The following is a 240,697-nucleotide window of genomic DNA, read 5'->3' as shown; positions in this document are numbered from 1 at the left end:
TGGTAAACTGCCACTCATGATCTGCGAGAATTTGCCATATGTGTTCCACCCCATTCTTATCCTTCTAGTTATCTCCCTCTCATGATCCGGATCAGCTGTCACTACCTGCCCTAAGTAGACGTATTCCGTCTCAACCTCTAGGCTCTCGCTGCCAATTGTGAACTGTTGTTCCCTTGCTAGGCTGTTGAACATTACCTTGGTTTTCTGCATGTTAATTTTTAGACCCATCGATCTGCTCTGCCTGTCTAACTCATTGATGATGATTTGCAGTTCACCTCCTGAGTGACTCAGCAAGGCAACGTCATCAGCAAATCGCAGATTATTTAGGTATTCTCCATTTATTCTTATTCCCAACTGTTCCCAATTCAGGCCTCGAAATACCTCCTGTAAACATGCGGTGAACAGCATTGGCGAGATCGTGTCTCCTTTCCTGACGCCCTTCCTTATTGGAATTTTATTGCTGACTTTATGCAGGACTATAGTAGCTGTGCAGTTGCTATATATATCTTCCAGTATTTTGACATAAGGCTCTTCTACCCCCTGATTATGCAATGCCTGTATAACTGCTGAGGTTTCCACTGAGTCGAATGCTTTCTCGTAATCAATGAAAGCAATATATAGAGGTTGGTTACATTCTGCGCATTTCTCTATCGCCTGATTGATAGTGTGAATATGATCTATTGTGGAATATCCTTTATGAAAGCCTGCCTGATCATTTGGTTGTTAAAGTCTAACGTTGCCCTGACTCTATTAGCGATTACCTTAGTAAATACTTTGTAGGCAACGGATAGTTAGCTGATCGGCCTGTAATTTTTCAAGTCCTTGGCGTCTCCCTTCTTATGAATTAAGATAATGTTTGCATTCTTCCAAGCTTCTGGTACAGTCGAGGTCAGAAGGCATTGCGTATACAGGGTGGCTAGTTTTTCTAGCACGATGCCCCCTCCATCCTTCACAGCAGCAGCCTTCACAGCGCTGCAGACGACTTGTGAGATGGCAACTGCTTAATCAGACCCTGTGTCACGCGATTTTACAATGTCTTCGTGTACTTCACACTGCCAGCAGATGCACAGAGCCGCGCAAAGGACTGCATCATTAGTCCCACTTCCGGCCCGTCTTGATGAACGCAGCATGGCGAAAAACTGCGCACATGCCTAATCCACTTATCGCCACCTGCAATTCCAGCAAGTGGCAATAAGTGGATGATACTTAGTGTTACCGGCTAAAACCCGATTTTACCCCATTCTGGCACCCTGAACACACTTCTTCAGAATCGGATGAAACCCATTTCTCCCTGAAAATGAGGACAAGGAAATGAGGGGCTTGTTAAGATATGTATAAATATGAAGTGCCATAGAGAACGTATGTTATCCAGAACTAATCTGGAGACATTACGCGATGTAAACTTGACCAAAATCAAGTTACTGAGGGTGTAATGTGGCGGAACTGCCCATATTCATTAATTTCTGTCCACTACTGCTGGAAGTATGGAGCAAATGAGCACTTTCAAGCATTTTTACAACTGCACTCTAATTTGGCACCAGTCAGAGTGTTCACACTTGGCACAGTATCAGGGATGGGCCTGGTGGCCAAACATTACAATGGGAGCAACAGCTGCTTTTTGGAGGTGTACTACTCCCACAGATGCCTATTCACTCAAAATTGTGCTTTAAAGCAGTAATGACTAACTACCGCATTTAATAAAACACCACATGCCACAGTACAGAGTTGTCTTGATGGCCGAAGTGATGTTAGTCTCTTTAAAAGATATCTGCATTAAGATGGCAGCTACTGCTATCCATAAGCATATTTTTGCCATGTCCCCTCACCTCTTTCATTTTATTTCTCCATTCTGCCTGCTATCCTTTATTTCCACTGCCCCAGCTCAGGTGCTTCAGTATCGATGGCAAATGCTGGGGCTAGCACAAATCTTTTCCTTCCTTTTTATTATTTCAATAAAAACCACTTACTGCCATAGGAGCCCATATGATCTATCAAGGCACTGACAAACACTTCTAATGAGAGTGGTAACAGTTGACCCTTGAATATTCAGAATTTGAAAGTACACAGGGTGCGCTGTAATCAGGTTCAGAAATCTTTATGCAAAACTGATGGCTAGGCTGAGCATCTGCAGCCTGTGCACAAACTAGTAGTAAGACAAACAGGGCAGAGTGACCACAATTCATTTATTGGGGCTGACTTAAACTAGATCGTTTGATGTATGTACAAATGAAACACAGTAATGCAGTGCGGGAACCTGTTCTCACCAGGTGACCTCCCTCAAGGACACTTCCTCTCCACTTGGGACTTGCCGCCTTCATCATACTCCTGCTTCGAAATCCACATCTGCTGGAACGTACCCTGAAATCAAGCAGGTGAGAGTAGGTTGCCTGCATTGGGCCGGCATTTCAAAGGTCTCTCTGAATCAGCACTTCTGGATTACTACAAGTGTCCAGTGGCAGTTGTCAGTAGCGTTCCACAGGAACACTCCCAGAAATCTTTGCAAATTGCTTGCCATGAGGTACTGCCGCTATGCGATGTAATCAAACTTTGTTACTCGAATGTGTCCCTATTAGAAATCTGGACGCATTTCACAGCTCACCAGATATCTTTAAGGTGTGCAGCTCATCTTGATGCACATTACAACTGTAGTGTCAGGACAGCACACACCGCCACTGGTTAACTGTACTAGCAGGCTCCAAATTAGAGCTGTTCAACCACTGGGTACCAACCAAGCACCACTGCCATTCATGCATATGGCTGGCTTGAAGCCCTCCAGCCATCCAGAATAGCTGCAGTCTGCTTTAGAACAGCAAATGAGAAGCAACTCCAGGAAATTTATTGGTTTACGAAGCTCATTAAAGGCTAGTGACATGTAATTTAGCCATGCTCCTCGAATTCTCACAACTTGGGAAAAAGATTTTAATTTAAAGCTTGGACTACAACAAGTTGAAGTGTAATGCTGAGTCAGGCTCTAGCTGTGGCCTACTCTGCCCACAACACTGCTCAGCCATAACATGACGAGGGCTCACCAGAGATGCAAGGATGGATCCGCCGATCCAGGCTCCAAACCTCCGCTCTGCTGTTCCGTTGGTGCTGATGATCTTCAACCTCATGCTCTGAAAGGAGTCGCATGAGAACAGCTTTGCGTGAGCTCACGAGATGAAAAACTGCATATTTTCATTGTCACAATATGCAGACAACTTCAAGGGACCGGAAAAAATGTTCCGAGTTATTGAATGACCTCGAAAGAAATGACAAGGACCACTTGTATCATGGTAAATTCATTTGATGATCACCTGATTTTGGAATGAAAACAGCGTAACAATGACAATTTTTAACATTTACATCAATGCTTTATTGCATGCACACAGTTGGAAGCGTCAAAGCAGAGTTGCCCCAAAACGATAAGGGCCTCTCTGGCGCCCACCACGGTGTGACGTGGTAGCGGCAGTGCACCCTCACAAGCGGCTGCATCGTGTTTGAGGAGGCTTTGTTGCACAATGTGCGAACAGCAATTGACGAGTGCACATTTTCGCACGATGGAAGAACCATGCAGGTGGAAGCGAGGGAAACGTGCAGCTGCGCTCGGTTCAATGGCTGATGTGCAGTGAATAGCCGCTGTTGCCGTGGGGCTAAAAAAATCAAAACTAAGTGGTTGTTTTGTTTTCGGAGATTGTCCGTTTTTCGCAAAGCCTTGCCATTGCATGCATTAAGAGGTGCATGGGCGATGCTGCAGCATGTAGTTCAGGTTTGAATAGGGCTATTTTCACAATCACTAGCCATGCTGGTCATACCTGGACGCTGCCTCCCTTCGGAAGCCGTTCAAATTAACCGGTGCAAGACCCGCAACATCCGATGCCATAGCCTTGCATGGCTGTTGGTGGGTACCGCATCGGCGTTTCGAATTGCCCCGATTTCCGAATTATCGAGCTTTTACTACGTAGCGTTAGGCGGTAATATTTTCCATGATATGATTTTTATGATAGCAATGTATGGTTTGCACTTACCGGTGGCGTTTTCGCAGACAGATCACGGTTCAGCCGTTCAGTAAAGCCTTGGAGGAGAGTGTTGCCTCCCGTGATTGTGACACTTCCATACAAGCTCTGATCAAGGGTAATGAAAAAAACACAGGTTAAGGCTTCGCCACTGACTTAGAACTGTATCCTGTCACCAGTGAGAATTCCTCACATGGCCAAGCGTCCAAAAGGAGGATCAAAGTCACAGCGAGAACACTCACAGGTCGTATGTCAATGTCACACATGCCTACGCTTGTGGTGACCACTTGAGCAACACCCATCATGGTCTGGCCAGGTGCACTCTGTAGATGTAGAAGAAAAATCAGAAAGTAAAGAGGATATTAACCAGTACTTTATTACTTGAGATTGCTATCACGCACGCTACTCAACCAGAGCAGAACTCCAGCAGATCTGACAGCAATTATTAGAGTAACATCAGCAACAAGACAAGAATGACTACAAAAAATACTCAGCGAGAACCTCGAAAACGCTATTATTTACACAGACTCTTTAAGTATACTTACAGCCCTCCACTCAAGAAACGCAATCACTCCTATACTTGGTGACATTATACACAACATAGTAACAGCCACAGCTAGAAGACAAAACATTAAACTCTGCTGGGTCCCGAGTCATGTCGGCATAAAAGGCAATGAGCGAGCAGATTTCTGTGCTGCTCAAGCTCGTGGCAAGGAAATAAAAAAAGTAAATATACCCTTGAATGACTGCATGAAATTAGCACAAAGGAAGTTAAGGAAAAAATGGCAATCGGCTTGGAACAGCGAATTGAATAATAAACTACACTTAATAAAGCCGATTTTAGGTGAATTTAAGTCATGTGTGCACCAAGAACGTTTTAAAGAAGTGATTTTATGCCGTCTCAGAATAGGCCACACGCACCTTACGCACAACTTCCTGCTAACAAAACAAGATAAACCTGTTTGCGAAGAATGCGGAGATGATCTTACGGTTAATCACATTTTATTCTCATGTATAAAACTAGAAAAACTAAGAAAAAAGTACTTCACTCAATTTTATCATGAATGCATTCCTTTCCACCCTACATTGCTTTTAGCTGATAATGCCATTGTTAACATACCTTCCATTTTTAGCTTTTTAAAAGCAGCAGGCGTACTTGAAAAGCTGTAATTTTTTTTTAACCACTGGATCGCCTTTATACATGATACACCTCAGCCACTTTCTCATTCTTGAGAAGTAGGCTGAGGCTGTTTATTTGATTGGTTGGGAGCCTCAGGATCCTTGCTAGCCAAGGAAAGTCGCTTAGGCTGCCTGACCATCTTTAAGGCTTTTACCATTAGCCATTTACAAATTTCTTCCCTTTTATTACTAGGCAGTACAATCTTTTTAAGTCATCTGCACCATCGCCTCTTTTTTATACTCCAAAACATTCTGTAGAAAAGCAATTCTATACCTTGTGCTTGGCGCATGATGGCCTTAGCTGCCTATGTGCCATAAAACCCAACACAACACAACACAACAAGAATGACTACGTATATTAAAAAGGGTACAAAGCTTATAGTGAGCTGAGCTGAATGACAACACTTAACGCAACACAGAAAGTGGCATATCTTCAATGACACCGCCATCGACTGTCTATCAAAAAACTTTAGACACCCCATTACGGAAGTAAGGTTCCCGTTCAGTAGTTTCATCGCATCAACCAAATGATCTACTCGGATCTGCCACACTACTAGTGAAAGAGTATAAGAGCAGTCTGCACAGAGTGGTAAATGCCTGCTCCATGCTTGTTTGATAAGGCTGCATTTTTTCCCAAGAAATTGCCAACCAGCCTAAGAATTGAGACAAACCACTCAAGATCATAATATATTAACAAACCAACTTTATAAGAAAACAACATCAGACTCCTACCTGAGCTGTGAGATAGTGACAGGGGTGCATGTAATAAGGAAAATAAAACTTAAGGGAGATTATGTGAAATACATGATGCAGGCAACTTGGGACAGGACAAGTTGATGCAATGGGTCGGCCTGGCCTGTGACGTGTACAGAGCTCAGCTTCATACAAGGATAAGGGTGCACTAATGCATGTCATTTGCTGAGATGGCCAAGCCAGCAACAGAAGAGAATGAGATTTAAAAAGCGCAGTGCACAAAAATTGCTTGATCACGTTTCCCCTGTGGAACAAAACAGGTGCTGTCTCCGCTAACTAAGCTTTCCCACACTTGAGCAAAAACCAGCAGTGAACTTGCCTTGATGGTTGACGGATCAAAGAGTGATTCAGGGATGAGGAAACGTTCTGAGCCAAAATCTTGGTTGTAGCCATTGGGGAACTCGTAATGCACCGTGGGCATGTTTTCTACTGTCCTAGTGAACAGTAAACAAACAACAAACAAAGTAAGTATTCTAGGCCAAGTCAGGTCAATATTACAAGTGCAGCAAAACAACCAGGATAGCGATTAGCAAAGAGCAACACGGACCGGACTACATACTTTGCTCCCTAAATCACAGCTCAAGCTTTCCACAAGATCATTTGAGTTGTTAAGCTCTCACCGTGAATGTGAAAAATTATCGCTTTATTTGTAAAGCAGCCATACCAAAACTGATATTTATTAATGCGATTCAGTGCTCCTTTGAGCAAGAAAATATACCTGAATGCCTAATTTTGTGTGACGCCTTTTGTCAAAATAATAAAAGCAACATACTCTTTGTCATATGGCGAGTCCAGCACTTGCAGCACGGAACTTTGGAAATCTTGGATGACCTCCTAAAGACAAGAAGCTCTATCAGTGGAAGTTAGGAACAGTGCTTGCTTCATAATGTAGGCACTAGAGATGAAATATGAACAAGGTAGCAGACAAGGAAACGCCTATCACACAAAATAAAATAAGTTGTACTTTTCTTCCCCTTGTGTACATCTTTGATTAAATAGTAATGCGATTTCTTTCGCCTATAATCGTTAGTACCCTGCTGTCTTGAATGGTGCAGTCAGTTTTAGCACTACACTATGATGCAGTTTATGCTACCGAAAAATTCCAAATTAAGTTGCTCTCTATTCTCTTAGTGCTCACATAATGCACCACTTACTACTACTGCCCAGCACAAGCTGCCTGAAAATTTAATTCACAAACAGCAATATTTTAGGATCATGAAATATCTTGCAGTGCACTGCTCCAAATGATATTTTATTTAGCACTCAAGTGCTTCTCCTAACTGGTCAATCCATGCCAAAAATGGTGCAATGTGAATGATGCACAGTGCAGTGATGCAAAGAAGCTGCCATGATCATGAGGCGCCCAGCCCCACCTTGGCCATGTAGTTGTGCCATGACTTGGTCACTTCGGGCAGGCTGTTCTTTTTCGTCCACTTTGCTGGCTCCCCTTCTTTGACGGCCTCCTGCAAGTGGTCGCACACTGCTCAATCCACCCTGGAAATGATATCTCCCATTTGCACAGAGATTGTTCACAGCCACACACTGAGGTTGGTCTGTCTCACTGGTCGACAACAATAACTGTTGATTTCGGTTCATGCAACACAAATACCAGGGACACAGGCTAAAGAGCCTGTCGTCCTGGACAAAGGCAGTCAACAGCAAGCAGCAACATTTCTGTAATTCTGTACAGAAGCCTGCTGCAGTCAATAATAAAAAAAAAACATAACACAGAAGCCAAAATAAGAACTGACAACCATATATGAAACAAGGCAAGTAACAGAGCTAGAGAGAAGACAATGAATGCAAGAAAGCGTGGAGGTGGGCTCAGTTCAGTTCAACTGAAAAGCCAGCATAGCGTGAACTTCATTTTTAAATTTATTTTGAGTGTTATTTCCAAGCATTAAATCTGGAACTGTGCGGTAAGTGTTTAATAAATTTGGTATCTAGTAGGTGCGTTTTGAAAACCGTAATTTGCACTGGGCTAATGAACTGCACAATTGTGATGCCGGAAATTAAAAGGTGAGCACGAAACGAGGTACTGTTCCTCAAAAACATGTTTATTTAGTGTAACTAGATTTTTAATATACATGGATAGTTTCCTTCTGTAACTTTTCTCAATTGTCAACAAGTTTTATCTGGAAAAAAGGTCAAACGTGCACTTTACTGAAAAGAAGGTTTGCTACAGCATGAATGGCTCTCCTCTGCAAAGTGCAAATTTTTTTTTTTACTTGTCATGGTCATTTTACCCCATACAAATAAGCCATATTACATGCAGGAATGAAAAGTGAGTGATAAATTTGAAATTTTTCCTTTTATGGTAACAGGGTTCTAAATTTGTTTAGTAAGCCTACAGATCGAGCAATCTTTGGGTGAATGTTTTCCGTGTGAGTTGTCCAAAGAGGATGTTCTTCAAACATCACGCCTAGGAATTTTATCGAATTTTCCTGAGTGCGGTAGTAATCTCCTAATGCGATAGGGAACTTGCTATCTACTTTCATGTTCTTTGCTCTCAAAAGAATGCACTTAGTTTTAGCCACGTTTAATGACATTGCAGCCCAGTTATAATGTCAAAGAGACCACTCTCACTAAATACTGAGCCTTTAAAAGCTAGAAAAGGCGGAATACCAAAATACAACCACTACCAGTTGCCATTTCACAAGCAAAAGAGGCGAAATTTATTACTTTTTTCTACACAACCTCTGAGCCTGGGCGCCACCATTCACTTTGACGATGATTTTTTGTGGCGTAAGGGCATCTGTGGCCAAAGAGCGCCATGGCACAAGGTTTTTTTCTTATATACTCAAAGTGGGGTCAAAGGCCCATTTCCCAAGCATTTCACCCTAAAGAAGCCGAGCACCAGGAATACGAAAGCTTGTACCCATTGTATCACCGGTGGGCGGGTGGCACTGGGGTTCGAACCCCGTGCCGCCCACATGCGAAGTGGATGCTCAGACCACTAGGCTACCGCTGCGTTACCATTCACTTTGAAACTGTGATTGTCCTTTCTGGTAATGATGTCACAAGTTCAAATCGAGTCGCAGGGAATAAAATGTTCCAATTTTAAATCCAATTATCTTGCCAATAAACATACTATTTTCTGCTCACTTGTGAAAAAAACATGTATACATGACGACACAAACACAAAGTGCCAATTAATCGACTTTTACCAAGAGTAAAAATAAGGTAATGTTGTCTTAATGTGCCGGAAGTGGTGACCACAGTATTGTTCATCAGTTCTGCTAATATAATCAATCAAGAACTCCATCACTTATTACAGATGAGTGCATATCCATGCAAAAATCCGTGTAAGTTCTACATGCAAAAATGTACAAGAATATCTAGTACACAGTGATTTATAGTGGATACCAACATGCAAATCGTGCCTACTGTTCTCAGTACTAATACGGTGACTGCACAGTGCCCACTAAAGACAACATGGCCCAAGCTGTATACACATTACTCACCGCTGCTGGTCAAGTTGAACATGCTCAGGAAAAAACATATGATGTGAAAGGTCTCTTTCCTCACCATTCACACGTAAACCATCTTACATGATACTGAATCATTAATGCTGGCCAAATCATTCTAGGAAACAAGAGTCCACTCTGAATAAATTCAAACATGAGGGATACTGACGGAGAGTAAGTTTGAATTATAGGGGGCCTTTTTAATGCGAAAGCATTATATGGCTCATCAGTCAGAAAATCCAGCGCTGACCGACCGACCGTCCACGAGAAACGGATTGAAACCCCCAAATGACCTCATGACGTCATCGGGAGTACCAATATGAAATAAAAGATAAAATACAATGAAATAAAAGTAAAACAATATCAAGAATATAACACTTCTTCCAAAGTGGGTTTTGAAAACAGGCTAGTGTGAACAGATCAGCTTCGCTGGCCGCTTCATTAGAGCACTACGCCATCACCGCAGCACAAAACCTCGCATGATGTACTGCCAGTCTCGTGCTGGGTTTGGGTATCGTCATTTTCACTTCCAGTCAGGCGGCGCGAATAGACCAGCTTTGCTGGCCACTGCACGAGAGTGGTATGCCACTGCCGCACCCGAACAACCCGCATGCATGCTTTCACATTCACAGCACGTCAGTAGTCTTAAGTGCCCTCTGTAATTGTAACACACTTTGATGCTGACGGAAGGAACAAATGAAGTGTGAAAAAATTATCCTATATTAACAAGAGTAAACAGTAGGACTTATAGAGATTCCTCTGGACCTGTGCACATTGTGTTTGGCTAACATAAGGCAAGTACTCCAACCCTACTGTCCTGTCCCAACTAAATTACAAGTAGGTGGAACTAAGTGATTCGTAATTTTTGCACATCAGTGATGTGGGCTCGTTCCATTGCAAGCAAGGTTTATGCAACAACATCCAAGTTCTGAAGGCCACGCCAAAAGGGCACATTACCCATTTGCTCATGATGAAAACACCACACAGAAAACACGGGGCAACAAGGCAAGGGAGACATGACATGGCAGGTCGCCTTTGTTGTGTCATTAAAAAATTATTTTCATGTTTGAGGAAAAACAGGAGAAACTTCACAGCATAATCAACAAGGGCCAGGTGAAGACAAGGCCTCTTTTCGAAATGTTGGCAAGCACCCTGAGGTTTTTCCCTCCCTTATTTGATTATCAAGAACCATCTGACCAACCACGAACAAACACAAGAGAAAGAAATGACGCTGCTCTTTCCTCGTCTTGTGCACATCTGTTGCTTGCACCCTAAATCAAATTAAATTGCAGTACTACTAAAGACAGAATAAATTTTAGTGCAGGATAAAAACAATTACCTTGCCTGCCAGCATGTATGTAGGGATGATGTCAATGCCTTGTTCTTCGAGGAACTGCTTGCACTGCATGGTCACAAAGTCACCTGCCAACGGGGACTTGACAACAGCTGTAACAATAAGCGAAACCAGTTATATAGAGGGTGGAATTGTTTACGGAGCAGGACCTGACACACTTCCACAGTGGCATTTGTTGAGGGTCATGGCCCTATTCTTTTTCCATATGCCAGTACACACCCACTGAAAGGATGCAGCATCCCCAGGTCTACATACGGATCCTTTACCAGTAAGAGACAATTACTGTTAGGCTTCTTTGTGCATGCAATTTGAGTCACAAGTTGACCAAGAAAATGGCTTATAGCCCGAGGAAACTGCAATGACTTACAAAAGCTATTGAGGAACACCACGTCTTGGCTTCTGCCTCGTCCTGTTTAACATGTATGCAAAAAAACATGCAGATGCACAGCACCTCCCCGCCCACCCCTCTCTGAAAATACCCAAATCCAATGCATAATAGCTGGCTGCATAGTGAAACAGTCTGCTATGAACAATTATAGTATTACAGTAAAACCTTGTTAATTCAAACTTCAAGGGACTGGAAAAAATGTTTGAATAACTGAACGACCCTGAACTGTTTGCGCCACGGTAAATTTAATTGGCGAAAGAGTAGGCAATGATTGCATGATTTTGAGATGAAAACCAAGCAGTAATGACAGCAATGTGCATCGTAGCAGAAAAAGTGAAGCCGAAACTGTGCGGTGTGACTGTTCTCAGAGACAAGGCTGTCCGTTCATTTTCAGATCTGCCATAGCTCATGCACGTCAAAGGTGCACGAGCAAATATGCAGCATGGAACGCACGTTTCTCTTGCTACAACGGTCATACCTGGATGTGGCCTCCCTCCGTTAACCAGTGTGAGACCGGTAACGTCCGAATCAGCGAGCGTCCGACGCCATAGACTTACATGGGCGTTGGCCTGGACATATCTGGCAGTTCAAATTATCTGGATTTCTGAATTAACAAAGGTCAAATTAACGAGCCTTTATTGTAGTCACAAACTAAAGTGGTAGAAGAAAGCGAGGGGGGGGGGGGGGGGGGCATTCAACTATTTCATGGCTCGGTGAAATGTTCAGCAAGCAGCATCACAGCACACCCAGGCCAACTATCCGTAATGTTTGAAAGTGATCGGTAGTACGTAGTGACATTCCCATACACGTTTTTTCCTAGGAAATGTTTTGCTTATTTCTGAAGTGAAGTGAACAGCACAGTAGACAAAGGACAAGACAAGCATTGTTCTGCACTGCGCACTTCAAGAATGAATTACCTGCCAGCTCAACTTCACGCTTCTCAGCATAGCTGACAGAGTGACTGAGAAGAGGGAGCTACAAATCATTAACACTGTGGTCTCTCTTTCACAGCCATTTTCCTGGCTGTGCCTGCAATATAAGACTGTTGATATCTCAAACTTGTGCACAGCTCTACCCTTCAATGATGTTACTCAATAAAATATGCATTCCCCAGTAAATGAAAGGAACAGAAGAGGGAAGATATTTTTTCACAAGTGCTCACTTCAGCCCAAATGCAAAACGTATCCAGAACACTGGGCCACTACATCTATTCGATGTTGTGTCTACACAGGACAGCTTCATCAAGAGTGTGCTGCAATTATCACAAATGAATGAAACATTCTTTGAATCAATTGGCATTTGCAGCAGTCTAAAACCTAAGAAATCAGCACTTGGTAACAATGGGCCAAGGCCTACAGGGGGGGGGGGGGGAGTCCTGTATTGCTCTTCTAGCCAAGAGCAGCAGTAAATGAAATCACCTTTCCAATATTTGATTATGTCAAACAAGCCAGAGGCATCAAAATCTTGTATTTATAATTTTTTCTTTCGTGATTAGCATCTTGCTTAGGTACCAAACGTGCTTTAGCAGACTATTTTCTTGTCACGGAGGGATTTCTGTGTGGCGGTCATGAATGTGGGTGGAGCTTCACTACAGACTTGACTTATATCCAACCATAGTAATCTTGACAGACAGCAACTAAGGAAGAGACAGACAGTAAATACAGGCACCTTGTGTGAGAACATAGCCGTCGTGCACGGGGACAGCTGAAGTCTGGCTGGCTCCACTGTCGACAACAATGCCGGTCGAGCGACCATTGGCAAAGGCTGCCAGCACGGCGTTTTTTACCAGAAAGAACGCTGGCACACCGTATTTCTCAAACATGATTTCTGTCAACTTTTCCCTCTTTGTCCGGGCATTCCACTGCGAAAAGAAAAAAACAATGTCGGAAACTCTTCCTGACCACTGGGTCATTCCATGCCAACACAACAATGTTTGCGCTCGACCCTCTTCCATTTCATTCCAAAAATTTGTGGCTTTGAACTGTCAACAGCAATTTCCCTTAATATCTAGCGGGCAAAAAATTCTCCCATCATGTGACACCCCTTTGAATTTTCCAGCCTAGTGCAAAACTGTCTCCTTAAAAATTTCATAATAAAAGGTGTATTACCTTTTTACCGTCCATATTTTTTGTAGAAGTGTTCAGACTGCGTGCTTTCCACAACTCACGAGCTCAGGCGTTGCACATCTGCATTGCACATCACGCTTCTCACGCCGAGGTTGTGTTCTGCAGTGAGGTGACAGTACTGGGAAACCATGACTGGCACTGCAGTGCTCAACTTAAAAATTTTTTCTCGACTAAAACAAAAAGACCTACATAAAAGTTGCTGAGCAAAGTCACTCTAAAATCAGCTCTTAGAGGAACTTTAGTTTGCATTCTTGCAGTGAGCACCTCAGTATAATATTTTCGTCTGAATACGCAGCACAGTGCACTCTTTTGCAACTTTGGCCTCTTTTTCCGAGTTATTCAGTTCAGTTTTACCGTAAACATTTTTCCATGTACTACATGTTACGGCGAGCCAGTGAAAAGTTTTATACTGCTCACGAATGTCGCGTGGACTTTTAAAAAAGTTCAAAAATAGAGTGTTTTGAGCTAAAAAATAAGAACTACAAAAAACATGATACCCTTGTGCAGGTAACCGCTTGACACATAATAAAAAAGAACACAACTCATGCATATTGTCCACAAAAAATTTGAAGCGTAAAAAAGTAATAAACAATTTATTATGAATTTTTTATAGAGACCTTTTTTGCACTAGTCTGGAAAATTCAAAGGGCTGTCACATCATGAGGAATTTTTTCCCCGCCAGATATTAAAAGACTACGCAATAAATTAATTGAGGTTACGTAAAGCAGACAAGAGATAGGCATTCCATGACTCGTCACCCCAGTGCAAGAATTTTTGAGCTACTAGCATCAATAATAACGAAGATATAGAGGATTAAAAAATTACACTGCTCCTCTCCCCCCTCAACTCGTACACGTCGGGCACCAGAAAAAGAAAATAAAGAAAACAGGCCTGGGACTGGGCCCCACCCTTGAATATGTCATCAGATGACGTTCGGTTTGAGACTTCCGGCTGTCGTACCCCAGCAGCAGCGTCAGTCAGGTCTCTCTCGCCCACGACCGGTCCCAAGGGGGGCGTGCGCTCTCCCCTCGAGACCTGCCGTGCTCTCGTCATCCTGGATTGCGGTGTGCGTTGGATTCCTTTGCTTGCCGTCTGTTGTAGTTTTAAGGGCCTGTCATACTAGGCCAACAGTCGGCCGATTCGGTCTGCCAAAACTGTATCGTTGTGATGTCTAGCTCTATGTCACACTGCGCCGGCGAAAACTGTCGGCCGAGTGTGCGCGTCGGCGCCAGGTCTCCCACAAGATGGCAGTTGGCCAATGGCCCGCCAACTCCCATGTCGTACTAGCGAGATGACGTGCGAGACCTCCCGCCCCATATAGTAAAGCAAGCTCCTTAACAATTGTGACTATGAACCTAGAATGAGTGCCGCCCAATACTGAGTTGAGTCACTGATTGTTGAGTCAAAAGCATGGCACGAAAAATAAATCCAGTCGGTCGCAGGTAAGCAAGGGAGAGTTTCTTTAAGGCTAAAAAATTTAAAACACGCGGACTCGAACTTTGCACCTCCAGATTGAGAACCTACGACTACACCCACGACGACACAGAGGGCTAATATATTTGCTTCCTGCAGAAGTGCATATCTGAAGTGTGACACTCGCGACGGGAGTAAAGCAGGCAACATATGTGCGAAAACTTGGCCGGCGCGCTGCATCGGTCGCCGCTTGCGAACTGCAGCCCCACTGCAGGCAGGGACACTCGGAGTAGCAAGCATCGATGCGCCGCTTGGCCCAAGCTCAAAGCGTATGGTTTGCTGCCGTGCAGCAGTGACCGACCGCTTCTTGGCTTGGTGTTGAAGTTCAGACCAGAAAAGACATAATAGCCACATTGTCAGAAAGACCGCCTGATATATACTCGAGCAGCGACAAAGCATGCCTGCCCAAAAAGCGAGCTTTCAGCAATGCCGCCGCCCGTGGTCGCACCGGCCGACGAATTGCGCTGCTGCCTGGCTGCCCTGGTCGTCGCTAGGCCTATAGCTGTTTTTCGTATCGAAGGCGCAGCTGACGCTGCTTTGGAAGAGTCGCCTGCGCTATATTAAAAGGTATACTCTTAATATCGCTTTGCTATCAACAGCATAATCTCGCAATAAACTATGGTCAATTTCCGCGACGCCTTCGGCAGCGGAGCTAGCGGACAGCTGCGGGGATCAGGCGAGCCGGACAGCAACGGCGGGCCAGCGGGAGCTGCGAGGCGATTATGGCAAGAAATTTGCTCGTATCACAGTTGTTACTTGTATCATCAGCAACTCGGTATTGATCAACGATCCTCAAAAATGATATATTTTTCACATTTCTCGATACCAACGTTTAAGATTTATGCCAGAAACCATCTTAAGCTCATTTTTATCACCGCGGCCGACGGGATCTAGACTAGTTGGCCCGCCAGCTGGCTCGCTAATCACAATCGCACCAGAAAAGACAGAAGAGCCATGCTATATTGGAGCAACGATAGCATGCCTGCGCAAGAGCCGAGCTTTCGGCAACGACGCCGCCTGCGGGAGCGCCAAGTGACGAACTGCGCTGCTTCCCAGCTGCCCTGGTCATCGCTAAGCCTAGCTGGTTTCGCATCGATGCCGTAGATGAGGGCACTTCGGAACTAGTTAGAGCCGTAATAAAGGAACTACTCTAGCCACTTTGCCTTTACTGCGAGCCCCCGTCCCATAGTAAAGTTGTGCTCGATTTCCGTGACGCCTTCAGCAGCGGATCTAGCAGACGCCAGGAGAGCCGCACGAAGCAGCAGCAGCAGCAAGCGGCTGTTGGATGAAATTTAAGAAATGATACATTTTTCACATTCAACTATCCCAGAGCTTCTTATGAACGTAAATCGAGTTCGTGTTTGGTGAATGTTTTTGCTAGGCGGCCGATCTCGCAAAGAGCTGGTTGGCAGACTGGTTTTTGTCTCCGTCGCCGGCCTCCAATCACGCCGCACTGCGAAGACTGCCCAAGGGGCTCGTGCGGCGGCACGAGCAGACGACTTTCACGGCTACCGGAAGTGTACCTATGACGTCGTGGCTGCCGCGGCTCCAGCGAATGACAGCGTGTGGTGGCCTGCAGACGTCGTGGAACTAGTGACGTTTAGTTTCACGATTTTACTTTCAAATACCGGTCACTACGAAAACATCAATCGGCACACGAATTTTAACAAACAGGGTTTTTAAAAATTCATAATAAATTGCCGGCTCACTTCCGAACACTCATACTTAGTGTGGATGCTTCTTAGCATCATTTCTAAGCATTGAAAACAATTGCAAGCGACTTTTAATTCATTGCATAGTCCCTATAAGGGAAATTGTTTTTGACAGTTCAATAACAGGCCACAAATTTTTCGAACGAAATAGGGTCAAGCGGCGTCAACATTGGTGCGTCTGACATGGAATGACCATACTGTCTTGTATATGCAGTATTAACTGCAAAATATTAGGAACTGCAAAGCAGACCCATTGAACATCTTTCATTTCATAAATGAGGCAATGAAATCCAGGGTTTGACAGAAAGCCGTCTGGTTGGGTATGTTCATGGCGGAAATTCGTCAAGTGCCGACCAATCGTTTAAAAAATGACTTCGGCCCTGGCTTATGGGGAAGGCCTTGTTCACACAAGATCCTCGTAAGCCAGGGCCAAAACGTCGTTTTTTAAACAATTGGTCGGCGCTTGAAGAATTCCTACCACTGAACAAGGCCGCCGTAAGCCAGGGCCGAAACGTCATTTTTTAAACGATTGGTCGGCGCTTGAAGAATTTCCGCCATAAACGAGGCAAACATGACGTACGAAACCTCACAGCCTGTGAGGCTTATGACAGAGCTGATATATTGAATACACTCCTTCAACAAAAATTGTCCAACACACAACCTGCCGTTTCAAAATGAATGGCGCGACTTTTGACAGGGACGAAAGGAAAGACACACGATGACAGGCGTTGACAAACAAGGGCAGCACCTGTCCTCGTGTGTCTTTCCTTTCGTCCTTGTCAAAAGCTGCGCCGTTCAATTTTGATATGGCATACCAACTCGCCCAAGCATCAGTACCAACCTGCCCTATGGGTGTTTATCTCTGACGGAAAAGAACAAAACAGCCCCCCACCACGACATCCTCTTCAGTGTGTAACATTCACACACGGTTACCGCCCTCTCTGGCTGCTGCTCCTCTGCACATTGACAACAGTACGAGCAATTATCGCTGCTGCTCCTCTGCACATTGACAACAGTAGGAGCAATTATCAAACTTCCATCATACCGATGCTTCCGACATCAGCACAGGGTGTAACTGCGGCTCAGACTTGACGTGGCGGCTATAGGCGTAGTCCAGCACTTTCTCGAACAGGTCCCAGTCCTCCACTGCAGCAACAAAACAAAAATTCCGAGGGAACTTAAGTCTACTTACATGGAGGAATGTGAAAGCATGCGTTTTGAGGAAAGGAAAGGACGAAGTAGAGCTCAGATCTCCACATGCAACTGAAGGTGCATGTGTCATCATGACGTATAGTAGAGTGGGCCATAAAAAGAATTAAAAAATAATATTGCCCAGTCATCATGACACAGTCGGAACCCCTGTCACAAGTCTCAGAAAGTATGCAATTGAAGGTGCATATGTCATTGGTCCAAACCACTGTCGCAAGGTAGCCTCCAACATGACTAAAACATGCAAGTTATATGCAAAGAGAAATGCTATGACACCACCCAGAATGCCATACAACAAACGGCTGCTCAAAATTGAGGTCAATCAGTGACAACATAGCTGGGATTTCATCTGCACTTGTGATATCTGTTGCTCAAACCAGCGCGGTGTTGTGTCATTCAGCGTCCTGCGGTTCAGTGGACACGGTTTTGCACCCAGTCTCTCTTTCCATCATTCTTCTTAACTTTGCTAATCAACTCATTTTTTTTTTTTAGGAAATGAAGCGTTTTTTTGATGAAAGGAAAAAGGAGGCAGATCTCGGTGGACACCTCAACCCCATGTCCAACCCCGCGCAAAGCCAGAGATCTCGACATCCATCATATTTTGCTTCCACATTTTGCCGACACCTCTTGCAAACACCGCCCACATAGCCTAGTAATGCTTTCACATTAAAATATGAGCAAACAAAAACATGGCCACAGTTCCAAAATGCACAGCTGTTTGGGGCGGTCAAAAAAACCGCACCTAGAAGGGAGAAGATGGTTTGATGGCTTCTGGAGGTCGCATTCAGTATGTGCGAGCTCCCTTTACCTGCTCAGCTTGTCGTTGCTGCTGCTAGCTGGTCACGCTAAAGGTGAACAGTATTTATTTAGCGCTGCGCTAAGAAATTGCATAAAGATATAGTAGTTCAAATGCTTTTTATTAGAACCTTGGAACCTCCCTCAACCGCCTGTTAACACGACGGGCTTACTGACCTGCAAAACACTGCATCAAGCTGGCGTTAAAAAACTAGACAGAAATGTCCAAGGGAAAACAAAGCATAAAAAGTTGAAGAGCCCGCTGTACTCGGTGAACTGTGTTTGTTCTGCGTTTAAGAATGTACAGTCAGGTGTGATTCGAAGGTGCTAACATTTGTTCCGGTCAAAATGAACTAATATATTTTTTGTCTGGCGTAACGGTTGCTTAATCTGGAATAAAAACTGACGGTGCAGAATACATGAAGCCTTTGGCTGCAGCTAAGTTTGTGTATTTCTTTCAGCCCTTAGGCTTAAATAAATTGTGCAACAACTCTTATCTGAGTAGGTTCATCATCATCATCATCATCAGCCTGACTACGCCCACTGCAGGGCAAAGGCCTCTCCCATGCCTCTCCAATTAACCATGTCCTTTGCCAGCTGCGCCCACCCTATGCCTGCAACCTTCCTAGTCTCATCCGCCCACCTAACCTTCTGCCGCCCCCTGCTACGTTTTGCCTTCCCTTGGAATCCACTCCGTTACCCTTAAGGACCAGCGGTTGTCTTGCCTTCGCATCACATGCCCTGCCCAAGCCCATTTCTTCCTCTTGATTCCGACTAGGACGTCATACATGTTAAAAAATTTGCAGCAGCTTTCCTTGACGACACCGAGATGTTCTATGCAACTATGTTTTATGCATATGCAACTATGTTCTATGCACAAGCACAAGTTGCTTGCAAATAATGCTGCACTGGCTGGGACAGGACTTTTAGGTTACTCCTGTTGGCATGAGATTAAATAGCATTGACACACATTCTATGACAGCAAAACATTTCAGTAAAATAAAGTAAAATGTATGCGTTTTTGTTCACTTGCAGTTGGGTGCTTTACACAAGCGGAAGGCCGTTGAATACACTTGCATCACTGCACTCGGTCCACAGCCTCCAAAGACACATCGGCTCTTCAGCATGTCAAATTTGATTAGTGTGTCTCCGAATCCACACAATAGTTCCCAGAGAGATGAAGCGGCGGTGGCACTGCCCGGAGCAAAACACTGCACTTCCCTCACCACTGAAGGCGGCGTACACTTTCATCGTCTCACACAGGAGAGGTGAGCGAGCGCACGAAGGTCACAAGCACAAAGGTAAGCACCACAGCCACTGTCGTCAACTGCAACAAGCTGACACACAAAAGGATTCATGGTGGAATCAGAGGTAGGGGGTCACGAGCACAAAACCAAACACTGTTGAAGCTTTTGCTGCACTGAAATTACTGACGCATGAAGGGACACAATGCCACAGTGACCGACGCCCCAGAGCCAGCAATAGTGACCGAGAGGCAACGCCGGAACACGGCGTGAAGGGCTCGCAAAACACACCACAGACGTGTGCCGCAGCAAGCAACGGTCATGGGGTCTGAAAATTTAAAATGGACAGAGAGAGAGAGAGAGAGATAAGAGCGAGTTTTTCTTCTTTCAGAATCTTCTCTTTCTCTCTCCATACACCAAATGTGGGGGCGGTCGTCGAATTTTCTGGGGTGGAAGTGGCTGGTGCTTTCCTTGCCCTGCTATACCTTTCTAGGTTTCTTAGAAGAAATAGGGACGTCAAATTTCTAGGTTCTACTTTTGGCTGGTAACAACACACAAGACACTGTGAATAACGGATCTAGAGAAGGTATTCACCAGTGCGCTATAAATAATTTATTACACCGTTCTTTTCTTTCCCTGTAGTTTCAGTCTTGGTTTCTGTGGACAGTGATGCAGGAAGACGGCACACACAGTTGTCACAAACTGCTTTTGGGAATGCATGTAGCACGACAGAAAAGACGAGGGAAGTGCTTGTTCCATTCATCTGCTGTCCCTTGTCGTTTCTGTCACGCTACATGCATTCCCAATAGCAAAATGAAGCAACACAACCAGCAGAAAGTGCTTGTGTCACAGCTCACGTGTGCTCAACGAATAGTGCTGCATTTGCTGCTCCATCATTTCTGCCAATCACAGAGCACCCAGTAAGTGGCGTGTGCTACTGGCACATGAGGCAGGAGTGATTGCACCACATTTCTGTGACTGCTTGAGAGTTCTGTAAGTTGTGCGTGCAAGCTTTCTATGTCCCAGCCTTAAGGAAATGAAAATTGTGGGTGAGAAACAGTGCTTTTAAAAATGACTAAAATTACATACGGGGCATATCTCCTTGAACTGTATTCTTCCTAATGCCCTGTGCAATCTTACCAGGAAAAAACAGAACTTAAAGATTTGGCATCCGTACTCCATTACTACGCAGTGAAACAATGATGTATGGCCTCCACTCATACGTCAATCACAACTGAAAGTTTTGAAGCTTAAAGCCATAGTGTGATATTTACAGGACAAGATGTGCCCAATGCAAGAAAATTTATTGAAAGTTCTCCTCTTCAACCACAATCCATCCCCCTGGGCCAAATGTTATGTCCTTGAGGAAACAATGCATGAAGTGTGCCCGAGCTGAGCTGTTATATCGCTCCAGCTTTGCTGCCAAATCTGAGCCAGAAAGAAAACGCACCCATGCCATCCTTGAGGAACGTGGTCATATCCATGTTGGCTCTTGCCACGTGAATGCTTGTCGTGTCGATGAAGTACTTCTTCTGGGGGGCTGATGCGCCCAGATCCTTTGTCTCTGTGTCAGGTCCATCGGCCAGGAGTTCCTCGATGACTCCAACAGAACTGGGGATCTCCGCCTAAGAGAAGAGGCTCTGATGTCACACCCCACATGAGGTTGGGTGAACTTCCCTGCTGCCCTTCAGTGGTCTGTCCATGAGCTGGTACAACAACACAGGAACTCTCCAGTGAGCACAGGAAATCATAAAAGAAAAGGGCAGTGGTGGATGCTGTACCCAAGTTGAGGAAAACAAGCTTCCTTCTGGTGCACCGTAAGCTATTTCTGAAAGCGGTGAAAGAAGCAACAGGTGCATGGGGTGGTTGAGAGTGTTAGTTTCCGGCTTACGGTACTTGACCGGCCCTACCAATCTGTGATGCCAGTGCAATACCTGTCCACACAGTTTCCACAAATGTATGCTCACTGCATTTTTAGCTAAGGGTTGGCCAAAACAATCTTGGTGCCTAGACACAAGGCTCATTGCTACTTTCACTGTTTTATGGTCATGCTGCAATAAGGATAATAACCTAAGCACTAGTAGCATTAAAAAATTTTCTGGCGGTTTAGCATTGCTAAGTACGAAATATTGTGCGAAAGCAGTTTTTTGCAGGTAGACATCACCACCACCACCACCACCACTTAACCGAAAGTGCGACTGGGGTTTCCACTGACCCAGGGAGCCAGTTATGCACGTCTTCAACTTTCTCAGTGCCAATTTACCTAATGCAACCTGGTGGCCTATGCTCCAGTGCCGCATTTCTGCAGCAATGTTGCCAATGCATACTGCTCTAGTGCTGTGTTTCTGCCACAACGTTGTCCATGCCAATGCATGCAGTGCCACATAGCTCAGAGTGCGAATGTTAGTTCGATAGTAGCATTAGTGGATGAAGACGACGACGTGCAATGCACAGCGCGGAGTGCGTTTCAGTTTAACACGAGGCGTTTTCGGCTGCGGCAACAGCCTAGTGCTCTCGCACAGCAGCCTGTGAAGCTGATCTGTTCACACTGCCGTCAGTTCGAATCACATTCGTGGATATTTATTTGATTTGATTTATCAATTTCACTTGGCGCAAACCCACAAACATCACAAGACCTTGCTCGGGGCTAACCCGTTGGAGTAGTGCTTTCGTGCCAATAATGACTGCAGCCCAGAAGCGCAGCTCAGAAAAGAGCCCTGTATGCACCACACACACATGCAAAAAAAGGCTGGAATGCTTGGCCATACCAGTGGTCTGGGGGCACCAGTAAGAAACATTTAAAACAGAGGACACCACAAGCTGGCCTGGATAATATGCACGTGTCTGCTTACGTTGTCTTATGCATGGAAAAGCTCACTTGCTAGGTGCATACAGATACCAGCTCACATGCTAGGTGCATACAGATACAGATACTAGCTCAGATGTCAATTCTGCTTCAGCATATGTGTGTTGGGTAGTAGGGTTTCACAGAAAGTGCAAAGGTGTCTGCAATGACTTTCAAACACAGTCGAAGAGCTTTTTTTTTTCTGCCTCATCTCTGACCTCTAGTAAGTATTAAGCAGCACATAAGCATACCTGGAACAAAGTTTCGTGACATTAATTATGCTATGGTCACAGCTGTCATATTCCTGTACCATAAATGTGTAAACTTTATAATGAGGTTTTATACTTTCGAAGACGTGCACCATTAAGCAGCTTACCCAGCTGAAGAGCGGTCAACACCAGAAACTGCCAGCTAAATTTCTCGAGACACTGTTTGTGGTAAGGACACTGTTTGTTCAAAAACAATTTTAATGTGTAAACCCAAAGTTGTACTGGCGCTTCTTTTACACAAAGGATTAGGATAGAGCAACCCCATATCACACACACGTTACTGCACACATCATTAACATTTGTAGGCTCTGCTTGACATTGCAATGTGCACAGTTTATGCTGTAGGTCTCTATTCCTGCTAAAGTTGGGTCTCCCCTGTGCCAGTTTCAGGCAGGTATGCAGCAATACAGGTGGTGCTCAAAATTAGGCTTTACAAAATTAGGTTTTAAATATGAATAGCAGTACACACACAAATAGATTTTGTAAATGGGCTATGCAGCCAGGCAGACACGAAGCGTGAGAAAAATTATCATAAACTCAGTAATTTACGATTTTTATTAAGTAACTTTTTATACACTGTAGTTAGCATGCATGTTTATACTGAAAACTAAGAGGCAGTGGCATCCAAAAACTGTATTATTTTGTACAATTTTGGTAATGCGCCTGTGTCCCGAGATATGAACGTCTAAATTTTCAGCCCTATCCAAATAATTACGCATGGAAGATCGCGGTGCTTGGCATGAAGCTTCTCCCTGATGTGACGCAGCTGTTGCATATGGCACTTCGCATGATAAGAATGTGGTTGTAGGCGACGGTTATAAATTTTCTCTTTTGGCCAGCAGTGTGGTATCACTGCGCTTTACCACGTGAGAAGTCTAAAGCATCGCCATGTCTTATTGCCAACTCTAGAAGCATTCGCTTAATAGACTCGACTCGAAGCACCTAATTTTGGCAGCATGTTTACTTCTGTACAGTGATGCATAAGACACCAACTACTATGCACGAATAACCATGTGGTATTTGCTTATGACCGGTAAATAATTTATAATCAAATTTTTCTATCATGATGTTTCGGTTTGAACAGCTGGCAAAAACTGACGTAAAAATGTGCCTATAGGCCACGTGAGGCATGAAAAACTGCAATACAATCACTCCTACTACATTCGTTGTCATTCTGGTTCTTGAGGCCAGCTAGCTTTAGCATTAGAATGAAAGTGAATTAAAACAGTGAGGCAGCAATTATATACTGAAGAAGGATGTTCTGGTGGGCTAGTTGGTTCATTATGAAGCGAATGAGTACAAACTGTGCTTTACGTCCCGTCTTGTTCGCGCAGTTTGTACTCATTAGCAATTATATCACAGTTTTTTCATGTCTCGTGTGACCTATCAGCACACCTTCGACGTCACATTCATCGTGAAGTTATTGAAAGTGAAACAGCATAAGAAATTATTTAGCAGTTGTAGGAGGATACCAGATAGTAATCCATGTATAATAATGCCTAACACTTAAAAGGAAACACGCACCCAAAAGTAAGGAGTCTATGCTCCTTTGAAGAAACGGTGCACCCCAGGCTGCCGGCACAATGTTCCTTTGGTTTTGCTAGCCAAGAACAAAAAGTTACAGCTTGCAGCTACATATCCTTGTCAGGTGGAGCGCGATACTCGCGATACACCAGAGTGGAGCTTCATGCTGGGTGCTGCGGCCTCGCATGTGTATAGATACACAGTTTGGGTGGAAATTTTGGACATGCATACCTCAGGACACAGGAGCGTTACTAAATCTGTAAAAAATGAAATTATCTCGAATGCCACTGCCTATAAGTTTTCAATATAAACACGCATGCTAACTGCACTGAATAAAAAGTTAACTCCTGAATTTTAATTACTCAGGCTATGATGACAACTGTTCGCACTGCTTGTGTCCGCCTGGTCGCATAAGCAATTTACAATAATGACTTTTGTGTACTGCTCTTGGCATTTTTTCTTAACCCGTAAAATCCAATTTTGGACAGTCTGTAGATATACACCACATGAAGTATCTTGAATGTCTTGCGGCGATCAAGTTTAATTAAATGCAGATATCGGCACGGCGCTTTGAAGACATCGTAGTAACCGATATTGATGAAGTCGTTGCCTACCTTCGGAGAATCTTCACCCGCGTAACCTGCTCGGACGGAATAGTGTCCGAAATCAAAGACCAGGGCTCCGACTTCGTCTGAAAAAATAAAATGATGCACTGTTGCAAGCAGACCATTCCCCAAACACCATCTCGACACCCATCCTTTCTTTCTCTCTTCCTGTCTTTTCATTCGCGCTAGTCGCAGTGAGCTCAGGCTTCGATGGCAGATGCCAGCCACACATTGTTATTTTATTAACAAAGAGCCACTAATAACAAGCACATCTTCCTTCTCTCAAACACTGAAGCATGAAGCAGTGTTAACGAAGGCTTTCGAATAGAGCGCGGTGCTATCGACGGGAGGCACGTTGTAGGACTCCGTAGCAGTGACAACCGATTGAAGCCACGGTTCCTCGCGCGGATGAAAACGTCACGCGATGTGAAGCTTGCTAAAGCACCACTGCTGCAACGAATACAGCGTGAAAGACATGGTGATCGCACAACCGTCCCGTCTACACAGGATCGCCAAACACGACACGGCGCCGAGGCATGCCGGCAGGGCGCGTTTAGACGACCAAGTCGCGTAATAAGAACTCAACGACGTGACTTGACGACTGCGAAGACTTACCTCCGCCGTAGACACCTCCGCTCATGGTGCTGCTCCACGCGTTCGTTATTGTATAAATATCGGACAAAGCAAAGGGGCGAAAGTTTGTTGTCACTGTTGCAGTGCAACAGAACCGCGGAAGATTCAACCGCGTCACGGGAGATGGCGCAACCAGCACTTTAGCCAGTTTAATACAAACCAATCCAGCGCAAGCCGACAGTGCTTAAACGTGTCAAATTTATAAACCTTGTTTCTCATTAGAGCTTTACAATTCATTTATAAGTTAGTTACGTAGTTTATATTGTTGCTGATTATCATTTTTTTAAGTGGAAAGAAATGGTCACATGATACAAGTGAACGCAGTAAACAAATATGGCGATTCTCAACTGGCGGTGCGCAGCGAGGAATGTATAACGTGTGAACTTTGTTTTCATCGTTACCGAAGCGCAGCCTTTGCTCAGCGCGACATGAGCAGCAGCCTAAACCGAAGCGACTCGGCCGCTACGAAGCGTTTCCAGCTTCAGACGGGCGGCGCGGGCGACGTGTCGAGTCGGATAAGCTCGGTGTTCGACTCGCTCAACGGACTCGAGGCCAAACACCAGGCATGGGAACGCAGAGAGGAGGCATCCAGAGCGGGGGAGTCGTTGTTCAAGGAGGATCCAGATATATCGAACGACTTTGGCAGTGCCAGGACGGCATCGGACGGCGTCTTCAAGAGACCGTGGGCCGCGCCGACGGGGCCCTGCAAGCGGCCGAGACCCGTGGGTGCCACGCCTGACTACAAGGTCCACCCTGAACGATGGACGCGCTACAGTTTGGACAGCGTCCCGGAAGACGACATGTCTGAAGCGAGCAATAAGGCAGCAGCGTTGGATTACCTCCGCGAGAGGCGGCTGTCTCTCAGAGAGCAGGATCGTGGCGACCCCGGCGGACCGGGATTGAGGCACGTCTTCCAGAAGCGCCTCTCGGAAGGCGACTCTGAGATGGAAGATGTCTCGTCGGAGTTGTCGTCACATCGAGCCGGTCCTGGAAAGCTGATCATGCCGGAATGCGTGGTCGGCGTGAAGCCCGCTGGCGCGAAAAAGGCCCGCGAAGGCGTTCGGCAGAGGAGCACGTCTTTGCCGGCGGGCCAGTCCAGCTCTCTGATCAGTTTTGACTGCGCGGACAATGACGACCGGGACGAAGCGGAGGCAGACGACCAAGGCGCCGAACGTGGTGCTTTTGTGAGGAAGCCAAAGGCTCGCACATTGCGCTCAAGGGCTCCAGATGATGACTGAAGTCCGCCGCCAAAGGCCTCCTTGTCTGACAAGGGTTTGACGAAACGAAAACAAACAACAGGAGTGCTTTGCAAATCATGTAACCTTCCGCGGTAGGGCACAAGGAAAAACAAATTATTTGCCTCTTGTGGATATCATTACTTGATCTGACAGGTTCGATCTTGAGTGCACATGCTTGTAGAACACATTTCCACGCTTGCCATTATACTTTGTGAAAAGGCTGCCCAGCTGAAATGTTGCCCCAGTGGAAAGAAGTGGTGCCATCGTTTCTTTTCAAGTGGTGCACTATCCAGGACAAATTGTCTACAGTGTTCTGTAATTTGTGTGAGGTCTACGTGCAGAGCAGACCAGAGAGACATAACTGGAAGCTAACGAATTAAGGCGGTAGTTGTGGAACCCGAGTACGTGGCAGCATCTTGATGAGAAAGGACTCATTATTGTTGGGGCTGAGCTGAAGGAAGGGTTCAAGACCTGCCTGCCTGTCAAAAGACCACTGTTGAAGCAGCAAAAAGCAATTTCAAATTGTTTACTCGACCTGCTTCCTATTTGTTATCTCTTTTTGTGACGCCCCAGTTTCAATGTCAACAATGTTTCCTCATTATTACTCCCCTTCATTTTCCTCCCTGTTTATTCTCTCTGTGTTGGCACTAATTTTTTCTAACTTTTCAGGTAAATAGCAAACTCAGGACTGCTAAACCGTTACACATCAATATCATGATATGCAAGTAATTACTAATTAGCATCCACCCAAGCGCAGCCATACGGCTACAAAGGAAAGCTGTCAGCTTCCACGGAAACTGCACCAATGAAGAATTGGTCCTCATTCGGGGAGGGGGGGGGAGTTTTCTGCAACTGTATAGTCTCTGAGGTAGCTGTATGATAATTACTCCCCTATTACAAATCTACTTCAGCCTGGGAGAGTCCCCTGAGCATTGAACCAGCATAATTGTGGTGTCGCATTTTATTCAATACACATTGCTTATCAGATTGCTGTTATAGCTGCATAGCACAACATTTAAAGTTGTGTTGTCTGGCTTGGAAAATGTCTTGCACATTTGTACATACTGCTAATTATTTACCTGACACATTCAAGCCTAACCACTGTGTTAAAATCACTATAGACCCCTTACAATGAAGCCAGTACTGGCCATGATGGAACCAACCATTGGCCTCAACACTCCAAATGCAAAATGGTGGAGGTAGGAAGGCTTCGCATCCAAGAGCTGCGTTCGGCGCTGGAAATGCAGAAATGCCTGTCCTCGCACAACGACCGTTTCTGTTTCATGAGTCATTAACTAAAGAGTAATTCTCGTAGCTGAACATTTATTCATGTCTAATGATCAGTTCGAAAAGGCAAGGAAATTGCGCAGCGTTTATGTTCATGCAGCAGCTGTGACCACACACTGCACGCTGTGGCTCGCAAGTGGCGCTTCTGCTTGGCGGCCTTTTGCACCTGCTAGCTGGCAGCGCTAGTGAAGGGTGGCCTTCAGTCATCACTGTCGTACAGTGAAGCCAACCTGACTACTCGCTGCCGAAGGCGTCGTGGAAACCAACTGTACCTTAATTTTAGTGGCCGATTATTGTATTCATAGCGCGGTAGCTAGAGATACACACTGGCCATTTCCAAATCACCGTCCGCATCTGTGTGAAGAGCCGGGCAATGCCTATAGAGCTCCCAACACGCCGGCAGATGGCATGTCGCTGCGAGCAGAGCGTCGTAGTAGTATTCTAGCTTGCTTCTACGCAATGTTTCTTCTACGGAAGCCTTTCTTGGCTCATGAGTGTGCGCAAGACCTGTTGGCAGGAAACGTGTACAAGTGTCCGCTTCCACATGTCGATCAAACGGAATGAAAAAATTAATATAAAAATGAAACAAAAAGAATACATATAGAAAAATATCAATACAAAGAGAATTAAAAATGGGGGGAGGAAAAGAAGACAGGGAAAGGCTTTCACATTTCCTCTCGTAAGCAGACAAGTGCAAATGAATTTTTTATATATATATATAACGAGCTGTGGATATATATAACTATTTCGTGATTGCCTTCGAGCTGGTAAATATCAGATCTATCAGTGCTGTTGTTTCACCACTTGCACAAATAACCGACTTGCAAGAGCCTGCCATGCGTAATCTTTGTGCTGTGTTTCAACCGTAGGGGCCTGAGTTGGAGGGGAATGGGAGAAGCTTAGGTGGGGGGGAGTGCTGCGGTGATACTTGTTACCCGTGTTTTCGAAAATAGCAGAGCAAGTAATAAACTCTAAGCTTATTTGTTTTTTGGTTAATAAAAGAATCATAACCAAGCATCAATATGCGTTTCAGAAATGCAAGTCAGTTGAGTCTGCCTTGCTCAGCATTAAGGAAAAAATAATTGCAAACATAGAAAACAGACTTTACGCACTTGGAATATTCTTAGATTTCAAGAAGGCTTTTGATTCTATAAGGCATAATATTCTTTTCTCAAAGCTAGATCGATATGGTATTCGGGTATTGCACTGGACTTGATGAAAAGTTATCTGCAGAATCGCTTTCAATTTGTAGGCCTCGAAAGCAATAAATCGAGTCTGGAAATCATCAAATGTGGTGTCCCATAAGGTTCGATCCTAGGGCCAATCCTATTCTTAGTCTATATAAACGATATTGTAAATATACCTGGAACATTGGACATTATCTTATACGCAGATGATATCAATGTCTTCTTTAAAGGAAGTAGCATAACCAGCCTAATAACTCAAGCAAATACATGGCTGCAAGGACTGTCATCCTGGCTCTGTTGCAATCAGCTGAACTTGAACACTGAAAAAACAAACTGCATTCTTTTTCGTGCAAAAAACAAAATTGCTGATGCCTCGATTCATCCTGTTTTCCAAGGGAAACCGCTGAAACGCGTGAGCGTGCACAAGTTTCTGGGAGCATATTTTGATGAATACTTGATTGAGCTGGACTCGACACGTAACGCAGTTAAGTATAGAGATTTCTAAAATCACTGGCATGTTGAATCAACTGAAGTTTATGATACCTACCTGGTTTAAACGCCAATTGTACTACGTGTTGATTTACTCTCGTTTATACTATTGCATATTAGTATGGGGAACTACAACGAGAACCAATCTTGAAAGACTATGGTGTAGGAACAGCGCTAAGAACAGGACAGAAGTCAAACATGGAAGCACAGGGACAGCGCCCGTCCCTGTGCTTCCATGTTTGACTTCTGTCCTGTTCTTAGCGCTGTTCCTACACCATGCAACACCAACTAGCCCGTCAACTCGCTCTCGTAATTGAAAGACTGCACGTGGTACAAAATAAGGCTATAAGAATAATCGCAAATAGACCACGATATGAACACACTGCACCTATTTTTCAGAAATATGATATATTGTCAGTTTTCAACATGTTTCGGTCCAGCCTCGCTATGCAGGTGTATCACTGAGTCAAATCTGTTGGTTTAACATTTCTTGAATCCTATAGACGCCAGAAATTTGCTTATAATTTACTTGAAGGAAAATATGTCAAAAACAGAGCTCGAACATCGTACGCAAATTTCCGAACTGCTTAATACTTACCCTCAGCTAGTAGACACCCTATCCGAGTCAAATTCACCATCTGGGTTTAAGAAACGGGTGAAACATCTTCTCAGTGTATAGTATGTATAGGAAATGAACCTGTCTCGCTGTGTGTAGTGCATACGTACATTGTGCATTCATGTTTTGTTACCCATAGTTCGCGCCAAAATTATAATCGCCATAGTGTTATTGGATTATTGTGATTCTTCATGGTGTTATTTTAAGGTCATTGCATGCATTCCTTGTGCAGATGAGTTGTGTGTAACCTTATGTTTTGGTCGTTTTGCTTTCGTCAGTGTGTGTACGTCATTTAATATTGTACTTAGTGCAACACAACCTTTTTGCTTTTGTTTCTTGTTATGCTTTCTTGCTTTTTCTCATCGTTGCAGTGTTACTTTTGATCGTTGTGCCGTTTTGTGAGGCATTTTGTGCAAATAACGGTTCCGAGGCCTTGTCAGGCGTTTGAATATGCCTTTTGCCTCGGCTATCCTGACAGAAAAAATTAAATTTGTATATGCGTATACACTGTAACAGTTTCTGTCAAAAATAAATGAAATGAAATGAATGAACCCCTGATGGAGAATCCAGTACTCTCGCTAGCAGGTGTTCATGGAGTTCTCGCCTAAAGGCAATAGCTGCGCTACGACGCAATCGCAATCCAGACCAGCACTCAGGGGTCTCGTAACAGGTCACTCCCCCCCCTCCCCCTCTCCCAAAATGTGCCGGCTCCGCATGTAAGCCAACGACCCAATTTTTGATGGCCCCTTTTGCAGGACGTCTACACGCTTCATTGCGTGCAATGAAGTTCAATATGCATACTCTTTTTTTTTTTTCCCCTGGTAATGGCCTTGTGTGTTCGAATAATACATGATTTTTAAAATGCCTTTCGTACCAATCAACTTATCTTGTGTGCTAGAAATATTCGAAACATTTGCTTTGAAATTATTCGAAGAAAATTATTATTCGATTCGAATTCACTCCGAACCAAAAAGCCACTATTCACACGTGCCTGATAATTTACACCTTGGATGTCAGTGTATTATACCAGGTGTTTCAGGGAAGCCTTTAAAAAATTCCCAAGAGCAGAGAGTTCGAAATAGAAAGGAAACCCTTTCAGGAACCACTTGTCAGTAACGGCGGACATGATCCTAATTATATCACGTGTTACCTTTGTAGTTAGTGCAGTCTGGTGTTCAGTTATTAAAGGAGTTCAAAGCGATGGGAAAGGTGATGCCATCAGTGTTTGAAACGAGGAAAAAGACCTTCTCCGAAGTTCTGCAGTGCGAGGAAATCCGGGGCATTTAATCCGAAACTAGCGAACCAGGAGAGCTCGGTGCGAACGCAACGTCCGCTGCAGATAACACTCATGTGCAAGTTCTTTTGCTGCGTCGCTTGGCGCTAGGAAAAACATTGTCACTGGCTACTACTGCGTAGTCTTTATCTCTCAGAAATATGGAGCAACAAAGAAATTGCTGTCGGTTTAGCGTTGCTAAGCATGAAATATCGTGCGTGAACACCAACGTTGCGTATACCTGAAAGCGTGTTTCCTTTCGTGACAGAAGTTGATGACGTGCAATGCACAACCCGAGTGTGTTGGCGTTTGGACACGAGGCGCGATCGGCTGTGCCGATAACATATAGTGCTGCCCAGTAAACATCCATCCGACGTACCAGATTGATCCAAACCTTTATGTGTCCAGTATGTCCCACTTCCCGACAGACCTCTGTAGTACGTCGCCATGATGTTGTGTACGTTTTCTGCACACCCGAGAACCATACGCATGGGACGTGCAATTTGCGTGGCCGGCACAATTCGCCACACAACGCACCATATGCATATATGATAGCAAGGCACATCTTTAAATCCTGCCACTTCCATTCACCCAGATTTGTAATTTTTTTTCTGGTTCCTAGATAGACCTTGAGGCTAAGCTGCGGCCATATATGGGAACTTAATCAACGAAATGAATCAACCTGGAACAAAAAAAAAATCCGGATGGAAAAATCCGGGTCTTTGCGTTCCATGTGTTCTTGCTTCAGATAATCTTATCTACTTCCATTTTTTTTTTGTAATATTGCATTATCGATGCACCGAACTGTCCCCTTCGAGTCTGATATTTCCGAATTCGGCGTGCTGGGAGCGCACGGCTCGCTAGGCTGAACCCTTTTCGCATCGAAGCCGCAGCGGGCAGTGCTTCAGGTCTGCTAGCCACTGCCTTTCATAGCCATGTTACCACCACACTATGGGGAACCTGCGCTGCCAAGGTGGCACTGCAATTGTTCCATTCGGTGACTCAAAACTGCTTTTGTCACATTCTGCGCGATTAGATACCCGCGTTTGGGTGACAGCATTCATTGCCTAGCTTCTCTCGGCGTAGCCCAGATAGCTGACGCACGACACGTGCGCCTTCGACAGAGCGCGGAGGCCAACGCCAATAAGCGCCTGAAGGTGGCGCGGAAATGTACTAACAGTACTACCCAGAACTGTTTGCTCTTCTCGCTAGGCAGTGTGTTATGGCGCTGCAAACTTCAGCGCAAGTTCCCCTATAGAATAATCAAATTAAAATTAGGGCATAGCCAGCAGCTATGCCTTGAGCAGTGAAGCGAGCGGAGCACACCAGGCCAGGGCCGCCGCAGGCTTTAGTTATGAGGTTGTCTTCTCCGCATGGCAGAGATGTGGCGTGCAAATGCATTGAGTATACATTGAGAGAGTGGCCGTGCACCCAGGCAGCTGCTCACAACGCTGCCGACAGGTGCCCAAAGCCGCCCATTTGGCTCCTGTCAGCGCGCGAGAATTTATCGAAAACACCTGCGAGGACGCGGCCGGCCCTTCGGTGTATACGCAGATGTCACAGTGGAGTAAATGCGAACAATAGCGCTTTCGCATGGGATTTTCACGTTGATGCCCCACTCTGCACACTGATATTTACTTTATATATGTGATATATTCGATACTGCCGGCCGCCTTAATTGGCGGCCAAGGCAGGGGTGGACCCGAGACGTGTGCAGTACTTGGTCCACAGCAGCAACAACAAAAAACGAAGCATATACGCACACAGTAAAGTTTCTGCCGAACGAATCAGCTTCCGTGTAAGATGTAACACGCGTTACATTTGCGTCCAAGTACAGAATGCAATACAAGCAGACACTTGAAGAATCAGGTGGAACTGATTGCGGATAAAAATGTTTCTGGTGATGATGAGGTTAGCACATCGTCGGGTAACTTGTTCCTATCGTTCTTTGAAAGAACGACAGCTTGCGTGCATTGGTTCTGCACTAAGGTAATGCTTGCTTTATCACGCTTGTGCCGAGTTTTGCGTCTCCCGTTGTACTGCATGCAAGAAGGAAAGCACGATTACTGACGATGGTGCATTTTTCGACGAGGTTCCAAGGTGGGCAAATCGGAGCGGCTGAGAAGGTCACATATCGATACCTGTCTGCTATAGGCGCTGTGTGTATGAATCGCAGTCCTTTCCTTTGAACCCCCCACTGCTTCTAATATCCGTTTTCGTACGCGGGTCCTCGTCGGCGTATGGGATCGACGCACGAGTGAGGTATACGCTCCAAGCTCTGTTCTAGTGCACCTCTCATGCACTTGCCCTATAGTCCTGTGGGGGCCACTGAGACTGTGTTTGTAACGTGAGGGTTCCAACTGAGGTTCGAGTTTATCGTTGCGCCAAGGCATTTAGCTTGTTCCACTTGTTCGATAGGAACACTATTAATTGTGTAAGAGTACTTCAATGAAGCTTTTTTGTGTGTGTGTGTGTGGGGGGGGAGGCTATGGTCATTTGTTTACACTTCTTGACATTTAGTGTCATCCTCTAGTTATGGCACCAATCACTAACAGCACATAAATAGTTATTTAGAATGAGGTGGTCACCTTCCAGTAGTATCGTATGTTAAACTGCACAATCGTCTGCAAAAAAAAAAAAAAAACGGGCTTGCACAGGAGAGTCAAACTTTAGATATTTAAGAAAAAGAAGCGGCCCAAGGACTGAGCCCTGTGGCACTACTGAAAATACTGGAGCGATCGGAGAACTTGATCTGTACGCACTGCTGCCGGTGCGATGAGTCAAACCACTGCAAAATGTTTTTTCTGTTAGATATCGTTGAGCTTTATTCAATGTTTACAATGTAGTACTCGCCCTAAACAAGAATTCGCTATATACCCTGGCTCGGCTGTACTACTACTCTTCAATTGGGTGTCTTTATAGTATATGTAGTACATTAGGTTTCAGTTGCGAACGCATTTCATTCCGGCGGCACCCGTGCCCGACGCAGCGAACGCCATTCGCTGCCTTCGCAAGCATTTTTCCGAGCATCCTGCAGCCTGCTGTCGCCCCACCCGGTAGCGATACAATATGTCCATTTGAACGTGGTTTTAGCCGTTTCAAGATGCAGGTGCCCAGTTTAACATAAAAACGTGAGAGGTTATTCACTGCTTTTATGCAGTTTTTGTTCATTTCTAGCTGCAGGAACTTAGTGCCTCGCCGTTTAGCACTGCAGTTGCTTGCTACCGAAGCTTTTTGATAATTTGAAATTTCCGCCAACTCCTAGAACATTCAATCAAAATTGCCGTTTGGGCGAGGTGGTGGGACATTGCGCGCTGGTCATTTCGAATCCTAGAACATGCCGCCACCGCCGCGCAACCTCCTCGCCACCCTTGCGCGTCCTTTGGTGAACCGGTTTTGTGCTGGTCGACGATTGGTCTCCCTCCCGTTTCCCTTAGCAACGACGGCGTTTTGCTTGTTGTGTTTTCCTCCTTGTTTGGCGCCATTTTTCGCGCAGAAGCGACCAAATTGCGCGGCGTTTTCTGTGCAGTAAGCGGCGCCCGAAGATGGCTATGCAGTTTCCGACGCCGCGAGGAAAGCGGGGCGGCTTGTTCAAGAAGCGTCGCGAAAAGAACATCGTTGTCTGCGAGGTAAGCCGCCTTTACTACGAAGCGTTGCTTTTCCTGCGTGTTTGTACTACGTCGCACGCGAAATAGGCTTCGCCTCAGCACACTGAATCTTCTGCTTTTACCCGGACATTCTGCTTTCTGTTTTAACACGCACTATCACAGTGGAAAGAAAGGCGGCGCCAACACTCCACTGTTCGAATATCCGTTCATCGCGCTGTTACCTGGGTGGCACGAAAATGACGTTAGAATCGTCCTGGATTGTACCATGGTTTGGTTTGGTTTAGGGGGGGTTTAACGTCCCAAAGCGACTCAGGCTATGAGGGACGCCGTATAATGAAGGTCTCCTCCGGGAAATTTCGACTACCTGGGGTTCTTGCGCTGGCCTTGCACAGTAGACGGGCCTCCAGAATTTCGCCTCCATGGACGACTTTAGCGTCTTTTGGCTATCGGCGAAGTAAAAGCGCGATGAAGAGAAATTCCGACAGCGGAAGCTAGGCGACGCGTTTATTTCGATCGTGATAGTACGTAGGCATACGTACACCCTCTCAATAGCACCTTTCAGAATTATGTTAGGATGCGTATTTTACTGAAAGTCGAAATATTGGCTCGTAGAGGGTCTATTTTTTCCAGCTTGTACTTGGATGTATGCGCCGCGGTCACTGAGATACTGCGGAGACACTGGAAAAACGAATGGCGCTTAGATCGGTGGTAATTAACGCGGGTGATGGGCGCTAGCGTTGCGCTTGGCCAACGCTTGGGTACTCTCTGAATTGCACGCTTGAGCGGGTGGCGACACTGCACCGCTGACAGTGCTACGCGGAAAAAGCTAGCGCCCTCCTAACTCAGAAGGCCTGTTTTAAAAGAATGAGGTGAAACGGCTTAGCGTAACAACATGGAAATTAAGTGGACGGTCCCTGATGTGTGCGCCAACGTGGGTTCTTCAGAATGGGCCCTCATTGCGTTCTCTCGTTCCTTGGAGCGTGCAATCGCCGCCACGCATAGCGATCTCTGTTTTCGGACCGAAAAATTGTTGGAATCATTTTGCGGCGCTCCTATGGAAGAAGGGACTCCTCGAAAACTACGCACGATCAGTTTCGGTGAAGGAAAAAAAAAAGACAAAACTGGCTGCTTAGGCATGTCAGTGGTAGGTCTGTGCCGCGCATGCAAGAAAGAGTGCAACTTCACGAGAGGGGGCAATTTGCGAAGCGTGGTCGTAGAAGAAACGGCGGTTTAGCTTGGTTGGGCCACAAGCGAATTAGGTGCGCTGGCCGGGTGCGACAGCGGTGTGCGCACAGTTGAACAAATAGAAACGGGGGGGGGGGGGGGAAGCCCAGCATGGTGGCAACTGCCACCACCCCGTTTCAAAGGGGACGCTCCTACCATCCATCCATCCATGCTGCACCCATTGAGCACGGATACAAGTTGACATCAGAGCGCGAGGGGAGACTGCGATGGCGCAGTGGCCAGCGAAGATGTTCGCCCCGGTTCTGAGCTCCGTCGCGGCCCTAGTGCGTCTTGCACAGTTGGCCGGTTGCCACCCACGGCCACCAGCTAGAGGCTTCGCACAAAGGAAAACCCACAGGGTCCAGTGTTATGTGCTGCACTGAAACGAAAGGGAGGAAGTCGGCCAGTGGTAGATGGAAAGAAGAGGGCACTGGGCTGCAAGCAGTGTTGGCTTACGGAGGCCGGCGACATCCCTCCAGAGATTGATTACCCCCACGGAGGCGACCACTGCTATACTGACAGCACCTGTGTTCGGTAATGACGATCTCCGTTCGCTTTGAAATTAGGCACACGCACGCAACTTCTGAAAATGTCAAAGAGAACAGCAGCAATCTTTATTTCTCAACACTTGAGTCACTCTCCCCGCACATGTGTATATTGCGAGAAATCTTGGCTCCCTTGCATCCTCGAATTCGCGGCTATCGGTGTAATAAACATTAGCGAATTAACGACTCCAGAATCGCTGTAGATGGACACTCTCTTACACACCTCCTCTCGCATAGCTGTGCCCAGAAATAAGCAGTGTGGTGACAGCTGAAGCCTGCTTACTTTGCCATAGAAAACCAGTTTTCGAAGGCAAGTTGTTTGGCACGGTTGTTGTTAATTTCTGGGGCTTAACGTTTACTATACGCACATGCCGACGCATTGGAGCGGACAGAAATTGAGCAGTCCGCGACTGTATGGCAGCAGCACCGCACAGGGGGCGCGCTCAGTGCGAGCCGCGCAGAAAGTCGCAGCGTGCCCGCTTGTCATCGCTCTCGACGCTGGCGCCCCCTGGTCCCAGCTTCATGAAGCTGGGCCGGATGGAGTCGTACGACGGCCACTTGGAGCCGAGCACTTCGGGCGCCTTTCTGCGAGTAACCAAGTGGTGCACTCATCAAGGGGTTGTGCGCCAGAGAGTGCAGTTGAAAAGTGCAAGCTGAAAAGCAGCCGGCGCTGTGCTCTTCCATGCAGAGGGGGGAGAGGAACAGTCGGAGGACGTTGCTTTCTAGCCTTGTGCAGTGTGCATGGTGCAGGCATGGTGGTGGGCTTTTCATGGTGTCCAAAGGTGGGGTCCATTTATCAAAACCAGCGCTCGAAGACACGGACAGAAAGGTGAGGGTGTGTGTCTCAACTTTCGGCCCGTGCCTTCGAGCGCTGCTTTCGATAAATGCATAACCAAGTCGCCCAATAAGCCACTTTCACCAACTGATCTCACCCAGGAAAAGCCGAGCACCAGGCCAGGGGGAAGCTTGCACCCATTGTATCACCGGTCGGTATTGTGCGACACTGAGGATCGAACACACCACCTCACCTGCGAGGCGGATGCTCACACGTCCGGGCTACCGCTGCCTTGCGCAAGGCTATCCTTGCATTGCTGGCAGGAGCAGCCTTATCCTGTCCGGTTCAAGTTGCTTTTATTCTCGTGATAAACTTCCGCATGCCAGCCTCGGATAAGACCACCTTGCCTCGACCGCAACAACACTTCTGGAACAAGAGTGGTCAACGGACCTGTCTCGTCGGAAAAACACTGCTATAACTCGGTTCCAGAAATAGAAATTCGTAATCATATCCTAACGGGAATGAGAACTCTTCGGAGGCATACTGGCGAGTGGGATAACGTGCGGTGGAGGAGGTTTACCCAGTGCGGGCGAACGTGGCCCACACGTGTATCATGGTGCGCGCCCAGCGCTTGTCCAGGTCGCTCGAGGGCACCTCCGGCCTGAGCGGCATGCCGAACACCAGGTGCATGTCCTCGAAGTGGACCGCCTCGGTCTGGTTGCGCCAGCTGGAGTACTTGGGCCGGTACCCCAGCACGTACACGTAAACCGCGTTCTGCCACGCGTGCAGCTGCTCGGCCAGCTCGGACATGGGGCAGGCTTGCTGGGCGCGGTTCCGTGGGCAACGAGCTTGTGTGGGCAACTCCTATACGGACTAGTTAGTCTGCAGTAGACTCCCGTTCGTATAGAAGATCTATGGCCCTGCGCTTTTATTAGACTTGTCTATGAGGAGACAAAAGGAGATATATCTACAGGAAGACAATAGAGCAATTAGGGACTATGCGATAAAAAAAACTGAGGAAACGTTTGTGCTTATAACGCGACACTTAGCTTAGCGTGCCTCTGGACAGTGCCTACTGACGACTTCTCTTTCGCTTTGGCCAATCGGGACTAGTACATAATCTGTATTCACATAAGACGAATATTCTCGTTTCGCCACCGTTATAGAGTTGGTGCTGCTAGGCTAATATGTCGTGCTTGACTCCTAAGCTCAGCCGCAGTAGACGTCTAGTCACATACCACGGGGATCGCGTTAAACGTGGCCACTCCACGACCATTTTCAAATACGACGTACGCCCGGTTTTCGTTGCCCGTACGAGCTTTGCAAAAGAGCGTTTTTTTTTACCAATAATTGTTCACAAGCAGTGCTTAAAGTGGCACGCTGCGTGTGCTTGCTTGATCATATATCCGCCGCTAGAGGCGTGGTATGTATACTGGCTGCAGCTACTGTACGGTTATTATGCGGTGCCACTTAGGCTCTCTGTTAGGTAGCAAGCTCTATTGGGCGACATTAACTTTCGTATCCAAATTCACTGTTCACTGTGACGGGGTCCGTATTCTGCGCGCAAAGTGCGTTTTATATATACTCGTTGTCCTCAAACTGCTATCTCTTCCCTTGCCGTTGCTTACAGTGCGGGTAACAATCGAAGGCAGCGCCTAAGTTGAGTATGCGAAGTAGCTAGCTGCGACACTCGGGGAGCCCTGTATCTGCACGCTGAAGGAAGAAACCCTCCCTCCGAGGCTCACCAGGACGTCGCCGACAGCCCTCTGGTAGTGCATCTCCGAGGGCGGCCGCGTGGTGTCCGCGAAGATCTCCCAGCGATCGAGCACCCGGCGACCGAGCAGCTGCGAGGCTATGCGGCGCGGGTCGCCGGAACCCGAGCGCAGCTTCTCGAGGAACCACGGGTACGCACCCTCGCTCTCCACCCGGCCCAGAAGGAAGCGCCTGCCCTGGGGCCCCGTCTGGGAGAGAAGGTGCGTGCCTGCACAGTGAGCTCCTTTTCGGTGGCCTCGGCGTTCTCCTGATGGCCACTTAACTGGCTGCCCACATGCATGGCGCACGCACTCGATATCGCGCAGCACACGGGCACCTTTGTCGTTTCGCCCCCTCGGAGAGGAAACGCGCAGCGCCACCGCTGGCAGCTGTGCTGCATGCACGGCCGAGCACGCACGGTCCATGCCCGGTCTTGCAGCAGAGGAGAAGCTGAGAGCGCAGCTTTCCCGAGGGTTCCCCGGGCTCATGATGACCAGGCACGCGTTTGGAAGCTGTTTCATGCCGTTAGACTGTTCGGGTGGCACGGGCGCCTTAATAGTGGTCTTGGCCTGGGGCCCCGTATGCGCCATATGCGGACTGCTAGCTGCAGTAGCAAGTTTCTGCTATGCTGAGACTGTGCCGACATTTGCATATTTATTTCGGTCTTATCTCTAGGTGGTTGTCTATAAACTATAGGTTGCTCACAACGCTGTGAAAAAGCTTGTAATGACGTCACCATGTCACGTGACCTAACTCTCTCGACCAATAACGAAATTATTTGCCACCTTCCAAGGAAGGCAGATTTTGATGACGGCACAATGTCACGTGGTCTATATTGACCAATCAGCGAATTTCTTGACACCGGGCATCGGCGGGGCTTTTGTGTGACAACTATAATGTTATATATATATATATATATATATATATATATATATATATATATATATATATATGTATATAAAAGGAGGAGAAAACACGGAAATCCGTTGGGCCACTTTGCAAGCGATGTCGCCCGTAAATAACTCATCTGAAAGCGCACACGAAGAGCGGATGATTTAATATAAAGCGTTGTTGTTGCATCTGAGCGCCAGATGCGCATGCGTTGCCTTCCCGCGGTGAAACGGCGCATGCGCAGTTGTCCCGCATCGGAAGCGAATCAGGCTACGCTGTGTGTCTGCACCAGCTGGCGGCGCGAAGAAGCCCCACAGCACTGACGTCAGAGGGATGAACACAAAAATTACGCCCTCGCGGCGGCTCAGTGGTTGTGGTGCTGACCAAAAAGAGGCGGGTTCGGTCCCGTCCGCGGCGGTCGCATTTGAATGGAGGCGAAATGCTAGAGGCCCGCGTACTGCGCGATGGCGCACCCCAGGTGGTCGAGGTTATCCGGAGCCCTCCACTGCGGCGTCCCTCACAGACCCAATAAAGCGCACCGGCAGTGAAAATGTGCGAGTAGCCCCACACCTGCCGTTCCTCGCCGCCCGGTTGGGAGAGGGGAGGCCGGCTGAAGACCGGCATGAACCTGGGCGCCAGCGGGCTCCGGGCCACGGCGGCCACGTCGGTCGTCTGCAGGCACTGCACCCCGGCCTCGGTGGCCAGGTCGGCGATGCAGTCCACGCTCGCGGCCAGTCGACGGGCGCCCTCTGGGCCGTCGTCCTGGTACCTGCATGCCGCGGGATCGCGGGCGTCCAAGCCGGCTTTGCTGACCGCTGCACTTCTTCCACTCGCGCCTGACTTCGCGCATTCATGCCGTTCCATTTGTGGGCCCATTCCTTTCTAGCCCTCTAATGCCGCCGCCATGCAAAGTTGCTCGCCGTGGGGAAAAAGTTACCGTCGATTCATAATGACGCCTTTGCCGCCATTGATGCGAAAGCATTGTGTGGTCCATCGGCAATGAAACCCGGTGTCGCTCAGCGCATAAGGGGTCATCGCGAAACATCCCGGATGACGTCGAAGGAAAGTAGTTTCTTCCGAAGGTGACGTCTCAGGCTGGGAGGCGAGCAGGCAGCGAAACCGCGTTCGCTCTCCACGGCGAACCTCTTACGTGAGGTGCAACGCTGTGAAGCGTGCGGAAGTGAAATAAAGGCAGGCGTGTTACTCCGCGCTTCTTCTGTGGCCCGTGGCACGACAGGGCGACAGGAAACAAGGATTAGTGAAGGGGAGTTGGGCGCGCTTTTTGTGTGGGTCCTCATTCCAGGGCTCCGCTGGCTTCAGCTGCCCTGCGGCCCACCTGTTGTACGAGGGCCCGTTGGTCCTCCGGGTTATCGCTGGTCAGCAGCGCCTCCCACCGCTCGAAAGACGCGTTTTCCGCGCACTAGACGCTCAGTCCTCTCTAGAAAAGCAGCACAGGAAATACGTCGGTTCTCGGCCTCTTGGCTTAGGTCGTATTTAGAAAGCGACATCGTGTCGTCTGCAGCGATCAAGACCATGGCAGATGTGTCATGTAAGCGAAAGCTTTACTGCTCCCCTCCGTAGCTTCTTCGCCGTGTGCGCGAGTTTGACCTCGAACCGAGGAGACACCACGTGACAGCTATGACGTCACTCAGCCGCCGCCGCCGAAACAGAGCGCTGCAGCCTCTGTCTCTGTAGGCCGTCAGCATTCATTGTGTTCGTTGGCGTTGGCAACGGTAGTCTAGACGGCGATGATTTTGACGAAAGAAGGGGGCGCATATAACTGGCTCCCTGGGTCAGTGGACGCCTCAGTAGCGCTTTGAGGTACGCGGCGGGGGTTAGAGAGAGAGAGAGAGATGTGTGCTGCATGCATTAGCTCTGACAACGTTGTGGCAGACACGCGGCACTGCAGCAATAGACCGCAGCGTTCACTGGGTGACATGCAGCCACTCGCGATGGACCATCAATTTAACTGTCACCTGCCAGGGTGGCCGTGCTGCCAATAGTCCAGTGTGCGGAATGCACTGCACGTATACAGACGCCAAGCCGCGCCTACTTGCCCGATACAGCTCAGCTTTCGCTCTCTAACCAGGTTCAACTGTAGTTGAACCGCAGCTAATTTTTTGAAGCGAAAAGCTTCACAACGCTAGGTAAAGCAGTCGTCGCGTAGGCCGGAGAATGACCTTGAACGACCTTCAGCCCAACCACGTTAGTGGTGTAAGACCATATTGTCACGACTCGGTAAAACCCCGAGGATAATAAACGGTTTACTGGTCAACCAAAAAGAATCCCTGCGCGTTTACAGCTTCTTCCTCTTCTAGCCTTGCGCTCGTAGATCCAGTCATCTTTTGCGTCTTCATGCATGCGGCAATATGTTATGGTGTCGCACCCTTGACCCCTGACCTTGAGTTGACCTTTGACACTGGGTGACCTTTAGGTTGACCTTTGACCTTAAGAACACCCGATGGGGTGATGAGATCCAATAGGGGGTGTCGCAAGACGATGTGATACCATTGCGTATCCACGTGGTAGTGTGGGAGTAGCATATAGTTCTTTAGTCGCGAGCGTGTAGCGGAGCTGCCATGGACGAGCCTCAGACGCTTAGCAAGCGTCTTTTCGCTGAATTCCAGGGCTAGCCAAGTTAAGCCACTGCTAGTTTCTAATCGCGGATGTAGGCAGTGCAAACAAGAGCGCTAGCTTTTACAGCGTTGGTGAATCTGTGTATTATTTGATTGTGTTCATTTTTCAGAGGTGCATGCCGACGCGCGGCTTCATCGCTTTGTTTGTGACGCGAGCAGATTTATCTCGATTGATCGCATCCGGGCCGATTCTGTGTTGTTCGGGACTGTTGTAGTAACTTTGCACGCCGTATCTAGAAAGTGCGCTAAATTGAGCACGGCCGCGAACTGCACCGCCAAACGATTCGGTTGGAGGGTCCGTGTGCCGCATGTGCCCCGCAAAACCGAAGCTACTGCTTTTGGAATTCATGGTCAACCTTTGCTTACAGCCATAGAGGGGAAGGTGAGTGCAAGCCACTCGCCACCCTAGCGAAGCCGACTTGTCGAGAATGCCGACAGGCCGATCGGCGAAGCAGCGAGAGCCCCAACGATGATGGACGCAGCCACCCTCCGGGAAGATGATACATACAACCCAGCGGAGTGGACGACGGTCATCGGGACTTATCAAGGCAAGCAAAAGCACGAGTGGAGGATAAAAAGAGAGAGCAAGCGAGCAACACAGCGGGACGTCAGAGTGGCGTCCCAAAAACCGCCCGAACGCAGCGAAGCTTCGCGCAAAGGTTGCCCGATTGCCCCACTGCCAAAGAGTGCTATCAAGGTATAGTTTATGCTAAATTATGCTAGGGGCAGACCTACTGCCATCTACCAAATACTGACTGAACCAGAATCTCCCCCCCCCCCTCCTGCAGCACTGAAATCATCTGGTTGCCCGCGCACTCTGGAAACCCTGGCAATGAGGCCGCCGAATCTTTAGCCCGAGGGTCTAGAAACCGGGCACAGGCGGACCTCATGGGGCGTTTCTCAAAGCAGCGAAATACCCCCCCCCCCCGACTGTTTCCTCCCTCTCTACCAGGCAGCAACACCTTTGGCGCCGTCTGCAAATGCGGACCATACCTACTCTACTCTCCCACTACCGACCCGTCCCACCTTCCTGCCCTCTGTGCAATGCACAGAAGGCTAACCTGACCCATGTCCTCCTGGCCTTTCCGGCTTCGCCTCCACCCGGCGGGCCGGCGCCACTCCAAAGACCTCACCACGCTCCATGGACCCGGCAAGACAAACGGACGTCGCCAGCCACGCTGCCAGCGTCGTGGAATTTTAAGGCATGAACGTTTGAGTGTGGTAGGGTGGTGCGGGGAACCCGGGGGGGCCCCCGTGGCCGCAGACCAGCCCAATAACCAGTGTACTTTCAGAAGTACTCTCGCTGTCTTCGCGGACTCCCACTGCGTGACGCTAATGAGTGGGTGCCTCATTAGGAAAAAGACCTGTGGTAGGGGCCGCCGCTCTGGAATATGTAGCGGGCCACGTTTCGCGTCCAGACGGCCGCGTCCCCGCGGAACAGGTGGTAGCCGAGGGAGGCCGCGCCGGCGTCGTGTCCGGCCAGCACGACGCGCGACGCGTTTCCGCCGAAGATGTCGATGTTGTCCAGGGTCCAGGAGAGCGCCAGCTGCTGGTCGTGCAGGCCGGCGTTTCCCGGGAGCACCTTGGCCGACGGACCGCTGAGGAACCCGAGCGCGCCGACGCGGTAGTTGGGCACCACCACCACCAGGTCCCCCAGGGCGGACAGGTACCGGCCGTCGTACAGCTGCTGCGCCAGTGGGAGAAGTGTGCGATGATCATGTCAGCGGACTGCATTGATTCAGCGCCATTTGCGGTGAGGAGGACCGACCGACGACGTCGTGACTCGGAGTTGAACCTCCGGGTCCGAGCTGAGCAACGCGGCCTACGGGTCTGGACCGCTCTGAATGGGAGCCATTTGGAGTGAAGAAGAGCTGTGTCCATCATTCGGAGCTGCCGCCAACTGACTTGCTGTGTTTTACTACTCGGATATGTATGTGGGAATATTTGTCGGTATACTTCTTGAATTGACGTGTGCGATGCCTTTGTAGGATGTCACTCGCTCCTTGGCCGACCTCAGTTCGGGGTAGTACCTCCCGGTTGACTACCTCGTTACCAGGATGGTCCGAATGGGCGGGGACCCAGGTCAGTGGGGAGATAGGGGCACGTCAACGCAACACAGCGGAGCCTCTAGTGGTCGCTCTTAAAACCACTCAGTGAGGATGGCGTCGAGCTCTTGTGCCCGCACCTTTATTGCGGGTTTATTGGAAAACGTTTATTGCCATCACCGAGCCTACAGTGGGCACTACACCAGATGGCTTCGAGCCCATGGCTCTCGGCGACCACCTTGTGAGCCCACCCAGCGGTCCGGAATTGCGTCAACGGGTCTGACCCTCCCACCGCTCTATAGAGAAGGGACTGGTAGGCCTTTTTGCAGCTCCACAGAATGTGTCCGGCTATCTCGCGGCATTCCTTGCCAGTCGGATCGCAATTGCGTTGGATACATGTGTGCTAGCCTCGACGGGCCAAAGAAGGTTCACGTCTGGAGCCGACGCAATGTTACCTCCAGGCCTTTGTCGAGCTTTTGTCTGGTGTGTGATCCTGGCATGGCACGCTGCCGTTGGGAGGCAGCGATTCTCGCATTACAATCTTCCCTCGTGTGTGTGTAGGGTAGAACGTGCTGTTGGGCTCTTTTGGAATGGGGTAGTTCTATTCCTAGCTGGTCGAAGAAGAGAGTAATCTCGTTCGTTACTGCAGTCACTCGGACGTGCCTCGAAGCTGTTGCCGCCGTTCTGGAAGGACGCCCCGTAGAGGAAGAAGAGCACCGTGCGCTGCTCGCAGTGTGCCGGCTCCTCCTGGTCGCAGTTCCAGGGAGGCGCCCAGATGTTCAGGTGCAGGCAGTCCTCGCTGCCGTTGCTGGTGCTCACGTTCTCGAGGCCCAGGTAGAAGTCCTGCTGCGGGCACGGAGGACGCTTCTGCATGCTCTCCAGGGTTTGGCCCGACCGGTTGCCCTGTAACGGTTTCAAACACCGCTTCTACGCTACGTTCCGTCTCGCCTCATGCGATACGCCCTGCATGCTGTCCTAGCTCATAATGACGGGTTCTATCTTTCTTATGTGACCTTCACCACTTGGCCACCTGGTGGAAGAATAACGGTGGCCTGGAAATTGGGTTTGAGGAGAGTGACTCTCTCACTTGTCGGCGGACGCACAAACCACGCCGTGGAAGAATAAAAGGGAAGGGAGGATAGTTACCCGGGATTTTTCACCGCGGAAGATGAGGTTTCGAGGAATGAGAGCTAAAGGCACTTTCTTAAAAACGTAGCCGCGCGGGGCCGTCCAGTGGTGGTAGGATGGCGCATGGCGTACCCCGAGCGGCGCGTTCAGCGGCAGCGGAGGCTTGAAGCGCACGCCCCCTCCGGGAAACTGGGCGAACGGGATTCCCAGAAAGGCGTGCACGGTCCAGTCTCGGCCCTGGTCTGCGAAAACCAGCCGCTGACCGCGCACCGTGCCGAACGGGCCCTTGATGACGGGCCGGTCACGGTTGCGCAGGTGCTCCACCAGGGCCAGGATGACCACCGCCACGGACAGCGACACGGCGAACAGCGCCAGCAGCACGAGCAGCAGGCTGCGGCAGCACGTGGCCGACCTGCGGGGTGCGCGAGGCGAGTCGGTCGATCAGATTGGGCTCGCCTTCGGCCGAATCTTGGGATCGGAGCTGAGGAGAGCTCCCATTGGTCTTCTCCGCTCAGGGTGATGTGACTGAGATGAGCTCTGGCCTTGCATAGCTTGATAGAGTACTGACCCGGGTAGTGTTTGGAAACGAGTTGGTTTGCAGGCGACGCCAAGTGGCGGCCTGTTTCGGGATGTATCGGCTCGAAGATATTTAGGTGGGCCTAGTCTCTCTGTCACACACTAACACTAAGCGGTCCCGCCCCGTCAAGCCATCGGCGAGCCCACCAGTAATTCCTCCTCGTTCCCAGCGAGGGACGCGTGCCCGTATTGTTTGGATTTGTCAGCTATATATATATATATATATATATATATATATATATATATATATATATATATATATATATATATATATATATATATATATATATATATATATATATATATATATATATATATATATATATATGCTGGTCTGCACGATTCTATTCGCCTCGGGATAAATTCTCCCTCTGGCTAAGTTCATCACCGCAACCTTAGAGTTGCTGACTACTATTTTTGGTGACGCTTTTGCAATGGCAGGTGCTATATGGCAGATTCTTCTGCAGTCTCACAGCAATTGGTTAGAAATGTGACGCTCGCTATCAGTTGAGTTCCTTCGCTCCATGGTTACACCTAGGGCCACTCGGCCGTCGCCATATGCAGCCTGCGCCATCAACGTAGACCACGCGTCGTGTGCTTCCGAAACGTCTCGGCTCGTTTCCCTTTGCGCTCTTCGGGTGCGCGTGTTTATAGGTAGGGATGAGATTATGAGTCGGTTCCACACGGTTCGTTGAAGGTAGGCTTCGATGCCTAGCCGCCCTTCATATATAGTTAACGCCTATCCTGTCGCTGTAGGATTTTCCTGCCTGTGGAATTTCCCGCGAGTGCGAAACGCCGACTGCTTCTCCTCAAGAGTGCTGTGGAGCCCTGCATTTAAAAACTTTTCATTGCGGATGGGAAGCCCCAGCGCAGCGGCTTTTACGTATATGACGCCCCAAATAATCATCCTGTCGAAGGCCACTTATAGCGAGCCTGTTCGCCCCTCTCATTGCCTGTGGGTGCGCAGCCCTCTAGTCTGCTGCCTATTCAAGCCGTTGGCCCTGATATACACGTCACGTACACGTGCGTCTGCTCTTAAACAACTGCCGTCGAGACCCACCGCTCAGGCTTAGCTGAGTCCACCTTGGCCGGCAATTCCTTGGCGTCGTTCTCCCGACCAGCCGACCCCGGGGGCTCCGTGGCTTCAGCCGCCTTGCGGTCATCCTTCTCGGCTGCAGGCGCGCTGGCCGTGGCCTCCTCGTGTGCTGCATCGCTGTCCAAGTCGTCGTGTTGACGTCACGAGGCAGCAGCGTACGCGCAAAAGTTGTCGCCGTCTCTTGAAGCGAAAACTCTGCTAGCAAGGCTCGCACTGTACATCGGAAATTAATGCATTGATTACACGCTTTAAGCAGCGGTCACTGGGTTAATACCTCTCCGACATGAAAACACCACTTCTATTAAAACCGACTAAAACACGAACGAAGTAACGAAGCTCGCTGGCGCCATATGGGGTCTCCGTCCGTGGGCTGTTGTATAGAGAGGCCGCATTGTTGGCGTCCGGGGTATTTCCGGCCGTCAACTGTTTTTCTCCATTCCGTCGCCATCGAACGTGGCGGCCAGGAGTCGAGCCTCGGAATTCGTGCTTTGCGGCTCAATGCCTCACACGGATGTCACTTCCAGCGAACGAAACGGGAATGAAAGCGTGGCTGTCGCCATTTTACCTTGGCTGGACGTGTCCGTTGGCATTGGGGGGAGCTCGAGACGTGCCTAGTTCGGCTTCCTTCGCTATGGCGTCTTGTTCGGTCGATGAGCCTGCCGACCGCCGTTCGAGATAGGTTGCTTAGGTCAGGAAAAGAAAAAAATTCGCGCAAAATGTTTGCAAAAGATTGCGATAGCCGCGGCAGTGTGCAATGCGAGCTCAGCTCTTCCCACGACACCTGCCACCGCTGGCGAGTGGCGCTCCTCGCGGCAGAAACTCTTCCGACTGTCCATTCCTTTGTTCTCGCCGTGGCAGGTGGCCTTTCGCTCTGCTAACACCTGCCAGGTTGTCAGGTGGCGTGTTACCTGTGCTCGCAGGACACCACGCCATCTCTCAGCATGCAGCTGCGATCTGTTGCTTCGAAGAGCCCCACAGGGCCAAGTTCCAGAGGAGCAATGCTATAACCAGGGCCTCGTCTGTGCGTTAGCAGTGCGTATTCACTGGTGAGCATAAAGCGTTGGTCACCTGATGTGACTAAGGGGGGTCACAATCGGCACCTCCTTCTGTTGTAACCTCTGCATGAAACCGAAGCTGCTCGGACTGGACGGAAGGAACGCAGTTTCGAGCCTGGCTACCACCGCGGGTTGATTAGTTCGGCGAAAAGCGTCCCCAAATTTCTTACAACCTGAAACAGCGGCTTCGTTAAATTTAGCCAAGTAACGAAAGAGGAGACACAATGGCGCCTTCCAACTTCCACAGCTTTTCTACACTCTGTTTTTTTTTTCCCTCAGACCTTGGCAGGCCTGTTTTAGGTGTGGACTACATCCAGGAAGGCAGTTGCTGCCTCTTGGCATTGTGCATGCAGTAAGTATTCCCGTGTGGTGCAATCATGAGCGTGCATACAGTTTGGTTCCCAAGGTGGGACACGCAGAGCGTGCAACGGCTGCTTATCCGCTTCGAAAACTTGGGCCTCCCGCATTCGCCACCGCGTCAATTTCCATCGTGGCAACAACATTCACGGTGGCCGCAGCGCCTTCGCTCTTACAAGTGATCTCCCAGTTACCGTTGCTTGCTTCTAGTGCAAAAGCATATTCACAAAAGCAGCGTCATAATAATCGTTGCAGAAAACAGAGTCGCACACAATAAAACGACGAGAGAAAAATATGGAACGCTTTCGTAAAGCGCTTTCAGCGCAAAAGTTTCAAACAGCAATAACAAACACGCAGAACGGAATTTTCCAATGTTCCAACGCGCAGATTCCCTGTCAAGGCCTGGCGATAACGAAACGGAATCTACGAAGGCGACTTCCTTACTCCGAAGGGCCACAGAACAATCGCTACAGCATGCGTCTCCCTTTTTTCTAATCAGAATTGGCCTCTTCTCGCGACTCCTGCCGAAGATCTCGACGCCGTCAAGCTCCGGCTCACATTAATCTTTGCACTCTTTGCAGTGAAGGGGCGATTCCTTTTCTGGCGACTTAGCGCGCTCCCATGCTCTGCCGTTACTACAACGACCCGTTTGTCCTCTGTACAGGCCCCGTGAGTGGTATTTCCTGTACAACACCAGCAGCGAAGGGATTAATGCCGTGCCTGCATGTTTTCGCACGGGGGTTCGTCCGTTATACGTGCGCACTTTGTCCAGTCGCGTGACACTGATCACGCTTACGGCTCTCTTTTTTCGGTGATTATACAGCGCTATTGGGCGTGTGCTAATTATTTTCACCATAGCCTGTCGTTTGCCTCACCTACGTGACTTTGTAATTATTCAGTCGTGTGCGCTTCACTGCCTTGCCTTTTGGAAATCGCCGTACAAGCTGTGTGCGTGATGGCGTTTTGCTGCAACTTGATTCAGAGTAGAGTTGTTCTCCACTCTGGCTCCATGTACTATACGCCCCGTGCCTTCACTAGGCGCCACCCCTGTTGCCAGTCCGGTCCAACAGGGGTGCAGTAGTCCGCTTCCTCCAAACTTGTCCAGGTCGGCCCGATTGATGATGGAAACAGCGGTTCTCCTACCCGCAGCCGGAATGGTTGAGAACTCTCCTCTCATGCCGGCGCAGTTCATCTTAGCCGCTGCTCACCACTCGCCCAGCTCCTGCCGGCAGCACAGCACGAGCACTGTTGTCCCCCCGTTAGTTTAGACAATGGTGGTCCACGCACGTGGCTCAGTGCATGCAGCCGAAAACGCACGCAGTCTGTATGGTTCCCGCCTTGTGGGAACATGCAACTCGAATGCAACGAGGGCGAAGGAGGAGGAGGGTGTCTGCAGCCCACCCCTGGTCACACGCGAAGCCGCCGTTCTGCGTTGCGTTGGTGCATGCCAGCAGCGGGACCTGCTCGTGTATGTATACCTGCGGCTTTCTCCTCGGGTCGCCCTCTCTGCTCTGCTGTGGCCAAGATGCTCCCGGTGGCCGAGGGCTCCGGAGACTTGGCGGAGGAGTGAGTGGTCCCCTCTGCGGGATGAAGTATCGGTGCGGTTAAAGCGAGCAAAAAAGACCCTCGTAATGGGAACGAAGTACTAGCTAACAGACAAGGCATGGATGAACACCCTTTTCCAAGGAGTTGCGGTCACGCTTAGTTATGGAGCTGTGCGTTTAAATAGTTATATGTAGCTGCGACAGAATACTTGGCTACATCAACCTCAACTATCACGCGCCTCTGCTTAACTGAAACGTTTCTCGATCGCGCAACTATCCAATCCACAGTGAGTCAGCATGCAGGTTTGCGGTAGAAGACGAAGGAAATTTTCATACAGACGTATAAACTGCATGTACACCAATGAATGCACAGGAGGAGACCACAGAGCACACGACGGCTCTATGGGGACCTCCACGAGAACCCCACCGAATTCGCCTGAAGGCGTTCAAAATAAGTGTATTCTTTTGAGCCGCCAGCTTGAAAGTAAAGTTCTTCGGAACTCTATATTCGTTCCATGCCCGATAACAGCTGTGCCCGTACGGGAGGAGCCACTGTGGAGGGATTTAGTGCAGCCGGGCGCGTAGCGAAGATTGGCGCAGCCGAGCACTCTGTCGCGCTTCTATACTTTGCCGACACGAAGAAGCCCCACTGCCAGACACTTGTGGGCATGCTCTGGGTTACGACTGCGACGGCAACACGCACACAATGACGCTGCAGAAAGGTGCTATTTAGGTGCCTGAAGAGGGCCGAAAGGGGGAATCTTTGCAGAAGGAACCTCGGATTCCCGTGCTGAGAATGAATGAGACAAACGACGACGAGGAGCGGAGAAAAAAAAATGGCGCTCGCCTTTGTCGCTCGTGGACTGTGGACTCCGACGTGGTTTAATTAAATTGTACGCTAGAGGGAATTATAAGTTGTTGTTGTCACAACAACTTATTCCGAGAGAGGGACAGCCCCGTAGAGCACCAGAGGCCACAGAGCGTGAGAAATTCACGTGGCGAATATTTATCGAGAATGCACTGAGGCGATTTCACGAAGATACGGTAAAGGTTAAGACTTCCGAGCTTTTGAAGCAACGCCAGACAACTAGGCGTTCCAAGAGCTTAAAAAAAATTACAGACGATTAATGTAGCCGGTACTGCGAAATTAGAGCGCTGCTCTTCAGGGCTGCCAGGTGGCGTATAATTGGTTTTTGCTGTCTCGCATATCGGCGAGCACCTGAACCGCGCCAAGGGATAAAGGAGGGAGTGAGAGAAGAAAGGAAGAAACAGGTGCCGTAGTGGAGAGCTCCGGAATAATTTCGACCACCTGGGGGCCTTCAACGAGCACTGACATCGCACAGCACACGCCTACATCGAGACGCGCCCGCCGCGGCCGGGTTCCAACCCGGGTACACCGGATCAGTAGCCGAGCGTCCGAACCACCGCGGCGGGTAGGTGGCGTTTTGCAGAGCTGCTATTCGCGGACAACCGTTTACGCCGACAGCGCCCCAGACTGCGAACTAACGGGCGCTCTAAAATGCGCCTCTCAAGAACTTTCTATAAATAGTGGCTGACGGCTATAAGCGATGAACGCGTGAAATTGTGCGCGAGAACTCTCCACGCATTTTTTTTTTTTTGCGCGCACCAGTTACGTGCGAGTGAGATTTCGAGGAAAGCAACGACGTTAGCGAAGGGACAGCGCTCGAGTGGGTTTGGGTCTTTGCCTCTCTCCAGCTGTCATCCCTCGCGGCGCTGTTGAGGTGAGTTTGGTGAAGAACTGCTGGGCGTAGCCTGGTCGATTCCCCGCACAAAAGACGCGGGGGAAAGGACCATCTGCGGTGAACTGAAGCGCCCCATCGAGAAGTGAGGCCGTTTCCTTTCCTCAAAGACCAGTGTTCACAATCGCCTGATCGCAGTGAGAGCGGGCAGCGGTGAACCCTAGATAGCTACCCCCCCCCCCCCCCCCCTCGAGCTGCGCTCACGCGGACTGACCGGGGGGCGGCTCCGTCTTCCGAGGTTTCCCCGAATTCTCCCACGTGACCGGTGCCGTCTCGTACGAAGTGGTGGTCGTCGTCAGCTCTCGGGACTTGCCCTGCTTCATGGCGACGGTCGGCCTTCTTCTTCTTCTTCTTCTTCACCCCAGTCACGCGGCGCCAAGCTACGTACAGCGGAGAACACATGTCAATGAAGTATTTGCGCGGAGACAACAATACGTGAGTCGGCGGCGACGTACAAAAGACTGAATCAAGATGAAAATAAAAAAATGGAGAATTCAATTAGATTAAAGAAATATGAATTACCAGGAATAGAATCAAGCGCACTTTTTGGACATGCGACAGAATTTTGTATACATGCAGCTGACAAGGTAATCGATCAATTGCACTTATGTAAGCATGAAGGTAGCCGCAAACACTGCTTGACGGGAATCCCTTTGCGCTCGCACCGAACGAGAGAAGAACTGGAAGATAGAAAGGGAGTCCTAACCTCGAAAGAGGGACCTCCAAATACTGCTTTCTCTGAACTGCGAACCGCCGGCAAGAGAGGAGAAAATGATCTGTTGTTTCAACTTGCCCACATGAGACACAAAGGTTTGTCGCAGCGAAGTGGGGGATTCTGCATCGCAGAAGCGTCATTGACACCTCACAAAGCCTTGATTTACAGCATCGGACATTCCATGGGTACTTTAAGTGGTGGATCACTCATGCTGGCTGAAATATGTTCGGACCACTAGAAACGTGAAGTTTCCAACAGAATGAGGTGAGGGACGGGATGGATTACAGGAGCGCTGAGAGCTGACCTTTCCAATAAGTCAGCCACCTCGTTAAAATAGACGCCCGAATGCCCAGGTACCCAGACAAAGCGGATCTCGCGCACTGTGCGCGGAACAAAAAACCCCAGCGAACGATTCAGTAGAGGTTTTCCGGAATTTTGGAGAGAGACTAGAACTGAAAGGCAGTCAATCTGCATGATTAGGAACCCGGGCTACATGCCTGGGAATTTTTGGAAGAGCCAAACCAATAGCCAGAAACTTTGCGAAGAATATGGGAGTGTAATCAGGGATACGGAACGGCGAAGAATATGGGAGTGTAATCAGGGATGCGGAACGGCCCCGCCGCGGTGGCTCAGTGGTTAGGCTCAGTGGTGGCTCCACTACTGATCCGGAGTTCCCGGGTTCGAACCCGACCGCGGCGGCTGTGTTTTTATGGATGAAAAACGCTAAGGCGCTCGTGTGCTGTGCGATGTCAGTGCACGTTAAAGATCCCCAGGCGGTCGAAATTATTCAGGAGCCCTCCACTACGGCACCTATTCTTCCTTTCTTCTTTCACTCCCTTCTTTATCCCTTCCCTTACGGCGCGATTCAGGTGTCCAACGATGTATGAGACAGATACTGCGCCATTTCCTTTCCCCCCAAAAAGCAATTATTATTATTATTATTATACGGAACGGAATAGCTCCAAGCCAGATCCTGTGCGTGTGCTTCTTCGGCGCAGTGCTCATGCGGGTCTCTACAGCGATGCTCGATCCACGCCTGTCACGCAGCGACACCCAGCGGTCTATAGGCGGGCCATAGAACCGAGTGTCGCGACGCCTACATGTGGGCAGCAAACGAAACAAATTCCGAGGTATACTCGTTTGAGATCATTGATGACCGCAATGGTGCGTGGCAAAAAAAAAAAAGTGCGTGGGACACTCGCAGTAGTTATAATCTATAAATAACTGCGCCATTTCCTTTCCTCAAAACCAATTTTCAAAGTATCTACCGCGCGGAACCAACTGATACTTCGGGGAATTGCAATTTTACGTGTTCGGAATTAAATGCAATAAGCTGGGTGTGCGTGAAAAGGTGCTGTCATGGCCCCTTCAAGGCGGAGCTTAAGTGGCTCATATATTTTTTTTGTTTTTTGTCGGGAGTCTGTAGAGCGTGCATCCGACAAGATATTTCCGACAGCAGTGCTGCAATTAATTTTTTACTCTCCAAGGCGCGCGTCCAAAAAATCAACGTTATTTGCAAATCATCTTCTTTAAAGTTAGGCCAATCTTAACACGCGATTTCCACAGACTTTGTTTCCTTGCTCTCCGCTAACTGTATTATTTAGCAAAGTCTGTCAGTGCTGGCTTCCAGTTTTCCAGACTGATCTACCGTTGCAGCTCAGCTTGCGAGTTGAGCTGCAACTCACTCTTCACTGCTTCCGCTCAGCGACACCTGGTGGCTTCCTGGAGGATGACAAAGAACAGCGGACTTTGAAGCGAAAGCTTCACGTACGCTAGGTAAAGCCGGTTTCGCCGTGCGTTGCCGGTCGACCTTCGAGTGAGCCAGAGGTCGAGTGTGGCTGTAGGCCTTAATTACCGTGTGGGGTCCACCATCGTGTCGCACCACTTGGCCTTTCGATTCGCCGCTAGAGGGTTCATTGGGGGACCAACCTCTATCAACCATTCATATTATATTAACTGCCCCCTGCCAGGGCACTCAACGTTACAGACGCCAAGCCGCGCCTACTTGCCCGATTCACCACTGCAGCTTTCGCTCTCTAACCAGGCTCAGCAGTAGTTGAAACGCAGCTAATTTTTTTGCGGCCGTGTTTGAAGCCGCCGACAAGATTGATGCTCTGCACATAAGCAATGGGGTTTCCGAAGAGAAATGGGTTGAGAGACGTGGACAATAAAAGGAAAGGGGAAGAATTCGCAGTGATGCATGAAAGTCTGAACCTAAAATTATTCGGTACCCGCCGCGGTGGCTCAGTGGTTAGGGCGCTCGACTACTGATCCGGAGTTCCCGGGTTCGAACCCGACCGCGGCGGCTGCGTTTTTATGGAGGAAAAACGCTCAGGCGCCCGTGTGCTGTGCGTTGTCAGTGCACGTTAAAGATCCCCAGGTGGTCGAAATTATTCCGGAACCCTCCACTACGGACCTCTTTGTTCCTCTCTTCTTTCACTCCCTCCTTTATCCCTTCCTTTACGGCGTGGTTCAGGTGTCCAACGATATATGAGACAGATACTGCGCCATTTCCTTCCCCAAAAAACCAATTATTATTATTAGAATTATTCGGTGTAGATATTATAAACGTAATCCGACATGCAGGGCACTGTATTTTATTCACTGCAATAATTTTTTTACAATATGAGAATTGTAGCACGTGACGCAATTAGTCTTTTATTACTTATAAATACGAGCGGTAAAGATATCTGCCTGTCCAGTTAACGCAACCTGAAAAGATGCTCTGTAGCTATTCATTATTTTCATCATCGTCATCAGCCTGACTACGTCCACTGCAGGACAAGGGCCTCTCCCATGTCTCTCCTATTATGAACATGTCCTTTGCCAGCTGCGCCCACCGTACGCCTGCGAACTTCCTAATCTCACGCGCCCACCTAGCCTTCTGCCGGCCCCTGCTATACGCTTGCCTTCTCTTGGATTAATCCACTCCGTTACCCAGTTGTCTTGCCTTCGCTGTCCGCTTCTTCCTGCGATGTCGCCACTTTACCCAAGAATACGCTCGGGCCCCGCTCGCATTAATGCAACGCCCACAGGGGACGCCGACGACAGCTGCCCTCGGCGCCTGCCCTGCAGACACTTCTCCCTTGTTGTGGTGCGCGCGATGTCGGCTGCAGTCAGTCATCGCGTGGAGGCCACTGTGTGATCAAAACCCGACGGCTGTTTGCGTTCGCTCTGCGCAATCGCCCAATCCGCACACACGAATCGCGCGGACTCGCCAGGCCTCGTCACAGAACCGGCGGTCGGCCGCGCATACATAGTTCACCGCTGATTAAAGTGCGCAGACGTATGAAATGCAGCCGCTTCTTCCGATGCGGATGAGGTGCGCAGTCGTTCCCCTCACCGGGCGTGCAGCTGCTTTCGCTGGGCCGCACAAGGCCAGGCGGGGTTTATGTATACGTGTGGCATGCCTCGGTTCCGTGCGCAGGCGCCGACTGAGAGTCTGACCGGACCGGACCCTACCTGTACCGAAGAAGAAAACAAAAAGAAGCTACCTTATACCGGCACCAGTCACTCGTATGTATGAGGGGCGGCTGCCACTTGGATCGCCCGCGACAGTATACAGGGGACAAGAGACATCGCTGCCCGTATTGCAGCAGCGATAGCAGACGATGTGTGTGCCCTTGTGACGTCACGACAGCGTTCAGTAGGGCGGTCGCTGCCGGCGGGAGGAGTTTCTCGGTCTCAATTTCGACTGTATACAGCGCGTCCTGGGCACCGAAATTTGTGGAATTGAATCGGAGGCGCCTGGAGTAACGACCGTGGATGTGACGCGATGTGGCGTTAATGGGTTAGCGCCGATATCTGCGTCGTTCTCTCCCTTGCTAGATCCAGGGATCCCCGGGGGTCCTCGTACGTACCGCTGCTCGCGCACTGCTGCAGCGTGTCTGCCCCGCAGGTGTTGCCATTAATTTAGCTCTCGCCTGCCACGGTGGGCAGTTTCCGCACAATCCGAGGGGCAGCTTGTGACCTGGGTTGGGTTGCTTGTTGGGGAATTGTTCGCTCATATACAACGCCCGGTTACATTGTGCACAGTGCATTGTGCACAAGATTCGCTGAACGTGTGTTCACGTGCAAACGAAAGCGACCGCGATTTCTGCCGCCGCGGCGCAAAGGCCTGTTTCGATCCGTCGCGTCGACTCGAGTGGCCAGGGCGACGAGATCCCCACGAGTTGGGAGTTCTTCGCCGCGACGCGCCTCTCAGTTCGCGTGCCAGCCCTTGCGCGAATGTCAGCTGCTGCTGGGTCGACGTCCAGACGCCGTCGAGAGACTCTCGGTGCTGGGCGCAGTCACCACCGCATCAGCTCAAACTGCGAGGGGAGAGAAGAGCGCGGAGTGATTTTGCGGATACACGGCTGTAGAGCAGCAGCCACACTGTGCGCACACTTGGTCGGTCCAAGAGTTTGTTTGTCGGCGGGCCTGCAGTGCTGTGGCCGGGCTCGTTGTGCTACGGCGTCGTTGGAAGCTGAGAGGCTGCAGCCACGCACACGGGGCCCGCTACCCGGCACAAGCATTCTTTGCCCTCGACTATTACGCGCATCGTAATTGGTGCTCCTTCTTCTCACCGGACCGAGGGAAAGGTGCCGACATTCCGAGACGGGACGGCGGCTGCTTCGCCCCTTCTTCGGCTGTGCGCGACGGTCTCCGACAGCCACGCCCCGGGGAAGCTACCGTTCCGCAGCCAGCACCGGGGGTGTGCGCCCAAGTGGAGCGGCAGTGCTCGGAACACCACAATACGCTGATACTGTAGAAGCTTGGTAGAAGTGTGAGCGCCGTGTCTGGGCACTTGTCACGTCCTTTGTCCCCTGCGCTGCTGAAAAACCACAATACGGGGGGGGGGGGGGGGGGGAGCAGACGTCACAAGTGTATACATCGTCTTAATTTAATGAAGACACATAATCACAAAAGCGCGTGCGTGCCAAAAACAGTGTGCACATTGCGCACATGCTGTGCGTGCGTGCGCTCAGGCGTTCACTTGCAGCGAACGTGTGACGTTTTTCGACGCGTATTTAATAAAACTGCCACAGTTAGTAACCGAGGCTTTGAATTACGTGGCCATTAAACCTGCCTTGCCCACGTGTTCTCCCGACTGGTGTTTAATTTCATCAATGCGAACGAACCGGACTCGTCTCTTGGGCTCATGACTTAATTCCCCGGCATCATTTTTTTCGACGGTATTCCTCACTGCCACTTGGACATGAAATTTCCACATTGCCTTTAAAGAGAGCGAAAAACATGACAACTTTATTGGTTGCGTGGTTTTACACGTGCCCGCCACACAAGCCCCTGCAGGCGTCATCCCCTGTGAGTGACGCCAAAACTAAAAAAGAAAGCATTCTATAAACTGTGAACTGTGAAACCAAGCGCCCTCAACCGCTCTTTACATCGAGTAAACTAACTACTCAATTAAAACTCTTTTTCTGCCACCGCCGGAGTAAATTGTCACCAGTAGTACTCGCTGCTATTTTATTTGCACATTGAAGGATGTGTTCAACTGCTGCAATTAAGCATCTAGTGTATCTAATAAAACTGCGGTACATGGAACGGTGGCTGCCTCGTTGTAGGCGGTTGTCTGCAATAACAATGGTTGAGGGTACGGTTATTTACTTTTACGAAATGCTGCCAAATAGGGCATGCAATTTATCTAAGTTTTGTCACCATTTTTAGAGGCCAGCAGATGGAGACGGTGGCTATCATTTCACGTTCACTTATGTTTACACAGACAAAAAAAAAAGGTTCGAAAAACGTTGAAATGAGTTTAAGCACTCTGCCTTCCTTCTAAGCATTTTGATATCAATAATGGCGCGTGTAAGTTTCAGTTTCACGGTAACAGTGACCGGGATGGTTGAGTTTGGAGTCACGCGATCTGAGGAGCTCGCCACTGCGGGGTTAATAGCAGCTGGCTCTCGACGGGCGTGCCGCAATGAGTGCCACGGCGTCTGGTTGAAACTGAGTGCATGAGAGTGCTTTCGCCCTGGGGGCTACCCGCTACACTATCGCCGTCTGTCGCCCGTGAGCTCCGTTTCTTTCCCATAATAAGCACGCAGAGTTGAGCAGTTCACCGGAGCTCTGCAAGCGGCTTGATCGGGACCAATCACGGAGCCGGATCTCCTCACGTAGGTATGCGGTTCACAACCGGCTCTGAAAGGCAGCAGAGTGCCGTCTCTTTGTTGCACAGTTAGCGAACTACTTCCGCTCCACCGTGGTGGTTGGGGCCTTTTCTCGACCGTGTGGACGGACGCGTTCCCTCCCCGGTGGGCAATTAAAAGGGAGGCGAGAAAGCTGGCGCCATTATGGAGCCGAGGCTGAGATGCTATCTGCCCTCGGTTCCTGTCGGCTCTAACGAATCACCGTCGACAGCGAGTCCCGTCGTTCCTGCTCGCTCGTCGACAAGCCTGGGCGGAGTTCCAGGACGGCAGCAGCCTCGCGTTCATTGCCCGAAAGTAGATCGCCTCTCGTCGATGCATTGGCTCTGTTCACACAGTGTGTGCTGGCACGGAGCTCGGTCAGGCGTATGTCTGCCTTACAGTGGGCGTGAAAAATGAGCTGCAAATCTATTCCACCAAATCTGTCTTGATCGAACCAACAGCCATATGTATCTTCCAAAGTCCAATGTCATCAGGGGTTGTGCTTTCATTTCCAACTCTCCGCGCCCGTGAAGAGCAAAAAAGGCCGCTTGTTCTCCGCCTGTTTAGTGTGGGGACCAGGCGCTCCTCGCCCTTGTCGGGAGCTCGAAAGGGGCCCTGGCAAAGTCACCTTCGTTTCTCGCACTTGCGGTCAAGATCTGCTCAGTGACTAACTTCTCTTTCATGGCAGCGGCACCAACGGAAACAATTAAACCGATGCACGGTGCTGTCAATCAATTAAATCACCGGACTCGGCAGATTCAAAGTAGTGCTTGTGAAACACGAAGAGCAGCTGGTCCGCGAAACCATCGTGGCAGCTTCGATGGCGAGGACCATTGTTGATCAGTTCGTCGCGTTAACTGAGCAGAAACTTGATGTGTTGTTGAACTTTGATTCACCTCCATCATTACAAAGCTTCTTTTTTACTTTAAAGGATAGCGATAAATTGGTGCGACGCATGTGGTTGTGCAGGTGGTGCAAGACTGGGCCGCGTTTCTTCCAAATAAAGGTCAGCGGCTGTCTCCTGTCCTGTCTGTCCCTTTGTGCTGCGCTCTTCCACCACAAATTTGCTCGGGCATTTGTCCCACGTGGTCTGTCAGTGTTCGGCAAGGTTGCCGCTTGTAACTTGTTTCTAGCAACAGAAATTCATTATGCTTTGCAGATTATACATTGTGCCAGTAGTTCCATTCATCGCTTTCGTGGCAACTCTTGTTGTGGGGTTCTTTCTTGCATGGAACACATGCGACGGATTACTTTTCTCCAACCTGTCAGCGCGGGTGGCTTAATCTATCTTTGTATGCGGCAGATTGTTGCCCTTCCCGTCCAATACTTCGAGCTCTTTTGCAGACAAATTTAGTGCATGCCTGCTCGCTCACACTGACTGTCCTTATTTATGGGGGCTTATGCGTGCAGTTTACTCTGCTGGGCATTCTGTGGCGCTCAGTTTTTCAACGGCGTTCTTATTTTCAGTGTCGCGAAAGCGCTTGTACAGAGATTGGATTTCGAAGATTTTCCCTCCTCTTATCTACCGCTCGATGTACTTTGGATTAAGGCTGCGATTTGGGCAGCCATTCATACTCCGTCTTCCCGCGCTGTTTTTCACTGTGCACTACTTTGGATTGCCAGGGCATGGTTGTCCTTACGCGGGTGCAAAAAGTGTTATTTTCACCTTTCATTAAACCTTTCTACTGCAAGTTAAACGCGGAAACGTTTCCCTTGAAGACTTGGCTTCAGAAAAAGGACATTTTCGTGTCATCTGTGTACTGCCGTCTCTGCGATGTTCCTGAATCAATTTAACATTGCTTAATCAATTATAAGGAGTCAATTCTGTTCTGGGATGTCCTGCAGTGGACCTTGAAAAAGCGAATATATATGCTAAAGGGCATTAATGGCGCAGCATCAAGTAATGAGGAGAGCACACAGACGCACAAGCGTCAAAACTTATATGACTTCTCAAACCATTCGATACCTCACCGCAGGGCAATACGTTGACGACTCTCTTGATGTTTTTTTTTTTCTGATTGGGCCACGCGGCTTGTGGGAAATTAGAATGATGAACGGGCACTAGTGAATCATTTCTTTTGGCGAAATCTCATTTCTGCCAACTTATTGTTCAGCCGAGGTAAGTGTATGAACAGAAAGTCTTTAAACGGGAGCGGCCCTCTCTCTCGGTGATGTGCTCAGCCTTAGCTCGCGTCTAGTGCATTGCTGCTGTAACTTTTGAGGTGTCCCTCGTGGCGTTTCCTAAAAGCGTTGTAAATAGTTTACGTAAACATAACGTAGTATTTTCAGCGTTCAAAAAAAAAAATGCGGCGATAGAACATAGTGCTCTCGTGCAGTGGCCAGCGAAGCTGATCTGTTCGCTCCGTTGGGAAGCCAGTCAGTGCAGTGCTCACAAGGCCAGGCTGCAGTGATGGAACGGCTTTTGCAGCTTCGGCCGTGGAGTACAGCTTCCGCCGCTCTGGAAGACTCTGCTCCCGATGCGAGCCACGTTGGTGTCCGCCAAAAAGCTTTTTGGCCTCGTGCTTTGACCTGTGCGGGCGGTCCTTCCTTCTCGGGACGCCTTGAGAGCAGCGTCTGTCCAACCGGGCCACTCACGCAGCATCCTTGGTGACCGAGTGGACACAGCCAGTTCACGCTCCTGCGCACTAGCGCGTGATGAAAGCAGGCAGCTTTCGCTGGACGCCTGCACACACACTGCACCCGCCCACGTGTGCCTCTGGCAGCCGTGCGGCATGCCGTCCCCGGTGCTCTCTCGGCGACACGCGAGAGGTTTGCACCGGAATAGACCGAGGCGTTGCCGAGAAAGCGCTGCAGTCTACTCGTGAAAGTTTTATTTGGCGGGGCAGCACGGGTGCTAACGATGCGATGATGTGTGTGGCCGCGTCTGGAGGCAGTGCACAAGGGGCGGGGAAAGAAAAGGCCAGCGTGGCGAGGCGCGCAACGCAAAAAGGAGCGGCTGTGCATAGCCGTCATTTCGCTCCTCCACCCTGTTCCTCTTTTACGAACATCCCAAGTGGACTGCACTGTTCTCAAGACTGGTGCAGCTCCTGGTCGACTGCTTGTATGGGGGAATAGTTTATGTCCCTCGTCCTCCGTGTTGTTGACACCTGAGCGCTTTGGCTCAGCTGCGCTCACTGCATGCATGGCAAGGTGATTTACTGTTGACCTCCAACTGACCGTCGCCATCGGCGGCCACCAGCGTAGCCCCGCAACCTTCTTAATCTCACCGGCCTTGTAACAAGAACAGCGTGGACTGTTGCCTTCCTGTAGATATATTTCATTTTGTCCGTTCATAGTCTCTATGGCCACAAGTCAGTCCGTGGTATCTCTATTGCCCTTTGCTATGTACTGAATTCTAGTCTCCGGGGGAACTTTCGTATAATTAAGGGCGCACTGCCTATACCGCCCCCTGTCGCTTCTCCCCTCCTTGGCATTATGCCCTGTCCAGTTCCTCGCCTCGACTCTCCTTTCGACAGCTCGCTGCGTTGTCCCCAGCTGGTAGATGAATACGACATTTGGCTGTCTCGAACGCATTGCTTTTACAAGCGAAAGGTGACACCGCAGCCTGTTGCATTCTTTCGGGGTGTGCACTCTTCTGCCGTGCACATTTTGTCTCTCTTCCAGGAGGGCGTGGTTTCGTAGCACCGGCGAGTACCTCCGGGTCGGACAGCGGAGGCTCAGTGGGTGGCTGACGCTTTCTGCCGCTCTGCTTGCCGTACCTGTGCGGCTGGCCTTCGCTCTGTTCAAATGTGGCACGCATCGCCGTAGTAACCGGAAATTCCAGCGTTCAGCTGCAGGGCGAGCCGGACGTGACGTTATCGGCAGGTGGGATGACATCACGAGGATGTCTTTTTTGTGGCACGCGATGTACCGAGGGCGGGGCTTGCTCAGCCCTGGAGAGGGCCGTCACTGCCCCTCCTTCTCTCCGCGGGAGGACGAATGGGCCGCCAGTTCCCACGGCGCCAGCTGCGTTGGCCGGTTTCACCACGCCTGCCATTCTGACCTCACAGTTGAGCGCAGGCGAGGGGCAGACTCTCCCGCAGCTCACGCGATCCCCTGTAATATCGTCGCGCCACGACAGCGGCACCCGTTAGAGTAGTGCAGCCGTGCTGTGCGCTTGAACCGCCTCATTTGTTTGTCGGGGCTGGGCTGAAATTCGCCGCGTCTTCGATGCTCGCCTGGCAGCGCTTTGCGAGGAAAGGTATACGTACTGTACGGAGAGTTCCGTGGCGGGACCGGTCACGTGACATCTCGTGATCGATCGCGCACGGACGTGAGCTGGGGCAGACTGCCACACAGCCCGCAGGCCTCAGCAGCAAAAGGCGGCTAGCAGCTTGGCGACAGCTTTCTTTTTTTTTAGTTAGCGCACGCTTCACTTCGCTCGTCAGCTTGTTGTGCACTGCCGATAACAGTGCACGTACAGCTAGCAGTGGAGAATTTGTCATCAGCTCATTGCTGGCATTGAAACGAAGAAACCTGTGTCTGTTTGTGGTGAAAGAAAAAGACGCCAAGGCGTCTTCGACGAAGGGCAGAGCGAGAAACACGCGTATGTGCCTTCTTCGCAGGCAGCGCTGGTCTATCTCTGCCCGTCCGACCAGTTAGCTCTAGCCGCGCCGAGATGGACCTGCCAAAGCCAATTACCGTCGGGACCGTTCCGCTTGCTGTCTTTGTTTTAGCCTACCCGACCAGCAAGTGTCTTCCTCCTCGCCCACCTCGTTTCTCAAACGGGACGTCCCAGAAGTGGCGCCCTCCCGTGGCGACTCCGAGAAATGACGGCAGCAACTTCAGTGATGCCAGCCGACGCTCTTCGAAGATCGTTTTTTACGATCGGCCAACTCGTTAAGCCACAGCGGGTGGCGGTGCAACTTTGTGCGTTCTTTTTTTCCCTTGGTTTTCGCTGGGCTAAGAAATGCGAGCGGTCGCCTCCGCGCTAGGTTTATTTGTTCGTTTATTTATTGTTTTTCTCTGGCATTGGGCGTGGCACACTCCCGCCGATGCAGCGTAGCCGCTTGGTCGTGTTGCCACTCTGGAGCTGTCCTTCGGGTTGCAGCCGATTTTATTCTTGCGTTTTGCGTACGCGTCGTTGACGGCCGCGCGTGGGCTGAAGCAGTCTCTGTGTGTTCCCGCCATCCTAGCGGGAGTTGCTGCTAGCCACGCACTCACTGGCCCCGCTCGTGGCGACATCTGCGTTGTACAGGCAGCGTGGCTGCGGATTAACCTGCACGAATATAGTTTAATACAATTGGCTCTCTCTCTCCCTGCATCTAAGTTGGAAATAAAAGCTGTGAAGATCAGAGCCATCCACGCGTCGCTCTCCGTGCAGAAAAATAAATAAAGATGCCTGCTTACGTGAACCGACCTCGGGAGACTTTATGCCAACCCAGTCTCGTCGTTGCTTCATCTGCATTTATTGGCGCTGCATCACTTGCACGTGTCGGAACCGGTGCTTCACGAGCGACAAGCAGACCCAGCTGGTCACTTTCTCCCTCTCTCGGCTAACGCGACCTGTTTTTATTTATTTATTACAGGTACCTGCACCACCCGAAGAAATTATTGCAGCTGTGGGGGAACACAATAACTTCTGCTCGTTTGGCCGAAAGTGCGGAGGATAACAAAAACACAATGCAAATACTACTGCAAAAAATGCAGCTAATAACAGATGAGGAAAAGCATGCGCTCCGTAGAAACAATGACACGCGCAAGAGAAAAGAGCAGGAGAGCGCAGTGGCGACGAAGATTACAAAAGCTGGCTGTCGCTGCATGCGCACATTGGGGGCGCACGTCGAGTCGATCGTGAGCCAGCTCCAAAAGAGTGACCATTTGATTCTAATTGCCTGAGATGACTAGCGTGTAATTGTTGTGCAGGCGCTGGGGTCAGTTAAACACCCCTTTTTCTCCCAAGCACTTAACCCGAGGGCACCGGACCAGAGGAACGCCTGTGCCCGTTGGAGAAGCGGCGGGCCTCCCCCATTCGAGGTGGATGGCTTCGAATCGCTGCGACCTCCTGCAGCGGACAAAGTGCCCCGAACATGGCATCTGCAGAACCGGCTCATCAGCAGCAGGGGGCAGTTCGGCTGAAAGGCGTTATATGCACCGAAATAAAAGCAAAGGCGAGACGTAGTAAAGGCAAGTTTCCCACTAAACGCGAAAAGATAACCAATGATTCTTTCTTTGGTCTAAAAATCTCCACTCTTAGTTGCAACTGAGTCTCCCGAGGCAGAAGAGGCCGGTCTTCAGTCTTCATTAAGCGGGCTACGTGAGCAGTTGGCCCACTCGTGCGTCCCGTGTTTGGGCCCGTCTGGCAAGGAAACGAAAAGGAACTGCGGGCATTAGGCGGTCGTGGGCAGCGTGACGCATGGCCGGCCACCGGTCGTTAATTGAAGGAGCACCTGAATACTGCGGGCGATCAGCGCGGGGCCCTCTGGGAAGAAGAGCCCGATGAATCCGTTCCGGAGAGAGGATCGGCGCTCACTTTGCCCGGCTCGCTGTTCTCGGGTGGCTGTGCTCGCACTCCGCACGGGCAACTGCAGCTGCGCGGGTTCATGCACGTGATCACCATGCTTGGCGGTGGTGGGAGGGTCTGTGGAAAGTTACCCCCTCCTTGAGCCCTGCAGTGGAACACTTGCTCGGTAGAGGAGACTTCGGCTGCATGGCCCAGTGGGATGACACCACGGGAGCAGCGCCAACTTGGGGCAGCCAAGCGGGGTGATCTGTATAACTGTGTGTGCCTGTCACACCGTCCACGAGGGTCCGTCGAATAACGAACCTCTGTATGGCCACCTGCTGCTGCAAGTGTACACCATTGGGGGGGGGGGGGGCAAAGCCTCTCTTCTCCTAGTTCCGACCCGTGCCACTCTGCGCAGGGGCGCCATATCTGCTTCTGGTGTCGAAACGGGCCCACTGCGCCGGTCTGGAGTGTTTTGTCAGGTGGTACCCCCACGCAGAGTGGCCGGATCTTGAAGAAGGGGGGGGGGGGGAGGTCCGTAAGTTCTGCCCACGGGGGTATACGTTCAAAGTGCATGCCCCCCCCCCCCAAAAAAAAAATTATATATATATATATATATATATATATATATATATATATATATATATATATATATATATATATATATATATATATATATATATATATATATATATATATATATATATATATATATATATATATATATATATATATATATATATATATATGCTTGAGTCCATCTCTGAAAGAAACGGGAGACATTTCCTTTACTTCGCACCACAAGCTTCCTCGCGAAATGAGGCGGGAAGAAAAGAAAAATCCGGCATTCGCTTTGAAGATAACTGAATGAATCAATCAGTAAATTAATCGGCCAGTGTTAATCGAGTAGCCTGTCTGTTTCAGTCACTCAGAGTGATTCAGCCATTGTATCATAGCGGCTAAGTTAATATTTGAGACGGTCAACTGGTTAATCGGATCGTCAGTTATTCAGTGAAGGAATGAATTCGTTGGTCAAGTAATTACTTCTCCAGTAGTTACAAAATTGATCAGTAATTTTAATTACCGAGTAATTCACAAATTACCCAACTAGTTTACCTCATTCAACCAATGAGTCAGCCAGCCGATCGATCGCTCCCTCAATCCGACACGGCGTGTCGCGTTTTTCTCGGCGCGGCGAAAAAAGCCGACGCAGGCGACTTTGGCCGGAGTCTGCTCCGATGACAGGTTTTGCCCCGGCGTAATTTAAAACGGTCCCGGCTTTATAACGGAGAGCACTCGTGTACATGACCCACGGATGCGCTGCGCAGAAAGTCTGCGTCTGCGCATGTACCGTATAGTGTTACTATATACCGTACTTTTCATTCTGCGCCCGTGAGTGGTGTCTCTGATTAGCGAGTTCTGCACGTGCGCCTTCTCGGCGACAGGCGGCGCTTTCCGGTGTTGGCACCCGTGCAGGGTATTACGCGCGCAATGGCCGACGCGAGGTGCGGAAGAGGACGCAATTACATTCACGTGTGGTGGGCGATGGTATACTATACCGCAGTCCGTGTGAGCCCAGCAGTGAAAGCTGCCTGCCAATGAGCGCACCTCCAGATGCAGTTGTTGCTGCACCCTGTTGCAAGTTTGAGTTGCATTATTATAGCTGTAGGTGCACTACTTGTGCAGTTGTAATAGCTGTACCGGGTGGGAACACTTTAAGAAATTCTTAAAAATAGACTTTTCGAGAGAAAAAAGTAAACCTCTACAGGATAAAACTGAGCTGCGGCGGACGCTGTAAAAAAACGCGGCAATTGGCCAGCCATTTAGCTCGAATAAGTAATTAACTTTCTAATTAACGAAGCTCGTTGGCTACTACCAATGACGACGTTGCAGCCATGGAAAAGACGATGCCGTATCCGTGAACAAAAACAGACATTTTCTAAACGCCCTGCAGCGCGAGAAAATCTCGTGTTTTTTTTTTCACACCAGACCCAGACTGGGCGCATGAGGAGCGTCGGAAGTGAAACGCAACTTCCGCTGTAACGTGTTGCCATCCAATGACTGCGGCGGCCAATCGGAAACGTCCGAAGGGATTTCCCTGCGGCGGTCGACGCTCGTCAGCTTCTACTGCGCCGTCTTCTGCTTGGCCGCGAGAGAAAGGCTGCCCGTCGCTGTCCGGGGTATACATAGCCGAGATAAGCGCAGCCTTCTTCTCTTTGTGTTCACGTGACCATGCTGGATGCGAGGCGTCCGCTTAGTCGCCGGGCTAGGAAAATGTTTCGTCCGCGACAGTGGCTGTATGCTATCAGCTAGCTGCAGCTGCTCTAGTGGTCTGCAGCGCCCGCAGTTTCGCAAAAGGTCCTTGAAGTGCTTGTTCTGGGGTGAACTCTTCAACGTCGCAGTGGGAATATTGTGCGAATGGCTGCGCCAGCGCAACTCCAGTGTTCCGTTGCTGAGGAGGTGGACCCAGCAGGCGGATGGAGGTAAGATCCTTTGTAGCGGCCGCATTGATCGCGCTTACTCCATTATCGGAAACCTTGCTGGAAAGAACTGCGTAGTGGACTGCGTTCTAGAGGGCGTCGTCTCCGAATCTGCCCCAGAGTTACCACTGTTTGTGTTGGAAAAAAAAAGAATGCTGCTCCAGCATGACGGAGCCCCGACGCAGTTTTCTTTGTTCTGCGAACACCTTCGGTCAACGTTTCCTAATCGCGGCCTGCTTGCAACAAACGCTTCCGCACGCGGCAGGGCAACTGAGGCAGGAGGCAGCGTCGCGCTGCTGTGACAACGTTTTGTAACTCTGGTTTGTCTTCACTGTCGGGCCGACACGGCGTACGACAATTGAACGCACACTGAGGGAAACTACGCAGTGCATGTCTGGCAATTAACCGGCGTGCCCTCGCAGAAGCGTGGCTCCATTCCTTGAGCGGAGCCGGTGCAACGGGAAGGAGGGAAAGAAAGAGAAAAGCCCGCTTCCGGGGGTAAGTGCGCGGACAGAGGCCAGTTGGCGCTGACTAGCCTTTCTCTTCCGTCGAAGCTCGCATCGTGGCTTGCTAACCAGGGAAGATAGTGCATCATCTATCTATAATTTGCCGCCGAAGTGGTTGCAACGCGCCACCAGCGGACGTTGCGTCGTTTGCATGAGACTATACGGGCGCCCAGTACTGACTTTGTGCGGAAAAATAGTTTTCTCACCCGGCAAGGGTTTAGGGAATGACTCTTTGTCATCGCCTTGTCGTCGTCTACTCCGTGGCTATAAACTTTTCATTGGCAGTAACCGGCAAACTTGGATAATTAAGAAAAAGGGGGGATTCTTAAGCTCCCCCTTAATGATATGATACTGGCCACAACGCAGAAGTGGTCGTTCCCTATGCTTCGCATTCCAGTCCTCGTGCCACTGCCCTGCACCGGTGGGACGATGGCCGACCCAGCCTGCTCTTGCCGCCCAGGCCTCTGGCGACCAGTCACGTGGCGACGCCACAAGGTCACCTGACGCAGCTGCCTCGTAGGTCGCTTAATTGTCTGGGCATCTTCCGCGCACTTCTCGCTCACGGTGAACGAGGGCGGACTTCATAGCGCCATACGAGCTGCCTAGCGCTGTCGCTTCAAATGCCGGTCAGTGGAGTTGAGCTGCTTCGCCGAGTGCGTTCTTCAATTACGATCGCTGATGTCCGCCCCAGCTGAGCGTTGCCCCGTGCCCTTTTCTTTTTTTGCTCGACAAGTGTTATAGGGTATCCTTCGATGGAAGCGCGATAAGTGACCAGCACGGAAATGGGCGACACGCAGAGCGTCCGTCTTGCTACGCCAATCAGCCACGTAGGTACGTACACACGGTGGCAGCAGTGAGCACTGTACCAGCAGCAGTAGTTGAAGTTGCCGCTATTGGGTCGTCATGCAGTCATCTGACTCGACCCCTTTGCTATAGTTTATAATGTGCAGGCGGGCTGAGACAGCAACATCTTGTCGATCGTCCGTCTGTTGTCGATTAACTGGGCTGTTCAATTTCGACCAGCTCCCTTATCGCGGGAGGCCGCAGCAATCGTTACGGAGCCGCGGGCTGCGCTCAATCCTGCGGTCACGCAACCGCTGCGCTGTTTCTGCTCCTCTGCGGCGGCGGCGGCCCATTTGCTTCGATGTTTTCCCTGCGCTTGCGTGTATTTCTGGAGAAGGGGGGCGCCGTTGTTGCCAGGTGATGGACCGTGTGTTCAGGGTGTCAACAAAAGAGACGACACGTGCTTTCTGCGCCACCTGTTGGGAACGACTCCACGACGCCTGCTGCACCTCGGCCGTGGAGAATTGCAGCCTTACGTCACGAGCACTGCGCTAGTTGCGACGCAGGGGTTCTCTCCTCCAAGTTGGACACGCCGCCAGAGAAATGCCTGAACAGACGCGCTCTAAATAAACGCAAAGTTCCCTAAGTGTGCACGCAATGCATGCAAAACACTGGTGCTGCGCTTTAGGCCGCCGGCGCTCCTGATTTTGCCGTCGCCTGGACAGGATAGAAATGCCTCGGACATTGGACTTGCTGGGAAGCGCACTCTCAAACCCCATGCGCCGACCAGTTGGTGACAACTGGATCACATCTCATATTCAGCGTCACTTAGCTGTTATCGAGACGGCCTGGCGCAAATGGGTTTCGCCAAAATAGCGATGGCTGCGTTGTCGTTACGCATCTTGCTGGCGACATGTATGCCGCCAGCTTTTTTACACTTCTGACATCCATGCCATCTTCCCTGACAGTAGCCAACGCTCGCTGCTTTTCAGCACGCGGCAGGGTGACAGTCTCAACACACACTTCTAGCACAATCCGCGTGTTTTTTATAAAGAAGCCAGCATTGATGATGGCGCCCCGATTACTATCATTACTCAGTTGCTGGTTGTCGTCCAAACTCCGTATTCACCCGTGTAAAAAATACACCAGTAAGGCACAGTTTGGTTAGCAAGCTGGCGTAATTCAGCATATTTATTAGAAATTATTGTGCAGGGAATCGCGCTAAACTGGCTACGAGACAAAAAAACGCATTATTCCCTGCACAGCGAACGGCCAACTGGCCTCAGTGTTCGCCTTGCTAGCGGTGCATTGAACATTAATCTGGATATTGCAAACAGTAGCACTGCTTTCAAGTTATTTTACTTCTTCTCGTCTGGGGGCGAGTTCCGCTGCTTCATTGCTCTGAGAAAAATCGATTCTTGCTGACGCAGGCTATAGCTTCGACCTCTGCTTGCACGAAATGCACTCTCGTGTGCCTCACTTAACCCGTACACGTCACATCACGTGGGCAGGCTCAAGTCTTTTGCGAAGCAAGGTGGGCGCAGGTTCGTCTGCAGCCGCAATTTCAATTTTCTTGTCGTGGGGTAATTTTTTTATTGTGCGTCGCTTTTCCATCGGCCAGTCACTCGTATTCGACGTGTTGCACCGCTGTTCAGAGAACTAACGGGGCTCCGTCAGTGCTACTGCATGGCAGAGAAGTCTAGCTGTATCTCGTGCTGCTTATGCGGGTCCCGTCACGTGAAGTCTGCCTGGGTATGTTAGATGCGCTGCGGATGTATGCGCAGGACTGGTCAAAAGTTCCCCGGCCACAGGGTCGTCTCTTTAGCGGTACATCGTGGCACTTAAGGTGCCAGTAAACAAGGTTCTACTTGTGAGCTTCGATGGTGCCCGAACAGAGCGCTCAAAAGCAGACCCGGCGCCAGATTACGCAACTGTCAATTAGGAAAATTGTCAAAAACTTGTCAAAAAGGTGTCAATAAGCCTCGCTCCTTTTGGTCGGTCGTGGCCGGCGGCCATTTTGCTTTTTTGCGTCATGGGTGGTTGCAGATTACATCACGGATGTGGCAGAAGTGGTGACGTTGCACACCTAATTATGCAGGCGGAAATTGACACTGTTTTGTGACAGTCTCCAGGCGGTCAATTTGACCGTTGCGCTTTTGACAGAAAATGGCGGCGGTTTACGCGTGAGGCGGCTGCGCTCATGCGAGCAGCGGCGAAGGAGGGCGCACGAAGACGCGCTCGACTTGCCCAACACCCTCTAAATACTTTCTTCAGGCCTCTCCAGGCCCTCCTTTCCACACGCGCTACGTCACGCCAAGTGTCCGGTCAGGCTGCTCACCAAGCGCGGCTCCGCTCCGCTCGGTTGTCTCCCTCGATGTGCTCGCGCTTGCCCGGGCAAGCACAGACACGAACGCAGTCTTGCAGTGAGCGTCTAGCTGCTGCTTGAGTCTTTCAGCCTGGCGTTGGGTGCATTTCCGTTCGCTCCTCGCACGGCTGTGTCTGTTTCGTGTGGCCGTTTCTTGTGTGGCGTGCGTACCTGTGCTAGCGCACGAATGGGAAACTGATTGCCTGCCGTGTAGCGAGTGCAACTTCGTGAAACATGGGCCGGTGCTGTGTTCCCGGGTGCCGCGGGAACTACCAGAATGGTCCCAAAGTACGTGTTTATTGCTTCCCAAGAGACGAAGTACGAAGAAAAGCCTGGTTGCGAGCCATTCCACGGAAGGATTTCACACCTACAGAGCATTCGAGGGTAAGACTCTGAAATATTGCTTAATAGGCGCTGGTAATTATCTTAGTTGTGAGCTGTCGCTCCCGGAAAGGCATGCTGTCTTTGTAGGCAATGATATCACTTCTTACACTTATGTATGAATTGTCCAGGAAGCATTTAGTTCTGTGGATGTGCATAAGGCTTGTGTAAAAGCTGTGTAAATATGTAAAAGCTGTTCACTATTCAGACTCTTTTTACTTAGTGTTTTAGGCAATGGAGAGTCATGGCGAATGGCCTTGCTTCATTTTCTCGTGCAGGTGTGTGAACTGCACTTCCACGCAGGCGACTTCATTACGACGTTGTCACACCAAGATGAACTGACAGGGAAAATAATAGAGGTGAAGCGTGACAGGCTACAGTTGAAGATTGATGCTGCGCCTTCTGTTTTTCCAAACTGCCCAAAATACTTGTCCTCAACGCCTGGACGGAGTGAATCGCCAGAGACGAAAAAAGCAAGAAGGGAAAACGCTGCTTTGCAGGAGGCTATGAGGAAGTCACTTCAGTCTAATGAGCTTGAACAGAAAAGAAACAAAGTTTCATCTTACGAGGAGTTCAAATCTAAGTTGCCTGGAATCTGCAACACGAAATTCTGGACCGTTTCTGTCGATGAGCAGTGCGTTAGGTTCCTTCTCATCGAGAATGATCCTTCACCTAATGTGAAATGCGCCTTGGTAGTTCTCCCTGATCTGTCACTTTCTGTTTTCTTGAATGGAGTGAAGCTTCTGTCGCTTCCTTCAGGCAGGATTCTGCCAGCTCAAGTATGCGACACCTCCAGCCTGTCCTTGCTGCTAGAAGAACTCGAGATAGGCTTGCATAATATACCTGAGGTGACGAAAGAGTCGAAACATACTAAAGTATTGCAGTTTGTCGGTTCACTGCTTGCAGACCTCATTGAGGACAGTGATACGACGAAAGAACAGTCTTCTTTGCTGAAATTTCTGGTTGAGCAGATAGAGCTTCTCCTCGCGAAACAGCATGTGTATAGCGCAGAGCTGCTGGTATTCGCCAGTATTTTGAATTCAATTTCTCCTCACGCATATCACTTCACAAGAGCTGCATCAAGAATCATTCTGCCCCATCCTTCCACACTGCGCCGTGTTTGCTCAAATTACAAAGCTGACCCTCTTGTGGAGCAAAATCAACCGCACTGTCTCTCCTACATCCGAGAACGAGTCAAATCAATGAAAGACCACGAGAAGACAGTGACCCTGATGATCGATGAGATCCACATAAAACCATACTTCGACTACAAAGGGGGCACAATAGTAGGATCGTCGGTTCATTCAACGGAACCAGCAACAACAGCCCATGTGTTCATGGTACAATCACTCCTTTCTGCAAACAAGGACGTCATTCACATATTACCTGTGAGCAAACTGAGCGCAGAAATTTTGCACGAGCATGCTAAGAACATAATCATTAATGTTGAGAAAATGGGGCTCAAAATTATCGCTGTGATAACGGACAACAATGCTCTGAACCGCAAGATGATGTCGTTATTTGCTACAAGTCCTCAGGTGAGCATTGTCTATCCCCATCCAGCCGATAACGCTCGCCCTCTTTTCTACGTGGTCGATCCTGTGCATCTCTTGAAGTGCATTAGGAACAATTGGATTAACCAGAAAAACCCTGGAACATGCCTCTATTTCCCTGAAATGGACTTGAGTGGAGCAATGCCCGAAGGGCCTCCTCGTATGAAAGCTGCTTCTTTCGCAGCTGTGCGGCAGCTTTATTCTTCAGAGAAGACGTCGCTTGTGAAGGCTGCTTACAGACTGAACGCAAAAGCCGTGAATCCAACCTCAATGGAGCGGCAAAATGTAAAGCTCGCTCTCGACGTCATTAATCAGTTTGTTTCAAATGCCCTCAGGACACATGGTTCCGCGTTCAAGATTCCTCAAGCTGAGTCGACTGCTCTTTTCATTGACGTTATCCTCACATGGTGGCAAATAGTCAATGTTAAGACCCCTTGCAAAGGCCAGAGGCTAAGGGACAGCATGCAAGACCCTGTAAGGTCTGTTGATGACACACAGTTAGCTTTCCTGAGCGGCGTTGTGGACTGGTTGGACGCTTGGGCAAGAATAAACATCACCAGTGGCTCGCTGACGAAAGAGACTCACAGTGCTTTGCGACTGACATGCTATTCTCTGGTAGAACTCTCGCGCTACTGCTTAGAAGAACTTCACTTCAAGTACGTACTGCTGGGCAAATTTCAGACGGATGCGCTAGAAGACCGGTTCGGCCGTTACCGCCAGCTGGCAGGATCACAGTACCACATTTCCGTGCGTCAGCTCTACGAATGTGAGAAGAAGCTTCGTCTTCAAAAACTTTTGACATTTCCACGCGAGGAAACAGAGTTTGAAGACGTAAGTGAGGATCTTGTCCCATGCAACTTTTCTGTGGCTGTCAGCGACGACGATATTACACACGCCCACTCTGACATGGATGCTATTGTCTACATTGCAGGATACGCTGCTCATGCTGCTTTAAAGAAGCTTTCATGTTCTGCTTGCTTCAGCACATTGGTGATTGAAAATCGAGAGATCGAAGCGGAAAATACTGCCATGATAGCTAACCTGTCGAGAGGAGGGCTGAAGTTTCCCCAGCCATGCACAGTTCACATGGTACTGATGACTAAACTAGTTGCAGAGAAGTTGTCTTTTGGAGCAACCGCGGAAGATTTTCTCTCCTGTAGAAATCAACGTGGTGTCGTGATTTCACAGACGATTTCCCTCCTGGACGAACACGACATTGAGACATGTGAAAATGGCCACACTGCACAAACTCTCCTGCGCTTGGTAGTACGCGTTGCAACCAACGTTGTTCTAAACAACTTTTGCAAACTAAGAAATGATGCCATACAAGACAATGCGCAGCAGAAGGCCGCAGCCCGGAAAGCAGCAACGCTTAAGAAGAAGTAAGTTTTATTCCCAAGCAATAAAAATGCTTTGCGCACACTTCATTGCTGGTGTCTCGTCGTTTTTTATTGTAAGGGTCAGATTAGCTGTACAAATACTCAACAGCGCAACATTATTGTGAGTGTCATTATTGCTGTGTGTGAAAGCTTTAAGCAAAACACAATACAGAATAAAACTAACACAATGCGCAGTAGACGGTGTTTTTTTTTTCAATGTTCACGAACTTCTACTTTAACAACTAGATATACGCATGTGCGGTCTGTGCGGATGGATTTTACCGCACGGCAGACATCATGTACGTGATAGAACCTAATAATTAGATGATTAATTGAAATTAACTAATCAATTTTTTATTATAATGACCAATAATGCGAAATTGGCGGCCGTATGCTAAATTGTTTATTATAAAAAACTGTATTAGCAGCTCGAACTTTCTTGACAATAAGGTGTTCTGCAATAAAAAAAATATATAAAGCAGATAAAATGATAGCCTAAGGCGCGCACAAACTAGCGAATTTCTTTTCTGCAGCAACGACAAAAATGAAAATGAAGGAATCACTTATAAGGCAGCTACGTACGGCAGTACCCGTATAGTGCAGACGGGCGCGGCGCGCTGAAATCGCGGAGCGCGGGGCCTGCACGGTCCCTTGGCGTGACGTCACGCGGCCGGTGGAGAGGCCTTACCATTGAGAGGGTGTTGACTTGCCGGACTAGCTGTTTCGACGCCTTTTTCGACTGGAGAAGCAGACTGTGGAGTGGCTGTGCGACGAATCCGCCGATGAACTGCAGGGGAGGTTTGCGTGAGAGTGCGCTGTCGGTGCGGCGGCAGGTGCTGTGTGCACTGCGGTTCTTTGCCACGGGCGGCCTTCAGGCTGCCGTTGGTAGCGAGGCGCACGTCGGCATCGCACAACCGACGGTGAGCAAATGCGTACAGCTGGTGTTGGAGGCAATTTTTAAAGTTAGTGCGCAGAATGGGTGGGTTCCGTCGTCCCCTCTGTGACACACAGCTACATATAAATAACACACGCTTATAAGCTGGCAAAGCACTTTATTTTTCCCAGCAAATGGCACTTCGTGGTCGTCTTCTGTTTCCCAAGGGGAAAGAAACAAACAACCACTCGTCACATACTGCAACGCCCCACCTTTTGGCATTTTTGTCATCGATCGAAGGAGCCGAACAACACAGACTTCAACAAGTTGTCCTCGTCGATTTCGTACCAAGCGCTTCTTGCAAGTTCGCTCGGTGGTCACGTAGCCTTCACTGGATTCGTTGAAATTTTCCTGCCCACTTAGGTCAACCGCACAGTAGCTCGATTTCAGACTCCGCGTAATAAACAATAAACACGGCGTAGAATCGGCTGCTTTCGTGCAAAGCGGCCTTTTTACTGCCGTCAGCACACCCCCGCGGCACCGAAAGTTACCATCAGCCAATTTAATAGCGCAATTTCGAAGGCTTTTTGTTTTGCTTAATATTTTCGAACTTTAAACACAATGTTTAGACAAGATAAAATATTAGTTATTTTCATCGTTGCTCATTTCTTATTTCTTTTTACAAAAAAATTTAGCAGACGCCCTGCTGTAATTGGCGGATTCCTCGTTGCGTGACGTGGTGACGTCTCTTCGTTTCGTCATTTTGACGTCACTGTCAATAACTTTTGGCGGAATTTGTGCCGATTGCGTAATCCGGCCCTTGGTTCCCTGGGAACATCTGACCAACCGTGCACATTTTCCCTCGAGGTCAAGCAAACGAAGAACATGCCCTATACCGTGGCCGTCGTCATTGAACACACCTGGTTCGCGTTCGGAGTCGCAGCCCGTCCGATCTGCAGTGCCGGCCGTGTAGCCGCGTAGTGGCCGCCTCGTTGTTCCGAGCACGTTGGGAGCTGGAGGGAAGGAGAAGAAAGAAACGTCCACTGGTACAGGTGGCCGTTTTGGCGCTCCTCCACTTTCGCAACCTTCTCCGTCTCGGCCAACGACGCGACATTTGCTTACGGCAACGAGCGAGATCTGTCTCGTCGCTCATTGGCAGACGGCGGCTTGAGAGCATTGGGCGCGTTGCCCGACAACTGGCTCCTTCGCTCGTTCTAATTGGCCTAATTTGGGTGCCCCGGTCGGGCACCAAGCGTGAGCCCGTGCACACGAGAACAAACTTGTCGAAAAGGAACGGCACAAAAACATAAAGGAGCTCCCATCAAATATGCAGAGAGACGGGCGCGACGGGAGAGAACGAAGAGAGGGCTCGTGACGTCACGCGGCGCTACCCCCGTCCTCCAAGCGGCGTTCTCCGCAAGCGTGCCTTCCTCCTCTCCCCCTCTTCTCGCGTTGCCGCCGCTTTCGAGCGCAGCTGACGCCAAAAGTTACCCCCGACGCGGGGTGCGCGCACGTTCGGATGACTGCTTCGGTGACCACCGCTTCGCCTCCGTAACACTGCCGTCTTTTTTTTTTTGTCTTTTTCGGCGGGCAGCATTTTTTTTTTGTTCCCGTCTCTAGTTTCGTGGTGGTTTCCTTCCATGGTCAGCACCAACAGACGAGGTGAGTGAGTGCCGGATGTTTCAGCCAACTTGATTACCCCCTCGTCTCTTACCTCTTAGCGCGGCAGAGTTAAGGACCCGTGTCGCATAAAAGCCGGTGTCGTCGGCGGCGTCGGCCGTGAGCGGCAAATCCGAGAATAAATAAAGCCGAGTAGGAAATTGGTCGAGTTGGGGAATCGAACCAGGGCTTCCGGAGTGCGACACCAGCACGCTAACCACGCCAGCTCGATGGTTTGGAATGAACAAAGGCGCGTCTAGTGAATGCGGTGTTGTTTTCTCCCTCCCTTACGTCCCGGTTCGGGTGTACGCGGGGATATGCGAGACAGGCGCCCTTTCCTTAAATTGTCCAACGGGCCACGCGTCGCGCCGAACGGGCGATGGCATTCCGTGGCAACGCGCTGTCGCGTCTCACTCTTAAAGACGAAGCTTAAGCGTCCTCCAATTTTTTTTTTTTTTTGCCTCCATCAGCTGCGCTGTTGGCATCAGCTACAGTTAAGACACCGCATCAGCCTTCGCTCAGACAACTTTGACCACGGCAGCAGCTCTGCGCTGTTTAACTTGCAAAGCTATCGCATCTAAAAAGAAGTGCTTTATTTTGGTTTTAACATTAAATTCTTAACCTGATCCTTATTTTCGTTCTACTAAATTGTCGCTGTCGCTTATGCCGCGTTATATTCACCGTGCTCATTTCCAGCCTTTATGAGGTCCCACTCACGCCGTACGTGTGGGGCAGTTGCGACGAGCGTCACTTGAAATTTCACTCTGGGATGTGCCTGACCAGAAGAACCTGCTAAAGAGATGTGTCCGAATTTCTTGCTTCGTTCGGGCAATTTGCGCCATCTTGGTGTTGAAAGTGGTCGAATCAGGGGCTGCTGGGCGAATGCGTGCCCTAACTGGCGAAGCAAGACGACGAAAATGGCGCCGTTGGAAACACACGCAGGCTCTAATCGGCTGAGTCTCGTTCGTAGCAAGCCGTGGCTCGTACGGCTGTGGGGCTCGGCTGCTCACTCGAAGGGCGCCGGTTCGATGCCGGCCGTGGCGGTCGTATTTCGACGTAGGCGAAATGCTAGAGGTCCGTGCGCTGTGCGACGTCGGTGCACGTTAACCAGGGGCCTAAATTATCCGGAGCTCTCCTCTGCAGCGCCCCTCTTAGCCTGAGTTGCTCTGGGGCGTTAAACCGGATAAAACCGTGGCTGGCACGATTGATGGTTCAGTTTCGTGCTGCAATTAAGCTTCGATACCGGCAGCGCTATGGTGTGCAGCTCCGTCGGTATACCGGCGGAATTAGCGAGTCTTCCGTTATGAACAAGGCAAGCAGACTGCTTCTCAGCTGGGATATCTGCCTCATAAATTGCGTCTCGGCTAAGGTTCTGTTGCCTAGACACTCCAAAGGATTGCCTTACGACAGCGCCACTTGACTCTCAACTAGTATACACCTCTGGCCAACTGCACCCAGTTGATATTAGCCACCGTCGAGTGTTCTTCCATTCGACGAGACTATATACGCAAGGAGGTGTCGCTTCTTTGAGCACGTTTTCCATCTTCACTCTAACTGCACAGTGTTTTTGTTCTTCTCTGCTATCCGTTTTTAGCTCGCGGTAGGTTGGCACTTCCTGCGCATCATCGCAAACGGTTAGCGTAAGCGCTGCGGGGGCACTACAACAGGGGTCCTGTCGCTGATTGCCCCAGTGGCTGGAGAGGTTTCTGCTCTGCGGCACCCTTCGTGCCGGAACCCCGTTAGATTGCCCGCACTGTCTGCCACGTTGGAACTAGTCGTACGAGGGTCCGTGTCCGGAGTGGACGGCTTTCGCGGCACGTTGCGCAGTCGCAGGAATCCGCATTCACCTCGGCCAGAACTGTCGCATGGCGCGTGACCTGGTCTGCGCGCTTTCGCTTCGCTTCCTGCGGTGCAGCTGAACTGACTTCTCTCCCCTTCTCAGGGCGGGGCTTCTCCCCCGCACATCCCAAGATTCCTCTCCACAATTCGAGCCTCTGCGGCACAGTCTGTACACGACGCCTTCTCTCTCACCCTGGGAAGGTGCTAGCCTGACGATGTGCAGTCTTGGTCTTTGGGTCGCAACTCTGCTTGTGCCAACCCCCCCCCCCCCCCCCCCCCCCCCCCAATGACAGGGGTGTTTTTGAGAGGCGAGCTCACTGAGGGTGCACCTGGGAAGCAACTCGAGCAGGACCATCTAGAGCGCATACCACCACGGGCGGCACGCTTGTGAGGAAGTCCCCTCTTCGTGGGCTCCGCCGGAAGACGCATGACTGAAAGCGAGGGATTGAAACACCCCTCATCTCTCCTCGCCCGCGGAAGAAGCAATCGCAGCTCAATACCTCTAGCGTCAACCCCTGACAGGGCCCAGTGCCAAGCCTAGAGAATCACAGGACGCGGCGGTTCTGTACTAGCTCTTGCGGGTTGCAGGCCGATCACGTGATTTCACAGTCATGATGTCACCCGAGCACGCCTCACTGGCGGATTTCACTGCACCACGTGATGTTGAGGCGTCATCTCTTCTCACGGCTGACGACGCCAGCTCCGTAAAAATTCATCTCACAGCACCGGTCTCCGTAGAGAGACAACGCAGGGGCCGCATTCTGTATGGCTTTTTTTCCTCTTCTTTCTTTCTGCCATTAGTAGTTGCTTCTTGCGACGTCATGGCCGACAGCTAAGCAAGTGGCGTCATTCGCCGGTACCCCGAAGGCGCGGCAAGCAGCCAGAAGGATGAACCGCGAGCAGAACTATTGCGAAGCACGGGCCCAGGAAGCGAGTGCCCCCCCTCGTTGATCTGGGGGCGTGAGCGCGTCAAGAGGTCGTCCGACCGGTGCGCGTCCAGTAATCGCGTCCGGCGATCAGCAGCGTCCCACGCGCCGTCGCTTCCCAAATTGCGGTTGCCGTCGTCGGCGGCAGGAATCGATTCCCAAGAGTCGCCGCCGTCGCTTCGAATAAAACTTGGGTGCGGCCACGCCGCCTCGTTTAGGTGGGCCGGTCTGCGCGAGCCGAAACGTCCTCTGGCGTCGTCTGTATGTCCTGGCAGGCGCTACCGTATCAGAGCACGCATAAGCACACTGCCAGTCATGCACTGAGCAGCAGTTTTTGGGGAATATAAGGAATAGTACGGGCTATGAATGTGTGAAAAAAATAAAGTATACAACAGCTGCATCTTACCGGTACTCGCCTACGGGGCAGAAACGTGGAGGCTAGCAAAAAGTGTTCAGCGTAAGTTAAGGACAACGCAGCGAGCCATGGAAAGAATAATGATGGGTGTAAATTTAAGAGACCGGAAGCGGGCAGAGTGGGTGAGGGAACAAACGCGGGTTAATGACATCCTAGTGGAAATCAAGAGGAAGAAATGGGGGATTGGGCAGGGCGTGTAATGCGAAGGCAAGACAACCGCTGGTCCTTAAGGGTAACGGAGTGGATCCCAAGAGAAGGCAAGCGTAGCATGGGGCGGCAGAAGGTTAGGTGGGCGGGTGAGATTAAGAAGTTCGCAGGCATAGGGTGGGCGCAGGTGGCAAAGGACAGGTTTAATTGGGGAGACATGGGACAGGCCTTTGCCCTGCAGTGGGCGTAGTCAGGCTGATGATGAATATGATGACGAATTTCCTCTGCTTATGAAAACCGCGAAAGTTGCAGCGCTACATAAGGGTGGCGTCACTACGGCGTCCCTCATAGCCAGAGTCGCTTTGTGACGTTAAACCCTCATTAAAAAAATAAAAATTAACATGCAGAAAACAAAAGTAATGTTCAACAGTTGCGGAACAGAACAGCAGTTCACACTTGGAAGCGAAGTGCTGGAAGTGGTATAGGAATACGTCTACTTCCGGTAGGTAGTGACCGCAGATCCGGATCATGAGAGGGAGATAACTAGAATGATAAGAATGGGGTGGAGCGCATGTGGCAGGTTCTCTCGGATCATGAACGGCAGGCTACCAATATCCCTCAAGAGAAAAGTGCACAACAGCTGTATCTTACCGGTACTCATCTACGGGGCAGAAACGTGGAGGCTAACGAAAAGGGTTCAGCTTAAGTTAAGGAGAACACAGCGAGCCGTGGAAAGAGTAATGTTGGGTGTAAATTTAAGAGACCGGAAGCGGGCAGAGTGGGTGAGGGAACAAGCGCGGGTTAATGACATCCTAGGCGAAATCAAGAGGAAGAAATGAGCTTGGGCAGGGTGTGTGATGCGAAGGCAAGACAACCGCCGGTCCTCGAGGGTAACAGAGTGATTCCAAGCGAAGGCAAGCGCAGCAGAGGGCAGCAGGAGGTTACGTGGGCGGATGAGATTAAGAAGTTCGCAGGCATAGGGTGGCCACAACTGGCGCGGGACAGGGTTAATTGGAGAGACATGGGAGAGGCCCTGCAGAGGGATGTTCCGAGTCTGTGAGTGCTATCGTCGCCATGCCCCCTGCATGCCCTGCTGCGTCAGTGCGTCGCTGTGGGTCGTCCGTTGTTCTTCTTAGCCTCGGTGGCTGTCTTCTTCCTCCGTACGTGGTACTTGCGAGACGGTGTCCAGCTGTTGGTCTTGCGTAGCGCTGTTCTTGTCCCGCTGTGTACTAGGCGGCATTTCTACGATCTTAGGTGAGCTTCGATTATTTCATCCAGCGTGTTGCGGATTATCAGCTTCACGAGCCTTTCTGATGAAGCGCTGATCGTAATGCCTTCCTTATTCTTATATGCCTTCCTTATTCCATTTTTTGGCGTAACAAAGCGAACCCTGCTTCGCTATGTGTAAAAAAAAAACTAATTCTGACTGTTCACAATGTGGCCGCGTGGTGTTACTACATGACTGAGTAAACGCCGATCGGCTGCGAGACAGAATCACCGATTCATGCGGTTATGACGTTTGTGTTTCGGCAGGTCGAGTGGCAACCCGGGGGAAAATCATTGTCGCAGGTATACCGTCGCACAGAGTCAAAAGGCTCGCTTACATCTGCGTTAATGCGGTATGCCTGCGTAGGCAATCGACACTCCATCGAAAGATGCGGAGGCACCTCGGAGATCATTACGGCGGGCACCCCTGCGGCGTTAATACGGCGTGGCTTAGCGTACTCTGGACCCTCTCGGGGGGGGAGGGGTGGGGGGCGCCGCAGGACGTCCGTCAGTTCAGTTCACGTAAGCGTACGCGGCGAGCTTTTGAGCACGGAGGTTTTTTTCTACTTTCGAACATGGCGAGAGCAGCGCCCTCGCCTGTTCTGCGCCTCGGTGGCACGCCAACACGGCCCGGGGCGTATACGTGGGCGATCGTCCAGATAGGAGCGCGCTTGCCATATCACAAGTTGTTGCGGCAGACAGATGAGGCGGACGAGATCGTCGACCCCGCCAGAAGTCGCCAAGAAAAGTGTGCTGCAAGGACGTCTTCACCTCGCCTGCGTTCAGGCCGGGTGAATAGTTTCAAGGTTTACAGATTTTTATGTTAGGAGCTGTGAGAGGTGCTGTCTGTGCAGGTGGATTGTACAGCAAGGCGGGCATTATGAGCCTGATAGGTCTCCATAACTAGACGATTAATTAATGAAAATGAAATAATAAACTTCTTTAAATCTTGAATTTAGGGAGCAAGATTATATTGCGGAATTTAAGGCCGTCAGCATCGAAGATGAGCCCAGGATTTCAACTTTATTTATCTGCAACGTGCCGCCGCGGTGGCGCAGTGGTTGTGGCGCTCGGCTGCTGACCCGAAAGACGCGGGTGCGATTCGGGTCCCGGCGGTGGAAATTCGATGGAGGCGGAATGCTAGGGGCGACTTTGAGGTGGTCCCGTTACGCTCGCCGCCCGTTTTGTGACAGAGCGTTTCCAGTTCTCAAGTCGGTAGCGAAGACTCCGAGTCAGGCGTCGGTGAGAACAACAAAAGGGATTTTATACACTGTGTATAAGTCATTATACGGGACAAGATCGGCACGGGGGCCGAGAGCTAACAGCAAACGCGACTGCTCTCGCACGGCGAGGTTCCTACGCATCACACATCTCACTCCCCTCGTGGGCGGCACTCGGCTCACGGTGGGTCGGTCTTTCTGTAGATCGGGCTCGGGGGGTCGGAGGTGCTCCCCAGGCGGCAGCGTTGGGCATATAAAGCCCCGAGAAACGGTTGTCGCCCAAACGGTCCAATACAAAGCCAACACTTGACGGCCGTCCTAGAGGTCCAACCAGCGACCGCGCTGACGACCCGCTTCAAGTTTGCCGCGTGCAGTGACTTCCAGGGGGAAAGGGAAACCGGCGCCTGGCTGTCTAGCAATTCGCTGCACGTTTGAAAACGTCGCTCGCCGATGCTTCTCCATAGGGCGCCGCTGCCTAGCGGCGCAGCATCTTAGCTTGTCAAGGAAGCGTTCGGGCACTGTTGCTTTGCGGCGCAGCACCGGGCTTGTCCAAGGGCGTTCGCAGGAGAAATTTTGCATCTTGTAGATTCGGAATCCGGGCTGGTTGTCCGGGCACAGCAGGGCCCGTGTACTGTGCGATGTCAGTGAACGTTAAAGAACCCCGGGTGGTCGAAATCTCCGCAGCCGTTCAACTAAGCGTGCCTCATATCCTGAGTCGCCTTGGGACATTCGACACCCACAAACCAAACCTTTATCTGCAACGTGCTTCGATATATCGAACCTGAGAAATGCGCATCTGAAAGCTCGTGAGTTGTCTTTCTCGCGTTGCACGTTTATAACGTGGTGTCGCTGCGCGTAGTGTCGCCGCCAGGATGATGCCAACTGCTTTTACCTCACAAAATACATAAACGGTGACCGTATCTGCTGCATCGATTATGCCAGCGACACCATTTTATAAATGTGCGGCGCTGTAAAGCCAACTCAGCGAGCTTTTTAATGCGTTTGTTTTTTTCACGTTCACCACATTGCAGATGACTAAATTTTGAAAACTGGGCTGAACTTCGGTACTGAAGAGCTTCAGTTTCCCAATAGAGGTTCGCTATTTGTCAATCATGAAAAGGGGCGGCAACTTTAGGCTGAAGCAGCGAGACCAGAAAGCGAGCCCAGTCCCGAGCGAGATAGAGAGAAAGGAAGCGTGGCAGGTTTCCTTCTGCAGCCCTGGGCGCACGCGTAGCAGTGTCATTGAATTCCCAACGTTGAGCGTGCAGGGCAGACGTTGGAAGCCGGCGGCAGAGCAGCGCTGCGGAGATGAGGGACTCGCTGCCCGTCTCGGCGTTTTAAAAGCCTTCCGCAGCCTCCAAGTTGAGCAGGCGTCGTGGCTTCAGCCATTTCATCCTAAGGATGGTATACTGCGCCGGAAGGCATTGCAGAGCAGTGATGGCTAAAGGCTAGAGCTGTGAGGCTGAAGAAGAAATTTGGATTGAGCCTTATACTGAGTGGATTACATGTGGAAGGGTAAGGACGGCGCTGTTAGGAGCAATGCTAAAATGTGGGGATCGAGAAAGCAGCGAGGAAGATTGAGCGCTGTGTCCGTCCTTCAACGCGCCCTTCCTTCTTCTTCTTCGGCCCGGATCGTTGCGCTGTTGTGACTACGAGTGTGTCGCTCCTCTGGCGTGCATTTAAGCCAGCATGCAACGGGGGGAGGAGACAGTTCCTTAGGGGGATAGTATTTCAGGGAGTAAACTTGGGAAGCGGTGAGATTGGGTGAACACTTGCTGCAACGTGGTGGGCGTACGTAGTTCGAGAGCCCTGGGAGGACTCGAAGTGCGCGTGGCTGCAGGGCCGATGATAACGTGGTTGTAGTGGCTACGCAATTTGAACACCACCCTTGTTTCTACATCACGTTATCACCTTGGATGTGTGCAGAATTAAGCGCCAGATTGAGCGGGAAGATAAGGATTTCGATCTCCGTAATGATTGGAGCTTTTGGGCACGAGAGCGCCTGCAGGCGAGGGGAGTGTTCTGCTTCCATAGACGCCTGCTGCCACCACATTCTTCTCTGTCCGCTCGAAGGAATGCCGAAACACAAGGCATATTCGTAACTGCCTTGACGCCAGCGAAAACAGGAAATAGCAAAGTGGAGCGAAAGAAAAAAAAATCCCAGCCGCTTATCCTCGGAGTATGCGGCGAGTGGCCTCGCGTGAGCGGACGAACACGAGCAGCCGATGAATGCGAGGGGAGCCTTGCGCACTTCTCTGTATGGCAGGAATACGGGGTTTGCGCCAACAGCGCTCGAATGGAGCTGCAAGTGTTCGGTCGCTGGCGGCAAGGGACACGCCGCAACAGCCGAACGGAACGGGCAGCACTCAGTGGGCGCAGGAGTGAAGGGGAGCGGCTCCGTTCCAAGACGCGCACCGTTTCGGCGAAGCGCCAGCCTCGCAGATATGGCCGGGAGAGATCAGGCGGCTCGTGCACGAGTACGAAGGATGCGCTCGTTAGTCTGCCCAGCGGTGAAACGCGCCATTAAGCGCCGCCTCTTTACTGACCGGCCACCAATTAGCGGCAGTGCATATCCGCTGCATATGTCGCCAACAACTGACGTCTGCGCTGATAACCGCCGGGGGTCACCTGCGAGTCGAAAGGGGCGCTGGGACGCCTATGCGGGCACAGCAGAGAAAGCGGGGGAAAACTGCCACGGCAGCCAACGAGAAACTATCCGCGCAAGAGACGCATGCGCCAGGGTTGGAACGCCACATTTCTCTGCTCACGTGTTGCGTGAAAAATGCAGACCTCATCCGGACCACGGAGCAGTTATAAGTTCACTGCATGGGTAACGATAGAGAAGCAGCCGCGTACGCAGTCGGTAGCAGGAATTTGCAGGAAGCACGTGCTCGGGGGAAAAAAAAAATGTTGGTCTCGCGACGACCTAGTCTGATGTACACCAGCAGATGGAACGTGCACATCTCCTCTGCAATTCGCCGAAATGCCCCCGAAAACCTGATGTCATCGTCAGCCTGACTGCGCCCGCTGCATGAAGAAGGCCTCTGCCAAGTCTCTCCAATTAGCCCCGTCCTTTGCTGCAGCAGCGACCACCGTAACCCCGCAAACTTCCTAATCTCATCCGCCCACTTACCTTTCTGCTGCCCCCTGTATAGTATACGCTTGCCTTCTCTTGGCATCCACTCGGTTACCCTCGAGGACCAGCGGTTATCTTGCCTTCGCATCACATGCCCTGCCCAAGCCCATTTCTTCCTCTTGATTTCCACTAGGATGTCATTAACCTGCGTTTGTTCCCTCACCCACTCTGCCCGCTTCCGGTCTCTTGACGTTACACCTATCATTTTTCTTTCCATGGCTCGATGCGTGGTCCTTAACTTACGCTGAACACTTTTTGCTAGCCTCCACGTTTCTGCCCCGTAGGTGAGTACCGGTAAGAAACAGCTATTGTACACTTTTCTCTTGAGGGATATTAGTAAACTGCCACTCATGATCTGCGAGAATTTGCCATATGCGCTCGACCCCATTCTTATCATTCTAGTTATCTCCCTCTCATGATCTGGATCAGCTGTCATTACCTGCCCTAAGTGCTTCACCACTTCCAGCACCTCGCTACCAATTGTGAACTGCTGTTCTCTTGCTAGGCTGTTGAGCAATAGTAGGGTAGAAAGTTTGGCTAGTTGGGTTATGTTCATCTGGAAGGAAAAATACAGCGCGAACAGAGACGACGGACAAAGAAGAGGTGCACAACACAAGCGCTGCCTCGCAGCTAAAATTTTATTCAGGAGGAAAGACAAATAAAAGCGACCGAAAAAACGCCGAAGTCAGCAATCGCATGATGCAATCAACACAAGGAACAACACAAAAACTGAAAAGATAGCGCGGGGCGCCCTTATCTATGACACATGGCAAATCAAGTATTGTCTAGGAACTGTATCTCCGCATCAAATAGTGTGATAGAGAGTTGGCTGATGCACGCGCTAATTTTCTTCTTTATGAAAAAAGCTTCCATAATCTCTCTGGTACGCTGGTCCCGGTGCCGGTACAGTACCTCGTTTTTCTGAAATATCGCCTTACAGTTCTTTTTACCTTCACACTGTACCGGCACCAGGACCAGCGTACCAGAGAGATTATGGAAGCTTTTTTCATAAAGAAGACAATGAGCGCGTGCATCAGCCAATCCTCTATCACATTATTTGATGCGGAGATACGGTTCCTAGACAATACTTGATTTGCCATGTGTCATAGAGAAGGGCGCCCCGCGCTATCTTTTCAGTTTTTGTGTTGTTCCTTGTGTTGATTGCATCATGCGATTGCTGACTTCGCCTTTTTTTCGGTCGCTTTTATTTGTCTTTCCTCCTGAATAAAATTTTAGCTGCGAGGCAGCGCTTGTGTTGAGCACCTCTTCTTTGTCCGTCGTCTCTGTTCGCGCTGTATTTTTCCTTCCAGATGTTGAGCATCACTTTGGTTTTCTGCATGTTAATTTTTAGATCCACCGCTCTGCTGTACCTGTCTAAATTAATCATTGATCGCGATTTGCAGTTCACCTCCTGAGCGACTCAGCAAGGCAATGCCATCGGCGAATCGCGGATTATTTAGGTATTCTCCATTAGCACTTATTCCCAACTGTTCCCAATTCAAGGCTCGGAATACCTCCGGTAAATTTCAGGCGGTGAGTAGAACCCGACGCCTTTAGTGTCCAGCTTTGCAGCTAGGACGATGATCCACTTGGCTCAGGCGTAGGAAGGGGACTTAGAAGACGAAGAAGGCAGCCTCGACGGGTACTCGGGCGATGGGGTCGAGTATACGGAGCAAACATACGTCAGTGTGGACAGAGAAAAAAGAAAGAGAAGCAATGTTGCCCATGCAGCCCGCACCGCTTGGAGCCCCTTTGAGGCTGAATATTAAGAGCGCTTTGCCTACGCGTCGTCCTTCCGTCAGTGGCCGCACAATGCCGCTCCATCTGGTCAGTGCCAGTTTGTCGTGAGACGCGTATTGCGCGCACCGCTCACGTTCGCGCAACAGCTGCGCGGAGGGGGCAGTGTTCGAAACGGGCAGAAGGAATCGGAAGGGGCCTCCCACTTGGCACTGCGCAGCCAACACCGTGGCCTCGAATGTGCGCACCACTTGCGTGGTATATGCGCGAGAGGGAGAGAGAGATTTCGAATCACTTCGTCCTGCGAAGCCGTCCCGCTGCAGTTGTTGCTCTCCGAGCTGTTACTGTCGTCCTCGGGAGTGCATGGGAGGAGGAGGAGTAGGTAAGTTGGACGTTTGTGCAACGGGCCCGCTTCCAGGCCGGTGCAGCGATCGCCCTCCTCGTCCGGAGTTCGACTGACCGCCTCGTCGTAAATAACTGCGACCCACTTTCGGGAAACGGGCCGGTAACGCGCGTTGAGTGGACACGGCTTAAGCGACGTGTCGGCTCTCGTGCAGTCCGCTCGTGCGCGGTCATCTCCTCTGCGGCGTCCCCGGTGAGGTGGCGCGGTTCTATAGACTACGACCACGCATCGTGAGCTATATGGACTGGAAAGAAATGGCCGCGCAGAAAGCACGCAAGTGAGACGGAGCTAAGAAGGGCGTGCCGTTCGGTTGCCTGTCTTGCGTGGCTTTTGCTCCCGCTGACAGGCTCTCTCTCCCGAGTCTCGGACAGCATCCGATATGCCACACGAGCGGCACATATCGTTGCCACTGTTGATCTCCTCTGGCCACATCCGGTCTGGACGCTGCATGCAGAAGAAAAATTCCGCCCATTCTCTGGCTGCATCCTGCCGCAGTGTGCTGTGCACGCGCTATAAAGATAGAAGGTGACGAGGAACAAGCAGACATGCACGAATCTGTTGCCACACAAGCGCGGAGTCTGAAACCGAACTGCTGCACAGCTAGGTCTTCTCTGGGGTGTCGGTGAAATTTCTACAATCACCTCCGTAACGAATGTCCTCGCAATGTAGCACGCCAGTCACGAAATGGCCTTCTGCCGAAAGTGTGCAGGCGGCGATGTTGCGACGAAAGAGCCGCATTGAATGTTCAGCATGCGCGTACCAGAAATGCAAAATATTTTCGGTGGGAATAATGGAGACAGTTTCGAAAAAAGAAACCATGTCAACCCGAGTTTCGCGTAATACACACATTGCGTGGAACGCGGAAATGGATCTGCTCAGAAAAATAAAAAAAAACTTCGCTGCCAGTCTACGAATTCTCAGCAACGTTGTGCTAACCTTGTTCCAAAAGTGTGTTGAAATGGCTACGTTTCTTCTTCGTTTCTGCAAATCGAATCAAGGAAAGCAATAATAACTGGGAGCATGAACGCGGTGCACTGTCGGCGGCGCCGGGTAGACAACCATGACGACGTTTGTGGCTCTAACGCGTAAGCGCTACACATCAACGGATTTTGCACTGTGCAGATGCCCTGCGGGCTGCGAGAGTCCGCGGTGATTCCAGCCACCTGCGGCTTGTTAGTCTGCACCGCGAGCACAGCCAACACCCTCTCAATGCTAAGGCCTCTCCACCGGCCGCGTGACGTCACGCCAAGGGACCGTGCAGGCCCCGCGCTCCGCGATTTCAGCGCGCCGCGCCCGTCTGCACTATTCGGGTACTGCCGTACGTAGCTGCCTTATAAGTGATTCCTTCATTTTCATTTTTGTCGTTGCTGCAGAAAAGAAATTCGCTAGTTTGTGCGCGCCTTAGGCTATCATTTTATCTGCTTTATATATTTTTTTTATTGCAGAACACCTTATTGTCAAGAAAGTTCGAGCTGCTAATACAGTTTTTTATAATAAACAATTTAGCATACGGCCGCCAATTTCGCATTATTGGTCATTATAATAAAAAATTGATTAGTTAATTTCAATTAATCATCTAATTATTAGGTTCTATCACGTACATGATGTCTGCCGTGCGGTAAAATCCATCCGCACAGACCGCACATGCGTATATCTAGTTGTTAAAGTAGAAGTTCGTGAACATTGAAAAAAAAAACACCGTCTACTGCGCATTGTGTTAGTTTTATTCTGTATTGTGTTTTGCTTAAAGCTTTCACACACAGCAATAATGACACTCACAATAATGTTGCGCTGTTGAGTATTTGTACAGCTAATCTGACCCTTACAATAAAAAACGACGAGACACCAGCAATGAAGTGTGCGCAAAGCATTTTTATTGCTTGGGAATAAAACTTACTTCTTCTTAAGCGTTGCTGCTTTCCGGGCTGCGGCCTTCTGCTGCGCATTGTCTTGTATGGCATCATTTCTTAGTTTGCAAAAGTTGTTTAGAACAACGTTGGTTGCAACGCGTACTACCAAGCGCAGGAGAGTTTGTGCAGTGTGGCCATTTTCACATGTCTCAATGTCGTGTTCGTCCAGGAGGGAAATCGTCTGTGAAATCACGACACCACGTTGATTTCTACAGGAGAGAAAATCTTCCGCGGTTGCTCCAAAAGACAACTTCTCTGCAACTAGTTTAGTCATCAGTACCATGTGAACTGTGCATGGCTGGGGAAACTTCAGCCCTCCTCTCGACAGGTTAGCTATCATGGCAGTATTTTCCGCTTCAATCTCTCGATTTTCAATCACCAATGTGCTGAAGCAAGCAGAACATGAAAGCTTCTTTAAAGCAGCATGAGCAGCGTATCCTGCAATGTAGACAATAGCATCCATGTCAGAGTGGGCGTGTGTAATATCGTCGTCGCTGACAGCCACAGAAAAGTTGCATGGGACAAGATCCTCACTTACGTCTTCAAACTCTGTTTCCTCGCGTGGAAATGTCAAAAGTTTTTGAAGACGAAGCTTCTTCTCACATTCGTAGAGCTGACGCACGGAAATGTGGTACTGTGATCCTGCCAGCTGGCGGTAACGGCCGAACCGGTCTTCTAGCGCATCCGTCTGAAATTTGCCCAGCAGTACGTACTTGAAGTGAAGTTCTTCTAAGCAGTAGCGCGAGAGTTCTACCAGAGAATAGCATGTCAGTCGCAAAGCACTGTGAGTCTCTTTCGTCAGCGAGCCACTGGTGATGTTTATTCTTGCCCAAGCGTCCAACCAGTCCACAACGCCGCTCAGGAAAGCTAACTGTGTGTCATCAACAGACCTTACAGGGTCTTGCATGCTGTCCCTTAGCCTCTGGCCTTTGCAAGGGGTCTTAACATTGACTATTTGCCACCATGTGAGGATAACGTCAATGAAAAGAGCAGTCGACTCAGCTTGAGGAATCTTGAACGCGGAACCATGTGTCCTGAGGGCATTTGAAACAAACTGATTAATGACGTCGAGAGCGAGCTTTACATTTTGCCGCTCCATTGAGGTTGGATTCACGGCTTTTGCGTTCAGTCTGTAAGCAGCCTTCACAAGCGACGTCTTCTCTGAAGAATAAAGCTGCCGCACAGCTGCGAAAGAAGCAGCTTTCATACGAGGAGGCCCTTCGGGCATTGCTCCACTCAAGTCCATTTCAGGGAAATAGAGGCATGTTCCAGGGTTTTTCTGGTTAATCCAATTGTTCCTAATGCACTTCAAGAGATGCACAGGATCGACCACGTAGAAAAGAGGGCGAGCGTTATCGGCTGGATGGGGATAGACAATGCTCACCTGAGGACTTGTAGCAAATAACGACATCATCTTGCGGTTCAGAGCATTGTTGTCCGTTATCACAGCGATAATTTTGAGCCCCATTTTCTCAACATTAATGATTATGTTCTTAGCATGCTCGTGCAAAATTTCTGCGCTCAGTTTGCTCACAGGTAATATGTGAATGACGTCCTTGTTTGCAGAAAGGAGTGATTGTACCATGAACACATGGGCTGTTGTTGCTGGTTCCGTTGAATGAACCGACGATCCTACTATTGTGCCCCCTTTGTAGTCGAAGTATGGTTTTATGTGGATCTCATCGATCATCAGGGTCACTGTCTTCTCGTGGTCTTTCATTGATTTGACTCGTTCTCGGATGTAGGAGAGACAGTGCGGTTGATTTTGCTCCACAAGAGGGTCAGCTTTGTAATTTGAGCAAACACGGCGCAGTGTGGAAGGATGGGGCAGAATGATTCTTGATGCAGCTCTTGTGAAGTGATATGCGTGAGGAGAAATTGAATTCAAAATACTGGCGAATACCAGCAGCTCTGCGCTATACACATGCTGTTTCGCGAGGAGAAGCTCTATCTGCTCAACCAGAAATTTCAGCAAAGAAGACTGTTCTTTCGTCGTATCACTGTCCTCAATGAGGTCTGCAAGCAGTGAACCGACAAACTGCAATACTTTAGTATGTTTCGACTCTTTCGTCACCTCAGGTATATTATGCAAGCCTATCTCGAGTTCTTCTAGCAGCAAGGACAGGCTGGAGGTGTCGCATACTTGAGCTGGCAGAATCCTGCCTGAAGGAAGCGACAGAAGCTTCACTCCATTCAAGAAAACAGAAAGTGACAGATCAGGGAGAACTACCAAGGCGCATTTCACATTAGGTGAAGGATCATTCTCGATGAGAAGGAACCTAACGCACTGCTCATCGACAGAAACGGTCCAGAATTTCGTGTTGCAGATTCCAGGCAACTTAGATTTGAACTCCTCGTAAGATGAAACTTTGTTTCTTTTCTGTTCAAGCTCATTAGACTGAAGTGACTTCCTCATAGCCTCCTGCAAAGCAGCGTTTTCCCTTCTTGCTTTTTTCGTCTCTGGCGATTCACTCCGTCCAGGCGTTGAGGACAAGTATTTTGGGCAGTTTGGAAAAACAGAAGGCGCAGCATCAATCTTCAACTGTAGCCTGTCACGCTTCACCTCTATTATTTTCCCTGTCAGTTCATCTTGGTGTGACAACGTCGTAATGAAGTCGCCTGCGTGGAAGTGCAGTTCACACACCTGCACGAGAAAATGAAGCAAGGCCATTCGCCATGACTCTCCATTGCCTAAAACACTAAGTAAAAAGAGTCTGAATAGTGAACAGCTTTTACATATTTACACAGCTTTTACACAAGCCTTATGCACATCCACAGAACTAAATGCTTCCTGGACAATTCATACATAAGTGTAAGAAGTGATATCATTGCCTACAAAGACAGCATGCCTTTCCGGGAGCGACAGCTCACAACTAAGATAATTACCAGCGCCTATTAAGCAATATTTCAGAGTCTTACCCTCGAATGCTCTGTAGGTGTGAAATCCTTCCGTGGAATGGCTCGCAACCAGGCTTTTCTTCGTACTTCGTCTCTTGGGAAGCAATAAACACGTACTTTGGGACCATTCTGGTAGTTCCCGCGGCACCCGGGAACACAGCACCGGCCCATGTTTCACGAAGTTGCACTCGCTACACGGCAGGCAATCAGTTTCCCATTCGTGCGCTAGCACAGGTACGCACGCCACACAAGAAACGGCCACACGAAACAGACACAGCCGTGCGAGGAGCGAACGGAAATGCACCCAACGCCAGGCTGAAAGACTCAAGCAGCAGCTAGACGCTCACTGCAAGACTGCGTTCGTGTCTGTGCTTGCCCGGGCAAGCGCGAGCACATCGAGGGAGACAACCGAGCGGAGCGGAGCCGCGCTTGGTGAGCAGCCTGACCGGACACTTGGCGTGACGTAGCGCGTGTGGAAAGGAGGGCCTGGAGAGGCCTGAAGAAAGTATTTAGAGGGTGTTGGCACAGCACACGAGCAATTTTGCATTCCGCCGCCAGGGAAGCGCGGCATTGGGCTCGACATGAAAACTCCCCACCTCGCGATGTGGAGCGTTTACGTGCACGTCTGCTCACGTACCCCTCGATGCCCCAAAAGTGTCTGAGTGTAGCCTTTCCCTCCTCGCTAAAGAGCATCGCAGTAGAACGCAAATGCTCCCGCATTACCGACGCAGCACTATCGTTTTCCAACGTGCATCATTGGTGCCCCTGCAGCGAACTTCCCAGTAAGCGCAGCTGTGTCCGAGCACTGGGCCGCCATTGCGACTGCACTCGCTCGGAAGCACGACAGCGTAAGATGCGTGCACGGGGCGGCCACGCGTGAAAGGCTGGGTCGCATTTCAAGCCGTATTCCTTAGCGCCCGACAGTGACCCCGAGTTGTTCACCGCGCGGTAGACACGAACGGTGTGAAACTCGGCGTGATCTTAATTTCCCTCTAAATGACGTGAAAAAAAAAAAGGGAACACCACGCAGAGCCAAGAGTAGGCGCATATCAGCGCCATGTCCCGCAGATCCCAAAGCGGGATGAATTGACCTTGTTTCCTCTTCCGCGGCATCGAGCGAACTGCCCGTGTCACGAGGCGATAGCGCGAGACGCGTGTATACGCACAGCTTTTGGAAACCAGTGGGAATTGACAAAAATAGCACGAGGAGAAAGGAAAGCGCAGGAGAGAAAAGTTCACCGTGCCGGAAATTTGCCTTGCTCCGACGCGACCTCCAAGCCCTCCTTCGTCCTATCAGCGCTTAAAGCTGTTTCTAAACCCTCCCCTCCGCTCTCTCTCTCCCCCCTTCGAGCCTCTTTCGCGTCACGCCTCTGGCAGCGGCGACCGAAGCCAGCAGGGTGCGCACGATTTAATCGTGATTTATGGCAGCCGGTTTTTCACAACACTGTGCACACGGTTGTGGGCCATTCCCCTCCTCCCCACATCGCCGCCGAGAAATCCGAACAGAAGAACCACAATGCTTTGCAGTGAGGCAGGTGGGTGGGAAAAAAAAAAGGGGGGGGGGGGGGGGCAGAAAGCACCGAAGTATGTGGTGCTGCAAGCCCCCTCTTCCCCTATTTCTCTAATACGCTACGTGGCTGCGCTATTTCTTCGTACCGTTCTCGCCTTTAATGGTCCTCGCTACACCTCGACGAAAATTAACAGGCCTCTTTTTCCCCCTTCGTGTCTTTTTTTTTTTCTCCCGAAACTGGCGCTTTTACGGATGTAGGTAGCATGTCAGATGGTGTAAAAAGAGCAGAGGGAAAGACCCCCCTCCCCCCCCCCCACTGTCACACCGAGGCAAGGCACGCAGTTTGGGAGAAACGAGAGCGCGGCGAAAAACGCGTAAGTTAGCTGATAAAAAAGTAAAGGCACTTTAGGGGGCAGCCGAATGGACGGGTAAGGTGCAGCAGGAGGAGGGAGGGAGACAGGCGTGTCTCACTCCAACAATCCTCTTATCTGAATTGGTTCGCTGCAGGGCGGTCGACGCGATGAGCTAATACAGGACGGACGCGCTCGGCGCCCTCGATTAGGTTCCTCTTTTCGCCCCCACCCTTTTCATCTTGCCTTTTGTTTTATCTTATCTTTGCGCCATTGTGCGAGCTTGTTACGAAGACGCTTCAACGGACGGAGAGTGGACGACGCTCGAATTTGTTTTGCGCCTCTCTATTTCGAAGCACCCTCTCAGTGTGCGCAGTGGCGACGATTCGTGTATCGCTTATGTGACGGCGTGAATCCAGGTCGAACACCTGGACTCTTTCGTCCCTCCCCGTCTCAAATTGTCAGTGTCTGCCTTTCCTTGCACGAGGCTTGCATGTTGCTCAACTTGTGCCGTATCCCCCACCCACCCCTTTATTTCTGTCTCAAGTTTCTTGTTCCCAGTGGCTTCTTTGCTCGCCGTCTCCGCGCGACGCCCATTGTCCGCGACCCGATGGCACGCCGGGAAAGGGCCAGCCGCTTAATGGGTCCGTCGTCCACTCATGGCTGCGGAGTGGCGCCGAAAAATGAGAGACGCGCATCGGCTGCCGCGCTCGGCTGTCGTGGGCTAGTTTTTATTTTAGCCTCCCTTATCGTGGCGCAGCGAAGCCCGTGTCTCGCACATAGCTCGGCGTGCGTGTAATTAGCGCTGATTGCACCAACGGAGGTGGTCGGTCCCCCTTCCTGGCTGCTCTCGCTGTAACAGCTCCGGCCTTTTTTGCCGGTTGCCGCTCTTATATATATATGTGTGTGTGTGTATAGTATACCTGCTTTACGCGCGTCGGCATAGTACTCTACGCGGAGGTCACCTTCGTGTTGGCCGGATACTGCTTCGCATTAGCGCCCTGATTCCTACATGCGTGCATCGAAGGCAGTGAAAAATCTGCTGTTTATTTCCGCCAAGGCAATGTCTGCCAATTTTCGACAACAGCGAGTTTTTCATGAAGAGAAGAACACCACCACAACGAGGCAGCAAGGCGTCAGTTCGAAAGAAGCGAGAAATGTGCACAGCTACTGCCGCTGTGAAGAAAAATGAAATGCACGGTTGAGAGATACTGCGCGAATGGTGCGCGGCAGCTGAGCTGTGAACGCAGTGTGTAGCACTGCGGCTCGCTGTTCTGGGCACCTTGAAAACGGGGCGCCCAACCCTTGTCGTTTAGGATCAACTTATTCGCGTAAGATGACCTCTGTCCATAGAAATGAGCAGAGATCTAATTGGCGTCTCAGCTCGCACTCTGTAAGGTGCCGAGGAAAGAAAATAAAGCTTCAGTTTGCTCCGTTCCGGTATTGAACGCTAAACTGTGCATACAGCAGCAACGTCGACGGTGTACATAAAACTGCGAATCTTGCTCGCGCGCTCCTTCCGGCACATTTTCTCGTCTTGGCGCTTTGTCACCTTCCGCAGCCATCAGTCACCCTCTTTCGCTTTAACAACTTGTTTTTTTTTTCTTGTCGCACATAAGCTGCGCATGCGCACTCTTCGTCTACTTAGGCAGGGTGAAATGAAAGAAGATTCGAAGAGGAAAGAAGAAGTATCGAGCGTTCAGCCCGCAGCATATACATATCTCTTGGCACGCGTATATATGTCGCGAACAAAATGTGCCCCCTCACCGGAACATTTTAGCCTTTTTAGAGCCTTTTTATCTGTTTATGCTGTTTTCATTGCGTCAGAGCCTATAGCTCCCTCGGACGTGCAGGCCACGCTGCAGCAGGGCGTCGAGTGAAGACGGCTTAGCCCTTCCGGGCGCAGATCCTTCTCCGCTCAAGTTGCCGACGTCCAGAGGAGGAAGCGCATTTATCCGAGAAGAGGACCGACAGTTTCGTTGAGTCACCCAGCGGTGGATAAGGCAACTGTCACGTTGTTCGGTTGCTTTTCCTAGCAGGGCACATGCACTGCGCCGAGTCACACCCCCTCCTCCGGCTTCGACGAGTATTGGTCATTTTCGTATTAAGTGCGAAGGAGGCACTCATACGCTCGACGACGCCGACCGAGAATCTTGTCATTCTTGGATCTCTTGCCGTTGCCTATAGCAACAGCGAGGCCCCGTCAAGTTAAAGACGCAATCAAACCAATGTGCACCACTCGGAGTCGGACCCGCGGCGGCGCGAACAGACCAGCATCGCAGGCCGTTGCGCGAGAGCACCATGGGATATATCGCCGCAGCCGAACGCGCCTCGTGTTGAACTAATACTGCTGGGGAACTAGGAGATAGATAGATGAATTTAATGACACGAAGGCAGATATTGATATCTGGCCTGCTATACTCCGCACTGGGGAATGCCGGGGAGAAGAAACAGGGTCGTGACGGGTGACGATGTGGTGAGAGAGTATGTGCACGCTCATTTGACGGCATGACAACCGCGACTCGAGGCCCGTGTCACTAAAAAAAATGGGCTGTGTATTAGCTCAGCGAATGCAGGGTATACAAAGCAAAAGCTATCGGCGTTCATTGCCGTTGACAACGTTCTAGACGCCGATGATTTTGGGGAAAGGAAAATGCGAGGGCCAATTTGACCGATGTGTAGCCGTTCCTCCATGGGCTGCGCATACCCATTACACGAAGATGGCGCCCAATAGCAACCGGCGTTTTTTTTTTTTTGCTTGCATCTCATGGTTTATGATTTAGGGGGGTTTAACGTCCCAAAGCGACTCAGGCTATGAGGGACGCCGTAGTGAAGGGCTCCGGAAATTTCGACCACATGGGGTTCTTTAACGTGCACTGACATCGCCAAGTACACGGGCCTCTAGAATTTCGCCTTCATTGAAATTGAACTGCAGCGGCCGGGATCGAGCCCGCGTCTTTCTGGTCAGCAGCCGAGCGCCATAAGAACTGAGCCACCGCGGCGGGTGCTTGTATCTCAGGGATGGAATGTTTTCTATTATATATGATTACATACGTGCAACCTTTTCCCCGCGGAAGGCAGCCAACGGAACCTACTTTGGTAACCCTGTACGCGTAATATCTTTTTGTGCTCTGTTAGCTTAGCGAGCGTAAGCCTGCACAGATGCTGGCGCCGTTCGGCGTGCGAATCCTTCGGCTCTGCTGTGGCCGCGTGCAACGGTACGCCGGTTCCCATCTGGCGGAGAGTTCTCTTGCGAGACGGGGTGGCGCTCCGCATCTTCCAGTCCAGCGCCGTCCGATGGCCGGGTGTCAGCAGGACGCCTCTCCCAATCTCGCGGCCGCAGTCGGTGACCCGCGCGTTCAATCTCTGCGCTGCTTTCTCGGCCCCTTTCCCTCCTTGCCGCACGTAGAGGTCGTGTGTGTGTGTGGTGCGTGTATATATAGGCACGCACATTGGCTGTTCCCGCCAGGGAGCCACGCCCGGACAAGGCGCAGCAACTCGGCCGGCTTTTGTCAGCTATATGTCGGTGGTCCTTGTTCGTTTCTCCGAATGAGCGACCCTCTCTCTCTCTCAACGTTTCTGCGCTGGCGTCGGTTTTTCGCTGCACTCCCGTATGGACGCGTTGAGATCTGAACTGAGGACGACTCCATCCGCTTGCAGTTCTCGGCGAAACTTGATGCGCTGGCTACGTTGACGTTTTTCCCTCGGCAAAAGACGCACTTATCGGAGCGAACATTGGGTCTGGAAGCATTCCGCCCCGTAAACTTACACTCGTGACGTCCTTACCAGAGAGGACGGATGCCCACTCCTTTGGCGCGAACGGCCTCTTCACTCGCCAAAAGGTGTCGACGCCTCATCTTTTGCGGCCCGCTTTTCGGGAGGGTGCTTAAAAGACACGCCCGTCTGTCTGCGGTGTCCCGTATACAGGCCGCTCACTTTTCTGTCGCCGTGGAATGGGGCGCAGAGCGGAGCTCGGAGAGAACACTGACCCCTCGAGGTGGTCTCGAGCCAAGTTGGACGTATTACAAGAGCGTTGCAGCTGTCCGCGAAAAATGCGGGGCTATCAGCGTCTATGCATGAATCCAAGTAGCGGTTGTAGCGAAATAACCACTCCCCACTATGACTGTCGGGAAAGGAAATTAAAGGTGCTCTGAAGGCGTCTTCGCGCCTTTCCCTCTCCCCTCGTCACTTTTCGCACGCTGGAAGGTCGGCGTAAATTCACCGGGGAGTTCTCGCCAACTTTCGCGCGTGATTGCGAGTCCTCTGCTGCGTGTTTTATTTCGCTCATGTTTTCACCACAACACAGTGCAGTGATTGAGCGGGTTGATGTGCTCTACTCGGAAGAGCCCCTTTAAAGTTGCACTAAAGTGGATTGTGCGCTCGTCTCTTTACCGCGGGAACTCGATCTACACGCTCCGAGCATTCTTAGTAACCTCGAATTACGGTCCTGTGCGGCCGATTTCTCTATTAATTCGAATTAAACGTCCCGGATCCCGCCTTTTTTTTTGTTTTCGATCTCGCCTCCGAGAGTAGGAGGAGTCAACGTGCGCGTGGAGTGCCTATGAGCCTCGTCGCGTGGCGGCTCTGCCATCGGCGTAGGGATACGTGAAAGAAATAGTCCACGCGTGTTTTTTTTTTTTCCGGGGGCTAATTTCCGCCAATGGTTCTCTGCGACTGAAACTGTTTCTTCACGGAAACCTGAAAAAAAAAATAAAACCGAAAGCGAAGCCGCCACGCGACTGGCTGAGAGGCGCTTCATGCATTGGTTGGCTCCTGCTACCTTCGGAGGTGAGTTTAAAAAAGAAGGCGGGAGCCGGGACGTTTAATTCGATTGAATAGGAAAATCGGCCGCACGGGACAATAATTGCAAGTTTCTCAGAATGCTGGGAGCGTGTATAATCGAGTTCCCGTGGTAAAGAGAAGCCCTTGGAATCCTCATTAGTGCAACTTTAAATGCCAATGCATTCAACTGAAGGCCCTTTGCAGGGACTTCAACTCCGCCGAGCGGTGGAGGGGGGCGCGCGCATCGAGGCAGACGATCAGTGCGGCACAGTATGCGTTAGCATTAGTGTTCCCCGCCGACGCAGCAGACCGTACGAACGGGTGGCGAGATTCAGTCGATCAGTTACCGTGCGACACTCTCCCTCACCCGTTGGCCCCCATCGTCTTCCCTCTGCACCCTGAAAGGGGTACTTTGCAGTCTTCGGATGGACATTTTTTTTCGACACGGGAGTTCTAATGGCAACGCATTGAAAATGGAGAGGACTTGGGAGAGGCGCTATGGGATGTGCCAAGGTGCTATCTTCCGTCATCTGTACAGCAATGGATGCAACAGCAAGAAAAAAAAGAATTAAATATCTCGCAGTAGGTGGTTCGACAAGGGGCGGCGGTCCATGTTGCTCGTATTCTGCAACTTTCATCAAGTGCGTTCCGTCAAGGCCGTTGATAACGTTGGGTATTTGCAATGGAATGAGGGCTGCAGTCGCGGGAAATGCCTGCCTCGCTCGCACCAGCTCCTCTGACAGCTGTTTTGCCAGTGTGTCAGCGAAGTAGGCAATGACGTGAAATGGCCGGGCCGTAATGCGCACGTCGATGCGTACGAAAACTGTTGAACGCGCGATGCCTTTCATAAGTACAGCCGGCAAAGCGTGTCCAATCCGCCACTGTCGCTTGCGTCCGCAGGAATCGATGCTCACCACTGGAGGCCGTCAGCCGAGCAGGCCGTATCGCCGTGACGTCACCGTGGCGCCTGCCTACTTCCGCTGCCGGCTGTCGCCCCTTCCGGCCCACGGCCTGCGTCGCCACCACCCACCTGCTCTTCGTTAGGCCGGTAATTCCTTCTTTTTTTTTTCTTTCAAACCCCGACAGAGGTCGCCACTCATTTATTCTGGGCACACACGCAGGGCACCGGTTCGCGAACGTAAACGTAAAAACGACGGCGCCGCGCCACATTCGAAGGGCGCGCTGCTTTCGCATTGCAGATGTTGCTCTCTCTGTTCACTCAGAGCCGTCGACCGAAGTGGGTCCCTTTAAGTTCCACTCAAACTTTTCTCGGTGCGTTCACCCGCCCACGCGCGCGAAGGACGAGCGCATCTTTGCGAGTGCGGAGTGGAAGTCGTAGCCCGGCGCCTACGCACTCCGAGCGAGCCCTGCGTTTATGTATCGCTCACGTATCTCGTATGGCGTCGTTTTATGCCCTCGTTGTTGTCCCATTTCCCGCGGACTTGGCGCCGAGCAAGAAAGCATCTCCATTGAATTCCTTCCGGCGCAGACGTTTGCCGCTCCAGATAGAAGTGCACTATGGGCGGAGGCCTTCTCTCGCCACCCTCGATGAGGCAACACCCTCTCAATGCTAAGGCCTCTCCACCGGCCGCGTGACGTCACGCCAAGGGACCGTGCAGGCCCCGCGCTCCGCGATTTCAGCGCGCCGCGCCCGTCTGCACTATTCGGGTACTGCCGTACGTAGCTGCCTTATAAGTGATTCCTTCATTTTCATTTTTGTCGTTGCTGCAGAAAAGAAATTCGCTAGTTTGTGCGCGCCTTAGGCTATCATTTTATCTGCTTTATATATTTTTTTTATTGCAGAACACCTTATTGTCAAGAAAGTTCGAGCTGCTAATACAGTTTTTTATAATAAACAATTTAGCATACGGCCGCCAATTTCGCATTATTGGTCATTATAATAAAAAACTGATTAGTTAATTTCAATTAATCATCTAATTATTAGGTTCTATCACGTACATGATGTCTGCCGTGCGGTAAAATCCATCCGCACAGACCGCACATGCGTATATCTAGTTGTTAAAGTAGAAGTTCGTGAACATTGAAAAAAAAAACACCGTCTACTGCGCATTGTGTTAGTTTTATTCTGTATTGTGTTTTGCTTAAAGCTTTCACACACAGCAATAATGACACTCACAATAATGTTGCGCTGTTGAGTATTTGTACAGCTAATCTGACCCTTACAATAAAAAACGACGAGACACCAGCAATGAAGTGTGCGCAAAGCATTTTTATTGCTTGGGAATAAAACTTACTTCTTCTTAAGCGTTGCTGCTTTCCGGGCTGCGGCCTTCTGCTGCGCATTGTCTTGTATGGCATCATTTCTTAGTTTGCAAAAGTTGTTTAGAACAACGTTGGTTGCAACGCGTACTACCAAGCGCAGGAGAGTTTGTGCAGTGTGGCCATTTTCACATGTCTCAATGTCGTGTTCGTCCAGGAGGGAAATCGTCTGTGAAATCACGACACCACGTTGATTTCTACAGGAGAGAAAATCTTCCGCGGTTGCTCCAAAAGACAACTTCTCTGCAACTAGTTTAGTCATCAGTACCATGTGAACTGTGCATGGCTGGGGAAACTTCAGCCCTCCTCTCGACAGGTTAGCTATCATGGCAGTATTTTCCGCTTCGATCTCTCGATTTTCAATCACCAATGTGCTGAAGCAATCAGAACATGAAAGCTTCTTTAAAGCAGCATGAGCAGCGTATCCTGCAATGTAGACAATAGCATCCATGTCAGAGTGGGCGTGTGTAATATCGTCGTCGCTGACAGCCACAGAAAAGTTGCATGGGACAAGATCCTCACTTACGTCTTCAAACTCTGTTTCCTCGCGTGGAAATGTCAAAAGTTTTTGAAGACGAAGCTTCTTCTCACATTCGTAGAGCTGACGCACGGAAATGTGGTACTGTGATCCTGCCAGCTGGCGGTAACGGCCGAACCGGTCTTCTAGCGCATCCGTCTGAAATTTGCCCAGCAGTACGTACTTGAAGTGAAGTTCTTCTAAGCAGTAGCGCGAGAGTTCTACCAGAGAATAGCATGTCAGTCGCAAAGCACTGTGAGTCTCTTTCGTCAGCGAGCCACTGGTGATGTTTATTCTTGCCCAAGCGTCCAACCAGTCCACAACGCCGCTCAGGAAAGCTAACTGTGTGTCATCAACAGACCTTACAGGGTCTTGCATGCTGTCCCTTAGCCTCTGGCCTTTGCAAGGGGTCTTAACATTGACTATTTGCCACCATGTGAGGATAACGTCAATGAAAAGAGCAGTCGACTCAGCTTGAGGAATCTTGAACGCGGAACCATGTGTCCTGAGGGCATTTGAAACAAACTGATTAATGACGTCGAGAGCGAGCTTTACATTTTGCCGCTCCATTGAGGTTGGATTCACGGCTTTTGCGTTCAGTCTGTAAGCAGCCTTCACAAGCGACGTCTTCTCTGAAGAATAAAGCTGCCGCACAGCTGCGAAAGAAGCAGCTTTCATACGAGGAGGCCCTTCGGGCATTGCTCCACTCAAGTCCATTTCAGGGAAATAGAGGCATGTTCCAGGGTTTTTCTGGTTAATCCAATTGTTCCTAATGCACTTCAAGAGATGCACAGGATCGACCACGTAGAAAAGAGGGCGAGCGTTATCGGCTGGATGGGGATAGACAATGCTCACCTGAGGACTTGTAGCAAATAACGACATCATCTTGCGGTTCAGAGCATTGTTGTCCGTTATCACAGCGATAATTTTGAGCCCCATTTTCTCAACATTAATGATTATGTTCTTAGCATGCTCGTGCAAAATTTCTGCGCTCAGTTTGCTCACAGGTAATATGTGAATGACGTCCTTGTTTGCAGAAAGGAGTGATTGTACCATGAACACATGGGCTGTTGTTGCTGGTTCCGTTGAATGAACCGACGATCCTACTATTGTGCCCCCTTTGTAGTCGAAGTATGGTTTTATGTGGATCTCATCGATCATCAGGGTCACTGTCTTCTCGTGGTCTTTCATTGATTTGACTCGTTCTCGGATGTAGGAGAGACAGTGCGGTTGATTTTGCTCCACAAGAGGGTCAGCTTTGTAATTTGAGCAAACACGGCGCAGTGTGGAAGGATGGGGCAGAATGATTCTTGATGCAGCTCTTGTGAAGTGATATGCGTGAGGAGAAATTGAATTCAAAATACTGGCGAATACCAGCAGCTCTGCGCTATACACATGCTGTTTCGCGAGGAGAAGCTCTATCTGCTCAACCAGAAATTTCAGCAAAGAAGACTGTTCTTTCGTCGTATCACTGTCCTCAATGAGGTCTGCAAGCAGTGAACCGACAAACTGCAATACTTTAGTATGTTTCGACTCTTTCGTCACCTCAGGTATATTATGCAAGCCTATCTCGAGTTCTTCTAGCAGCAAGGACAGGCTGGAGGTGTCGCATACTTGAGCTGGCAGAATCCTGCCTGAAGGAAGCGACAGAAGCTTCACTCCATTCAAGAAAACAGAAAGTGACAGATCAGGGAGAACTACCAAGGCGCATTTCACATTAGGTGAAGGATCATTCTCGATGAGAAGGAACCTAACGCACTGCTCATCGACAGAAACGGTCCAGAATTTCGTGTTGCAGATTCCAGGCAACTTAGATTTGAACTCCTCGTAAGATGAAACTTTGTTTCTTTTCTGTTCAAGCTCATTAGACTGAAGTGACTTACTCATAGCCTCCTGCAAAGCAGCGTTTTCCCTTCTTGCTTTTTTCGTCTCTGGCGATTCACTCCGTCCAGGCGTTGAGGACAAGTATTTTGGGCAGTTTGGAAAAACAGAAGGCGCAGCATCAATCTTCAACTGTAGCCTGTCACGCTTCACCTCTATTATTTTCCCTGTCAGTTCATCTTGGTGTGACAACGTCGTAATGAAGTCGCCTGCGTGGAAGTGCAGTTCACACACCTGCACGAGAAAATGAAGCAAGGCCATTCGCCATGACTCTCCATTGCCTAAAACACTAAGTAAAAAGAGTCTGAATAGTGAACAGCTTTTACATATTTACACAGCTTTTACACAAGCCTTATGCACATCCACAGAACTAAATGCTTCCTGGACAATTCATACATAAGTGTAAGAAGTGATATCATTGCCTACAAAGACAGCATGCCTTTCCGGGAGCGACAGCTCACAACTAAGATAATTACCAGCGCCTATTAAGCAATATTTCAGAGTCTTACCCTCGAATGCTCTGTAGGTGTGAAATCCTTCCGTGGAATGGCTCGCAACCAGGCTTTTCTTCGTACTTCGTCTCTTGGGAAGCAATAAACACGTACTTTGGGACCATTCTGGTAGTTCCCGCGGCACCCGGGAACACAGCACCGGCCCATGTTTCACGAAGTTGCACTCGCTACACGGCAGGCAATCAGTTTCCCATTCGTGCGCTAGCACAGGTACGCACGCCACACAAGAAACGGCCACACGAAACAGACACAGCCGTGCGAGGAGCGAACGGAAATGCACCCAACGCCAGGCTGAAAGACTCAAGCAGCAGCTAGACGCTCACTGCAAGACTGCGTTCGTGTCTGTGCTTGCCCGGGCAAGCGCGAGCACATCGAGGGAGACAACCGAGCGGAGCGGAGCCGCGCTTGGTGAGCAGCCTGACCGGACACTTGGCGTGACGTAGCGCGTGTGGAAAGGAGGGCCTGGAGAGGCCTGAAGAAAGTATTTAGAGGGTGTTGGATGAGGGCGTCGTGCCTCTCTCCGAGGCCGCTTTGAAAAAAGATGCTATTCCTGTGGCTTGCCTTACGTGACGGCGCATTGCAATGGGACAGTGTAGCCAAGCTTATGGGGAAACAACACCCCCGCGCTTCGTTCGTAATCATCACTGGAGCGTTCACACGCTGCCCCGTTTGCGCGACTGCTAGAGGAAAGCTGTCGCTTTTCCTCGGGACTCAGTTGGGTGCAGTAATTTCCGACCACGGATGCATCTCTCTCCCTTGCCTGTGCGAGCTAGCTCGATCGTATACTGCACTTCGACATGCACGGGTTTATTGAAAGTTCGCAGTGCGTCTCCTCGACGAGTGGTGTTCGAGGGCACAGCGTGTAGACATGGTGGTAGCCACGCTGGACGCACCGCCCCCCGTTGTCCCTCTCGTTCGTTGGGCTGCTTTGGCACTTTTTAGGAGCAGCTGTTGGTGCTTCAAGTGCCACCGCGTTCGACCGACACTCTTCGCCTCCAGAACTCTGCTCGTGCCTTCCAAGAGGTCATGCTGAAAGCTGCCCTACTCAGTTTGCTTTGTTCGTAAAATGATATTACGCGGCTTTGTTAGGCAGCGGAAGACGCATTTCTTTCTCAACAATTAAGATGGGAGTATTTTTTTAGCTTGGAATGAGAAGACTTTTTTTCTGCTCGATACCATTCGAAAGGAAAATAGCTGAAAGTTTCGTCTGCAGTTCTGGCGTCGATTTCGCGCACTCTCAGGACGATATTCGCCTGAAGGCATCTGTTTCAAGTGGAGTGGAGTTTTCACTGCGCACCGGCTTCAGCTGTGGAGAGACCTGCGAGAGGCAGAATAAGCATTGTTTTCCTCTCGGCCCCTTTGGGGCATAAGAGGAAGGGTTGTGGTTGCGGAGGGAGCCAGTCGTTGAGCGAGGTGGGGTGGAGTGGACTGCATGCATTGCTCTCAGCGGGTCTGTGCGAGGTTCCTGGGTTTGTGTCACCGCAGTGATGGGTGGCAGGATGCGAATGCGGTCACAGCTACAGTGGGTACGTTGCGCGTGGCCCAGTGCGCAAGCCTGCTCTCGGACTGTATGCCGGGAGGTAGACGTGCATGTTTCCTCTTCTCGGCCCAGAAGTCCGGTCGTTCGAGAGTGTGTTTTGAAGAAGCGCCTCGCTTTCATCCGCCCAGTGAGGGCACTCGCAAGGCATGCCACGGACGCATTCAGGCCCTCGGCAGAGTCCGCTCCGCTCCTGGTGCACGTACCGCAGAGGCATATAGCGTTTCAGCAGCTTTAAAGAGGCGCTGGGGGCAAACTGTCGGTTAATATTGGTGCAGGATACGACGGATGGCAAAGCGGAGCCGCCATCAGCGAAGGCACCCAGCAGTCACGTCACCATTCAATTCTGGCTGGCAGCAAGAAATGCCCCTTCTGCTGCCGCAGAATGTCATTTGTCGAACAAAGCAAAATGAGTAGGGCAACTTTCAACGTGATCTCTTGGAAGGCACGGGCAGAGTTCTGGAATAGCTTCCGGTCTAACGTTGTTAGGGTAAAAATTATGACGATCAGAATTCGGCGTTCTGGCGAAAGGAAAGCCGCAATTAAATATTGCCAGGGGCGCACAATTCCATTACCATTTGCATTGCGACAGCATTGGCAGCTGCTGATGCTTTCACCGGAAGTGACCTCACTTCACTCTGGCCGGTGGGCGAATTTTTTAACCGACGGCGCATTTTCGCCCCCCTGGGGCTTCTGATGATTAATACAGACTTGCAGCATATATCGTTACCGTGTTTACGTTACCGTTTACCGGGCCCGACTAGCGACATCTGCGCATGCGCGGCCATTACCGCGGACCGCTAGCACGTTACGGGATCTCGTTTAGCGTAGCGCAGAGTTGGCGCTCTCGTTCGTAAACAAACATGGCGGCCCACCGCACGGCCGCTTCGGACCATATATACAGCACCGCCCGCCGCGTTCTTCGGCGCCATTTTTCGTATAAATGGGGGCATTCTCATACTCTCCCTCATGTGTCGAGACTTGAGGAACAAATAGCCCATGTTTTTGAGATAATTTGCTCATTTTCGAGCAGTTAAGCCTAACTGCATGTCGTGTATTATAGTGCTCTTTCGTGCACATGGCCAAAATAGCAACGGCAACACTGCGCTGGTTCAGCTTTATGCACGCTTTAACATTTTCCTACATTTTCATACCTTTCTTCCTCGAAGAAAAAAACACTGGAAATTTCCTTATTATATTCATCAGTAAGTGCAGAAAATAAACTTTCTCCAGCCCATACTTACCCGCCGTGGTGGCTCGGTGGTTAGGGCGCTCGACTACTGATCCGGAGTTCCCGGTTTCGAACCCGACCGCGGCGGCTGCGTTTTTATGGAGGTAGAACGATAAGGCGCCCGTGTGCTGTGCGATGTCAGTGCACGTTAAAGATCCCCAGGTGGTCGAAATTATTCCGGAGCCCTCTACTACGGCACCTCTCTCTCCCTTTCTTCTTTAACTCCCTCCTTTATCCCTTCCCTTGCGGCGCGGTTCAGGTGTCCAACGATATATGAGACAGATACTGCGCCATTTCCTTTCCACAAAAACCAATTATTATTATTATTATTGTCAGCCCATAGTTGACGCGCGTTGACTTACTGACGCTAGATGGCGCCACTGTGTTTACATCCATACCTTGCATCCAAAGAAGCGAAGGTGCGGCACGGCAAACAGAAGCGCTTTTAGCGGCGTTCGCAAGCTTACTGCGTGGTAAAATTGTCTACTGGGCAGAGTAGGCAAGGTGCCTGTAGTGACAGAGGTGCATTTGGAAGGCCGCTAAAGCGGCTTTTCAAATGCGCTCCGCGATGTTTGTGATATTTATTTATTTATTTATTTACAATACTGCCAGTCCCATCAGGGACCATAGCAGGTGGGCGAACAAAAATGACAAACATGGTAAAAATTTGAGCCGTGCACTTTGGAATACAAATCAAACACACGTGAACAGAAAGGAACAAGAAAAATACAAGAAAAAGTAAACATTAGCAAGGAAAAATAAAAATACATGTCTAGGAGTCGGGTAGAGCATTGCAATAAGGAATTCAATTAGAGCACATGGGAACACAGCAGCGGAAAAAATAAGACTTTCTTCACAATTAATTAACAATCTAATGAAGTGATGAGAGGCGGTTGAGTATGTCAGTGAAACTGCTTTATTCGTTAATTGATAATGATTCTATCCGTGACGTGAACTGAGATAATGTGGTTGCAGTTATGATTGAGGGATCAAGGCGATTCCATTCTCTGATCACGAGGGGAAAGTACGAATACATGAACGTGTCGTTATGGCATGAGTATTCTGTTATCGCGGCTGCGTGTTTATGCCTCGACGGGCGTGATTGCGAGAAAGATATGTATTTTGATACGTCTATCTTGTAGTAGTTGTGCATCAGGTGAAATAAAAATTTTAGTCGTGCTTGTTGCGCTCTTGATGATAGCGTCTCTAAACCCGAAATAGCCGCGAGGTTAGTTGGTGAATCTGTGCGCTTATATTTGTTGTGTATAAACCGCAAAGCTTTACGCTGTACTTTTTCTAGTTTTGTTACATTAGTCACTGAATGGGGGAACCAAACTGTGTTAGCGTATTCTAAAACTGGTCGAACGAAAGTAGTATATGCGAGAAGCTTTGTCGATGTGGGTGCAAGGCGCAGACATCTTCGAAGAAAAAATAGTTTGCGTAATGCTTTCGAGGTTGTGCTAGCAATGTGCGCGTCCCATCTGAGGTCAGAAGTTAGTGTGATGCCTAAGTACTTATGCTGGTGAACTTTCGTCAGTATTCTGCCATTAACAAAGTACGGAAAATCATAAGGTTGCCTTTTTCTTGTTACCGTCATGCAAACAGATTTAGTCGTGTTTACCGTCATTTGCCATGTTTTGCACCATTCGGTTATTTTGTTCAATGAATCGCTGAGTGAAATGTGGTCTTCGTAGCTGTTAATTGTTTTATAGATAATGCAGTCATCGGCGAAGAGTTTGATGTTAGAATCGATATTGTTGGTTATGTCGTTGATGAAAATTAAAAATAACAGTGGCCCCAACACGGATCCTTGAGGTACACCTGATATGACGGGTACTGTCGCAGATTCCATGTTCTGAAACAGTACGAATTGTGTCCGGTTTGATAAGTAATCTGAAATCCAATCTAAAATTTCCCCATCCCCGATGGCACCCCGTAACTTTGCTATTAATTTGTTGTGGCAGACGCGATCGAATGCTTTAGAAAAGTCCAATAATATAATGTCAGTCTGGCTACAGTTATTGATGGCGAATGCAAGGTCATGCACAACCTCTGTAAGCTGTGTGACGGTTGATAGCCCATGACGGAATCCATGTTGGTTTGGAGATAACAGATTGTGTGTATCAAGGAAGTTTGTTAGGTGTTGAAGGATGATATGCTCGAGCATCTTGCAAGCCGTGCTGGTGAGAGATATTGGTCTATAGTTCGATGGTAATGTGGTGTCTCCTGTTTTGTGTATTGGTATAATCTTTGCCTTCTTCCAGTCGTCCGGTAAAGTTGATGACTCGAGAGATTTACGAAATATTAGACCCAAGTATCTGCTGCACCATTCTGCGTATCGTTTCAAGAAATCGTTTGGGATATTGTCTGGTCCGGGTGATTTTTTAGGGTCAAGCGTGAGTAATAGATTAAAAATTCCGGCATCTGATATGATTAAAGGGTCAATGCGTGATGTTTGATTGCCGTAACAGTCCGGGAGATTACCGTCATCTTTTGTGAAACTTGAGTGAAAAAACGTGTTGTACGCATTAGCATTGTTAGCTCTATCTTCTGGAGACAAGTCGGATAACGGGTTCTTAGTTGGACGGAAATGGTTCCAAAATCTATGCGGGTTGTTTGTCAGAAAGTTAGGCAGTGTTACATTAAAGTAGTGTTCCTTGGCCCGTTTGCCTATCTCTCTGAACTTCGCGATTGCGCACGCTAGTTTTGTAGTTTTAGAAGGACATGAACCATGATTTTTGATAGAAATACGCAACCTTTTCACATGACGTTTAGCGTGGATAACATCCCTTGTTACCCATGGACTGTTTCTTTGTGGACGCTTAGTTTTTAGTGGAACATGATTAGTTATGCAGTGTGAAACCATAGTCTTAAAATGAAGCCAAACCCTGTTAATATTGATTGAGGGGTCGGAGACCATTTCACTGAATGCTTCAAATTCATGTGCGAGGTAGGTTAATATGCTGGCATTATCAGCCTTATCGAAGTTCAGTGTTGTCTTTACATCGGATCGTTTTTGTATTGAGCAGTCTAGAGGTAACAAACATAATGGTATGTTGTGATCAGAGATGCCTTCGATGATTTCTGTCTGCGCTTGGTGTACTGGAAAGTGATCACTGATTAGTATAAGATCGAGTATATTGTTTGCTGATCCTTGCTTGCGTGTTGGTTCTAGGATAATTTGGTGGAGATTAAAGGAGAGCATTAAGTCAAAAAGAGCTTCTGAAGATGATGATGTGTGTTGCATAGTTATCCAGTCCACGTCCGGAAGGTTAAAGTCACCCATGAGAATGATTCTAGTGCTGCAAGCATATTGTTGAAGGAAGTCATGAATGACAGAAATGCACTCATCTCCTGAAGAGGGACTCCTATACAAACAGCCTACACAGACAGTAGTATTGTTGCAGAGAAGTCTGCAGAATACGCTTTCAGCACCCGGCACATCTGGGAGCATAACAAACGGCAGGGTTTTCTTTATCAAGAGAGCCACACCACCGCCACGGGAGTCTCGGTCTTTCCGAATGACTGAGTAGTTGGGTGGTGCGATTTCATGACTCGAAATTTCTGGTGAAAGCCAAGTCTCCGTGACGGCGACAATATCAGGTTCCCGATCAATTAATAAGTTTTCTAAAGATTCTACTTTGTTTACTATGCTCCTTGCGTTTACATTTATGATGGTCAGTGCTTTAATCGTGCTCTTCCCCGTGTCGTTGGTGGGCTCCTTTTTTCGACTGTCTCCTCCTGCTCTTCGTTTTTTTTCAGCGGAACTTTGTCGTTCGTTTCATGATCCCAAACAAAGGCGCAGCTGTTTATAAATAATTTGTCGAAGGCAAGCGAAACTTTGTCCCCTTTTTGTCGATTTTCTTTGGCACTGTTCCACAGTTTTTTTCTGATTTCTCGAATTCTCGGAGAGAAATCTTCCCCAATGGCATATTTCGTGTCTTTAAGTTTAAAACCTTGCTTCAGTATTGCTGACTTGTTACGGGCATCCAGGAGTTTAAAAATTACCGGTCTATTCTTATTAGCCTGCGGCCTGCCTAACCGGTGAATACGTTCAAAGGCAACTGGATCGAGCTTTAGGGTATCTTGAATGATACTTTTGTTGACAGCCTGCTCCAGAGTTTCGGTTGATTCTTCTTCATCTTCTGGTAGTCCATAAACAATTAAGTTTGATCTCCTGCTTCTGTTCTCAAGATCATCTATCTTTTTTTCCAGTGATTCTATTACGTGATTCATGCGAGAAATCTCAGTTTGACAAGACTGCACTTTAGTTTCTAGAAGTGTTATGGCATCTAACTTGTTTTCGATGTCTGTCAGCCGTTTTTCCTTTATTTCTTTAATATCTTCCGCAATATCCTTCAGTTGTTTAGCGATTTGTGCCATTTCAGGGCCGGGATTTGTTTCGACGTCCCCTGATAACAGGAGGAGTTTGCACAGGAATACAGCAACATCAAACACTTCAAGACACAGCTGCGGGCACGGCAGCACTACCAAGAAACGGTCGCTAGAGCGGAAGCATTTGCCAAAACGCCTGCTCACCTGCACAATGAAGACGAAAGGATTAGCGCACCGCATGCTAGTAGTGCCGCCGAGCCCACTGCCGATGCAATTCCTGGGAAGGGTATATGTAGCCCATTCATGTGGTGGCGCTCCCAGCAGATCATGCGTAGAAAGGTGCTCGCACGTTGCTGCTCCCGGATAATGTGGTCGAAGAAATTCCGCTGACGTCAGGGAATCGCACGCATGGAAACGAGTTCCGTTCACCGGCGAGGTCACCCAGGCTATCTCGGTAGGTTCGATGCCGCTGGCAGTACCGTGAAGAATCAGTCCAAGGGCGAGCTGCACAATGAAGACGAAAGGATTAGCGCACCGCATGCTAGTAGTGCCGCCGAGCCCACTGCCGATGCAATTCCTGGGAAGGGTATATGTAGCCCATTCATGTGGTGGCGCTCCCAGCAGATCATGCGTAGAAAGGTGCTCGCACGTTGCTGCTCCCGGATAATGTGGTCGAAGAAATTCCGCTGACGTCAGGGAATCGCACGCATGGAAACGAGTTCCGTTCACCGGCGAGGTCACCCAGGCTATCTCGGTAGGTTCGATGCCGCTGGCAGTACCGTGAAGAATCAGTCCAAGGGCGAGCTGCACAATGAAGACGAAAGGATTAGCGCACCGCATGCTAGTAGTGCCGCCGAGCCCACTATGCAGAGAAAAAGAAGGTGCATGTTTCATCTCGCTCCATAGCGAGCCTTGGTGGGTGGTGAAAACATTTACTGGCTATGCGAGGGACAGGAGGTATGCTTGGAGCAGCCCGTAAGTGACCGGTGGTCCTTACAGAACACTATGTGGAGGTCCCTAGTTTGGGACCCTACTCCAGGCGGTGGCCGCCGCCCGGGCGCTGTAAGTCGGCAGCCGACCAGGGTCGCCTCCCAGTCCTACCGCGTTGGAGGAGGGCAGGCCCACACCATGTGATAGGTGTCAGAGGACACCGCTCCACAGTGCGGGCAGCTGCCGTTAAAGGAAGGGTCACAGTGTTTTAATGGCTGCCGGGCACAGCAATGCATTGGTGAGAAGGCTAAGAAGGAGCCTCTCATCCGCCTTCTTGAGGCGTTTACACGGGCGAGGGTAAAGGCGATGGCTATCTTGATAGTAGGTTGTAACATCCTTGAAGGTGTTAGCAAGCCTTGGAGTGCATCCATATTTCAGTTTGCAACAAGAGCTGGAACATCTGCCATCATCAACACTCGTTTCGGCCTTGCAGTAACTTGTCACGGTAACCTGTCGCGTAAACAGGGTAACCATATAGCTATAACTCCCCAATAATAACCGCCTCACTTCTCGGTGGGCGCCTCAGCCGGGGAAGGGCGAAGAAGGCGCGAGCGAAAGAGGGAAGAGGCGTGGGTGCCGCTTGCAGATGCGATCACCTGGACGCTAAAATTGTGTTTTGAGCAAAGGAAATGGCGCAGTAACTGTCTCACATATACCTCGGCGGACACCCGAACCGCGCCGTAAGGGACTGAGAGAAAGAAGGAAGAAAGTGGTGCCGCAGTGGAGGGCTCCGGAAAAATTTCGACCACCCGGGGATCCTTAACGGGCACTGACATCGCACAGCACACGTGCGCCTTAGCGTTTCGCCTCCATCGAAACGCGGCTGCCGCGGTCGGGTTCGCACCCGGGCACTCCGGATCGGTAGCCGAGCGCCCTAACCACTGAGCCAGGGTAGGCTAAGAGAAGGAACACGCGAACTGGGAGTCTTGCACGCAGAGAAGAAAGGAAGGGCCAACGAGCCTTGCACTTCTGCGAGGGATGAAGAGATGAGCGGAGAGAAGGAAAGTCTGCCAGCCGCGCGCTTCAAAGGGTCTACACTGAAGTGCAGGAAGTCGGGAAGTTTGAAAGCTCACCATTCGCATCGAGCTCCATTCGGTCCAGCTTCGGTGCGACAAATTTACTTGGCGTTCGCACCCTCAGCTGCACTCGTACTATCGCCGGCACATACGCCGGCAATTGAATCAAGAAGACCGAGCTATGCTGCTCATTTTTGCCCTCCCCTGGTTTTTTCTTCGAGTGGAAGGCACGGCCATCGATGTCTTTTCCCCTGATGACGCCGAGGGACGTGTATGCCGCATGCGGCAGAACTTACGCGGGCCTCCCTCTCTCGCGTTGCAGGCGAAATTGAGGCCGTAAAATGGCCCTATCCGCTTCAGACACCGCTTCTCGCGGGCTTCATGTAATATTCACACGCGGCGCTCCCACCATCCGCACGCGCCGGCAATCCGAGGGAGTCCGGGCGACTTCTCGTATCATACATCTATGTATAAACCACTTCGCGTGCGAAGCGCCGCGGCGTAATTCGGTTTCCGTGTTCTGAGCGCAAGGATCCCCTTCTTCCGCTTTTACTGCGCCACTGCATCATTCTCGTCTCCCGCAGAACTGCTCGTTACGGCTCCGCGGAAAGTGCGCGCCACGGGCTGTTTTAATGAACCCACGGGCTTCGTGCCCATGGACACGACATGAATGGAAGCAATAGCATCTGCGGTCCCCTTTCTAAAGCCTGCATTTCGCGGCCGCCTTGCGCACTGCCTCACTCGTTTATTCAAACCTTTGCTCACTCACTGAATCACTCAATTGCTCGCTCGTTGACATGCTCACTCTCCTGGTTGCTCGGTCCCTCCTCCCTCCACTCACGCGCTGGGGTCCAGTGCTCGCTGAGTACGCGTCACTCTATATAGCCACAGGGGGGCACACTTACGTGTCCCCCGTTCACTCATCCGCTCAGGCCACTCTTCTCATCCAATCACATGCTCGGCTTGACGATCGAACGCCCATTGTTATCCAGCGTGATCCCTGGGGCAATTTGTACGTGCGTCTGCCAGCGTCGTGGGAAAAATGTGCGCTGAACAAAGGAGGCAATTGTTCTTTTTCTGCGAGGAACCCATGATGCCACCTTTCCATAGCGCTGTGCAAATGCCCTTGTAGTGGAGCTGCTGACTACATGAGGAGCATTTTGATACCCTCAAACGATGCTTTGGATATGCTAACCTGATTGAGTAGCCAGGCAACGTATACGGGCTTATCCATCTCTCCCACTTGCACAGAGCATCCAAGCACCACTTCCAAACGCACCCACACCCCAGGGTCACCTCATCATCGCCATGGTCACCGGCCTGACTACGCCCACTGCAGGGCAAAATGCCTCTCCCATGTCTCTCCGATTAACCCTGTCCTTTGCCTGCTGCGGCCACCGTATTCCCGCAGACTACTTAGTCTCATCCGCCCACCTGACTTTCTGCCGCCCCCTGCCTTCCTTTGGGATCCAATCCGTTATTCTTAAGCATCAGCGGTTATCTTGCCTTCGTATTACATGCCCTGCCCAGGCCCATTTCTTCCTCCTGATTTCGACGAGGATGTCATTAACCCGTGTTTGTTCCCTCACCCACTCTGCCCGCTTCCGGTCTCTTGACGTTACAGCTATCATTTTTCTTTCCATGGCTCGATGCGTTGTCCTTAACTTAAGCTGAACCCTTTTCTTTAGCCTCCACGTTTCTGCCCCGTAGGTGAGTACCGGTAAGATTAAGCTGTTGTACACTTTCCTCTTGAGGGAAATTGGTAAACTGCCACTCATGATCTGCGAGAATTTGCCATATGCGCTCCACCCCATTCTTATCCTTCTAGTTATCTCCCTCTCATGATCCGGATCTGCGGCCACTACCTACCATAAGCAGACTCATTCCCTTACCACTTCCAGCACCTCGCTGCCAATTGTGAACTGTTGTTCCCTTGCTAGGCTGTTGAACTTTGGTTTCTGCATGTTAATTTTTAGATCCACCGCTCTGGTGTGCCTGTCTAAATTAATCATTGATCATGCTTTGCGGTTCACCTCGTGAGTGACTCAGCAAGGCCATGTCATTAGCGAATGGCAAATGACTTAGGTGTTCCCCATTAACTCTTATCCCCAACTGTTCACAATCCAGGCCTCGGAACACCCCCTGTAAACAGGCGGTGAATAGCATTGGCGAGATAGTGTCTCCCTGCCTGGTGCCCTTCGTTATTGAAGTTTTGTTGCTGACTTTATGGAGGACTATGGTAGCGATGCAGTCGTTATAGATATCTTCTAGTATTTTGACATAAGGCTCTTCTACCCCCTGATTACGCAATGCCTGCATGACTGCTGAGGTTTCCACTGAGCCGAATGCTTTCTCGTAATCAATGAAGGCTATATATTCTTTACTGCAAACCTTTCCCGGTCGACACACATAAAGTCACAGATAAGGCTTCACGCTCTTTGTCGCTATTGTTTTGTATTACCTTGATGCTGACTCTGTTTTTGTGCCTTCTTGGCACTTATTGTGAAAATTACATCATTCTAAAACAGCCTCCCCTACGATACTGCTCCCGGGAGAGGCAGGTATTCTGTAAATAAATGAAAACCCTTGGATATTCATGGTGCACGCACCTGACAGTCGAAAACTACGTTGCCAGACGTTTGTCCGTCCACAGCTTGCATTTGCATCGCCCATCTGGTCACTTCATCGAGTATGCCTAACACGTAGTCTCGAGTCCATACACAACCGTGCTGCACTGTTCATCGCCGGCGATTATAGCCGTCATTCCAGCGTCACTAGCGTCAAGTTATCGCTATCACTTGAGTCTTTAGAATCACTTCGGTTATTTCATTAAATTGTTTTCAGCCTTCACAGTCGCACTCTGCCTTTGTCACGGCCATGTCTCACATCATATCGTCTCCACAATCATAACAGCTATGCGCGCATTTTTGGTCGTACTAAAGCGTTTAACAGGTTTGCCCTTGTTGGATGGGGGAGGGGGGGGGGGCGGAGTCGTTCTCAGACGGGACCACCGGTCAGGAACGACGCTTGCTCCGACCACCGCCACCACCAGGACAGGACTGCTGACGAGTTAAAGGAGTTGGGTGATGGGAGGAAGATTACGAAAGGGTTTATTTACAGTATTTACATGGTCAGAGATCAGAAGGGAACTTCTCTCCGAAGAGAGGATCTTGAGGATCTTGATGATCCTATCGAGGTATCAGTCACGCAGTCGTCTCTTTTGTTCCTAATGAAAAAAGATTAAGACCGGAAAAGGATCTAATCTGCCCTTACACTGTAGCGCATGCCCTTCGGCTACGCGTGATAACCCATGCCTGCCTTTGCTGCCGAAAACGAGGATTTTGAGGCGTAGCCGTGACCAGATGGCGCGTGAACTTGCTGAGGCTTTTTTCATTAGGAACAAAAGAGATGATTGCGTGAGTGATACCTCGATAAGACTTTATCAGACAGAATGCAGATTTCTGGCTTGCGCTCAGTGACTAACATGGTGGTGTGGAAGTTATAAGTATGTGTTGTTCTGAATAAACCCAGTCGCGTGTCTGCGCCCGTCCCTGTGCCGTTCTCGCCCATGTTTGTATTATTTTGCGCAGTACCTTTACTCAACGAAATTGGCTACTGTATAGATTTTCGTAAAACTCTTCGGCTACTTCAACTCTTGCTAATGACATTGCCCTCCTTGTCTCTTAACGCATACATACCTATGCCTGGTTTCCTCTTCACCGCTTTTAGGCTGCCTCCGTTCTTTAGAGCGTGCTCGATTCTCTCCACATTAAACTTCCTTATGTCGGCTTTCTTGCGCTTATTTATTAACTTCGGTAGCTCTGCGAGTTCTCTTCTGTTGGTGGGATTAGATGCCCTCATGCTTTGGAGTTTCTTAATCAGATCTTTCGCATCCCGAGATAGCTTGTCGGTATCCTGTCGAACCGTCCTGCCGCCTACTTCTACGGCGCACTCCGCAATGATAGCCGTCAGATCATCTATCGTTCATTGTATGGACATCAAGATCGTCTTCCTCAGTCAAAGCCGAATATCTGTTCTGCAGCGGTTTCCTGCAGTCCTCTACACTCCCTCATAGCGCTAACTCGTTAATGGACTTCCGCTTCACTAGGGCTCTTCAAATCTAGGCTAATTGGAGACCTTTCCGTTCTGCGGTCGCTACAGCGCACCTTTCCGACATCCTGCACGATGCCAGGGTGAGCGCATAGTATGGAGTCGATTTCACTCTTGGTCTCGCCACTGGGGCTCTTCCAGGTCCACTTCCTGTCCACCTCGGGGCTCCACACTCGCGCACATAGAGACAGTGGTCAGCTCAGCGCCGTCATACGCGACTGGACCAGTGCAGCTTACACACGTTCCCTTGTGGCGGACAGCTGCTGAAGCGCAGTCTTCTGCGCCTTGCTACTAATTATGCGCACATGTTGTGCCGTTTTGTCTCCGATCATTTGACCCCGTCTCGGAGCTCCGTAAAGCTTAGTTTGGTCTGCGCTCTGTGTGTCACATTTGTGTCTGTCCCGGTCCTTTGTTCTGGTCTTTGGACAGAGCAGGTCCCGATCTGAGTACCTGGGACTAAGTCCTCGGATGGAGCTCCTGCTCTTGGCCTTTGTTCTCTGTCTTAAATCAAAGTTAGTTTCTTTTTTCTTTTTTAATAGGCACAGCTGTCGTGCGATCCATGAAATAGAATAGGTTCCATTAAGGATCCTCCGCTTCCTGCATCAGAAACGTGGTATTACGGGTCCAACCATTAATTACAGCGGCGAGTACTTCGCGCTAATAGGGTCATTTGTGGCTCTAATTGCGCTCAACGGCGCTCACCATTTTTAATTTCGTACCTTCGCAACTGGCGCCTGAAAAGGGGGCGGAAGCCACGGCTGTGCCTTCGCGGTTTGTTTAGCCCTAACATGGCTCGGATGCGATGACGAGGCACCATTTCTGGCCGGCTAATCAGGTGCCGCCAGTGTCGAAAGACTCGCTGGACGAGGAGTCCGCGCAACGGCCGAGCCTCTTTTAACGGGCTGTGTGTGTGTGTGTAAAGCGCCCCGCGGATGATTTCATTCTGCTCTCTCCTCCACCTTAGCAGGCTTCCCCGCTCGCAGCTGCGGGCCGAGGGAACCTGTCAGCTTCGCGAGCAGGCGGCGAAGATAATAGGCCCAATCGCTAAAAGGAGGCGCTCGTTAGCGGCCCGAGATAGCATCTTCTGCTGAGCGAGGTCCTCAATATAGGTGGCGACGAGTGGCCATTCTTTGGCTGCTTTAATAACCGACGGCGGGTTGTTTGTCTAGGCGGCGCTGTTCCGGTCACGGAGCATCCGCGCGCGTTGCCTTCACGCGAGGTAAGGGGGGGGGGGGGGTGTTTACAAGGCCGCAGTCGTTTTCTTTCGAAGGTGGCGGCGCACTGAGTGCGGTGCAAGAAGACGCCGGTGTCCGCGTTTTCGAAAGGCCCCCACGCCTGTCGGAAATTCTCGTCCAAATTGCTATCGGCCGCCGCTTGAGGCTGATCGCTTGGGACCGGATTCTCGGCGCGCTTTCAAAGATGGATGACTCCGGAGAGAGAGGAGCCGAGCGGCAGGGGGCGCCACTATCGGAGTGTGGGCAGACGGTGCACGCTCCGTCGTTTTTGTTCCTGCTTAAGTTGGGATGCGAAATTGAAGCCCGCGGTGCGATCGTCTCAGTCTGTGGCGTTATCTCGCTCTCAGCCGAGTGACCCGCTGGCTGTGCGGACGCTGGCTCCGGCAGTCATTTGCTGGGAACGCGGTTGCGAGCGGCTTATCAGTTTTATTTCCTGAGGATCGAGTGCAAATCATCCCCCATAGCCACATGCGCGCAACATACGATGGTCCCTCGCAGTCAACTGTAGGCGCGTTTGTTTTCCCTGCGCCGCTCACGTCTCTGTTCACTGAACGCAATCGCACCGTAGAAAAGCTTCCATGCATTGCGGAGAAGCCAACTCATTTGCACCGTTTTGCTGTTGAGCGTTGCTGATTCGTACACCTATATACTGTTCTCGTGCTTTTCGGCAGTTGCTTTATTTTTTTTTTTGTCCCAGTGCGCACGTTCACCGAAAGCGATGTTTCCTTATCAATAACGGGCAGTTTTATCGCGAGCGTTCGCTGATTGTTAAAGAGAAAATGTTTGTGGTGTTTACAACACACGGTACCACCCATCCACCATATGGCGCATTTTTTTCTTTTCGTAAAGTTTTTCTCGCAAATTCAAGGATGGGCAAAGTTTGAACTCGAATGCGGAAAACTGCGGTAGGGAAAATAATTGCATGCCGCTCTTGCGCGTGTTTCGCAATGTTTAGCACACTGATTGTGGTCGTTTGTTTCAATATCGGACGATTGTGTACGGTGTTCACGAGTAAACGCTCTCAGAGCTTCGATGTGAAATTTCCGCTTTCGGGTTGCTTAACTGAGGCATTAATTGAGCCGCGAGATCGAGGCACTTGAGGCGCCGCATGCGACAGAGAGCCGCTCGCGCACTCGTGCACGAGGCGTATGAGACCCGAAAGGATCGGCCATCACCCGCGAGGGAACATGCCATATATGCGACACTGCACGTTTCATGACAACTATGCACGGCAAAGGGCGTGGGCGAATCGCTAGAAGAAACGAGTTACACGGCGTGTTGTGTGAACGTGTCACATGGCTCGCGCTTGTCTGGTCACTTCACAGGCGTGTTTGTCGGAGAAAGGTGCCGCTGACGGAAGGGGCACAACTTGAACTGACCATTGCTCTCTGGAAAACTTATTCTCCATGGCTGCCCTGATGTTCCTGCAGCAGCAGGGACGCACTTGTCGGGGAGAGGTTTCAATGCGAAAGAATATCTTGTCTCGTATGAGGGGCGCGTCGGCACGAAAACGACCACTCGAAAAAAGCAATTCGCCGCCATTGCGGTTCGAAGCCAGGCTGTCTGTGCGCCGGGAGGGCACGCAACGCGTACGCCACGAAGGGCCTTTTTTCCGTTATCGCACGGAAACAGTGCCGAGAATCTGGGTGCGCTGATGCCGCAAAACACCAGGCTGCGCAATACGAGCCCACGTTACCTCTGCACGTCCCAAAAAGTCTGGGCGGCACAGACTGATGATTATGGATTTTTATGGCGCGAAGGCATCTGTGGCCAGAGAGCGCCAAGGCACAAGGTATTTTGGGCGTCCCAAGGTGGGGTAAAAGACCCATTTCCCGAGCATTTCACCCCAGATAAGCCGAGCACCAGGCCAGGGGAAACCCACTGTATCACCGGTGGGTGCCCGGCGGCACTGGGAATAGAACCCGCACCTCCCGCATGCGAGGCGGATGCTCAACGACTCGATTGGCCACCGCTGCGCGGTCCCGCAGACATGCATGATAGGGCAGCCATCTAGGCGGCTCTTCCAGGGCAGCATGCACTCTCCGAAACAAGGCGCACTGCTCGCGGAACAATCACTATAGCTCTTGGCATGTTCTGAAAAGGGTGCTTGTTTCCGTTGCCAGCCATAGGCATTTTCACTGATGGAAATTAACAGACCCCGGGCCAGCGTGTACGTACACTGCATGCCCCGCAGAGGGAGAGCTCCCTTCTCCCTTTCTGCTGCTGTTCGTGGTGTTTAAAAGGGGCGATCTACGCTGGCCGACATACATCCTCTGACGAGCATCGGGATACAGGCATGATGTGGTAGTATGCTACGTACGTACACACGAGCGTGGAGGGTAACGCCCTGCGAGGGGCTGCTCCGTTCGTTCGTTCTCGGCGAGGCCCTTTTTAAACCGCCAAAATATGGCTTCGTTTACTGCCCTCCACTCGGGGCGAGCGCTTAGCAGCCTCCAGGGTTCGTCACGATCGAGGTGTCTCTCTCCCGTCCGCTCGAACCGCGGCGCGTGCCAAGCGAGGGAGGCTCTGCCGCGAGGAATGCACGGCCTTTCCGTCTTCTCAGATCATCTTCCAGGCCGGGTCTTCCCGTATTTATTGCCAGCCGTAAAGATTCCCCCTGTATTGGCAGCGACGCCCTCTAAAAGTGGGCGCGCAGTAGAGGCCATCCATGCGACTAGCCGTATCCGTCCGGCACTAGTGTACGGGCCCAATTCTCGACTTCTGCTTTAGGAGCGGCCGAAAGAGTTTCCATGACTGCATCCGATACAGTGGGACCGGATAGTTGTCGTTCGTTAAACCTGCTGGCCCCTAGTGTCGACGAAATAATAAATTTGACAAAGCGCGGTGGGGGCAGGTCTGGAGTAATCTATCTTGCCATTATAACTGATTGCAGTAAACGCGCCATCAAAACATACGAGTGGGGAAATTCTTCCTCACCAGGTTAAGAGAAAAAGAGCACTGCTCTGTCTCGCCGAGTTTGAGCACGTTGCAGTTCCCAAGCGCTCCTCCATATAAAACGGATGTTATATAGAAGCGGAGTGTGCGCGAGTTATTGCGGTAATCGGCGGTACGGACGCCCACGGTATATCGGATATACCTCTTCTCAGTGCGCGGCACTCCCAATTGAGAGATTTTCACGGCGGGACTGCAGCGCTCCTCACTTTAGTATAGGAGGCTTACGACGTTCTACGTCGCTTCCGCCCGAAGTCTAAAACAACACAAAAATGCCGGAACACACGGTGTGAAAAAACGAAAGGAAGGCTAGCTGTCTGAACATAAAGTCGCAACGAAAGACGACGCGGCCGTGCAGCTTCGCGCCCCGACAGTGCACGGGATCGAGCCGTGTCCCCTGTATAGGCTCCTCCTCGTTTTTACGGCTCGCCTCGAGTACGCTCTGTCCCAACCGTTCCGTGCATTTAATCACGCGCTCATAAATCGTCCGGTCGCCGCTGCTCCTCTTTTGCTTGCTGCATGCATATAGTCCGCGCGGTCAGCGCTGGAGGGCGCGTCACATTCATTTGTCCATTTCCTCCCTTGTTTTTTTTTTTCCCCTTCCTCTCTCGCACTCCGATAAACGTGCAGCCTTAATGACGGTCCCGCCCGGCGCCGACTGCGGCGTGATATATCGAAGTTTTATGCGCGGTATTCCTTGCAGCTAATATTCGCGGCCATCGCGGCCCTATTAGGAATGGTCCCTGCCGAACGGCTAGTGCGCGTTCGATGATAGCGGCTTTTTTTTTCGGCTGGTTGCCAGTTGTCTGACCCTACACGTGCGATAAGGCAGATTGACTCGTCGTAGGTTTGTCAAGGCGCAGTCTGTTCCATACTGCAGTGGTGATCTCTTATTTACCACCAAAGACGGATGCTGGGTGTGCGGGGCGACTTCAGTGGCTTGCGTCTGCCTGTGGCACCACGTTATAGCTTCTTAAAACCGCTGTAATATTTTATCCGGCTTAAACTTGGACACAGTGACAATAGGTCGGCGTTTCACTTTGACGGTTTTTAGATTAATAGCGGAGCACTAACCGTCGTGTGAAATCTGAATTGAGGATGGCAGCGTTTCATACCTGGTCTACAACGCCCCATTTCACGGCACATTCGACCCGAAAGAATATTTGCCATCGATGCAAAGTGGAAAACTTGGTTGAATTAACGAGCGTAATTAAACTCGCGACTACCTTATTGAGCAAAGATTCCGTTGTGCGAATGTGTAAGCACTGTGGTTTACATTGGGGGCACTTTGTTTTATACCTCACCATGTTTTTGTCCATGGAGTGATATGTCTTTGCGGCTGCATTAACTGCATGCCTTTGCAGCCTATAGGAATGGCACGGAGCAGCACAAATCTGGTAACTGCGTTGTATATGAGAGTTACCAGCAGTGGAACCGCCACGAACGTGTTAAGGGGGGAAAATGTCTACATTTTCGTCGAAGGAGGCAGGGAAATAAAAGTGCTACCAGCAAGCAATGAAGCGCGAACGAGCAAACTGAGGTGGCAACACAAAAACACCAACGTATTAACTCCTGGAGAGGCAACACAAGCGAGGTTGAATAGCACTTCTCACGAGGAGTCTTCGCGCCTTCCAATTTAAAATATCCGGAGCTATTATTGCGCTTCCCCTGAGCTTTGTACTCTGCTGTTTGGGGTTCAGTTGGCATCATTCCCTGCTGATGGTATACACATTGGATGCTACACTGCTAAGTGGACGTCCGCATTTGCAGTCAGTCTGGCAAGCTGCTCTCCAGCCAGGATTACCAATTTGGTCTTTTGTACAGCTTCAGAGTGGGGAACACGTTCAGGGTCGTAATGATCGATAGAGGGGTGCGTATACATACCTTCCACAATTCAAGCGCTTCCCGTCGTTCTCCGTTCTCTGTCATTGTTGCACCCCGCTAAGTGTTCTACTGTGTGTGCATCCGGACTGAAGACGACGTAAGCGCTTCGTCATTCTTGCTCTTTGGAATCCAAGTGTGAACCCTCGCCACCGTGCCTTTGTCTCTGCGACACACATACTCCCGACTACGGGCAACGGCCATAGTGTCGTGAACGCAGTGTTGTACCCCTGTCGAAGGCTTTCAAACTGATGTCAGAGCACTGTCAGTAAATTGCTCGGCGATCCGTGCCAAGCAGTAGGCACTAAAAATGGTGCAGCCGCTCTGCCTCAGGAAAAAGCGGCTGGTAAGTAACGATAATAGTGGTTAGTGCTAGCCGATTCCCGAAACGATTACCGCAGTGCAATGCGTTTGCTACGGCCACTTACCTGCCACTGGACAAACACACAGCGAATGGCCAGGCGTGTTCGTGGCTGGGGAACGTGTGCACGCGGCGGCGTGCACGAGCGCCAGCTAGAAGAGAAGCGGCTCGTGGCAGCGGCTGTTCGAACCGCGAGAGCAGCCGGGAAGGGCGCACTCCTCGAAGAACAGAAGCGTGCTGTGCGATGTCAGTGCACGTTTGAGATCCCCAGCTGGTCGAAATTATTCCGGAGCCCTCCACTGCGGCACCTCTTTCTCTCTTTCACTCCCTCCTTCAGACCTTCCATCACGGCGCGGCGTCAGCCGAGATGTGGGACCCTTTCCATTGCTCTGAACCATTTATATGCTGTGCCACGCCTTTCGAAAGTGCAGTGCATTCGGTGCTTACGCGCACTCTCGACGACGAGAGTTCCTGCAAGTTTTTGTGCGTATGCGTATAAGATGGCGGTCTGCTGGCCGCAAGATAACGCGCGTGATCTTGTCTTCCCAACAGGGCCATGCGGACGCCACCGGCTACGACGGCCATCCTGCTGGCAGCCCTGGGCATCTCACTGACCGGTGAGCACATCCTCCTACACTGACTCTCTGGAGGGCCCCGCAGGGGGGCGCCTGCAGCTTGCAGGCGTCGCGACGGTGAGTGGCGTCACCGCGGGTTCCCGAGCATCCGCAGGGACATCCCCGCAAGGGGATGATGGTGAACTGTGCATCACCACGGACCCGAGCACCCGCGCCTCGCCGTGCGTGGCATCGCAGTGTCCGGGGAAAAGGGGATCCTGGTGGTTGAGCCGATGCCGAGCGTTTGGACCCTTAAGGCCCCTCGGCGGAGGCAACACACCACTTTGGCCCCAGCTTCCTGTAGACGGCACCTCCGGCCTGACCCGACCGGGGGAAATCGGCAGTCGTCTTTTCCTTATCCTCCCCTCCATCTTTTACTTTCCTATCATCTTTCTTACAACTCTCCTGTCTCCTCCTCCTTCCTTGGTTTTTTCCTTTTTCCTGGCGGCTAGGGTTAACCCTGTGTGGCGAACTATCCTGGGTTTCGTCATATTCGGTTATAGCAATGGTGTACAGCTGGCGTGGGCAGGACTTGTTTTCAAGTTCCTGTCCTGTCCCCTAGTTGGGCTCCATGGTGGGCGGCTGGCACCAAGGCCGAAGAACAAAATTTTTTATGGCTTCCTCCCTGCTTAATAATGATCGCCCTCTGAAAAGGGGGCGGACCGATGTCACATCCCAGTTTTTCAACAAAAAGAAGACAACTTTCCCTAAGTACCACATCGTCCACAGTAAAGAAACAGAAAAGCCAGCCAGACAAATATCCCCGTTCCTTGTTTCAAGAGTTCTTACAGAATCCCTGGGCCCTCAGTACAAAGTCACAAAGTTGGCTTGTGGTGACCTCCTCCTCGAACTGCTCGACATAACTCAGATTTCAAAGCTTGCAAACATTGAAACTTTTGGCGATATTCCTGTCTCTGTTACACCGCACAGATCATTGAACACAGTACGTGGTGTCATCTCAGATAATGATTTCCTGCACCTAACAGAGGAAGAGATGCTTGAAGGACTGAACCCTCAGAATGTTACCAACGTCCACAGAATTACAATCCGCAAAGACAACAAAGAGATTCCGACAAAACACCTGGTCCTGACGTTTGCCTCATGCACCCTACCCGAGTCAATCGAGGTAGGCTATGCAAAAATCTCCGTTCGCCCTTATATCCCCAACCCTAGACGCTGTTTCAAATGCCAGAAGTTCGGTCACGGCTCCCAAAGCTGCCGCGGCCGCAACACCTGTGCTAAATGTGCCTCCAATGACCACCAATCAGACGGCTGCGACGCCGCGCCACGCTGTGCAAACTGCGAAGGCGAGCACGCTGCTTACTCAAGGTCTTGTCCTGCCTGGAAAAAAGAAAAGGAAATCATTACAATAAAGACAAAAGATAATATCACTTTTAAAGAGGCAAGGAAGCGTTATGCAATGTCGCAAGGCACTTTCTCCTTAACACCCCACACAAACTTCGCCGATGTGGTGCGCGGGCGCGGCGCATCACACCGGTCTCAGGCACCTGCCCAGTTCACACCTAGTGAGGCTGAGGCAGGGCCATCCGCGCCCCTGGCAGATGCAGCGAGAGCTGCTATGCCACCCCCAACAACGGGCCGGCCGTCCTCCAAGTCGGCAGCCCGCAAGGCTTCCCCCGTTCGGGAGAAGTCTACCACCCCCCTGCCCGCGGGTTCCCCGCGGAACTCCAGCGCCTCCATGGAGGCGATGGATACAAGTCAAAGCTCGCCTCGGTCGCAACGGCGACGGGGCTCTCTTGACCGGAAAAAAGAAAAAAACACGATAACAGGCCCTCAACAAGGAGGGACCTGAGGTCTCAAAACACTCTTTCTTAAAATAATCATGGCTTTCCTTATCCACTGGAACTGCCGTGGAATTTTAAATAACTACAGCGATGCAACAGATCTCCTACGCTCTATGTCTCCTGTAGCACTGTGCCTTCAGGAGACCAATTTGGGACCTTTACAAAAAAATATTTTTAAGAATTATAAAGTCTTTCGCCGTGACCGTGAGCAGGCAGATAGGCTCTCTGGAGGTGTTGCTGTCGTTGTTAAGAGCGGTGTTGCAACAAGTGAAATCCAGCTGCAGACGAATTATGAAGCCATTGCAGTCACCGTCATTAGCTTTAAAACAATTACCTTATGTTCAGTATACCTTCAGCCACACCTCACAGTAACACTTCATGACCTAGAATCACTTTTTAATCAGCTACCAGAGCCATATCTGGTAGTTGGGGATTTTAATGCACACTCCCCTTTCTGGGGGAGTGAACAGACAGACACTAGGGGCCGTATATTAGAACATTTTATTCTGTGCAATAATGTTTGCCTACTCAATACAGGCAAACCCACATATTGCTCTCCAGCCTCAGGAAAAATGAGTTGCATAGATTTATCTTTTAGCTCTTCTTCCGTTTTTACCGATTTTAAGTGGGATGTTCTCGACAACCCGTACGGAAGCGATCATCTTCCGGTAGTGATTAACTTTTCATCGCCACCATCAGTCATCCCTAGTAAACCACGCCGTTGGAAACTACACCTAGCCGACTGGCAACTATTTAGAGAAAAGGCTAGCCTGGAGAAATTATTTTCAAACAGTCTTAACGTTGACGAACAGAATGAAATTTTTACAAGCTGCATTATTGATGCTGCGTGCCAAGCTATTCCGCAATCGTCAGGAATAGTACGACAAAACAACAAGGTATGGTACACGCAGGAATGCCGGGAAGCAAAAAAGAAGCAAAATAAAGCTTGGGGAGTTTTTCGAAGATACCCAACTCAAGATAACCTCATCAATTTTAAAAAGACGAGAGCAAAAGCTCGGTACATCCGCCGAAATGCCGAAAGAACATCATGGAGAAGCTACGTATCATGCATAAATAGTTCAGCTACGTCCAAAAAAATGTGGGAACAAGTCCACAAGTTTAACAGAAGCTTTCCTCCTTACACAATTCCTTTCTTAACAGCTCCAGGTACACAGACAAATATAGAGGAACAGGCAAACATCTTGGGAGAACATTTCTCAAACATTTCTAGTTCTTCACATTACACAGAAACATTTTTAAAGCATAAACATGCAGTGGAGAAACATAGACTTCCAACAACGGGCTGCACAAAAGAACCGTACAATGGTTTAATAACACTCCAAGAAATAAACGAAGTTCTCTCGGCCGGAAAAAAGACAGCACCTGGCCCTGACAATATACATTACGAAATGCTAGCACATCTTTCCCAGCCATCTGTGGAGGCGCTCTTGAAGTTTTTTAACCAAGTGTGGGTGCTCGGAAGACTGCCGAAAGCCTGGAAGAAAGCAGTTATTGTACCATTCCTGAAATCTGGAAAACAACCAACATCCCCTACTAGTTACAGGCCGATAGCCCTTACCAGCTGCCTTGCCAAATCATTCGAAAGTGTGCTGAATAAAAGACTAACTTTTCTGATTGAATCTCTTGAGCTTATTGACATCCATCAGTGCGGTTTTAAGAAAGCATGCTCAACAACAGACCACTTAACTCGCCTGGAAAATACTGTCCGAGAGGCTTTTATACACAGACAGCACTGTCTTGCCGTCTTTTTTGACCTCGAGAAAGCATACGACACCACCTGGAGGTTCGGCATCCTTCGTGACTTAGTAGATCTTGGCATCCGTGGCAGGATGTTGAACTGCCTGAAGGACTTCCTTTCCGACCGCTCATTTCAAGTGCGCCTAGGATCAACCGTGTCCAGGGGCTTCGTTCAAGAGAACGGGGTTCCTCAGGGGTGTATTTTGAGCACGACATTGTTTGTTATTAAAGTAAATTCCATAGCCAAAGTAATACCGAAGGCCATTATGTATTCCGTCTATGTTGACGATCTGCAAATAGCCTGCACATCCTCAAACCTGGTAACATGCGAGAGACAAATACAGCTGACAATGGATAAACTGGTGACCTGGGCAGACGAGAACGGTTTCCGGTTTTCCACACAGAAAACCGTGGCCATTCTTTTCTCTATTAAGCGAGGCTTACAGGCTGACCCATTTATACACCTGAACAAAACACAGCTACCGGTGAAAAATGAGCACAAATTCCTAGGCGTAACCTTTGACAAAAAGCTCACTTTCCTGCCTCATATAAATGCACTGAAAAAGAAAGCCTCCCGATCCCTCAACATACTCAAAGTACTGTCACGAAAACATTGGGGTGCCGACAGGACATGCCTTCTAAAAATTTACCGCTCTGTAGTACGCTCTACCCTTGATTATGGATGTATAGTGTATGGGTCAGCGAGACCATCATACCTTAAACGACTAGATACAGTGCATAACTTGGGTTTGCGTCTCTCCACTGGTGCTTACAGGACATCACCCATTAACAGTCTTTATGTAGAAACCAACGAACCGTCACTCGAGGACCGAAGAACCATGCTCACGTGCTCGTACGTTTTAAAAATCCGTTCGCTTCCCAAACACCTATGTTACCCCATAGTCACAAAGTGCCCATCAAGAACACTTTTTAACAACAAACCACAAGCTATCAGGCCACTCCTCCTGCGTTTTGAAGAGATGTGTCAAAACCTCGGAGTACTGGACACATTACCTGCCATTGCTCGAAGACGAGCTCCACTGCCTCCATGGCACAATTTTCCGGCAATCTGTGATTTTACCCTTACGCAGTTCCAAAAAAAACAAACTCCAAAACAACATATAGTACAGGAATTCCTTGCACTCGAAGAAAAATACAGTAGTTTTACGGACTTTTACACTGACGGTTCAAAAACGAATGTTTACGTAGGAAGCGCAGTGGTGCGGGGAAATTCGGAGACAGCAATGCGACTTCCACAGTGCGCATCCATCTTCAGCGCAGAATGTTACGCAGTATGTGTGGCAACAAAAAAAATACTAAACGAGAACCTCAAAAACACTATTATTTACACAGACTCTTTAAGTGTACTTACAGCCCTCCACTCTAGAAACGCAACCACTCCCATACTTGGAGACATCATACACAACATTGTAACAGCAACAGCTCGAGGACAGAACATTAAACTCTGCTGGGTCCCGAGCCACGTCGGAATAAAAGGAAATGAGAGAGCAGATTTGTGTGCCGCTCAAGCTCGGGGCAAGAAAATAAAAAAAGTAGATATACCCTTTAATGACTGTATGAAATTAGTTCAACAGAAATTAAGACAAAAATGGCAGTCGCGTTGGAACAGCGAAGTGAATAATAAACTGCACTTAGTAAAACCAGTTTTGGGTGAATTTAAGTCATGTGTGCACCAGGAACGTTTTAAAGAAGTGGTTTTATGCCGTCTGCGAATTGGCCACACGCACCTCACGCACAACTTCCTGCTAACAAAACAAGATAAACCTGGTTGTGAGGAATGCGGAGAAGAACTTACTGTTAACCACATTTTATTCTCATGTGTGAAACTAGAAAAACTAAGAAAAAAGTACTTCACTCAATTTTATCATGAATACATTCCTTTTCACCCAACATTGCTCTTAGCTGATAATGCCATTGTTAACATACCCTCCGTTTTTAGCTTTTTAAAAGCAGCGGGCGTCCTCGAAAAACTGTAACTTTTGAACCACTGGTTCCCTTTATTACATGATACACCTCAGCCACTTTCTCAGTCCTGAGAAGTAGGCTGAGGCCTTTTACTTGATTGGTTGGGAGCCTCAGGATCCTTGCCTAGCCAAGGATAGCCGCTAAGGCTGCCTGACCTTCTTTAAGGCTTTTACCATTAGCGATTTCCAAATTTCTTCTCTTCTTTTACTAGGCAGCACAATGTTTTTAGGTCATCTACGCCATCGGCATTTTTGATATTCGTAAACATTCTAGAGAAAGCCAATTCTATACCTTGTGCTTGGCGCATGATGGCCTTAGCTGCCTATGTGCCATAAAACCCAACACACCAACCAACCAACTCTCTGGAGGTCTGCTGCGTGCACGCAGAGGTTGGGTTCGTGCACGCCGAGCAACTCCCGCTCGTTGTCTGTGGCCACTGATGTTTCATTCGGGGAACCTTTCCGCGCATCTTTGTATATAGTCTGTTGGCTCACGCTCAAAGCTCCGGCAGACGACTTTATCATTTTGTTTGTGATGCGACCAGACTTTTCTCGATTGATCGGAACCCTAAAAACTGCTTTTCCAGATTGTTGTAGTCGCTTTTGGCTCTTCATCTCGAAGGTTCCTTGCCAGCTTTAAATTGAGCGCGGCCAAGAACTGCAGGCATTCTGTTCGACGACTGCCGAGCACGCTTGTTGCTTTCGCTGCCGCCCAGTCATTCAGTCCAATGCGGGCGTATAGGTCAGCCCAATAAGCAGCCTTTTTTTCTTTTCTAGAAGAACAATCTCGCAGTCTTCCTCACTGCCTGGACTGCCGTCGCCAGTACGTGTGGCGAGGTGCCAACGGCTGCCCTTGTCGCCCTCACCACCTGGGAGCCGCCAGAGCAGCCCTAGGCGCCCCATCCGAAGGCGAAGTGCAAAGCAGCCTCCAGAGGCCGTTCACCCCGAAACGCACCACTGCCGGGCCACACGCGACCAAAGAAGGGCTCCTCCTCAGCGCCGACGCCACCGGTGCCCATTATTTTGCACCAGACCCGACTGCCGCCCACGGGCGAGGATCCTGAAGCATGGCTGGCGGAACAGTCTGACCGTGCCAAGGCTTAAGCCACGTTTTCCTCGCCCTGGAAGGCCCATCCATAACTTGGCTCGAAAACCAAGGAGCTTCTCTGGCGCCGTGGGAATCGTACAAGCGGGAGCACCTCAAGGCGTCGTCAAGAGAGAAAGAGCGCAGCTGCTTCTGCAGTCACGCGTCCAGCACCCGACGCGAGGCAGCTGTCTCCGCGGACGCCGCCCCACGCGCTTCGCGTCGCCACGCTGCAGCTACGCAGCGGCGGCTCTGCTCCCCCGCAAGGGAAACTGGAGAGGTGAGGTTGGCCACCAGCGGGACGACGAAGATGCACGCCGTACGAGGACGCCGCCGCACACAGCTCGACCACGACAAGATCCGCCGCAGAGAAGAGCCCCGAGGACACGCCCTGCACAAGACGCCATAGCCAGGACAGGTGGGGGGTGGCTGTCGACGGCCGCCGGGTTAGAAGACACCGATTACTCGGTGATGAATGGAGCACTCACCGCGCAGCTGAGGAACGCCACGGCCGCTTGGGACGGCCCACGAATCCTCACTGCAGGAGGCCACCGCATTGCGCCACCTGGACGATGCACAGCGCGAGTAACTCTCGAAAGACATAGCTGTATATTATGCGACCTTCGTGGTGCTACGGCAATGTTCCTGCGATGTGATCTTGGGCACGGATTTCCTTAATGAGCATCAGGCGACCATTGGCCTACGATCCAAGCTGACCACGCTTTCGGCGGACGAGGCCATCTCTTCGGCCAGAACTCTGAAACATCCCATTACCCTGAGTGTCCTGGGGGAACAAGAGAGTAGGCGCCACGGAAGCCGATGACATTGGAATCGTCATCGACGGGAACATGCGGTTGCATCTAGAGGAACGAATCGGCATCGCACATTTCCGCGATGACCAGGCTGGAGTACAGCAGAGGAACTTGAGCGAAGAATACCGGCACGTTAACAGAGGAACGGCGACTGCTTTGTGCGACGAAATATCCGACGTACGAGACGCCTTCGCTCTCTCCGACCTATTCTGCAGAAGATTCTCCTGACCTAGAGACCTCGCCCACTTTCGACATAAGCCTGCAGCCCTGCTCCGGAACAAGCGGCATCAAATGCGCAACCTTCTTCAAAATTACAGCGAGTGCTTCCCGTCGTCAACGATAGTCCGACAAACGCCGAATGCCAAACATCGCATTGGAACCGACGAACACGCCCGACCTCATCGCCAAAGCCCCCACCGTCATCCAGCCGTTGAGGAGCCCCCGGTTGTTTTGGCGAGAAAGAAGAACGGCACACTTCGGTTCTGCGTCGACTTCCGTCGCTTGAACAAACCCCTCCCCCGCATCGACGACACACTGGAGCGGCTCTGCAGCGCCAAGTATTTCTCATCGATGGACCTTAGGAGCGGCTACTGGCAAATAGAAGTCGATGAAAGAGATCTCGAGAGACCGCATTCATCACTCCGGATGGCCTCTTCGAGTTCAAGGTGATGTCATTTGGACTCTGTTCCGAGCCAGCAACTTTCCAACGGGTAATGGATAGAGTACTGGCAGGTCTCAAGTTGTAGATTTGTCTCGTGTGCTAATATGACGCCGTTGTCTTCGCCTCCAACTTTGATGACCACCTGAAAAGGGTTCGAACAATGCTGGAGGCAACCAGGTCGTCCGGGCTAATCTTGAAAGCAGAGAAGTGCCACTTGGCCCCTAAAGAGCTGCTCATCGTAACAAGGATGGATGGAGTACGCCCAGAGCCAAAGAAAACGGCCGTTATTGCAGTTTCCGCCACCGACCGACAAGAAAGCTGTGCGCTGATTCCTCGTACTGTGCGCGCATTGCCGACCATTTGTCCAGAACTTTTTGCGCATCGCCGGGTCTCTGACCCCAACTGACAAGGCAGACGTGCCATTTAAATGGGAAGCGCCGCAACTGGAAGCCTTCAAGGAACTTCAGCGTCGTTTACAGTTCCCACCGATCCTCGCGCACTTTGATGAAAACGCCGAGACTGATAAAAATTCATGCTCACGCAAACAGCATTGGCCTTGGAGCCGTCCTCGTTCAGAAAAGCGACCGACCGGAGAAAGTAATCGCGGATGCAAGCCGTTCTCTGTCGAAGGCCGAGGAGTGCCTCGCCATCGTGTGGGCTACGTCGAAATTCCGCCCCTATACCTGTACGGGCGACCGTTCAAGGTGGTCAGCGATCACCACGCACTGCGCTGGCTTGCCAGTTTGGAGGAACACTCCGGCCGCCTCTCTCGGTGGAGATTGCGCCTCCAGGGGTTGGACATCAGCAAACGCCGATGCGGACTGCCTATCCCGAGTCGAGGAGCGGCTGCAAGAGGAGGACGAGGACGCCTCTTCGGGAGCGATAGGCACCAGCAACTTCGCGCAGCACCCCGGCCTGCAGTTTCTCGTCCAGCATCCAGAAGGCAAGCTTTCGTCATCCCTGGCAGGGTTTGGCCTCTTTCTGTCCGGCATGCTTGCGAAGAAGCTAGCGCCCAACAAGACCGCGTGCCTCCTCGTCGTTCCGAACAGCCTGCAAGAACCAATTGCGGGGCACCTCGGGTTCACCCTTCGTCGCATTCAAGATATTCGGCCCCGATTATCCGCCGGCGTCGCGCAGTTTGTCAAAACATGCCGGGAGTGTCCACAACACAAGGCGCCGCCGATCGGGCCAGCTGGACTTTTGAAGCCCATAGCACCACCGATCGAGGCGGCCCCTTCCGGACGTCAGCATCGGGCAACAGGTGGATCATCGTAGCGGCCGGCTGTGTGACCCGCTAGCCGAAGAAAAATCCCTGCCGAGTTGTGAGCCTGAAATGGCAGAGCTGCTTGATGAGCAGGTCCTTTGCGTGACGACGCCCCAGAAGTTCTCGTCACGGATAGGGGAACGGCATTTAGGGACGAGCTCACCCAAGCAATTCTGCGCTACAGCCACGCAAGGCACCGGCGGCGGACAACTGCGTACCATCCGCAGAGAAGACGGAACACCTGAACAAAACTATCCCTGGCATGCTCGCCATGCACCTATGAGGTCGCCGAACACAAGGCTAGCTGGGATGTCGTCTTTTCCTACGAGTGCAAGACACCACGCAGCTGGCACCGTTTAGGCTCGTCCATGGCAGCCACCATGCTCCCCAACTTCGCAGATGAAGGCTTGCAACATGGTCGTCGCTGCCTACCTTCGGCGAGCAGAAGAAGCCCGATGCGGGTCAAATATAAACGGCGCACCGACGCCCGACGGTACAACCTACGCGGACGTCACGCGGAGTACAAGCAGGGTGATAGTGTATGGGTGTGGACGCCCATTCGCCGCCGCGGACTTAGTGAAAAGCTTCTGCGCCGCTGCTTCGGCTCATACAAGATAATTCGCCCACTTAGAGAGCTTGACTACGATGTGACCGTGGCGGCATCACAGCAACGCCGTTCACAGCTAGAAGTTGTGCGTGTCCTGCTCCTGAAGCCTTATTATGAACGCTAGCGGTCGCTCTGTATTTGCAATCCTATATAGTGTTTTGCGCTTCTGCGTTTACTTCCCGTTATTTTGTGTTCCTTTCTTGTTGTCCGAACCAACGAGTCTTCGTGGCATGTTCTGCGCGTGCTTGGCTCGCAGTCTGAATGACCTGTGTTCGATTCCCCGCATCTCCACAAGGTTTTTTATTTCTGAGATTCTCGTGTTGCATAGCCGACGCCGGCTTTTCTGCGACACGAGCTCTTTTAACACTGCCGCGTTAGAAGACGCGCTCGTATAGTTGGCACGTTGTTCCGTCTGTTCTCTTGCCGGGCTTCGCTGTGTATTCTACCCTGAAATATGTCTTAACATTGCAAACCTTTGCCGCTAGCTGGGGCTACTTCCACTTCTCGAACTAGACTCCTCGGCTTATCGCTGTACTGGCCAGCTATAAGGCGCCGGCCGTAATCAATGGATCTTGATGTGGAATAGTTACAGCTGCCATTCGACCACTGCCTTGTTGGTGCCAACTGCAGGCTTACAGGTGTCGTACTACACCTTTGGTCTCGCGAGAGTGGCGAAGGTCTCGTCTGTCCCGCCCTTAACTGTGGCGTCCAAACCGATCGTGTATATGTGACACGATTTAGGGTGGGCGAAGGGGATCAGAAAGCCGTCCTGCAGCGCAGCACTCGCATGCGGGATGTTGGAAAACTCAACACCGAAGGAGAGAGCTCTTCCAGAGCAGGGTCTGCGATGCGCCGTCGGTCGCCATTGCAGTCTCCATAAAAGAACGAAGGACAGAAAGAACCCGGACAAGCCTAATGTGCGACAAGGCAGACGGGAACAGTAACTGAAGACCGCGAGACGCGCCGAGTCGCAGTTTCACACGCAAGAACACATTGTACTTAATGGCCGATGCAGAGAAAGGGCCACAGCGCGCATATTCCAACGCACGCACGCAAAGCCCAGCCCGAAAGCGTGTGTAGCCTACATGAGCGCAGCGGCACGAGTCGGTTCCGCGTGCCCACTGTAAGCAGACATTTCGAGGAACGACAACGAACCGGAAATGAAATAACGGAGGAGGGAAAAATAGCCCGAGACAGAATAAAGAAGCAGGCGCTCCGCTGTTCACGATGCCTCTCTCTGCGGCGGCGGCTAATTGGACATTAAAGCTTGATGGCATCTCCCGCGCTTTCTCGGCCCCGTCGGAAGCCACGGCTTTATGCGCGCGCATGGGAAGCGAGGCACCAACCCGTGGTGCATGTGGCTCGGATGGCGGCAAGAACGGCGACCCTCTTCTGGGCTGGGCGCGTCTTTGCATCATTGATGCGCAAGCGTGACGCGCAGGGGTTTGGGGCGCCCTGTCAAATAGCTCCTTTGCTGCCGCGGCTGCTTGCCCTGTTCGTGTTGTCTGCGAGGAAGCGGTGGGTGGTTGAGGCAGGGCTCCTTAAGTTGCCGAAATACGCGCTGGGGGGCATCTCAGTGCTCCAGGGGGAAAGCTGCGCGTTCAGCCCATGCATTCCAGGGAGCCAAACTGTTGTGTCACGTGACTGGCCGTTGGCGTCTTCCTGCAGTACTCCCCCGGGGCCCAGCTTGTAGATAAAAAGCGAAGCGTTGTTGATCCCCCGAGGCGGAGTAGGTTTGTGTCGAAGGGCCCTGTCGCCAGTTGTGGCATGTGTCACGTGATTCGCTCCTGCGCTTGGCAGTCACGTCCGCCGCTCTGGACGCTGGCTCTCTCACTTGTGACACGTGATGCATCGCGTGATTTGCTCTCGCTGAAGTCTTGAAACAATAAAGATGAACTAAACCGTGTCTATAGCCATTCTTAATTAACAGAGCTTTCGCTCTATTTTTTCTGGCTCAGCTGGGTTGAGCCACAGCCACTTTTTTTTTTCTAACCCTCGGCTGCGGCTGGCCTGAACGCCTCGAGGTGCGTTACAATCGTAATGTTGATGATGATGAAATAACTTTATTTGCACCCGTCGAGAAATCAGAGGGCGATGCAGACGTGATCTTCCTCCCCTTTCAGCAGGCTGGGATCCACTGCGGTTCGGCGCTGTCCAGGGCCAGACGGATGACTTTCTTTCGGTCTTCTTCTTTCTGGCTCACCATTAAGGGTTCGTTGTGGCTAGGGCATGTCCACACCATGTGGATCATGTCTGCAAATTCCTTACAGTGAAAGCTCTTCAGAAGAAAAAGCGGAATACGATTGCAGAACGGGTTGTGTTCGACAGAAGGACGCAACAGCGACCGAGGAGGTAGCCATTGCGCTGGCCCTAATTCGGCAGAATGCCAGGGTGATTGTAACCGATTCCAAATCGGCTGTCCGCAACTACAACGCAGGCAGGGTATCCGGCGAAGCGGTCAAAATTCTGACTGCCGGCCCGACACCGGCGGAGCTAATTAACCTAGTCTGGACTCCGGCCCACGAGGGCCTCCGAGGAAACGAGGCAGCGCACGCCCGAGGACTCGCACACCGGGATCCCAGTGGCCTCCTCGAACAGAGAGCTCCCTCAGACGGACGAGGGGCCGAGCAATTAGAGATTCGGGAGACAGTGGAGCATGCAAGGGAGAAAGTTAGAGACAGGCGAGGGTTTTCCCCCAAGCACTGAGCAAGACCCGACGTGTAAACACTGTAACGAAACCGTAGTGAAGCTCGTGCTCGCGCTATATAACCGCAGCCCAGTGACACATGTCCGCGTGCACCACGCAGGGCGCGCTTCCCCCGAGCAGTGTCGGCAGCCGGGTCCGCTGGGTCTGCTGGCGGGCCGCCTGCAGGAGTGGCAGCTGAGCGCCAGCTCGACCCGGCAGCCCGAGTGCCAGCTGCGCTACGCCCGCGTCCTCGAGCTGGCCTCGCGCGGCGCCTGGTGCCCCGCCAAGGACGCCGACACCGAGTGGGTGCAGCTGGACCTCGGGGCCGACGCCAAGGTAGGCGCCCCCCACGCGTGGCCCAGATGTCAGCCTTCGCTGGGGCCCGAGCGAAAACCCAAGTGCGCGCGTAATGCGCATTTAGCCCAACCGCGCTAAGAACCTGCGTCAATTTTTTTATTTCCATTCTCATCTAGGCTAGGGGACTTGCGGGGACAGGGCGATAAAGTGGATATATTGGGTAGAACTCGGCAGTATCTGTATTAAAGGAGGGGGATTGCTAGGTAGTGCCTCTCGGTTAACAGATTGGTTATTGCAATATCAAAGGGGCAAAAATTGGCAGTGGCTTAGCTCGGCTATGCCAGGATATACGTAGCGAAAGGTAAGGTTAGCCTTGGTTAATCTTGATTGCAAGTCCAGGTTAGTCTAGTTGTCTTGCTACGTTGTTGTCGCATTAAAGACGACACAACTGTGGTTGCGGCGCACGCAAGCTCTTCTTTTCAATCCTCCGATATGTTATCAGGCATGCGACGCAGCTGGCGTAGCGAGCGGAGGCGAGCGCAACTACGGGAAACGCGGTGTGACGTCATACCACATGGCGGCGGCAGCGAGCCGCGCGGTGTGACGTCATGCCAGATGGCGCGGCGAGCGCGCAAAGCACAGTAACCGTCTCACATATCTCGGTGGACAACCGAACCGCGCCGTAAAGGAAGGGATAAAGGATGGAGGGAAAGGAGGAGAAAACTGAAAATTGAAAGTTGCATTTTGAGGAAAGGCGCGGCGCTTCCCAGCGGCGGAGCACCTGTGACTCTGTGCTACTAGTGGCGCATGCGCAGTTGTGACTAGGGAGCGAGAGAGAGAGAGAAATATCTTTGGCGAGGCGCGTGTTGTGGCGTCATGTGCCTCCTCGGAGTGCGGCCACGGCGGAATCGTAAATTCGCGGCCAGTAAAGCTTTCGCTTTAAAAATCGATCAGGTGGCTCCCGTCACCACCCCGTTTCAAAGGAGGCACTCCTAACATCCGTCCACGCAGATCACCTTTGTCTCGCAGTGGTGCTGGCAGTACACATTTTTTGAAGAGGCCAGGGTCTCGGTGGCCAAGGCTTGAGTCGCTGCACGGCGGGTCAGCCTTTGCCGGCGCTCCGAGCAGCGTTCCTGCAGCGCGGCCTCCCATTACTCGATGCAGGGGTGAGCGTGCGAGGCATTGCCATGGTTTTTGTTTACCAGGGATGGCAGGAGTGCGGACTGCGCTCGGGAAGCCATTGCAAGTCACTCCCGTCATGGACGCAACTTTTCGGCCGATGATGATGACAGTGACGCGCAAAGGAGGTGCTTGCCGCCGTTCTCCGAGTCCAGCCCGCACGGATGCAGAGGCGCTCGGCTACTAGCTGTTACCAGTGCCCCTGATAAAAATATCTCGCGTCTCGACCACGTGCCCCGTATTAGTGGGCAAAGGAGGGAACCGGCAAGGAACGCCATGGGCCATCGTTGTACGCTGTGAAACAAAGATTTGAGCCGGTTTGTGCACTCTGAAGGCGCTCCAACGAGGGAGAAGGAAGTAGGCAGAACCGCGCTCTCCTGTCTCCTCTCTGATGGCAGCGCTGCCGTCACAACGTTTTCCCCTGTGTAGATTCATCGCGCGGGCTTTTCTTTTGCTGCTGTTGGAGAAGGCTTAGCAGCTGCGACCACACCGACGAAAACTCCGGTGGGATCATGGAAGTCTCAGAGCGAAACATCATAGTAAGCCGCTCAAAAACTTCGCCTTCATCAAGGGCAGAGTACACATTCCAGTCGCAGTGCTGATTAGCAAGTACCCCGCGATGAAACTAATATGGAGCCCGTACACACCCAGGAAACGAATAGATCAACAACGTAGCCCGATCGGACTAAGGCTATCCGGGCCAGATGAGCGAGGGGCCGAAGGAGACACTTTCCAGCCACACACAAGAGCAAGCAACCCAGTGAGGCAGATCCAAACGCACACGGCCCGCGGCAGTGTTAGCTGAAATGCACCCATGGAGAGATGCGCTGTATAGCATGCAGAAGGTGCGGAGAGCACGCGAACCTCATGCGGGCCTTCGGTAATAACCCTTTCGGCTGAGTAAGCGCAGTAGAGCAGTGGGACGCCGCGCTGCGCAGCTCGGACCTGTGGCAACAAAGGTTGCTCACAGCTGACCAGGTCGGTGAATCGCCAGAAGGCAGCCTCACAGTCGTTGGGAAGCAGCAGTGTCCGTCCGTGCCCTCGCAGATCACCGGCCTGCTGACCCAGGGCCGCGGCGACGGCCGGGAGTGGGTGTCGTCGTTTGCCCTCTCCTACAGCACGGACGCCTACCACTGGAAGCACTGCCTCGACGCCCACGGAAACAGAAAGGTGCGTTCACTGCATGCACGGCGGAAATGGGCGCACCGATGGCTTCTCTATGGGCCGCGTCCCTGTAGAGACCGCGGGAACCAAGCGAATTCGGTCCTCGAAGGTTGCCTGTGGCCGGAGGTGGGCCGCCTGTCGCACTTAGTGGCAGCCAGGTTTCTGCCTCAGTCTGCGGACACTGCATGTGTACCGATAGAATGCGCTCTAATGCATGTCGGTGCCAGTCAGGCGAGGACGCTCTGCTTTCAGCTCTGATATTTTCGCTTCATTATCATTAACCGCGTCCGGACGCACAACCATGCTAGACAATTTTGACGGAAGCGAGCCCCCGAGGCACCCTCGTGGTTATAAAAGCTGGAACTGCGAGTAAAAAAAAAAGAAAGAAGAAGAAATAACTTATCGATTTATTGTTCCGCCGTGCGACAAAAAATTGTTTGTCGTACACACTTCACTGTTACGTGCGAAGCAAAATATCCGGGTGTTGTTCATCATCGAACATGACCAACGAGCAAGTGGCCTCCTCGGCCGGAGAAACGGCCGAGTGGCGTTTGTACATTTTGTTCGCCCTCTGTGCGCGATAAGCCATTGCGTGCGATGTGTGGCGGCATTCATTCTTTGCGGTGTATACACAGTCTCGGTTGCGGTGCGCAGGCTTTCCCGGGCAACAGCGACTCGCACAGCCTGAAGCTGAGCTACCTTGATCCTCCGGTGCGTGGCCGCTTCCTGCGACTGCACGTTCTGCGCTGGCACGGCCGGCCCAGTCTGCGCTTCGAGCCGCTCGGCTGCCAGGGTGCGTATAACGCCTGCTTCGGGAACCGGCCGTGTCTGTCTGGGAAGAGCCAACAGCTGTCGAGACCGAGCACGGGACACGGAAATAGCGTGCCTCGTGAGAAGGGGCGGACGAGAGAAATGTCTCTCAGCTGCAGGTCTGTGCGCCGCTGAGGCCATGCATGCAGTGTGGCGAGGTCGGCGACAAAGGCGTATAAGTGCATTCACGCGCGCTTTTGCTCAACTCATCGCCTCGTGGGCCGCATTGGTCGCGTGAGACTCGTCGAGCCGACAACAGTCACTGCGAGTGCACTGTCGCCTTGTGTCCGCCGTGCAGAGTGCAACGAGATCATCTCGGTGCCTCCCGTGGCGCGGCTGACGGCGTCCAGCTGGCGTCCCTGGCACCCTCAGCAGGGCTCGTGCAGTCCCGACGAGGCGCACCTCTTCGCCAGGGGCGGCTGGTGCGCGCTGAGGAACAACGGCAACCAGTGGCTTCAGGTGCGCCCCCCACCCCGACAGTGTCTGGTGTGGTTCTCCTGCCCAGAGACGGTGCAGAGAACAAACAAAGGAAAAATGAGCGTAAGAAAGGCGCGACCAGTGCTGGGCTATGGTCGAACAGCCAGTGAAAAAGTCGTATTGCAGCTTCTGCATGTTGCCCGAGAACGTGTTCGGAGGCTTGGAAGACGTTCGCTCGCGTGCTGTGGCCCGTGAACGTGTGATGTCGGGTTCAAGGGTCACCAACGAAGCTGCCTCTTTATCCTGGCCTAACATTTGAGGCTGTCGCAGAGTGCTCAAATCAGCAAGACTATAAGTCAACGCTTCTGCACGAGCCGGGCGAATCGACTGCAGACGAGGGAATTGTCTCCTTCGGCTTCTCCCTTCCCCATCTCCTCGCAGGTGGACCTGGGGCCGGCCACGCGCGTCACGGGCGTGGTGACCCGGGGCCGCGGCGATGCCCGGCGCAAGCACTGGACCACGGCGTACCTGCTCTCCTACTCCAACGACAGCCTCCGCTGGCTGCACTACAAGGACGACAACCACCTCGACCCCAAGGTCTGTCGCGCACTCGTAGTTCGCGTTTCGTTTTCCCTTTTTGCCGGATCAGTCGTGTTGTATATTGCACCGTGTCGCATTAGTGCGTACTGAAGTCATAGTATGTCGCACTCAAGGCGTACTGGAGTCGTGCTTTGTCTCTCGAAGCCGTGCTATATTTATTTATCTACTTAAGGGTGTTGTAGGACCTTACAGGAGTGGGCGAGAAACGTGGGACAATTATGCCGAGAATAATACGGAAACCAGGCCTAAGTCGTCCGAAGCCGTATCTGATTTCACCCAAGTTGTAGCGTGTCGTACTGAAGTCAGCACAGCAGCCATCATCGCATGCTTGCATCAACGGAAGGGCGAAGAGTGTGGATGAATTAAGCTTCTTTTAAGAGCGCTCGTTCCTGGATTCCGCATCGGCGTCCGTCACACGCCACCTGACAACGTACTGGCTGGCAGCCACTTTCGACGGCGGAGCAGTGGGTGGCCACCTGCGGGTAGATTCCGGAGGGTGGCTAGCCACCCGCCAGTCGTGGCAGGCGGCTTGCGAAGAGCTGCGCTCAAATTTCGCATCACCGACTATCGTATTTGTCTGCCCATTTTTTTCTGTCTCTGTCCGGCACATCTGCGAAGGGGAGTGCAATGCAGACGACCGCGGAAACAACGCAAGCGCCATTTCTCAACTGGATTATCTCATTCCAAAATATGCCATGTCAAGCAGTGCCACGAGCAGTGCCAGCACTGTAAGCGAGGGACGAAGGGAGGACGAGACACGCAGTCCCCCCTTCGTCCCTCGCCTACAACGCTGAGAATGCTCGTGGCCAACTTGCCCAGAAACACACCGTGCTCTTTGTTCGCCGTTCCTTGACACGGTGATCCACGGTGTGTGAGTAAGTGGGACGTTCAGTTGGGCAGGTTGGTATAGAGGCATCTTTTGTACAACAGCTCGAACAACGTCGGACAAGACGTCCCGTGTCCTTCTTGTTCTTGCCCGACTCTGTTCGCGCTGTTTTACAAAAGGTATGCGAGTGTAGCGCAAAGCGGGACAGGGGACAAAGAAAGACGCGCACAACACAGTCCATAACTTCCGACTGACGGAAACCTAGGCGACCAAGACGAACGTGATCCGTGAGGACAGACAGGCGAATGCGCCCGGAAAAGAAAACGAAAGTCAGGTGAACGGGGAACTACGGACATGCACGACTCAGCGATTCTATAAGAAGGCCAGCTCGCTCTCTTTTGGACAGGGGGATAGACGGCTTGCTTGCACATCTTCCAAGGCAGCGATACGCGCTGCTTCAATAGCCTCACGTGTCAACTGGTCCCGGTGTCTGGCAGTGATCGAGCGCTTGTCCACACTCCTTACAGTGCAAAACCAAATTGCTGCCAGCAAAACTTTCTCAAGTTGTTTTTGTGCTCACGAAGTCTCTCGTTCGAGCAACGACCAGACTGACCAACATACCGCTTGCCACGAGGGAGTGGGATGTCATAAACAATGCCTCACGCATTTTTCTCAAAGGCGTCGCTCGACGAGCGAGGTGTGTTTGGCCGTCCACAGAGCGGCCCGAGAATAGGCAGACTTCTCCTTGCCGCTGCTGGCACTTTTTCGGACTCGCTTAGAGGATGAGAGCGCGTAGCATGCATGCATAAGCGGGGCCATGCTGGATGAGACGTCGGCCATCGATCGACAATAGCGACATCGGCCGTAATGAAATCTGTCCGTGGGGACACTTGCGAAGTCAAGCGGCCTATTTTCTCCTCCCCACGTGCAGGTGTTCGGCGGCAACATGGACCGCGACACGGAGCGGCGCCACTACCTGAACCAGCCGTTCGTGGCGCGCTTCGTGCGCTTCCACCCCACCTCGTGGAAGAGGAGAATCGCGCTCAGGGCCGCCGTCATCGGGTGCCCGCACAGGGGTGAGCGCTGACCAGCAAGGGTGTGAAGGGCAACTGCAGGGTGGCACTTCGGTCTGCCCAAGAGCGGCCTTTCCTCCCTCCTTTTTCATTCCCCACCAACTTCACGGGACTCGAGCCCACCACTAACATCATCGTCATCGATGTAAACTATCACTAACTAACATCATCGCCATCAACAACTATCGCTCTCAGAATTGGTGAATGAAGACTCCAGTGACGTCACAGGCGACTAACTTCCGGCTACACGTTTTGCGGACACTTCCGGCGTCATCATACCGATCTACGGCTTTCGCATTAAAAATAGCTTTTTAAGGTCAGGTAAAAGACGCACGAGGTAAAAACTGAATTACTTCAATGAAAAGAAGCAGAGTGTAGAACTATGTCGGAATTAGAAAAGGCAGATCAGGAGGGAATCGTTTATGGTAACTGAAGAGGCAGTGCCCTACTCCTTGAAGCTTGACCACGGTGTCTTGCAACGCGCAGCTACAAACAGAAGTATTACCAAGATCACACTCGCGTACTGTGTGGTAAATCTGCATAAATATTTAAACATTCTAGATTGCGATGGCATCCATCCGGATGTCGATGCAGGCACAGTCACTCTCCCTGAGGCCCTAGGGTTGAGAGATAACAATGGTCATGTAAATAAATCTGCGGTGGAAACTGGCAAAAAGCAATTGGAAGATAAGTGGCTCAAAAGCAGAGAGGTGTCATAATGTTGCAATTGTTGGATTAAAAGTGCATTTAAAGAAAATGGAGAATAGGCCGATTTATAACACTGTTAAAGAAGTATACAGAAAAAAATGAAGGAAAAAAATCGGCAGTGGCTTAACTTGGCTAACCCTGGAATCCAGCGAAAAGCAAGGACAAGGCTTGCTAAGCGTCTGGGGCTCGTCCATTGCAGCTCCGCTACTCGCTCGCGACTAAAGAACTATATACTATACCCACACGACCACGTGGCTATGACGTGGTATCATATCACATGGTCTTACGACAGCCCCATCGGATGTCATCACGTGGCTTCACATCATCCCATCGGGTGTTCTTAGGGATCAAAGGTCAACCTAAAGGTCACCCAGTGTCAAAGGTCAACTCAAGGTCAGGGGTTCTACACCATAATTAACTGTACCACATATGGTCATACATGGCTAACGTGGTCGCTCAAGGTAATTCTCCAGTCTACGCGACGAATGCTTTACCTAGCGTGGTGAAGCTTTTCGCTTCAAAAAAGCCGAGCTTGATGGAAGCTGCCACCACCCCGCATCAAAGGTGACGCTCTTTGTGAGGTCTGCTGCAGTTGCTTTAGTTCATCCACGTCCTCTCCCTCACAAGGCTAGTAGTAGCCGGCGGGGAAGAAAGAGGGCCGTGAGAGCACCTTGACTGGTCGGAGGAGCCGTGTACGGCCGGCACTGGAAAATCTGAGGAGGCGCTGACCTCGCAAAGGCGAACTCTAGATTGGGCCACTTGGTTCATGATTCACAAAAAAAAAGAGCTGGTCCTGTCGTGTGTTTCTCTTTTGTCCCCGTATTTCGCGCCTTTTCCTTGTGACTCACAAAGGCGCCCGCTTTTGAGAGGATCCCCGCGTTTGTCTCGCTTGCTTGCCATGAGATGGCGCCACCTCACCTTACGGTCCATGCAGCTGCATCGATTTTTTGCGCAGGCCGCGCCACCTGTTTCTTCCCTTCTTCTTTCAGGCCCTTCCCTCACGGCGCGGTTCGGGTGTCCGCCGAGATGTAAGACAGATACTGCGCCATTTCCTCTCCCCAAAACACAATCTTCGTTTTTCATTTTTTAGCTGAAAACGACAAGAAATTGCTATCCGTGATGGCCGGATAACGTCGTTGACCAGCAGACGTCTCTAAACTGCTCAGCTGTTTTGAGGGTGAGACCACCTGTTGCGCCATGCTAGCACTCGTATGAACTGGAAAAGCCAACCTTCGTGAGCTTCGGATGACGTAGTACAGCACCGGATGCTTGTTGATGCACATATCCTGCAGTCCTGTGAAATGATTTTCTCTCTCTTTTCAGCGTAATAAAAACGTAGGCGCACAAAACCTCGTTATTCTTTTAACTGCGTATCGCATCGTCTGTATGAGCGAAATGCAACTATTTTCAGTAACATGCCGCCATGTCTAAAAATACGAGGAGAGTGATTGTGGCTTTACTTTCGTAAATTTCGCATTTTTAAATAAACTTTATTCTAAAATGGGCATATGTGTCTACAGTGAGCTTAATAAACACCTCAGTGAAGGCGCGAAGGCTGTGGAAATATAAATGCTGTTGCATAAAGATTTCCCGCGGTCGCAGAGATATGGCACAGCGCAATGAGCGAAACCTGGCTGCCGTGTGTTCAGGAGTAGCACGCGAACGATATTGTCGTTAAAATTGCACGCCACGGTTGGCTTCGAAACTAATGGCGAAGATATCAGAAGTTGGTTTGGGCGTTGTTCATCATGAGATGAGCTCCTTTTTCAAGTTGCTTCTCGGAATGAAATGGAAGGTTGTTACAAATCAGTGGTGCCCTACAAAGTCCCGAGCGCCCTAGGAAGGTGTTGTTAGGTTCTGCGCATAAGCTGCGCAAAAAATTAAAGCATTCTCTTTTATTTCCTGCTGATATTGTTATTCAGCCACATGTCATCTGCTGTCGACAACTAGTGGGTGCAAATTTCGGCCCCTAACACGTAGTAGCCATGCCACCTGATTTTGTGCTGCTTTCGAGATAACGAAAAAAAATAGAAAAAGTTTGGCTAAGATATAAAGGTGTTCAAAATATTTTTGATGCCTATATGGTGAGCATGCCTGCGAGTGAAATTTTTAGATAAGCATTTTTGAGCTTAGTCCTTGTTTCCCGCTTGCTTCCACAGGAGACTGCGGTCCTGGCTTCTTAAGGGTTCGGGAGGACTCTGAATGCAGTGAGTAACTAACAGCTGCCTTGTTCCCACTCTGCACGCGGAAGAATTATCTCCTTCAATGCGAATGCAGGGCCCCGCCCTGGGAAAGATAGCAGTTCTAGGCCTTCTTTCATTCCTTTTCATAAATTTCTATGGGCGCAACAGATTTACTGCTCGGAAACGGCGAGACAGTTTTGATCCGGGATTAAACTGGCGAGCCCAACATTGCTCCCGATTGTTAGGCCCGCAGAACCAAACGCAGTAGATGCATACGGCGTTCTCCGTGCCGATCGGGCGTCGTCGTGCACCCTCTGTTGTAGGTGCGTGTGAAGCGCTCGCACACCTGTTTGGCATTTTGTTCACGTGTGAACATTCGATCTAAAATTTTTCCCTCCACTCAGTTCAAATTTGTAACGTCAACACTGAAAAGAGCGCCGTCATCACCTTTTGAGGTGAATGGCGGTTTAGCCTAGCCTCTGGGATCGACGGGGAAAAACTGCCAACGCGCGAATTTACTTCAGAAATGGGCCGATTATAGCAACGCCTGTAATTTATTTTTTCGCCTTTCCTGGTGCCGTTGTCGGTGAAGGCGTCGTTGTAGTGCTGCAGTATAATTATCGGTGCAGGTCAACTCCTGATTTTTCCCGGGTGTTCCTCGTAATTGGGGGTAAACAGGCGCGGAAAGAACTAAGGGACGATGCGTCGTGGTCGATCCTTTTCTCGCGTTGGTTAGCTTCAGCACGAGTCGAATCCCTTCGAACTAGCCCAGTCCTAGTTATTCACCAAGAGTGCTTTGCCGCATGGTTGAAATTTTTGTGGAAAAGCAACCTTTAGTAAACCCTTTTCGAATAAAAAGTGGGCGTGTGTGCTTGGTTGCTTACTTGCCCGTGTCTGTGTGTGTGTGTGTGTGGGGTGGGGGTTGGGGGGGGGAGATGTTAAACGGGCAGAGGCAACAACAAAGATTTAGGTTTCGTATTTTTCGACCCTGGTAATGTTATAAACGCGAGATATGTGTCCCAGTGGGCCTTAAATTATTTACTGACTATTTTTTTTGGATACGGTTTTGCGGGCCGTGGCGTAGAAATATAACAGCGCACAGAAGCACCAGAATTGCTTGCAAAACAGTGGCGCTGTGGCACGAGCGAAGCGCCTGGGGGAGAGCTAGAAGCTGAGAAGGAGACACAATGAGATGCCCGGAAAGATCAGGCAGAGCGATACCCCCTAACAGCTGCAGCTGCAAGAATCGCCGTACGGCCCATGTAATTTGTAGCGTCGAGGATTATCACGGCATTCACTTAAACTGCCTCGTGCTGTTGAAAACCGTTGAAGGGATCGTTGGAGTGAATTAGGGCTCTACTGAACGACCAAAGCTGCAAATGCCTGACCTTGAATTGGCTTCGTGAGCCTAAATAAATAAACGAATAAAATCAATATTGCACCGACTTGAATTTGAGAGATCAGCTTCGCTGGCCACTGCGCGAGAGCACTGCGCGCTGTCGCCGCAGCCTCGTGCTTAAACTGCGACTCCCGCTCTGTGCATTGCACGCCTTCATCAACCAATCCAACTAATATCCTCGCCAGAGGACCCAGCAGAGCGAAACCGTGGGCCAACCAGGCTAAACACACGCACGGCTACTCGGTTTAGCTAGGTTAAAACACTTTGCTACGCCACCTGCTAATCTTCGAAGATTTGATTTCGACTTTGGCTGGATTCTGATTCGGAGTTTCCTTGCTATCGAGCTTAAAAAGCGACTCGCCTGATAAGGTCCTTGTTGTGGAACCCCAGTACGAAATGACATCCTCTGCTGTCGAAACCGGAAGGGTCAGCGTGCTTCAGTGCTTCGAGGCTTCAGTGGCACATTAGAGTGTGTTCTACGCCTCGGCCCAAACTGCTACTTCCTGGGAGTTTTCCAGGAGGAGTGCTGCCGGCTTAGCGCGGTGACTCAGCATGACACATTAGGTGTCTCCGTCAGCCTCCGGAAGTTACTACAACACGAGTGAATTGTTATTCTTGCCTTTCACTCCCTTCCCCTACCACAGGCGGCTTCGGGACTTCCTGTTTCAATAGATTCTTTATTTCATCACCTGATCCTATTTCTCAGCCGTGCTTCAATTTCGGATTCTAATTTTCCCGTTAGTTATCCGTTACCTTTGTTGTCTACGGGATCCAAGAGTACGCAGTTTTCAAGACATCTCCAAGTTGCATCGTGTGTTGCGTTACGCTATGCTTTCGACCGAATCCGCTTGTTTTCAGCGTACTTGAGACACTCGTTGACCTACAGGCGTGCTTCACCGCATCAAGACCATTTTTGTGGGGCAAATCACTTTCAGTAAACCTTTTGCGAATAAAAAGTGAACTACTGCGCGCGCTTGTCTGAGTGTGTGCGTGCGTGCGTTTGGGTGCGTTAATGAGTGACTGCCATGCGTAATTACACTATTTAATTCCCATTGATTAAAACCACGCATGTTCAACGCTTCTGGGCAAAAATTTTGAATATTGGAAAATTGTAAGGTATTGTTACGGAAATATTGAAGGTAATGGTCCACTCTTCCGACGCGTAGCTATATCTTTATTTTAAACTTTTTCCGTCGCTCGCATGGAGCAGTTCAGATTGCCATAGCAAAATGACGGGGAATGCTTTTGACGATCGCAAAAACGTTAATAGCAAAAAAAAAAAAAATAGAAGCCTATCGACGGCAGATCTGCGGATGCATTGATTGCTATAGTGAAATGTTACATTATACGGAAAAATTGCGTTCATAAACTCTTTCTCGTTCACAAATGCCTCTGTCCAGAATTGCTGGGAATGAAAAATTAAAAACAAACATTCGCCTATGCTCCTCCATTGGTTCCGGTGACTGTTAGCTTGCTTCATGTGCTGTGTATGGGAGAGGTAGCACGCGGTTCATACCGTCGGAGATGGGCACCTGGAGCGTACCGTTACGCGAATACCGGGAACGTCAGTGCGCACCGCAGCTGCCGCGTCGGGACCAATGATCAGCGCACAGGGGGTGCTCCCGGTATTCCGGCAAAGGGGCGAGACCTTTCAAGTGCGCTGCTTTTTTCTTCTTTCTTTTTTGTATTTCGCTGGAATACAGGGGCGGCTATCCTGGGCGGAATTCGATCCCGTGGCCACGTAGATATCAGCAGAAACCATTCGTCAATGTGCCACCGCTGTTGGTTGGTTGTCGGAGAACGGTCAGTTCGCTTCTTTAGCGATGGCCACCGATTTCCCGCTAGCCTTTTGTGGAATTCACTCGGACTTTCTGTGGGCATTTCAGGTCTTCATAATTCCGCGCGTGCAATTACGAGACAAGTTTTTGGGAGCGGGCAGCATCTTATTTTGCTCGTTTTTATTTCGTTTTGCTGATTATAGTAACAAAACGTCGCTGTGGCTGCTTGTTAATAACGTGAATCAAGGTCTACCTGGAATTTGGACAGGTTTTGTTTCCGTGAACAGTTACGGGACATTTGAACGTGACTGCCCACCGTGTGTTTGGAAGTCTCGCCCAGTTGTGTCTGCGTGCTCGCCATACCTGTCCGCTCTCCAACCTGTTTTCCTTTCCGCTTGCCTTCCCTGCCTCTTTTGTTTTCTTGCCTCGCGATCGTTTCTAGCGCATGCTTTTCGGGCCTTCCATTTCACGAGATTGACTTCGACCTCTACACAGCGCACGTCTTCTTCCACGAACACCGTAACCTGAGGCTGGAAACGCGAGAGGCCAAGTGATAGGAAAAGAGAGAAGCTGTGGCATTACCCGCTCTCCAACTCGCCTGGCTACGCGTGGGGCCGGTGGAGGGCGGACTTTACTGGCGCAGCCTTTGAGTGGGAGCGATAGGTGGCGCCACTTTACCTGGTAATTAAGTTCAAGGGACAACCTAAATTAATTCAAGCTTCCTTTAAACTTGCGGCCCCGTATTTTGATTCTTTGGAAGCTATTTTTACAGCGACAGCTGTTAAGCGCCCTCTCCGGGCTTTCGCGTCGTCGTAGTGCGGGGGGCGGGGGGGGGGGGGGGGTCGCCTCGGCCGTGGAAAGAAGGGTGCGGCGAGTGCGGATGAGCGCGTGACCGGAGGGTGGTGCCCCGACACCTGCCGTTGAATCCCGCGTTGCACAGTTTTCCTTCCCTGCATTCTTAGCTATCAGCTGTCGCTCATTTTTGATCCGCGAGGTGGCTACCGGAGCGAGCGAACATGTGTCGCGTCGGCTCCGGAATTTTCCACTCTTGTGCGGTTTTTCGAGGACCCACGACCTGAAAGCTGTTGCAGTCGGTTCGTAAAGCTACTCCGCATCATTTTCATCCACGTCTCGCGACTTTCGAGCCCGAATATTGCGTGAAACTTTCGAGTATTGCTCCGAACGCAGGGCGGACGCCTCGCTTGGCCCCGCACAAGGCACAGCTCGACCACACAACGCCTTGGCCTAGCCCGGGCCTAACCTCCCTACTCGTGCGCTGCCATGGCCTCTCTCGACGCCGAGCCTGCCTGCGGCAGCATGGCTCACCAAGTGAATGGGGAAGACATCACGCCCGTAGAGTTTGCTACCGATCCGAGATGGACCCGGGCATTTACGTCCCGCAAGCTAGCGCACCCAGCTTCGTTCTCGTCCGAGCACGCCGTCTCGGCCACGTGCTCGCTACACAAGTCTGCGCCACCGACCGGCCTCTCCACACCGGCCCAGCCCCCAAAAGGCCAGCCGTCTCCTCCCACTCTACCTAAACTCAAGCGCCAGGCTCCGCTACCGAAATTGCCCACCCAAGATCTGAAAGTTGTATTTTGGCCCAACGGAGGCCTAGACCTTCGCAAGCACAAAGGGGGCTTCCTCCTCTCCCTTCTGGGCGCCATTCTGAAACTCCCCGTGGAAGCGGCACGTCAACAGGGCATCATCTGTATGAATACCCTCAACGACTCGTTCACCGTGAGTACGCCCTCGGAAGAGCGCGCTACGTGCAGATCACCTCCCTACTCGTCGGAGGGACGACGTATCCGCTGAAAGCCTGCGTAGCCGGACCCGACAACGCCATCCGAGGCGTGCTCTGCAACGCCATCTATGACCAGCTGGCAGAAGAGATCGTCTACGACCTCCGAACCTACAACAAGAGCGATTCCTACATCATTTCCGACACGAGGCAACTGGGCAAGCCGAAGTCGATCCCCGTCACTTCCGTCAACACCAAGAAGGCCCCCAAGCAACTGAAATTTTATGGGGCAATCTACAACTGCTGCCCCTTCTTGGCGAAAGCCGAAGCGTGCTTTAACTGCCGGAAGCCCGGACGCCGGAGCGACGTGTGTACGGCTACTCGCCAAACTCTCTGGTGCAGATGCGGAGAGAATCTTCCACCGGCCGACCCAGCCACGTGCGAGGTCAAATGCATCCTGTGCAACGGATCGCACTTTACGGGCTGCAAGGAATGCAAGGTTCGCTTCAACCGCCGGGGCAACAAGCAACCAGGCACCACCGCCAACTGCACCAAAGAAGAAGCGGAGGGGAAGCAGTCGCCGACACACCGACAGCCACGAAGCCGGCAGCGGTCAAACGTGAGAGGCCGTTCCAACTCCCGCTCCAGATCCAAGTCCGGAACGAGGAAGAACTCTGCTGGGGAGCCAGGGAGGCGTTATTCGGCATTTCTGATGTTACAGTGCCGCTGCGCAGCTCCAGGACGCGATCAGGGGCAACCTCCACCACTTGAAAAGGGGTTTAATAGCCCTGGGAGAACCAGGCACTGAACGGGGCTCTTCTAGGCGTCGGCGGTTGTTGTAGAGCCAGCCAGCAGCGCTCGCTCAGCGATAGCACTGCCGCTAGCGCGTTGACACATCTTCGTCGTTACAGAGCAAACAAATCCGGCAACAAAGCCAACAAATCGAAAACCTTAGCAAACAGATTCAACTGCTGATGAAAAAATCAGCCACACCTGAAAAGATCGATATCCCCAGAGATGCCCCTACTCCTACACCAGTAGCCAGCCCACCAAGCTCCCCCACACAATGCTTCCCCGTGAAACGCAAGGACAAGGAACCGAACTCTACCGCAACCGATAGTGCAATGTCCCTCGAGACAATCTTTAAGGCTGTTAATATTCTCGAACAAAAGATAGAAAACATTTCCAAGGAAACCAAAACTTTGACAGCAACAATCAACAGGCTCCTGGCAGCGCACGAGCAAAAGATGAGTGCGCAAGGTGCTATCATCGCTCACCGTCAGAGTAGCCTAGACAAACTCCATTCCATCCAAACCAAATTCAAGCCACTCGCCCGCGCTAAGCTAATTCATGATGGAAGCAACTCGCAAGGAACTTAGAGTGTGGCAGTGGAACTGCAGAGGTTACCGCTCTAAACGCAGTAACCCGCAGCTCCACATACAATCCCTCCTCGACGCGGAGATCCCAGCGGTCATCGCATTGCAGGAGACGCACACCCCGGCCAAACTCCTCAGTTACACCCCTCACAAACCAAACACATCCACCACCCAGCGGATAGCCATCCTTGTCCACAGAGCCTACACCGCTACAGATCACCCAATCGAACAAGAAAATATAGACTGCCACTTTATAGAGCTCCTTCCAAAAACTAGAAGCCCTAGGTTATTCATCCTCAACACGTGCAGCGCCCCAAAAAGCAGGGGAGCTCCCCTCCTCGCGATCATTAGGAAAGTGCTAAAGATCAGCGCGAAAAACTCGCTACTAATCCTAGGATATTTTAACGCGAGGCACATAAGCAGGGGCTACAAGCACAACTGCAGAAAGGGATCGAAACTCTGGTCATTAATGCAAAACGAGGGCCTCACCCTCGTTAACGATACGCAACAGCACACGCGCATAGGAAACAGCGTGCAGCTAAACACCACCCCCGATCTCACGATCACCAAAAACGTCGCACAATGTCAGTGAACCAACACGCAGATCACACTAGGCAGCGACCACTACAACATTCAAACAGCCTTCGCACCGAAGTCAATCACCCCCTCTGTAAAACGGCAACTAACAATCACAGACTGGGATAAATTTAGGAATCTCCGGGAGGAATCCCCTGCTGAGATAGAGCACGTACCTTTAAAAATGGGTGAATACGCTCACTAATGACGTCGGAAGTGCCACATCCAAAGTCCCGAGCAATCAGGAAACGGAAATCGTGGACAGCAGACTTCTCCACATGTGGGAAGCACACTCCAGTATGCAAAAAAGATGGCTCAAAAACAAACACAACAGACCTCTTAAACTAAGGTTAGCGACCTTAGTAAGAAAGATCGAAGCACATGCAGCACACCTAACTCGTCAACAGTGGGGCCAGATTTGCAACCGCATGGAAGGAAATCTGGGACTGAAAGACACGTGGAAACTTGTACAGTGCCTCTTGGAACCAGAAACCACTAGACTTCCAACAAAGTAATGTCACCCGCATCGCCCACAAGTTAGATGTGGACGACAGCACCCTGATCCAAAACTTGAAAGACAGGTATCTCACAACCACAGCTAGGACCCCACTCCTCCAATACTCGGGCCCTCCGAATCCCGAGCTCGATGAAAACATATCGACGTGGGGAGTGAGAGCAGCCACGCATAAACTGCGCACCACGTCGGCGCCGGGCGGAGATAAAATCACCAACCGAACTTTACGGAACCTGGACGAAAATTCGATCCAAGCAGTAACCAAACCGTTCAACAAACACTGGAAGGGGGGCACCCTCCTCCCGGAATGGACCCATGCTAAGGTCACCCTTATTCCAAAGCCAGGAAAACCACTTCAATTGGCGAACCTCCGTCCCACCTCGCCCACCTCATGCCTAGGAAAACTCTTGGAACACGTTATTCTCGGCCATCTCCAAACCAACCTGCACGAACAGGACCTCTTCCCCCATGCGATGCTGGGATTCAGAAACAACCTGTCCACGGAGGACGTGATGCTTCAAATATCGGAAGTAATTCTACGCCCCAGACACGGCAAGCGCACGACAGCACTACTAGCCCTAGACCTCACGATAGCGTTTGACAACGTCCAGCACGAAGCCATACTAAATTCCCAATCTGACTTAGGCGTAGGAAGTAGAACACACGCTTATGTAACCGCCTTTCTGAATAGCAGGATGGCGGAGATAAGGTTTGGGTCCGCAGAATCCTCCCACTTCCCCTTAGGAAGCAGGGGCACACCCCAAGGCTCAGTTTTAATTATCTCCACTACTCTTCAACATCACCCTCATACCGATGGCCCGAATATTAGAGCGCACCCCACATTTATCCCATTGCTTCTACGCAGATGACATCACCCAGTGGACGACCACGGGAAATGTCGGTGAAATGGAGGAAACCCTCCAAGCGGACGCGGTAGCCGAGTGCGCGGCCTGTATGGGCCTCGATCGCATGCTCTCCGACCAGGTTGGGAGATCGCGGTCTCTAGCTCAGAGCCGGCCTCACAGAGGTCACCAGAAGTCATGGACTGATGGCCGCCAACCGGGATTAAGAACCAAGCCAACTAAACCTCCCCTAACGCCTTCCCTTACTTGGTTCACCACTAGAGTTTTACCTGCCTATACCTAGCTGTATTTTTCGATTTCAGCGACGGTTCCGGCGGCTATTTTTCTGTTGTTACACTGTTGATGAGTTAGTTTTGTTCTAAGTATACCTCCGGGGAAGGTGGCGTGTCATGTCGTGCACCGTCACGGGTGTGCATGAGATGGGGCTCTGGCCGCCTGCACGATACTCCCCCCGACCAGCAGACACGTCCGCAGCGTCAACTGTTCGTTTCTCGCCCGAAAGGAAAGGAGCGGCAACTCGGATAGTGGAGGAAAAGTCTGCTAGCTGCAGAAAAACCCTAGCTTTGTAATTCATAAAAATTCTCGGGAGAAATTCTGCTTCATTGCGGAGCGCTGTGCATTTTTTTTTTCTGTGGACGTAAAGCGCTCATTCTTTTACAACATCTATTTTTGGCAACTCCTCTAATGTGGTAACGGTATTAATAAAAAAACACGAAGATATTACACAGTAAGAAACATAATCTACGGGAATGGTGCGCTGCGCTGAAGAAATGTCCAATTACATGTTCGCAAGTTTTGTTCCCACGAGGCCTAGTTTGTTTTCGTTGGATAATACCAGATTTCCTCTGCTCTCTTGCCAGTTTGCAGCCTTATTTCGGGGCAAACGATTGGGACCCTGTAACAATCGCCTTTCCTTTGTTATTCGTGCTCAATCTGGGTAATGCTCACACTGGTCCCGCTGCCTCCCAGGTGCAGTGCCCGAGTAGCGCGTTTATGTCCCTCCTAGACCGCCGCGGATCGACGCATCCCCCCGTGGCGCCGTCCTGCTCCGAGGCCGAAGATCTTCGCGTGTCACGTACGCACGCCCTAGGGGCGCTTCCGTGACGTGGCCCCGAGTCCGTCGCGCAGAATTGTTTTTGTGACGTCAGCGGCGCCCCTCTGCGGTGGGCAGAATAACGCTCGACCGCATGTCGACGGCTCTCTCTCGCTGCTGCTGGGCCAGTTTATTGCTGCCACGAGCAGAGTTGGAGCTTCTTCCCCCCGGCGTACGGCGGCGACTCCCTGGAACCAGGAGTCCTTCACGGTGTGTCCGCTTGTCCTCCTCGCAGCCGAGAACCTGGCGTACCGGCGCGAGACGTGGGTGAACGACCGGCGCTACGCGTTCGCCCAGTGGACCGACGGCCACTCGTCGTTCGCCGTGGACGGGGATGCCGGGGCGTCGCAGCCGCCGCGCAGCTGCGCCATCCTGGACAACTACTTCGTCGAGCAGCCCGTGTGGATGGTGGACCTGGCCAAGAGGCGCCGGGTGCGGGGCCTCGTCGTGCTCGGCTGGCAGCCCAGGCACCAGCACGGTGAGTGCCGTCTCTCTAGCGCGCTACAAGCAGGCAGTGGACGAAAAGGGAGTCGTGGGATCGAACGAATAGAGGGGCCGGGGTCTCTGCCGGCATTGCATTCGCCAGCAGCTGGCGTCTTCGTTGGCAGCGTTCTGGCGCCGCCACGCGGCACGGAGTGAGCCGGCGGCCGCGGTGTCGAGGCGCGCAAAAGCGGCCATTCGAGGACAGACGAGTGCACTGCGCCTAGCCGAACGAATGAGTCGTTGCTGAAACAGTTTGCTGTTTTTAAAGGGGCTGCTGGGGGTACTTGCACAAGTGCGCCTCATCTGTCTGAACGTCCCGTGGTTATGGCATCTTTCGGTTTTACTCTTGATTTTCTGTACCGTCTCCTATCCTGAAGAAAGGCAATAGTCTTCGCGCCTTACCTTCTGTTTCACAAGCTTCCAAATCAGAAAGATAAATGAACGAGACTGAAATTAAATGGTAGATTTTTTAGATAAAAAACACTACATCACCGCCAGGTGTAGTGGTCATCAGAAAGCCTTCTCCCAGGTGTTTGACACCCGCACCAAAGCTGCGTACTAAAAACGGATCCTTTTCAACAAGGTATTTCAAAGCTTTGCATTTCGCCTTCATGTTTTTATTCCCTCACCTTCTGCCCTTACTGCGGTTAATTGTTGAATGACATTTGCCATTTGCCTTCTGTTTATCTCTGTCATGCTCACTTATTGTTACTGATTCTTACATAAAACACAGTGTGCCTTTGGCTCAAGTTTTTATGTTTTTCTTTAGCATATCCAGCGGTGTCGCACGGTTAGTCAGCTTGGTCTCACCTCAATTTCATCTGTACATGTGCGAGCGACGAAGCGGTCGCGTGCTTGGGTTTCGCTTAATGTAGACTGCGTCGTATTTTTCATGAGTACACAGTTCGCAGTCTGCGACCGTTGTGTTTTGTGTGTTCCTCGTTGCCTATGTGCTCATCTTTTGCGTAGTTTTAACCTTCCTGGAAAGTATTCTTGTTTGATCGATTTCGTTATTTGCGAGCTATGCTATTGCTATCAAAATTCTTCATTAAAGTGTAATGAAGAATTTTGATAGCAATCTGAGCTTCGTATTAAACGTGCCTTTTTTTTTTTCTTCTTCCACCTACGGTGTCCAGGAGGGGGTGCCTATATGCTGGAACGGATATGCAGAAACTATTTGGGAATTAACGCTGAACCGGCATCACTCTTGTTGTATACGTTTTGTTCGTTTTTGCAGTCACACAGACAGAAAAAGAAAAGCTGCCCAAGTCTTGCGTAGATTCGTTCCAGTCCTGGGCCAGTCTCTGCTCTGGGTGGGCTAAGCGCTGCTGGGCTTTGTGTCCTCTCCTACTTAAAGGGAAGCTGAAACGGTTTTCAAATTGCATGAAACGCTGTGGTTGGGAAAAAGGGACTTTGAAAATCATGTGTGTAAATTTTTTCTTGATTCTGTTCGCAAAATGAGCCGCGATCGGTTGTTAAAAACCCGCCGCCGACACGCCCTCTTCGCTTCCGGAAGCGCTGAATGGGGGGACAGAACTGGCGGAAGCGACGCCATTCACGGGTAGTCTGCGGACCGTCCTGCTTTGCTTGCTGTTTTTGGGCCCGCGCATTGGTAGACGACGGATCCATAATTTGCAAAACGCAGTTCTCAAGCCAGCTGAAGCAACGCGCTACGCAGCAACACAGTCGGTGCTGGCCGGAGATCCCCGTAGGTGACGTCACGACGATCCCGGCCATTGGTGGCGTTCGCTCGGCGCCCTGAGACGCTGGTGCCCGTTTTCTTCCAAAAAAACAGCTTCATGCGTTTATTTCCGCCCTTTTCGAATGCGATATTCTTTTCCAGTGGACTAAAAACTATAAAATGCCGCATGGAACTCAGTCTTTTCGAAAAGTGCTTCAGCTTCCCTTTAAGCTTCTGGCCGTTTATAAGGAAAAAACGAAATAATGTCGACGGCGGGCTAGGCATATGCCTGCGAAAGATGGAAAGGATTGCAAAAGTGCAGCCGTGCTGGGTGTGGAACTGTCAAGCGGTAGAATGCAAAGAAACGAGCTGACGCGCTTTTCCTTAGAGCCACGCAATGAAGAGACTCTTCAACGCGCGAAGGACCGCGGTGGCGTAATCTATAGCTTCGCGTGCTCCTCTGTGTTCAGTTCGACTCCGCTCCCTCGCTTTTCGAAGAATTCCTCGAAAGGAGTGCTCTTTCTTCACCGCGTGGCTTTCGGGTGTTGTTATTGGTCTTCCTCGTCACCGTGTCTCCACACGCGCCCGCAAAGAAGAATATTCGCGGATAATCACAATCGACGTGCGTTGCCGTGGAAAGCAAGGCTCGTGTGTTACAGCAGGCCTAAAGGGCCCGCATATAGTGACTCGGGGATTAGCTGATTTTCACGCCACTCGCGGGACTCAAACGCACTGGCCAGGGCTACTCGAAACCTGGAGGAGAAGGAAACAAAGTTCTAGGACGCCGCCTGTAACCCAATGCTCCGCCGAAGGCTGGAGCACTGTTACAAAACTCCGATTCGAATTGTGTGCTGATATGACTTCGCCATTCTCATGAAAGGTGCTGTGATGATGCAGTACACTCTCATGACCCCCCCCCCCCCCCCGCCCTAATCACTCATTACATACAGGAACTGCCCCCCCCCAAGCCAATCTCTAATGTTTGACTTCTTACGCGTCTTTCCCGAAACCTGCCATACTACGTGCAAGAATCGGAAGGAAAAACGAGTGCTCAAATAGTCCATTCCGGTAATAAAATTTCAGTTGCACGTCTAGCGTGCGTCCTGGCCCAATCTTTCGGTGTCCATGTCTTTTAGCGCTAGTTGCCGTGCCGTTATCCTAACTCGTGGGAAACCCTAATCGCAGCAGCGGCAAGAAAAAAAAACACTCTCAGGTCTGTCTTCCCCCCCTGGGCAGCCGTGTGCTAAAAGCCTTCCCGACCAGCGCACGCTCCCTCCTGTACACCGGGCACTCCTGCCCGGCACTCGTGAGAAGATGCGTTCATTCCCGCGATTAACTCTCTCGTAGAGGCAGCAGGTGAAAATGGTTGTTAGGACAAGCAGCGCTCAATTACAGCCAATGGTCGAGCAAAGAACCGCGGCCACCTGTGCAGCCATTCCGTCGAGGGACGCTGCAGAGGCCCTGGACTGGGCTGCAATTAAGCGTTGCAGGGGTGGCCATTCCCTCTGTGTGCTATCTCCCCTCCCTCGGCAGAGCGCAGCAAGGTGTACCACGAGATGTCCAACCTGGACAAGCTGACGGCGTACGTGGCGGACCGGCCCCGGCTGGAGGAGATCCCCAGCGCGTACAAGTGCGCCTCCGTGTCCCGGCTGCACGGTGCCCTGTCCCGGCGGCGGCTGCACTTCGAGTGCCCCGACGACATGCAGGGCCGCTACGTCTACGTCAGGGCCAGCGGCGTGCACGACCGCAAGGGGCGCCTCTTCGCGGCCGTCCTCTGCGAGGTCATGGTCTACTGAGCCCCCCGCAGGTGCGCCCTCCAGCTGCATGCGTCGGGGACAGGGGAAACATCACGAACGCTCAGGCCCCAGCTTCTAGCATGTCCTTGTGCATCAAGTGTTTTGCAAAACTGGAGCAGATAGCCTCGCTACTAAACCTGCCCGACTCTTCCTCTGTGGCCTATAGTGGCTATGGCGTTCGGGTGGTGATCCCAAGGACGCGGGATATGCCATCACACCCGCGGCAGTCACACTTCGACGCTGCGTACGTACATATCCAGCCGACACAGGCCTGCATACGCGTGCGAATATAACTGTCTTATGCCGAGGGCACATCAACGCAATTAAAAAAAATGCCAAAACGCTTGTGTATTTTGTGATGCCAGTGCTCGTTAAGAGCCTCAGACGGCCGAAACTAATCCGGAGCCCTCCGCGGCGGCGTCTGTCATGCTATCCTTACCATGCTATCCTCCTTTTCTACCCCATCCTGTCCCAACTGTCCTGTTCCGTGCGTAGTTCTACAGCACACGCTTTTCTGCTGCCGTGTTCAGTTTATTGCCTTGAATGTCCCCCCGTAGGGGCATTACATAAAGGGGGATAATTACTCAACAAAATGGTCAGCTAATGGATGCCAACATGGCCATGGCGGCAGCAACGATGTTCCAGTCGGAACAAAAAGGAGGCACAGTGCAGACTCGCCGCTGGAAGTGCATGGGTGGCTGCCCTGTCCTTGGTGCACTTCCCTCTCCGGTGATCCGGCTTGGTCTTGAGCTGGAGTCGTTATCCAGTGATATAGGCGGCGTGGTGAAGGGGCATTCGAGGACAACGTTTTTTTTTTTCTATTGCGAAAGCAATACTACGCCATGTCTAACCGCCCGCCGCGTATGCCGTGCTCCCCCCAGAGCCGGCGCTGCGCTTGGCAGGTGGTGTGACGTCGACTCTCTCCGTTGCTGTGACAACGCGTGGCGTCAGCTTGCTCCCCGCCGCAGCTAGAAGGGAGCCGCTCGTCGCGTGTGCCGTGGCCCCCGAGCCGGCGCCGCGCCCATCAGGTGGTCTCTCCGTTGAAATGACGACCTCCTCGCCTTGCGCTCTGTCCGTGGCGGCTTCACCGGGATATATAGCAGTGCGCTACGCGTTGGTTGATCAGTCTCACCACGGAAGTTACCGACGAAGATTATATATCTGAATCTAGTTGCTCTACTGCTTCGGAACAGTTAAATTCGATGGCGAAAGCTAAGCTTGCTTTCAACCAGGTTTAACCAGAGCTAAACCACAGCCAATTTTTTTTTCCATGTGGACGCGATGGCCATTGGTTTGACTTTGATGCCTTGAGAGAGATGTGTCCTTCAGTGGTCGATGGCTAACGTCGAGGCCACGCCAGAGGAAATGTTTGACGTCTCAGTTTCTACCCTTGTATTGCGGATGTTCTTCAGATCGCGCTCCCATAGTCGATTTGCTTTCTCTGGCCGCTGTCTTCGTCACTTTTCGGGCACTCGACGTTGTTGGTGCGCTGTCGTTAGGCGCGGCACAGCTCAACCGGCGCCTCCGGTCAGGTGCGTTGCGGGGAGTGAGGCTGCTTGCACCTATTCTCGCTGTCTTCAGCGTGGACTCGCGGTACGCTTATCATGTTTCGTCTTTCTTTTGCCAATTCATGCCTCACTTTGGGAATTCCTGCTTTAATTCTGCCTCTCCAAGTCCCTGGCCACGTCAGCATTTGAATTCTCTCGTAGGTGTGCCTCATGCTTTCAAGGACACAGCAGCAGCCAAGGCACCCGTCCTATTCATTTCCGACACTCGAATGTATCGCCACGGGCGCGTCATAGTTGGCGGCTCGGCAAAACCAGAGAGTCGTGTTCAGTTGACAGACCAGCCTGCCGCGCACCGGGTGAGGACGCTAAACTATACTGGGCACGCCCGGCTAGTCCGCCAGTATACAGCATCCGCTGGGCTAGAGCTGCCCACCACAGCCGTGGTATGTAGAGTGCGAAATTCTCTCCAGAAGGCGCGCGATCCCACCGCTCTGACGGTTCGTGGCAGTAAATGTAGGGCATATCGGAATTACTGTTACCGTGCGGCAACTGGCAGTGGCGTCAGCGGTATAAATGTTTTTATGGCGACAGATCATTCGCCGCCCACCCAGTGGCAGACGTGGGCGCAGACGCGTGGCCACTGCTCAGCCTGCCTGCGGTGGGCTCCACGCGCACGTCTGCAGTTCGCAGAAGAGCGCTGTGCGGATTCCCCGGCGGCAGGGCCGGCGGAGCGAGGCCTGGCAGCGCGACGAAAAAAGTCTGCGCGCGGAGACTCGGAGGTGAAGTCTGTCCGTGCCCCAGTGTGGTTCCCGTCTCCTGTCGATCGAGAAAGGAAGGCTCGCTGCGGAGCTCGAATGCCGGCGCACGTGCAACCGCGAGAAACGGTTTCCCCGGTGCACAGGGAACGGAAAGACGCTGCGCACTGCTCGGTACCCCTCTGGCCAGAACAGGCGGCCTCGAATGCTGGGCCCCAGCCTTCGCGTATCTTTCCCTGAACACCGTGGGTGCGTGCTAGGCAGTCCTTGCCCACCTCGTTCTCGCGTTGGCAGACGACCGGCAGAGTACAAGTGTTAGTGCGAGCAGCGTTGCGTGACTGAGCTATTCCGACGTGTACCTCTGCTATAGGGCGAACCGCACTGCTAGGCCGCGGGCCGGAAAGAAAGCACTAACTTGCCTGCATACGCAGCTTGGGCTGATGGAGCGACATGTTTGCCCGTACATAACCTTACGAAGGCACTTGGAATCGCCGTGACTTGAATGTGTCATTTCGTCTTCGGAAATCTTGGGTCTCGTCGGAAGAACCGCAATTGGGCGGAACTTGACTGTTTCCAGTCGGGGCAATCTAGCCGAGATTTGTATCATCTCGGGTTAGTTATTTTTTGCGTATTTCATTTTTTTTTCAAAATCGCGAGTCTTCATTGATTCTGTACACTGTCCTTTACGGCTTGCTTCGCAACCCAGCTTTCTGTTGGGTTGAAAGAAACAACTGCAAATTACAGGATTACTGCTTTGAACTGTGGGGGGTCCGCGCTCGTCTGCTCGCAAGGAACAGTGTCGCCCTTAGAGGCAGAACACCGTAAGCGGACGCTAGGACGGAGTTCAGTTGTCCCGAGAGTTCTAATCTCAGAGAGAGCATTCACAAGCCTCACTTTTGTGGATCCCAGAGGCCAGGCTATGCATCACCTCACAACGGTTGGGGCAGCCCACCCTTTTTTTGCTAAGCGCGCCACGAGTGTGGGTCTGGTGGCGGGAAAATTACGAACGCAATTTTTCTGGTCCATTGTGTGGCCGCGAACTGACGTCAGCGTTCTCAAAAGAGCCAGACATTCAACTCTGGCTGTGCACAACACTATAGCCGGATGTAGTTGGCCTCAGTCGGCAACGAATGTGAAAATATTAGCATTTCTTGCACGTCTGGCGTGAAAATAACGCCTTTCGCGAAAACGACGAGCGCAGAATTTAGGAATTTATACTTTTAAATTACCAAAAAGAAGTCAGGCCGGAGCTTATGATAGCTCTGTGCTGTGTTCAAACGTTGCCGCTCGGACTGCCTCTTCTGGTAGGTGGCCTGATGTGGTTATACCGACTTTTCAGGAATGCATCGGTTACAAACAAATAATGTTTTTGTAATAAACTTTTGCTGTCTTAATTTTTTCCTTTGCAGCTATTCACCATTTCTTACATCATCTCACAAGATGTTTTGACTAGCCAGACTGCCACTATATATGCTGTCAGCTGCGGCGCTGCCTTCGCAGCGTTGCTATCAGCCAGTCTTATTCTATACATGCGCACTATTTTAAAACTAGCCCTAGTGCTTTGTACTATGCTTCTAAGGAAACTTATGCACCTTACTTAATGTCACGCTTAATATTGCCTAGGCGCAGGACAGTATGATAGGTGTAACTTTAAGAGACCGGAAGCGGGCAGAGTGGGTGAGGGAACAAACGCGGGTTAATGACATCCTAATCGAAATCAAGAGGAAGAAATGGGCTTGGGCAGGGCGTGTAATGCGAAGGCAAGATAACCGCTGGTCCTGAAGGCTAACGGAGTGGATTCCAAGAGGTGGCAAGTGTAGCAGGGGGCGGCAGAAGGTTAGGTTGGCGGATGAGATTAAGAAGTTTGCAGGCATGGGGTGGATGCGGCTGGCAAGGGGTAGGGTTAATTGGAGAGACATGGGAGAGGCCTTTGCCCTGCAGTGGGCGTAGTCAGGCTGATGATGATGATGGTGATGAGAGGACAGTTATTGGCTCATCTGTAATGACAAGGTTTGCAGACGTGACTGGCACGGAAAGCGACATTCCATAAAGAAAAATTACATTCTAAGTTGTTCTGTCGTGTTTTGTCAGCCGCACGGCCGTGTATACGTTGATGTGGGCAAAGAGCTTTCAATAACTGCAAAGAAAATGTGGTGGGTAAAAGTCAACGTCGACTGTTTCTTTAATCTCATAAGTCACACCAGAACGGGCCAAGTTACGAGGACGTTGCTTGCGTTTCATGCACAAGAACGTTTCACTCTGTCGCAGCTTCCCGGACCAAGTGGTCTAACATCCAAGAAGCTCCCGTTGCGCAGCCTGCCGCAAGGATTTCAAGCCATGCCTACGACGCGGACGAATGCTGTGCTGACGACACGAGAGCTGCCACGGTCAACAGACGGGTGTTGCGAGAGCTGTCTGGAACATTGCGCTCACTCTGTTAAGCGACGCGCGGCTGTTACTACCTTAACCTCCCGTACTTGTTAAGACTTCTGGCAGGTTAATTGCCAGTCGAACATCATTTGTGCTTGCTTAAGTTGCACTGCCATGTTCCTTTCACCTCACTAACATCTTTCAAATGTGCTTTTCGCCATTTCTGCCATATCCTGGCCAGAAGTAGCTAAAAATGCCTCATTTTGCCAAAAAAAGGCTGTTACCCGTGTTTGTCGATGTAAGCGCACAGCTTGTGCATAAACTAACTTCTTAAGTCCCAACCGCTTTTCTGATTTCCTATTTGCAGAGACTCGTATCAATGGATTTTGAGAAAAATCACAGCTTGGGAAGTTGAATGCATATAAAGAGGTAAATAGATGTGTTGCTCGTGTAAATAGGCAGCTTTATTAAAGTTTTGGCGGCTCTGGTGACATTATCACTACCGGACCTCCGGTGTCATGATTGGTGTGTTCACTGACGAGCGCATATCAGAGAGTTTCACTGTGTGCGTGTTTTCTATCGTTTGTTTTCCCTCCTTGCCCAAGCTCACAGTGTTGTTATCGAGTGCCACGCATGCGCCCACGGAGTGGCGGACATTGTACTGTATCGCTCGAACTGCCTGTCGCACGTACTTGTTGATGCAGTGCTGTTAGCATTGATGCACTGTTGGCGCCGACGATGCCGCTGGTAAATATTGGCAACGTCTGCTATTGCAGTCGAAAGAAACTCATCGACAGTACGGTGATCACATTTAACGGGGAGGAACCGTCAGATGATGCAGAGAGCAGGGTCGGTATTGCATAACGATTCCTCCCCGAATCGATTCCATTTTTGAATTTCTCGCCCTTTGCCGTTGTCTGAAAGCGACACCGCGCCCTAAGCGTCAACCAATGACGAAGGGCGGAAAATTTAAAAATGGCGTCGAACCGGATGCGGAATCGTTATGTTGTGCCCGCCCCCTAGCAGGAGAGATATCTTCTAAAACAGTTGCATGAAACTACGGCAATGAAGTCATCCTTGTTGGCATCAGAAGCGTCTGCTGACTGTTTTAACTGCAGGATAGCTGAGAAGCGTCATGTGTTACTATGCATCAACGTAACCGTGTTATTGTTACATTGCGTGGTGCACTTGCATTTATGTGCAGTGAAGCGTAAAGGGCAAGGGACGATGCGGACGCTGCTTTACGTACAAACACAGTGTATCGCTGCCACCGTGAAATGCTATTAAAGTGTCCTGCACGTGTCCTTGCTCAACTTGAAAAGTGCGTGTTGATGCCGAGTCAGCACAAGGCGATCAAGGGACGAAGAAGACTGGGCGGACGGCGAGTCAAGCAGCGGGCAGAGAGCGCACTTCCCGACTCACGGATTAGAAGATTGGCGTGGTGTCTTCTTAGTGGACGCCTCGGCCACGCCGTGAGGGAAGGTCGGAGTGATGGTGGTGGGCGGCTGCTGCTGCTGCTGCGTTGCAGTGGAGGCGAACGCAAAGACGCCCGTGTGCTGCGCGATCCCCTGGTGGCCGCAATTATTCCGCAGGCCTCCGGAGGCCCCTTTGTCTATTTCTTCTTTCACTCCCACCTTCCTCCCTCCCTTCACAGCGCGGTTGAGGTATCCACCGAGATACGTGAGACAGTTACTGCGCCGTTCCCCTCCCCCAGAGACCGCCACAGCTATGGTCCGGGACGATTGTGAGATTCATTTCGTGCCAGGAAACAGAGTTGCGTTGGTCTCCGCTGCCATAAACGAAAAGTTCTCGAAAGCGCCACCAGTGCGTGACCCCAGCCTTGCAAGAAAGCCGTCGTCCACGCGCCGAGGAAGCAGCCAACGGCCGTCTCGCAGGTACGTGCTTTGGATTTCAGTGAGGCACTCACCAGAGGGACGAGCAAGCCACTCTTCGATGGTTTCGGCACTATTCTTTCAGCTATTTGTCCTGCGTAGCATGTTACGCATGCAGGGCACCGAAGGCAACTGCGTCGGTCTCGGCAAAAATAGATTCTATATTGATTGCACGTTTATGTTTGCTCGCCTGAGAAAATGGATTGAGAAGTTTTCCATGGTATCCCAACTCATGACGCCAAGACCCGAAGGGTATCCGTGGCCACCGTTTTGGTAGTTAATGCAGTCTAGCCTCCGTCGTATTGCAGCGCAGTTTGCTTGCCAAATCGGCCGATGTTGGCGACACCTGTATTCATTGTTCCCTCTATTTTCTGGCTTATAGATAGATTCGTTCTCGAGAAACTACGACGCGACGATCTGTGCAGGTCAGCGCCTCCTTGCCTTCAGGTCAGTTTCTCCTTGCCTTTATCGGCAAAAAAAATGGGGGTGTTTTATGATTTTACTGTACAAAAAAAAAAACATCCTATGCATATTCAGCTCGATGAGCAGCACGCTCATGTCCTGCCAAATGAGGCCGCTGACTTCTATAGCATAAATATTGGCCGGGCATTTTATTCGCAGCATGGAGGTGTGCGCTTCCATGAAGTGGAAAACGCACTCCATCGCCACAATATAGCGCAGCGCCAAAAGCGCATAGCGTTGCATGAAATGAGATTCCCTCGTTTATTTATGCACACCTCCGCGCTTTTCCCCGGAATGACGGGGGTGAGGAGGTGAAACGTGAGCTGCCGCAACTCCGGGGGCAACATTAGCGCGAGATTGGTTCCCGAGCGGAGTGACAGATCCTTCCCGCCGCCTGCCGTCCAATAAACACAAAACGCACAGCTCCCCGACGCGCCTAGCACAGCCGCTCCGTGCGGCAAATAGCACAAATGCGGCAGTGGAGGCTGCCCCACGCGCCGGCCGGCCGTCGACGACAGGCAATGTGCGTCACAATGACGTCATGAGGACGTCGCCGTTACGTTTGAGAAGCGAGCTGAAGATGGCCGGCGAGTCCGAGAGTGGACGGAGCGTCAGTAGCGTACTCCTCGCCCCTCCTGCCCCTCCTCCCGAGCCGTGCCGCGTGAGAGCGGTCGCTGCGTGCCAGACGAAACCCACGAACGAGAAAAGGAAACAGGGTTTTCGGGTGGACTGTTTCTTCGACCTCGAGCGACGACAAAGGCGCGAACGCAGTCGCCACCCTTGCCAGCCGTCGTCGAGAGTCCATGACTGGAGCGGACAGCAGCGGTGCGTTGACCGCATCGGCGGCGACGGAAGCTGCTGTGGCAGCCCTGTGCAGCGCAGCCGGTTCGTAGCGCAGGCAGCTGACGGTGAGTACAGGTGGTGATTGAGAGATGGCGTGCTTCCCCGCCCCACCCCCTTTGCCCGCTCTCTGTTCGCCCACGAACTGCTGGGTTTCCCCGCTGTCCAATGACGATGGGGGAATCGGAGACCGCGCTCGACCCCCTTAACCGAGGCTTGGACGCTGCTTTTCGGAAGAATTTCCGCACACACATCCGAAAGCGCAGCCGTCGTTCGGGGCAGCAATCGGTCGCGTCACGAATTCGTCGGCCGCTTGTATCCTTCCTCGTGAGGCGATGGAGGTTTTGCAGTAAGCCTGTACCTTGAAAGAGCGTGCGTCACGCAGCGGCTCGTTCCCAACGTTTCATTGGCGATAACCTACAACATCCTCGTAGCACTTGTAGCTGCTCGGGTGCGATGGTTGGAAGGGGGAAAGAAAAAAAATGCACATATCGGTGTTTCGCTGCTGTGCGTGAGGGAGGGTTTGTCTGCGCGCGCGCTGCTTAGAGGGCGCTACGGCGTGTTGCATCTTTCGAAGCAGACGACGCGGGGAGCGTAGCAGACGAGTATCGAAACGGCGCCGCAGCCGCTCGCTGTAGCTCCAGCTCGTGTGCTTATTTTGCCGCTGCAGATCTGCGTGGACTGGTCACCGAGCCATGCCGACCGGCATCATGAAGAGGGTCTTCACGTACGCCCTCATCCTCGGTAAGTTGTCTTGCAGGGGTTTCGTGCTTGCTGCGTTCTGCTTGGCCGCGGCATCTCGCTGCTAATAGCGGAAGCTTTCGAATGGACTGCAGTTTATTTTCGCTCACAGCGCAACACGAACGGGACACAAGACGAAGGACTTCCGTTCGTCCCGTTCGTGTTGCGCTGTGAGCGAAAATGAACACTTACCAACTCGCCCAAATTTCCGCCTGACTGCAGTTTGCCATTTAACCTCGCTAAAACGCGCAGATAATACCCACGTTGATTTTGGTCACGGTGACACCTACGGCAGTTGCGTAAAGGGTGACTGCGATCTAGTTCGCGCTTACAGCGATCAGCTGTAATTAACAGTCGACACCTGCGCGGGTCCTGTGGCGATATATGGTATCGCATAAAACCGTCACCCTTCGAACAGAGCGCATCACGGCGGCCGCTTGTGTGTGTGCTGCATCTTTCGCATGGTGTTATAAAGTATGAATTTGAATTTCGGCTCATTTCCATGTGTCGTACATAGAAGAAAAAGCTGCTTTTGACCAGCTCTCATCCCCTTTGCAACAGCTTAGCATCGGTGCATATTTTGTACAGAGAAGTATTAAGCACCTCTTCCACGGTAGTTGAAGAGAAATAAACTCGAATGCCGCAATTATTCAGGCGCTCATTCGGTAACACAGACATCACTACATTATCAGCAAAGCACGAACAAATGGATTTTAGGCTCAGTCGCCATTAACCATGCAAGTATTTCTACAAATGACGAGAAAGAAAGAAACTTTGCGAAAACAACTGCTCCAGTTTACCTAATGACAAATTTTGAGTGTTCATTCCTGTTTCCTCGAAAAATTTCAGCGTTTTAGGAAGTGTTGTACAGAACATTCCCGCACCTTAATTAGTCCGTAAACAGGGCACAGGCCAGAATTGAGCATACCGTGTTCGATAATAATCACTGTTGGCTCTTAAACTTGCCAAGTGTGACAGTAAGTTTGTTGCTTCTTTCTGTTGGCTCCGAAAAGTTTTACACAGCCGATGTTTGTATAGATTGGATACCGCTACCGAAGCAAACTTTTTCTGCAAAAGGTCGGAGTTGTATGTCGGAGGATTATCATAAATTATTTTAATCGGCCTATTTTGAAGTTTTGCTAGCTTGGCCATGATTGTTTTCGTCGTCGTTCTCCACACCAAAAAGCAGCGTTTTGTACGGGACAGAAGTGAATGATAACAAGGCAGCAGTTGCCGGTTGCGATAGTACATTGGGCCAACTGCGCGTGCGGATGTGGCTGCAACGTGTAGCTACTATATAGGTTGGTATGAATACGCGGTGCTGGTGGCGTACGCTTTCCTGCGCGTTCGTCTCCAGAGGTACACACATACATGCTTTATTCGCGCGATTTTTTGTTTCTGTTTTTGGAGGCCTTTTTCAGTAACCGTCTCAGCCGAGGGTAGCGACCACTCGGCGTCTGTCGACCTGCCCCCTTATTTAGCACGAGCGTTTTCGGAGCGCTTCCTAGCTGTACCGTCATTGGCAGCAAATGCGAAAATAAAATATCGACCACATTCCGCGAGCTGCCGAAGCGACAGCTCGCGGCATAACAGGCTTTGCTCTACGGTGGCCTTCTTACCCGGTAAGCCTAAACGCTATAGCCGGCGCTGCATTTGCTGAGCGATACATTGACTTTTCCCTTCCGTGACGGCTGTCACGTCCTGCTCCCTAATGAATTCATCTGACCCGAGCACAGCTCAGGCGCCTCTTACGTGTTTTTAGTACGTCTACCTTTCTGGAATGGGTTCGCCAGATGGACACACTCAGGAAGTTGCTCTTTTTACTCTTCTGTTATAAGCCTACCTGACTGCACGCTTTGAGCGCATGCGTGCTCAGCTTTGCTTTTCTTTCAACTGTCACCCTTTCTGCCTCCGTGCAAAGACCGCACTGTTCCTCGCTGGTGTGTTCTGTGGCCCTTCCTGTCACTCAAAGCTCGCCACCACCGCGTATGCCACATTCACTGTGCCGAAAGGCAACATGCACACTCCCTATGTGGACGCTTATCTCCGCAACAGAGCAGGCTTTGGACAGTCAGTGGCGCATACTAACGTCGCTTCTTGTGAAGCAATCGCATGTGTCACTCACGTGGGAAAGCTTATCTTCTTGGGCCGTCGATTAGGAATGCTCTGGTTGTTTGTTTTTTTTTTACTCCCTATATACAGTCATGAGGTAAGGGTAAATGTCCAAATTCGGTCTTCACCGAGAAAACAACCGCGACGGGATAAAATTTATTTTCTCGAGTCAAAGCGAACGCTCACTGCATACCAGGCTAACGATTCGCAGATTTCAGAGAATGTTCGCCTTCGTTAGCTTGACAGTAGTTGCACTATCAACAGGAGGACGACCCCTTCCCCTCACACAAACACGCCCTCCAACCTCAAGCGATATGTTTTAGATAAGAAAGCCATGCATTTTTTTCGACGAAAAAAAGTCCATGAAACATATGATTCAAATGTAACCACCCCGCCCCACCGCTCATGACCACCCGCTCCGTGAGCGATCCGTAAATCGCCCCAGATAAGACTGTGAATTTATCGCTGTTGTGACAACGATAAGGGCGCAGTGATATGCTTTGCGATATATTGGACTGATTTATGTAATTATCTTCCACATGATCGTCCATTTAGGGAGCTCGCATGCAACAATTAGGCAGCCTCCGCGTGGTCACTAAAATAGAGAGCTACCTAGTGATCTTCCACGTGGCATCTTGCAAAGCAACACCAGTGGCCTTTGCCTCGTGGGGATTTTTCGGGTGGTCTTTTACGAATCGATCTTCCATATGTGGGGACCTCCCTGATGACATCTCTCAAATAAGGAGCTCCATCTGTGTGTTCTTGGAAGTATGCACCGTTGGCCAACCGGCAGTGCAACGGTATTTCACGCGACCCTTTATGTGGTGATATTCCGCATGAGCGTCCACTGGGGACCTCTCGTATGCTCAGAAGATTATGGTCTATGGGGGTTTAACGCCCCAAAGCGACTCGGGCTACGAGGGACGCCGCAGTGAAGGGCTCCGGAAATTTCGACCACCTGGGGTTCTTTAACGTGCACTGACATCGCGCAGTACACGGGCCCCTGGAACTTCGCCTCCATCGAAATTCGACCGACGCGACTGGGATCGAACCCGCGTCTTTCGGGTCAGCAGCCGAGCGCCATAACCACTTAGCCACCGCGGCGGCACGATCAGAGGATTGCGTATGCCGTTTACATAGGAAGGTTGTGTGTGGTCCTTACATGTCAGCGTGCACCCAGCTTCGTCGTACGTGCGCCACGGTGTCTCGAAATGTGGCTTCGGCTGGAATCGGCACCGCAAGGAAACTTGGCCCTGACCGTCGGCTGCCACAGCCGCGACCCTGCAGTGGCATCCCGAAGCAACCCCCGACTCTGCACGTGGCACAGAGCCGCGGTCTCTCAGCTTGCACAAGTGGATGCGCTCGTCCGGAGGCGGGATGTGGGGTGTAGGTAGCAGCGAAGAAGCCAAGTGCACTCTCAGAATTGCACCTCCCTAACGATGGACGGAACGCTCGGCTAAGTTCCTGGCTATTGAGGGAAACTACGAGGGAATTAAGCATTTGTTTCCCACGCCTGCCGTTGAGACAGATTCATAATAAATAGTTAACGAATGCGCCAGCTGGGATTGAAGTTGGGGCTGTGACTGAGCCCGCATTGAATGTTCACCCCAGAAGGTGCAGCCACCGTTCGGGCCGCCGGCGCAGCCTGCTTTCATGTCGTTTCCATCCGGGGAAGGAAGAGACACAGCATGCCGCCTCCGTCGACCGGCCCTCGCTTCCGGGCTGATGAGCGCTCTGCCTTCGGCCGAACGAAGAGGGCGGAAGCCTAAAGTGCGAGCGCAACGAGGCGAGCTGAAAACTAAACATGTTGACAGATTTGCCCCCCTCCCCCGCGCCTTTCGCATCACAAGGAGCCGAGTCTGCTTCGAAACGTTGGCTTAAAGTGAACACTTTTGGTCGGAGATGTGCAATCAGGCAAGCTGAGGAATTAGCTTGTCAGTGGGAGAGACGTAGCCCGGTTAGGTGCGATCCTCTGCATGGGCGACGATTACGCCCACGATGCGCCCGGTCTGAGTTTTACCTGAGCTGGAAGCGCAGACCGTGCGCGGTGTGCTTGGAGAATGCGCCGTGTGATGTCTCGGCTGGCCCTGCCTGTGGGAGGGAGGGAGCGATGCGTGCCGAGTCATGTTATCGCACGGCTTTGCCAGATTGCATACAACGCGGACACACGTAATTGGAGGAGGGAAGCTTGCCTCCTCCTCCAATTCATTCCACACTCCAGAGGAGCAGCTGGCTTTTTCTTCTTAAATAACTGCGCGCGCACAAGCCGGGACACGAAAAGGGACACACGCAGGCGCAAACTTCAACTGGGTTTCATTGCGACCGCTAGGAATATACTGTATGCTTTCACAATCCTGGATGACCTAATGCCATAGGTGCCGAAAACCGAATGCGACTCTGTCATGTCGGCTTCCCATCCAGGAATTCCGCTTCTTCATCCAGTAAAGCTACTGATGGTGCACTCCAGGGCCATGCCCAAGTATTTCCCTCGCCTCGACAATCTCTCGGGTCAGCCGATTCCTGCGCGAGCACAAAAGGCGCCAACCATTGAACGTGGGACTGCACCCTTCGCACGAACCGCAATGATCTGCCACGTGTCCATTACTGCCTCGCAGTAATGTTCGACCAGAATGTCATTTATGCGTTTGCCACTTTGACCGACATAGCGGGATAATAGGGGCGCCAGATGCACTACGCCTTCTCTTGCTCGTTTATCGCGCATCTTGCAATCTCGTGGTTCTCTGGGCAGCTCTTTCGTCGGGGCCGAGAATATGACTGGAGCGAGAGGCTGTCTTCTTCTTTCAGGTGACGGGATACTTTGTGAATGCAAGGTATACATATGACAGCCATTGTTTCTGGCTTCAGCTTCTCTTCCAACATCAGCGGCACGTTCTCCACTCACCCTAATTTCCCCTTTTGCGGCACATGCTGCCAGCGATGGCTGCCACAAGCCTGCCCCTCGCAACTGCGGGTGAACGATGGCATGACTTGTCGAGCGCAGCAGTCGGCCACTGTTGTGCCGGAAGCTCTTGCATTTGGTCAGCGTTCAGATGCTGTGGCCGTGCAACACGCTCGGAAACACTCACGAAGGATCCGCTCCGAACATGCGCCACACTTGTCACTCGTCTTTCGAACACTGTGCGTATCCCGCTGTGCATTATATGAACGGATTTCTACCCCGAGCACCTGGAGAAAATTTCACCCGCCATGTGTGCCTCGATCGGGATGCTGGGCGCTGATAACGTTTTAAGGTTAGCTTCCAGGCCATTTATTCCAACATGGTGGGGCTGCTCAGAACTCGGAGAAAGGGGATCACGAGGAGGAGAGCTCACTTATTGTATCTGAATTAAGGGTTTGATGAACGAATGAAACGGGACTTCCAGGAACGTTCCCAAGGAGGTGCCTATATTTTGACGACTGAAGAGCTCTGCGTATGCCCCCAAAAAAGTCAGCCAAGAACAAATTGGTGCCGACGTTTCACTTGTCTCGGAACAGACAGACAGCCGAAGCGCGTGCGAGACGAGCTTCGTAAACATCCTCTTCGCCAGCACCGCTTGTGTGGACCGATCAGCTGCGATGCTGTGAACGTCTCAAAACCGGGGCGCATGGAGTCGCAGCCGTCCAGTCAGAGCGCAGCACCATTGTGTGAGCAGCGCGGAGGAGGCTGTGCACGGCGGGAAGATGTGTTCGCACATATAGGACGCGTTCCAACTCTCGGGCCAATTGATTTCTCCTGTGGCGAACTGCGTGCCTATCATTGGCGGGATCGCGACGGTGCCAGCACTACTACCTTCTTGACGTCACTGGAAACTTTTCTTGGCCTCCACCACCTCTTCCTCGTAGTGCAGTCGCGTGATTTGAATTAACGAATTATTACGCAGCCATTTTGGCTCGCAGAGAACGGCTCCTGCATGTGCCGCCCGCAAAAGACAGTCGGCAGGCCGGCTTTTAGCCAAAGACTATGTAAGGTGGATAGCGATACGTAGGGGCCTCGCTCGGTAATGTCGACGGAATGAATACTAAGCGCAGCGGTTAGATCATGTTGCGCTTTTCCACTTGGGTGACGCACGAATGGTCTTCTAACTAGACGCATATATGCGTGCAGCCGCCTGTCTGTCGCCATGAGCAAGCAGCGCACGAGTTCACGGTGCTGCCTGCGTCGATTGCCGTAACCGGAGGAGGCGTTTCGCAGGGGTGAAACCACTGCACTCGTTATAATATTGCTCCGCCGTAAAGCCTGCATTGCCCGATTCTTAGAACGTAGCACTTGTGTATGCGAAAGCATTGCATGGCTCACTTTCACGGTCATGTCCGCAAGAAACGGCACCGTCACGAGCTCATGTGATGAAGATGAGATGACGTCGCATCATCAATTAAATCACGCTAATCGCGATACCTAATTAATGTAATTAGGTAACGCCAAGAATAACTAGTTCAATTCGGATGACATCATACGAGTGTGACAAAGTCACTTGACAGCTATACAATGTGTCATACCAAGTTCACGTGACAACGGTGTACTGTGACGTCCCACCAATTCGTGTGACAATGACGTAATTTGACGTCAGGCCTAGTCACGTGACAACGATGTAATATGATGTCGTACCAAGTCTCCACCCACCTCCCCACCCCCTAATCCATGAAGGTGCAAATGAAATCCCACCGATGTCTTCACTGGCTGACCCTGGCACTATATACATAATATTCGCGACTGCATTCGTGCCAAACAAAATCTTGAGGAACCGTTCGCCGTACATCGTTCCGAATGGTGTCATAGCATTTTTCTCTGCATACAGCTCACATGTTTTAGTCAAGTTGGAAGCTAGCTTGCGACAGGCATTCAAACCTATGACATATGCACCTTCAGTTGCATGCTTTAAGGCGCGGTTGAGGTGTCCACCGAGGCGTCGAGATGTGAGAGCTACTGCACAGTTTCCTTTCCTCAGAACACACGCTTTCGCATTCCTGCACGTAAGCAGGCTTAAGTGCCCTCAGAATTTCATGTTTTTTTAAATACAGAAGTGTATCGTGCGGTTCGCGCGCCGGAGTTTCGCGTATATTTTTGTACGTGCAACAAAGAGCTAATTTGGATAACAATCCAGGCAAGGGTTGGAGGGTATCAGGTTATCCGGGTGAGCTTGAAAGAAAAGGTGGAAGCAGCAGACGATGGACAAGACACAGGGGCTTCATTCGGGGGCGAAGCATTTCTGCAGCGGTGTTTCATGGCGCAATCGAAAATTCTCTAATTAGTCTAAAAGCTCCCTGTATTTTTGCGCTTTTTCTCCGCAGAAGTGCGCAGAAAAAATTTTGGAACAAAAAAAGAATGAGACAATTTCGGTTCCTAACGTTTCGTGCAAACCCACGAAGTGTGCTTTTCCGCTAAACTTTTCCCCTAAAATTCTCCTAGTGGAGCATCGCAGTTGAGGACCCGCATGTCGAGCTGCGATTATTATTTTGCTTCTGATCTGCCTTCATTGAACGCTGCCATGTGCCGTTGTAGTGTTCGTCATTTCGAGGCCTCAGTGCTCGACCCTGCTCTGGCAGTTCCTACACTGGGTTGATTAAGTGCACGGTGAATGCGTGTCTGGGATGTTTTTATGGCGGCGCCATTCTCTCGTATCACGTGGCGGGCTGGCTCCTTACTTTTTGTTTTCTTGTCAGCTGTATTGGCTGTAAAAAGAAGTTAAGGATATAGCTTTCTCGCAGTCAAGCGTCGTGGATGAAACGCGTCGGGGACGGAATTCGCCGGCGTCCAAAGCGGCAGACTCTGCCGGGAGGACTGCGAGTAGCCGTGCAACGATGGGACCACCGACCGCGGCCGTCGAACTCATCTCGCATTCCGCTATGCTCACACGAAGGACTACAGGACAGGACCAAAGAGAAAGCCACAGCGACGGATTGGCGTCGAAGGACGTGTTTTCGTTCGTTTGCTTTTCTTCGCGTGTCTCCGGAGGGGGGCCGTGCAGTTTTAATTGCATTTTTGTGACAGCTTGTTGGGCACCCGCTGTCGGCCATCGGGTCCACGTACCCTCATCTAACGGCGCCGTCGGCGTTGGTTTTTTCCCTCCTGCAAACGCCCTGCTCAGCTGTGAACTCAGTCCGTTAAGTAAAAACAAGCCACGTCAGCGCACGCGTCAAGGTCTCATTCCGATATCCCTTTCATCTATCGCCGCGACTCAGTCGATCGTCCTCCTCCCACGGGGGTTTTTCTTTCTTGCGGGGCTGCCCCCCCTCCTTCATTCTCGCAACAAGGTCCAAATAAGCGAGCGATGCGGGAACCAAGGCCACGAGCTCGCCATGGCGGGCTTACGCAATGGGCAGCATTTCTTCGGAGCTGCCCGTCCGGTCGGCAGAAAGCGGGGAAACGAAGCCAGGTTGGGGAGAGACTGCCGCCGCTGGGTGGTGATGACCACGCCGGAGGCATGGCGCGAGGCTGGGCCACCGTTCCTTCGAGTGGCTGACCACAGTCGCACGTGCAGACCTTCCTGATGCACGCGAGGCGCAGTCAATCCCGCCCATCAAAGGTGTTCGCAATTGAGCATCGAGCAGTTCATCGCCGGCCAACCCTTCCCACTAGAGCGTGAAGAAGCGCTGCGGGGTTCCTCCTCCTCCGGTGTGGACCGACAATTGCGAACACACGCAGGTTGCAGCAGAGGGAAATCCATTCCACTCTTCGGCTGCCTTTGCTCAGTGCGGCACAGCGCAAAAAGCTCGGCGCCCTAGACAGACAGCAGGGCAGTGGCACACACGTCAAGCCGCTTCCACTCCGTTCGTAGTCCACCTCCTTCTTGCTGGCAGCTGTTCGGCGAGACCGCTTTGCCCCGTTCTGCCCGGGCGGCGAGCCAAGTTATCCGGCCGGAGATAAGGAGGTATCTCCCGATTGTGCGCCCTTGCGGGTGGGTTAATAGCAACACACTCGCCCCTGATTCACCGCCGTGACGTAAGACCCGGAGTGGGCAGCAGCAGCAGCCTGCCGCTTTCACTGCTTGCAGGAGGCGGAACTGGTGGGCTCCGTCTGCGCGTCGCCGATGAGGCAACACATTCATCACGGGAACACCACGGTTGTGTTCGCAGGAGGAAATACCCTTCCCTACTGTGCGGCCGAAAAATGGCGATGTGTCGTGTGTACCTTTCTTCGTTCAACATTTGTTCCCTTCCATCGACATTTATTATTTCGCTCATTTTCTCCTCTTTCTTTCATCCCTTCCGTCGTTCTTCGTTTCGCATCTCTGCCGCCTGTCTCGTCCACCTTCACTTTCTCTCTCTCTCCCACACGCTGGCCACATCGGTTGCGCGTCTGCCGTGCTGCGCGACATAGCCAATTGTGGAGGGTTGCCGTATACTCGTAGTGCCACAACCGACTCGATTCTGCTCGCACATTTGCGTTTCAAGAGTGTGCGTACTATCTTTCAGAGACTGCCTAAACTTCTTTGGGTTCGTTGAATGCTGGCTTCCTATATATACATAAAATGGTAGAGCTTCGGCGACATGCGTGTGGCAGTTTTTCTTCTCGTTTTGTAATAAACTATCTTCGAGTATTCACTAATGACCTCCATTGATCAACAGCACAAATTTAGAAAAAATCGTGTGTGTGCGTGCGTGTGCGCGCGTCTGTGTGTGTGCGCGCGTGTGTGTGTGTGTGAAGGAAAAACGTAACAGTAAAGAATCTTTATTGTTTCCTTGGCCACACTCCAAGAGGGGGCCGAGGCCTAAGGCGACAGGGCACCTGACAGGGGCCCCGCCCCCGTTGCGCAATATACAGCACAAATAGCATAACAAAGTGCGGTCAAGCAGGCATCTAAGATCAGGTAGTGGGAATGAATACAATAAGAGACTAGTTAATCTCGGAATAATACCTCATTACAAACATTCTCCCTTTCTATACAAGAGGACGATAAGAACAACTGTGGAGACTGAATGTTACATTGCAAACATTGTCTACAACATCAAATCAATGCAACCATCGCACGTCAGTTCGGAACTATCACTTTCTACGCTATCGGGCGCGATCATGATTTCCACAGACAGTAGATCAGGTCAAGATATTACAAGAGCAATGCACGAGACAACATAGATGCGCTTTTCGCAAAAATTACATTAAAGAAAATTTATTACTGCTGTTTACAAGAAACTTTTTACGGTATTTCTTGAAGGTTTTTTGCACCTTTATTGAAGTCTATCTGCATATCTTTTCTCTTCAAAACACTCGTCATTTGAAAAGGTAATGCTTGCCTGCCGTAGTTACTTTGGGTGTTTTCCGCTTTGGGTTTCTAAAGCTGTACGAGCATGAACCATGTACTGGAGAAACATGTAGCCTGTACCTGTGGATCCACTGCAGTAATTTGAAAAAGTACACTTGGTCAGCACTTGACATATTGTCACGAGAAGTTCGAAGGGGAACCTCCGGAGAAGAGACGCAAAACTGCGGCGCTCCCTAAGCGGTCCGAGCGAGAGACAGCCATCTTCTTTCCGTATACGAATGCAGGCGCTTCTACTTCTTCCACAGTGGCACGTATCGTATTATATTTGACAAATAATGGTTGCGTTTAAGAGACTGCTTATTTGCTGTGCAGTCTTCCCGTATGCGTAACATTTGCTTTTGTAATACATTAAGTTTGTAGCAGTTCGAGCGTGTTGTCGTTTCCCGAATAAAGATTACTCTGGAGTAAAGCAATGAATAGTACAGCGCCTGTTTTAAGCGTTTGGGTTTTAGGTGTTGTGCCTTATAAATGCAGCCTATTGTGCGAGACAGACTCAATTGATTTAACTTGTCTGTTCCATGGGAGGAACCAAACACCCAAAAATTTTTGTTCGGCAACCTGCACCAGCTGGCGTCTTTAAAAACTAATGTCAACCGAATTGCAGTCATGTTTATTAATTGGTGCTAAAAATTAAGTACTTTGTTTTATTCATATTTGAACTCAAGCAGTTTCTCTGAAGCCATTTAGATAATTGCATTAAATAATGATTAACGGGGTTTTCTGAACAGTGCGCAGTTTCTCTGGTAAAAAAATACGTTGGCATCATCTGCATGCGTACATGACTCTCAAGTGTGAACGGAGTTTAGTGCGCGCTGCTTCATTTCTCACACGAGGTGTTGCTCAGCGTGTATATGGCCGAGAGGGAATGCCCCCTCCCTCCCCCCCCCCCCCCCCCCCGGGGGGGGGGGGGGGGAAGGACCGCCTTAGCGTGACAACTGCCTTTGGGTATGTATCGATTACTTTGTGTTTAATTTTAATCACTGAAGATCAGTATAGATGAGTAAAATCAGTCAGAGCACATCTCACCACTTTCCTTTCCTCATTTCTTTTCTTCAGTAATTGTTTATTCCTTTCGTGTCTTCTTTGCCTTCCTTCCTCTTTCGTTTTTCTTTCCTTCTTTCTTTTTATGTTCTTCATTCCTACCCCCTTTCTTTCCTTCCTTCTTTCTTTTCGCCTTAATTTTCTTGCTGCAGCCTTCTCCTACATGCACGCGAAGCTCGTGCAAGTATAGGGCACGGAGGCGCCTAATGGAGCCGGCAATTGTGCGTAATTATCCGGATTAGAGCGCAGCCCGGGGCACAGTCGGGGACTAGCGAGGATTAGCGTCCCGAGAGCATCGGGGCCCGTGTTTGCACAGCGGCCGCGTGATCAACGCGGCGCAAGTGTGCGTCCTGTGCTCGGACGCCGATTGGTATTGTCTGCTTTGCCTGCAGAGAGAGATAACATTTATGACCACCCGTCGATAGGTCTGCAATTTTTCTCTTTTTTTTTAAAGCGATCTCGCGCTGTGGCCGTTCACTGATGACCACGGCAAGGATAGAAGAGGCGCATACGATACAATTATGAAGCAGCATTTCGTGATAGATTTGCGACTGAAATGCCAGCAGTGGGACGGAGAAGTGAGCCTTGGGAGGAGCGACAGTGAAAGGGAGAGCTAGACGAATGCTGCCAAAGGATGATGTAGGCCAATCGTAGCGTGTACAGTCAAATCTGCGCTGGGGGAGACGTGGCGAGAATCCCGTCGACGCAGCAGCCATCTCCCGCTACTTGCCCTCGAATGTGGGCTGACAGCGCGGCTTGGGGTGGAATATGCTACCGAGGCAGAAGAACGCTGCCGATCACTTGCACACTCTGCTCTTACAATTCTTTGTTCTGCCTTCGTGGCATGGAACGCTTTCGCCTCTCCCTCAACGGCTGCACCACAGCTTGCATTCAGACCTACTTGGAGCCCACAGACTTCAGTCGAGACGAGCGTCCGTCTACGCTGGCGTCGACGCTAACCACGGCCAAAAGATCGATCCGCGCAGGACGAGGGGCCGCTTAATCACACGTTTTTTTTTATGGTGCAGTTGCTCTCAAATATTTATTTTACTTATCACTTTACCCACAGCGCCAATTGACATTACGGGGGAGAGAACTAATACATAACCAGTGCAACAAAGTCGCAGGTACAAGAACACACCACACTGCGGAGAACACAAATGCAGCATAATTTCAAATCGTAAAAAAAAAAATAAAGCATCGGAGCAGGGAGACAAAGTCTTCGTTCACCGTTTTGGACACGAACTTATTCCACTAATTTATTGTTTTCGGAAAAAAAATTACATTTTTAGTAAATCTGTTCATTTACTTTGAAATGTGGTCCCTTCTTGCCGAAATGTAGTCTGGCGGAAACAAATACCGGTCAGTGCCGGTTTTGCAATGAAAAACGTTATGGAAGAATTCAAGCCTAAGTAGGTATAGCTGCATTTCTGAGATGCGTCCCATCCTAACGAGCTCTTCGCTGATGATACACTGAAATTCCTGGTATAGTTGCTCAAAACGAGGCGGACAGTCAAAATGTGAACCTTTTCTAATTTATCAACATCAGAGGGTCTCATACCGTACTCTAGTATAGTCCTTTCGTTAGTAGCAATTCTCTATTTTTTAAGGGCACACACTTGGTATCTCTGCGCAGAAAGCCCAAGACACGCCTTGCTTTTGCAGTTATGTACGTGGTCAGCATGCCGGTTGCAACACAGGTCCCTGGATAAATATACCCCGAGATATCTGCATTCGTTGAGGGGCAATAAATTCACAGTACTAATGCTAATGTGAAAATTATGGGGTGACTTTTTCTTAGTAAAACACATGTGGACACTTTTCTGGAGGTTAATATTCACGCCTCATTTTCCCCGCCACTCAGCAATCCTGTCAAGGTGACATCGTAAAGTCAGCAGCATTGGCAACAGTTCTGTATAAGACAGTCATCAGCAAATAGCCTCAAAGAAGGCTATATGCCAGCAAAAATCTCATTTATGAACATTAGAAATAACTGAGGCTCCAGAACTGACCCCTGGCGGACACCTGAGGTAATAACAGCTTCGTCAGAAATTTGGCCGGCAACCACAGCCTTTGTTTTCTTAAATGAAGGTATGATTTAGTCCGCGCTATTGTTTTACCGTTAATTTTGTATAATGAAATTTTTTCTAATCATGAGGTACAACGTGAAATCTCCTTCTAAAATCGAGAGATACGCAATAAACAGAAAATCCTTTATCCATGTGAACAAGCTGTATCATGAACGATTTGAGCTAGCCGTGCGACACAGGAAAATCCGGTACGATATCACGCTCTTTGTTATTGAGGAGCACTTGTTACGGTGATGTACAATATTCGTAAAAAAAAAAATTAGCAAACTGCACTCGTGAGGAAAACAGGGCGATAATGTGAAACCACACTGCGTGGTTTGTGCACAGATCACCGAGCACGTCAGCCAGGGTCGATCTAAGCGGCTGTGGCTATTTTGCCAAGCAGCGATGGCAACCGATGACGCATTTTTCATGAGCCCACGACTCCAGGCAGTGCCACATGGGGCTTCCGGACAGCAGCCGACAACCTTTTGCGTTACGGGAGACCGTATACGCCCAGGATACCTGATCCGTCTTGGTGCTGTTGTAAATGGTCTACGTACTTGAATAAAACTAGCTGGGCTGCTAATTTTTTTTACTCTAAGTGGTGGACCACTCGGGTCGATGAAGAACGCAGCCAGCTGCGAGACTTGGTGTGAATTGCAGGACACACTGAGCACTGATTCTTGGAACGCACATTGCGCCCTTGGCTGCGTCTGTCAGTCAGCCACCCACACATGTCCGAAGGCAGGGAAAGTGTTCCTTCTAATGGTTTTGTTCCCGGCAGTCCTGCTGAGAATGAGGGTTGCCAAATTTTGAAAGTGGCTGTGTGCTGAACCATAAGGTTACGTGCCATGGGCAGAGTCCCTGCTCTCCCAGGCGAATTGTCAAGTACAGTTTAGGCATGGCGGCAGCGCTTTGAACATCTTTTCATGTTGAATGGAATTCTTTTCACGTGCGAGCGCGTTTGCTGTTTCGCTTGCAAGCATGTTCGTGTGGCCTGAATAACTTTGCATTGTCGAAGCTTTCGCCTGCTACGAATATGTATACTCGAGCGGACAAAACATCTGATCAACGTGCTGTGGCCAACCACACCTAAGTCTGCCCAAGCTTGGATACCAACTTTAGGATTGACACCGGCCAACGCACGAGTCAGGAACATAAGGCGTACTTATGTGGCCAACCTTGCCAGTTGGCCATCGGACATCTTACCTACAGCATCCCAGCCTGATCGACTGCAGCATGCACGCTGTGACCGTTGAGGCTTCCAAAGCAGGGCTAGTTGGTTGTGCATCATTATAAACGTAAGACATGGACATAGAAAACAGACAGGACGAGAGGTTTCAGCGCTCGTCCTTCTCCATGTCCTAAGCGCTAGTCTTACGTTTATGTCGAGGCTTCTTGTGAGTCCGCGAATATGGAGGGATGCTGAGCGTCTTCGTCGGCGACAACTCCGATGTCAGCTTCATTCGTCAGTGGCCGTGTTCCTGAATAACGTGTCTGCACATTAGTGACCTATCCACGAACTAAGAGTGATGATTTCCTCAAGCCCTGTTCGAAAGCTTTTGCCAAAAGGTGAGCCTTCCTCTTTCTCTGGGCGCCCATACCTTTAGTTGGGGGCGCGGACAAGATCCTGCGCGGTGTTCCACATGCAGGGCTTCGGTCGTCTTCCCATGTTGAAACTGCCTTCCCTGGTTAAGTATCAGTAGTTTCCCTTGGTGGGCTCGTCCACTGTGCCACTCCCTCCCGTTACGAATATGCATTTCTCGGCTCCTTGGGAGTGTCTCGAATTTAGCTATGAATGACTCGGATATGGTAGGCGGTGAGTGTGGTATTAGCTCTGTGCCTATTCAGCAGACAAGGCAATTAAGGGAAAAGAAGGGCTCGTTTCTGGCACTCTTGATATCATATGTAGAATAACATGGTTTTCACACTACAGCCTCCGCCCTCACCGTTCCACCACGTTCCCACGAGGCACTGGCGGTAATACAGGACGTACTACATCCGCGCTATGGACGAGGGTGGCGCTGCTGAACGCCCTCAAGGTTCGGTTACACTACACATAAATGCCCCAGAAAGCAGAAGATTGCACAGCCGTAGCTCAGTGGGCATAGCACCTGACGCGAAATTCGGAGGTCGTGGGTGCGGATCCCACCGGTGGATGGGATCGTCTATGTAGCGAGAGCTACATTGCGGTAGCATTTTGAGCCTTGAGCGTGGCGGCGCCGCCACGCTGTCACGTGGTTGGTCATGTGGTGTGGATGCAGCTGCGGGCGGCGCCATGGCTGATCACGTTTTTGGTCACGTGACCAGCCACGTGGCGCCGAGGAGCTGCTGCTGCCGGCGGCGCGGTGCACCGGCGAAACCGAGCTGCCACAGCTGTGCGCATGCGCACGGTGTTAAGTGGGACGAAGATGAAGAAGGAACGCCCAGCGAAACGGAGCGGACTGACTTTGCATTTCAACTGAGCAAGTTCCACTCGGCCAGCTGTAGCTATCGCGTCAATCCAGGTTTAACCAGAGCTAAACCACCGCCAATTTTTTTCTTCTATTTGCTAGTATATTATCTTTATCATAATTACCCTATTAAGCTCCCATTGACGAACACTACAAATTTAAATTTAATTTAAAAAAACCCTTCGTTCCTTGGTTTCGGCGACTGTTACCATTTGTGCGAGTGCTTCCTTCGAAGCACTTTCGCTTTTGAGGTCACGCTTTCCGTCACGTGGATATGGCCTGTTCTGTGTCATCCAGATCTGTAGAGCTGTAGGCGGTTGCAGTGCAAGCTGCTGTTCCGAGCCCGCTTTCGGAAGGAGGCATTACGTGAAGGGTGGGCTGACATGCGTATACCGAGTACTCGGTCGATCGATGCCTCCAGGTTGTGCACGCACATTGGTGAGGGGGATGCACGGCTTTCGGGCGGCTAATGAATACCCGACAGCTGCATGGGCTCCGAAATTGGGCAGCGACACTCGAGGCGGCTTACGTGCGGAGTCGACCATGCAACGTTGCAGGACGACTATGAATAGACATGACTGCGCATGCTTTGTACAATGACTGTCGAGTCACGATTCTTTGCTCGTTACGTACGTTTCGTCATCTGCACGCATGCTCGATGACGTACATCGTCCCATATGGTGATGCGTGTCATGCGCAGGTCTGCTGGCGCTGTGCGTGGCGTCCATGCGCGGCGCCCTGATGCCCAAGCAGCTGCCGGGCTTCCGCTGCGACGACCCGCACATCCGGCACCCGTTCCGGGGGGACACCGTCACGCTGGCGCAGATCCTGGCGCTGGTGATCGTGGTGCCCGGACCGCTGCTGCTGCTCGTCGAGCGCTGGGCGGGCGGCCCCGTCCCCTGGCCGCTGGTCCGCTCGGCGCTGCGCCACTACGTGCTCGGCCTCGAGCTGGTCTCGCTGGCCATCGAGGTGGTCAAGTCGCTCGTCACCAAGCCCCGGCCACACTTCCTCGACTCGTGCCGGCCCGACTGGGACAAGCTCGACTGCTCGCAGGGGTAAGAAGACTGGCTCCGCTCATTGCCGTGACGACACACGCGGTGCGCGAAAAAAACAAACGATAGCATATAATAGCCATTTTTCAGAGTGGTCGCATGTTTCCTTCAGAGACGAAGCGCGAGTAGGATGAAAGATGAATGTTCTTCACGGCTTCAAGCCATTTGGTAGGGATCCCAAATGATTGGTGCGTGCTCCTGGGCAAGACGCATGCTAGCGTAGTATTGTACTACGCTTCAAGTCTGCCACAGAGAAGCGTCATTTCAGAAAGCCAAGTTTCTATGGCGTTCTTGGTGGCATGTGTTCCATATGGTCTGCCCTAGTTAAACTATGGAGTTTAAGAAGACGTTAATCTGTTGAACCGACTCTACTGTGCTATCATTTATTATGTATGTATTCGGTCGTGAACAGCGGATAACTTGAAATGTTCCGTCTTTTCTCTGTTAATTTGCATTGCCCTCTGAGGAACCATTCTGTGTTAGCTTGTTAAGCTCAGGTTTCAAAGTTATGACGCTGTTAGGACTAGCTATATTTCTGCAGTTTGCGCAGTCGTAGGCAAAAATGTGCGCTGCTGAATTGATAATTAATGCTTATAAAATGAAAGCGGGCCCACTGCTGAACCTTGAGACACACCCCGCATGACACGGTTAGGGCTGGAAGCATTGCCATTCAGTTTAGCCACCTGAAAACGATTGGTTTGCGATTCTTGAAGGCATCGTGTTGCTTCATCATCGAGTTACGGATTTTCAGTGCTCGTCGTTTATGAGTCATACATGGCCAACGGCGTCGGAGAAATCTGCAAAGATAATACCATGTCCACAGATAACGAGAGACCGGGGCAGCGGAGGTCTGTGACCAACTCGCAAAGCTGTGTCTCGCATAAAAGCTCGTGATGTCTCGATTGGTTCATAATAATAATAATTGGTTTTGGGGGGGAAAGGAAATGGCGCAGTATCTGTCTCATATATCGTTGGACACCTGAACCGCGCCGTAAGAGAAGGGATAAAGGAGAGAGTGAAAGAAGAAAGGAAGGGAGAGGTGCCGTAGTGCAGGGCTCCGGAATAATTTCGACCACCTGGGGATCTTTAACGTGCACTGACATCGCACAGCACACGGGCGCCTTGGCGTTTTTCCTCCATAAAAACGCCGCGGCCGGGTTCGAACCCGGGAACTCCGGATCAGTAGTCGAGCGCCCTAACCACTGACGGCTCGGGCCGAGAATGTGCTCAAGCAGCTCGCAGCAAACTGAGGTTATGAGCGAAGGTGTGCAAGCGTTCGAAGAACACCCATGCAGCCTTCCGGCAGAATGCACGGTGTGGCTGGCGCGCCGAGGCCGTCGGGCGGTGTTGAACGGCGCGCATAGTGCGGTGACAGATGGAAAGGGAGTCCTCATGGGGAATCTCTCCTGGAACCGGAAGAATATCCGTGCCAGAAACGCCGCTTGGACACTCTAGACGCACAACAGCACACGACGTCATTAGGTGCACGATATGCATGTATGCCGAGGTCGTTCAGTGCACGTGGTCCTAAGCGTTGAAAGAGGCTTTAAATCAACAATTAACGGTGGCACCGCTCTAAAATAATACATCCGTTGGTTTCCTTGCGCTGTATTCATTCATCTTTGAGCCAACTGCATTTTCGTGTAGGAATAGGGTTTGATTCGAGGTGCGAAAATGAGGGTGATTAACACACTCCGTCTGTAAGTCAGTGTCCACCCCACAGAGTTGCTGAGCAGTAGGGACGTGCCAGAGAGATGACCACCGGCACTGCACCCAATTAAGGTCGCCGGTGCGGCGCACGCATTTCGATGGAGGCCAGAGCCGTGCCCATGTGCAACAGTCTGATGTGCCTCCCTGCAGCCTGGTGACGCAGTACCAGTGCGCCAACGAGGAAGCCTGGACGCTGGTCGACATGTACAAGTCCTTCCCGTCCGGCCACTCGGCGCTGGGCTTCTACCTCTTCACCTTCGTCGCGGTGAGTGCTGCACGCGCAGTCGGTCGTGCACGTGCAAGACACGGGGCCCCTTCCCGCAGGCGTACTGCACCGTGCGGCTGCCGTCGCTGGCGTCCCGGTGGTCGCGGGCCGGCTGCCGACTCCTGCAGCTGGGCCTCTTCCTGCTGGCTTGCGCATGCGCAGCGTCGCGCATCTACGACCGCAGGCACCACCCGGTCGACGTGGTCACGGGGGCACTGCTCGGGCTGCTCGGAGGACTGGCCACCGTAAGCATTTAGAACGCGCCAGTTTAATATGCATGCTACGCGTATTTGTGCTCATAGTGCGCTCTTCAAACGGTCTCGCAGTTGCCCCCCCTTTTTTTTTGTCGCCTCATTTCCGCAAGGTAATGTGGCCGCCGCAGCCAAGCGGCTCCTTCACTATGGCCGTCTGCAGAGAGCTTGCTCTCTGAACAAGCCTCGGTGGCAAGACGGCGAGCTCGCCCATGGCGACCACAGATGCGCCTGTAACTTGCTTCGGGCGGAGCGAGTTCCCAATTTGTAGCGGACCAAGCGAAGTCATCTTCCCGGATGTCGGAATCAACGCCTCCCTCTCCGAGGTCATCAGCGGCGGTATCAGCTCTGTCTTCCGTCCAACACCATCAGCGTCGCCCCCTTCGCTTCTCTGTCACTGCCGCGGCCGGGGAGGCCATTTTTCATGACGTCGGCGGCTTGCGCTGCTCTTTCTTTCTCTGCGCCCTCGCTTCGTGGGCGACATCCCGTCCTGCCGACTTTCCCTCGTCAAATAAAGGAGCGCCGGGAGCGAAAAGGGAAGTTTCGTCTATAAGCGGATTGGGGAGACTACTCTCCGGTGGCGCCTGGAAAGCTTACTGCTCGGCGCTGCTGGTATACACCCTATTGAATCCTGCCCTTTTTTTCTCTTTCTTCGCCAACCCCATTTTCTCACCACTGCTGCCGCGTCCTTTCTTCTCCTTCTTTCTTTTTCGCCCAACTCTTAAGCGCGAGGCGTCGGGAAACCCTAGAATTTCCTTCCGAAGTAGGCGGGCCTATTATATATACTCCGAGACCGCAAACGCGCGCGTTTCTGCCGTTTACTTCTTTCTCACTTCTTGCGGGAGGGTGCGCGGGTCAGAATATGTAAACCGAGAGGGTCTCTCTCTGCTCGTCCGTCAGCTTTTTCGGCGCAGCTCTGTCCTCGAGAGAACGGCAAAATAAAACGCACGTTTTCGGGAAGCCAGAACTGGAGCGCCGGGAGCACGTAGCCTGCGAAAAATAAACGCACGAAAATTATCGGAAATGTTACAAGAAATGGAGTGCCACTGCACTCTGTAAGAAGAAACCGTTCTCGGACAAATGGAGGAAAGCGCACAAGTCGGACAGTCTCCTATCTTCTCTTTGGAGCTGTTAGAAGGGCGAAAGTGTCCTAACCCGCTCCATTGGGCAGACGAAAGAAGGGCGAAGAAAGGAAAGGCCAGGCAGCTGCGAGGGGAGAGGGAGGGTCAGCAGAAAGATCTCTCTGACTTTTTAAAACCTATCCTCCTGTAAGAAGGAAAAAAAGGGGGGGGGGGGGGGGGGTGCCTGAGGATGGGGCAAGTACCACAGACAAAGCCCCAACCACGTCCGTCCCGACGGAACTGCGGTCTGACGGCGATCGTAGATCACCCAGTTTCCCAACGGCGGAGGCGGTTTCGTATTGATTTCGAATCGACGCCGTAGCGCGAGCCATCGTGTCCGGTCTTCTGTGGAAACACACGCACTGCAGGCAACTCCTGCGACACGACTCGGGAAAATCCCTCAACGCGCCCGTCTGCGACCCTCTTTTTCTCTTCCCTCGTACGAACAGGCTGCAGAGAGGCGCCCGTGTCGTGTATTTGGGCCGCCGCTACCTTATTGTTTAATGGCCTCGCGCAGTGCTCCTTCTCTCCCTTTTACAGCACCCAGCGGGGCAGATATAATAACCGACACCCTTTATGCAACGACGACCCTCCGGCGCGCGTGTTCGCTTTAATCTCCTCGTTTCGCGGGAACTCTACCAGCGTCGCCCTCTGTATGCTGCAGGCTACACGCCGGCTTTCATTTTATCACTGGCTAACTGCGCCCGTTAACTTTTCTTCGTGTCCGCACTACGGCGCCACATTCGTTATTCGCTGCGAATCGTTTTTGTTCCAGGCGCCGTGTACTACGTGCTGTATGCTGCACGACAGCGGCGCAGCAGCCTCGATGGAAGGACGTTTTAATCGTATACCTCTTGTTCGTTCGTCTCTGGCTGAGGCGGCCCCTCGGCGAGGTGAAATCCCATTCGGTCGCAGCGGATGAGCCGCCTCCGCGACGCAGTGTGCACATGCGGCACTCTCGTGAGCCCACACGGGAACCGTTCCGGTCGCTGCCCCTCGCGGCGCGCCTCCTTCGGTTTGATCCTCCTCCTTTCCCCCGTTCTCTCGTTGGCTTGAAAGCGCATTGCGTCCGCTGCGACAGCCGGAAGAATATATGGCGCGCACACGGCCCCGCACTGTAGCTTCTGCATCACGCCCTGGCCGCTATCATGGGGCACTTTCCACTCACACCGCAAAGCAAGGAGGCATTCTTCGAGGCTCTGGAGCGAGTGTTTCACAGTCCGCACGACTGGCAGACTAAATTTTGTACATCATCGTACGCCCCTCCCACGTGTCTCCATTTAACCCTCTCCTTTGTCACATGTCCTAATCTCATCCGCCCACCTAACCTTCTGCCGCCCCGTGCTACGCTTGCCTTCTCTTGGAATACACTCGGTTACCCTCGAGGACCAGCGGTTATCTTGCCTTCGCATTACACGCCCTGCCCGAGCACATTTCCTCCTCTTGATTTCCACTAGGATGTCATTAACCCGCGTTTCTTCCCGCACCCCACTCTGCCCGCTTCCGGTCTCTTAATGTTACACCTATCATTTTCCTTTCCATGGCTCGCTGCGTTGTCCTTAACTTAAGATGAACCCTTTTCGTTAGCCTCCACGTTTCTGCCCTGTAGGTGAGTACCGGTAAGATGCAGCTGTTGTACACTTTTCTCTTGAGGGAAATTGGTAAACTGCCACTCATGATCTGCGAGAATTTGCCATATGCGCTCCACCCCATTCTTATCATTCTAGTTATCTCCCTCTCATGATCCGGATCAGCTGTCACTACCTGCCCTAAGTAGACGTATTCCGTTCGTGCTACACGTGCGGCAATGTTTAGGGAGATTATCGAGGGAATCTCCCCCGAGCAATCTTCGGTGCTCTCCTAATCTTTCGTTGACGCATCGTCCAGTCTGGCCGATGTATAGTGCGTCACACGACAAGGGCAATTTGTACACAGCCCCTCTGGCACAGGTAACGAACGGGGCTTTGTGTTTGATGCTGCATTCGTGTTTTCTTTTCCGTGCCGTTAATTCTTTCGCCCCCTTCTTCCATCCGGCTGCGCACCTGTGAGCAGATGGCTCCCAGCTTTCGAGGGGCGCAAAACACGGTCGGAATGCTGTAACGCCCTGCTACATTTTCGAGTCCGTGTGCCAGCCTGTGCACGTATGGTATGACGGCAAAACTTGGACGCTCTGTTTCCCGGAGTTTTGGTCGCGACCCGTCCTTGCCACACCTCCACGCTGAGGGTGCCCGCTCTCTTTTATCCTCTTCAACTGGGGCGCGCGCCGCTTTCCTTGGCTGCATGTGAGCAACACTTGGGCATGGCCGCCTTCAGACAGCAAGTGGCTAGCCCGTTCTTTATGGCTTTTGAATGGCCGGATGAACAATCGAGCAACGCTTTCTTGGCCCCAGGGTGGTATGCCCAACAAACATGCTTTGGGGCGAAAATGCAAGGGCACATCTAGGAACTGGAGCCTTCCATCTCGAGGTAATTCTACTCTGAAATTGAGACCAGCGTCGTACTCCTTAAAAAGTTTCAGCTCACTGACGACGGTCGTTGCTGGTTGTGGTCAGAAGACAACACTAAGTAGTCATCTACGTGCCTTCAAAATAATCCATCCTCATTTCTGTTCTGTGGCTCCATCGACCTTAACCAGAAAAATGTTGCCAAGGGTGGGGGCTACGTGAGACCCGATACAAACACCAGTTCGCTGTACGAAAAATTTCCCGTTCCAGAGTATTTCCAGAAAAGACCCAACAGATACACCACATCGGGACACGGATGCGGCCTCTGTTTCTGTTCTTGGCCAAATCATTGGGATTCACGGGGTAGCATGCGATGTTCATCAAGTTTTTGTTTTGTTCTTGTTGGTTTCCCTATTTATTCGAGCATATATGTCCGGAATAAACCTTCAGTTGAGAGTAGCGCTCGTCTTTGTCTCGCTTGTGCTCGTTTTCCCGCGCCAACTTCGGCAGGAGCAAGGGCACACTCGCTCGTGAATTACGCGAATCTTGTTTTATCAAAAGGCTGACTTCTCAGTGTCCCTTTTCAGAGGCGGTCTGCTATGTTTGACTGGGAAGGGGTGATCTAAAGTGTCGGTCAGATGCTTGCCGGCTGTGTGAAGGTGTTCGAGGGTGCTTACAGCGCCAATTTTGACGCATGCGCAGAAACTCTGTTTCGAAGAAATTAAAGCAGATGGCATTCAGCGTCCATCCTGTCCTTGTCTTCTGTGTGCTGGTCTTTTTTTTTTTTAGCGCTGTGGAACTGGGCCTTTGTTCGTACGGGTAACGGAGTGAATTTCAAGAGAAGGCAAGCGCGGCAGGTGGTTCGGTTGAGACTAACAAGCTTGCGGGCCTACGGCCATGGCCGCAGCTGGCAAAGGATATGGTTCATTCTAGAGAAACGGGAGAGGCCTTTGCCCTGGCTGCTGCTGCTCCTGATGATGACGATGATGGTACGGATGACCGTGTGCGAAAACTCCCCCTTTGTTGCTGTGATTTTTGGGCGCCACAGGTCCTTCGCAGTAAGGATGGCCTGAGAACGCCTCATATTCAGAAAGGGGCTTCAGGCTCTCTCCGATAGAACATGCAGCCCCTTTCGCTCATTCACTGTTCCCTGTGTTTTTATTCTCCGTTTCAGATCCGGTGGTTCGTCTCGAGCAGCCGACATCGAATCGAATCCAAAGCCCAATGAGAGAGAGAGAGCTGCACCAGCGTCACGTACAGCGTCTATTTAATTACCCCGTTGTTCGACATTCCAAACGCGCCTCGGTCCGTGCTTCTCCAGAATGGCTTCCATCTATATAAATGTTTTCACACAGCCAATTGAGCAGGAGGGAAACACACGGGCGCCGCCAACAACGAAGCAATGTGTACCACCACTCTGCATAGGCCGGGCTCACCTCGAGGGCTGCCAGATGACGTCACACGGGGTTCCCGTCAAGGTGGCGCCCGGTTTGCCGCGGTTTGCTCGCCGCGTGGTGGACAACGAAGCTGGGTGCCCACAAGTGTCCGCTCGTGCGTGATAGAAGCGTGCACTGCGTTTCACCTGACAAAGACAGCAGCCTTAGTCAAGGGAATCTCGGCAGGGGGCGTCGTTCGACAGCCTCGAATAGATTCACCGCAACCCCGCCAACGGATGTGGCGGCCGCTACCTCTCGCGCCCGGCGCGGAAATCGCCCCTCGCAACGTCCGTATTATTGATTGCGTATTAATATTGTGCGTAGCACATGCGCAGATTCAGTGGTAAGAAACTGGAAGGAATGATTGTTGTACCGCCTTGAAGCAGCAAGTTGCGCAAGTACGCATGCAGTCCCTAGAGAAAAACGCGGAAGCTGTGGACAACAGCCGCCGCTCCATGCAGCTGCCAACGATGGCCGTATTTCTTCCAAGCATGGCGGCGCCTGGAAAGGAGCCACTCGAGCCTCGAAGCCGGGATCAGGCCACGTGGCATAGATATCGCCGGACTGGCACACCGTAGACGCCGCGGGCCGCGCAGGCGTGCGCACTAAAACGTACGTACCGACCGCGGAGCTTCGCGAACACTCGGCCTGCGAAGGCTGTCGCGCTCTCGGCTGAGATTTCTCCTCCCCAGTGGTCGTCGCACGGTTGGCTGCTACTCGCCCGCGACAGTAAGGTGCCTCCGTGCCAGCCACGTGTGCCGCCACTCATGGTACGCACAACTGCTCATCATGCAGGGAGACGCCGTTTTCAGTTAGTCGGCTAAAGCCGCAATGCACTATACGCGCGTGCGAACGCTTCTCTCCACCTGCGGCCAGATGGCGCTATGGGTGGCTCCTGCTTGTTCCTACTCGTCCGTGAGGACCACAGTGCCTCGGTGCCAGATGCAGACAACCGCTCTTCAGGGAATCGCCACCTTTAGTTCACTCATGTCCCGCGCACAGCACCGCTGCAGCGTGCACGGGACAAGTTTCACAATTTTCGCATAAAGTGAGTGTTCGGAAGCTCGGTGATGGGTCTGGCGTGCGCAGAGCTAAGTGCTCCTCTATTTAGCGACCACGTCAGACAGTGTCTTCGAACCCTCGAACGGCAGCGCTGTTCGTGTCAAGCACGCAGGGGGAAACTCTCGTGTGACGTCATCGGGCCGCGCCAGACAAAGCGGGCTCCCCTTTCCTTGCTCACCTTTTCCCCCCTCCAACGAGAGAGAAATTGGCGGTGCGTGTACAACTCAAACCGTCCTCTTTTTCTAAACGTGCATCGAAGAGTATATGTGTGTGTGTATACATACACGCGAGACGCGGAGTGCGTGTCTGCAGACGGAGGAGTTTTTCTTCTTCCGCCAGGGCGACGTCATAGTGTCGCTCTCTCCATATACAGTGGTTGTTTTCTGTGTTGTTCTCGCGGTGCGGTTCTGCCTCGATCGAAGTGTTTTTCCTCTTCGTCCAAGGCCGCTTCTATTTCGATGCTGGCGTGACGCCGGCTGGGCGAAGCTGGCGGCCGTATTTTTGTACGCTGAATGGGATTAAAAGAACAACACGACATTGCGTCAGATTGCGTGCTTCTCTGTTCTCGAAGCGACGGCCGCTGTCGAGGTCGAAACCTTTGCAACCATTTTGAAAGCGCCTGCAAGGAGCTGTTCAGTGCTAAATGGTCTTCAAAAGATTGGATTTGACATTGTAATACGCAGTCGTCGGCAAAAAGCCTAATGTGCACGCCGATGCAGGAAGCCAGAACAGACCCCTGGGGAACGCCGGACGACACGGGTACTGGCGTAGAGACCTCGGTGTTAATAGCTACGAGCTGTGATCGGTTAGTAAGGAAGCCTTTTATACACTTAACTTATTATTACCTGATGTGAATGCGCTTTCTGTGCGATAGCCGGTAGAAAAGCTTTCGAGAAATGTAGAAATGTGAGGTCGACTTGTTTCTGGTTGTCCATGCAGATGTCATGTATTAGTCCGAGTAGCTGAGTGACTGTTGAGAGTCCTTTTTGATGATGCACCTAGTATATCCTGCGGCTTTGAAAGGCGAAGGATGCAGTATTTATTGCGTTGCAGCCGCACGCTCTTGAGCCCTTCGGCATGTTTAGCTGATGTGCTACAGCAACGGCCCACGTGGCAGAGGATGCAAGTGTTCTATTTTGTCACGCCACTCGATTATAGAGTCGAGGATAGAAAACATGGCGCACGGCCGCAAAGAGAGAACTGCATGACACGGACGGCAGACGCGGCCCCTTCGCCGTCCGACGAGCTCTGCTCGCACATCAGTCGCCATGTGACGAACTTCACCCGCTGACAGCGATATTCATAAGCAACGGAATGGATGTCCAATGCTCGGGGGAATCCCCCCGAGTAGAGCAGGTTTGTAATGAAAGAGTGCACCATTAGCATCCACCCAGTCGGCTGCAGCCACGGAAACTCCGTAGTTGAATTCGTCCTGTTTCGAGGTCGGAACCCAGGACAACTATCTCACCGGGACGGCTAGCATGGGGACTAGTTCATCAACCAGTCCGCCGCGGTGGCTCGGTGGTTACGGCTCTCGGCTGCTACAACAGGACTTGTCGGGCTAGTTGGTTGATCATAATGCAAAAAAGACGAACTGCGCAACAAGAACACGGACGAAAGGGAGGCAGACACACACTAACGCAGACTTACAACTTTACTAAAGGAAGGAATACAAGGCAAATATATATAGCGATCCCAACGCACTTCAAATCTGATCAATATGGCACGTGACAATCTGCCCAGGCGATAAACAGACCACACAAGAACCAACGCTTACGAGATAATCTTATACCGGGCCGGCCCTTTCTATGAAAACAAAAAGCAAAGGAACGCTTAGCGACAGTGCACTCTTGAGAATTACGCGTTCTCCAAAGTAAGAAAATTCAAAACAAAACCACACCACTGTAGCCATCTGATACCACTGAAGCTCGAACCGCTTACAAGCGCAGGTGCTGACACCAAAACCAAGAGACGAAGCACACCCCCTTTTGAAAGCAAACAAAACGGGAAACAAGAACAACCACATCGGTTATCGTCAAAATAAAAAAAAACAAAAAAAATAAAATAAAAAACAGTGAAAAAAGGCACCAGGTCAAAAGGGTAAAAACACCATGAATCAGCTCAAGAAGCTACGTCACAAAAACAGTGAAAATATGCACCGAGTCATTTAAAAAACAAAAAGATGAAAGACGGGACAACAGTTTAAGACAACAACGGTTTTAAAAAAGGGGGAGGGGTGAATGAAATCCGAAGCGTAGGAAAACATCTCAAACCATGACAGAACCGAAACAAAACTGAGATCGCTAATCAAATGAACAACGAAAGCATCAAACGCAATCAGGAGGCACTGCTCAATCACCAGGGCACAAACAGGCCACTAGGCTACACATGCCCCCGCAAAAACGAAAATTCTTTGGATGATAAGGAAATGGAAGCCTTGCTAACACAGTTGTCCGTGGTGCCGATGTAAAAAGTTTCGACGACGAGACGCTCCCATTTGTCATTCAATCTGGCCAGAAATTCCGTCTTTTCGAACCATGGTACACAGTCCCGTTGCTTCATTTTTGTGCAGTCCGCACAACCCGAAAGACGCGGGTTCGACCCTGGCCCTGGAGGTCGAATTTCATTTAATGGAGGCGAAATTCTAGAGGCCTGTGTACTGTGCGATGTCAGCGCACGTTAAAGATCCCCAGGTGGTCGGGGGAGCCCTCCACTACGGCGTCCCTCATATCCCCAGTCGCTTTGGGACGTTAAACCCCCGTAAACCAAACCTGTTTCATCAACCACTCGAAGCGGGAACGGTGTTGGTCTAATGTTCAGGGTGCAGTCGATCTCTAATAAGGGTGAAATTACTCGCTACAGCATTCACATCGGCGCAGCCGCACGGCTGTGAAGCTATAGACCTTCTACGGAAATTTCGTACTTGAAGAAAAAATCCCTCTACCATATATGGCTCGCCGTCTCGGCTAGCTCAGGTGGTAGAGCGACTGCTGCGGTGATCTCGGGTCCGAACCGCGGACCGGGACGAATTTTTCTTTGAGAAGGAAGTTTCTGTGGAAGCGTGTATATTTTCTTTCGTAGCCGTATGGATGCGCTTGCGTGAAGGCTAATGAGTAATTTCTGCCTTATTAGAATAAACTGTACTGGCTTCGAAAATCTCCATGCAAGACAAGTACTGTGGATAAAGGTTTTAAAAAAAATCCGCTCGCCTATGGCGTTCCCGCTGTTCTAGTTGTGGCTGGCGGTGCGGTAGTGGCAGAGGTTTCTTTATCATCGTCGGCAGGCGACTGTAATTCGATGTGTTGTGGACAATTGTGTGCAAGTCAAACGCTGGAAATATACATCCCCCCGTGGAGCGGACATGACGCGACAAAGGGTAGCTGCTAACACTGTAACCCCGAGCGTATCACATGCCGATACAGAGCATTAAAAATGAGAATAACTTTAATTACTGCTCGTAAAACTACGTAAATTTCCTACATACTCGCAAAACCTGTCAGAGAAACAAGAGGCCTGGTGAAAGATAAATTCGTGCAAAAGCTAACCCTGTAGGCAAAACAGCCTGAAATTTATGCGGTCGTAATGTTGAATTGGCAGTGAGACGACTTCGAGTTTTGCTCTTGGCTTACTGCATGCTTCTGCGCTCAGTTTTACCCTCCTTAGAAATCAAACGTAGCTAAATTTAATTTTGATATAATTATCTTTTTGTTAAATCTGCTAGTTTTTCTTTTTACATTTCTTTTTTTCAAATGAGCGTCTGGGGAAGAAACCCGGACACAGGTCGTCTCCACAAATATATTTGACGGGAGAGCGCGCCGCCGGCATTAGCAGCCACGAAACGAAATCTTGGCAGGCGTTCTGGGGCGTATGTCGTCGCCTTGTGCGGCCGGACGACCGATGTATGGATGGAAAACTTTATTGGGTCCTGAAAGTAGTGATAAGTAACCACTAAGCGGGACACTCCCACGTCGGCACCGGAAGACCGAGCCTCACGGCCACGTCGTGAGCCTGCTGGACAGCCAAGAATTGTTCATCCCGTTCCGGGCTGCGAAGTGCAGCCTCCCACTTGGACGCGTCCTTGATCGCCGAGTCTTCAATTCTTGCGCAAGACCAGAGCATGTGTTCGAGCGTGGCTAAATCGCCACAATCCTGGCAATAAGACTCCGTATACGTCTCAGGATAAAACATGTTCAACCTCCGTGGGCAAGGATAGGTACCAGTCTGTAGTAAGCGTAATGTAAGTGCCTGAGCCCTGTTTAGTTTAGGATGCGGCAAACCATAAACCCTGCGATTAAGAAGGTAATACTTCGTGATCTCATTGTATGTGGAAGGAGTTTCTGTTCTCGGGGAGTACCGCCACGCCGTGGCGCGGGGCAGAGCGGAGGGTAAGATCTCGCGCTGCCTCATGAGCGGACTCATTGAGATTCGGAGGGGCTCCCTCAATCATCCCAAGGTGAGCAGGAAACAAACATAAGTAGTGTTGAGATATCTCACAGGTCTGCATAATCCTAAAAGCAACCTTTGCCACCGAGCCCTTCTCAAAGGCCCTAACGGCCGACTTTGAATCACTGTATACAAAAGGCCTGCGCCTGTCAACCAGGGCGAGAGCAATAGCCGCTTGCTCCGCGACCTCTGGCCTATCAGACCGAACGGTAGCAGCGTTAAAGCCACTGCCCTCATTGTCCACGACAAGTACGGTAAACACCTTCCTCTCCTCGTTAAATGAAGCATCGACGAAGCCAGCCTTCTGATTCTCATCACGAATGAGTCTCAGCAAACAAGCCCCCCTGGCCTTTCTTCTACCCACATTTCGCTCCGGATGCATGTTCCTGGGAACAGGCTTGACATGATACCGCTGACGGACCTTCAAGGGAATACCGACGTGAAGCTGCGAAATCTCCTGAGGAACACCTAACTCTCTCAGAATCTGTCGACCGGCGGTAGTCGTAGAGAGACACACCATCTGCGTCCTCTCCTGAGCCTCAGCTATCTCATTTAAGGCATTATGAATTCCCAGCTGGAGAAGTCGGTCGTTGCTGGTGCACATCGGCACTCCCAACACTTTCTTGGTGATCTTCCTGATCTGCGTGTCAAGCTTCTCCTTCTCTGATGGTTTCCACTTGTGCATGGCCGCCACATAAGTAAAGTGACACAGTACAAATGCGTGCATAAGCCTAATCAGACTATCCTCCTTCAACCCCGTCTGCCTGTTGGCCACCCTCTTCACTAGGCATACCGCATTTTCTGTCTTGGCAATGATCTTCTGGATCGTCAGCGTGTTGGCGCCGTTCGACTCAATCAGCATCCCCAAAACCCTGATCTTATCTACCCTAGGGATGAGATCGCCATTTCTTGTGCGAAACTGAATGCTCAGCTTGTCCACAGGGATCTATCCCCTTGGCTTGGGCCCCCTTCTATAGTGGGACTGTACAGCAACAGTTCCGACTTGGAGGGGGAGCACCTTAATCCCGTCGGGTCCAAATAAGACTCGATTACATCTACTGCCTTTTGCAGAACACACTCGATATAGCCCTCACTACCCCCGGGACACCATATGGTCACGTCATCGGCATACATGGTGTGCTTAATCCCCTCAATCTCCAAGAGCTTCTTGGCCAACCCGACCATGGCCAGATTGAACAATGTGGCCGAGATGACGGCCCCCTGACCGGACCACCGAGGCAGGTTACAAACCTATCTTTAGGGGTAAAGCCCTTGAAGTTCAAAAGAGCCTGGGCATAACAACACGTTTACTCGAAAATATAAGTCGCACCCCTCGCGTTAAGATCGAACATTCTGGAGTTAAAATCGAGTACTACGCGGAGACAAAAGCAGCCGTGTTTGCCCGCATATTGGCTGATGCAATATAGCCCCCCCTCCCCCCCACCCACACACACACACTTTGTGAAACGAGAAAACCATTGCAGAATGGTCGACTGGCCGATCAGAAGCCCACACATCCGAGCAGCGGCCCTGCAGCTGCACTCCACGTGACTGCGAACTTCGACGCGTCGTGCCGAGGAAACGCGATAGTTCTATGCTCGACCTGAAGGCATCGTTCTCTCGGAGTTCGGCGCAGTCCCTCAACGTTATAGATACATTTAGCATAGCGCGTACCGCTACTGCTTACTATTGCTTACCGCCTACGTGCCGCCTACCATGGCCCGCCGCTAGGAACGCCATGGTAGAAACGCCGCTAGGAACGCCACGGCGAGCAAGGCGCGCGCGCGCGCTGTTGAGAACGTGGCGCCATCTGGTGCCGCCGCCCTGTCATTCTCCACAAGCTGACGACGCGCACTGCTAATTGTGAAACGAATGGCTTTTTTCTTTGCATCTTTCCTTGGGCAGAAACGAAAGCTTGTAGAGTGCAATCGTTCGATTGGATCGATTACGCAAAGCCGTTCTCAGATGCATAGAGAGTAGCCATAAGTGTCCTGTGCTAGGTCGTTTGTCAACTGCTGTTCCCTTGCTAGACTGTTGAACATTACTTTGGTTTTCTGCATGTTAATTTTTAGTCCCACCGTCCTGCTCTGCCTGTCTAAAGCATTGATCATGCTTTGCAATTTATCTCCTGAGTGACTCAGCTAGGCAATGTCATCAGCGAATCGCAGATTATTTAGGTATTCTCAATTAACTCTTATCCCCAACTGTTCCCAATTCAGGCCTCGGAATACCTCGTTGGAACAGGCGCCGAATAGCATTGGCGAGATCGTGTCTCCTTGCCTGACGCCCTTCCTTAATGGAATTGTATTGCTGACTTTATAGAGGACTATTATCTTAGACTTGAAGAGGGAACGGAAGAAGGTATAGTAAAGAAGAAGTCCATTAACGACCTAGCGGTAAGAGGGAAAATAGAGGAATTCAGGATATCGCTGCAGAACAGATATTCAGCTTTAACTGAGGAAGACAATCTTAATGATGATACAATGAACGATAATTTGACAGCTATCATTACGGAGTGCGCAGTAGAAGTAGGCGGTGTGTCGGTTCGACAGGATACCGGCAGGCTATCTCAGAAGACGAAAGATCTGATTAAGAAACGTCAAAGCATGACGGCGTATAACTCTACAGACAGAATAGAACTAGCAGAGCTATCGAAGTTAATAAATAAGCGCAAGGTAGCCGACATAAGGAAGTTAAAATATGGAGAGAATCGAGCATGCTCTAAAGTACGGAGGTGGCCTAAAAGCGATGAAGAGGAAACTAGGCATAGGTAAAAACCAGATGTATGCGTTAAGAGACAATTCGAGGGCAATGTCATTAGCAATATGGATAAGATAGTTAAAGTAGCCGAAGAGTTCTACACAAATATATTCAGTAGCCAACGCAATCATAACGTTAATGATGGAGTACGTGTGCAGAGAGAGGCGCAAAGTCCTTCGATGCGAAAAATAGCCAGAGCCTCTGGTGGTGCAGTTTTGTTTTACTTGCTTTACAGCGCTTTTATCTTGGGCAAACAATTAAGTTGGTTTTGTTTATGTAGCATAAAACTCTAAAAATATCTCTGTTATTAACACAACATTTATTAACACAATTTGCAGAATATTTACTGTTTGTCTTATCATCAAGCTCCCGCCCAGTGATGTCATGTCCACTTCTAAAAACCGCCACTGTATGGTGACACCCTCAGCGCCACTAATTTTTTTTGGCGAGCTAATTAAAATATCAAAAACTGGAGTAAATGCTGTACGACCGATGCTAATAGCATCTCTATAACTCATTCTATGCAACCAACAGGCAAAACAAAGTGCTGGTCTTTTGTTCCGGGGCCCCTTCAAAAAGATGATTTCGTTTACTTTTTTTACTGGCTAGCGGAGTGGTACACTACTAGACACCTAACAGTACGCCGCGGATAAGCTCAATGTTAACAGCTGCTGTTTTTTTTCTTTAAGTCGTATGCTACTATAGGAACAAACTTCGTAGCTTGTTCAAATTTCGAGCAAGACCGGTTGAATGAATCAATTTCTACTAGATGGCGCTGTAACACATGCAACTTCAAAGAGATTTTTTTTATCCTTGTTATGTCCATGCACTGGTGTGTAGCGTCTACCCAAGATGGCGAGCTTTGTGGACTTCTTCCACAAGGGAAAGGTAACTATTGACTTACTTCTAAGTTGCCAGGCCTTTGCGAGAGCTTTCTTGTGCGGAAATAAGTCAGTGATGTGTGCCTTCATACATTCTAAGCCAAGGAGTTCGTGGCTATCGATGCCTTGAACAGTTTCGGCGCAATGCCCTTGCGGCAGCTGGTGATCTCCGCAGTCCGGAATCGGAGATGTTTAGTTGCTTGCGTGTTGACCTTTTGCTAGATCGCCTCGCGGAAGTTCTGGAGAAGACTCGTATTTACCCGGCAGACACTTTCCAACTATCTCGGATTCGAGGTCTTGGAGTGCAGCCTCCAAGGTCGAAAGGATCTCGGCTTCGAGTTGCAACACACGCCCACTGCCAAGCTATAGACGTCGGTCGCGCGTTTAGGTGTGAATGAACTCTATTGCACTGTGCCGTTCGGTCAGATTTATTTCGTTTTTCTATACGTGCATTTAGGTTCACTTAGTTGAGAGTGGCGCAGAAGCTGTCGCTTGACAGTTTTGAGAGGACCTCTGAGGCGTTGTAGTTTAAAGAAACGTTAGTCCGTGGAATTGATCCGATGCCCGAAGCTTGCCGTGAGCGTCCGCGTATTCATACCACCCCCATAAGGCCCTCACATGTGGTCGGTCGTTGGTTACTCATTCTGACGTCATGCAAACGGCTCTCGAGATCGCTGTACGTTGTTGTCTTTGGAATTGTTGCACCAGTCCCGCGTGTCTGGTCTGCTGTCATGGCATTGACTTGGCAAAACCATAAGCTGGGTTACCCGTTGCTCAGTCGACTCTTCTTTTCGGTTACGATGCTGCTGTTCAGAGACAGGCGTTGCAGATCTTTTCCCGCGAGCTAATCGAGCGCTGGCGCCTTGCGAAACCAGCCGAAGTGAGCTTTTTCACAACTTCATACTCCCACTGCTGTGCGGTGCGGGCGAAAGGTGCTAGAAGAGAACGAAACCTTAAGCATGTGTGGCGTGGTAATCATTTGCTTTGCCGTGCAAGCTTGTGCGGGCAGCTGGGGAATTTTACCAGTATGTAAGAAACGAAAAGGAGGTAAATGGTAGGGGAGGGAGAAACTATATTCGGAAGTTGTTTATTGACTGCCGCCTACCTCGGGAAACGCGTTTGCGGCTAGGGAAACGTCGCTTCCAGCGTCGGCGTACGCGGTGGGAGAGGAAGCTTGTTATCTTTTCGAAGGCTGCGATAGTTCCTTCCGCGCGGGGCCCATTTCGCATCCGGGCTGCCCGTCTTCGCGCGCTGTGGCTGCCACATTCCGCTGCGTCGTCGGCCGCAGGGTTTTTCCTGCCTGCGCCGCTAGGTAGAACAACTGGGAAATGTCGCACGCACGCGAGTCTGCGTACAGATAAATTGCACGTGACGTCATGGGCGCCTTGACGATGGTGCACCACGTGTAGCTTGGGCATCGAAGCAGGTGACGATAAGCGGATTAGACGATCAGGTGCTAGCCCAGTGCCCCTGAGTGATGTTCCACAGCACATCAGCCAAAACTGTGGAGTGAAATTAAGTGAAAAAGGGTATAATGTTTATGGAGTTTTCGTTAATTTGAAAACCATAATTGTCCCACTTTTCCTAATTGTGAGTTTTCAAGGTGGTGCCAGAAAAAGGGGCCTGAAATAGGGCTTCTGGGGTCTAGTTGAGGGAATTTGGTGCCAGAAGCCATTCAGCTCTGCAGATTTGTGGAAAGTGTCTTTGATTTACTTCTATAAGATGGAAATTTTAGTTGAGGCCGCCTTGCGGCACTGCGGTGAACCCTCCTTAGTGTGGATGCATGTATACGTCGTCAGCTAGGCAGCAGTGTGTATGTGCGTGTGTATGGCACACATTCCTGGTGACTGTTTTTTTTTTTGTTCCACGGTTTTAGTGTGTTCCTATATACTTGGCTGCCTCTTAGGGAAGAAATGTGAACACTCTATCATCCTAGGCTGCAATGAAGGCAATAATTCTCTGTATTGAGTATGTCATGCTGGATCGACATCCTCCTTCACTCTTCGGCACTTCATATTTGCCATGCAGCATCTCAAAGACAGCGGCGAAGGCTTTAGGTGCCATGTCAAAGCAGAAAGAAAAAGCCACTGCCCTCCCTAGAGTTGAATGCACCGCCCAGTGATTGTACATTCTCATCAGTTAAGTTTCGGATCCAATAGGTATTAACACACAAGTTGGCTTGAAGATTGCTGCCAAGCAGAATACAATTTGAATGGGCCATTTTGTAGCCGCTATCTGTAAGGTCAAGTTGCTTGAATATTTTCTTGCTACATTGATCGAGTTAGAAAGGTACGATCAGCAATAAATGAAACGTGACGAGAACTGAGATGTGAACAGAAAAATGAGAAAACCTTAGCCGGGGGAATCTTAGCACTATGTAAGCTGGATAATTTCAATTTGAAGGCATGAAGGCTGTACTTTTGAAGTGTTAATCAACCTCCCTTGTATTTCCTCTCCAGGAGCTAATATATATCTGTGCTTCTATGCTGGCATTTCTGTTCTCTCATTCGCATTTGATTTGTTGCTGTCAGTACATGTAAGGGATTTATATTTTTTGCTGTTAAACTAGAATGCTAATGCGCATCCGTCACAACACAGCAGTGAGCAATTTTTGCCCGAGGCAACTGCAAAAACATTTGGAAATTTACATAATGCCTAGCAAGAAATCTCACTGCAGATACTACGTGGTCAAACTAGATGAATGTACACCATTGTGAGCCTTGTAACGTTGCTATTGGGCTAAGTGCTAGTGCTGTCTACCATGCAAGTTCATTGTTTCTGACAAGTAAAAGTGAAGAGAATATGAACATCATATGTGGCGCATCAGTCCGTGGGATATCATAAGAGCCTATCTGGCATCCTCCTTGCATGGCATTGTTTACTTTGAGAGTAGTAATAGATATTGATTGATATTCACATGATTGTGCCACCGCGGTGGCTCAGTGGCTATGGTGCTCGGCTGCTGACCCGAAAGATGCAAATTCGGTCCCGGCTGCGGCAGTTGAATTTCGATAGAGGAGAAATTCTAGAGGCCCGTGTACTGTGCTGTGCAATGTCAGTGCACATTAAAGAACCCCAGGTGGTTGAAATTTCCGGAGCCCTTCACTACGGAGTCCCTTATAGCCTGAGTTGCTTAGGGACGTTAAACCCTCGTGAACCAAACTGTAAACCAAAAAACTGATAAAATTGGGAAAGGGAATGGTGCAGTATCTGTCTCAGATCTCTGGTGGACACCAAGGGAAGGAATAAAGGAGGAACTGAGAGAAGAAAGGAAGAAAAAGGTGCATAATTTCGACCACCTGGGGATCTTTAACATGCACTGACATCGCACAGCACTCAGGCGCCTTTGTGTTTCACCTTCATCAAAACGCTGCCGCTGCGGTCGGGTTCGAACCCGGGTACTCTGGATCAGTAGCCGTGCGCCCTAACCACTGAGCCACCGCGGCGGGTACCATAAACCAACCATCGCATGAATATGACCATGGTTCATTTCTTTTGGATCAGTGAATTAATATGGTAGGGTTTATTTCCGATGCCTGTTTCATGAATATCTCAAAATAATTTTTCGTATAAGACTGAAGTCACTGTTGGGTAATTACAGTGCTAAAGTAATCTCCATTCTCTCAAAGCTCCTTGCCGCCTGAGCAGTCTTTTGCAGTGTCTTCACAGCGGCTGATTCTTAGCTTGCACTTTGCAGAAGCATACCTTGAATAATCCTAGTTAAAAGAAAGCTCTGGGGCCTAAATTTGGGGTTAGTAGTTAATTTGTGGCTAGAAGCAAGCCAGGAAGTTCTAGTGCAGTTAAATAAAGAATGTGTTTGTGCAGCTAGAGCATTCTCATTGACCACTTGCTGACTCTGTTGTACAGTTACCTCTTCATGTCATACATGAGTGGCACGGGTTAATGGTGCTAAATGTCTATGCCTAACAGTGTTTCATAGCTATGATGGGCTTGAGGCATGTTACCTGCAAAAGCAGGACTCTTAGCACTAATATTCAGCTGACACTGTGAGCTGTGTTGGTGTCCACCGTGCACCCTTCTTTTTATTTCTGCTGTTTATGTTTCAAGCATGTTGCAGCAACTTATGTAATCCTTTCTACTTTCAACTCTGCAGTGTAGTTCATGAAGCAGATACCCGGTATGCTTCCCTTGGTGCATTCCAATACCCATGGTAGATGTGACCAGAGGTGGGCAGCCTCATGCGGTTTCTACCTCATCAGGTTGACCTCAAAATGACCTCAACCTCACGCCATGAGGTGAGGTCAGCTTCGGCTCGAAATTTCGTGCATGAGGTCATTAAATCAGACCTCAGGCTCACGCATGAGTTTGAGTTTGAGTGAGGTCGTTATTCAGTGAGGTCGAAATTTCAGGTCGAGACTTTTTGCAGTTGCCGCCACTTACTCCGACGAGTGCCGCTTCCGAAGAGGAGTTGGAGCACTCCGCCGCATTATTCATGCAATGACACTTGACTCAAACTCGTGGGAGCGCTCAAAGCACGTTACTCACGTTGACCCATGGTAGCTTTGTCTGGTGCCGCAAACAAATAAGTTCAGTCCAACAAGCAGGCAAGAAATTCGTCGCAGCTCAGATGGCCCAAAGCAAGATTGCTTCGTGTTCGTGCTTGTTGCCTTGCAGTCCAAATGTCATTAATGTGGACCGTGGTCTGGGCACTCTTTGTAATATGTCATTAGCGCATGTGTAGTAATGTTCTTCTTTGGTGAATTGAATTGTCGGCTGAAAGGAGTTCAGGTGCTCAAGGAAATGGCTTGCATCCTGTCGGCGAATCACACAAAAACAGTCATCGACGTACCGGAGAAACAGTTTAGGGGCTGGATGAAATGAACCAAGTGCCTCTGCTTCAATGCGTTCAAGAACAATGTTTGCGCACACGACGGAGACGGAAGCACCCATGGCTGTGCCAAAAAGTTGTTTGTAGTGTTGCTTCCTAAATACAAAATACGTGTTGCGCAAGCAGAAATCGAGCAGACGACAAAGGTCAACAACCTCAAAAGGCGTACGTGAAGGGGGCGAGGCGTCGTTTTCTAAAAGACGTTTGCAGGATGAAACTGCGAAGTCTACCGGGACTGACGTAAACATTGACTTCACGTCGAAAGAGACTAGGACATCCTCGTCGTCTATAGTGACGTCCTTAAGCTTGTTGACGAAATGGGAGGAGTCCTTTACATACGTCGTTGTTCTTCCAACCAGAGGGCGAATCACTTGATGTAAGTATCCGGAGAGCGCGTGCAAAGGAGAGCGCATGCAAAGGAGAGCGCGTAAAGTCTACGATAGGGCGTAGTGGCACGTCCGGCTTGTGCACCTTAGGAAGGCCGTAGATAGCAGGTGCCGAACCGTTGTGGCACAGCAGCCGAAAATAGAGGTGCTTATTCTCTGGTGGGATGAACTTGAAGACGTCGGAAAGTAGACTTTGAAGTTCTGTCTCTACCTTCTTTGTGGGGTCACGTTTAACTTTTTCGTACATCGCCTCGTCCTGGAGAAGCATCGTCATTTCCTTCCTGGATGTGCTTGTGCAAAGAACAAGCAATGGGCTCGCAACGAGCGTGTACCGCAAGCCCACTCACACTGGTCGGTACCTTAGTTTTCATTCGGCACACCCTGTCGCACATAAACGCTCTGTTGCATCTGCACTTTTCGGCCGCGCTTTCCGCCTTTGTTCAAGCCCGAGGACACTCAGATCCGAACTAAAAATTGTGAGGAAGGATCTTGCCAACAACGGGTACCCGAAAAATATGATAATCACTGCAGAACGCCGCTGTTCACGTCGAAACGCGGAAACAACGGCCACCAAGAACAGCAAGCGAGCAAACATCCCCTACGCTCCAGGAATGAGCGAGGCCTAAGCCAGGGTCTTCAAGGACTACAATGTCCATATCGCCCACGTGCCACCAAGTAAGCTGAAGTAAAAACTTGTCAGAGTTAAAGACCGGGTTGAAAGAAACAGATTCCCCGGAGTGGTGTACAAGATCCCCTGCAAGGACTGCAAAGCTGCATACATCGGCGAATCAGGCAATTTTATCAGGCGCTTAAAACAACATCAAAATGACGTCGCCAAAGGCCGCACGAAAGAAAATGCCTTGGCTGAACACTATCAAGTTGCATCCCATGCCATCGATTGGAACAACGCCTCAGTCATCGCGACGGAGAAGTATTTATCGTCCCGTTTACTTCTAGAATCACTTCACATCCAAACGACACCACATGTATTAAACCGAACGAGGGGTAATCTTCCTGAGATCTACGCATGCTCATTACGTCACCTGCACCGTACATAAGTTACCACCTTCGCCCATCCGCTGCCATTGTGAACAAGGGACCCGTACGGGCCCCGAAACGTCTTTGTTTTTCCTTTTTTCTTTTTTGGCGAGTGCTCCTCTTTTTCTGCTATTATGTTCCCTCCTCGCCAGACGGGATTCCGTCAAACGCTCGACTAAAGTACTAGGGGATATGGGCTGGGCATCGTTCGAAGCATGGGAAGCTCAGAGTAATGTACTATACGAAGAACGCCTGAGGAAATTGGACGATAACAGGTGGGCAGCTAAGGTATTTAAATACCTATACAGAAAGAGCGTTCACAATGGCGGCAATGAACTAGAAAGCTGACCAGTAAGTTTTCCAGAAACGAGGAAAGAGAAAGAAAGAGCATTAAACAACAGGTTAAAAACGTCGAAGGTAAAAATTGGATAGATTCAGTGGAAAGGAAGCATAGTGTAAAACTATATCGATACTAGGAAAGGCAGATCAGGAAGGAAACGTTTTATGATAACTCAAGAGGCAGTAGCCTACTCTTTCAAGCTAGGTCAGGGTGTCTTAGAATGCGCAGCTACAAAAAAAAAAAATTAATGAAGATGACACGTGTGCTGTGTGATAAATCTGTAAAAGAATAGAACACCTCATCCTAAAATGCGATGGTATCCATCCCGATGTCGATGCGGGCACAGTCACTCTTCCTGAGGCCCTAGGGTTTAGAGATAACTATGGTCATGTAAATAAATCTGTGGTGGAAATTAGCAAAAAGCGATTGGAAGATTGGTGGCTCAAAAGCAGGGAGGTGACATAAGGTTAGAAGTGTATGAAGACGCATTGGGAGAAAATTGCACATTTTAATAACAACTTGCAGCACAGTTTAACAGAAATAAAGGGAAACAAAAGGTGGGCATGGTGGCAACTGCCATCACCCCGTTTCAAAGGGGATGCTCCTACCTTCCGTCCGTCCATCCAACTCTCAGAACTAGCTCAGTACCAAACAGCCGTTGTTCATCTACCCTTTCAGAGGCGCGTGTATAGCACAAATAGCACTCCATCCGTTCGTTAGTTTTCGCATCTCCCCGTGATCGCAACTGGACATGTGCACGCTGCGATCTCTCTACCTGTTTCTACCGTGCGCATTTCGGTCTTTGGGTTGAAATTTCCTTTGTGTTGTGCTCTTGAATTGAAGATATTTGTGGAAGTGCCTATCTCACTGTCGAAGAAATGCTCCTTCAGCCTCGACTGGACAAATTCGGAAATCTCCGCACATGCAAGTTGGATTAGACCATTCCAAATGACCCAAATAGTGCTCGCTGCACCATGTGCTGCAAGAAGTTCTCCCTGAGCAGCATGGGTAAGAGGGCGATTACTAGTCATGTTGAGGGTAAGAAACATCAAGCTGCTATGAAATCTCTGTAAAGCGTTTTCCAGACCTGAGTCGTCTCATTTTTCGAGAATGCGACAAATGCGGACTCACCCTCTGCAGCAGCAGCGGGCGTTTCGTTCGGAGGTAGCGCTAGTGGTCGTAGTGCTGCGGCGATGCTTCCAACTACCGCCACAGAAGCACTTAGCCCTTCTCTGAAGACGTCAGTGGGTAGCTTTAAATTGAACGAAGTTACAGAGGCCGAGATCATGTGGTGCTTGAACACTATAATGACCCATGGATCTTTTCGATCAGCGGCAGCCTCTGCCTCGCTCTTTCCTTTGGTGTTCCCCACTTGTGAGCTTCCACATAACTGCAGCGTAAAAAATTACGAGCACAAAAAAGGGGAGAAACACATACGACACGGACAAAAGCTGCTTTTGTGCTCGTAATTTTTTACACTGCAGTTATGTGGAAGCAAAGTAACCAACTTGCCCAAAAGCTCGTTTTACTAAAACCCACTTGTGAGGTCGCTACCAAAATGCAACTTGGAAAAGACAAAGTGGGATACACCATTTGTCATGGTATTGGTCCATACTTTCAAGAGAAGTTGCTGTCAAGCATCTCTAGCGTGCCTTTTCTGGGGGTTGCTTTTGATGAGTTGCTCAACAAGGTCACTCAGAAAGAACAGACGGATGTAGTGATCAGGTAGTGGGACCAAACTGATGCCACTGTGAAAATGTGCTAACCAACTTCGTGTTTCTTAGGGCACACCTGCGAAGAAGATTTGGCTGTTGCTTGTAAGAAAGCCACAGAAGTCATTAAGCAAACGAAGATACTACAAGTGTCAATGGGTGGGCCAAACGCCAACTTGAAGTTTTTGAGGTCCCTCAAAGAAGAACTTAGAGCATCTGACATCACTCAGTAGATCCTGGACATTGGAAGCTGTGGACTCGACGTTGTCAATGGCGCATTCAAACAGGCCACTGTGTGACGCACTGGGATCTGGTAGCATTTCTTCGTGGGAGCTGTAGCCTGTTCAAGTGTTGTGTGCCAGCACGTCGCGCAGTCTGCACTCACTACACGGGGAGTGTTCTGTTCCCATTGAAGTTCTGCCCAGTACGATGGCTCAAGAATAGCAAGGTGATCTCGAGAGCGCTTGATGTTATTCCAAACTTGGTGAAATATGTGGAATGCTCAAAGGAAGCAAAAAATATGCCAGCATGTGCTAGCTTCAGCACTGTTGAAACGGCAGGATGCTGCCTGTGCAGTTGGCGGCTTTTATGCTGTCAGTTGCCAATACATGCTCCAAGCTGCTTAGGATTGACTTGCTGCTGCATTCGACATTGGATTTGCTGCGAAAAATGAGTTTCGCAAGATCCCAAAACCATCGCAACTGACTGTGCTCAGCTTCAGATAAGACTATTTCTTTCATGAAGAGGGGTTCACAAAAGGTGATGGAAAGATCACCTTTGCAATACAAGTTGCCCAGAGGTGCAAGCTGCGTGGACCCCACTAGTGCATTGTCCCCAGAGGTCAGTGCTAAAAGCTGCATTGCACTGGAGGTGCGAACGGAGCACCAGTGGCTGACTGGCTTGGAAGCTGGGCGTACCCACCGTTCCTATGTTGAGGTATGCTCATTGAGCTCTGTACAGGTGGCATTGAGGAGCTTTGACAGAAAGGAACAAAGGCTGGACGTGCTCTGGTTTGAGTTGTGTTCATGAGACCATAAAGAGCTATTTTCGTTCGTCAAGCTGATTCTCTGCATGTCTCATGGCAATGCAGCTGTGGAACGAGGATTTTCTGTAAACAAAGATGGCGTTGTCGAAAACCTCAAAAAGAGTCGCTGATTGCTCAAAGAGTCGTGTATGGCGCAGTTTCAACGGTTAGAGAGGTTGCCAAAATTGATGTTACAAACGGAAAGATGTAAATGGTTCGTGGTGCCAACGCCCGATGGAAGGAGGAGTTGCAAAGAAAGAGGCTGGGTGCATCAGATACTGAAAGGAAGAAGAAGAGAGTGGCTGCGCTTGTCAAGCAGCTTCAACAAAAGAAGCAAAAGGTCATCAGCGATGCACAGTTGCAGGCTTCTCGTCTTTAAGAAGAAACAAGCTGCTTGAAACAACTAGTCAATGCTTTTACTTTCTTTAACAGTGGATAAGCGGTTTTATGTACCTGAATAAAATATTTTGCTTTGAGCACAGTGCCTACCTGTGCAATATATTGCATTTTTGTGGCAGTGGTCTAAATTATTTTCCAGGACGTGGGTCAGGGAATTTAATGGAAATGGTCGGGGATAACCTGGAAAAGTCAGGGAATTTGAAAATAACAATTTGATAGACACCATGGTTAATAAAATTCTTCACGACAGTATGTTCATCTATAGTCCAAAGCAATTTCTGCACCTCTTTAATTCCCACTTTCACAGTGTTTTCTCTCCTTCAGCTCATCATGTTAACGTCAGAAACCTTCTAATTTTCCAAATTATTTTGTTATTGCAAACGAAGAAGTTGTTAACATGCTCCTTAGGTTAAGCGTTAAATCTTCGCTTGGTCCAGATGGAATACCGAATGCTTTCCTGCGACATTACGTTGAGGCACTAGCAAAATTTCTCGGTAGTCATTTTTCAGATGTCACTATGATCCGCTACTTTGTCACAGGACTGGAAGTCTGCGAGAATTTTATCAATTTTTAAAGAAAAGTGACCCTCTTTCTGTTCATAACTACCGCCCTGTTTCTACGTTATCCTCCTCTTGCAAAATGCTCGAACAATAGTTGCCACATACATCTCGTACTTCTTGGATGAATGCAAGATGTTATTGTCATTTCATCATGGATTTAGAAAAGGACTTTCTACCGTCACCTAGCTTTCAGCAGTGGTCCATTTTCATTCTTCTGTTCTTGACAAAGAAGGTTAATTTAATATTTCTAGACTTCAGTAAAGCTTTCAACCATGTGCATCATGACAAACTCCTTCTGAAATTAGAATCACATCGGCTTCCTTAATTTCTGATCGCCTGGGTTTCTGCTTACTGAATCGATCGCACACAGTGTGTTACCATTGACTATCAGACTTCTCAAATTCTTCCAGTCACGTCAGGAGTACCGCAGGGAAGCGTCTTGGAGCCCCTTTTGCTTTTGATATTTTGTAACATCATAGAAGTTATAATGAACCCGTAAAAATCCGTTTTGTTCTGAGATGATTGTGTTATTTTCAGCGAAATTAAGTCTGAAACTGATCAAATTGCACTAAACTCAGTTGTATATTCTATAGGCGACTGGACAAATAAATGGGACATGAAATTAAACTTCGACATATCAGTCTTTCCCCACGTCTCGAGGGGAAAAATGTCCTCTTCAGTTCACATATGCCATCCAGGACAGTCATCTCACTGAGTTTAATGAATTCAAATATTTAGGAATGACCATAACAAGTCATCTCAACTAGAATGCACATATTAACAATATCTCCTCATCAGCCTCCTCAAAACTCTGTTTGCTACGTCACAAGTTTAAAGATGCGGCATCTCAAGTTAAATACCTAGCATATACTTCTCCAACATGTCTTGAACTAGAATATGCTAGTATCATCTGGGACCCCTTCGCTAAAAACAATATTGACATATTAGAAAGAATCCAGTGCCGAGCCGTTCGCTTCATATATTCTTTATACGGTCGCACAGTTTCTGTATCTGTTGTAATGGCATCCAGCCCAAATCGTACCCTCCATTTGAGACGCAAGTTCTTATGCCTAAAATTTCTGTACCAATTATTAAAATCATACAAGGCAGACACGAAATACTCATTGAGACACATATTCTAAACTCCAGAGATCAATGGCGAAAACATTTATTTATATATTTATTCACGTTACCCCTACAGGCCCTCCAGAAGAGGGTATTACATGAGGGGGGGAGGGGATACAGTCATTAATAAACTCGATACATTTCAGCAAAAAGTGCAATAAACAAAAAAAAGCGTTAAAACATAAGGCATAACACAAAAAAGGAAAAATGAACACAAACAAAAACAGCAAATTTTACACATTTCCATCGCAGCAAAGAAACTTGGAATTTTTTTATGTCAGTTTCTGTGGCGATGACTGATGTTAAACTATTGCATTGAATCATAGTACGGGGAATGAATGAATTGGCATGTAGTCAGCGCAGATTGCCTTGCTATACTACAAGCCATTGAGCGGGTTAAGCATTTCTACTTTAGCATCACACTTCCAAATGAATTGGCATAAGACGATGAATGACACTTTACGTGTTTAAATTTGAAAGAATGATCACGGCGTGAAGGGATGGATGGTGATACAGCTTATGGAAAAGTGTTAAACAAGCAAGTTTACGGCGATGTGACAAATATTCCAGTTTGGCACATTTTTTTAATGCTCTAATACTTGTGAAGGGTGAGTAGTCTGAAAATATGAAGCGAACAGCACAGTTCTGCAAGGATTCGATGTTGTTGATAACGTAGGCTTGTCCAGGGTCCCAAATGGCCACAGCATATTCAATTTTAGGGCGCATTAGAGTTATATAAGCCAGTTTTTTAATGTGTGTAGGGGCGTGTCTGAGGTCACGTTTAAGAAGACCAAGTGAGCGGTTAGCAGACACTAGGGTGAGGTCGATGTGGTGATGCCATGTTAGGTCAGACTGAAGCTGCACGCCAAGGTACTTGTATGTTGTTGTTAGTTCTACAGTATTGTCAGTAAGAATATAAGTGGTTGGAATGCGAGCTGTACGAGTGAAAGATATCTGTTTTGTTTTAGAGACATTTAATGTCATTAGCCAGGATCGGCACCATAAGCTTACTGCGTTCAGGTTAGGTTGTAGAGATTGGCAGTCACTGTCACTAGTAATGTTAAGGCAAATTGCGCAGTCATCAGAGAAAAGTCAAATTCTAGATGTTACACAGGAAGGTAAATCATTAATATAGATTAGAAAAAGCAAAGGTCTGAGTACGCTTCGTTGTGGTACCCCGGATGTCACATAAGCAGAGGAAGAGTTAGAATTTTTAACCGAGGTGAACTGTGTTCTAGATGACAGAAAGTCCTTAAACCAAGCGAGCATGTTAGGGTGGAATTTAAGCTGTGCTAGTTTCAGTAGAAGTCTGTGATGAGGAACCCGATCAAAAGCTTTTGAAAAATCTAGAAACACTGCGTCGACCTGAAAGCCCGCGTGAAGTAATAATTGTAAGCCATTAACGAATCCAGCTAGTTGAGTGTCACGTGTAAATCTCTTGCGGAAACCGTGCTGATATTTGAAAATAATGTTATGATCTTCGAGGTGTTTGAGTTTATTATTTTTTGTGCATGTATTTCATGCCTGTATGTTATTGTCTGTTCTTAATTCCCAAACTTTTTTTTTGTTTTGCAGAATTTCATGCCTGTACTTCGCTCTTTTTCTTCAACGTTACCCCGTTTCTTTTCTACTGTATAAATTCTAGTCCTACGATATTCCACTTCCTGTGCAACAATTTTTGTTTTTCTTTTATATATCTTTGCTGTAAAACTTTGTATGTTTCATGTATGCCTTTCCTGCTTGGGCTTTGGCCTGCAGTATTTTGTAAATTAATAAATAATGATCGGGTGGTGACAATGAACAACGCTACATGAGCATATGACATTTGGCGAAGAAGTTGAGCCTCCCAGTCTGCAGAGATGTGTAACATAGCAGAGCAGTGCCTTGTAATGCATGAATATGCTGCTTAATTCAACAGTACCAGTCAGGCAGGTTCCTTTCCTCTTTTATCTTTCTTCTCCTCCCGATTCAGCCAGACCACATCGAAGATTTCAGATTATACAATTCAGAATTTATTTACCGCTATTTACAAGTGTGGTGGCACAGCTGTGCTGTTAGGGTGCGGCCTTTCTGCACAGTGGCAGTTCTCCCTCGTCGCCTCCCTTGCCGGCCGCGTCCTCCAGAACCTTTTCTTCCCTCGCCTCCACAGCCTCCTCATCAATGCGCTCACTCTTTCCATTCTTTTCCCATCGAGCTCTTTGTGGCCGTCGCCTCCTCAAATGCTTCCTTTGCACCAGGGAGCCAACGGGCTCTGTGAGTTTCTGGAAACATGCGGCTGTTGTGCAGAGCTCCCTCACTTTGCACCTGGGCTGGCTCTGTCGGGGATGGCTGCCAAAGGATCCGATGTCCCTTTGAGGGCTGTGGCCCCTGCAGCCAGCAGCTCCCTTCTATCTGGCCATCCATCCGTCACCAGCCTCCTCGCCAGTTTGAGCCTCTGCTTTTTTTTTTAGCAACGGAGCTTCTGCTGCAGGCTAGGCCGCTCTCGCGCATGTACACACATACACGTGCGGTGCTCCCTTCGTCCGTGCTCTGGGATGACGCTACCACGCGCACGGCAGTACCGCTTTCTTACCACACCCCGGTCTTGTGTGCTTTGTTAATTTTTTCCTTTGACTGAGTGCAACTCCTGCTCAGGGTCGAGCTATGCGTGGCGTACATGTCATGGATCAGTTTCAACCGAAACTTTTATCGGTTCTATTTTTTTTTGGTCTGACCCCTAACTCATGTTGATGATATGGTAGCGGAGAAGAAAAACAGGCGCCTTGACGAGGCACATAAGCAGAGAACAAACAATCGATGGTCAGCCAGGGTAAAAGAGTAGTTTCCAAGTGAAGGAGTACATAGCCCCACATCCAAGACCTTAGGAATGAATGGTTTGGAGCACGTCTTTCTTTGTGACTGTAGGTTTGTGGTTGCTTCAGCTGTAACCTCAGCGCTTACATGTAACAAGCATGCTGATCCTTCCCTCCCTCCCTCCCCAAAACCAAAACTGCCTCTCTTCTGACGAACGGTCAGTCATCGGTGCAGACGTTCCGGCCAAAGAAGAAATTTGAGCCAGGCACCATGCGCTACTCGCTGCACAAGCAGGCGCAGGCGTCACTCAACTCCGGCATCAACCTCCGCGACGCTGTCAAGTTGCCACCCAGGGAGGACATGAATGACTGGCTGGCAGTGCATGGTAACATTTCATTTTACTTTGGTCTTGTTTCCCCTGTATTTTTGGTTAACCCTGTATACCCACCACCATGGCCCTAGTTTTTTAGCACCATATTTTGCTCGGAGAGATGGATTTGTGTTCTTGTTTTCCCTGCAGAGCAACTGACTGGAACTCAACTGTTACCTTTTATGGTATTGTCTTTCCTTAGCTTATTTGTGTTATAACTATCACATAAAGGGTCTCACTCAGTAGAGAACCCGGCGTGGTTAATGTCGTCGCTGGTCCGCGTGAAAAAGCCGGATTGGTCGAGAGTGCTGCGATGTCAAACGTGGAGCTGTGGAATGAAAGTGATTAAAACATGAGAAGGTTACAACATGACTCAAGTATCATTGGACACATAAGTGTATAAAGTAAATGAATTGCACTGAAAAGAAAATTGATGTAATTAGTGGGGAATCGAACCTCAAACCCCTGGGCTGTTGGGTCGTGAGTCATACACGCTGCCCCTATGCCACGCAGGCATGTTCGTCCGCATGAATTCGTCAATGCGGGGCTTTACATGTGTATTCTGTGGCCTTTTACATAATATGGAAACAGTGTTTGTGTCTGCGGGGTGTTGTGATTGGGGATCCCACCGCTGCCACCAATGTTGTGACTTTGAGGTGGTCCCGTTACGTTCGCCACCAGTTTTGTGACAGAGCGTTGCCAGTTCTCAAGTCGGTAGCGAAAACTCCGAGTCAAGCGTCGGTGGGAATAACAAAAGGGATTTTATACACTATGTATAAGTCATTATACAGGACAAGATCGGCACAGGGGCCAAGAGCTAACAGTAAACGCGACTGCTCTTGCACGGCGACGTCTGGCGGGGCTTCAACGCATCACACATCTCACTCCCCTCGTGAGCCGCACTCGGCTCACGGTGGGTCGGTCTTTCTGTAGATCAGGCTCGGGGGATCGGAGGTGCTCCCCAGGCGGCAGAGTTGGGCATATAAAGCCCCGAGAAACGGTTGTCGCCCAAACGGTCCAATACAAAGCCAACACTTGACGGCCGTCCGAGAGGTCCAACCAGCGACCGCGCTGGCCACCCGCTTCGAGTTTTCCGCGTGCAGCGACTTCCAGGGGGAAAGGGAAACCGGCACCTGGCTGTCTAGCAATTTGCTGCATGTTTGGACATGTCGCTCGCCAATGCTTCTCCATAGGGCGCCGCTGCCTGGCGGCGCAGCATCTTAGCTTGTCAAGGGAGCGTTAGGGTGCTGTTGCCTTGCAGCACAGCACTGGTCTTGTCCAAGGGCATCTGCAGGAGAAATTTTGCATCTTGTAGATTTGAAATCCGGGCTGGTTGTCCGGGCACAACAGGGGCCAAGAGGAGCCAGTGATGGGACCCTTTAATGCTATTGCGTTGTACCCTTAAAGGGACCCTGGGCTAATTTTTATGGGTGTATTCGTGCAGCAGAGGTGGTCTTTGTGGGTATTCAGTCAAATACGAAACCTCTGCATGGACCGTATAATTTAGAAATAATTTTAAAAAGTCACTGCTCGCAGTAGTGATTTTTAAAAATTATTTCTAAATTATAGGGTCCATGCAGAGGTTTCAAATTTGAGTGGAATACCCACAAAGACCACCTCTGCTGCACTAGAATATGCCCATCAAGATGGAAATGTACAGTGCAAATAAAGACGAGTACACAAGGAAGACACATGGAACACACGAGGATGCAGCGCTTGTGTGTTCCATGTGTCTTCCTTGTGCCCTCGTCTTTATTTGCACTGCACATTTCCATCATGAACCACCAACATGCCCAGACTGCCACCTTAATGCCCATCAAAATAATTTGTGGGTCCCTTTAAAGGTGGAGCTTCAGTAACCCCCAAATTGTACTTGCAGTTTTAACCACCCTGCTTGGGCCTGTAAAAGCTCTGTGGTACTGAATTAATAGGTAAGAAAAATAAATATTAGTTTACTACAGAAAACGGTGAATTTATTACTCTACTGGCCAAATACAAGAATACTTTTTTTGGTATGTTTTGACAGTTTAGCACCGAAACCTGAAACGGTCTTCTGAGCTGCCCCCCATATGTGGAATTCTACTCACTATCAAATCACATTGTATTGTGCTGGTGTCATTGTGCTGTAATATATAAATTTTTGTTACATTTTTCTTGTTCTTGGAATGTCTGTTTCGTCTACACTGCTTTCAATCTTTTTCTATATATCTTAGTTTATGGCTGTGTCATTTACAAGAATGCATTTGGCTGCTTTGGGCCACACGCTCATCAAGCAGGCATGCATTTAGTAGCAAATCTTTATGGTGGCAAATGGACGTGCAAATAAAGTTGGGCTGGTTAAGGGCACTCACAAGGGGCCTTCACGTGGAGGACATGACCTAGCTTGCGGCTGTTGCCAGAAATCTTTGCTACTTTTGTGGAACATTACACAGCCATGGCTTTAGCATGAACATATAAGAGATGTCCTGTGCAGTGGTGGACTTCTTCAACCGGATAAACCTCATCTATGGCACCATCTCGGATTACTGCACCGAGGAGAGCTGTCCCAGAATGTCTGGGGGCCCAAAGTGAGTGGGCATTCCTTTTGCATCAGCTTCTACATCAGCCTCCACAGTGAGGATTCTCAAAGCAGAACCCTTGGGTTTCTTCGAGTGTTTTTTTTTTTTTTTCGAGCACCTGTATTCATGCATTCTTAAACCTTTACCTTTCGTTGGGGGGTCTAATCGTAAGGGCTGTGCATCTGCTTGCATATTAGACAGAAAAGGCATGTGAGTTTCCTCAGCACGTTTTGAAATTTTTTGGATTTCTCCAAGATCAGAAACCCTTATCTACATCATCAACATTCTTTTTACATCAGGAATTTTAAATTCAGAAAGAGCATGCTTACATTTTTTGTTCAGCGATGTTTTGAGCTTTCCTTTGCAGTGACTGACATGTATGGTCTAATTTGCCATGCACTAAAATGGGAGTGAATTAGTTTGTCTTTCTGAATGCCGGTTTAGCTACTCAGTGAAAGCCATCAGTTGAAAGCATTGTACATTTTTCTGTTCACAGTTCTGTTGCTATAGTTTTATGTGTGTTTGGAATCTAAGCACCTCTTGCCCAACAGAACTAGAATGATATTTTATAATGAAAAAAACAGTCTGAAACAGTCCCGGATTTCCTTGTTAGTTCTAAGAGTTGCTTTGTCAAGTGGACCCGTGTAGGTACAGATACTTTGAGCCTTTGGAAACTAGTCTCCCCTTAGCTCTTGGCGGGTATGAAGCACAAGGGTTGAGTAGTACCATAATGCAGCTGTATGTGGTGTCTTACAATTGGCTCTCCTTGGCTTGGTTGTGCAGATTCGAGTACCTCTGGTGCGATGGCCAAAAGTACAAGAAGCCGACCCCACTGCCGGCACCACAGTACATTTCGCACCTCATGGACTGGGTGGAGGCGCAGATAAACAACGAGGAAATCTTTCCTGTCACTGTGGGTGAGTCATGTCGGTGGGGCCTCAGACTGGGTGCATTTGGTATAGATGCAGAGAACTGGGAAAACAAATGGTGGTGTTGGTTATTGTCAGGCTACCTGTTAAGCTGTGGTGTTGGCAGTTCTGCCATCAGTTTGTCTTATTTCAATTTGCCTCATTTGTTGGCAGTTGGAGTTGCGGTGTGTTCTGATATAGCCATCTTTTAGCCCTGTTAAGACGCAAGTCCTGCCTACATCGCTGGCCACTGCACAGTTTTACGGGCAGTTAGTAAACAGTGAAGGTGTGTCACAGACCTGTTTCGAATCCATATAAATGCTCTCATTTGGTGATCCAAGCACAACAGTAGTAAAATTTCGATGTGCACCGCCAATAATGGTGTGCCCTTGCTCTGGAACTAAATTGCTTTACATACAGCCCATAGAGCAGTCTCTCTCACAAGTATCTGCCTGCCACATGATTTCTTTCTTTTTTAAACAGATGTACGGTTTCCGAAGACCTTCGTGCCAACCTGCAAAAAGATCTTGGCCCGGCTCTTTCGGGTCTTTGTGCACGTCTACATCCACCACTTTGACAGGCTTGTCGCCATTGGAGCGGTACGTCTCTGATCATTTGTGCCGTTTGAGAACATGCAGCACATGACGCGAAACTTTCCCTGCTTCATTCTGCCCATTGAAATACTCATGATGGAATTATGACTGTCTGCTTGGCAGCCATGATGCCATGCAGAACACTGTGCCAGCAACTGCTGCCTGGTGTGGCTCTGTTATGAGATATGTATGTTATCACTTTGTGACAATCATCCCAATACTTATAACTACAACAAACATGAATAAGGCACTTAATTTCTCTTCAAAACTGGAGTGTAATTAATTGTTTGGAGCTGACGGCATATTGTTTTGTCTCTGCTGGTATCTTTCTTTGCAGGAAGCCCATGTCAACACGTGTTACAAGCACTTCTATTACTTCATTACCGAATTCGACTTAGTAAGCCAAAAGGAACTAGAGCCCTTGGTAAGTTGTGTGTTTCTTCCCTGATGCCTGTTTGGTAGGGCTGTTGGCACTGTTGTGAGACAGCAGCTCTCTCCTAATTTACTGCTAGCATTTTCTTGCCATATTCCGCCCATAAATATTTTTTAGCCATTAACGCTTTAGCTTGTGATTGAGCACACGGCCACTTTCTTCAGAGAGCCTGCCATAGGTGCTCCGGCTTTTTTGTTGTGTAGCCAGCTGATATGGGCTGCAGGGAAGCGTCCCAGTTGGGATTAGCGTCAGGGTGCCTTTGACAGACCCTGGAAAATAAGCGCAGCAGAGATGGATCCCAATGTGAAACTAAAGAAATGTTTAGATTCGGAGCACTGGTTCCATCTAGCATGGAGCTTTGGTTAGTTTGTCTTGAACGCATTAACAGGTGTATTTATAATTCATGGCAACCTGTAATTTCAGTCCATTCCATTGGACAGCCGTCACCGTAGCTCGGTTGGCAGAGCACTGTTTGCGTAGCCGCCGCGGTGGGTCAGTGTGGTTATGGTGTTCGCCTGCTGACCCGAAAGACACGGGTTCGATCCCGGCCATGGCGGTCGAATTTCGATGGAGGCGAAATTCTAGAGGCCCGTGTACTGTGTGATGATGTCAGTGCGCGTTAAAAGCCCCGGGTGGTAGAAATTACCAGAGCCCTTCACTAAGGCGTCCCTCGTAGCTTGAGTCGCTTTGGGACGTTAAAACCCCATAAACAAAATTAAACCAGAGCACTGTTCACGAAATTTGGAGATTGTGGGTTCGGATCTCACCGGCAGCATGTGGTTGGTTTATCTTCTGCTTTCAGTATTATTGACCCATTGATCAAAAACTACAAATTAACAAAAAAAAGACATCCCCTATCCTCCTTGGTTTCTGTGGCTTCCGTCATTCATGAATAAAGGTGCAGAGACAACAAAATTTCTTAAATGTATTTCGACTCTCGAAAGATGCGTAAAATATTGGTAAAGATGAATTACCACATGAATTGTGCCTACTCTCAATGCCTTATAATTCAATTTATTCTTCCATGCAGTTTTGGTGCCAGTTTCAGCGGTCGAAAGATGCTTCCAATGTCACAGCTGATCACCAGATCACATGAGGCATACAAAAACTGCAATATATTAACTCTCTGTTCACTTCCTGCCATTCTGGCTTTTGGAACAGTGTTTAGTGCAAGAGTTCAAATGAATTGAAATGACAAAGCAGTGTTTATGTATGCGTCACGTGATCTCTCATGCTCGTGATGTGGCTACCATCATCTGGGAACTGAAACCGAAACTACAGAGGAAAAAGATTCAGTTACAAATTATTTATTGAGTGGTGACGAATTCCATGTGGTGACCCATGCTTACTAATATCATGAGCATCATTACAGAGCAAAAACACACTCCAAAAAATTTAGTGTCTGCACTCCTTTAAAGGAACCGAACACTGACCAAACCTTTCATTATATTATGTCAGAAATGAAAAAATCACGTATCAGACTAAGATTTGAGCTTTGCAATATTAACGAAATGAGGATGTGTAATTTTAATTTGGCATTGAAAATCGCATAAAAGGCATCTTGCAGTGACACCCGTCATTATCAAAGTAGTCCACCACTTGACCACATCTCGGTAAAATTTAGCTTATTTGTCGCATAGTGTTTGTACAGTGTGCACAAGCGCACAGTGTTTTTTTCTTTCAGGGGTGTTAGTAATGTTTTAATATAGTTTACACTCTTTCCAATGATTCATTCAATGAAAAGCAACGTTCCCTTCGTATCGTCGACCATGCGCTTCTAGCTTTTGTAACTAGATGACGCCTGAATGTGTTTTGAATTTCTTGGATGGAGCGGCAACTACGGTGTACTAAAGGTTTTGTTAATGAGGCGTAAGTCACTGTGCCTTAACAGCTTTGGGTATATGAACTGAAACGGATGCTACTTCATATACTAAATATATCTTATTACTGTTTGGCGGGTGAAGTTCACATAGTTTTTGTTACAGCGCTTTTGCCAACATGCAATTTCCATCGCACTTGCCGATCAAGGTTTCCAGCATCGGGATACATAAAAACAGCTGCATGCACTGATTTAAAAATTTTCGGTAAAATTTACTACAGCATTTACAATAAAACAATTGTGGAATACAGCAAGCTTTCTGTTAGGCCGAAAAAAATTTGGTCCTTAAAGTTCAGTGTTCTCTTCCTCCCAGGCTCTAGTTTCCTGCAATTGCATGAAAAATCATGGATTTTAGCATTTTGTGCAGGATTGTGTATTAGCTGCCACACTTCCTTATTTCAAGATGGTGTTTGTGGGCATGAGTAGGAATGATAGAATGATGGGAAATTGTCTGAATTCTCTTGAAACCTAGAATCTAGGAATGAAGGAAGTTCTGCTGGGGCCTTGACATGCTTGTTTGGCTTAAGCAAGCTAGGGCATCAAGTAGCATTGTGGTTCTGTCGAAAGCCTGGTGTGGCGAGCTGCTGTGTAATGGCTCTGTCGAGAATGTGGAATTACAGGCGACACCAGTAACCTTTCGTTCTTGGCCTGCAAAACAAAAGAATAACTGTGCCGGCAGCGTGGGGCAAGTGCTGTTTATTTAAGTGATTGGTTCTGGAGTGGGCGTTAAGACGTAGTGCTGCTGTAGGCTTAGCGTGTGGTCAAGCGCAGCAATACCACACTGCTGGCCAAGAGTGAAAATTTATAACTGTTACCTTTAGCTCCACATTGATTTCAGGCGGAGCACCATAGGCAAAAACCATTGCATATCAGGGAGGACCCTCGGGGCAAGTGCCTCAATCTCCCATGCACATTTGTACAGTTTGGGCTGAAATTTTAGACATGCACATCTCGGGACACAGGCATGTTACTTAAGTTGTACAAAATAAAATAGTTTTTGAATGCCACTGCCGCTGAGTTTTTAATAAATAGATGCATGCACACTAACTGCACAGAATAAAAAGTTTATTAATGAATTTTTGGTTGATTACTGAGGTTACAATGACAATTTTTCTCACTCTTTGTGTCCACTTGGCTGCATAACCCATTTGCTGTAATGCCTTTGTGTACTGCTCTCAATTTTTTTTTTTTCTATTCCTTAAAGCTTAATTTTGAGCACCCTGTATACATTCAGTGCCCAAGTGTGAAACTGGGCGCCGCCAAATGAGCCAGCAAGCTTCTTACGGTATCGCATAATAAAATGGGGACTTGATCAGGTTGAAGTGCATGCAGCCACGCTCACTGCTCTGAGAAACAATATTTACTGTGAATTTGTCTGAAACAAAAAAAAAGCACTGCTAGGTGTTGTTGTACCTTCTGAAAAAAAAGCTGTGAGTTCGCTATGTACATAGCATCTGAAAGGATTAAGTGAATTTGGACATCTGCGTGGGCGGTCAAGGCTGGGACACAGTTCTGTTAGCAGAGTGCCTCATAACTTTCTTTTCTTCCAAGAACTATTTCTTTTCTGACTGACTGCAGACGGAGATGACGAGAAAAGTCTGCAAGGATGTGGTCATCTGGAGCCCCCGTCACAGATGAGACAAGCGACAGCACGTGGCGACCGCCATTGTAACCCTCCCCGCAATGTCTACATTGGCTGTGCAGTGTTGCTTTCATCCTTCGACTTGTTGCGTCCGCTAGTTAATCTGTAGAGATGATGCTGGTTACTGTACTGGTAACTGCTACTACTGCACCACCGACCGTAGCAAAGCCAACTCTTTCTAGTCTTGATGGCACGGGTGCGACTGGGGAAATTCGCACATGCCAGCTGCTTTTGTCAGTGATTCTTGCAAGCAGCTATGCTTTTTCTGTCTCACTTTTATTATCTGTCGCTGGTTCTTCTTCAAGGGTGCATGGCACCCTGTTGTGTTAATAGCATGCTTTTGTTTTCTCAGATGTTTCATCCACAGCGCTTCTTTCTCAGTCAAAAATCTTACAAGAAATGACACCGCATAGATATAGAGACTAGAGTTTGTAGCTACTCAGTTTAGCGATTCTTTTTATAGAAAACATACTTTATTTTGCTTGTTTTAAAGCACGAGTCATGGAAGATGTACCGTATTTACATGACTGCAAGTCAGCCCCCCCCCCCCCCCATATATCACTGGGCCACATTTGCGCCATCGTCCTCACTAGTGCTGCCGTCATCATCGCTGCTGCGGTCCCACAGCATGTCGTTCTAACGTCGTCCAATGAAATCCCACACTTCATAACATCATGTGGAACAGCTGAAAATTTTACCTCGCTGTAGCCATTGCACCTGCATTACCCAATCCGAAATGTCGAACTAGCGGCTCAGCACACAGTTGTTCGTTTCATCAGCGTAATGAATGGCAGCCATCTTGAATGCAGCCGTGAATGAGCGCTTTACACTTACCGGCCCCAGAACACAGATGACAGTTGACGAAGCAGTACATTAAAAACTGTTGAAACGTGGCTGGCATTAAAGCCAGATGCATCAAACAGAACCAGAGATAAACTATGCATGAGCGGCATCTGCTCTTCCATCAGCTGCCGACACTCCCCGGAAGCGCTGCCATTCCGAGTGGCGCTGCCACAGCAATAGGAACAGCGGCCATTCTACAACTATCGATACCGCCATGAGCGCCAAGTGCACAGCTAAATGTGAGAAGAATTAAGTAAAATAAAAGTGTCTGAACAAGTGCACGGAATAGCCGAATGCTACTGGGTAGAGTCGTAGAGCAAACATAAAGTGCAGATTTATGGTGCCATGCTTTGGTTTTTATTTATTTATTTTTAGACCCCCCCCCCCACTTCAGATTTTTAAATTAAAAGCAGTAGGTCGACTTACAATCAAGTAAATACGGCAGTTTTTTATGCTGTAACTTAGTTATATGAGGCACCAAGTGCTGCGTGGATGTTGCATCTTTTTTTTTTTTTACACATTCAGGCTGCACTTGATTTTTGTGAACAGAATGCCTAAATGTGCAGCTGGGGAGTTGTCCTCTTTGCTGCTGTTTGTGCTGCAAAAGCTTTGGAAATACTACATGTAGCTAGCAAAACATCAGGTTAACAGTTTTGTCAAAGGTTTCATATTGTTGCCGACACACAGTGACATCCATGCACATGTGAAGGCTTACCATTATTAATCACATGATGGAAGTACCTCCATGAAGAATGTGTCCAATATATTTGTTGTCAAAATAAAAATTTCGGCTAAAATAGTATATCACGTAAGGAGTGCACCCCCAAATTTTTATAAAGTGTCTTGCAAAAAAGAAGCGCATCCATTATATGAGTAAATGCGGTTAAATATGCAGCGAACCTAACTACTAATGCTCTGCCATTCTGTTCACAAGACCGTCATGGGACCACGAGCAGCTCAAATATTTCGACGTATAGGTGAAGCCACACGAGAGTGTGTGTCTTGCATGTGGTACATTTCTTCTTCTGAGAAGGGGCTCGATAGTCTGTCTTTCCTATATGAAAGTGGCTGTGTTATACCGCAGTCCCTAAGGCATTATTTTCTATATTCATCTTTATCATGTGCCTTATTGCCTGCTAATATTGTTCACCTTCTTGCTGTGTTCCTCTTTTTGCACTTTTTTCTTCTCAACTTGCCCTCAACGTACTTGTGGGGCTAAACAGAAGTGGTCAAGTTGATCGTGTTGGCAGGCAGATCTATGTAATTGGCTTTATGAGCAGTCCAGGTCTGAAAGGGAGAGTGCAAACACAGGACGAAGAGAGGAACGTACAACTCAGGTGCTGTTCCTCTCTTCGTCCTGTGTTCATGCTGTTCCCTTTCATCCATGTTAAACCAACTAGCCCGCAACAAACCCTCGTAAGTCCAGGTCTCTGTTCAAAAGTTGCTCCACACCTGACTCCCTGACCTTTACGTAGCCAGGGCCACGACACACTTGTTTGTCTCAAGTTTAGTTGCGAGAAGGCACAGTGTTGTTGAATATTAGCTTTGTGTTGTAATATGCAGCTTTTGTTATGGCCAGGGCAGATTAAATGGAGTTTCAACACATTGTCCCCCTTGTTTTACATTGTGTAGCATTAAATCACTATAAAGCAATGTTCTGGTTTGGGCTGAATGGTCAGGGACAGAGCACCGAAACTATCTAATGTAGTGAAGAATTCCAAATATGGAATGGGATTTTGATCGGATCAGCTTCATGCAAAACTTAGTCGAAGGAAATTCTTAATTGAATCTCGTTCCTTTCACGGCGGTTGTGCAAGTACATGTTCTGTTTTGTTTGTTTGTTTTTTGTTTGCATTATGTGAAGTGACAATGTTTGACTGTCAATTGAGGGCATTACCCTGCATATGATTGTGACTTGCACACTTCTCAATTTTATCTTTTCCCATCTTCAACTCTGTCTGCTTAGCTTACCTTCTAACAGTACTGCTTAGCGTGTATGTTTTCTCGTTTGCTGCTAGTGATAAAAGGAGGTCACTGTGTGGTGGCTAGCACAAATGATTTGTTTACAGGGCTGCACACAAATAGCATTACGTTACATTATGTGAGAACATGTTTGGCTTTGAAAGCATGCAGGCTGTAATCGGTTGGTGTTAGCTCACAGCACTCGCTGGTTATGTCTCTTGGCACATTATTATGTGACTTGGCACATAGTTGTATAAATGTAAATTTCCTAATCTTGTGTACAGCACACAGCGATGAGCAATGCTGTTTTTGCCTTATCTCTTTTTTTTTATGGGATGATAAGGGGGGCTGCATGGTCTCAACCTGACATTTCTTACGAATGTAAATAGTGTGTGCTGTGATTCAAGGTCACATCTTGTTTTTCAGTGTGGGCTTGCAGGGAACGGCCAAATGATTTCCTGTGTCATGACGACACAGTTATGCAATGGTTTTCAGCAACATTTTGGAAAAGGAAGAAATTATTTTTTTTTGCTTGGTAACAAATCACAAAGTTTAAATGCTTACTAAATAAGCTTCAGTAACAAGTATAGACTTCAGATTTTAGACTTCAACCTCTCCGCTCAACTGCACGCAATTTTCTCACTTGTGGTGGCCATTGTAGTGACCTCAACCGTACCAGAAGCTTGGAACAATGTTAACATTATCTTAATTCATGAGAGAGGAGATGCCAAGGACTTGAAAAATTACAGGCCGATCAGCTTACTGTCCGTTGCCTAGAAGGTATTTCCTAAGGCAATCGCTAACAGAGTCAGGGCAACCTTAGACTTCAATAAACCAAATGATGAGGCAAGCTTTCATAAAGGATATTCCACAATATTCACCCTATCAATCAGGTGATAGAAAAATGTGCAGAATATACCCAACCCCTACATATAGCCTTCATTGATTATGAGAAAGCATTTGACTCAGTGGAAACCTCAGCAGTCATGCAGGCATTGCGGAATCGAGGTGTAGAAGAGCCTTATGTCGAAATATTGGTAGATATATATAGTAACTGCACAGCTACCATAGTCCTCCATAAAGTCAGCAATAAAATTTTAATAAGGAAGGGCATCAGGCAAGGAGACACGATCTCGCCAATGCTGTTCGCCACCTTTTTACAGGAGGTATTCCGAGGCCCGGATTGGGAACAGTTGGGGATACGAGTAAATGGAGAATACCTAAATAATCTGCGATTTTCTGATGACATTGCCTTGCTAAGTCGCTCAGGAGGTGAATTGCAAAGCATGATCAATGAGTTAGACAGGCAGAACAGAATGGTGGGTCTAAAAATTAACATGCAGAAAACCAAAGTAATGTCCAACAGCCTAGCAAGGAAACAGCAGTTCACAATTGGCAGCGAGGTGCTGGAAGTGGTAAGGGAATGAGTCTGCTTAGGGCAGGTAGTGGCCGCAGATCCGGATCATGAGAGGGAGATAACTAGAAGGATAAGAATGGGGCGGAGCGCATATGGCAAGTTCTCTCAGATCATGAATGGCAGTTTACCAGTATCCCTTCAAGAGAAAAGTGTACAACAGCTGTATCTTACCGGCACTCACCTACAGGGTAGGAACGTGGAGGCTAACAAAAAGAGTTCAGCTTAAGTTAAGGACAACGCATCGAGCCATGGAAAGGAAAATGATAGGTGTAACGTCAAGAGACCGGAAGCGGGCAGGGTGGGTGAGGGAACAAACGCGGGTTAATGACATCCTAGTCGAAATCAAGAGGAAGGAATGGGCTTGGGCATGGCATGTGATGCGAAGGCAAGATAACCGCTGGTAATTAAGGGTAACAGAGTGGATTCCAAGAGATGGCAAGCGTCGCAGCGGTCGGCAGAAGGTTAGGTGGGCGGATGAGATTAAGAATTTTGCAGGGATAAGGTGGCCGCAGCTGGCAAAGGACAGGGTCAATTGGAGAGACATGGGAAAGGCCTTTGCCCTGCAGTGGGTGTAGTCAGGCTGATGATGATGATGATGGCCATTGCTTGTTCGGCTTTTTCTGGCTACTTTCATGTTTTTTTTACGGCAGCAAAAGGCTAAATTGTTTTTGAGAAAGTTGGATTTGAAATTTGAACATCTTTTTCCCCATTACCCGTGTGACATCGGCAACAAAAAAAGACTCCCTGATCACCATTTGGAAGTGTATGGTGGTGTCCTAGCCTCAGAGATCCAGAACAAAAAAAATGATGCTCTATTTGCAATGTTTAGGGCAAACGCAAATTATGTATACTAGCATTTCGGTTTTCACTTAGGTTTCGGTGTTCAGATCCAGTGTTCAAGGGCAGCAGTTGTTTGGATTGCGATAATGAGCTTGTGTTCATTTTAGTCATCCTCTCCTTTGCATCCACAAATCCCTGGAATTGTGGCTCATCCTGGTTCAGCGATGCCGATCTGTGGCATGTGCTGCTGTCGGGTGGGGTTTTGACCCAGGTTGCTCCGCCCGAGAAGCCTCTTGTGATCAATTGAGCTGCCACCTGACATGGTGGGCTATGTATGTATATATGCCCACCACCCTGTGGGCAGCCTGCCTTCGGACAATGTCTAAATGCGGGGAATGCCCACTATAAGCGCTAGCGCACTGAAAAAACGGCATTGACGTCATCGTAGTTCGCTCTGAGATGGGAACTGGCTACAACATCTGTTTCTATCTGATAAGAGCTCTGTTTTCAACAAGGTAATCTATTGATAAAGGCCAACTTCAGTTAGTCCCTGGGAAGATGAGCTTGCATCATTGCTCAGCGTTCACGTTGTCGTTGACCATTTTCAGTTTGTGGCCGACATAACCCACTAAGTGTTCTTCACTGCCATCTGTGTGGTTTATGACAAGGCCAGCTTTTCAAAACCTTTCTCTCTTTCTATGGCATGTTTTGTTGTTGGTGCAGGTTTTCGACAGGTGCAGGAAGGAAGGTACAAATGATGGCGGTGCTGAATGTCCACTGAGGCTTGTAGTGAACAGTCTAGGTTCCTGTCCAGACTCCAATCTATGCAGATGCTAGAAATTGACTTTTTAAATGTGATTATGTGCATTAAATATTTAAAATCAAAAGCCTAATTTCAGTGCACTTTCAACTTGGTCTTGTCGTTTCCATTTTTTATGACCTTGATAAACTCTACGTCCTTTGTATGACGAATGTTAGCCATGGTGTAGAAAAAAGTGGATAGTTTTTTAAATATATTTTGTACGTGGCAGACAGAGCAGATTTTTTTTTCACCTTGGCTTGTGAGCTTTGTCATAGAGCAGCAGTTTGAATGTTGCATGCTGTCACCAAATGTGCTTCCATTGAAGTTGAAGGCATGTGTGCAAGGTAGTGAATCGTGTAAGTTCTCAGCTGATTAAGAAAGCTTGCTGCTAGTTGTTGAGGTTTTACTTTACGATGAGTAATAGAACCATGTCATTTTGACTGGCATTGTTTTTTTGTGTTGTCACTGGTGTGTGTAATGTGGGTGGCCTGTCAATAGCTACAAGGAATGTTTGTAGCACTGCTTTTCTTTTGTACACTGATGAAAAGGGTGTCGTGAAAGAGCATTAACAACAGCAGTGCAATGTTTTCATGTCCATAAATAATTTTTCTTTTGCCGTGTGTTGGTTTGCGAACTCCGGCAACAGAAGGTTGCACATAAGGTGGATATTAGTAACTCAGAAAGTCTGAGCTGAAGCTACTTGCATTGCTATGAAAAAAACTGAAAGCTCTTGTGATGCGTTCAGTTTGTGAATATGATTTCTTCTCGATGCATGCAAAGAAAGGAAATGTTTGATCTGGCAGTGCTTCCTCACTGACTTCATTTTTCCAAAAATCTTTAAGCAGGTCTGCAATTGTTTGGGCAGATTCTGTCGAATATATGAGCTCACTGCTTCACACTTGTTTTTGGGTTTCAAAACAAGTACCCCACCTAAGTTGCCATTATGTCGTCCTTCAACAGTATCGACAGTTGAGTGAGTTATGACAGCATGGTAGAAAAACAGTACGATAGATAAAGACACAGCTGAGAATGGACAGGATGTTAATTTAGTTATCTATATATCTCGGTGTTGTGTGGAGCTAGATTTTATTGGTATTTGTGCACTTTATGAGTGCGTAGTGTATAGTAATTGTGTCCTTTTCAGTAGAACTTCAACTGAGAGTTCACATTCATTCCATTGCCTCTCAGCTGTGTCTTTGTCTTTCAGGCTTTCTTTTTTATTTATTAGAGGTTGTTTTTCTTATTACTCTAGGCAACAAGTTCGTACGTAATGTATAGATATTTAGGAAGCCCTGCGGGTCATGGTCAGAGTTGGCTGTATAATGAAGAAGAAGCTGAACTTGCTTTTTTTATTGAGGAAAGCTGAGCATTGCATTCGTGGCTACGTCCTGGGGTGTTCTGGGCTCCTACCTTCATCACTTTGCTCTGCAGCCTAGTTTTACCACTGCTTTCGCACTGCATGCCCAGTGCTCAGATGGGAGTGAAATCCAATGCCTTTTCTTTTTTTCTTTCACATATATGCTCTGCATCAGGTGTTGTATTTGCAGTGACCAGCTACTTATTTCCGTGTGAAATTGAAAAGTGGTGGTTGAAAAACATATTTCTTCCAGTACTTCCTGTGCACATATATTGTACCTTATTTTTTTAAAACACGTATTTATTTAATTTGTACATCACTGTCATTCTTGCATGGTTTCATATAACAGCATTGTAACATGTGATAGCATAATATTGACGATGCTTTTGAGCCCCTATTTTTGCCTCGGCAGAGCTCTGCAGAGATCAAAACCATCCCCACCTTTTGCTTGCTTCTTTATGGCCTGCATTGTCAGGCTTCTAACTAATGCACTTTGTGTTTTAAGATGCAAGATTTCCAGGCTTATGCTTTGTAAGGAAACTTTGGCACTGTGACTCATTTGGCACTTGTGAATCGGGAATGTTCTGCACAATGTCTGCAGAAAGCGAAATTCAAGGCATCAGCAGTCATTTCTTCCTTGTCAGCTTTTGTTTACGATCGAGAAAAGGATAGCATTTTGTGATTAAAGATGAAGTGACTTGTACATAGAAAAGCCAATGTTGTTATGCTTGGGCTGTGTACAATGTACTGTCCACTAGGGATGGTAAGGAATTACTCTGTCATGATCTATGCCTCGAGACATGCTGGTGCATATTGAGTTTTATGTGTAGTTGGATATTCCTTCTCTGCAATTCTCTGTACTTGCAGTACCTTGGTGGCTAAGAAAACCACCGCTAGCCAGTCTAGTGCAGTGGGCTCCTTTGCACATTTTCCCTGAGGCCCGGCGCAAAAAAAAAAAGAGCAGGTTAACATGACACGCATTGGTTAACACAAACTCTTTCAGTGCCACGCTTAGTGTACCTCTCAGCACTATGTGGTCTGTCTTGTGAATTTATTCCCAATTAAATTTGTATTAGTGCTGGCTCACAATTGAAGCGTATGCACCATCTGGATATTTTGTGCACCTATACTCCATTTTGTACATAGCAGGCAACGCTGCAGAGGTAGTTTTTCCGCGAAACCATATTTCTCCTCCACATATCATTTGTTCTTCTCTAAACGTCGGCGAGAATTTGGATGAAAACAAAAGAGCGGTATAAAACGAAAGTGGGAATACTGAAAATCAGAGTCGAAGCTGTGAGACGTCGACGTACGGGCCCTCTGGGTGTAATTTTCACTGAGTGTGTGGATTGAGGATGAGCGATTCGCCCTACCAGCAGCATATCATGCCACCACATGTATTTCTTGCTACTTGAAATCTCGATGAGTCACAGGACAAAAATTTGGCACGACGCAAAACGAAGTCCAGGAGGGGCCAGTCATGGCAACAAAAAATGCCTGTTGTATGGTATGGTCAACTGGTTTTTGGGCACGGATAGCCTACGTGAACAGGCGCGTTCGCTTTAGCAGTGTTCACTGCTATGTATGAAATGGAGTATAGTAAGTTTACAGGGCCTTGCATTGTCCTCAAAAGGAGTCTGCTGTAGTTGTTTCAGTGGTTTTGCACCATGTGATTCTGACTGGCTAGCATCAGTTGCATGCATTGTAAACGTGGATTTCAGCAAGATGACCCACTTGATCAAGTGGGCAGGATCACCTGTACACATAGTGAAAAAACTAATTATAAGAAGTGAGAAAAGCTTTATAACAAAATTTTGAAGTAAGCCATACGTCAGTTGTGTTTGTGTATGCTTTGTGCACATAGTTGCATATGAGCGCACCATGGTGATTCCAGCTGTGCATGTCTCCTCTTGCTTTATCAAGTTGTCCGATTTTTGCTTACGAATTATGCATATTGCCTACTTCGTGAAAATAAAATTTGTTGATGGTTATTGTGTTCATTTGTCTTGTATAGTACTGTGTGCTTTTAGAGCTTAGTTTGAAGTAGGTCTTTTCAACAAGCATGAGACCAGTAGCTGCATTCAGTCTGCTACCCTCTGGGAAAGGCAGAAGGGCCGATGTTTACTTCTCACTAGAGACAGCCTGGCTACTCCAGGTGATGGTGAAAATGACATGTATATGTGTGTACGTGCCAAGTGCATAGGTGCCATTTCTGTACCTTTCTTTTGAGGGGGCGGGTTAGCTCGGGCGCATTGTAGCAGCCTTCTTCCAACCCCTGCCGCCGGTTACCCACCAGTCATGCTGTAATGGGTACAAGCTATTCCCTGGCATGATGCTCGGCTGTGAGCCTTGAAAGGCTCACGCAGCGAAGCGTGGCCTAGTGGTATAGCATCCGCCTCGCATTCAGGAGGTGCTGGGTTCGATCCCCAGTACCATCGGGGACCCACCGGTTTTCTAATAGGTACAAGGTTTCCCCCGTCCTGGTACTCTGCTCTTCTGGGGTGAGATGCTTGGGAAAAGGGTCTTGATCACAGTTTCCCTGACGGAACAAAGATGAGTTCCGCCGTCAAGCAACCCTAAATCCGCCTCGCGCGGTAGAAGCCCAACTTGTGGCCCTTTTTTCTCTCTTGGCGCTGTCTCTTCCAAGCCTACAGGGACGGGATTTGAAGTCGCAGGCTCCTTTGCCAAGCCATGCAACCCTAGCAAGCCGAGCACCAGGCCGGGGCAAAGCTTGTACCCATTTTGAGGAAACCGGTGGGTAACTGGCCGGCACCAGGAGTCGAACTTATCACCTCCCGAAGCCGAGGTAGGTGCTCTACCACGAGGCCACGGCTGCGGTATGTATAAAGGCAGAAAAAGTTCCTTGGACTAGGTTGGCAATGCACATCTACAGTGTTGCAGGAATATGACGTGCTTGACTGCTTAAAAAAGTATATAGGGAAGTGTACGCTTTATTAACGAAAAAAATGTTTATTTGAGTCAATGTTACAATTTGAGGACCAATCTTTTTCAAGGGTGAGCTATCTTCACTGGTGTTTCCCCTTTCATAGGAGTTGGACACTGAACAGGTGAGTGAGTAAGGGATAGAGCACAGAAATGAGCAGATAGAAGTAAAAAAGTACAAGTAAAAATGAAAAGTGGATATATAGAAAAACAAAAAAGGAGTGGGAGCCATTCAGAACATGAAAGAACAAAGTGCGCAGAACATGTAAGCAGTAGGGAAATGCAACATCCAGATGGGACCCCTGCTTGAGTACTGCATGCTTGCTTGTTGACGGGCGTGTCGAGCTGAGCTGAGGTGGCGGACAGCGTGCGCGGCTGTGCAGCTACCTTCGTGGAAGAATGAGAGGCCTTGTTCCTCCTGGCTGGGATGGCAGCTGTGGGGAAAGAATCTTTACCCAACAACAGAGGAAGCAGGGGAGAATAAGCCTAAAGTAGTGTTTTTTTCTTCTTTGCATTAGGCAATATTGCATCCGCTGCTGGTTAAGCCTCTGAAGCTAGATTATGAACAAAAACGGTGCAGAAGGCTAGTAACCGAAGGAGTGCTGCCAGTGTAAAAGGCATCAGGTATATGAAGGAGACATGGAGAAAAGGAAATGGGCTATGTGGCCTTAGCGGGGGCAGAAATAATTAATGACCAAAATGTGGCGTGCAAAAACGTGCAGAAGGGGTATGATCTCAATTTTTTCAGATTTCTCGGAGCTAGAGAAAAAGTGGCCATTAATTATTATATGCTGGTGCCGTAATGCTACGCACATTGTGCATTAAATGGTGGATACATAAGCGACTGCTGTTTTGTATTCAATGAGCACCTCCTAGGGAGGTTCCAAGTGTCCCGATGGGCTATTTTGGGGAGGTATTGTGTTTGTTGGGGTCATCCGCGAAGATGTCGCTCGCAGTTAAGCTAGCGTTCAGCTGCGACACACCCCCCGCCTGCCCTAGGGCGCCGTCCCTCGTTCGCCGTTCTATTCAGGAGCAGGTCGCTGCAGTTCTGCCATCCAGCCCCCCCCCCCCTTACTTCCTCCTGTGGCAGCACTGCTAACCTGTTCTGAAGCAGTCGTCGCCAGTGCACGGCGCTCGCCCACCACTGCCGCATACTGCAGCTTCCTGCCTTTTATGCTCCACACCCGTCCGTGCCACTGCTGCTAGCCCTCGTGTCGTCTACCCTGACGACACCCTACGAGCCCCTGGTGTAGCGACGACAATCGGCCAATATGCTACGCTTCCGGGCCATGTCGCACATCTTTGCCGTCAGCGATCACCTCGTTCTGGGGATGACATGCGCTCGTATACGCAATATTCAGAGCTGCCCTTGCCTGTCCAAGCGCTTCTGGCTCTTCTTCGCCCCTAGTACGTCTCGCCTTCACCTCGCCGACGTTAATTCGAATTCCATTTCTCCGATGCTGCCCGGGGATCCCCGGGGATAGAAAACTGAATGCCGCAGTTCCGGAGGCAAGAACTGCGTGTTTTGCCAACGCATTATTAAGTCGTCCGTTAAATTTCCTCCTGCTAATGTGACAGACTCTGCTGTCTGATTTATCACTCTGAAATCGAGGGTTGGACGGAAACCCGCCTGCAGGGGTGCACATGAAGAGGGCAGAACACCAACCAAAATAAAAATAAACACTTATAATGACGTTCCACACGGGAGCTAATTGTTCACCAACAAGTACAGATGTGAAAGGGTGGCTATATTTAAGCTTGAAAATGTGCCCTAGGCAGTGGGCGTATGCACTATAGGAATTAAGCGCCCCGTCAGTGTGTTCGGTTGTCTGAATGGTTAAGGATTCTAGATATAAACGGCTTTGGAGATTCTTTTCTGTTTTTAAAATGCGCGCGTTGCTCCAATCTATGTCATGCTGCCTGCTTTTAGAATGTTTGGCGAGTGCATTTGACGAAGCTTTCTTCTTGGCGACATCATACTGGTGTTGTTTTCAACCTTTTAACAAAGTTTCCACTTTCACCCACATATATGCACATGGTTACAGTCTCTGCACGGTATACTGTACACTACGCCCGGAATTTCCTTTTTTCTTTTGGTAGGCAGTCTTTTACGTTGACAAGGGTTTCTGCCGCAACTTTTTCGCCAGCACGTGTGACACCTCAACGTCGTAAGATCGATCGCAAGATGCGCGCCAAGGTTTCGCTGATCCCGGACACATATATGGCACAGGTGCACGTTTTTTGGCAACTGGGCCACTGTCAAATTGTGGGGGTCACAACAGTTTGCGTTCCACAGCGTTGACGAAAGGCAACGGGTAGCCACATTCGGAGAAGCACTTGCGAACACTTTGATGGTCGGCCTTCACGCCCTCTGGCTCTGTGCAGATGCGGTCTGCTCGACGAAAAAACGAGGCAACCACATGATCTCTTGTGAGAGGCTGGGTGAAGAGAGTTGAAGTGAAGATAGCGGCCAGTATGAGTGCTCTTCCTGTACACTTTGAATGAGAGCGCGGATTGGCTTCGTCACATCAAAAATGGAAGCTGCCCATTCTATTCTTTTTCGACTGTGAACTGGATGGCTCTTCCGATGTTGTTAAGATGCGCTGTGAAATCAAGTAAAACATCTTTCTTGATAACAGAAAAACAGTAATCGACTTACCGCACAAAAATCTTTGGTTGTTGGCTGAATGAATCTAGTGCGCGGCTTTCCAGCCATTGTTTGCAGCGGTAACAGAAACTGAAGCACCCATGGCTGTGCCGTTAACCTGTCTGTAAAACAAGTGTACCTTACTCAGGCATAAATGTAGGAGTCGCCTAAGATTTGGCACGTCGATTGGCAACCTGTCAGGCAAAGTGGCATCAGATTCCAGGGCTGTCGCACAAACCGTCTGCTAAGTCAATTGGAAAGCTCGTGAAGATGCGACTTGGCATCAAAAGAGACCATCATGTCACAGTTGTCAAGACGCACGTTTCGAACTTTTTCTATAAAGTCAGCAGAATGACGCACATTGGCGGGGGTTGTTCCGACGAGCGGGGCCAGTATGCTGTGCAGGAAGCCGGAGAGCTTGTAGAGAGGTGACCGCGGGTGAAATCTAGCTACGATATATAGGCCTCATATTGCATCGGTTTTGTGCATCTTAGGAAGGCCATACAACGTACGCTGGTGCTGAGCCATTGTAACATAGTAGCGCGAAGTAGAGGGACTTGTGCTGGGGTGGCACCACGCGAAAGACGTCGCTTTTGCAACTGTGTCTATATACTGTATACCTTTGCCGTTGCATCCTCCTGGAGATGCACGTAAGTGCTCTGGTCATTCAGCAGGGCCAGCATTTCGCTCTTTTAGTCGACATTGTCGAGAAGAAAAGTGGCATTTCTTTTGTCAGCTGGTAGAATGACCAAATCGGCATTAGCCCGGAGTTGCTTGAAGGCGTTGCGCTGCACTGAAGTCGAGGAGGCCTGAAGCGGCCGCAGCCTCGAAAGAAGCGCCGATTGCGCGAGTACGTGCTTCTTCGCGCCGGGAAGGTTCCACCTTGCTGATTGCGTTCTCCACCGCGCATACAATTTTTCTTTAGTCTGGGGCCGGTGCCACATTGAAGTTTAAGCCCAGGTTGAGTACGGACATTTCAGCCGGATTATGCTTATAAGAGGACAGGTTGTGAACTGTTGACAAAGTGGCGTTGCTGCGCGCGGGCATATATCCTGATGTGCGAGCCTGTTGAGTTTGTTTTCGTGGGACTGTTCTGCTCTGGCTGCAGATAATATGGCCTGAAAATTGGTGTGTAGCTGCACAGTTGGGAATACTCCTGAGTACTGGTGCTCTATATAGCTGGCGCCGTGCCAGGAAAGCTTCGTTTTCTAGCTTCCTAATCGTTTGTTTGCAATCCAAAATTCTTGCCTGTAGTAGAAGTCTTATTGGCGACAACGCTGTGGCCGAAACTTGTTGCAACGGGCCTGTTGAGGTGGAGGGACCGAGGAATGAGGCCAATTGGGTCTTGCATGTCATGTTGAAGTGACCTTTGAATAATATGCCACTCGAGTAGTCACGGAAGTAAATCGACGGATTTCAGTGACTGCTCTTTGGCCATATGACCGGCATAAGTTGATGAAGTCGAGGGTTGGACGGAAGCCCGTTAAAAAAACAGAAAAGAATTTCCAAAGCCGTTTCTATCTAGAATCGTTAATCATTCAGACAACCGAACACAGGCGTTAATCGCACCGTATACGCCCGCTGCCTAGGGCACATTTTCAAGCTTAAATAGCCACCCTTTCACGTCTGTACCTGTTTGTGAACAAGGCACCCTTGGGAACACTTACATAACGTTTCGGCTCCGGAGCCGAAACGTTATGTAAGTGTTCATTTTTATTTTGGTCTGTGTTCTGCCTTCATTTTTCACTCTGCACGCGTCCACCTTTTTACCTGTCCGACGGGCGTAAAAAGCTGTGTGTGATCCCTCGACAGCTCCGCTATCTGCGCCTATTTTCATGTAGATCTCCACAATGCGGCCACGCCAAAACGTATGCTCGCCTGCGATATTACTGGCGATCGAGGTATACATTCGGTCATGCCCTGGCCGACACTTTGACCGCGTCGGTATTGATCTTTAATTACGGCCTTCTTCCAACCACTTTAACCGCTGGGTTATCGTGGCCGTTTACCATCTCACACGGTACGCAGAAACGTCGGTTCTACAATTTGCTACCGCTTTTGCGATGCTTCATTCTGCACAGTCTTGTTCGCCACGGCGCCCCGAAAGAAGGGACTGCGGCCATGTTTTGCTCACGGACACCGTCGAGGCCCCGCTAAAAAGCAATGCCAAATCATTAATCGCAGTAAGCGTCTATAACCCCCAAGATAACGGCATGACTGAGCGATTCAACCGCACTGTGCACACTCGGACATGCTCGCCATGTACGCTGATAC

At 50.0% G+C, this 240,697-nt stretch overlaps 7 protein-coding genes and 3 pseudogenes across 13 annotated transcripts; 7 read left to right on the top strand and 3 right to left on the bottom strand.

Annotated features, from left to right (window-relative positions):
* Positions 1-2,164: 2,164 nt before the first annotated feature.
* Bap55 (Brahma associated protein 55kD) lies at positions 2,165-25,699 on the bottom strand. Its single transcript, XM_077644284.1, has 13 exons — positions 25,554-25,699; positions 24,948-25,024; positions 21,146-21,320; positions 17,493-17,593; positions 12,805-12,997; positions 10,734-10,840; positions 7,301-7,390; positions 6,700-6,761; positions 6,247-6,361; positions 4,238-4,318; positions 4,008-4,103; positions 3,030-3,116; positions 2,165-2,358 (listed from the first exon to the last, which is right to left on the bottom strand). The coding sequence occupies exons 1-13, from the start codon at positions 25,576-25,578 to the stop codon at positions 2,278-2,280; spliced, it is 1,290 nt and encodes a 429-aa protein (XP_077500410.1). The 5' UTR covers positions 25,579-25,699; the 3' UTR covers positions 2,165-2,277.
* Positions 25,700-25,880: 181 nt separating this feature from the next.
* On the top strand, positions 25,881-29,117 carry LOC144111325 (U5 small nuclear ribonucleoprotein TSSC4). The gene is made up of 2 exons (XM_077644591.1): positions 25,881-27,530; positions 28,017-29,117. The coding sequence occupies exon 1, from the start codon at positions 26,000-26,002 to the stop codon at positions 26,807-26,809; it is 810 nt and encodes a 269-aa protein (XP_077500717.1). The 5' UTR covers positions 25,881-25,999; the 3' UTR covers positions 26,810-27,530; positions 28,017-29,117.
* Positions 29,118-35,141: 6,024 nt separating this feature from the next.
* LOC144111131 (lactadherin-like) lies at positions 35,142-167,135 on the top strand. Of its 4 annotated transcripts, none has more exons than XM_077644282.1 (13): positions 35,142-35,290; positions 101,361-101,508; positions 125,851-125,915; positions 138,696-138,910; positions 141,098-141,220; positions 141,869-142,007; positions 142,323-142,483; positions 142,883-143,038; positions 144,799-144,943; positions 147,808-147,855; positions 157,407-157,649; positions 160,869-161,142; positions 165,663-167,127. In XM_077644282.1, exons 3-12 carry the CDS (start codon positions 125,855-125,857, stop codon positions 161,129-161,131), a joined length of 1,554 nt encoding a protein of 517 aa, XP_077500408.1. In that variant the 5' UTR covers positions 35,142-35,290; positions 101,361-101,508; positions 125,851-125,854; the 3' UTR covers positions 161,132-161,142; positions 165,663-167,127. The 4 variants fall into 4 exon arrangements, with proteins under 4 accessions (XP_077500408.1, XP_077500406.1, XP_077500407.1 ...); XM_077644281.1 differs by lacking the exon at positions 35,142-35,290 and adding an exon at positions 77,742-77,924; XM_077644280.1 differs by lacking the exons at positions 35,142-35,290; positions 101,361-101,508 and adding an exon at positions 68,218-68,424 and having other exon boundaries at positions 165,663-167,135.
* Positions 37,137-52,976, bottom strand: LOC144110875 (acetylcholinesterase-like). The gene is made up of 11 exons (XM_077643945.1): positions 52,868-52,976; positions 50,828-50,929; positions 48,503-48,593; positions 47,902-48,054; positions 46,398-46,677; positions 45,801-46,040; positions 44,457-44,779; positions 41,027-41,225; positions 39,559-39,774; positions 38,394-38,677; positions 37,137-37,623 (listed from the first exon to the last, which is right to left on the bottom strand). Exons 1-11 carry the CDS (start codon positions 52,974-52,976, stop codon positions 37,482-37,484), a joined length of 2,139 nt encoding a protein of 712 aa, XP_077500071.1. The 3' UTR covers positions 37,137-37,481.
* LOC144110204 (uncharacterized) lies at positions 111,923-113,593 on the bottom strand. The gene has a single exon (XM_077643043.1). It carries the CDS (start codon positions 113,591-113,593, stop codon positions 112,097-112,099), a length of 1,497 nt encoding a protein of 498 aa, XP_077499169.1. The 3' UTR covers positions 111,923-112,096.
* A 1,559-nt stretch (positions 167,136-168,694) lies between the features above and the next one.
* On the top strand, positions 168,695-195,526 carry LOC144111443 (phospholipid phosphatase 1-like). Of its 2 annotated transcripts, XM_077644742.1 has the most exons (6): positions 168,695-169,026; positions 169,629-169,702; positions 186,339-186,693; positions 188,551-188,665; positions 188,725-188,910; positions 193,656-195,526. In XM_077644742.1, the coding sequence occupies exons 2-6, from the start codon at positions 169,654-169,656 to the stop codon at positions 193,707-193,709; spliced, it is 759 nt and encodes a 252-aa protein (XP_077500868.1). In that variant the 5' UTR covers positions 168,695-169,026; positions 169,629-169,653; the 3' UTR covers positions 193,710-195,526. The 2 variants fall into 2 exon arrangements, with proteins under 2 accessions (XP_077500868.1, XP_077500870.1); XM_077644744.1 differs by lacking the exon at positions 168,695-169,026 and having other exon boundaries at positions 169,538-169,702.
* On the top strand, positions 183,779-183,944 carry LOC144111687 (5.8S ribosomal RNA; annotated as a pseudogene).
* Positions 195,527-202,981: 7,455 nt separating the features above from the next.
* Mob3 (MOB kinase activator 3) lies at positions 202,982-234,824 on the top strand. 3 transcript variants are annotated; one of them, XM_077644740.1, is made up of 8 exons: positions 203,019-203,070; positions 207,178-207,319; positions 217,512-217,674; positions 220,133-220,226; positions 221,001-221,134; positions 221,609-221,724; positions 222,056-222,142; positions 225,609-227,674. In XM_077644740.1, exons 2-8 carry the CDS (start codon positions 207,263-207,265, stop codon positions 225,666-225,668), a joined length of 711 nt encoding a protein of 236 aa, XP_077500866.1. In that variant the 5' UTR covers positions 203,019-203,070; positions 207,178-207,262; the 3' UTR covers positions 225,669-227,674. The 3 variants fall into 3 exon arrangements, with proteins under 3 accessions (XP_077500865.1, XP_077500866.1, XP_077500867.1); XM_077644739.1 differs by lacking the exon at positions 207,178-207,319 and having other exon boundaries at positions 202,982-203,070; positions 225,609-234,824; XM_077644741.1 differs by lacking the exon at positions 207,178-207,319 and having other exon boundaries at positions 203,025-203,070; positions 217,524-217,674; positions 225,609-230,688.
* On the top strand, positions 209,659-211,210 carry LOC144110760 (uncharacterized; annotated as a pseudogene).
* LOC144111442 (uncharacterized) lies at positions 212,030-212,979 on the top strand (annotated as a pseudogene).
* Positions 234,825-240,697: the final 5,873 nt, after the last annotated feature.

The sequence above is a fragment of the Amblyomma americanum genome, chromosome 11 (assembly GCF_052857255.1).
Source record: "Amblyomma americanum isolate KBUSLIRL-KWMA chromosome 11, ASM5285725v1, whole genome shotgun sequence".
In the NCBI taxonomy this organism is placed as follows: Eukaryota; Metazoa; Arthropoda; class Arachnida; order Ixodida; family Ixodidae; genus Amblyomma; species Amblyomma americanum.
Note: the sequence above shows the minus strand (reverse complement) of the source record. Positions and strands in the feature narration are given on the sequence as shown.

What these genes read in the sequence shown, in the direction of transcription:
- Bap55 (XM_077644284.1), bottom strand. Translation starts at nt 25,578, where the DNA reads ATGAGCGGAGGTGTCTACGGCGGAG. An exon ending in TGCTGATGTCGGAAGCATCG is followed by an intron (nt 12,998 to 17,492) that starts GTATGATGGAAG and finishes TTCTTTTCGCAG; the next exon opens with TGGAATGCCCGGACAAAGAG. An exon ending in CGGCTATGTTCTCACACAAG is followed by an intron (nt 10,841 to 12,804) that starts GTGCCTGTATTT and finishes TTATTGTTACAG; the next exon opens with CTGTTGTCAAGTCCCCGTTG.
- LOC144111325 (XM_077644591.1), top strand. Translation starts at nt 26,000, where the DNA reads ATGAGCAGCAGCCTAAACCGAAGCGACTCGGCCGCTACGAAGCGTTTC.
- LOC144110875 (XM_077643945.1), bottom strand. Translation starts at nt 52,976, where the DNA reads ATGAAGCAGGGCAAGTCCCGAGAGCTGACGACGACCACCACTTCGTAC. An exon ending in ACCCGAGGAGAAAGCCGCAG is followed by an intron (nt 48,594 to 50,827) that starts GTATACATACAC and finishes GGCGGTCGGCAG; the next exon opens with GCTCATCGACCGAACAAGAC. An exon ending in CGCTGAACGCGCCGCTCGGG is followed by an intron (nt 46,041 to 46,397) that starts GTACGCCATGCG and finishes AAACCGTTACAG; the next exon opens with GGCAACCGGTCGGGCCAAAC.
- LOC144111131 (XM_077644280.1), top strand. Translation starts at nt 68,360, where the DNA reads ATGGCTGCGCCAGCGCAACTCCAGTGTTCCGTTGCTGAGGAGGTGGAC. An exon ending in CGAGCCGCTCGGCTGCCAGG is followed by an intron (nt 142,008 to 142,322) that starts GTGCGTATAACG and finishes TCCGCCGTGCAG; the next exon opens with AGTGCAACGAGATCATCTCG. An exon ending in TCGGGAGGACTCTGAATGCA is followed by an intron (nt 147,856 to 157,406) that starts GTGAGTAACTAA and finishes TCCTCCTCGCAG; the next exon opens with CCGAGAACCTGGCGTACCGG.
- LOC144110204 (XM_077643043.1), bottom strand. Translation starts at nt 113,593, where the DNA reads ATGCGGTGCGCTAATCCTTTCGTCTTCATTGTGCAGCTCGCCCTTGGA.
- LOC144111443 (XM_077644742.1), top strand. Translation starts at nt 169,654, where the DNA reads ATGCCGACCGGCATCATGAAGAGGGTCTTCACGTACGCCCTCATCCTC. An exon ending in CACGTACGCCCTCATCCTCG is followed by an intron (nt 169,703 to 186,338) that starts GTAAGTTGTCTT and finishes TGTCATGCGCAG; the next exon opens with GTCTGCTGGCGCTGTGCGTG. An exon ending in ACCTCTTCACCTTCGTCGCG is followed by an intron (nt 188,666 to 188,724) that starts GTGAGTGCTGCA and finishes CCCTTCCCGCAG; the next exon opens with GCGTACTGCACCGTGCGGCT.
- Mob3 (XM_077644740.1), top strand. Translation starts at nt 207,263, where the DNA reads ATGCGGTTTCTACCTCATCAGGTTGACCTCAAAATGACCTCAACCTCA. An exon ending in AGAATGTCTGGGGGCCCAAA is followed by an intron (nt 220,227 to 221,000) that starts GTGAGTGGGCAT and finishes TTGGTTGTGCAG; the next exon opens with ATTCGAGTACCTCTGGTGCG. An exon ending in AAAAGGAACTAGAGCCCTTG is followed by an intron (nt 222,143 to 225,608) that starts GTAAGTTGTGTG and finishes GACTGACTGCAG; the next exon opens with ACGGAGATGACGAGAAAAGT.